Here is a 261,159-nt window from a genome sequence, read left to right on the forward strand (position 1 = left end):
AGGAGAGGAGAGGCATGAAATTAAGACAAACAAAATAAAGGAAACTACCAGAGACTTTTCTACAGAAACATGTGTTGGCATACTGAAACTATCGAAAAAAGACACAGTTACAAAATATGAAGACAAAAATTGATAAAGCAAGAAACACATCATCTAAATAATTCAGTTTTCAAAGAAAATATTAAAGAGTCTATTAATGTTAAAAAAAAAAGCACTGTAATCAAATGGATAACAAATAAAGTATTGAAGGTCTACAAAGCCATTATGCTGACCTCATTGTTATATGTCTGTGAAATCTGGACAGTACACCAACGTCATGTCAGGAAACTGAATCTTCCATTTAAATTGTCTTAAGAAGATTCTGAAAATCATCTGGTAGGATAAGATACCAGACACTTTCTCTTTTTTTTCCTAGTAAATTTATTTATTTTTAATACACATTATAAATCATATTGGAAGAGAAAAATCAGAGCAAAAGGGGAAAACCATGGAAGAGTTTAAAAAACAACAGAAAAAAGAAGTGACCATAGCATGTGTTGATTTACATTCAGTCTCCTTAGTTCTTTTTCTGGATGCAGATGGCATTTTCTAACCAAAGTTTATTGGGATTGCTTTGTATCACTGAACCATTGAGAAGAACCGAGTCTTTCATAGTGTATCATCACACATTCTTGCTGTTATTGTGTATAATGTATTCCTGGTTCTGTTTGTTTCGATCAGTATTAGTTCATATAAATCTTTCCAGGCCTTTCTAAAATCAGCTTGCTCATCATTTTTTATAGAACAATAATATTCCATCATCTTCATATACCACAACTTGTTCAGCCATTCCCAAATTGATGGGCATCTATTCATTTTCCAATTCTTTGTTATGAGGTCCTTTTTCAAACTAAACTGCCAAGCATTCCAACTCTACTGCAGAGAACACAATTCTGTTGAGCTGGCCATATTGTTTAAATGCCAAATATATGCTTGCCAAAAAATTATTTTATGGAGAACTCACACAGGGCAAGTGCTCACAAGATGATCAGAAAAAAGCAATATAAGAACACTCTGAAAGTCTCCCTTAAGAACTTAAGAACTGACTATATGACAAGGGAATCACTGGCACATGACTGCGCAGCATGGCCAGCCCTCATCAGAGAAGGTGCTGTGTTCCATGAACAAAACAGAATTAAATTATCTCAAAAGAAATGCAAGATGTACAAAATTAGAGAAGCTACCCTAATGTGCACTATTTGTGTCCAACCTGTGACAGAGCATTCTGAGCTCATATTGGTCTGACCAGCTACAGTTGGGCACACTGTAATTCAACTCTAACATAGTGATGCTATTTTGGTCCTCTTTGAGAGTTAAGGACAACACCAACCAATTGCATCATAGAAAGAATTATAGGGGGTGCCTTCCTTCCCTAATTTTGAAATACTTAGCATGGTCATTTAAAAAAATATTTGATATACTTTATTTGTTATCCATTTGATTACAGTGCTTTTTTTTTTTAACATTAATAGACTCTTTAATATTTTCTTTGAAAACTGAATTATTTAGATGATGTGTTTCTTGCTTTATCAATTTTTGTCTTCATATTTTGTAACTGTGTCTTTCTTCGATAGTTTCAGTATGCCAACACATGTTTGTGTAGAAAAGTCTCTGGTAGTTTCCTTTATCTTGTTTGTCTTAATTTCATTTTTGATTCGAGGAATGTGATTTTTCTCTCCATTTGCTAATGATCTATCAATTTTGTATTCTTTTAAAAAGTATCTCTGCTTTATTTATTAGTTCAATTTTAAAAATTCATCATTTTATTGATTTCTCATTTTGAGTGACCTATTATCAAATTCAGTTTTCTTAGTACTCTATTCATATATATGACTTCTTATTTGTTTTTTGGTTTGATTTATTATAGCATTACTGGAGTTTTGAAGTCTAATATTATTGATTTTGTATCTAATTCATTTTACAACTCCATTAATCTTTTTCTTTACAAATTTAGTTGCCATTCCATTAAGTATATAGACATTTAATACATTAATTCATCCTGATTTGAAAATGTCCATGATTTGTCTTCAAAAATAATTTGTAGTTTTTTTTAGAAAGCTGATTTTGGAATGAAGTTGAATTAACTTTTCTTATGATATATTTCAGGTTTTCTTACTTCCTGTATAGGAAAATGTAAAATTCAAACTGGTAGATTTGGCTTTTTGGTTTTATTTTGTTTTGTTTTAGATGTAATGGTCTTTTTGCCTTTTTTGTAAGAGCATATCACTATTGTATACTTGAAGGTTGATAATGATGTTTCTGGGTGAATTAAGTTTTGAGTTTACTTCTGTTGGGGATCTTTGCATTTTGTTAATTTCCAATTTGTCCCACATTTGAAATATTTATGAAAAATTTTCTTTAATGGTTTCCTGAAATGTAGAATTGGCCATCTAGTCTTTGTCAAAGTTTTTTGTGAAGGTCCAGTTGTTCTTGAATTTTCTTTTCTTGAATGGCCCTCCATTTCCTTCCCCTTACCAACATTACTTCCAATTTTTTTCCTAGGCAAGTAATTTTATGGGTTTATTTTTCTTATCATCAAAATATGATGATGAATTTTAAAAATTCTATTTTTCATAAAAATTAGTGTTCCATGTAAATTTTATGCTTTTCTATGAAGTTCTACTATGACCTACCTTTAGCAAACAATGTTGGCAATTGAAAACTCACTGTTTTTGTTTAAAGAAAAAAAGATTTTTACATATGGTTTTTATGTTTACATCATAGTCATATGAATAAATCTTCCACCACCAAGTAGGCTTTCCTTTGTAACAAAAAAAATGACTAAGCAAAATCAACCAACATAATGATCTAATCTTACAACTCATGCAACATTTCATACCCACAGTCTTCTACCTCTTTGGTGCAAGGAAGTACATGTTCTCATATCTTTTCCAAGTCTATCAGGTGACTCTTGGTATAGTTACCAATGCACCCTCTACTGCAAAGATTGAATAAGCAGAAAAACTCTAGGAAGAATTTGATGAGATCCTTCTAAAACAAATCAATATGTATTTTGTTACTTAAATGCAAAGATGATCTTAAAGGAGAATGGAGAAAATATATTTAAAAATATGATTTGAATTGGAGAAACAAAAGAAGGCAAAGACTTCTGGACTATATTTGCCATGGACATATATTTATGGACTATAAATACCAACTCATGAAACAAGGAGAGATGGAATGGTGCTTAACTCCCTCTTTGAGGAGTCAAATTGCTTATTTTAATATTTTAAGCACTGCAGAAATAGATAATATGTACAAAACATTGAATATCTTGCAAACCTCTACTTTTTACCTATCTGATAGAGGCCTTACTTCTGTCTGGAAGGGTGAAGATTACTAAGAAGTCTATGAATCACTGGGCCAATAACCATATTGAATCAGTAATTATTTTGTATTTGCATATCTAAGAGTTGTTTGCAAGGATTCATAACAAGAGGTACGTGACCTTGTTTTAAATTTTTTTCAACTATATTTCAATAAATTTTTTGTAATCCTACATATTATATTCTGTGCATTTAGAAATATTGTTCTGAGAAGGGTCCGCAAGCTTACTAGACTGCTAAAAGGATCTATAACTCATGCAAAAAAGTTTTAAAATCCTCAATTTAGAGGAATTGCTGTTATTCTTCTTGAATTCCATATTCAGGTAGTAAAGGACCTGGTTCAGGAGAGCAAAGTGCTTCATTTCTGCTGGGCAGTAAGGCTCTCTAACATTGTTGTCTCAGTAATATGACCCTTTAAAATTCAGAAATGGTAAAAAAAAAAAAAAAAAAAAAAGACTACATGTTGGATGATAATGATCTGGCTTCATCCCTGGGGAGCAGGGCAGGCCATCATTTTTCAAGCTTGTTTCATGGGGAGCAAAATCTCAATGTGACATTTTACAGAATAGCATAAATAAACTCAGAGGAAACAAGCAAGAGCAAGGAGAAAACATTTTTAGCCCCTCTCCTCATAACCCATCTTTTTCCTTGTCCAAGATGAATGAATTACCTTAGCTGATTAGTCTTATGGAGTAAACATTAGATCAATATTAGTGATGACTTGTGAATGTAGAATTGAAATTGGCAAGGGGATTGTCTTCCTTTTCTATTTTTAAAAAAATCTTATTTTCATAGATGTATCACTTAGCATGTGCCTTTTTGTGCATGTGACCCAAGGTTTTTGTTTTGTTTTGTTTTGTTGTTGGCCCAGACCATGATTTCATTAGTGTTAGGAGCTCTCAGCAGGGAGACTGACTTTATTGATGTAGAGTGGCACCTGTTTTGTAAATTATTATCTTAGGGATTTGTCCCTGGGCCCTTATGGGTCACATAGTCAGTCTGGATCAGAGGAAGACCTATCTAACTCCAAGGGAACCTTCTCTATCTATGTCAACTGAAAAACTGCTCTTTTAAAATGGTATGGTCTTTTATTTTTCATTTTTTATTTTCTAGATTCATAGTATCTCATAGTTAGAAGGAACTTGAGGAGGCAGTGAGATCTATGCCCTCCTTGATAAAAAAAAAATTATCCTTTATAATGATAGATTCCTTCAGGATCCCCATTTCTAGAACCCATCCCATACCCAAAGCTTCTGAGGGCTTGCCTGCTTCCCAGCATGTGGGATTGAGAGGGTCCTATGGGGATGTTATTATTTTTTAAAATATTCTCTAAGGTAGAAAATGTAGCTTATTAATTCCCCCTACATATACTATACCTTGACCTAACGTTTTTATGGTTTCATGATTTTGCTCACTTTGGAACCCTATTCAATATGGTCTGCCAGCCTGTGATGGAGAATTATCACTACTAAAGTACTATTTAATCTAGAGAGACAATGTGGAGGGAAAAAAAGAATCTTCTTCCCAATAAAGTCTGATTTTCTTAAAAAGAGAGCCAGAAGTTCTAATATATTTTGATCAGCATAATTTCCAAACATGGAGTGTCAAAATAAACAACAGACAACAGCCTGGAACAAATCTCATTTAACCACTCCCAAAGACACTGGAAAAAAGCATGCTAAAATCACAAGAAGACATGTTCCCTATTTGTTTACTGTGCTAGTAAAAAATACCAGGCCGTAGGGGAGCTCGGGAGAAATGCTGAATTGGGAATAATAACACCTGGATTCAAATCTCAGCCCTGCCACTTGCTGCCTTTTGATCTTAGGCAAATTATTTCTCCTCCCTGGGCCTCCGTTTACTCTTTTGTAAAATGAGAGAATTAGACCAGACAACCTTTTCCAACTTTCACTCTATGATGCTTTGGATGCTTGGTGAATAATGGACATCTGGATCTCTGGGCTGGGGCAGAGTTGGAGGAGTTGAAGGCAGTTCCTGAAAGCCCCCATCTGATGCAGAGACCCTTGTTGACTTTACAATATGCTTTAATGGGGAGTGGGGAAAAACTCACAAGTGGAATCAAAGCGGCACTTGGCCATCCAAGATGAAAAATTAAAATTTAAAAAATATTATTGTTGGGAGGACTTGGGAAAGAGCTAGTGTGGTGCCTTTTACACAAATATTGTGAGTCACAATAACTTTGTTTACCTTATTTTTCCCTAGGCAAATAAGGAAACATCTGTGGGGGTGCTGCTGTTTATTTTTTCTTGACAAGCATGGTAATAGTGGAAATATTTCCAACAGGATTGTAGAAATGGAGGAAAAGTGAGGCAGAACAGAGATTTCATTTGGAAAATAATCCTGACATAGCCTATGAAACAAGAAAACGTTGAAATTCTAAGAATTGGGTTAAAGAATTTAGGATTCAAATTGCTCCTCCTTTCCCTCTGAGATGCCAGTCAGGCTGGTAGACAAAACTCAGGAGGAGGAGGATCCTTGCCTTGGTCAATATGAAGCTATTTAATTTTTTTTTCTGTTTCCCCAGATGCAGAAAAGAGATAGTAAATCTTGTTTTCCTACCTCACATCGGTATTATAAAGTTCAATGAAGTTGCCTGGGAAAGATCCTCATCTCCCTTTGAAGAAACCCTAGAAAAATTGCCCATAAGTTCAAATTTTGTGTATTGTTCCACCATAAGAATATTGGCTATATAAGAGATCATACCAGAAAGGGTGACTTGTGTCTGCAGGGTGAGAGGAAACAAAGTTATGTCTTGTTGGAATATTGAGGGGAAAAATAGTATTACTAAGTCCCCAATTAGCCAATTAATTCAGCCTGTTACTCTAGGTCTTACTGAGGGCAACCATGGAAAGAGACTGCCTATGGTCAAGGATGGCCTCTGACATTCTACTTGTGTGTTCCTTCTCAAGTTCTTCATCTGTAACAAGAGAGGGTTGGGGGGATGATCCTGAAGTTACATCTATAATCCATTGATCCCTCTTTGCCTTTTCATTTTGGTCCTTAGTTTTCTCAACTGTAAAAAAAAAAAAAAAAAAAAGGAGGGGAAGGGGTTGAACCAGAAGGCTTCTTAGGGAAGACCTTTCTGTCTCTATACTCAAGACTAAGGAATCTCAAATTTTCCAATTTGAGGGTTCAATCAGCCCCATGTTGCAAATGTGGAAAAGAAAGGAGATTGGGCTAAATATACAGCATGTCCTGGAAGCTGTTGGGTTCATATTGAGGATTCTAATTGATTCCTTAGTCGGGAGTATAGAGTCACTTCATCAAGTGACTTTCAAAGACTTGTCACACTTACTCTAAAGCCTATAGCTGAAATTGATCCTTTAGGCAGTTTATCATTTACTTCAGGTGGCAAGTGGGGTGACTCGATTGAGTCAATAGAATTCAATCTCCTTTCAATTTTGATTTTTGTCGACATATTCAATCTATCAGAATGGCAAAGTCCATAGTCCCAAATTACAGAAAAGTTTTAGTTCCCTTGAGAAAATTCTACACTTCATTTCTGAAGGTCTTGATCCTAAAGAACCTTATGGGAAGCCTAAGTGGTACGGTTTGAAATCAAACCTGGTAATAATTCATTCTTTTTTCTTTCAGATTCATGGTGGTACAATTGAACAAATATAATTTTGTTTTTTTTACAAAATCCTAATAGGTTAATGCTTGTCTTGTATCCAAAAATGGCCTTCCCCAATGTCAAAACAAGAGGGAAGGCTTAATCCCTAATGACCTCCCATTATGTGATTCTCTCTTGACAGGGATTAGGGAGCTAGGGTTGGCTGGAAGCCACTCTTTGAACCTTTGTTGAGATCCAAACTGTTCCAGGTGAAACCTGGAACTCTTTCATGATTTCCTCAGCCTTTAAGTCTATTCAGCTGGAGTATGGACAAAATTTTCTGGAGGTCACCGTCTGCAGAAGGCATTCCCAGATTTCTCTGAGCATTTCTATACTATCCCCTTTGAAGATCATGTAAATTAATTTTGGATCCTTACTCCAAAGGGCATTTTTGGATTACCCAGTGCTCACAGCCAGTATGTTTAATTCCAAACTCATCCAATAACAAGTCAAAGAGACTCAGTTAAAGATAACAGAGAACAAGATCAAACAAACCCTGAATAGGGGTCAGGTCTCCTTTAAATAAGGATTAAGGATTTAAGTTTGGGTACTAAAAATTACTAGGCCAACAGGCAGACTTTATCTTGTCGACCTAGACCAATGATTAAGCATCTTGTTACTCATTACAAGTATTGGAGGGTGACTTGTTTTAGTAATATTAATGAACCTTATCTTTACTTATACAAATATATATGAAAAGTAAGAAATTGAAGATCTAGTCATTCAGAGAAGCAGATGCTTGAGTTGCTTGTGATAGAGAATGGCATTCTTTCCTCTTGTTGCTCTTGTTATTCCGTCATTTCAGTCACTTCCTACTCTTCATACTCCATTTAAGATTTTCTTGGCAGAGATACTGGAATAGTTTGTCATTTTCTTCTCCAGCCCATTTTTCAGATAAGAAAACTGAGACAGATTTAAGTGACTTATCCAAGGTCACAGAGCTAGTAAGTGTCTGAAACCATGAGGATCAGTGTTTCTGACTCCAAGCTCAGCATTCTTTCCATTATATAAACACACACTCACACACATATATACATAAACACACACATAGACATATATTTAATACATACTGATGTTATTGAATTATTTCAGTCACTTTCTACTCTTCATGACTCCTTTTGGGATTTTCTTGGTAAAGATACTGGAATAATTTGCCTTTTTTTTTTTCTCCAGCCCATTTTGCAGATGAAAACGGAGGTAAACAGGTTTAAAGTGGCTTGTCCAGAATTACATAGCTAATAAGTGTCTGGACTGTAGGATGTCTTTCTGACTCCAAGCTAATTATTCTTTCCATTGAATAAACACACACTCCCACTCACACATTCATACACACACAGTCATAGATTTAATACATGTTGATGTTGTTATTGAATCACTTCAGTCACTTCTTACTCTTCATGATTCCATTTGGAATTTTCTTAGCAAAAATACTGGAGTCGTTTGCCATTTTCTTCTCCAGTCCATTTTGCAGATAGGAAAATTGAGGCAAACAGCTAGTGTCTGAAGTCAGGAGGATGGTCCTTTTGATTTCAAACTCAGTACTCTACCCATTGAATAAACACACACATACACTGCATATAAATATTTAATAATCTTTTCTTTAGATAGTTGTTTGTATTATTGTCTCCTTTATGTAGGTTTCTTGAGAGCAAAGTCCATATTTTTGTCTTTCTTTGTATTTCCCAGTGCACAGCCCAATGCCTGGCACACAGTAGGCAATTAATAAATGCTACTTGACTGACTGGATAAAGGAAATCAAATCATGAAGCCTATGAAGGTTGCTTCTCCTATCAGCACTCATCCTTTCTCCTGCCTCTTTCACCTCCCTGGGACTAACCTCACTCCCACCCCTTGCTACAAATCAGTGGCTCATTCCTGCAGATCCCTGCTAAGGTGTTAACTCAGCAACTAGCTAACCTTGGCTGAAGGCTTGGGCTACAAGTCTGACCCTTCCCAGGGACATTTGTCCTCGACACTCAGGATTGTAAAAAGACCAAAACTCTTCAAAGCTCCAAGGAATGAAATTGCAGAGACCACAGTAACAAGTGGTGGATGGGGTTGATATTTTTGGACAGGGAAGCCTGTGTAGGCTCCCTCCAATAACACCCTGGACTCCTAGTGTGAGGCTGGCCCCGAACAGAAATCAAACTGAAACAGGTAAAAGGAGCCAATAAAATGAGCTGAATTAGGAGTTTCCAACTCACCATGAGCTCCCAGCAGGAAGAGACTTATCATTTGCTATAAACAGGGTTTTAATTAGATCCTGGTGGATTTAAATCCACAGGTTTGGTACTGGTATTTGAGAAAATACCGAAGGGCTAATTGGGAATGGTAAACTGTGATTTAGTAGAATCTCAGTACTTTTGTCCAGCTGGAAATTGACCTTTTACAGATGAGGAAACTGAGACTTAAAGAGGGAAAGTCACTTTTCCAAGGTCGCACAGTGGGATGATCAGTATTGGAATCAATTAATCAATCAATCAATTAAAAGTCTGGGTCCAATCTCTTCTCTAAGACTTCCCACAAGAAGAGGAAAAGCAGAAGATACAAGTAGAAGCTACTGAAAACAAAGGAAATGGAGCTGATAGACTTTGCCTCTAGCCTTTAAAATGGCATCCTCCCTTAGTCTGAAACAAGCTACAGGTGCTGGAGATTTCTGGGAAACTATGCAAAACACGCTGCCCCCTCTCAGTGACCTTTGTCAAGAATGTAGAACATCAGATAGAGAAGACAGAAAGGCTTAACCAGAAGGAAAATAAAAACCTGGAAAAGATTACAAATTAATCTCAAACTAATCTGCAGCCCTTCATAGTAATTAAGGAGACGGCTATCTGGAACTCCCTCCCTATCTATTTATAGGAGAAATATGGTGACCTACTCCAGCCAAGACGGCATTAGAGAGTGAATGAAATGTGACCTTGGCCTGCAGAAGGCCGTTTCCCCGGAAACATGGTCAATATATTATAAATGATAATCATGATACTTCAATTCTTGGAGGAGCTCGTTAATGTGGATCTTCCATTGACATAGATCAAAGCTTGTCTCGATCTTCTTGTACATCGTCCTTTGGTTTGGTTGTTGTTCTTCTAACTAGAAGAAGACCAAAATGGTATCATTATATCAGGCACAGTATGCTGATTATGGCTGATTGGACCCATATGAGCTCGGAAGGCTCTGCTACATTTGAGTCACAGAGAGTTATTGTGGTGAAGAGTTCCTAGCCAACGCACTGAGAACCTCTCCAAACTTGACTAGGCTTGTGCTTGAAAGACAGACATAGATATGGTTGATTGCCTGCTTGAACACAAATTTCCATTGCATTCATTCTCAATGGAGTGATATTAAGGCAGTTCCATACCTGAAATGTGTGGCGTTAAGTGCCTGGATGAGATCTGGGAAACTGTTTTTATTACATTTGTGGAAACTTGGACTACTATATTCTATTCTATTCTACTACCTGGATTTTATTCTGGAGATTTCCTGGAATAACTCCAGGTGAGGGTACAATGAAACAATTAATTAACCAATTGGCAAGATTTCACTAAGTGCCAGGCCATATGTTAGACAGAAGGATACAAAGAAAGGCAAAAGTCCCTGTCCTCAAGGAGCTCACATGCTATTAGAGAAAACAGTATGTATAGATGTAGTTATATTAAAGAAAGAACACAAATTAAATAGCGACAAGGTAACTTTAGATGGGGCTGCCCTAATGGGGCAGGTGTGAATGGGGAAATTCCAAGAAATGTCTTCTGCAGAAGGTAGCTCTTGAGCTGAATCTTAAATTAGTTTCCAAAAGAACATGATCTTTTGGGGGTCAGCCCCCAAGATTAAACTGGTTCCAGGTAAGTGATGGCTTATTTCTTGGGACCTAGCAGTGTTTGTGCTAGATTGGCAAAGCTTTCCAGTCACCTTCCCTTGAGATACAAAAGGAGGATCTTGGTGAAGGAATAAAAAATAAAAATCATTCTTGTCTACTGGAGAAACTCTCTGGTAATTCACTGATTCTGATAACCAATAAGACTTCAAAACATATTACTTATTAATTAATGACAATATATTGTTATCAATAATAATATTAAATATATCAACTGCTATTTATTTAATTATTTAATAATGTTTGTAGGTCAGTCATTTTGGTCATGTCCAACTCTGAATGATCCCATTTGGAGTTTTCTTGGCAGATACTGGAGTGGTTTGTCATTTCCTTCTTCAGCTCATTTTATAGATGAGGAAACTGAGGCACAGGTGACTTGCTATTGGTCACATAGCTAGTAAGTGTCTGAAGTCAAACTTGACTCTGAGCCTTCCCGATTCCAAGACTAGCCCTATCTACAGCTCCACCTAGCTGTCCTCACTAATAATACATTTAAATACAGTTAATATTAATGGTTTTTAATAGCTATTAATAAAATTAACACATTAATTATAATTAATAATACATTTATGTATCACTTTCTGTTTTCTGTGACACTTTTCTTGGAACTCTATAGACAAGTATTATCCCCATTTTTTAGATGAAGAAGCTGAGACTAAAAGAGACAAAGGATTCTTGCCAGAGTGTGAGGAAGCTACTCATACCACTTAGCCAATTGTTAAAATTTCACTGTCTGCATTTATACTCTGGAAATTGGCAAACACTACAGATGATGACCTTGATTTATGATTTTATTGATTTCCTAAGCTTAAGAAAATGATGGAGAAATTGTTAAAAAGGCTGATTAAATTTACAGTTCTGTTCTGTGTATACCCCTTCCACTCTCCCTTTCCAGTTCTTAAATATATACTATATTCTAGTCTTGGGAGATAGGTATGATTGTTATCCTGTTTTATAGTTTTATAGTTAAGGAAACAGAGTCACACCGGTTGGTAAGTCTCTTAGCCTGGCTTTTAAGTCAGATCTTCCTGATTTCAAACCCAATGCTCTATCCACTGAGTCATCTAGCTTGGTTTGGGAAAGGCTTCCTATAGAAGATGGGATTTTAAGTATCAGTGTTCCAGACTGGAAGAGCATATGGAGGGTTAGAGTACTTTGTAAGGTAGAAGAAGACTGGGCTTCATTCAACATTTATTAATCGCCTATTACGTCCCATTAAGGACCCTAACTTTAAGGATGTTCCAAGGCAATGTGTCCAGATTGAGATTATTTCGAGGGCCATGTTAGATTTGATCTAGTTCTGGTCTGACCTTGTTGAAATATAGTATTTTTACGAATGTGAAGTGGTTCTATTGGGATGCAGTGGAGACTTAGTGCCAGCTTGTAAGGCTACACCCAATTTCTTGGGAGACCTGATATGGAGAATCAGGCTTTGGAGGGAGGGATTCCTTAATTAAGCAAAGATAAGGCAACTGGGGCTTTTTCTTAGGTCACTAACACGAACACTAGGCTTCGGTGGTAATAGAATTAACTGGCCTCAGCACCTAGTTAACAAGAATAATAAATTAAAATAAGAAGCCAGAGTACTTCCTTCTCACTCGCAATCTCTACTTATTAGCTCTGAAGCAGACTTCCCAGCAATGACTTCTCGATATCTCGAGACTTCTTTCTTCCCACCATAAGGAGTTTTCCGGGTATCCTTCCTCAGCTCCCTTTCAACTATATTTGCTTAAAAAAGTTATTTTTAACAGTATGTGAATAAATGGTGTGAATGTGATAATGGATGACATGTCAAAATGCCTGAATCGATGATAGGGAATGTTATAATCCACAACTGTGGAATAAAAGAAAAAGGCAGAGTTGTAATTTCAACATTGTAAATCTAACATTGCAACGTTGTAATTCCTTATAGTTGTTTGCGAAACAGAAAAAGTGGATGCAAGAGCAACACTGATAGAAATATCTTTTCAAAATGACATTGCCTGTAGAGCCCCCATTTGGACAAAAGCTTCAAATTTATGTAGGTGGAGAGAGAAAATGGAAGTGAAGTAGAGAGTGAAGGAAGCTTTATTGCTTTCTTTGATTGGTTCAGTATCTTTATAAATTAATTTAATTGCATAATGTTTAAAAAAAAAAGAAATTATAGGAGAAGCAGCCAATATAGATAAGGACACAATCTTGATATTTTGAAAAGCATAATTCAAGGTGCATATACTGATCAACAAACTTTTAATGTGGATGAGACTTATTCTGGAAAGGGATGCCTTTCAGAATTTATATTTATTAAAACAAAAGAAAACAAAACAAGTCATCCTGGATTTAAAGTGCCTAAGGATTGCCTAACACTTATCTTGGAAGTTAATGCAGAAGGGGATTTTAAATTAAAACCAGTGCTTGTTTATGACTTTTGAAATGCTTGAGCTACAGCCACTGATTGTTTCCAGTTCCTTAATGGTCAACTAAGAAAGCACGGGTGTTTTCAAAGACTAGTTTTTGAGTTATTTTAACCTAGTTATTGATAACCGGTTTAAAGCATTACTGATTTTAGATAATTCCTCAGGTTATCCAACCACACTTGGTTCATTGTGTAAGAATGTAAGTTTGCCAATTAGAGAAGTGGATAAAGCTCCCTCCACCTCCCAGTTATTTATGAACTTTCAGATCAATCTATTTTCTTAATGTATTTTAAATCATCATCATCAGTATAGTCTTATCTTTAGGCATGGTATTCTATAATTGAAATTTTTAAAACTTTTGCTTGCTATAATTACTCTTATTTTATAATAAACTTGAATCAGAAATCCATTTGTTTCCAAGTGCTGCATTAATATAGTGTTTAGCACAGTGCCTGACACATAGTAGGCACTTGTTAAATGTTGACTGATTATTGAAATGAGTGATTATTAACAAGCACTTCATCCTCCTGCTTTCAGAAACTACCTAATCAAATGATAATTGTTTTTAATGAAATTAGTGATGATAATGCCCATAGGATTAATCTCACCAGGGATTAAATGGGATTGTGTGTAAAAAGTGCTTTTCAAACCTTAAAAGAATCAACAAAATATTATTGTTCATAAACTCATTGTACCTCAGTCATTCTGATCTATGAAATGGGGATAATTATGCTCATAGAACCTTGCAGGGTGGTTGCACGGTTTAGTTTCTTTTGAAAGAGATAGTAGATTTCAACGATAAAAAGAACTTTCTTTGAAGAAAGAATTCCTCATCAGGAAATTTTCTCTTCTAATGTAGATCTGCCCATTCTTGGCAGTTCACCATCTTTTAGAGTTGCCCAGGGTCCAAAGTCATCCAGATAGTAGATGTCTGAAGCCCTACTTGAATCCCAGTATTCCCAACTTGGAGGCAATTTTTTGAGAGCCAATGCTAACAAATAATACATATCCTGTCAAATTCAAAGTCCTGCAGCTATAATAAGATGTTATTTTTTCCTGGATTTGCATTTATTTGCATGTACACACACACACACAAACATATAGTATTGGATAATATATTTCCCCAACTTTTGTGAGGTTGGCTAATATTTACATAGTTACTTAATTGTAGCATTTGTTACATGTTATTTCATTGATCCTCTCAATAATAATCCTAATTCTACAAATAAGGAAATGGAGATAGACTTCAGTAACTTGCCCAAAGTCACCCAGCCAGAGGCAGAATTTGAAGTCAGGTCTTTTTTTGACTCCAAGTCCAACAATATTCACTGTACAACCCCACTTCCTCTGTGATGATAAAGGAATGGCTGGAATCAAGTGTTAAAAACTTAACTTGGCAGTCGTCATGGAAGACTCCCTTACTGACATCTCTTATTAATCACAAAAATGTCCCATATGTGCTCACTAAAATGGGCCTTCTCCTTCCTGGAGGATGACTGAACAACAAAGCCAGAATAAGAAGCTTTAGGAAGTAGTGTGCTTTCCTTAAGTCATGTGAAATTATATCAGCGTTGACATATTATCAATTTATTCATCTCCGCATTGTTTTTCTGATGTAAACAGGACTTGCCTAAAGTGGTTGGAGGGAAGGTCATTGGAAACGTTGGATCCTCTTCCAAGTGGAATTATTTGCCTCAAGAATGCAACATTGGAAAGGTGATCCCACAACTTACTTCACTAATCAGCAGAGCCGGAACTAACCAAAACAGGACCTGGAGCAAATGCAGTTGGGCCAGAAGGTCAGTTTTTGGGAAGTATATTCTCCCCCTCATCATGTTGGTCCCTTGAGGGAGAGCCATATGCTTGTTATGGCCTTGCTCATCCATCACAGGAGCATCATTTGAAGATTATCTTTCACAGCATCCTCAATGTTACAGAAACTTTTTTTTCAAATTTTATTTCATTTTCAAATTTTAATTTCCAGTTCTAAATTATCTGCCTCTCCTACTCAATGAGAAGACAAGAAATATGATCTGTATGTATTGTCATGCAAAACATATGTCCACATTAGCCAAGTTGTGAAAAAAGCAATTGTAAAAATAAATTATAAAAAGTAAATATAAAAGCAATTATAAAATGATTAAAAGTGAAAGAAAAGATATTTTGGGCTGTACCCTAAGTTCATCAGTTTTCTCTCTGAAGGTGGATAACATTTTTTATCATAGGTCTTTTGAAATTGTCTTGGATCATTTTTTTTCATTTCCAAAATTTTTTTATGTTAAAGCCAATATATGTATACATAATTATACAATTATCTTACGAGAAAAATCAGATCCAAAGGAAAAATGAGAAAGAAAACAAAATGCAACAACGAAAAGAGTGAGAATGCTATGTTGTGATTCCCACTCAATTCCCACAGTCCTCTCTCTGGATGTGGCTGGCTCTCTTCATCACAAGATCATTGGTTGGATCATTTTCTTGATTAAAGTCTTTCACAGTTGATCACTATTACCATTTTGCTGTTACTGGCTACATTATTGAGGAAATTCAATTTTAAGTTTAGGCATTTTGGACTGGGAATTCTTGCAAAAACCTTCACATTTTGCTTGGTATTTAAATAATGCTAATGATTGCTTGATTGCTAGCTTTTATGTGGCGTTTTCTACGAAGTGAAACATGATTTAATTCTCATAGCAATTCTAGGAAGTAGCTGTTCTATTTTACAGAAGGGGGACATTAAAGCTGGTACTAAATCTTAATCCAACATTTAAGCAGAAATAGCTTTCACGTGAACTCCTTGGAGACTTACTTTTTTATTTATACTTTTTGTTTTGCCACGCCTGATAGTCTTTCAGTAAACAACCCTCCCTGCCATAATCCCTTCCTGCGAAAAGAAAATCCAGCAAAACCAGCATATGTAAGCACTTGCAAAGGACCACCTGGGTAACTTTCCATTCTGAAAGCCCAGTATTGCTTAGCAGAAAGGAAGAAACATGTTTTAATTGAAGTCTTCTGGAAGCAACACGTGGCTCTTAATTTTAAAAGCAGTTTTAGGCCCGGGCTATTTACTTCCCTGCCACAAATATTAATGTCATTTTTTTTGTCATCGCCATCAAAGCTTCCCCAAAAACGAAGCCTAAAAATAGAGCAGTCCTATGCTCACTGGCCACATGGTCTCAGTGCTACGCCAAGTACATCCCACTGAGCGGTGGGTGAGGGCCGCCAAGTAGCCTGCCAAAGGTAACAGAGCAAAGTCAGTGATGATAGGGATGGAGCCCACAAACTGTTGAATCTCAGTTCTGTTCCCGATCCTTTCTGCCTACTGTGAAGAGCACATGCCGGACCCCAAATATTTTTCTCTGACAAATTACGATGTGGTCCTATCAACCCTATCTGCCTTCCTGGTCAATTTAAAATAAAAAGCATCTTAGGCAGGCTGTTGGCAAATTACTTGAATCCCATTAGCCACCATAGTCTCTAAGGTCTTAGTACTAATAATTGCTGTAATTATATTCTACTTTCCCTCTCTGATCATCTTCCACTTCTCTACCTTCCTCCTACCTGACTATCCATCAGAATGTTTAATTTTTAACATTTGGTCATTTCCAAGGATAACCAAATTCTTGTTCTATTTTAATTCATGCCTGCAAAGGATGAAAGCAAGGTCCATGAGGATATAATCTCATAGGGTCAGAAAGAGTGCAATGAATCTGAATGATGCAGAATTGTGTGACTTGTTTAGAAAGTACGAGACGAAAGGAAGATAATTTATTTTGGGAAAGGGTCAGATGAAGACGCTGGTCACTTAAAGATCCTAGGATTTAGAATTGTAAGGAGCCCTTGTTGTTTGTCCTTTGTTCTCCAAAAGGAGACGTCAAGGAGGGGAGGGCTCTTGGGAAGCAGCATCTGTCTGGGCCCTTTCAGTGAGTTGAGTTCAGTATCCTCTGGAATTTTTTCTTAGATCATAGGGAAGGATTGATCTCTTATTCCAGACTATCCCTGAAATCCTCTGGATTTTATCCATCCATCATATCCCTGAACTTGACTGAGGGAGCTGGTAGAGGGTAGTCTAGTTTCCTGGGGGAGAGATAATGAAAATATACCAGACTCATTCCCAAGTGGAAGCAAATTGCTACTAACTAGTCTCAGCCTTTGGAATAGTGGGGGGGGGGGGAGAAGGAGAAGTTGAGGTCAGTGGTCCCACATTACTCACTAATTACAAGGTCAGGAGGACTATAATGACAGGTATGATGATTTGTTCAGCTCCCAGTTTGTAAACTGCCAACTTTGGTCTGCCTCTTGCATGGGCTACATGGGTTACTATAATGGGGAGCTGGTATAATGAGTGTTCCAGATTCCTCCATTACCATCACCATAGAGGGAACATTGTACACCACCCTAGATGAGAAGTGACATCTCAAAGGCTTTCCATTTGACTCTCTCTACAAAACTTACAGAAAGGGCCCAGACAGATGCCGATTTCCAAGAGCTTACAAACAGCCCTTCCCTCCTGTGTAGCCTCCCCTGAATGACCCAAATGGGGCAGGGGCCCATTTAGAAAACGACTTAAGTTTGGATGGAGTGAAGGAAGGGCCCTTTCTATCCTTGTATTTGTCTGGGCAGTTTTCCTAGCATCCCTAGAGGTTGATCATCAATTGGTTTCTTCACCCCACGTTTCAGGAGCCACATCCAAAGTTCCTTCAAGGAATGTCATCCCTGCTCTCTGCCTAACATGGCGATCTGATTCCTGTCCCCATTCCCAGAGACCCTTCATCCTGAAAGCATTATTTACCCAAGTCACAAACGTTCCCAATCTCTTGCTCACACCTGTATGCTGTGGCAGAGGAGACCTCTCGATAGTCTGTAAGCCATTCTGGTGTCGCCCCACCTATGAGGTAGGATCTAATAGGTCCAGCGCATCTCAGCAGCCCAGACACAATCCATCAAACATCACTTTGCAGATGTTCAGGGGGAAAAGTATTTTGTTTAAATACGAAAATCTCTTTTATACAGATGGCGTTAATGACAGACAGGAAGGTTAGGAAAGATCGAGGTCTTAGCATTTGCTTCTTCATCTCACTGCATTCCCAGGTTGGCTTTTTTGTCAGAGAGAAGTTAATTAGAAATACTCTGAAGAGAAAATAATACTTTTTTTTTGGAGGGGGTTAAGTGAGGAGGGGGGAATTTTTATTACCAAACAGCAGTGTTACTGCCAAGTATGAATTTGCTTTAAAAAAATATTTCATTTGTAGTTTATAAAGTGCTTTCCCCACAACAAACCTATGAATTGGCAATAAAAGTATCATTATGCCCATTTTATTGATGAGGAAATCGACTTAGGGAATGACAAGTTCTAAGATCACATAGCTGACAAGTAGCAAAGCTAGGTTTCCTGTAGCATCCTATCCTAATAATTTTGACATAGCACAAGGACCTAGACCCTTCTAATAGAATGTATTGACTTCCTAATCCATTTGAAGAAGGGCTCAAACATTAGCTGGAAGTAATGGACAGCGCAGTATCAAAACTGGAGATAGTAAGATTGGATTGATTTTTTCAAGTTGAATCTTCAGTTATGCTGAAATTTTGAGGAAAATTATACAGCAGGAGATTAATGTTACTGGACAACAATTCCATTGGATAAAAGAACAGATGGTGGGAAATGGCTTCAAACAAATTAATAAAGAGGAATGGGTACAGGGGAAATTCTGGGCAAAAACATCAGGCAAGGTTTCATATAGAAATCATTGGTGTGAAAATCCAAGCCCCTACAAAATAAATGACTGTTTTCAGAGATAGATGAAGGAATGAAGAGGAAATCCTCTTCAGGTAGATCTTGATCCTTAAGGAACTTAGGTACCTCAGGCTAGATGAGTTACAGTTCTCATCCTTGTTTGGTTTCTATCGGCTCTGGGTTTTAACTGGGTCTTCATAATCCCATTTGGTTTCAGATTCAACAGATGGTCTCTGGAGAGCAGGCTAACTCAGGAGCAGTGTAGTAAAGTGCATTGTGAAGTTCCTGTGGAGATCCTTAGGGAGATCATTGGGATCTCCTTGTACTATCTAAAAAGGGCACAGACAGCTCCCATATAGCCACCAAAACCCAACCCTGCAATGTTTACCTGACCCAATAATGATTAGAGAATATATTGAGAAAATTTTAATACGTGACTTCTACATCAGAACTGCACAGAAGTGGCAGATGGAATTCCCAAAGACAAAAGGGGCCAGTAAAGTTAGTGTCAGCTCAGGCAAACAGACTGGCAAGCTCCCATCATGATTAGAGATGAACTAATATAATTTGTCATATCAATGATTCTGACTGCCCTAAGATGCCCCACATGTCCTTACAGAGCTCTGAAACTGGAAGGAAAAAAATTGATTTTTCACAAGGATTACATGATTACTTAGAAGAAATGGAGCAGTTTTTAAAACTGAATTTTTAAAAAATTTTAAAAGTTTTTTTAAATTTTAAAAAGTTCAAGGAAAGAAATGGAGAGAGAAAAAATAACTTCAAAGGGATAAACTTTACCCAATTACGGATTTCCAGAACACTAGAATAGACAAACAGAAATCAGCAATTTAAATAATAAAGAATTAACAGTCAGAATCACACAAGATTTAGCAGCTACCACCATAAAGGAGTAGAAAGCTTTTGTTAATACAAAAGTCCAAAAGGCAAAAGCAAGAGGTTTATAGCTGTGAACAATTTATTCTGAGAGATTAAGAATAATTTTATGTGAGAAAAAAAAAAGGGGGCCTTAGTGGAAAAGAGACGTTTCAAGCATTTCTGATGAAAAGATCACATCACACCTGAGTGTTATTTCAAAGTACAAACACAAGATTGCAGAGAGACCTAAAAAAGTTTTTTATTTGAACAACTGGAATAAACTGCATGCTGATATGCTGTTAGCATTCTAAAAGAGGGAGAACCAAATTCCTTTCCGGTCCTGAATCTGAATGCCTTCAATGGGTATTGAGGGATTGAAATACTAGAAGAGCCAGGCACATCAAGTGACAAACTCTGTCTCTTGGAGGAAAGAAATGGAAATCTGCCAGAAAGGCCCAACAGCAATTTTGAAAACAGTACTTTAAATTGTCCTCTTTTTTCTATTTTAGCTTTCGATCATCTCATTACCCTTGTTCTTTCTGTACTTTATAATCCATTTAAACAATTTTGAAGTACCTTGGAATCAGCAAAGAAATCAATTTTCATGCAGAATAAATAGTCTTCCTGGAATTTATTTGAGTAATTTTTCAGCAACAGTTACAAAAGTTTTAAACTTTTTTTTAATACTCTTGATAAGAAAATAAAATTTAAATAAAAATACAATTTTTAACAATACAACACTTACACAAATGAAAACTACTGTTTTGATAACTTACATTTCCAATCGGATCAGAAGCAAATATTAATTGTTAGGTTAATAAAAATGCAAGTAACTTAACATTGGCATCAGTATGGAACAATCATTTGACTCTAGAATGACTTGCACAATTTTAACATCCTGTAATGACATCTGAAATTTAGGCCAGGTGGTTTTCAGCCTTTATAGGATGTACCATCAGAGCAAAATAAAAGTGCGTTTGTTAAAAAGTCTCTATTGAAGAGTTTCTAAAAAATGAACTTTAGGTGACATGAATAAATCTTTGCCGATAAATAACTGAAACCTGCTTAAAAAAATAGAAAAAAAATCAGTTGCAACAAACAATGAAGCCTAATTTTTAACTTTCATCATTATCACAGTGAAAATATTTCCATTTGATTAATGAAGTATATACCCTGGAGTCAAAAATCTTTGCTTTGGCATTGTCACCTGATTTAAAGGCTACTTAAATTTTTAAAAGAGCTTTAAGTCTAAAATTAAGATTTACATTATTTTTGGCTCATTGAAATCAATGGGATAGTCATGGGGCAAGTGGTTATAGGAAGAACCAGAAAAAACTAGCACATAAGGATATATCCTTTCCATCACCCATCCCTTTTTTCTTGTTTTTTTTTCAGGATTCCAGGATGACTCAGAGTATCGAGAGACCAATTCTAGTCAGGGAAGAGACTTGGGAATCAGAAGGACCAGGTCTAGGAAGTGAACAGATGGACAAAGCTAAAGAATATCACTGAGCAATGTTGAGGAGGGTGAAGTCACAGAGAATGCTTCTGCTATGTCAGCCCCTTACTAAATTCCTTAACAAAGTCAATCTTATGAAGAAAACTCATTTACTTATTTGTGTTTCCAATTCTTAGACTGAGTCAAGACCAGGGCACTCCAAATTGGTGGTCTGAATGACAGGATGACGGTACTGTTTTTTCATTACAGACCACAGCTTTGCTCTTGTGACAAATGCTATCTGTGTCCTTTAAGGACAATGACACCCTGGGCCTGCAAGAACACAAGAGAATTTCTCTTGCCACTGAGGAATCACAGAGTAAAAAAAAAATACTCTTGGGGTATTGGCTTGAGTTACCTTGACTGGTGCAGGTAGGTTCCTCATGGTTCTTTTAGGCAGGGGGAGTTCAAAGATTGAATAAAAAGGTACTATGTTAAGTTCACATGCCAAAATATATTATGAACTGTAGCTTATGCTTAAAAACATCAATACCATCAACATAACATAATCCAGACTTATACTGATAAGTCACAGTTTGAAACAGAAAAACATAAATACTCCAAGAACGAAGTACCATAGGGAGTGTTTCTGCATTTAAAAAACAAGAGTACCATGGTTTTTAATACTGATGAAGCAACATATATGCCTTCTACCATCTGCAAAGAGGCAATTGGCTTTTACTGCTTCTATACAATTATCATTTTTAGGGTAAATTATTTCAAGAAAACAAAATTCAAATTTTTGACAAGTAAAACTTGCGAGCCCAAGTTCTACTTAGTCTAGCAAATACTAAACACAAATGCAATACAAACATGTTCACTTAAGAATTGTTTTTTAGAATCAAAAAGACAAAAACAAAAACAAAAAACCCCCCACTGATCATTCAACTGATCATTAGATTATTAGACACTACATGGTATCTATTGTACAATCTGGAACAGGCCAGATTTGTAAAGTGCTCTGAGTGACTGTTTTGGAGTAAAATTCTTTAATGTGAGATGAGTTGGGTCTATTTATGGTGACCCTTCATTCTTCAGGAAGTAAGTGAAATCAAGTGATTATTCTAACCGCCATCTTTCACCGTATCCTTTCTTTTCATCTTCAGAAGTGATAATACCCTGAATTTTCTATTAAAGAAAAATGAGTACCTGATTTTTTTTCTTTTTAAAACACATAGTGGTCTCATCTTATTTAACCTGCCATTACTCATTCCAAATGTAAACAAGATGCACAAATTCCCTGATTTCTCCTACTTGAATCATATGTAAATTTTAAAAGCAAGCACTGGTTTACCTACCAACCCGGCAGTTTTCCAAATATCTGCTTCAGTCACCTTCGTGACCTTTTATGATCAATGGATTATCAAAGAAAATTATTATTTTTAATAGGGAGCTCTGATTGTACAAAATGAAGAGCTCTGGATAGGTTGGTGCCATGTGTTGTAATTTTCTATTGCAATAAACTGTTGGCAGCATATAGCAGGCACTGGTGGTGAACACAGGTTCTTAGATTACAGACAGATTATGAGAAACTGTCTGTAATGGGAGATTTTAGCCTTCATCGTAACTTATTTCCTTAGAAACTGTCTTTCCAATTAAAAGGTTGCAAAAACATGGCTGCAAACACAGCTGATATGAAAAGAACCTTGATTTGAAAAATTTCTGGCAATACATCACAAGGAATAAGCCTCAATATGGCTTCCCAAACAGTTCCATCTATTACATATTAAATACAATGTGAACACAGGTAACATTGAAGCCAATGTCCATTCTTAATACTCTGAACAGTATACATTATGAATAAAAAAAATTCCAATGAAAACAGTAATTCCAGTTTCTTCTGAATCAGTTGGTCATATTCTAATTCCATTAGGACACTTTTCCAACAATTGGATTTTCCCTGGAAAAAAAGATGAAAAGTAATTAAATTTTTTCTTAAAAAACAAGAAAAAGGATGGTAATTGTTTTTGTACTTTATAGTTTTATAAACTGCAACCCTAAAATGCTATCTTTTTGAAAGAAAACAGCACGGAAGTACAGTGAATTATTATGTACAATAAAAGTTAAACTCTGTTTTCTTGAAATAAAAATGCTTTGTTCATTTTTTACTTTCTTCATTATCTTCACTATCATAGAACCTGGAAATTTGGAGATCCCACAGCTGAAACCCTTATTTCATAGAACAGGGAAATGGGATAAAGTAACAGAGCTGTGAGGTAGCAGCCTCTGCTGCTGCGATCATCAACATACATACATTTTACAGACTGATCTGGGGAAAACATGGGTCTCTATTTGTACCTCTATGGCACCAATCATTTACACATATCCTGTGCATCACCTTGCCCATTAATTAGCTAATCTGACAAGCTCACATGAACCATTACAGTGTAACAACAAACTGAACTAGACCATCAGACAGCTCACTGTACTGAAAAATGAGTCTGTGAAAAAAGACAATCGTGTCGAGAATTCAAGTTTTCTAATCATCAGCTCTCTCTACCCCTCCGTATGCATTCTGTATTCACTTATCTGGGGAGACGTCTGATCTCTTCCACAGAATACAAGCTCTCTGAGGGCGGGGATGCTTTGGTTCCTGTCTTTTTATTCCCACTGCCTAGTAAGACAAGGCACTGCGCCTGAGAGCGGGCCAGCCGCAGACTCAGTGTGACAATCACCTCAGACACGCTTAAGATTTGAAGGGGCAGAACAGTGGCCAAAAGACACGGACGAAAGGAGTTTCCCCCCTCGGAGCTCCCCACACCAACATACACCTCCCTGCTGCCATGAGCTGACAAGGTGGTCCGTGACTCAGTGTCGACATGGCGGAGTGTGGAGGACCTGGAGTCTGAGACCCAGCCAAACAGGGGTGGGGGAAGGGTATGTGTGGGTGCCCATTAAATAGCATAAACATGGCAGAACACATCTTGGGACAGACTCCTCCTCAGTTTCAGTTCTACAGGCCTCGCTGTTGTTCAAACCCTACCCTCTACCAAGGCTTTCTGGGTTCATGGATCTTTTAGTCTGGGCTCTCCTGCTAATCACGGGTGGGTCTGGGCAGACCCAGAGAGCGGCTGGCAGCTCTCTCCCCAAGGAGCCCGTGTGGGACCGTCTCTCCAAGGAGAGGAGCAAGCTCGAGGCTAACTTTACTGTCCTGAGGCTTACACATAAGTGCACATACACACACACGTATAGGATCTGCAACAAATACTCACTCACTACCGTATTTGGCATTAGTTGATCTCTTCTTTCTGTACTTTTCATGAGGTTCATTTAGCTTTTCAAGGACGACTTTTATTTGCTGAAGTGTTTTAAAAGTTGTTACAGAGTCCTCAATTGTAAGATAGGAATAATCATCTGGCTCTGTCCGTGGTCCTTGGTAAACTGCTATACTCCCACAAGCCTCTAACAATGGGAAAAAACATTGGATTAGGAAATTAGGCTTATTTTTTAACAATATGACTTCTCTTTCTCTCTCCATCTCTCACTCTGTCTCTGATTTTCTGTCTCCCCCCTCCCTGCTCTGTCTCCCTCTCTTTCTAGCCCCCTCTCCTTCTGTCTCTCTCTCTCTCTCCCTCCCTCCCTTTTCCTCTCTCTCCTCCTCTCCCCATGCTCCCTCTCTCCCTCTATTTCTCCCCCTTCATTCAATCATTCATCAACCAATGCATATTTCTCCCTCTTTCTATCTCTCTCTTTCTGTTTCTGTATCTGTCTCTCTATCCCCCAGCTTTCCTTCTCTCTGTCTCTCCCCTCCCCACACTCCCTCCCTCCATTTCTCCCCCTTCTCCCTCTCTTTCTCTTCCTCCTTCTCTGTTTCTGTATCTCTGTCTCTCTCCCCCTCCTCATGCTCCCTCTATTTCCTCCCCCTCCCTTAAGTGCTGAGCTTGTTTACAATGAGGCTGAAGAACCAGTTTTGTTGCTGCTGCAGCCAGGGGGTATCACGGTGTCCCACCACCTTGGCTGCCTCAGTGTTGTTCTCTATAAAATGGGCTGGGCAAGGAGGCTGCAGATTATCCTAGAGTCCCTGCCTGGATGGTCACAGAGCAGGTCACAAGTGAACTAGAATCTCCGAACTGACACTTTCTGGGTCTTTCGCCTCATGGCTTTTCTCCCTCAACAACAATATATAGCCTATAGCCCAGGATAAAACATTATAGTTACTATCTAGCTAAAACGTAACTCTAGGACAAAAAGATGAGATTTTAATTTCTCTTTATGATACATTAAAAAAAGTGTACTGCTAGTCAATGTTGCAGTGTGCTTTAAGTATTTGGATCAATATTTAAAGGAGCATGAATCATAACCTCCACTTTCTAGTCTGAGTTTTATGGGGATGGAAAGGAAAGGGGGAATGACCCCTTTAGGGGCACACTGCATGTGTGAAGATAAGAAGTGCTGCTCACTTTTTAAAACAAATTTTCATATTTTTTTGTGGTCATTTTAGTTGCTCTCCTGGGTTCTTTTATTAAATTCTCCTATTCCTTCTTTCACTTCACAACCCTAGGCTAAAGATAAAGGTCTGACTGGTGTCACAAATACTGGGATAATCCCATCTCGCTCTCTATGAGTTAGTTGTTACTACAGCATCTTCTTCAAACAAACCAAAACAGCCCCATCTCACGCATTCTTGTTCATCTGGTCATTCACTGACTCGCAAATCTGCTTCTGTTCTATTTGGACACAACATATTTCTTAGCTACCTGGCTAGTCTCTTCCTTTATAAAGACTCAGTGTTCATACACACAATAGTATGAGGATCAATATTCATTAGCCTAACAAAACACATAGCTTTAAAGAAAATTCTATAGCTTGCTGGCTTACACTGGCCCTTTCACATTTTTTCTCCACCAAAAGGAGTAAGTATGATTTTCAGATACTGGAAGGAGGAATGGGAAAAAGACAGGGACTAATACTGATGTTTTCCTCTGGTCATTTCAGAAATGCTATCTCACGTCACATAAATATAGATAAATTTTAAACTTACCTTCCATCTTCTGCAATTTAGGCATGCAAAGGGTAAAAAGGGAATAAATTCTTTCTGTTTCTCTGTCTTCATCAATATCTATCTGGATGTCGGCAGGAACACCTCTATTTATAAAACAGAAAAATAGAATTAATATGCTAATAAGGTAACTTTCTCTTCTAAAAGCATTTGCTAATTTGCTTGCCATTAATCATACAATTCCAATGAGATTTGTCTAAAAAGACTCATGAGGATGCAAAGGGAACAGATCTAATCAGATCAGCTATTAAAAAGAAATGTGGACAAAGGAGCTAGCCCGCCTTTGTTCTACAAAGAGGGCCCAGAATGGTACAGTTCAGAAGGCGTGGAGGCTCAAGGGAAGCCTAGGATGATGGCATACAGCTGTGGCCAGAATGCAAGCCCTGAAACAGAGAAGACTCAGGTTCAGTCCTGCCTCGGACCCCAGTCTGCTGTGTGACTCTGGGCAAGGCATTTAGCCCCTCAATGCTCCCAAGTATCTCTTACTAGCAAAAAAAATGAGAACGGAAGAAGTAATAAACCTTTCAGCTGGGTTGGATGGGGCAAGGATAATAGAAGACAAGGCATGGACCCACACTTAACACCGTATACCAAGATAAGATCAAAATGGGTCCATGATTTAGACATAAAGAACGAGGTTATAAATAAATTGGAGGAACATAGGATAGTTTATCTCTCAGACTTGTGGAGGAGGAAGAAATTTGTGGCCAAAGATGAACTAGAGACCATTATTGATCACAAAATAGAAAATTTTGATTACATCAAATTAAAAAGCTTCTGTACAAACAAAACTAATGCAAACAAGATTAGAAGGGAAGCAACAAACTGGGGAAACATCTTTACAGTTAAAGGTTCTGATAAAGGCCTCATTTCCAAAATATATAGAGAATTGACTCTAATTTATAAGAAACCAAGCCATTCTCCAACTGATAAATGGTCAAAGGATATGAACAGACAATTTTCAGATGATGAAATTGAAATTATTACCACTCATATGAAAGAGAGTTCCAAATCATTATTAATCAGAGAAATGCAAATTAAGACAACTCTGAGATACCACTACACACCTGTCAGATTGGCTAAGATGGACAGGAAAAAATAATGATGATTGTTGGAGGGGATGTGGGAAAACTAGGACACTGATACATTGTTGGTGGAGTTGTGAACGAATCCAACCATTCTGGAGAGCAATCTGGAATTATGCCCCAAAAGTTATCAAACTGTGCATACCCTTTAACCCACCAGTGCTACTACTGGGCTTAAACCCCAAGGAGATACTAAAGAAGGGAAAGGGACCTGTATGTGCCAAAATGTCTGTGGCAGCTGTTTGTAGTAGCTAGAAAATGGAAAATGAATGGATGCCCATCAATTGGAGAATGGTTGGGTAAATTGTGGTATATGAATGTTACGGAATATTATTGTTCTGTAAGAAATGACCAGCAGGATGAATACAGAGAGGCTTGGAGAGACTTACAGGAACTGATGCTAAGTGAAATGAGCAGAACCAGGAGATCATTATACACTTCAACAACAATACTGTATGAGGATGTATTCTGATGGAAGTGGATTTCTTTGACAAAGAGACCTAATTCAGTTTCAATTGATCAATGATGGACAGAAGCAGCTACACCCAAAGAAAGAACACTGGGAAATGAATGTAAACTGCTTGCATTTTTGTTTTTCTTCCCGAGTTATTTTTACCTTCTGAATCCAATTCTCCCTGTGCAATAAGAGAACAGTTCTGCACACATATATTGTATCTAGGATATACTGTGACATATTTAACATGTATAAGACTGCCTGCCATCTAGGGGAGGGGGTGGAGGGTGGGAGGGAAAAATCGGAACAGAAGTGAGTGCAAGGGATAATGTTGTAAAAAAAAACTACCCTGGCATGGGTTCTGTCAATAAAAAGTTATTTAAAAAAAAAAAAAGGATAATGGAAGACAGAGAGGATGCATAATCATTCAGTTCTCACTGTTTCTGTTTTCTCTGCAAAGAATAACTTTTATGCTGGAAATGAAAGGGGAAAAAACCCAGAGGAGCTGATCCCCAGGGAAATAAGGACATGTTGAGAAAGTTGCTCTTCAATTGTCCAGATCAACTCCACCTCAGAGGGCCCTGAAAGAGTGGGCTGGGAGGATCCCCAAGTTGCTACCAATACTTGGTGGGCTGGAGGACAAAGGAAAGGGACACTAAGACTAGATTTGCAGAGAAGGAATGGGCGCTTGGTTTAGATTCCTAGAACATTGGATTGAAGGCTGGCTGGCAAATTTGTACAGGATGCCTGACAGCCACAAGTGACCACGCCTTCCTGAACCACGGGCGATTCTGGGGGATGAAGAGAAGGCGCCGGCTACAGAGCTCTCGATCAGGTGTCCTGCCCATCTGTGAAATGGGGATACCAGCAGCCCTGACCTCACAGGGTGCTGTCTGTCTGCACGGATGCGTCCACCGTGGGCCGGGCCCCAGGCTGAGCGCTCTACAGTGATGGTCTCATTGTATCCTCTCAAGAGCCTGGGAGGGAGTCTGAGTGTGGGCTTCTTGTACAGAGAAGGAAACAGGGCGGACCAAGGGGGGAGGATGGCCAGGATCGCAGGCCCATGAGGGCTGGAGACTCTGGACACATGATGGGCATCCTCTGTCTGCCATGCAGCCCCCTGCTGTGTGTGCGTGGCACTCAGGCTGCCTGTAAGCCCCCTTTGAATGTCCATTCCCCCCACCCCACTTCTCTGCAGCAGAAACAGATGGCTCTTGTAGAGAAGGTGGGGAGACAGACTCTGGGGATCGCCCAGACGGGCAGCAGGGGTCGTGGCTTCTTCCCTCTGCCCTCACCAGACCTCAGTGGAGTCCGGCTCCACAGGCCTCTGACGGGATGATGGGCTGGAGCCTGCCTGCACTTAGCTGACCGAGATGGCTACAGGCAACCCTGAGCTCTGTGACACGTGCAGAAGGCACAGGCTCCTTGTTGGGAAGGAGGTGTGGACAATGGATCTCCCTAGGTGAGTCTGGCCCGAGGGCAGCATCAGAAACAATCAGAGCCACCAGCGAGGAGCCACCGTGTGCTTGGTAGCGGAAATGCTTCCTAACAATTAGAACTGCCCAGATATAGGAGAGACGCCAAGAGACGTGGTCATTGTCCGCCTCCTTGAAGGTCTTCAAGTGGAAGCAGGATGCCCTGTTAGGGATGTGGCCTGGTATACAGGGGTTATTAGATAAGAGACGGCAATAATGTGGCTCCCAACACTCCCTAGTGCTGCTGACCCAGGTTATGGTGTAACTAGAAAATATTTAACAAAAACACAACAGAACGCAGTAAATGTGATGGTGTAGTTTTCTGAAGTCTATGTGCGATCTGCAGGTAATCACTTACGCATAGTTCAGTGGCCCTGTTTCTCTTTGAGTTTGACACCCCTGAACTTAACGCCTATAAATCCCTTCCAGCTCTCAATCTGTGATTTGGGGACCCTTTGAATGTTTTATATCTAGAAGACACTCTCACAGTCTATAGAGTGCCTATACACACGCACACACACATTTTAACAAATGACAAAAGCTGAACAACACTGAAAAGGCAAACAACTTTAAAAGACGGAACAGTCTGAACAACACAATAAACTAACCAAGATTCTGGTGGACTAACAAAGAAACATACCACAGAAGTGGCAGAGAGGTGGCTCACTTTGGGGACAGACAGAGACATGTTTTTTGGGCCTGGCCAATCACTAAACGTTGTCCCAGTCCTTTTAGGCCTTAATTTTCCTAATTCTTATAAAATGAGGAAGAGACTTGTCGTCTCTATTCTATGTGACCATGATGTTTCAGAAGGTGAAGCAACTTACGCAGTACAGGGCGTGCAGCCTGCAGCGTGCTCACTAGTAGCTTTACAGCAAAGCCAGTTCCCGTTCAGGTACGCGGAGGGATGGTAAGCACTCAGTCTCCTCTGGTTGCAGCGGCTTACCCTGCACAGTACTTCTATCCACTCACTTGCCTCAACACAGTTATTTGCCTGGACATAAAGTGGCTTCTCTATATGTGGCTTTTCCATATGTATCACTTGGAACATCTGTGTAGGAATTAAAAAAAGAAATTATCAACACTAATAATTAAAAAATATGTATTACTTTATTTAAAAAACAAAACCTAAATCTTTTTGCATTATTTTTCATTATATATTATTGTTAGTTTGTGAGCTCACCTATATAGTAATATCTGTTTACCCATCAAATGTTTAAGATTAAAAAGGAAATCAATTTTGCTAAAGTATAAATTTTACAACATATACATTTTAAAAAACCTCATGGACCCCAGATTAAGAACATTTCCCTAGAAGAATTGTCTAAAATTTAGGGAACTGTTAATTTGGAATCCTGGTTTTTAGAAGTAAATTTCCTTGATTAACTGAAAATACCATTTTGCAAACCTACCAAGAAACCCAATGAAAACAGAAAAACAAAATTTATCTACCTATAATTTTTATAAAATATTACAAAAATGTGAGCTGTAATTTCTCCAAAGGGTTTTTCATGCCAGAGAATTGTCTAAAATTTAGGGAACTGTTAATCTGGAATCCTGGTTTTTAGAAGTAAATTTCCTTGATTAACTGAAAATACCATTTTGCAAACCTACCAAGAAACCCAATGAAAACAGTAAAAACAAAATTTATCTACCTATAATTTTATAAAATATTACAAAAATGTGAGCTGTAATTTCTCCAAAGGGTTTTTCATGCCAGAAAATAGTGCTTTTGGAGTTATTAGTTTAAGGTTCTTATCATTTTGCCAATTGTTAAATGAAATGAATCAGTAATAATTATGTCAAAATTATAGATTTAATTATTTACCCTACTCCTTGCTTTGGGATCATACTGCTACCATTCATCTATTCTGCACTAGATTGATGCTGATTCCTAAGACAAAACAATCTCTGGATCAAAGAACAGTTAGTGATGCCATTTTTTAAGAATTCAGTTTTATTTTACTTTCTATTCCAAATTCTCTTTTGTACTTCCCCCACCCACTGAAAAGGCAAGAAAAACAAAACCTATTATAAACCATGTATAATCTACCAAAACAAATTCCTGAATTAACTAAGCATGTCAAAAAGAGAAAGGATATATGTGTGAATCTGTACCCTTAATCTGTTGGTTCTCTATTTGGAGTTGAATAGCAGGTTTCATAATTGGAAGTATTGTTATCAAAAAAACTTTTTTAATGGAATGGAAAGTCAAGGAAAAATATGCTCCTCTTAATTTTTTAAAAATAGGTGGGGGAGATATACTAGAGATGTGAAATAAGGCCTACAATTTCAGATGATGTCATTGTCTTATAAGTTTTATTTAACGATTGTGAGACCTCTTAGTGGGGGTGATCTGTAATGTTTGTAATGTAAAAATAAAACACATCAATACTTTAATAGAAAGAGAGGGGTGGTCACAAAGGAGGAAAACCAGGAGAGAGATGAGCTTCAAGAAGGAGCAATCAAAAAGGCCAAGGAAAATAAAGTTTGAGAAAATGTGATTGGTTTGGCAATTGGAGGTCATGGGTAACCTTAGAAACAGCAGTTCCTTAAGCAGACTATAAGCTCCTTAAAAGCAGGGACTATTTCATTTTTGTTCAGCAACTAGTGGTGTTTAACAAATACTTTTTGAATTCAGTTCAACTGCAAAATTCCAGTATAACTGTCTATATATAGAGGCTATCTTTGTGAAGGACCAGTCTAGTTAAGTACAGACTTACTCATAATCAGAAACTGTTACTAGGTGATGAATTCTTTGGCTATAACAACTTACATATGCTCCAAAGCAAGTTGACATATTTTGGAATGTGATGACATTAATATGAAAGTAGATACACAGAAAAATAGTGGAAAAGATAATGGAAAAGAAGATTGGGAAAGGGAAAGAGGCAAAAGTCTTCAGTGAATACTTTTTCTGAGAATGAAAGATATAAGCATTACATAAAATCACCAAGAAAGTCAAACTGGCTAAAATTTAATGGATATGATATGAATCGTTATTGTTGTCAGCATTACTTTGGAATCAACTATCAGCACACTGTTAGAGATCATTTGGTTAGAACAAAAGAAAACTAACATTAAAATTTTGAAAAAGGCATAATGGTAAAAAGATAGCTCCAACCTGAACCATTTAAATATACTAATGACTATGAAATTTGGAAAATGATTTGGAGAGGGGGGATATTAACTGTCAATATTTATGAGAAAGTTAATCTAAGTTGGTGATTTGCTATAAGAAGGTGGCAAATGAAGTCTGGAAATGGCTGTAACTGACAAATACTTCCTTGACAGGAAGAGAGATATGGTAACCAAAGGCAAAGCTAACAGTATGGAAGATAAAATAACATATAAAATACTATCAGGAATAGGATGATGGAAAAGTATAAGCAATTTGGTCTCTCAAAATATGCAAGGAGGAAAAATATTATGCAGAAAATTTGGCATGAGAGCCAATCAAGCCAGATAGTCCTGAAAACATTTATAGAGGAAACTGGAAGGACAAATATAGATGTGAAACTGAACAGGTGTCTCAGTATTTTTCTAGTTTTCTAGTCTCTTCACTGATGACACTAGAAAAATTTTTGGATAGTAACATCTGTATCTACTATATAAGGAAGCAAAAATGGAATTTAAGTTAATTAGATTGGGAAAATGGCCAAATCCAACAAAACAGAAAGAGGAAATGCAAGCAGGGATTGACAGCCTTGAAGGTACTCACTATCAGTAATTACTTTTTGAGCTTAACAAACTCTATCCACCTATTTCTTTTAGATACCATGAGTTTCCAGTGGATCTTGCTGGCTCTGCTCCATGACTTACACCAGCAGTGATCAGGAATAGAAGAGGTAAGGGTAACTGATTAAGTACCAGCACAGCCTAAATATGACGTAAGAACCAGGGCAGAGGTTGGAAAACAGTAAAACTCAAATGTTTTAATTCTAGGCTCAAGTATATGAAGGGAAGAAAAGGCTAAGGAGAACAGGGAGGAATTGAAGGAATCCAATTGATTCAGTCGAGCTAGCAAACTAACAAACATTTAAAGGCCTACTATGTGTCAGTCACTATGCTAAGCACTGGAGATTCAAGGAAAAAAAAACAGTTTTCACCTTCAAGGAGCATACTGTAATGGAAAAAATAAATAATTGTACAAATAAGATGCACAAATAACAAATCAGAGATGACCCCAAGAGAGGGCTCTAGTCCTAGGCATCTTACAAAAGGCGAGATTTTAGTTGGATTTGAAGGGAGCCAGGGGAGCTTGGAGGAGATGAGAAGGGAAACTCATCCGGGTGTGAGAGAGAAAGCCAATAAAAAAGGCAAGAAGCAGAGAGAAGCAGCAAGGGATCTGGTGTAATCAGATCAGAGTACATGGAAGGGAGAGATAGGGAAAGGTCAAGTATGGAGGACTTTAAAAGTCAAACAGCATTTCATATTTGGTCCTAGAGGTAATCGGAAGTAAATGGAATTTTTTGAGTTGGGGTCAGTGAAGGTAGTAGTAATGTTTTAAGAAAATCAGAGTAGAGTGAGAGAGACAACGCAGAGATCAAGCAGCCAGCTAGAACAAGACAGCATAATGAGTGCTGGGTGGCAACTATGTCAGAGAAGAGAGTAAGTATGGAGGGGGTTAAGAATACAGAATTAACAGGACTTGGCAAAAGATTAGTAGTGGGTTAGGGAGACTGAGGAGAAGAGGAAAACACTTCAAAGAAAGGGACTGAATTAGGCGTGTTCAAAACATTCTTGGGTGGCAAGCCCAGGTGAGTGGGAAAATGGTAGTGCTCTTAATCACCAATAGATGGAAGTCTGGGAGAAAGGGGGCAGGGTGAGGAGGTGAATTTAGTTTTCTGGAGTCTGAGATGTTCATGGGCCATCCAGTTTGAGATGTTCAATAGGAGTTAGAGAGAGGGAAGAATCGGGACTGGAAAAGTAAATTTAGGAATTATGAGCTGATGAAAGAGATGAAAACTGAATCAATGGAAGTTGTAAAATAGCACAGAAGGAGCAGAGATGAAGGCCCAGGAAAGAGCTCTGGGAGATACCTATGGCAGAGGGGTAGATGTGTAGATGAAGAGACAAAGAAGAAGGAGGAATAGTTATCAAACAAGTAGGAGAAGAAGGAAAAAGCAGTAATGAAAGCCTACAGGGAAGAGGCTGTCAAGGACCAACAATATAAAAGGCTGCAAAGGAGTTAAGAAGAATGAGGGCTGAGAAAAGGTCCCTAGGTTTGGTAATCAAGAGGTCACTGCAAATTTTTAACAGAGCAGTTTCAGTTGAATGATAAGGCTGGTAACCAAACTACTGAGAGGTTAACAGTGAAAAGAAAGCAAGTAAAGGTACCAACTGTAGACGGCCTTATCAGAGAAGTGTGACAGTTAGTGAATATGAGAGGATCAAAGGGAATGGGGTGGGGACGGAGGTTGAAAATTGGGGAGAGCTGGCCAGGGAGCTAGCAAGAAAGTACCCAATAGAAAAGAGACTGAAGATTGAGTGAAATTACAGGGATGATCGGGGAGGGAGTGTGTGTGTGTGTGTCAATATGTTGGAAAGAGAGAGGATGGAATGATCCCCTTGTACATGTAGGTTTGCTTCAGCAAAGAGAATGGTAACCTCCTCATGTAAGACGGGGATGAAGGAGGCAGCAGGAGCAGAAGACATGTAGAAGATGGGAGTTGAGAAGGAGGGGAGAAAAAGGGGAAAGAATAGGAGGGAGAACCAGGGCAAGAATAAAAAGGTTTGGAAAAGGCATTGTGGTGAGTGCACTGGATAGTGAACTGTGGCCCTACTGAGAGAAGGATCAAGTGGAGATTACATTATATAAATTTGTGATGACCTCATCTCTTTGGTGACTTTTTTCCAATTTGCTGTGAGGACAATGGGTGATAGGAACAGTCTAAGCCTGGAGCTGGAAAGTGGGAGAGGCTGCAGGAACTCCAAGAAAAGTACTGAATGTCAAGGAGTCAAGATGAGGGAGGAGAGAGTAGTTAATGCAGAATTGGAGAGACTGGAGCTCCAGTGAGGACAAACAACAGTCTCAGGGGTTGTTAGCTAGAGGGGGCAATGGAATGACAAAAAAGCATAGTAGATAAAGGAATTTCAGAGCTTATGAACATGGACACAGAGTTGTGGGTGATGGCAAGAAGAAGCATATGGGACCATTTCCATAATTAGCTGGGAAAAGGTAGAGGAGGACATGGAAAACCAGCAGTTGAGGAACTGAGAGAGTGGGTGTTTGAGGGCATATTAATACATATGTTGAAATCTTTTAGTGTGAGGGTAGGAGTTGAGGAAGAGAGAAAGTTTGTGAGTTAGGCACTTAACTCAATGGGTAAAGAAGGAGAATATTGTGAAGATAACAGATAACCTACCAGACTCTAGATGATAAACAGACTAGAATGGACCTCAAAGATAAAGAAGTACCTGAGTGATGAGAGCAGAGGGACCATCTGGGAGTGGCAATGGGTTTAGGACAAGTAAAATGGGACTGCTGGAAAGGACAGTATACAGATGTTCAGAAAGCAGAATCCTAGAATTCAAGATCAAGGAGATGGTAGTTTGGAGGTAATGCTAAAGCCTAAAGTATGACCATTTTATGAGTGGTTATGGTAAAGCAAAGATTTTAGTTCATGGGAATTAAGATGGATGAATTAGGTGGTGAAGATTCTCAAGAAGGCAACAACGTGTGCTCAGAAATCATCTCTTCAAGAGAAGATTCTTAATCTTTCTTTGATGTCATAGATTGCTTTTCAAAGTGTTTTTAAATGCATAAAATAAAATACATAAGATTTTGAAGGAAAACAAGTTCACAGACTTCAAGTTAAGTGCTCCTGCTTAACCCCAGTACTTTGCAGATGAGAGAATTGAGGCCATGAGAAACTATATAACTCGTCTTGTCACAAAGGTAAGAAGTAGCAGAGCCGGGATTTGAAACCCAGGTCCTTTGATTCCCAAACCAGCACTCTTTCAGTTATACTATGTTTAGTACAGAGAACATCATATATGTCATGATTTCAATGAAGTAACAATATACTTTAAAACATTCATACAATGTTCATTCATGGAAAATCTCAATTACTAAAGAGAACATTTTAAATAACTTACGTTTTTCTTATTAAAAGAACTCTCTTCTAATTTTTCCACAGCAAGAATGTTTCTAATTGGAATGGTATAAATTGCATCTTTGCCTAAAAAAATGAAATGGATACATAAATGAATTGAAATAATTCTGAAAAACAAAAACAAGAAACATCATGAATAGGAGGTAGACAAAACAATATATACCTTTTGTTACATATTCTTTCCCATTACAGACTTAACCTTTTTTAAGCTTTAGTTGCTCTCCCATATTTACAAGGAATTCCAAAAATTATATGTCAATATCAAAGTCACAGTTCCTTTAGAAGAAATGTGCATTTGGTAAAAGTGTATGTGTGTATGTAAACATATACATACATACATACGTGCACAGACACACACACAGTTCTACTCTTGATTTTTACCAATGAAATCAAAAGTCACTAGAAATATGTTTGTATACACTTACATAGATATTTTACAGTAGAAATACATGAGACCTCATAAAAGACAAAAAAAATAAGAACTGGAACAATTTGTATATCAATTATAACCATATACACATATAATATTGATATTGTATGTATATACACATAAACATATACATATCTATACATACATATCTACACACACATATCTATCAATATCTATATCTACATATCATCATCAGCAATAATTCCAGAGGGGACAAATACAAAAGAGTAAAGGGTACATGGAAGTAAAACAGGAATTTAAAAAATTACCTTATTTAGGTTAATATACACTAAAAACAAACTAACCCAAACTTTAAGTGAAATTTATGATAATACCATTTTAAAATTGTGTTTGTATATCCAAATGTTTATTTTTGTTGACAGTTATGAGGCTTAAAAAAAATTTTTTAAGTGACCCTTTTACAAGTGGGTATATGTAAATATTTGTTGTGGCTCAGTCATTCACTCATATCTGACTTTGCAATCCCTGTGGATGACAACCAGGCCAGGCCCTTTCTCCTTCATTGCCTCCTAAGGTCTATTCAGGTTGATAGTTTTTGTATATGTACATGTGTGTATGTATATGCATACACAAACATATATTTGTATATGACTTATATACAAAAAGTGAGATATTTTTAATAATAAAATTTAAAAACTCTATTTTAAAAGCACCATATCTTGTTTTATTTCTATATATAATTGAGTCATTTTCGGCCATGTCCATCTTTTCATCCTATTTTGGGGTTTTATTGGCAGACACTTGAGTGGTTTGGCATTTTCTTCTCTAGTATGTCTCCATTTTAGAGATGAGGAACTGAGGCAAAGAGGGTAAGTGACTTGACCCGGGGGGAGGGATGGGGGGGGGGGAGGGAGGGAATGTCACACAGCCAATAAAATGTTTTAGGCCTAATTAGATCTCAGTTCTTTATGATTTTAGGGAGGGCTCTACCCTCTGCACTAGTCAGCTGCCCCTCTTGCTCCTAAGCAGACAAGCAGAACTTTATTTTCACTAGACACATGAGAGACCCATAAACAAGTAAAACCCACCACAATATAGAGTAAGCACAACTACCTGGTTGCTTGTGGTAGGTGAGTTCTCGACTTGTTAGGCAGAACCATCGTTTCTTGAAATTTTTTTTCCCAATCCGATTTCTTCCCTGAGCTCGTTTGTACATTTCACTGTTAAAACAATGCAGAAATGCATTTAGGCCCATAGATTCACACAGTAATACTGCCCCCTACATTTTAAACATCTGTGTATCTAAAAACAGTTTTGAAAAATTGTCTTCATCCTATCTTACACAAATTGAATTTTGCATTTGAATATTAAGGCATATCTTTTTTGTTTTAGTACTTATACTTATGTCACAAAGCATAAAAGGGCTGGCTGAGTGCTTCCGGGATTAAAGGCAACTGCAGAGGAATTTATTAAAAATGTCAAGAATTATCATCATCCCTTATATTTATTCAGTAACTTAAAATTTTTAAAGAACAATGATGTAAGCAGGAAACGTATTATTCATGCACGACACAGATGAAGAACCTGAGACAGTTATGTAAATTTATTTAAAGTAATACAATTAGTTGGTAGCTAAATCTCCAAAGGCTTTTGACTTCCACCATCTCATATACTTTGCACTGACATGATATTTAAAGTCTTTCCTATAAAACTACTTTAAAAAGCATGTGCACATACATACACACACACACACACACACACACACACACACACGTAAGAATTTGATTAAATTACCCTTCTTTTAAATGCACTGGCTCACTCATACCACTGGGTTCTTTACTTTCAGTAGATGAAATTTCTTCCAAGAACTAAATGAAGAGAAAAGAGTTTACATAAAAATCGCTGACATAATGAAAGTTACATTAAAAAATTAGTCAGACTATTCCTCAAGTTAAATTTATAACACAAGTTATTCACTATAAAGGTAAAGCTTCTAGTTAACAGAAATTTGATAAACAAAGATTATATAGCACAAAGGTCACTAATTTATATCCTCTAATGCAGGGGTCCTCAAACTACGCCATGGGCCAGATGTGACAGCTGAGGATGTTTATCCCCCTCACCCAGGACTATGAAGTTTCTTTATTTAAAGGCCCACATAACAAAGTTTTTGTTTTTACTATAGTCTGGCCCTCCCACAGTCTGAGGGACAGTGAACTGGCCCCCTATTTAAAAAGTTTGAGGACCCCTGCTCTAATGGGAGGGGTTTATGGGAAAACATGACCTGAACCATGGCAAGAAAGGAATACAGTGGATTCCTTCCCATGGATACATCTTGCTTCTTTGAATGGAATCCTTTAGAAGTAACAAGAGTAATAAGGGGAAAAAGACAATTCCTATGCATTTGGAGATCTATGTCCTTGTGTAGAGGTATTCAGGAGAATTAGTGATTCTACATCTATAATCTACAGATTTCTTTGTGATCCACAAATGACCATCCCAACGCCTAGACAGAGTTCCTCAAGGCCTAATCTTCCCAACTTCCTTTGACCAAAACCTAGCAATGATGGTGATTTAGGTAACTAAAATTTAAGAACATTCTTCAGATTTTCTTCTCTTAAGGACTGTCTTTCTCCACAAGCTAAAAAAGGAGTTGATAGCCAGAGACCTTAAGCTAGGGTAGAACAGTATGAAAGAAGGCATAGGAGAGCAAACACCAGTTACTACATGACTAATGGCCTGATATCCACACTAAAATTTGTAAATTTTGGACTTTCTAGTACTGTATATAGCCAGTCTTCATTCATAACCATGTAGAATACCAGCATATCTGGCTAAAAAAAAATCTTAGCAGTCCAGAAGCCACGAAGAAAACTTGAGACTGGGGGGTGAAGTATAGTCATACTCAATGAAAACTTGAGTGGGTGATTCAGGGCAGAGAAAACAAGACTAAACTCCTACCATTCTTAAATCTTTTCTTGACTGGCATTATTAACTGCATTTTTTGATTATATCAGCATTTGTTCAGCCATAGCCAACTTCAGAAAAAAATCTGTGTCTGGCATATCAGAAAAAAAGAACCACATCTTTACAACAAAAGATAGAGGATCAGAATCTTGCCAACATAAGTCAGCCCACAATATCCTACTAATGTTTCAGCAATGTCCTAGGAATAAAAGGACAGCTTAGTTTAGCCAGTTCTTTTGAAATAAGAGAGAATTTATTTTCAAAAGCCTTGATGGCTGGCATTTTTAGCTTTAAAAAAACTTATCATTTTTCTTGTTTTGAAATGAACTCTATTGATTTCTTCTTTTTGTCATTATTTTCATTTATTGAATGTTGCCTCAGAGTATGAAAATAGTTTTTAGTGTAACAGAATCTCTTACCTTCCGAAGTATTAAAACAATGTACATATAATTCTATAAATAAAAGCATTAAAAATAATTTCTTCTCAGTTTTAGAAATGAAAAGGCCTTCAGAAAGCATCACCTTCTTCCTACCTGGGCAAGTGACAAACTTCCTGGGCCTTCATTATAAAAAAAGTGGGCTGGATAAAACAAGAGATGCCTCTGAGGTCAATGATTCTAAGATGAACAAAGTCATTTAGTTCTAAATGATAACTTTAGTAAGAGGGAACCCACAATCTTTTAAGAAAATTTATTCCAATTTTACACAGCTTTAATTGTCAGTATTTTTTTTTCCTTATGTCAAATTAAAAACCTATCTCTTTGTGTTTTCTTAATTTCTGCTATCTGGCACCAAGGAGAACAATCATTCATGCTAGTCTTTCAAACACTAGAAGACAGTTCTCATGTTCTTTCAATACCCTCCCATATCCATGTCTTCAATTCTCTAGGTGAAACGTAAGTAGTCCCTTCAATAATTTTACCATAACATGGCTTTGAGTCACTGGACTATCCTGGTCACCGCTCTCTGATGATGTTTGGATTTGTTCTTAAAATGTGGCCTCCAGAACTGAATATAGCATTCCAGATGTGATCTGACCCAAGCAAGGAACAATAGGACCATTTATTCTTCGTTCTGGATAGCACGTCTCTTTTAATGCAGCTAAGCTGCTTTTTTGGCTGTGATGCCACACTGTTGATTCATGATGAACTTCCAGTCTACTGAAACCTCCAGAACTTTTGCACAGAAATCAAGTCTAGTCTTTTCCCAATCGACAAATTCTAAGTACAATATTTAAAACTTATTCCTATTACCTGACATCTTATTTGACTTGACTCACTGTTTTGGTATGCTGAGATCTTGATACTGGCTTTGTCATTTAACATACTTGCTATATCCCTCTGAGTTTTATATGTCATCTGTAAACAAGCATGTTATTAATGCCCCAACATTCAAGCCACTGAAGGACTATGGAGAGATCCTTTGCTCACTATTATATTGGGTGCCTCTCTCCAAGGAGAAAACAAACCATCAATGATTATATCTTTTGATATGACTGTTCAACTAGTACAACAGCCTAAACGTCTCCTTCTACTCCAGACGATAAAAAGATAAGACTTTGTCAAATAGGTTAACTTTTTCCTCAGTGAATTTTATAGGTATTTTTAGTAAGGTAAGTCTTGTCCAAATTCAACAAAGTAAGAGCTTGAAATATTAAGTATTCTTTCAATATGCTCTTTACTGCTAAGTAATCTCATGTTTTCATATACAGTGACATATATACATTACTAATTGTAATTCTTTCCATTAATTTACCTTGTTTTACACTTAATATTCAAGACTTTAAAATAGGTATTATGTTTGAAAATAAAAGTGTAATCTTTAAAAAATATTCTATAAGTAGGACTTTTTTCAATAAACCAAACTAGGCTCTCTTACCTTTAGTCATTCTATAAGAATGATAATTATTTATTTTTGTTGGATTAAACATTGAGACAATGGCATATTGGCTTCCAGCATTGAATGACTTGCTATTTTATAACAGAAAGAAAGTTTCACGTACTGTAGGATCTTAAAGTTTAAAGACGAAATTAAATTTGACTTTAACCCTGAGAACAACATGAAGTTTGAGAAAATGATAAAAAAAAAAAATCCACAGAAAAACATTTTTTGTGTACCTCTCATGCCTAAGAAATACTATTTTATTAATTCAAATACACATAGGTAAAGGATTCTTAAGTATTAACAGAGAATACTATCATACCTTCTTAACTGCTTCAATATACCTCTCTTCTTGAAACATTTTGAAAAACTCGCACATGAATGTCTCTTTGAAACTTGACTAAGAAATAAAACAAAATTTTTATTAGAAGAAGCCCAAATCTATCACAAAAAAACAATTCATACACCCTGAGACAAGACATGAGGGACTCAAAAAGGCAATGGAAGGGGATGATTATGAGGTAGGTCTAATATATGAATAGAGTGGACAGGCCTTATGAGCCATCCATTTATGTTTTCTACCTCCTACTCTAGAAATTTACTTCAAAGACCACAATGAAGCTCCTCAAAGAGCTGTGTAAGAAAAGACTGCTGTATTTTGTCTATTATTATTTGCAGGAAAGTAGTGGGAAGGGGTGAGAAGGAAAGAATTTGTGATGATAGTGTCTAAAAATTTGAACATGGCTAGAGTAAAAAGTCAAGATGACTACACTCACCTTACTTTTAGACAGACTTCCCCAACTTCCCAAAGTCTGAATGGCTTTTGAGATGAGAGTTAATGTTCTAATAGTCTGTGCATCCTAAAGAATTTTCAAAAGAAACAATCATGTTCCTGATAAGATATCAATAAATATATTTTATGTCAAAAATAGACATGACAGATCAAGGAACCTATTTTTCTCCCCAAAAGGGTAAAAAAGTAGAGTAGAATAAATCTAAGTCAATTATTAGGCTGAAAAGGAGGTTATTTCAGGCTCAAGTCCTAAACTGAAGAAATTAAAAACTAAAGATCCTAGAAAAATAGAAAAATTTTCCCAAAGAAGTCAGATTTTTAAAAGACAATTAATTTAATCAACGAATACACATTAAATATGTTATCCCTTTTCTTAAACTTCTGATATACTACACCCATTTACTCATTTTTAGGATGTCCACTTTAATTCCTTTTTCTACATTTGTTTGAAAATAACAATTTGTAAGCATACTCTTCAGTGGTCTCATATATGTTCAATGGTTTCCATGGAACTTAAGGCCAACTTTTCTAGCTATAGTAATAAGAAAAGAAAGAAATTAAAGGACTACTTATCAGCAAAGATAGAAACACCTTGGAAATTACCAATGAATTTAAATGGGAGAAGGAGAGAGAAATCACCAGAGAAATCTAAGAAAGAGGAATTAAAGATTCTTAAAGAGTAGTCACATTAAATATATCACATATATTTATGTGTGTATGTATGTGTGTGCACGCGTGCATATGTGTGTTTGCTTACATCACTGCTTAAATTTTTTCACCAGATTCATTTAATTCTTAACTCAGTACCTATGTAAGACTACTGGAAGTTCTCACCAGGTCTTTTTGCAAAGTTATTCTCTAATTCTATCTATAAATAATAAAATTATTTAAAGCTGTTACAAGACAATTTAAATTTGGTATTAAACTCAATATTGTGACTAAGCTAAATTATCTTTCCTGAACAAAAGAATGCATGAAGTGTAGTAAAATGAAAAAGAAATGAGGCGGGGAGTCAGAAGGCCTGGCTAGCACCTAGTAGGTATTGTCAACCTCCATTTTATCATCTGTAAAATAGAGATATGCTACTTAAACTATGAACCTGTCAGGGTTATTGTGAAGAAAAAGTGGATGAGAAAATCATCATGTAAATTGTATAATGGCATAAAAATGCGAGCGCAGAAGGTTGGTATATTTCAGGTCCTGATTGGCAATTCTCTCATTTATTTCTTGATCATTTTTAGTTTACTACATTCCTCACATTGTTTGCTTTACACCATTTTGATGCTGGTCCACTCAAAAGATTATCTACCTCCTACTTTACTAAAAAAGTTGAGCACATTTGATGTGAGCTTCCTTATAAATCTTTCATTTCCCTTCAAAATAATTTCTTTCTCCCTCAAATGAAAAAGCATGCCCTCCTTTCAATGGTTAACTCCATCCATGTCCCCAAATCATGAGACAATTTTATCTCTTTTCTCCACTATCTAGATATAGTTTCTGCTTTTCTTTAGTTGAATTGCTTGCTTCCTCTGACTCCCCTGAGACACTCAAAATAAAAATGACAATTTTTAAATTTAGTTTTACCACTAAATTTCTTGAGAATAGTTTATTATATTAACTTCCTTGGTTTCCTTAATACCTCATCACTCCTCAGTTCCCAATAATATAGCTTTTACCACCAAATGTTTTCCTGAAACTGCTCTTTCAAAAGTCACCAATGATCTCTTAATCAAGAAATTCAATGGCCTATTCTCATTTCTTATTTTTTCTAACCTCTCTGCAACCTGCATCATATTAGTGATGATGTCATCATTGAGACTTCTTCTCTGACTTCTGTTACAGCTCATAGCTCTTAAATGATGGTCAAACACTTCCATTTAGATATCCCTCTACCATCAAGATCTAAATGGCCTATATACCCTTTTCCTCCTCTTCTCTCCCAACCCAAAGGAATGAAATCTTGTGGCTGAACCCTCAGTGAAAATACTTTGTTCTGATCTTCTCTACTCTTCAGAGAAAACTCTGGTTTATAAACCCTCTTTTCTTAAGAATCATTCTTAACTTATTTCGAGTACTTTACTCGGGCAGATCTAACTAAAATTTAATGCGTAACTGCATTTTTGAGAAAATGGAAACTATATATTATACATAGAAACTTTTGATATTTTTGCCAAAGGATCATGCAACATGATTATAAACTAGAAAATTGCTGAAACTGTATCTGTTTCCAGCTGTGTCCTTTGTTGCCCTGACCTATTGGTGTGGTGTACCCGCCAGTCAGCAGGGACTCTCCCAACCCACAGAGGGGCCAGGTCCAGGGTACAGTGGGAATAGGGCCAAGAGTACATGAGAAGGTCATCTCAGTCTTGATCTAAGGTTTGGTCTATGTTATACACCTTCTCCACCAGAATCAAAGTAAAAGGAACGTCTGGTCAATATCTTTTTTTTTTCTTTTGAGATCCCAAGAATACCAACATAAAACAAAAACAGCTGTTTTCTCATGAAAAATATAAGATAGAGGTAATAAATAGAATAGATATAGGGATATAACTCGGAGGAGAATAAACACAAACTAAACACAGAAATTTAGGTCTATTCTCTAATGAAATACCAAGGCTGAATATCGAATAAAAAGGGCATCTGTCTGTGTCTGGGTACTCTTCTATAAACTGTGCCAGCAGTTACTACATCCACTGTGCCTCCTCCCTTTGTTTTTAGGAGTTAAGAAGGCCTTCTCCTTGGCCCTAGCTAAGTCTGTTGCTGTACTTGGGGCCCTGACCTCATTCTGCTCCGCCAATTATTCCTGACTACTGATTTTCAACTTTGCTCTCCATTGGTTCCTGCATTCTAAAAAAGCTGTCATCCTACCAAGCAGGTAGGATCCTTTGTCTCTTAACTCTCACTTTCCCTTCAATGCCAAACTTATCAGAAGAGTAGCTGAATCTTGCTGCTTTTACTTCAGTAAAAATTCAGTCTCAAAGCTCCTATTATCTAATTTCTGTCTCTCATCACACTTGAAACTACTCTCTGAAATCGCCAATAAACACTTCAGCGTTCAGGTTCCAACATCCCTCTTCCCTCCCTAGGTCTTTGTTGGTTGTGCTTCCTTCCTCAGACTCTACTCAATCTCTCAAATACATATGTATCACACACAGACACACAGCTTTGACAATTTGCTTCTCTCTGATGACATCAGTTAGCATTTTTATAACTTTGGAGATGACTCCAAAAGCTCTTGATATAGCCTTAATTTTTTCAGTGAACTCTTGTTACAAATTGCTTTGCGGGACAGCTTTGCCTGGCCAGTTTCTCAAATTTAAACTATCCAAAGATGAATTATTTTCCTCAAAAAACCTTATTGGACGTGGCTCTCTTCAACAATGAGAAGATTCAAACCAGTTCAAACTGTTCAGTAATGAAGAGAATCAGCTACACCCAGAGAGAGAATTATGGGAAATGAGTGTGGACCACAACATAGCATCTCTTCTCTTTCTGTTGTTGTTTGCTTGCAATTTTGTTTTCCCTCTCAGGTTTTTTTTTAAATTTTCTTTCTAGATCCAATTTTTCTTGTGCAGCAAGATAAGTGTTTAAATATGTATACATATATTTTATTTAACATATACTTTAACATATTTAACATGTATTGAACTACTTGCCATCTAGGAGAAAGGGTAGGGAGGAAGGACGGGAAAAGTTGAAACAGAAGGTTTTGCAAGGGTCAATGTTGAAAAACTAGCCATGCATATGTTTTGGAAATAAAAAGCTATAATAAAAAACAAACAAACAAAAAAAAAAACCACCTGTCTTATTCCTAACTTTCTATTTCTCCTAAAGGTATTAGAAGTAGTACCTGTAGCATCTTTAGCTCTTCTTTCTCCCCAATGTCAATCACCCATTCCAGGTCCAATCAGCTACTACATCTATCTATTCCAAATTTATAAATACTTTGTACATGTATCTTCTCCTCTGCTCACATTGCTACCATCTTAGATGAGCGCTAAACAAATCTTGCCCAGATTATTAAAATGGCCTCCTATTAGTTTTTGCCAATGGTATCTATTCCTCATACAAGTACAAAACTGCCTAGGTTCTTAATATAGTAGCCCCACTCTATCTATCATTCTTTAACTAAATAACATTCCATGGTTTCGTATTGTACATAAAATAAAATAAAAAGTCCTTAGTTTGGCATTCAAAGTCCTCTCCAATCTAACTTTGAGCTACCTTTTTAGCAATATTTCACTCTGCTCATCTTCATGCACATGGCTTTGTAGTTAAGTTAGACAATTTACTATTCCTCAATTTTATCTTGTTTTCTACTACCTCATGTGGGCTGTCCATATTGAATGTTTACTGGTATAATATTCTTTCAAAGTCCAATCCAGCTGCCAATTTCTCCATGAAATCTTTTCTGATGTCCCATTGAAAATGATCTATCCCCCATCAAATTTCCATATGGCATTTTGAATCTCTCCTCCCCCTGCCCCCACATTTAAAAACCCTGCCTTGTATTTTTCTGTACTTATGGCTTACCTTACTAATACTGTAAGAACTTTGGAGAGAGACCTTCATTTTTCACTTTTATGTCCCTGATAGCTAACACCTTAATGAAGGTGTAAAAAATAAAATCTGCTGGATCCTAGTAAATTACATGTAAATTAGCAAAGAGCAGAAATAGGTTGTTATTATGTAAGGAATAAAAACACACAGGAGCTAATGTAAATGGAAATTAAGTATGAGGGAGTTAAATATTTAAATCACGTAGTAGCCTGACATCATAGCTTTAGGTAATTAAACATGGTGTTAACATTATATCAGACAAACAAAACTATACTTTTTAAAAACATATAGGAGCTAATTTCTTATGGTTTAAGAAAAGCCTTATTTATATATGACCTGTTCATTTGTTTATCATATTTTTGCATTTATTCACCTGAGGTAAAATTCTAAGAATTCAATACCATGATAAAAAATATGAAAGAAGAATTGAAAAGTAAAATTTATAACAAGAAGGTTCCAAAACTTTCAATAGTTTTAGGTCCCATCTCCTTAAAAATATCTATAAACAAAAGAAAAAAAGAAAATAGTTAGCTTTTTACTGAATAGCTAAAATAGATATAGCAATATTAAAATAATGAACTGTCACAGAATACAACCAAAGAAATTAGTTCACTATTATTTCTCTTCACTCTAATGAATGTGAGTAAAAAAGGAGTAAAGTTTGAACAGAAGAAACACTTACTGGATGGTGAGGTCGTAAATGAAAAGTATGAGGTGACACTACGGCTACAGCAAAGAAACGAAGAAATACAAAGCTGCTGACGGCAGAATACTGTACATGAGGGTCATCTGCAGAGAAAAATGGTGACATGTGACAGTCATGAGGGCCAACAACGAGCAAATAACAGAGATGGCAAAATAACGAGATCCTGAGCAATCGTGCCGTGACCTACACCCCCAAACATGGACCAAGAGCAGGTGAAGTGACAAGGATGACTGCGAAAGTCAGCTTAAAGAAACAGAGAAAATCACTCAAAGCTGGATGAAAGTCTTTCAGCAGAAGACTGTGAGAGAAAACAAAAATACCAGGCTGGTAATAAGGCTCCAGGCCTGTGTCATTGTGAGAAATAGCTCATGTGACAATAGCTGAAGTGGATCCTGGAAACAAGACAGAACGGTAAGCAGCATCTAGCACTGCCTAGTGGCAGGCCCAGGCTACGCCAGATAATAAAGGCCACCAGTCAATGACTACATGCCGATACACTTGTGTTCCATGGGTCTGACTGGACCAGCCTGGTGTCGAGGACCTTGAACACTAAGGTCTGGGTATTTAATATAAAATCCAAAAGAGAAACTAACATTTATTTGGGTATCTTTCTAGGACTATTCACATGCAGGAACCCTTGAAAAATAATTATTAAGACAGCTAAGCTTTCCCATAATATCTGCTTGTAGAAATATACATATGTAAGAACCTATAGGCGCAAACAGCTATGGCCATCTATACTGGTCATGCATGCTAATTTTTAAGTAGACATTTCTGTTAGAACAGGCAGATATATAAAAGCAGATATATCAATTCAATTGAAATACTGAAATTATTACAATACCATAAGTTACAATTGGGGAACTACATTTAATTTTGACATTTGTAAATTTTTTAAAGCAAAACCTCCAGGAAATAGCAGCTGCTCCTGCCAGATCACAGCATGTTGGTAATAAAGTTTATTTCAAATTGTAAAGTATGATTAGAGTTCTCTAGTCATATTTAAAAAATGAATCAGTTATTTATTAATATGAAAACATTGCCTTAAAAAAAAAAAAAAAGATTTTAATCAGAAAAAAATGAACTAAGTTTTGACTCTGTGAAGACAGCTAGCTATCCTGAGTGAATGGGAGAAGAAATAATCAAAATCTATTGGGACAAGACTTAGGACATACTTTTTTCTAAAGAGCTTTCTGAGGTGGATTATGAAATAAAAACAAAAGCCCAGGCTACCGGAAGGCAGAGAAAAGTACAGGGGAAGGTTAATTCCCAGACACTTCTAAAAATGACAATTCTAGACAAGTCATAACTTCAGCTTTTCAATGACTTGTAAATTTATGATGCAGGCAAATGAAAGATGGCCCCTTATAACTCTCAAATTCTATACAAAGATTGTTTTATTCCTTTTATCCGTATCCTCAGTGCCTGACTGAAGAAGACTGAAATTACAAGAGATTTTATGAGATTTATGAGACACTGTATAGAAACACAATGTCAGCCAATGGGTATATTAAGCACAGACTGTGTGTCAGACATTGTGCTAAATCCTGGAGATACAAAGAAAGGCAAAAAAATTAATTCTGGCTCTCCAAAAGTTCACAGTCTAATGGAAAGACAAGTCAACATCCATGTACAAATGAGATCCGAACAGGGTAAACTGAGTAGAATTTCAGAGGAGGGGTACTAAGATTAAGGAAGAAAGAGGAAGAATTCTTGCAGAAGATGGGACTTTAGCTGAGACCTGAGGGAAGTCACGAGGTAGAGATAGGGAAAACATTAAAAGAAAATCCAAAATGACCATAAAAATACACTGGTGAAAGGTTTAAAATTGCTTAGAAACACTAAAGCACTGAGTACAAGTGTATGATTGTTTTTCAACTTAGCTCGATAATACTAGGAAAAACCCAACTCCCACTGACTCAAAGGAAAAAAAGGGTGGCAACTATTCTGCAAAGAATTCTCATCAGCAGACTTGTCAGCATCTGGCAGAAATACACCCATTAATCTCTTTTCTGTCTTTGCAGGGGACAAATGTCCTAGTTATTTTTGTGGTTTTCACCTGCTTCTCACCTGAAGCTGCTGTCTAGACATATTGACAAAGGCTGTCATGAAACAAAATGAATAACTGAATTTAAAGGACTACATATTGTTTTTGTTACAAGGTAGAATGGTTTGCAAATTGAATATGCAATGGTACCTGAGGCACCTTCATATTTTTTAGGGAGACTGGGGCCATGATTTTGCTGGTGTCAGCAACTTCAACTGATGACCCTCCTTCTACCAATGCAGAACTGCAAATTTTTGAAAATACCTAGCGTGGTGAGGAGGCTTTTGTCTCTCTTGGCTGTTTGAAGCAGTACCTGGGTCTAGGACTTTTAAAATTAAACACCATGCATGGAATGCAATGTGAATGCCCAACAAAGACAAAACTAAGTGATTTGGCAATAGATATACTTACTAGGAAATTTCTGAGCAGCCATATGTCTCAGCGAATAGAACACATCACACATGACAGTGGGGCAGCTCATATTGGACTGAATAATCATACTGAATAATTTTTCTACATAGTAACGCAGATTCTCCTATAAGAATAAAATAACACTTTAAATATCATATAAATTCAACAAGATTTTTCCTTTCCCACATTTTGCTTGTTAAACATGGTTATATAGAACATAGTTACTACAAAAATCCTGTAGAGTATTAAGAATATATTGCTAGCACAGAAATTCCTAATAATTCTTAAATGACTGACAGCTTCCTGGCTGCTATAAGTTAAGTTGTCATCACCTCTGAGTATATAATGACAGAAACTTGTGTATGCTTTAATTCTTTCATTCAGTTTACCTTCTTGGCCACATATAGGAATTTCTGGAATAAATAAACTATTCATTTCAAAGGAGGATGATTACCTCTGAGAAATAGAGAGCTTAACAGTTTTAAAATACTGCCAAAAGTGCATTTGCATTTTGTAAATTCATTCAGTTAGAAAATGATTTAGTTCATGAGTTGTTTCAAGGAGTTAAATGGACCAAAGCTGGTGGGAAACAAGTGGAGCTAAAGAATCTCAAAGGTGAGAGACAGAATCTGTTCATGAATAATGGTGGTAGAGACTATTCAAACCATAACTGTAGGTCATGAATAAATGTGTTTTATCAGATTGGTGACAGGATTAGCCTTTAAGAAATTAAGTTCTTCAAATCATCCTCAAATATATGTGATCACTCTGATCACAAACTCTGAACGTAAGGACAGCCTCAATTTGATACTACTGATGCTCAAGTTTAAAAGAATAAACTAAAAATAAAAAAACTAGAATGAGGAAAAAAATACTATGTTTAGAAGTATTATAATTATGTAGCTGGGAAATGGGTTTAATCTTAAATACTTAATATATAGCCTTTATAAAGGTTTATGAAATAAAAGTTTACCTTATTACTTTCTACATTATCCCCTTCTTTCAATCTGATGGGGTCAATTTCACAGGATTTTGAGGATTCACATATCTGAAAAGAAAATTATTTTGAATTACTTTATTTTCTTTCTACATTTCTAGAGAATTATGCAAAAAATACATTTCTGACATGTTTGGGGAAAGAGATAAGTCATAAGAAGCACAAAGTTCAAATACAATAAGGTTCCAAAAGGAAATCATTTATTGAAGAAAACTAGAAAGCCCAAGGCATTTCCCAAGAAGTTAACCTTGTTCCTTTAAAAGTCAATGGACTGATTCTTGTTGTACAACAAAATAACGGTTTGGACATGTATACTTATTCTGTATTGAATTTATACTTTAACATATTTAACATGCATTAGTCATCCTGCCATCTATGGAAGGGGGTGGGAGCAAGGAAAGGAAAAATTGGAACAAAAGGTTTGGCAATTGTCAATGCTGTAAAATTACCCATGCATATAACTTGTAAATAAAAAGCTATTAAAAAAGAAAGAAAGAAAGAAAGAAAATTGTTACAATAAAAAAAAAGAAAAAGAAAAAAAGTCAATGGATTTCTCAGTGTAAGAATACTAATGACACAGATCAGTCCTTGTGAGATGTATCACCACCTAGCATTGAATCCTTATTGAGAAGCCTCTTAAAATTGAGTTGGACTTAATGGGATACAGGGATTATAGCAGCTTTAAAGTTGGGAGAAATGGATTCAAATCCTAGTTTTGCCACCTCCTATGTAGGCCTCCTGATATATAAAACGAAGGGGTTGAATTAAACATCCTCCAGTGACAAACACAATCAGGTGTTGGACTTATGCTCAAGGCTTTCTAGCAGTCATCAAAATATCTAAAGGACTCCTAGGTAGAAGTGAGATCAGGTTCCCTCTGCTTAGTCCCAAAAAGCAGAACAAACAGCAATGAATGCACAAGAGCTTCTGTGAGAGCAATTCCAGCTCCGGGTAAGAGCAAACTCCTCAGTGATCAGAACTTGAGAAGGGACCTGGCCTCTTGTCAGGAGAAGGTTCAGTCAAGGCTGGAGGACTCCTTGTTGGGACACTGTACAGGTGATTCCTGGTCGTACAGAGATGTGTGAGATGAAAAAGCCTTTGAGATACCTCGCAGCCCTAAGAAGCCATGGTTCTGAAAGGGCCTACTGGTTCCACCACCAAAAACCCATATGCCACAAGGGAGTATCAGAACAGAACTGTTGTGGGGATTTAAGTAAAATACTAGTGAACTGAGCTTTCTGAATTCCTTCTCTGTGATCAATATGTCACTTAAGAGATTCTTAAAAGTTCAAAGACTACAATTATTGGTAGTTAACATAATACCTCATCAAGAATAGGTTTTAATGTCACTTTCAGGTAGTGCCTTCCCACTATTTTCATCATCTCATCTAGACATCGAGTAGCCAAGGAATTTCCTCTAAAAATTGTGTTTGCATCTCTGGAAGAAAAATGTGTCCAAGTTAATATCAGCTTCAGTAAACAAATTACCTAACAATATACATATTTAAAAAGTCATATAACCAATATGAAAAACTTATACCAAAAGAATAAAAATATACTTTTAGGTTTTTAATGTTTTAAGGATCTCTGATTTTGTTATTGTGAATGCAACTATAATTTTCTATAGATATAGAATGCAAAACTCTTTATAATTTTTATAGAGTGTTTTTGAGGGCTGCTCCTGCTGAAAATTTATCATCCTAAGCACTTTGTCACCAGGCTCACCCAAACTTGAGTCTTTGCCAATTTAGTAGCACTTTACTAAAACTTTTGCCACTCCAGCATAATCAATGAATAAATGAATGAATGAATGAAGAAACATTTACTATGTAACCTTTTAGAATCAAGAGTTGCCACTATCTTTCCAATCTCCCAGGTTTATTACTTCCATATTTTTCTTGCCTCTTCCCTTTTCATTCATTCTACACATTCATTAAATTGCCAAATGTTATTTCTAACATCATAACACTATTCACACTTGACTATTCTCTCTATTCAAATAGCTACCTACCTAAGTTCTCATCACCTTTCAAATGAATAGCTTCTTGGTCTCTCCGACTTACATGTATCCCCAGTCCAATGCACCCTCTCTATAAAAAGCAGGTCTGACCATGTCCCCTTCTCTAATAATTAAAATCTAGTGGCTCCCAAATGCCATGAGGATGAAATATCGGATACTGACTTTATGGCTTTTACAGCTCTTTACAATCTGGCTTCAATCTTTCTTGCTGTTCCAAAAACATATGCCATGCAATTTCTCATCTCTATGGCCAAAGGTATTAGCCATTCCCTCTGCTGGAAATGCACTCTTTTATCTCTTCCTCATCTATTTCCTTCAGAATTCTGTTCAAATACTACCTTCTACATGAAGTCCTTCCTAATTCTCAGTTCTAAAGCTCCCAATATTCCACCCAATTATCTATTTATTCTGTTCATATTTATTTATGTATATGTTGTCTCTTTTAAGACAATGCAAACTCCCTAAACTTTATTTTTATTTTTGTAAAGCATATAGCACAATGCCTGGCACCCAGTAATAGTTTAAGAAATACCTTTTAAGTAAATATTGATGAGATATTGAACTACAACTTTATGGTAGGTGCTTCTTATACTTTTTCCAAAATGTAAATATGTAACATTTAAAAATGCCAATACAACCAAACATTAAGATATTATATTAATATTCAGTTATTAGGGAACAACAAAAAGGTGAATTTTATATGGAATATATTAAGATTTAGCGGTGAAAAAAAATAGGGCAATATTAGTTTTTGTTAAGATAGATGGAAGTGTTTTTTTCTTAATAAGCCTAGAGCTTAGTCAAAATAACAGCAACTGAACAACAACAACAACAACAATAACAACAACAAAGACTGAGTAATTTATTTTGTTATTGTCTGTAGCTGCTAACTACAGCAGAACAAACCAAAGAAAATAACTCTGTGAAAGGTAGATTGCCAGGATCAAGCATATTGATAATTAATAGCTATCAATAATCGAAAAAAGTAAAGCACTTACTGTGTATCTTTCAAGTCTAATTCGGCCACTGCAGTGGCAAAAGGAACAAATTTATTGTGGTGCAGCAGCAGTCGTACAAGAGGCAAAACAGCATCGTATTTATCTCGACAAACTTCACTCAAAATGTAAGCAGCTGAGGAAGAGATAGGCTATAACAGAACAGTGAAAAAAACCAATAAAAAAATATAGCAAAAAGAAATTGTAATGGTTGCAGGAAAAAAATATCTCAAAACTAATATTCATTTTTATATACTAATCACAAAATCAAAGAAGCAAAAAAAGAAATAGAAATTGCATTCCAAACAATTACAAAATATTTTAAATTTCTGGGGAATTTGTCAATCAAAGCATACAAAAGAAAAAGATTCAATTACAATGGGCTCATTAAAGAAATAAAAAAGAACTTAAATTAAACTTTATTAACGAGCACACTATAAAAAATTAGAGGAAAAGTAGATCATATGCCTCTCACAGGTATGAGTTGAAGACATATTTGAAAGATAACATTACATCTAAGATAAGAAGGAAAATAGCTGGAGAGGAAAAAAAATTCTTTGTCATCAGATCTCTTTGATAAAGGTTTAGTATCCATGCAAACAATTAAGAAATACAAATATGACTAACAGTCCTCTCCCAATAGATTCATGGTCAAAGAATATGAACTTTCAAAAGAACTTGCAAAATATTCAGAATGTTCCAAATCACTAATAGTAAGAGGAAATATAAATCAAAACAACTCTGAGGTTTCAATTCGCATTTTGCAAATTGCCAAAGATAACAAAAAAAATTATATTTTGTCTAATACATTGTTGGTGGAGTTGCAAAATGGTATGACCATTTTGAAAAGAACTCTGGAATTATGCAAATACAATTATTTTAAATGTTCATAACTTCTGAACTACTGAATTGATTTTACTAGACTTATTCCCTAGAAAACTATCCTAAGAAATTCCCCATAGACACTAATTTATAGCAGCATGTTTTGTGATAGCAAAAATCTGGATACAAAATTGATGTCTATCAACTGGAAAGTGGCTAAACAGCCTGTGGTGCATGAATGTAATGGAATATTAATGTAAAATAAGCAGAGTCAAGAAAACAACACGTAGTTACTAAGACATGTAAATAGTAAGAAACATTTTCTCCCACTTCTCCTCAAGTGAATATGACATGAAGATCAATTAGGAGTTCAATGAAGAGTTAGGAGAGGAAATTGGAAGTGGAAGGTTTACAATTCCATATGTTTTGGGACTCTTAAAATTATATAACTTATGTTATGAAGATTGGCTACAGTCCTAAAAAGACTTATTTTATAAAAATAATTTGTCATTTCCCCTCTCACTTCTTCCCCCCATTCAAATGAAGATATGCTGTTGGTCATTTATTATCATTGCTTTTTTCAAATTTGTAATCTTTATAGACTTTGTATAAGCTTAAGCTGGGAGAAAATGCAGCCTATTTTTAGGTCAATACTGTATTTGAATATGCTTTATGTGTTTCAGATCATTTATTCAATATTTGTTAGCTATCTTTTCATGTTTAAACTTAAAAAGGAATTTTATTTAATGTACCTGAACATCTGGGGATTTTAGCAGCAAATTTCTCAAAGGACCATAGTACTTGGAAGGAAGCACATAGTCTTCTGTATAGCATATATATAATCTAAGTGATCCCAAGTCATCAGTTTTTGAGGACTTATTTCCATTGTCTCTTGGCTGTAGTAAGTACCTAAAGTAAAGAGTACAAAATTAATTGGAAAAAATTTCATCTAAATGTAAGGTTAAAAAATATCATCATTATGTTAATTATGAAACTTTCTTTATATTTTGCTTTCTAAAATACTCGTTGCTTTCTTATACACAGACAGGAGTAAAGGCCTTGTTTCGGAAACTGAGGAAAGACTTTAGTTGGGTACAAAGATAAAGGTTTCAAACAATTTGATTAGCATTTAGTCCATTAGAAGAAAAGAAAGTGAAAGGCAACATGCTTTTAAAATTCAATGCATAATATTAATAGGAAAGTCTAATTTCTAAAAGAATAAACTTCAATTAAAAATAGCTAATATAGTACACTTAAAGCATCTCCAATCTGGGAAAACTCTGGATTTATACAAAAGATAAATTAAGAAGATATTTGTTTTAAAAGAGAATTTTGCTTAACAAAATGGCTTTAGAGTGAAACATCAAGTGGGAAATCATAAATCTATATGCAAAATATATGACTTGTAAATAGCTTTTTAGAAATCTTCTAATACATAAATATGCATTCAATTATCCAATATATATTCAAAAAAGAATGTTATAAACACCTAAGGAATCCAAGGTTTATACGGTAATCAGGAGCTAGCTTTCCAGAATTAAACATAAAAATTTAGTAATTATTCCTCCTCAAACTTTTTAATCAACACCACAGTTTTTACTATTTTAGAAAAATGGATAAGTTGATTATAAGACAGGCAGAGACAAAAGATAAACTTTATTTTCTCATCTAAAAGTTGGAGCAGAAAACATGTGGCAGCCCTTTTTGTAGTGGCAAGAAACTGGAAACTGAGTGGATGCCCATCAGTTGGAGAGAGGCTAAATAAATTATGGTATGTAATGGAATATTATTGAGGCTAAATAATAAATATTATTGAAGCTAAATAAATTATGCTATGTAATAGAATATTATTGTTCTGTAAGAAATGACCAATAGGATGATTTCAGAGAGGCCTGGAGAGATTTATATGAACTGATGCTAAGTAAAGTGAATAGAACCAGGAGAATATTGTACACAGCAAGATTATACGATGATCAATTCTGATGGATGTGGCTCTCTTCAACAATGAGATGATCCAAATGAGTTCCAATGAATTTGTGATGAAGAGAGCCATCTATACCCAGAGAGAAGACTGTGGGAACTGAGTGAGAAATCTAGCATTTTCACTTTTTGTTGATTTTTTTGCTTGCACTTTTCTTTCTCATTTCTTTTTCCTTTTTGATTTGATTTTTCTTATGCAGCAAGATAACTGTATAAATATATTAGATTTAACATGTATTTTTACCATATTTAACATAGATTACTTGCCATCTATGGTAGGGAATGGAAGGAAGGGGAGGAATTGGAACACAAGGTTTTGAAAGGGTTAATGTTGAAAAATTATCCATGCATATGTTTTGAATTAAAAAGCTTTAATAAAAAAAAATTTCTTTTAAAAAGTTGGAGCAGAAAGAAGTAAAAGTTAACAAAAGAAAATGATGCTAATAAGTTTCAAGGCAATCCTTGCTCCTTCCTAGTTTTGATTATCTTCTGGAAGTTCTTGGTTTGAAAAATACAGTTTTAAAACTATTAACAGTGAAACCATTAGGAACAAATATTTCAGCAGCCAAATCCTCAGTACATATTGTTGTTTTGGATTGGGAAGATGAGATTCATGTTGTGCATGCTCACTGCTTTAGCTTCAAGAAGATCAGATGCTCTAGCAATTGGTTGTTGTTAAAGCATTAGGAGGAGGGGGGGGGGGGGAGAAGAAAGAAATCACTTCTCGTTTAAGTGCTGATGAATTTCACACTCAAAAAATGGTCAAAAAAAATTATTGAGACTCACCAGAATTAGCTTTGCTGAGTAGATAATTTAGATGAAGCATGAATGATGTCACATAAATAAAATACAATCTAGAAGGGTTATGCCCAAACATCTGAAAATGTAGACCAATGATTACATCCATTTAGGGAACTCTCAGGGAAGAAACTCCCTCTACACATAGACTGGCAGCTGGATGCTCTGAACTTTAGAGTCTCAGAGAAGTGAGTGGGACATTATCCCACAGCCTGTATGTCACAAACAGACCTGAATTTGGACCTTCCTCAGTCTGGAATCAGCTCTCAAGCCTTTCCACTGAAATAGCAAGCAATCTCTCACTAAACATATGACCACTGCAAAAAGCTAAGTAATGAAACATCTGAGACTAATGTGAACTACCAGTGGCCTGAATTAGAGCTAAAAGAGTAAATTTGAATCTATCAATCATGAATGAAATCTATCATGAAAAGGAAAGTTATCTATCAACTAAGTTAATTGAGATACAACATGATTAGAGCTTAGGGAAGTAAGTTGTGGTTACTTTAAATAGCTTTTAAGTTAATGCCTTCATGTTTTATAATTTGAACCTTTAGGTAGACCCAAACAAGTTTCAGGCTTGAAAGCCAATAAACAGACTGTTTGGTATCAGAATAAGCTTTCCTGTAGTACTAGACCAATGGTCTGTCTCAGTCTAGCTGGCAAAATCTTATTGAACCTTTAGCGTACCTTACATTATATGATGTTACATACACAATCTCTCTCTATATATAAATGTGATAATCATGTCTCTCTCTCTTTTTATATCACTATGATATATACGAAGTCTTTTCTTTACAACAACTCCACATTAAATGATGCTCCACGTATTACTGTTCTGATTTGATATTTGAGAATTGAGGCTGAAGATTTCAGTCTTTGCTTAGGGTCACTTGGATTTTCAAAGGTTTGGCAGCATTCCCTAATTCCAAGGTTAGCTTTTTACCCCCTTCTTCCCTTGCTACATATTATTACATCCTAGTCCCAACCTGGGATTTAGGTACACTTTCCCTCTCTTCCACCCCCCTTTAGAACTGAGAAAATTTTCTTCTCACTAGTCAGTTTGAAACAATCACACTTAGCTCCGATACATAGTATAAGAGGGAAGGGTGGGGCAGAGATGGGACTGGAGGGGGCTGGGGGCTGGAGATTTAATATCCTGCTGATAGAAATGCCCAGTGGCAGTTTTTGGTTTTTACTACCTCAACTGTTTCCTTTTACGGGCTCCAGAGATGGGACTACCTGATTACCTCTGGCTTCTGACCAGTTTCCTTCCTTAGTCTGCCTTGAAACAGAATGCATTCTCTTAGCATCTCTCCGAAATTTCTCTCCCTGAATAAATACAAAGTCCCTTTGAGAGTTTTGTGGTTGTTTTGCTGCTATTAACCGAGGAACAGAAATAAAATGGTTTCTTCCCTGTTTTTGTATAGCATCAGGAGGCTCTATAAAGGACCTGAGAAGCCATCAAATCCAACTTCCCCATTTAAAAGATGAAGAACCAAAGGCTCAGTGAGTCAAGCGACTTCTAAGATCACCAGGACATTTGAGAATAATCTCTTTCAAGCCCTGTGACTCCAAATCTCCCTTTTCCTTTGAGGCATTTATTTTTTGTTGTTCAGTTCTTGGCCATTTTCTTCTCCTGTTTCTTTTACAGATGAGGAAACTGAGGCAGACAGGGTAAAGTGGCTCACCCAGGATCTGAGTCACCCAGCTAGGAAGCATCCGAGTTCACTATGGAACTCAGGAAGGCAAGTCTTCCCAACTCCAGGCCTGGCCTTCTACATATTAGGGTGCCAGCTAGTTGCCTCTGGGTTTGTTCCTTCCCCCATTCTTCCACTTTGGGCTACAGGACACAGTGCTGAAGGAGAATAAAGTAGATAAAAGAGGGGCGTATACAGAATCATCAGAGTAACTCTGAGAGAAGATGAGGAACAGAAGGGAGGGAACAGGGCTGACAACCTTAGGGTCACAGAAGGAACCTTCCTAGCCCATCTTTGACTGGCCCGGCAACAAAGAAATGAAGTGGCCAATGTAGAGAGAAGAAAGTTCTGTAGCTTCTCTTGGCAGGAAAGGAAAGGGCCCACTTCAGAGAAACTCTTCTGCCTCGACACTAAATCATCAGAGACTTTATAAGGGGTGACTAATAAGCCATTTGGTTTTTCATAAGCGCTCGGGATGGAGTGAGTCTTCGATCAATCTTGATGGAAAGAGAAATCACTTTAAAGTTTTGAAGCATTAAGTCTGTACAGTGCAAACTGAAGTAAAGAGGAGAAAAATAAAATATTTTAGGATTCAAAACATTACAGAAGATGGAAAACCACAGGCTTAGAGTGGACTCATGAAAGCTATTTCCTGCTTCTTAAAGGTTATCATTAATGGATTTGCATAAATGAGAGGTTTGTCACCATTATCTAAGTTAAAGTTGAGAAAGGACAAGAAAATGAATTAAAATAAGACAAAGGTGATGTTGTGACATAAAAGAAAAGAGCAAATTAAACATATCCACTACTCAAAGCTTTCTTAAAAGGAGATGAAATCATGTTGCATTTCATTACAAATAGTTGAAAACATAAAGTATGTCAGTCATTAATGACAAACTTCTCACAATGCCTTTTTAATTTTAACAAACTATCAAGCTGTATTTGTCAGTTTTGTTCTGCCTATTTGTCCTTTATATACATAATCAACATACATGTGCACAACTAATACACAATTAACTTGACTCTAATTCCCCAAAGGGGAAGCTTCTTTATATTCCACACAGGGAATTCCACAGGCTAATAGACAGAGCTGGAGGAGATCAATAGGAGAGATTCTTGAATTCACACTTCTCATACAGTTAAGAAAATAGAGGCACAATGACATTAATTGATTTAAGATCACAGAAGCATTAAGTGTGATCTGAACGCTTGTCCTTTGACTTCAAATCTAGAGTTCTTTCCACTAGACTATAGTGCCACTCTGGCAGAGTAAGGGTACTTTTATGAATACTTCTATTCTTCGGGTTGTCTGGTTATATAAAGTCTTCTATCTTTATCAGCAGTGGTTTCATATAAGATTTGATTAGTCTGGGTTCTGGGATGATATGTTCTATTCATAGTAAAGCATAGCATTATGGAAAGAAATTCAAATTCTCAGATCAAATTCTATTCAGACATGTATAGACATGTATAGAATGATCTAAACACTTAATTCATCTTTTAGCAGGTGATAAGAATGTGTTCTGGTTCTAGCTATACTATACTTGGGCACCTTACTTGTCTGAACTTGAGATCTCATTTTTAAAATAAAAAGTTGATTGAATCTAGAAGATTTCTTTTTTTTTTTATTTAGCTTTTTATATCGCCTTTTGCTCTCACCCTTCTTCTTTTTCCCCCACTTAAAGAGTTATCTCTTTTAACAAAGAACAAAAAGAAAGGAGATAAAGCTCAAAGAAGTTAACAGCATCTCCACCACATTAGGCACCGTCAGTAGTGTTCCATGTCAACAGGTCTGGGACAGACTCATAAATATGAAACAGACTAGATGATTCCTAAGGTCCTTTCTAGTTTTAAAATTCTACTTTCTTTCTTTCTTTTTTTTTTTTTTTTTTTTGCTGAGGCAGTTGGGGTTAAGTGATTTGCCTGGAGTCACACAGCTAGGAAGTGTTAAGTGTCTGAGGTCACATTTGAACTCAGGTCCTCTTGACTTCAGGGCTGGTGCTCTATTCACTGCAACACCTAGCTACCCCTAAAATTCTATTCTTACCTATAGATCTCAGAAGCAGCATGGACAAATAATTCTGAATAATGAACTCACATCAAACAAAGGAGGAGGCAATCAATATTAGAAACCTGATTTTATTACTTGAGATTGAAAATAAAAATTTTTACCAAAGAAAAATAACTGAGAAGCTGAATCATGCTTCAGTGATTCTATCTAGCAATGAAAAACCCCAGGAAAGTACTCTCCAAACAGGAGAACTGAATTTCTGAAAATAACTATATTTCCTATTCAGAAGGGCGACAGAGAATATCTGAAATCACATAAAAGGCCAAAGAAATAAATCACAGGGGAAAAATGTTTTGCAAATTAGAATTCCTGGATTATAGTGCTATTAGAATAACCTCCACAAGGGGATGCTGTGGGACTGAAAATGGAAAAAAAAACACATTTAACCTATCCTAATATTTTTATATTGGATTGAATTACTGCTAGAACAGCTTTACAGATTTGTGCCTTTATCAATGAGCACATACCCAGATTTCACTAATCAGGGAGATTAGGTTTGCTTCTCTATATGTTCCACCACAAGAGATCATGGTACCATGTGCATCTTCCTGACCCTGTGGAAGAACAACAGGATGTATTCCTAAGTCTGGTTATTAAAAAGGATGTGGAAGCCTTACCTGAGGGGATCATTTTGCTCTCTAACTGTCCTATTGATTTAAAAATAATTAATGGCTGGAAAAGTTAGGGACTATTTGTCACCTGGTGGAATTATGATTGCTGCCTGCTATCATTTGGAGCTTGGAATTTTAAGAACAGGCAGCTATCTACAGACAACCAGAAAGCTCAGTGGATAGAACTCCAGGCACAGAATCAAGAAAACCTGAGTTCAAATCCAACTTCACAGACTTACTGGCTGTGTGATCCTGGCCGGGTCACCTCACTTCTGTTAGCCTCAGTTTCCTGGGGGCAAGAATAGTACCCATCTCTCCCAATTGTGAGGATCAAATGAGATAATATTTTTAAAGAGCCCAGTCCACTGTATATGTTTAATAAATATTTGCTTCCTTCCTTTCTTAATCAAATGGAAGCTTTTGGATATGAGATGACTGAAGGAGAGTCACTATTCCTTAGAATGAACATGTAACTAAAGTTATGACAACTTTAAGTTTTGAATCCTGTTAATTACATTTCTGTTCACTGTGAGATAACCTGTGCAAATAGTACTTCACAACATTATCATAGCATCCTATGTTTCTCTCCCCCCTTTTTAAATTTGCCATAAGATCAAAGCTCTAAAGACTTTCATCTGCAGTTTGGGGCTCTCCACAATCTGATACCATGTTACTTTTTCAAATCATTTTCTCTTCCATGTCCTCTGCCCAATCCACACCACCTGCTAGCCTCCAGATGCTGCATATTTCCCTGTCTCCTACCCTGGTTGACGAAATCCCATCTTTATGGAATGTCCTCCCCCTACACTGGCTGACCTCTTTCGGTTCACCTTTTAATGTCCAAGATGCCAGATCTCCCATGAAGTCTTCCATGATGCTATTCTTTCCTAGGGGACATTAACCTTTCTTCCCTGATGGACCATTTGGTTTGCTCCTGGTAATGGAATTGCCCTTTGAATGGTAAATTCCATAAGAAATTGTGTCTGGGGCAGCTAAGTAGTACAGTGGATAGAGCATCAGCCCTGAAGTCAGGAGGATTTGAATTCAAATGTGACCTCAAACACTTAACACTTCCTAGCTGTGTGATCCTGGGCAAGTCACTTAACCCCAACTGCCTCAGAAAAAAAAAAAAAAAAAGAAAGACAGAAAGAAAGAAAAGAAAAGAAATTGTGTTCTATCTAGAGAATGCTTAGAAAGGACAATGCTCAATACACAGCAGAAACTTAAGAAACATTTGTTGAATTCGTTTTGTTTGTGAAAGAGGCATGGGAAAGGATGTGAAGCTGATAAGGGAGCACCTACGGCTCTTCTAAGTCCAATATCAGGGGCATGATGTACATTTCTAGAATTAACTTGGGCAAACTGGAGAACTAGAGTCCCCAGCAGTTACCTTTCCAGCCAGATTTCACATGCCTCCCCTTCACACAGTATATGCTCCAAGCATTCAGGTCCTAGGGGATGTTTTCCTAAGAAATCCCTCTATTCCTTCAAGGCTAAGCTCAGTCATAACCCCCTACAGGCAAGCTCCTAGGACTCCTCTAGCTGTCACTGGTCCTTACCGTCCTCAAATTCTCATTTTCAAACTTTCTGGTACATGTTTTTATCACATCTGTGTCCTGAACCTTTAGCACAATGCCTTAACCAAAGCCAGGAGAGTAATGAAAAACACGAAAGACAAAGTCTTTTGTTTCCTTTTTGAATAATGTAAGAATTTTTTTTTAAATATCAAAGGATCCAAATTGTCTAAACAGAAAAAAATGGGGGCTGAAAAGCCCAATTAGGCAAAGCATCCCTCCACATCTACAAAGAATAAGCTCTGGGAGAAGCATATAAATGAATGATTACAAGACATGGAAAGTGCTGATAGTTTATAAAAACATGCTCACTGTCAGACTGAGAATGTAAACTAAATACACACAGGAAGTCAAAAGACAAAGTTCTAATTCCTCACCAAGGGTACAATGACTTCCGATCCTGACCACATCACAGACTCTAACAAATCATTCTAGCTAATCCAAAAAGAGAAAAATAAAGAGAAAACAAGGACATGTTTGAAGACAACTTCTAAAAACAACAGTTTTTGAACATGACTGACTCAATGAGACCACCGAATATATCAGAATGTTCCAAATTATTAGCTTATCCATTCTTACCAGGCCTGATGAGAGGAATCATTTCTTAACACCTTCACGGGAACTTTGACCTCTCCCAGAAAATTATCAGCCAAGTTTCCATTGTTCCATAAATCAACCCTGAAAATTGAAAACTGATTTGTTCATTTTTTAAATGTAAGAAGATACATGCCTCAAAGTCGCTGCAAACTATTATGATTTGTATTATGGCATTAATTTTACATGCTCAAAGTAGATGTTAGCACTGTCATATATAGCTATCTAGAAAACAGAAAAAAAAAATGCTGAAGTGGGTTTTTATTTAGAAACCAAAAAAAGCAATAATTTGTCAAAATTTAAAGCATAAATAAAATAGCTGTCATTTAAATTTGTGCTCTTTTTACCTGTAGAAATCAGGACTACAGTGATTTTGTTGGATTTGAGAAGAGAAACATAAATAAAAATACTGTAATTTTTCTCAAGTATCAGCAATCAATATTTAATTATAGTAAATTCAGTAGCACACATAACCCATATATTTTAATTACATGATTAATACAACCTTTAAAATGAACACACTGTTAACAACACACTTATATTATACATGCAATTTATAAAAAATTATTTTCTTACCAAGCAACAACTAAAATATTTAAGACCTAAGAAAGATAAGAGACTCCAAACACATGCACCTGGTTTAGTTGTCTTACTGTACATCTTACCTCACTGATATTTCTGTTAGACAGCAGATATGTTAAGAGGAATAAGACAATTAATTCTCAAATGTGGTATTTACTGCTTTTCTAAATAATCTTTGCATCTACATTATGAAAAAAATCAAAAAGGTAACAAAATTTGAACAAAAATAAAAACGTTCTAAAAGGCAATTTTGGTAGATATCTATAAAATAAAATATACCTTGAACACTATATAGTGGGGAAAAAAAGCCACAATGCTTTAATAAAAAAATTAAAATCTAAATAGGAAACTTTTAGAAGGAAAAAAAAACCCTTATAAAAGCTTTTGAACAGACTTGTTATTTCAGTGGTGTGGAAGACTCTTGATATGGAAACTGCTTTTATGATGAGGTGCAACACTCCTCCACTCCTAAGGAGACTTCAAGATCTGTTTGGGGAACTAAGAGTCTGTGACTGGACCTTGGTCACACTAAGCATGTGTCAAATCCAAAACTTTCTGATGTCAAGTACTCCTCTAGTTACTCTATCACATTTTTTTCCTTATAAACTAATAAGCAAGATGAATTGTTTTGAACAATCTAATAATTTTTAGTAAATACGGAAATATACTTGTTCACAGAGCTATAAATGGGAAGTTATTTTTAATGGAAATAATTTCCCTACAACATATGTATTTCTACTTACCCTTAATACACTGTATGAATATAGTAGTATTTCTATAGTTTTTGCAAGATGAAACTGACAATTCTTTTGTTTAAGATTTCTGAAATTATTTTGAGGACAGACTTAAAACTTACCTTAGTGACTCTCTCTTATATTTAGATTTTACAACTTCACTAGTAACCACAAATTTTTCTTTAAATGCATGAAAATAGTAATTCTCTATGACATCAAGAAACATACCTGATTTCTAGCTTTTCAATGTCTTCCTCCTCTACCTGAAACTGGGATTTTTTGGTGTAGCTACTAGATCTGGTAACCTGTAAAATAAAATTGTTCAACAAATATCCTTTACAAACTCCAAAGTTTTCCTTCCCCATATTCTTTCTTTAAAATATATTTTCAAACGATGTATTATCTGCATACAAATATAGAGTAAATTTTACAGTTCCATTCTTTGTTCAAAAGCTAAAACTAAAAACAGTATTGAAAGAGAAAAGTAACAGAGAGATTGGGATTACGCTTCTAAAATAAATGGGAAACATTCTGGATTTGATCCATTTCTTTCTATATATAGTCATCTTTAATTTGATTTTACCCATTTCAATTCTTCCAGGTATTATTTCTATGTGCATAATGCTCATCCATATCCTACCAAAAAAAAAGAACTGAAATAAACAAAAATCTATAATGCATTACTATTTCACTTTTCCAAGTCACTCCCCAAATCCAGATCTAAATTTATAACCGTCTATCGAATATTTCACTTAAATACCAAGTTAGTAATTAATTAACAAGCATTTAATAAAAGCCTATTTTTCATGCTAGTCACTATGTATAAAGCACAAATACAAAGATGAGACAGTTTGTACCCTCAGAGAACTTACATTCTACACAGGGGTAAAGGCTTCCAAAGAAGGGAATTTCCTTCCAAGGAAGGTCCAATTAGAGGCAGAGCAGTAGGTTGTTATGCTCTTTCTAAGGCTGTACTGATGTGCATTTGTTATCAGAATAAAAGCAAGAAGAGAAAAATAAGATAGGGAGCATATGAATGCTGGGACACAGCAAGTAGCAAAATGGGATGTAAAGCATGGTCTACAGCACTAATCTCAATATAAGCATTCATTCAATATGTATTTATTTAGCATCAACTGTGAAAGGCAGAAGAGATGTGTTGGCAGCTGATAATTTAGTACAGGAGGTAAATGATGTATGCAAAAAATGATAATACAAAGAATGAAATAAGTATTGTGGAAAAGGTAGAAGAATGCTGAAAGGGTTCAATCCAGGGAAGGAACATATTCTTTCTTTCTTTTCTTTTTTTCTTTCTTTCTTTCTTTTTTCTTTTTTTTTTTCTTTCCATTTTTGGTCTGTGAAGTGGAGAAAAGAAATTGGAAGTTTCATGAAAGGGAAAACATCTGACCTGGGTCTTGATGGAAAGGATTTAAATAGGTGACAGCTTTTTGGAATTACCTAAAAAGTCTGAGGAAAGGCATTTTCAAGCAAGATGAAGTAGTCTACTTGACAGGTAAGTATGAGGTATGTACAGGAAGGGCAGACAAGTTAGTATAGAAGTTTACAAATTAAGAGACCCCAATATCCTGACAAAAAGTCACCATGATCTCAGGCAGAATAAAGCGTAAAACTGAATGCCCAAAACAAAAGGGGTCTCATACCCAATTATTCCCTGCTCTAGTGAGACATATAGATGACAGTATTCATACTCATTTCTGAGGACTCCGTTTTAGGAAGATCATCAATAAGAAAGAGGATGCAGAGGAGGGGAACAAGGACAGTGAAGGCCCCAAACCGTATGAGGATAAGTTGAGAGAATTTAGGATATTCAGTCTTGACATAACAAAAAGGGTGGACTGTAATATGAAAGGGACCTTCAACATCTTATGTCTGGTCTCAGAAGAGAGTATTTGAAATAATGGGTAGAAGCTGCAGAGAGGCATACTTAGGCTTGATGTAATAGGAAACTTCCTAAAAATAGAGCTATCCAAAAACGAACTGAGTTGCCTGGAAACTAGTAGGTTTCTGCTCACTGCAGATCTTTCAAAGGATATTGAATAACTATTTGCTAGAGATGTCTAAAGTGGATTCCTTTTTGGGTACAAATGGTCTAGGTTAGAAGTTGCATGAATTTGGATGGGAAAATTATTGCATCTTTATTTATACTAACCCCTATGGGATATTTTGCATTTTCTTCAATTACCTAAAAAATTGTTCTGAAAAATGGTCTATAGGTTTCACCTGCTTGCCAGAGGCGATCATTAAACAAATACAAGTTCACAAGGCTCAGGTAAGAGACTGTCCTCTCTATCTCTCTCTCCACACCCCCCCAGCTCCCATCTTCTTCTCTATCAGTCTCTCTTCCTCCTCCTCTTCCTCTTCTTCTTCTTCTTCTCTCTCTCCATTTCTCTCTCTCTTTCTGCTAAGGCAATTGCCCAGTTCACACAGCTATAAAGTGTTAAGTGTCTGAGGTCAGATTTGAACTCAGGTCCTCCTGACTTCAGGGCGGGTGCTCTATTCACTACACTAACTAGATGCCCCCTGTCCACTCTCTTTCTAACTATGAGACCTATTTCTTGACCTCAGACTGGTCACATGAACCACAGAAACCACAGCTTACGACTCCTAGTCCAGGGCTTCCTATGTCAACAATTTATTTTTCTGTTCAATAAAAAGGTCTGCTCCATCTCTACTACATGCAAGGCACCATGCTAGATGATGGAGATATCAACGTTATGAGAGAGAGAGAGAGAGGACTGTTAAAGCTTATTATTTAAACTCTAAAAGAGGAGGCCAGAAGGACCTTCAGAGATCATTTTGTGTAACTCCCTCAACTTTCCAGATGAAGAAAACAAGTCCCAGAGTGACCTGTTCATGTGCCTAGTTTAAGGTGATGTGGCTGGCTGATGACAGCAGATCTCCTAACTTCCACACAGATGCTGCTTCTATGCTATCATAACACACACTAATGTTCACTTAGTGAGAAGGAGGAGCAGCTCAAGGGACACATCCTACACTAATCCTCTCCCACTTTCTACAGTGCTGGAACCTACATCATCACACTACTTTTTATACATCTTGCATTTGTCTACTGTGTACCTCATGTTCTCCCGCTTCCCCTAGAGTCCCTCCCAGAAGGGAAACTTTCACTTTTGTCTCTGAAACTCCAACTCTGTGCATGGTGCCTGGCATAAAGCAGGCACATCATAAGTGGTTGCTGAAAAAAAATTCACCCTTACTAAGAAGCATCATTTTAGATTCAGTCCAATGTTCTTGTATGTCAGGATCTTTCTGAATTTGTTTTTGTAATCTACAAGAGTGTAAGCTAGCCTTCCTAGCTTTTTGTCATTTGCAGATCTGGCAAGCATGTGATTTATGACTGTTTTCAAGCCAATTATAAAGATGTTAAATAGATCCCTGGTGCACTCCTCTGGACACCTTCTTCCAAATGGATACAGAACAATTACTGAACATTCTTTTGTATCTATTTAGTGAATTCTGAAACCACCTGACAATTATTAATGGTCAACTCCTATTTTTTTCCCTTTTCCATAAGAATGACATAGATTGTTTTTGGAATACCATGTTTTTCCACTCCCCCACCCTCTACTGTTGAGTCTTCCCTCTGTTGATTATTTCCAATCACTGGAGTATATGTTGTATATTGTTTGTATGTTTTCTCCCTGGTTAGAGAGTGAACTCTTCAAGAGCATGGACTATTTTTTGATCAGTGCAAAGCACAGTGTCTAATGCACAGAAGGTACTTAATACATGTTTGTTGATTGAGGTTTAATCCTGAACACAAATGAAGCAGAATAATAACTTTATAAATAAAAACCACTGTAAATTTATTGAATAAGTACTAATCATATAATTTTGCTTATTTAAAAAATTATAATTACCTTTAAAATAGTCTATGAAACTTAAATGTATAAAATACTAAGAATAATTTTTCATATTAAAACAAACAACCTGAGTATAGAAAAAGTTACCTACCTCGAAATAAAAGGTCTCATTAAACTGAGGGTTACTTGTTTTCTTCTTGACTTTTGTCTTCTTCTGGTCATTCCTGTTCCAAGGTGTAAATTTTTATTTTGAGAAATAAACAGTACACAATTATAAAACATGCAATTTTCAATTGGGGAGCTCTTTGCTTAATTTTTAAAGTCAATGGGAAACAAAGCATTTCTTCAAGAAATGTTATTAGTGAACCAAAAAAATTACTTCTTTAAGAGAAGTGAAAGAAAAGTGGCTTGGTACAGTGAAAAGAGAACTCAGACCATCTGAGGATATGGATTCACATCCTGCCTTTGACACTCACAAACTCTGTGATCTTAAGCAAGGCCACATCTAACAGCTTTGCACTTTGGTTCCATCATGTGTCAAATAATTAGATTAGATCAGATGAGAGAAGTCTGGCAAACTTTTAGAAGGCAGGGCTATGATCTTCTTTTACCATGGCTATATGTCATATCTGCACCCAAACGATATAATGATTTTCTAGTAGACAGAATGACAGAGACAATAGCAATGGCAGCCACACACTATTGGAAGAACCAGAGGAAGCTCTCTGCAGTGGGCAGACTCTTTAGGAATGTCTTAGGAAAGGCATGGACAAGAATCATACAGGAATTCTCTCATTCTTTCAGAACAGGCACTTAATAAATGCTAGCTGATGGAGAAGGCCTCTCCTATAAAATGGAGAATTTCAAAATGTGACATATATCAAATGATGACTGGCAAGAGAAAAGTCAACAAAATATAAAATATTTTGCTAAATAGAAAATTAAGAAAACTCAAATATTTTTAAATTTAAGTACACAACATTACAGGATTACATCTATTTTTGTTGCTTAGTGCTATTACTGCAGATTTTTAAATAAACATAGCTATATTTAAGTAGATAAGATTTACATTTAATACATTCTATTTTGGATCTTTTCTCCACGATCTTTTTTTCATGTGGTTAGTGATTTTTACAAAACAAAATGTCACACTAAAAGGAACCTAGCAATGACTCCATTTATAAAGCAACACTCTATGTTGAATTATGTGGTAATTTCATGAATGTGAATTTTTTTCCCCTTTAGACTGGAACTACTACATACCCAATATACTTAATATATGCAGGAGTGCTCAATGTATTAGTAAAAGTAATTATATAAATCAGAATTTAATAAATGAATATTTAATGAAGATAATATTTAATATATAATTATAAATTTCATTGTAAAAAGGGAATTGCTGTAAAGTTCCTTTAACTTCCTTTTTTAAAATGATAATTTACACAATTTAAACTTATACACAGCTTCTAAGAAGTTAATTATGCAAAATCAGAGTACACAACTATAAGGAACATAATAAAGCACTTTCCATTTAGTTAAACAATGCTTCATAGATTCATAAAGCAGGATCCTAAGAGAGACATTTACCAGTGGCTGTTGAGTCCATTAGCAAAAGAAGATGAAATACAAAAAATCTATCTGCTTCTTTGCATTATTTTAGGGTCCTGCTTTACCTTTCCTAACACTTAGCCTAGTGCCTGGCTCATGGTAGGCACTTAAAAAAAAATGTTTACCAACTGATCACTTTTCTATGAATTTTAAGAAGAACAACATTTCATTTAGTGTGGGAGTAAGGGCTTATCCTATAAAAATACACTTTCTATTAAAAAAAAAGAAAAATTTAAATATATTTATTATTTTCATTTTCCTGAAGAAATACTATAAGTAATAGTATATATTTGATATATGTCCTAGGCTTCTAGAGAAGACTTTCCTGTCACGATAAAAAAAGGAGGAAGTGGTTAATTACGAAGCTATAAAGAAAAGCTATAAAGAAAACACCAGAAAAGTCTTGTATAGACATGTCTATTGAACTAACTTATTTAAAGTGTCTTGGTTCATTGTTGTATAGAGGAGAGGAAGATATTTTTCAAAAATCTGTTTGCAAATCATTATTTTGGGGATGGGACAAAAACAGCTTTCCTGGCTATTAGTTTTCAGGTTCTAATCTATAAAGAAAGTGAATTACAGGAGTTCATAACTTGGGAGTCCATGAACTTGGTTTTTCTTTTTTCTATTTTGATATCTGCACTTAATATTAATGCTTTTTGATCTTATAAAATGCTTTATCTTCTAACCAGCCTACCTTGAAGGTCCCACAAGAGAAACTGTGGCATAAGGGTCACAGCTCTGTCCATTTATGAGAGGCAATCCATTGCACGCCTTGATACTAAAAGAAAAGAAAGAATTTTTGTAACATTGATATATCATAAGTCAAGGTAGGAACGAAAACATTTTTTATTATAAAAAAGGTTTACAGCTATGTATTACATTACAGCTACATGTAAACATTATATATACTGAATAGGTAAAATATAACTATAACAAACATACTTATAAAGAAATCCTGTGAGCTGCACATTGCCATTTCAATGAAAGTATTCAACATGTCCATTAGTAAGCACTGAGACCTCAATGTTATTCATCACACTATTTCTTTTTTTTTTAATAGCTTTTTATTTACAAGATATATGCATGGGTAATTTTTCAGCACTGACCCTTGCAAAACCCTCTTTTTCAACTTTTCCCCTCCTTTCCCCTACCCTTTCCCCTAGATGGCAGGCAGACCCATATGTTAAATATGTTAAAATGTATGTTAAATACAATATATGTATATATGTCCATACAGTTATTTTGCTGCACAAGAAAAATTGGACTTAGACATAAAGTAAAAATAATCTGAGAAGGAAATCAAAACTGCAGACTGATGCAAGTAAGCATTCAGGGATATCTATGGTGTGACACTACATTAAGTAGTGTCCCCCCCACCCCTCTTAAGAAGAGACAAAAAACAAGTAGCACATTTTTTAATTGCATGAACTGCTAAACCAACGTAGAGCGTCATATCCTTTACTAAGGTGTGAATGAGATATAAGGAAACAATTGTGGTTTCAACCTTTAATTCATAAATATGTGGGTAAATTGCATGAGAAGTAACCATTTCAACCAAATCATATCTTGCTTCATTACACACACACACACTTAAGTAATTTTTAATTTTATATCTTGGTAACAACTGCTGTTGCTTTTTTTTTTTCCAGAAAATATTTGTAATCCTAAGAAACAATGTTTTTTCATAAGTTGGTGAATTGCAGAGTTGTGTGTGACTTACTACCAAAATCTTTCTGAAGACTTGGTGAATTCATGAAATCAATTTCTGAGAGCCTGCATTTCTTAATGAATACTAGGTGTGTACAGTCTAGTTATGCTGCCTCAAAGCAGACTAAACATTTTCACTCCTTCGCCACAGAGGTGAGATAGTACTCTATGGAAGGTGCAGAGACTGAGTTCTAATGCAATCCTGTTAATGCAGGTATTAAAATAAAATTTGAAAAACATTTTCTGAAACAAAAGAAATAGAATATAATTCTAGAAAATGTGTTCTAGCTTTTAGTTCTAGTTTAGTTCTTGGGTAAATTCACAAAATTTCCTAATACTCTATCAAAAACTAAAAATGCTAAACAGAAAAATATTTTTTAAATGTTTTCTATTTTTCTCAGTAGAAAAATTTTAATAAATTGTATTCTCTTCTTTGAGTTTAACAATACTGAAATGAAATTATGAAATAACATATCAAAGTTCATAGTCTTTGCAAGATAACATGATGGTCACTTAAAAATTCTAAGAATACAGGAAGAATCTGTGGTTTGTTCAATGTGGGGGATTCCCAGTAGGGGGGCTCCCTTGACCAATGCAGATCCCAATTACAGACTTAACAGATCAGGAAATCATTTGAAGGGCAGAGAGGGTAAGGGCCAGGAGGCAGGATTTTAATCCAAATCTGCCAAGTCTTGGGTTCAAGCTGCTACTTCATTAAAAAGCCAAAAGATAAGATACATAAAAGATCTTTTTCACAAGTGTTTTATAGATCTACTTAACTTGCAGAGTAGTGTAATTTTACATTATATACACTTATCTGAAATAATAGTCTTAACACTTCCACCAATTATCTGGAGGAATAAATTGTCCTTCTAATCTGTAAATCAAACCACAGCATGACATTAACATTAACAGCATTTAGGCAAGTCATATCCTTTTTTTTCTAATGATTTAAGCCTAATGGCATTACCTTGTAACTTGTTTACTTCTATGTTAATATATTCATTCCAACCCTAACTCTGCCCAATTACCTAAGCCCCATGTTTTTAGTTCTTCTGTCAGACAGTGACAACCAGCACCCCCCAACCCCTCTCAAAAAAACTCATACTACTTTATTTCTTTTTGAGTTAGATAGTCTCTAAATGGAATTTTGAGACTCTGAGTTTTCCTAACTAAACAAAAAACAAAACAACAACAACAACAACAACAACAAAAGCCAAAGCTGCTTATTTTCATTGGTTTACAAGTGAAAATATATGTTAAATGAACTGGGAGTGAAAATATATGTTAAATGAACTGGGAATGAAAATTACTATTACTATTTCTAAAATTTCAGGCAGGGGCCTGAAAAAAAAAAAAGAGGGAAATAAACTCCATCCAAAATTATACCCAACATAGTATGTGAATTCCTTTTTCTTAAAAAAATTAAATAGCAAGAAATGTCCATACAGAAGACATTTTAATTTCTAATTCCTGAATCAGCTGTAAATTATTAAAGACCAGATGTATATTTCAGATCCAAGTTGTACCAGATACAGAGTACTCAGAGGTTATCAATGATCATATTTCAGAGTTTATGATTAAGATGTATATTAAATTAACAATGTGAGCTTCTGGGCACCTTCCAAATTTGGGGAAGGAGAAAGGCAGAAAGACAATATCTGAGAATAATCATCAACTATTATAAATTAATTGAAATCATTGAATTATGACATCTCATAAGCTGTCACAGATATAACTGAATGAATGTATTTTTGTAATGAGAACACAAAAATTATAAGCACGACATATGGGAAGCTCCTTTACCTAGAGCTTAGGAACACTGGAGATAACTTCTTTCCTGAAGAGTCTATCACTACAAATGATAAAACAGAAAGGTAAAGTTGGGACAAACAACTGGCTTGGAAGTCAGAGCTTGCTTCTGGTAACTACTCAGGGTCCCAAACAATTCTTAAAGGCTCTAAATTGTTGAAAATGTCTAGAATGAAATCACAAGTCTCATTCCCTGCTGCACCCCCCAAGAAAGAAAAGATCTAATGTCAGACTAGCCCTCATTTCCTGCCAAACAACCAAATGCTATTTAGACAAGCCTATATTTGCGTGTGTTATTAAATCATTAGTCTGTTTTTATCATAAGATGAATATTTTTCTTTTTATATTTTCATACATCTTTCTTCACAATTTTGTGACCATTTCTAAATATACAAAATCTTAAAGTTCAAAAACCCCAAAAATCTACCACATACTAGGAAAATGAAAATGACTTTGTTTCACATTAAAAAATTTGAAGTTTTACATACCTAAATGTATTTTGCTGGGTCAAAGAAGTTTGTGTTTAGGTATTATATGAGAAAGTTTACTACTTGGACTCTTTTGCAAACATCAAAAATTTTAATGAAAACTGATACGAATAATAACTTAGGAAACCACTATTTCCTTTCTCACTGTTTCAAGTTCTAACAGTACTTGTTTAAATAGGTCAGATGGTTGCTGCCTCAATTGCCTGCTTGTTATCCCTTTTTCTAATCTGGTATCGATTCTGAACTTTGCTCTAACAAGTTGGTGATGATCTGACTACACAAATAGACAATTCAGAAATGACTCTCATATTAGTAAGCAGTCACTTCCTGTTTTTAAAAATATAACCAATTCATTATTATTATTTTTTTTTTTGTGATAATGCTTATTGACCATATCCAATGCCTCCCAAGGCTCATCAGGGAAAAAGCATTCATGATACATAAAGAAACAATTCCAAATTTCAGGTAAAAATATTGGATATAAGAATCCTAACAGAAAATGGAATACTATGAGTAAGAAGTAGCACATCACAGCCACAAAAACACTTATGGTAATGATGTAAACTGTGTCCCCTTTAATCTTTGGCGGGGGGGGGGGGGGGTGGGGGGGAGACTCTGATGCAAACTGTGTCCCCTTTGGGAGGGGAACGTCTTCTTGACTCTCAAACCCTCCAGGCCTCTGGAAGGGGCACACCTTTCCCAGATAAGTAATCTCACTGGAGATCTTGGCCTGGAGCATAATCCCCACCCTTCATTGAATCAAAAAATTAGCCTCAAACCTGAGAAAGCTAATAAAAGATGACTCTGAACTTCCATCTTTGCTAAATGTCCTTCTGGATTTAGCCCACTGATGAAAATATTTTCTTCTCAGTGTAAACCCATCTTTGCAAAATTATCCTAACAGGATTCTTTCCCCACTAAGAAAGCTGTCTTCTTAGTACAAATAAATCCTCTTTTGCCATAAACTTCGGGTTTGTGAATTCTTTCACAAAGAATATGCGACACTGACCAGAGGGAATCTCTTATCCTCAATTCTTGCCCTTCATCAGTAATACTTGTCTTTCAACCTTTTAAAATACTCTTGCTTAAAAAACCTAAAGTTCTACTTTCACAATAGGAAGACATTTATCTCCTCTGAAAAAAATTTTTTCTTAGGGCAATTCTTACTGACACAGCTGTAGATACTGTGTTGATTTGGAGGTATGTATCAAAGCAAGACATGATGATGATGATGATAGCAAGACAAGAGTTTTGACAAGCTTGAAGCAGTCAATGGTCTTGTACTGGACCATTTCAGGTGACATCTATGAGAAAGGAACTTGGAGTATAAATAATAAAGACAAAATAAGACTTCTACTCTCTCAGAATTATGCTAACTTATTTTTAGGTTTTCTATTGCTGCATACTGAGTAAATAAGAATATTTTTTAAGTACATGGTTATTCATGATCTGAACCTGTTTTCTTATCTAGAAAATGAAAGGGATTGACTATATGCTATTTACAATATGTTCCCATTCTGATATTCCACAATCTAACATTTAACTAGAAAATAAAAAAAATCTATGCAACTACCACTTCATGTGAATTCAATATAAACTTTTTTGAATAGATACTTTCTGGATACAGTCATGAAACAATGTTCACTAAGAAATAAAGTATCTACACATTTAAGGTTCTGTACTGAACAAAAAAAAATTTTTTCCCTGTTTAGTCTAGGCATATTATAACCAGCATAGTGGCAATATTGTCCTTTTTTCTCCCTTCTAGAATTATATTTTCAAAATTTTATATAAAAATTCTCCTTTTGTCTTTCTCTTCTTGGTTTCTTACTAGCAAAAACAGCTTCCTATGAAAAGGCCAAACAAGTATGTGCAAAGGTCTGAGTTGCTGATTTTATAAAATCCCAGAATAGATTGCATTCAATATCTCCTTGGAAGATCTACAAGATCAGATGTGATACTATCGCTGTTGCTGTCCTCATTTTATCAAGAAACAAGGGTTTCTCAATGTAGGGGCCGCAGTGCACAGAGCAATGAGTCTGGAGTCAGGAAGGCTCATCTTCTTGAGTTTAAATCTGGTCCCAGACATTAGCTGGGTGACCCTGGGCAGGTCACTTCATTCTGTTTGTTAGTTTCATCATCTGCAAAATAAGCTGGATAAGGAAATGGCAAACACCTCAGTATCATTGCCAGAAAAACCCCAAATTGAGTTCAAGAAGAACTCAACTCGAAAAAGGACATAACTGAGATGACTGATCAATAACTATGCATGCAATCAAGTAAAACATCATGAACAGCTGGAGCACAGTATTTTCTTTAGGAATTCGGTTTATTCCTGAATTATCTTTCTCTTCTTTTCAAAATATGCACAAAAGCAAAAAAGATCTCTGAGAAATCAAAAGATCTGGGTCTGAATTACGGCTCTTTAGTCCTGAGATCTCTTGAAATAGATGACCTCTAGTCCCCTTCTACCTTAAACTTGGGGGGAGGAAGCAGTCATATATATCATAAATAACCTGAAGCCTTTGTGGAGTTTTGTGAATAATGAAAAGAACAAGACACTCACAATGTGTTTGCCTATACCAAACTCAACATAGATGTTGTTTAAGCAAAGTCAATTTTCTTTAGGGTGTGGAAGCTCTTAAAAGTAAATGAAAAGAGAAATTACAAATCACAAATGTAGATAAGATACCGTCAAACCTAATTTATTTTATAGAGCAGTTTCTGTTATTAGAACTATGAAATTTTCAAGAGAGATAGATTTAGGGGTATCAACAGACATTTCTGTCTGGAACCAAGTTTCACTTCTCATTATATTTTTACAAGAACATCTGTTTCTTACATATGAGATATTTCTATCCTTCTAAATTCTTTTGAAATTTCTCCCCACAACAGAGAGTTCTCTGTGGGAGGGGCATGGCGGGGTCTTTGTAAAGCCAGAAGGGCCTGTTTGACTTGCCTTTCTAATTCTCTCCTCCTCAGCCTCAAGTGTGACAGCTCGATGTTACAGCTGACTAAGCACATTGGGGGGCAGGGCGGAGGGGGGAAGGGGAGTGAACATTTATCAGCATACCACTTGGAAGCCATGCTGGACAAATAAAATGCATGGAAACCCTAAAAAGGGTCTGGATTCTTTCAGACATTCACTCTCTAATCCTACCTCACAACCCATGACAATTATACGACTCCAGTTTCATCTCTGCTTCCTCAATATGAAGGGCACAATCCTTGTGAAAAGGAAAAAGGTAACTTAAAGAAGTTACCTCCTGGACAATTCACTAGTCTTAGGGCTGACCATCTTTCCCCACCCCACTTCTGTTAAAGACATTTTAAAAATCAGCCAACACACAGATCTCTGACTATATCACTGTTTGGCTCAAAAAACGACAGTAGTGCCCCACAGCCCACTAGATAAATAGTCAATCCTCTAGTTGAGCTCCAAAGCCCCCATAATCCTGGGCTCGCCCAGTGTCTTTGGTCTTGTCATGTATCTTCCTTCTCATCCAGTCCATCCACTCAACCTTTACAAAGTTCCCACTGCGTGTCAGGCACGGAGCTAGACAATGGGGATACGATAAAAAGAAAGATGGTCCCTGCCCTCCAGAAGCATGTTATCCAATAGACACAGCCCTCACAGAGATTCCAGCAAGACTACTCTATTTAAATGCCATTCCCGGAGAGTGTTCTTCCCTTTCAGGCCACCTTGCATATGCAGATACCATCCTCCAGGGTAGAACAAGCTCAGTGAAAATAGAAAATGCAGAGGAGACTCTATTTTCACAGAGCTTATCTTCTATAGGAAGATTTGGAACCTATTTAAAAAAAAGAGAGTCCTCATAAAACAAAATAATGCATGAGCACATAAAAGACACAAAGAAAGGGTTCTGGGAGGTTCTAGGAGGATCGGTGGCCTTTGAGCTGAATCAGGGGATGGATAGGAGTTGAGTAAACCAACAGGGAGGAAGAGGAAGAAGGAATGAAGCATTTCATGCACAGGGAAGAGTAAGAACAGAGAAACTGCAAGGAGTGCATGGGCTGAGTTACCTGGATCATTGGACACGGAAAGGGGAACAGAATTAGATAAGGCTGAAAACTTAGGGTGATGTCACAAGGGGTGGGAGGCCTTGAACGCTAAGGTAAAGGGTCTGGACGTTACTAAGGAGGCTGTAAGGGGCTAGTGAGGCCTTTTAAACTGTGAGTCACAAAGCCAGATCTCCAGCTCAAGGATCTGGGTTTTTGCAGACTGAAGTCAACAGTCTTCATCAGCTGCTATGACTGAAAAATTCATCATCCCTCTTCTAACTTAGTGATGAGTCCCTCCAAACTCAGCGGGGCCAATTCTTGGAAAATGAGGCAGTTTGTTGTTGGCTGCACCTGAAGTCCTTCCAACTTTGTGGGACCTATAACAGCTGTGCTGGACTCTACTGGACCAGGTAAATACACAAAAAAGGATGGAATGGAGGGAGGAGAGAAGGAAAGTCAGAAGACCTGTGAGGTTACAATACTAGCTGAGATTCGTGGTAGTGGGAATTCAGCACTAGCATGAAGTGGCGAGAAGGGAATTAGAATAAAAAGAAAGTAGGGAAGAAAAAAAATCCTGGAGTAGAAATCATAGGATTTAGGAAATGGATGGATGAGAAATGAGTGGGGAAAAAAACAACAAAGCTTTGAATACGAAAAAGTAGAGCGACAATTCATTCCATTGACAAAAAATAATCAAGTCAGAAAATTTTTTTTTCCTAAAAATAAAAATTTTAGAGGTGGGGGAAGGCCATAAAGGAGGGGGGAAATGAGGGCAGTGTTAAGATGGATTAAATGAGGCAGCAAATACATTCTACAGATAGAGAAGAGAATATGGAATCCAGCCCTTTTGACCTGGATGTGATGGGCATGCAGTGACAGCAGTGGGAAACTGTAGGAGCAAATAAGATTGCTAAGGACATCATGACAAAAGCCTGGAGAATGCCCATCCCAAAGATGGCATAAAGAAATGAAGGTGTGAGAGTTACAACACGAAATGTTAAAAGAGATAGAAACGGCAACAATAGAATCTCTGTACTTACATTCTAAGGGGAAGACAATATATAAACAATCACGCATATACAAAATACACACAATATAGATGGAGGATAATTTCACAGGAAGTGATGATGGTTACCCAGAAAAGTGGCTCTCTTTGTACAGAGTGGGATTTAATTTGAGTCTAAAAGAAAACCAAGGAAGCTAGGAAGGAAAATGAGATGAGGAGGCAAAGTATTCCAGATACAGCAGACAGATAGTGAGGAAGTATAGAGTCGAGAGAAGGGAAGGAAAGAACCATTTAAGGGCCTACTTTGTATCAGGCACTTTAAAAATATTATTTCACTTGATCCTTAAAATAACCCTGGGAAGCAGGTATTATTATTATTATTATTATCATCCCCATTTTACAACTGAGGAAAATACAAGTAAAATGATCTCACCAGCAGTCACTGAACTAGTGAATATCTGAGCTGGATTGGAACTCCAATTTTTCCAAACTCCTGTTATGCCAAAGTTCCCTTTTAATGGGGTGACCAGTTCCTCCAATTGTCCTATTTCGTAATTCTGCCTTAGGTTATAACCATCCCCTCTTAATGTTTGAGATAAAGGTTTTATAGACATTCCTTAATGTTTGACAAGATAAAGGTTTATCCATTTCAGATGTCATTAGATTATCAGTAATGTCATTGTTCTTGTTGTTCCATAAAAAGCTTGGTGCCCCAATACTCGGGGCTAGACCCTTTGAGATGATAGTCTTGTCTAGCCCTGGGATCAACATGGATGCATTGGTCCCAGTATTTCTCTCCATTTAATAAATTACTGAATTGGTTTCTAATCTCTGTCTTGCTCAGTTTCTTTGGCATTACATTTGGAGGCCCCCCAGCGAGATAATTAGAAAATGAGCAGGATTAGAGATGAGACTTTCGGGGTCTCTGCCTTGGGCGGGGTGGCTGTGAATCTGAATTCTTAGCCTGGAGAGGTGGGGTCCTCTTGGATTTCTTTCCAGAGCCTCCGGGAAAGCGAGCAGTTTCCAGCCACAATAGCCTGATGGTAGACAACCCCATTTCAGCCACAGGAGAGTAAGTTTGTCTGGGTACCTTTTGGGGTACCATCTAGTTATGTCTTAAGACTTGTTTTGTTTGTTTGGTTTGGTTGATTAGTGACTAACCGGACTAACCAGACATGGTTGTACGGTTGTCACTTTTGGGGTGCCCTTTTCTTGGGGTACCGGTTGGTTTGGTTGGTTAGTGAATAACCGGATGCGGTTGTCACTTGGGGTGCCCTTTTTGGGGTGCCATTTGCTTGGTTGATGAGTGGCTTATTGGACGCGGGGGTCGCTACAGGAGTGTGAAATACGGAATCCTGGACAACGTAAAAGACTTTTTCTTTCCTTATCTTGTGGTGGACACTGCAGGCATCAAGACTGCAGTGGTTGTTTGGAGCTCTTGGGAGCTCTGGCACAATTCTTTAGGAACTGATGCGGCTCTAACTCTAAATGAGATACGAGGGAGGCTGCAAAGATTTGGAAAACTAAGTTTTTACTTGTCTACAATCTAGACACTCCGCCAACCTCAAAACTCTTTTCCTGGAGCAGATGCTTTGCTTGAGGAAACTCTTTCTGTCCAACCATTTTCCAGAGACAAAGGCCCGTCCTTTGCATCTCGGTGCATTTCTAAGAGAGGTCCTCCCACTTCTTCCATCTAGTGGGAAGTATAGACATTTGAAAACGGGACTCGGTTTCCCTGCTTGGGTCATCCTGTGTTAGAGTAATGCCGGCTCCTCCCGCTTTTGCATGCTCAGGGGGCTATCTACAAAGACTGGGGGTTTTAAAAACGCCATTTGGTTTGGCTTTAATGTTAGTGTCCTACTGAATGTTGTAATTGTGCAGTCTAAGTGTGACCAGTGTTCTGTATGTCTTGTATGTTATTAGACAGTCTAGTTGTGCTCTATGTTCTATGTGATTTTTGTGAAACTGTAATATGTTTGTCTGTTTCGGTAACTTAAGAGCTCTGTTAAATTTAAGAACAATGATCAAATTTGGGAATTGGTTATTTCAATACTGAACTCCAGCTGGTGAAAATATTTGATTAGGAATTTAAAGATGATTCTAAATTTGGGAAATGAATTGGTTATCTTCAAGTATAAGGTCTTAAAGAACGATAGCTTGTTAAAGAAGTTCTGTTAACTTGCCTGAAAAGAGGTCATGTGCCTCTAATTTTACCTAAAGTATATAACAAGGACTTTTCTGAAAGTTTCAACTATGGCCAAGTTGGACCTTAGGAGAAGTCCATTGGGAATAATGGCCACATGGGGCCAGAAGGAGAGAAAGAAACTATGTTGTTTTATTATTTAAAATGAGATAGAAATGGATTATATGTTTTAAATCCAGCTCTGCTGGACATGTAGGTTTTATGGGATTCCCCCACCCACCCAATGATTTCTGCTACTTTAAATGTTGGGTGGGATAGGGATCTTTTGTAAAGATTTAAACTTGCCCCCCACTGCTGCTACTTCAGCTATAGGAGCACCTAGTTAGCCTGGAGTGATTTCGCTCCTCACCTTTGTGGAGTTGGGGGAAGGGTAGTCACATGGAATTCTATTCTCCCCCCTTCCTCTAAACTGTTCCAGACATTTTAAAAGCAGCAAACTGATAAGGTTATGGTAAATATCTGTTTAGGATTTGTTACTAGAGGTAAAATATCTTGGGTTTGTAGTTAATATGCACTACATTTTTTCCCTCCTGTAACTGATTTCTATAATGGTCAATAAGAAATTGTTAATTCAATTTCTTGAATTGTGTCTGGATATTCAAGTTTTTTTTTAAGGGTTTTAACTAATGAGAGGCCACATCTTGTAGCAGTCCTTGTGGACCAGTCTTTCTATCTATCTCAGACTGTCCTAACTTTTCTTTGTTAGATTTGTTTTTATTTCTAGATATATTGACTTGCTTCTGGGACCTAGATCAAACCTTTGTTTGTCAGCTCGCCACACTACAGACCCATCCCCCTCCCGGACTGAGCATTGTCCCTGTTCAGCATGAAGAAGCAATGGACAGCCATTGCCCACTTTTCCTGATGTAATTTGGACTGACGGGGGGAGTGGGAAAGTGGTCAACTTGTTAGAATTTTCACTGTATTGCTGTGCTGTGTTTAAGACTTGGAATGGAAATTGTTAAACTTGTGTAACTATTGCTGTTATGTTTGATCTGTTATATATATGCTTATGTGTATGATTTATATGTGGGATGGTCATTTGATAATTCTTTTCCAAAAGAAAAAAAAAGGAGGAGAAGAAATAGGAAATTGGGAAAACTGGTATCTTGCTAGTTCAGATTTAATTGGAAGTCCTTTACTCTTTGCTTAAATTTACTAGACTATGATTTGCTGGTTGTGCTTTAACTTGGAAATCCCTTATTCTGTTGGAATTGCCCTGGCAGACTCAGTTTTTGGGATTATTTTTTAGAAACAACCAGAAATTGGATACCTGTCTTGGAACTGGCAGTCTCTCTGATCTGTTTCTCCACTCCTGTTACCCCAGGTCCTTAATTAGTAGTTCAGCGTACTTAAAAGGACCTTGTTGATATCGAGGCCTCTAAAAGTTTGGGGTTGCCTGCCTTGGTCTAACTGTGCATAATCTGCTCAGAAATTTGTATTCTAGTGGCAGCCCTGTTTGTTCCTCTGGGCAGGACAGGTGGAGCTGCTCCAAGCCTCACTCTCCTCCCCTGGAGCCGGCTCTCTGAATGGGCAACACAAATGCCTTGAGTCTGCTGTTCTTCTTAAGCAGAGGCCAAGTCATGCACAAATGACCATAGCTGTCCATATGCTCCCCAATTGCAGAGGATCTAACAATTGATTGTCAGAAATAATTGAAATAAGGAACTTTGTGTATTGCTGATTAGTTCTGGGGTTATCAGGGAGAGACTTGACCTTGCCATAAGTCCTTGCATTGGTCTAGCTTTATTTTGATTTTTATTTACTTCACATAGGGTTGTTCAAATTATAGTGCTAAAGCCTTCTAGAGGAAAGTAATTCAAAAATTTGAATAGTTCCAAGAGAAAAAGGGGGCAATGTTATGCCAAAGTTCCCTTTTAATGGGGTGACCAGTTCCTCCAATTGTCCTATTTCGTAATTCTGCCTTAGGTTATAACCGGCCCCTCTTAATTTTTGAGATAAAGGTTTTATAGACATTCCTTAATGTTTGACAAGATAAAGGTTCATCCATTTCAGATGTCATTAGAATATCAGTAATGTCATTGTTCTTGTTATTCCATAAAAAGCTTGGTGCTCCAATACTCGGGGCTAGACTCTTTGAGATGACAGTCTTGTCTAGCCCTGGGATCAACATGGATGCATTGGTCCCAGTATTTCTCTCCATTTAATAATTATTGAATTGGTCTCTAATCTCTGACTTGCTCAATTTCTTCAGCATTACATTCCAGGCCCAAGTGCTCTCTCTGTTGCATCTCCCAGTTTCAAAAGGAAGGCTGTGTGCAAAGAATTATGAGTAAACCAGCTTGGCTGAACTTGAGAAGTGTAGTATTAAAAAAAAGTAGGAAGGGACTATGTTGTAACAGAGCATTTTGTATTTATCATAGAGACAACATGGAACCGTCAGAACCTATGCCTTAGGAAAATCACTCTGGCAGCTGAGTGGAGACTGCTTTATACTTCAGAGACTGGAAGCAGGAGACCAACTGGAAATCTACTTCAATAATCCAGGGATGAAGTGATGAAGGTGGAAAAAGAGGTACATATACCACCAGAGTTATAAGATGTAAACATAGAGACATCAGGAATGGAGAAGTGGGGGGAGTAAGAGCAAGAGGTTGAGGATGAACACTAAGGCTGCCAGCCAGGATGATTAAAGAACAATAGGGTCTTGAACAGCAATGGGAAGGTTTGGAAGAGCCAAGGTTTTAAAACGGGAGGTTTTTTTGTTTTGGGAAGGGAGACAATGATGATTTCTTTTTGGACATGTTGAGTTTCAGATGTCTAAGGACCAGCAGGTTTGAAATGCCCAAAAGTCAAGTGGTGATATAAAGTTCAGCTAGAGCGAGAAATTAGGGTTAGATCATCTTCACAAAGATAACCAAATCCATAGGAGCTGATGAAATCACTAAGCCAGACAATGACAAATCCTTAGAAGAACACCCAACTAGTATTAATACCAGAAGAATGTGGCACTTCCTTGAGGCAAGGGATCAGAGGAAATCTAGAATTAGGGAAAAAGCGTGGATAGTCAAGTGATAAACGCTACAAAAATGCTCAGGAGGATGATAGAAATCATTTGATGATCTCTGATAAATAAGAAAAGGTCCTATCATAACAACCTGAAGGAAGGAGGAGAGGAAATGGAAGATAAACAGTATAGACAACTTTTTCAAGAAGTTTGGCCTTTGTTTTTCCAAAAATGGCAAAAGGACATGAACAGGCTGGTTTTCAAGGGGAGAGGGGAAATTAAGAATTAATAGTAGTATGAAAACAATGCTACAAGTCATTAAGAGAAGTACAAATGTGGCTGAATAAGTTATGGTATATGAATGTTATGGTTCATTATTGTTCTATAAGAAATAATCAGCAGGATGATTTCAGAAAGGCCTGGAGAGACCTAAATGAACTGATGCTGAGTGAAGTGAATAGAACTAAGAGAACACTGTATACAGCAACAAGAAGACAATATGATGATTAACTTTGATAAACTTGGCTCTTTTCAAGAATGATTCAGATCAATTCCAATAGACTTGGGATGGAGAGAGACATCTGCATCCAGAGAGAAGACTATGAGGACTGAATGTGGATCACAACATAGTATTGTTACGGAAATATATTTAGACGAATTGCACATATTTAACCTACATTAGTTAAACATTGCTGTCTAGGGGAAGAGGGTAGGGGAAAAGGAAGGGAAAAAATTTGGAACACAAGGTTTTGCAAGGGTGAATGTTGAAAACTATCTTTGCATATATTTTGAAAATAAAAAGCTATAAATTAAAGAAGAGAAATGCAAATGAAATCAAATGAGATTTCTCTTCATATTTACCAGATTGGCAAAGATGGCAAAAAGGAAAATGACCCTTTTGAGGAGACTGCAGAAGACAGGAACAATGATACCCTGTTGGTAAACTGTGAATTGGTTTACCCATTTGGGAAAGCAATTTAAAACTATGTCTCTAACATCCCTAAAGGGATCAGAGAGAGAAAGAATCCATATGCATTGAGATGTTTATAGCAATTCTTTACTGCACTAACCTCTACTTGGCTAGATTTCTCGGGTTCCATATGCTGGATCCTTTAGGACCCTTTCTAACATCTTAAGACAAAGAGCTACACTCCAGAGAGCTCCTGAGCCTGCACTGTGGTCCCAAGCTGCTCAATACTATTGGTTGCTAATGCTCCCTAGGGCTTGCAAGATTGTCCCTGGGGAACTTTTGACCACTTGGAGCTTTCTCAGAGGAGTCCTCTTGGAACCCAGGACACAGACTTGAAAACTAATTCCCTTATGACTCCAGTTGGGCTGGTCCCCTCTTTGCTGCAGGGATCCTCTTTCCTATTGCCTGTAGGCTACACGCTCATAATTTGTGCCATGCTGGAGTAAAACTTATTACTGCTTTGAGTTTTTCATCAGATAGAATTCTTGGTCATCACATCAAGGTTTTATGGAAGCAAAGAGGTGAGAGCTTGGCAGTATGAAATTGGGCATGAAGTCTCTGCTAAGCTTTTAAAGCTTGGGCATGAAGTCTCTGCTAAGCTTTTAAAGCTTTCCATGACCTGGTCCTCCTCTACCTTGCCACCCTTTTATGCAGCCCTCCTCTTTCTGCTCCCACACTCCAGTGGAACCATAATGATCTTGCTATTCATCATCAATGACATCCCATGTCCAGGTTGGGTACTTTGACTGTGGCTTAGTCTGTCTCACCTTTGAGAATCCTTTTTTTCCTTCAAAATGTTGCTCTTAGATGCTGGGTTTTCTCCCAATTTCTAGGACCTTCCTTCTACCCCAAATTATCTTGTATTTATTTTGCATGAACTTTATTTCTATACATGTCTCCCCTGACAGAAGCATGTTGCAAGCTGGGATTACTTTATTTTTGTCTTTGTGTATTTAGTGCCTGACACATAGCAGGAGTCTAATGTCATCTATGTTTATGCCCCCAACAACAGATTTGCCAAATAATCATTTCATGTAAGAATATGAAAATCTTTTGGACATGGCCAATAGAAGAATCTGTTTTGCTTGACTGCATATTTGTTAAAAAGGGTTTTGTTTCTGTTTTTCCCAGAGGAGACTGGGGGAGGAAGAAAAAATAAATGCCTTTTTAATTTTTAAAAATGTATTTTAAAAAAAGGAAAATCAAAGTCCAATTTTTATGTTTTATAAGTATCTAAGAGTCAACCTAAGCTCTTTAAATTAATACTGAAACACAAATTTAACATACATTTAACATAACATAAAAAATCTATGAGTGAAATGTCAATAAAAAGTTATTAAATTTGGTCCTTATAACATTAGTAGGAAGGTGATATGCTTATCTCTATTTCACAGAGGAGGAAATAGGGAAACAGAAGTCAGTGACTTTCCCAGAGTCATATAGCTAGTAAATATCTGAGGCTAAATTTGAATTCAGGTCATCTAGCCTCCCCTGGACCACAAGTCTACCATTCTTTCCATTATGCCACATAATTGGTGATGATCAAAGTTGAACTGAACTGTTATTTCAAATCTAACCCCTTGGCATTATACCATGTTGTTTCTCCTAAGAAAAGATTACATAATATACATCTCATCTATGAGTATATCATTTATAATTTTATGAAGTCCTCATTCCATTTCTTCACTCCTTACTCCTTCCTCTATTAACTGTCTCTTATACAAAATCATAAAGAAGTATAATTAACACAGGTAAAAACAAAATCTCTTTGGAAAATTTCTAAGGTATTTGATAACCAACTAGACAGTTGTTGGCAAACACATCTAACTAATCTTAATGTCCTATAAAGACTAGATAAGAGAAACAAACTGGAATTCAATTTTGGGTAAAAAAGCAAAGCTACTGAAGCATTTGCAAAATCCTGCACACACCATCCTCACAACAGCCTTGTTATTATTGTTATAATTATTATCTCCATTTTACAGATGAGGAAATTCAGCCTGAGATTAAGAAAATTGTCTAGGGTCACACACTTAGCAAACGTCTGAGGTAAGATCTGAATTCAGACTTTCCTGGTATCAGGTCTATCACCCTAACCACCAAACCAAAGTACCTCTTTAAATATCTAAAATTAAAGGCTAGTAGATATAAAATTCAAAAAACAGCAAAGTTGAAGAAGTATTTGTAGATGACTTTTTTATAAAAGAATTATTCTTACTGTACTACAAGCTGCTGGCACACAGATCCATTATCAGTAATGAGTTCATTCAGTTTTAATTCCAGTTGAACTTTACCCTGAAATAAACAAAAAAAGTATACTCATTAGTTTTCTTTTAATGACAAAACAATTAAACATGTCATGTAAAAAAACATGTGAATACATTTCAAGTAGTAATCAAGTTAAGCTATCTCTATTATTCTACTATTTTAAGGATGATATCAACTTAAAAGATGATGCTAATACAGATGAACCAGTATGAGTCTAATGGCTCAATTTCCCTATGTGACAAATAATACATATTTGAAGGTAAAATAATTTGAAATAAAAGCAAAAAGTAAAAATATTAGTATAACAGAATAAAATATTAGTATAAACAAAATTACAGGAGAGAGAGCTTCCCTTCCAAATACTAACATCAGTAGGTTAAAAGATAGAGAAATCAAACAATTCTAAAAGCAATATAAAATTAAAGCCAAGTTAAATAAGCAATAAGGTCTAAAAGATTTTTTGTTGCTTGATTATGCCAATCAACATTTATGGAACCATTATGCAAAAGACACTGTGGGTAAATACAAAAAATAAATAAACTTAACCCTTGTCTCAAGCAGCTTACAATCTAGTTGGACAATCAAGGTGAAGGGGTAGGAATCAAGAATTTACAGGAGTAAGGCGGTATAAATATAAAAACTAAGTAGATATGCGATTTTTAAAAAACTTAAGTGTAAATTATGTGTTTTCAAGAATTTGGTTTGCCTTTCTAGTCATATGAAAAGATGCTCTAAATCATTATTGATCAGAAAAATGCAAATTAAGACAACAACTTACACACTATACACATCTCAGATTGGCTAAGATGATAGGAAAAGATGATGACAACTGTTGGAGGGAATGTGGGAAAACTGAACACTAATAAATTATTGGTGGAATTGTGAACGAATCCAATCATTCTGGGAGAGCAATTTGGAACTAAGTTCAAAGAGTTATCAAACTGTGCACATCCTTTGAGCCAGCAGTGTCTCTAGTGGACTTGCATCCTACAGATTCCTTAAAGGACCTACATGTGCAAAAACGTTTGTTGCAGCCCTTTTTGTAATGGCAAGAAACTGGAAATTGAGTGGATGCCCATCAGTTGGAGAGTGGCTGAATAAATTATGGTATATGAATGTAGTGGAATATTATTGTTCTATAAGAAACGACCAGGAGGATGATTTCAGAGAGTCTGGAGAGATTTACATGAACTGATGCTAAGTGAGCTGAACCAGGAGATCATGGTACACAGCAACAGCAAGATTATACGATGATCAATTCTGGTGGATGTGGCTCTTTTCAACAATGAGATGACCATTGTTCCAATGGTCTTGTGATGAAGAGAGCTATCTACACCCAGAGAGAGAACTATGGGAACCGATTGTGGTTCACAACATAGCATTTTTACTCTTTTTGTTGTTGTTTGCTTGCATTTTATTTTCTTTCTCATTTTTTCTGGTTTGATTGGATTTTTCTTGTGCAGCAAGAGAACTGGATAAATATGTATGCATATATTGGATTTAATATATATATTTCTACCATGTATAACATATAATGGACTATTTGCCATCTAGGGGAGAGGGTAGGGGAAGAGAGGGAAAATTGGAACACAAGGTTTTGCAAGGGTTTATGTTGAAGAATTATCCATGCATATGTTTTGAAAAATAAAAAGCTTTAATACAGAAAAAATTTTTTGCTTTGTCAAATGATAAACAATGATTTGTGTGATTTTATTAAAAAGAAAAAAGAGGCACCTAATATCATTTAATGTTAACCACTGAGCATATATTACACTATATGTAGCATATATACACATTAAAGCAGAAGGAAAAGTTTCTCTCCTATATCTTCTCCCTCCCCCAAATCAGTGGCACTTCTTGTTTAAATTTTCCTTTATATTGTTATAAGCTTGCCAAATATCAACAAGCATACTGTACTATATGAAGAATAAGGAAAAAAAAGGTCTACATACAACAGCATGGATTCCACTAAGTTTTGTTTTTTTGGATAGATTTAACATGCTAGTTTCAATACTGCCTTTTGACCACTTCTCCTTTTGAACTTTTCTCCTGTTCTCTTCATTATATTTTTAAAGATTTTAAAAATATTTTCTTCCAGTTTATAACTATCTCTATCTTGTTCCTCCATTCTGTTCCAATTCTCCCTCCTCAAATTAAAGTCCTTTTAAATTTTGTTCCAAATAAAAACCTTTTAACACTTGGTCCCAAAAGGTAAATAAAGTATAGTTATGCAAAACAAATTCACACAATGGACAGGCTCCATTTCCACACAATTTTAATAAATAAATAAATGCTTAATAAATTAACAAAGTTTACAGAAGCATGCAGAGGAAAAATTTCTGAAATTTGCAGTTAATTCACAATTAAAAGGTAAAGTTATGGTGACAAAAGACAAAACTTTAAATGAGATCTTTCTGAGAATCATTAGTGCTGTACCAGATCCAACTTCATATGTTCATTACTCCCACTAACAACTTAACAACACATTCTTTAGGCATTAATCTTTAGAAAAACATAACTGTGAGCTGACTTGGTCAAGCAAGGGAGGGGGGACAAAACATGTACATACATGATAAAGAAAAACTATTAGTAGAATACTTTAAAAACTTAAAAGATACTGAGTTATGAAAATGATAATTTCTAATCAACACAAACTATCATAATCAAAGTTTATTTTTAATTATGACTTCATCTTAAACTTATATTTAGTTTTAGGAGGTATGAAACATGGTGGAGTTTTAGAGAGTTCAAAGATAGTACTAGTTCCACAATATTCCGTTACTTACATTTAATGAAAGACAAAACCTCTTTCACTTTATAAAATACTAAGTATTTAACAGCACTGAGAAAAAAGTTTTTTTTAACATGATATTCCTAAGAAGGTGATTTCCTTGAAGCTTTGCAATTCATTTCATAACCTTAAGATGGCCTCTTCCTGGTTTCTAAAAGTTGGTGTTATTCTAAAAAAAATCATGGGATAAGTCTGGATGTGGAATGCCTGAGTCAGAACAGTACTGGTGGAGTGAATACAGTTATAAACTGAATTTCCAAGCCAGCAAAGGGCTGGCCTCTGAAGTTGGTGGGGAAGGAGAAGGCAGCGGGGAGTGGCAATGGAGGATTGTTGGACATGGCCAACATAACAAAAAATGAGTCAGAAATTGAATGACTTTTTGAGAGATCTGCCTCAAGGCATCTGGCACTGCCAGACTGCAAAAGATCATGTCCTTGAGTTAACAGAAATGAAAATGACAAAAGTTGGGATAAGCCAACAGACAGACAGACAGACACACACACACACCCACACAAACACACACACAGAAACAAGCAAAAGGTGCATTGACAAACAGACTTGATATCAGGTAAAACTTGCTAATAATTTAAGCTGTCCAGACACACAACAGGGTTCACTCGGAAGGTGGACTCCCTTACCCAGAAGGTCTTCAAGCACTAGTGAGATGGAGTTTTGTAGAGATTCCTTTCAGCTAGGGGCTGCATTGCACTGGATAGTTGTTGAGGCCTGAGCCTCTATACTACAGTAGGAGCAAGACCTCTGTTCTAGCAATGATGTTGGCACTAATTACTAATAATGTTGGCACAACTATGGCTATAGAGGAGGGTGTTTCTTCATCTGTGTTAGGTGAAAAACTTAGGATTTCTTATAGCTCAAAAATCTTATGTCTAAAATTAATACAGACTGTCTTTCCCTAATATTCAAAGTTCTCTCTCCTCTATCTCCAACTTAAATGGCTCCATCAGGAAGGGAGCCACCCACCACTGTCCCTCCAAAGATCACAAAGGTGAGTCAGAAGCTGGCTGATCAAACAGGTCCAGCTGAGACTTATATCTCAAAATCGTACAAGGTAAGGCAGTTCAAGTATTTGGAGCTAACTGCTTATATTTGCTAACTGTCCCACCACTTCAGATAGAACTTGGATACAGAGTGATGAGGGACAAAATGATAAGTCTCATTTTTTCCCATACAGTAGTTATGATTTAGTGCTCCTACTTTATCTTCATTATCTGCTCTGAGGTACATGGACACATTTTTCTTTCTTCTATTAAAGGAAAAATGAGTCCCAGGGTTGTAGCTCTCTGGTCTAAATAGTCCTGTAAACATCTTTCTAAAGATACACCCTCACTTACCCCAATATATTAACCATATCCTATCTGGGACTCAAGGCACCTGCCCCTAAAAGAGAAAGGTATTGGATTGGAGGAAGAATAGCCAGGTTGGATCCCAGTAGCTTTATTATCTACTACCTTGCCACCTTGATCAAGTCAACCAACCTTGCTGGGTCTTGGTTTCCTCATCTACAAAATACAGATATTGCACTACATTATTTGTAAGCTTTGCTTTATTATTAAAGTTTATGGATAAAATGTTTCCATTACTTTCCTTTAAGTACTCTCTATTCCAGTAATCCAAGTGGACTTCTCACTGGTCTCATTTTCATATTTTTGCTTGTACAATTCTCTGTTCCTGGAAATGACTCACACTCTCAGCCTCATCTCCAATTTCTGAAAGCCCTTCCCTTTCTTAAAAAGCGCAGCTCCATGAACTCTGGAAGTGCCTTCTTCTTCCTCAAATTTTGATGGCGCTAAATTTGGATCTTTCCCCTGCTCTCAGAACATTTTGTTGGTACCATAGTCTATGTCTTATCTCCTCTCTCCCATCTAGAACATAAAATCTTTGCGGGCAGGGATTACATTTTGCCCAATGTCTAGCATGAGTTGTGCAAAGTAGGAAGAATGGAAGTAATGGAAAATAAGGTTCTAATGAAGGAAATGGGAAGAATGAGAAGTGAAAGAGAGGTAATAACAAAAGGGAGTTATAAGGAGCCTCAGAAACCATCTAGTCTGACTCAGATCTGACCAAGAATAATCTTTTACAATATTTCCAATAGTCATCTAGCCTATAAGACTTGATGAAGTCTTCTTGAACCCTTTACTAATAGAGAGACCATGCCTTTCAGATTGCCACTTGTTAGAAAGTTTTTCTTTTATATCAAGGCTAAAGTCTGCTTCAATAACTTCTTGAAAATTATAGGACATAATTAAACAGCTACTGTAAGATTTAAATATACCTTTTTTTTAAGAGATGGTCTAAAGGAAAAGCTAATAGATAGAATAATGTTGATCTCTTACACCAAATTCGCAGTTGACTAGCAGTAAAACAAAAGCCAGAACAAATTAAAAATACAGGCTTGGAAGGGACTCTCCTTCATGTTTCAAAGGATCTCTTGAGAAGGCTTACAAAAAAATTAATCATGTAAAATAAAAATTTTGAAAAATATTTTAGTTTGATTGCTTTAAGTTATAGAAAATATTTGTGTAATTTCTAGTAAAACATTCCATTGCTCTTAATTAAGTTGATTATTTTACAGGACAACAGATACATATTCTTATTTGAATCAGAAATTATTTCCTTTATGTGTAACAAATTATTGCAAAGATGTTTAAATTTCTCTAGCTTATACATCTTGATATCTCCTTATAGAAGGAATTGGGAAAATCAGTTGATGCTGAAGGTAATTAACAACGACAACCACACAAATGAGGACCGACACATAGATGACGCCTGCTATGTGTCACTGTTCAGAGTCTTACAAATATCTTGTTTGATCATCTCAACAACCCTGTAAAGTAGGTGACTATTATTATAATATCTCAATTTTACAGTTGAGAAAAGAGAGGCAAACAGAAGTTGAAGGAACTGGCACAAGATCACAGGGCTAAAAAGTCTCTGAAGCTGAATTTGATTTCAGGTCTTCCTCACTCCAGGTCTAGTGCTTTGACAGAATTCCTTGAACCATGTTTCCCTCTCAAGTAATGGTATTAGAAAATTACAGAATTTGAGATTTGGAAGTGAGCTTCTGGCTCAATCTATATACTCAAAATAGGCACACCCACCCATTTTGTGCTTGCCAAGAACTGGACATAAAGTCCATGCCCATCAAATGGAGAATGACTCAAGAAAGAGGATGCTCATTCTAGGGATGACCTCATCATCCAGGAGTACCTTACCAGCCTTGGCGTACCCCAGCTCATCACTACCTCCTGCCTCTCTGCCTGCAGGGTGGGGCCACGAATCCCAAACTTCCACTTAAGGAGAGAGCCCAGCTCAGGTGCATCCCCATTTCTCACCTAAGGACCCTACTCTAGGATTTCTCTACCAACTATCCCATAAGTATTTCTTCTTCCCTTACCTTTTTCAACTTCCTTTTGTATTTTGCTTTCACCTAGTAGAAATTATCTTTCTTTTTGTATTTGTATTCCTAGCACTTAGCACTATACCTGATACATAGTAGGTGCTTAATAAATAGTCATCTACTACTGTCAGTAGTCAGTGAACACCATAGAATAATACAGTGCTGCATGAAATAAAGAACATCAATTCAGAAGGTGGGACCACTTGTCAATCAATAAACATCAATTAAGTACCCATGATGTGATAAACACTTAGGATAAAAAGAAAGATAAAAGATAGTTCCTGATTTCAAGAAGTTCATCATTCACTGGAGGGCACAATATGTAAACAACAATGTGTAAGACATAAACACACACAAACACACATGACAAATTGAAGATAATCAATAGTGGAAAGGCACAAGAGTTAAGGCAGACTGAAAAAAGTTTCTGTAAAAGGTAGGATTTTATCTGGGACTTGAAGAAAGCCAGGCAATAGGAAGCAGAAATAAGGAGGGCGCAAATTCCAGATGTGGGGGTAAGCCAATGAAAATGCTTGGGAGAGGAGTGTCTTTTTTGAGGACCACAGTATCACTGGATCACAGAATCATGATGTGTGTGGGTAGAGAGGTGCAAGAAGCCTGGAAGGGTGTGGTGGTAGGGAAGAGGTTTTGAATGCCAAACAGAGAAATTGATATTTGAACTGAGAGATGAGGGAGAGCCACTAAAATTTACTGCGTAATGGGGTGACACAGTCAAACCCAGACTTTAGAAAGATCACTTTGACAACTATGTGGAGGATTAGGAAAGATTATTAGAAAGGGAGACCAAACAAGCAGATTTTTGCAATGGTCCGGGTATGAGGCCACAAGGGCCGGGAGAAAAGGAAGCCTCTGGGAGAGGAGCTATGAAGGTAGATTTGACAGTCTTTGGCAGCAGTTTGGATACGAGGGGAGGGAGGGTGAGGTTAAGTGAGGAGTCTAGTTAGATGTCTAGGTTTTGAGTCTAGGAACTGGAAGGATGGTGAAGCCCTCAAAAGTAATACAATCATTCACATAAACTGATAAAGAGTGAAACAACCACAAAAACGATCTAACAACTCTAAGAATCTAAATAGCAAAGACACAAAAAGAAACTGAATTCTGGGCAAATATAATGAACAAGTTTAGCTAAGAAGAAAGAAGACAATTAAGCTTCCCCCCTCAATGGCTGGCAGGGACGAGTGAAATCAGAGGTGGATACCTTACATACTGTCAGCCCTGGCTAATGAACTGCTCCACTTTTGCTATCCTGCTTTCCTACTCCTGCTTTAATCTTCTTTCTTTTATTTTATGATTATATGATTTTCATTTTATGTTAAAAGGACTAACTTTCTAGGCAAGAGGGAGAAGGGATAGATTTGGAAATTAAGGCAATGTAAAAACAAAAAAGCAATAAAAACAAAAAAACTGAGAATCTTAGTATGATTTCAGATAAAAATTATTTCACACAAATGGAAAAAAAATCTCTACCAGACTGGATTTCTGCCAAGGGTGTTGTACACAGTTAACTAGACGCTCCTCCCAGGTGCATCAAGAAAATATTTGCCAAACTTTGTACAAACATAACAATTGTGTCATACCAGAAGAGAGCTAGAAGGTGAAAACACCGGATGCTGACACATGTTGGTACACACTTAATAAAACATAAAGCTCCTGGAAACCAAGTTAATAGCCACCATTAATCGTATTACTAAAAATATATAATTATCTTTAAGTCAAGGCACATGGTTTATTCAAGTCAATTGCTTCATTTTTCCTCCAGAAAACAAAGGTATAGCTGAAAAATAAAATGACTGAAACATAAAATCCATGACCGAAACATGAAAATCCACAGTAAAATTAAGCTAAATGATAACTTCAATCCACCATTTTCTATTCTATTATGCATCTTTACAAACATTTCATTAAATTAATAATAAGTCCTTTGGTTTTAAACTAATGATATTCAAAGTCACCCTTATGATACATATACACCAAGAATATCAGTTATCTATATATATTTTAAAAAAGTTGAGATGATTTAAAGATATTATAATTTCTAATTATACAATTGGAACAAAAACTGTCTTCCACTTTACTTAAATGAATATTCTCTTTAATTAAAATCTCTTCATCTTTTTACTTGCATTTACACACTCCATTCCAGGTCCTAAGGATACAAATACCAAGGTGCAAAGTAGAAATAATCACTATTCATGAGTTTACATGCTAATGCAGGAGACCAGCACATACATAAGTATATTCACATAAATTAAAACAGTAAAATCTAAAGTAATGTGGGATTGAAGGAACCTGCAGTTGGGGGGATCAGGAAAGGTTTCCAAAGAAGATGATGTCTGTGCTGCCTCTTAAAGGAAATGGGGGAACTCCATGAGACAATATTGACAAAATTTAGCACAAAAATGCTCAATAAATGAACATAGATTCAAGAATTTTCTCTCCTATTAGTCTGTTTCAGAATTAAAAGAGAACCCTGAGAATTCTTATTCTTAACTCTTCTTAAATACCTTTATTTAGGACCTGCACTGAGGGAAAACTCAACAACTCTAAGTCAGGTCATTCCATTTTTTGTTAGTTAAATTCACCTTAATGCAACCTTTCACTCATTGCCCCTTAGTTCCTCCCTTTCTGGGGCCAAAAAGAACAAGTCCCCTCTCTCCTTCCATATGACAACCCTTTAAGAACTGAAAGGTAGCTGCCCCTGTTCCTACCCATTATTTCTCTCTTTAACAGAACAAACATCTTTAGTCTTTAACTAATTTTCATATCGCACAGACTTGAGAGCTTTTATAATTTTGGTTGCTTTCTTTTAGACTTTATCAATTTTATCAAAGTTCTTCCTAAAATGTGGTAGTCAAAATTTAATATAATTTGCCAGGTATGATCTGACTAGGATAGTATGAGTACAGCAAGATCATTATTATTAATTTTTTTTACATCTAGTCATTATTGTCTCTCTTAAAGAAACCCAAGATTAGCCTTTTAATTTTATTTAATTTTTTTTAGTGGTCATATCATACTGTTGAATAATTGAGTTTGCAGTACATGCAAACTTCTGGCTGTTTTTCAGACAAACTGCATCCAGTCAAGCCTCTACCACAGATAATTTCTTGAAAATATGTAGGATTTTGCAGTTATTCTTATAAAATTTCAACTATAAAAAAATTTTCATCTGAGTCAATCCTGTGACCCAGTTCCCTAAATCTACCAAGAGCTTTCTGGATTCTGAATACCATCTATGCATTAGCTAATTTTCCTGTCTTGTCATCTGTAAAACTAATAAGGGTATGTCTAAGTCATTGACAAAAAATTTTAAATAAGTACCTAGGTTACCTGACTGGAGAACTCATTACAGGATACTACTCTTTTAAACAGTTTCAAAACTTTTTAATGTTACTATTCTGTAGTCCACATCTCACTCTGCAATAGGAAAAAATAATCAAAATTCTTGGCTAAAATCTAAATAACAGTTATTTACACTATTCTTCACAAAAAAAAAAGGCAGGGGAGGGGACTGACCTTATGTGTTGCTCAGTTATTTTTCAACTGTTCACTATAACTATTTATTTAAAAATATATTCTAAAATTCACAGGAATCAAGTCAACCTTACTGCTCTACCATTACTGCCACTGTTTTCTTCTATGTTTTTATGTTTGTTTGTTTGCTTGCCTTAAAAACTGGGATATTTATTCTTCTCCTGTTCTGTGGTGGGTCTTTTGTTCTACATGACTTCAAAGAATAGCAGTGGTTAAGAAATCTCATCCATGAGCTTTATCAATTTGTGGAAGTAATTCAGCTGGGCCAGGGTACTTCATTTCTTCACTACCGCATTATCTATCATGTTGCCCATTAGACATTAAAAACTAGATGCCTTATAGACATTTCAATCTCTACTTATCCAAAACAGATCTTGTTCTCTTTCCTCTACATTCTCCATTCCTGCTGGGGCTATCTTCATACTTCTAGACATTGAGGTTCACAATATCTATATCATCTCAAACTTCACTATCACTGATCCAGCCCATCCAATCTGCTGCTACATCTCACAATTTCTTTCTCCACAACAAACCTGTACTGAACCTTTCCTCTCCATTCCAATAGTGGTCACCTTGCTAAAGGTTCCCATGACTTTATACTTATAATAGTCTTCTAATCAGTCTCCATGCCTCAAGTTCCTCTGGACTGCAATCCACCCTCCACTTGCTACCAAAGTGATTTTCCTAAAGCACAAGACTGATCACATCATACCCTTACTCAAGAGTCTCTAGGGGTGCACTATTAATTCTGACATAAAATTTACATTCCTCTGCTTGGCAAAGAAAGCTCCTCAAATTGTGTTCCTTCTTGTCCTTCCAATACTTTAATCCCTTCCTTACACTGCATCCTCTAGCCATAAGAGCCATATTCCTCCTGAAGTCTTTCCTGGTACCTTCCCCAAACTGCTTTGGATTCACTTTGGACACATCCTATACACACTCACTTGTGTCCAGGTTCACCTGAGGGCTGCCACTGCTTCTCTTTGGTTTCTGTATGTACCCTCCATGCTTAGCAGTGTCTCTGATACACAGTAGTATGACATTTAATAAATGCTGGTGGATTTATTTTCATAACTATTAACTCATTGTTAGCCACTTTTCACTGCTTTTCACTCTCTATTAATGTCTGACATATATGAAATCAGTTTCCTATATTCATTATGTTTTGATCTGGCATTGTAAAAATTGACATAATATATTAATAATATACAACGAACTTCCAGATGAGCTATTTAAAACACTAAAAGATGATGTTAAAGTGCTGTGCTAAATATGCTAGCAAATTTGGAAAACTCAACGGTGGCCACTGGACTGGAAAAGATCGGTTTATAGCTCAATCTTAAACACAGACAATGCCAAGGAGTGCTCAAGTTTCTGAACGATTGTGCTTATTTCACATGCTAACAAAGATATGCTTAAGATTCTGCAAGCTGGGCTTTAAGAATATGTGAAATGAGAACTACCAGAATAACAAGGTGGTTTTCAAAGAGGCAGAGGAACTAGAGACCAAATCCCCAACATTCACTGGATTATAGAAAAAGCAAGGAAGTTATAAAAAAAAAATCTACTTCTGCCTCACTGACTATACTCAAGCCTTTGATTGCAAGGATCACAACAAAATGCAGAAAGTCCTTAAAAAGATGTAAGTACCACATGATCTTACCTATTTCCTAAGGAAACTGCATGCAAGCCAAGAAGCAACAGTTAAAAACACAAACAAGGAACAACTGATTGGCTGAAGACTGGAAAACAAGCACAACAAAGCTATATGTTGTCAGTGTATGCATTTACATAATATATCATGCAAACCGCCAAGCTGGATGAATCAAAAACTGGAATTAAGGTTGCCAGGAGAAATATCAACAATGTCAGATATGAAGACAATACTGGTCTGAGAGTGGAAAGTGAAGAAGAATTAAGAAACCATTTGATGAGGGTGAAAGATGAGAAGGTAAAAGCTGACTTGAAGCATAACAAAAAAACCCCTGAGATCCTGGCAATTGGTTTCATTGCTTGCTGGCAAATAAAGCGAGAAGAAATTGAAGAAGTGTCAGATTTTATACTCTGGCTCAAAGATTACTGCAGATGGTGATTACAGCCAAGAAATTAAAAGATACCTGCTCCTTAGAAGGAAATCTATAGCAAACCTGGACAGAATACTAAAAAGCAAAGACATTACCTTGCTGACAAATATATAGTTTAAAGTTATGGTTTTTCCAGGTTATTTACTGGAAGGTCAAATTCCAAAGCTGGGTGTAGAGTGTGTTCAGGGAAGACTAGTACCTCTGAGTGAGGGCTGCAATAGTCTGCAATTTTTTTTTTCTACATTAGTTTAACCAGGTCCGACAAAAATCATATTACAAAAAACTATAAAGCAATCAAATTTCTATATTATACCTTGTGGTGAAATCCAACAATTTAAGATAAGTTGTTAATGTGGAAATATTAAGTTACAATAATAAAAGTACTGTGATTGACTGAGTTCAGATTTTCTGTATATAAATCCTGTCTGCCAGAACACCAGATTCTTTAGTAAATTTTTCCATGTTCTTAATTTAAATGGCCGGAAGAGTTCTACCAATGCATGTAGGAAAAAAAAAAATCTTATTTTCAAACACATTCACTTTGTGAGGGGAAAATGGAAGAAAGAATCGGGAACGAAAAGGGTGGGCAGAAAAAATGACAACTAAATCATTTTTGTTTTCTTATACTTTCAGTATAAACAAGAGACCAAAGAGAAAAACATAAAAGTGGACACAATCCTATTTGTTAAAAAGGAAGGAAATAAAGGAGGTAAGGAGGAAGAGAAAGAAGGGAAGGAGTAAAGAAGAGTGAAAGAGGACTGACAGGGGAGGAAAGAGAGGAAGAAAGGAGAGGCTGGGAGATAAGAGGGAAGAAAAGGAGGGGAAAGGGATAAAAGAGGAGGAAGGAGGAGAGGGACAAAAGGAAGAGAAAAGGTAAAGGGAAGAGGAAAGAAAGGAGCAGAAGGAAGAAGATAGGAAGAAAGGAAAGAAGGAAAGGAAACAAGATTAAAAAGGGGACAAAATAAGAGATGATGAGAAGATGGAGGGAAGGGAGAGAAGAGAAAGAAAGTGAGTTTAGAAAGGGAAAAAGTAGGGAAGGTAGGAGACTTATAGGTGCTAGGACTATATAGTATTAGTTGTATTAAGCTCTGAAATGCTTTAGAACATTAAAGGTAAGACTAAAACAAAAAAAGGTAAGACACCCATGAGAAGAGCAAAGACAACAGAAGTGGCTATTCATCTTCATACTGACTTCAGATACCACCACTTAACTGCTAAGAGTTCTGAAAACCTCAACTTTCCTGTGGATCCTCAGACCCAACTAGGAAACTATTATTTTAACCCCACTTTAAGGCTATTTTCTAATTTTTGGATATTCTATCAATACTTGCTACTTTCCTTTTAGGTACTCAATTAACTTAACTCAATTACTCATTCCTTTCAATAGAAAGCACTGAGTGTAAGTAATCCAGATCCCAATCCAGAAATGTAGGTATTTATAAATATCTTTTCATCTAATGCATTTTAGACATGAATTTTACTGTCTAGGCAAATTGCAAACCCTAGTTTGGAGACTTCATGATTTCTGCAGGTATTGTGTAAGACTGAGAAACTACCAACAATTAACAAAAGATCTCTGGAGATAAGAAAAATATCTTGCAAAAAAAAAAAAAGAAAAGAAAAAGGTTGAAGACTGAAGAGGAAGTTATGAATGATTCTGAATGAAATACCATATTTACATGCATACTTCCTCATTTTGAATATTTCTACATGCCTGAACATTGAGAAATCAAGAAAAAAGTTCCCCACACACCATTTCCTCCCCTGCTTTTCCTTTAACACAGTAACTAAGATTTGTGTTACTATGATTATGAATCATCATAATAAAAAATATAGGTATACTATTCTCAAAGAACATGAAAAACAGGTTAAAAATATATAGAGCTGGGACAGCTAAGTGGTGCAGTGGATAGAGTACCAGTCCTGAAGTCCGGAGGACCTGAGTTCAAATCTGACCTCAGACACTTAACACTTCCTAGCTGTGTGACCCTGGGCAAGTCACTTAAACCCAATTGCCTAAGGGGGTGAGGAGAGAGAGAGAGAGAGAGTGAGTGTGTGTGTGTGTGTGTGTGTGTGTGGAGAGAGAGAGCGTGCGAGTGTGCTACTTTTGGAAAAAGCAGATATCAGTTTACTGAGCAACAGACTACTCAAAATGATAATAAGAATATACCATTTGATTTTTCTAATGTAACGAAAATGTCATGTGTCCAGATGGAGCCTACTTGGATCCAACAACAAAATAAAGAGGGCTATCATGGGTGGTATTCACAGGAATGGAAACCACATTTCACTGAAAAAGAAACAAACAAATGGCTGGGTCACACAGATGTTTGTAGAAATGGAAGAGTTTTCATCACCTGCCATGGGTCTCTATCATCTGCATTTATAAAAGAACACATGCAGTCACATATGCACATGCATTCTAATGGGGTATTTACAGATTTTCAAGTCATAATGTGGACAAGAGACAAGTCAATCAACTAGCATTTATTAGGCACTCCCTATGCACCAGGCACTGTAAGCACTGGGAGTACACAGAAAGGCCAACCCTTACAAAGCCCCCAACACTAAAACCATCATTCCTTGCTCTCAGTCTAATGGGAGAGACAACATGCCAATAACTGAGTACAGACAGGATGAACTGGAAGTATTCTCACAGGGAAAGGTTCTTGCACAAGGTATAACTTTGGCTGAGACCTGAGATGATGAGGAAGGAGAGAATTCCAGAGAATGGGGATAGAATAGAGGATGGGGGTGAAGTAAAAGTCAATGAAAAATGCCCAGTCCAGTGATGAAATGTCTTGAGGAACAGCAGGAAGGCCAGTGTCACAAATCTTAAGAGTTCATGTATGGGACAAAGGTATAAAAAAGACTGGACAGATAGGGAGGGGCATTTAAGAAGGGCTTTCAACAGCCAAACAGAAGAATTTCTATTTGATCCTGGAGGTAATCCTCCAGATTTTTTGGACAGGAAGGTAATACAACTTTAGGAAGAAAGATGAATGGAGGATGGACTGGAGTGGTGAGAGACTGGAGAGAGGGAGACCAATCAGCCAATGGCTGGATGAATTCAGGCCTGAGCCTCAGCGAAGAGAGGAGCCACATAAGAGAGACGCACATGGAGGCCCATGGAGTAGCCAACATCTTAGATGCAAGCCTGAGCAATTTCTAGGCATTTTTTGTTGCCTTTGTTTCCCCAACTCTTTTTCTGGTACGGAAGATTAGGACAAACTCTTCTGAGTAATTGTGGAGGCACTGTTCTGCAGGATGTTTGCTCTCCACAAACAGGAGCATCTGGAGAACCCTGCCATCCATAGGGAATCCCTCCTTAGCTTATTATACATGTTTAAAAAAAAAAAAAAACAGCTATCAATAATCAAAACCAATTCACACATATCTCAAAGTCCGCATTTTCTGTTTACTTAAAATACACCTACCAACATACAGTGTTTCATGGATGCTTAATGAGAAAAACAAACAATTCTTGTATATACTAAAGTAAGGGTTATATATAGTGTTTAATTATGGCTTGTGGAAATTATTTCTAGCCTCAGTATTACTGATGCAAAAGTTGTCCTTATTTTTGACGGAAAATATTCTCCATTTATTAATTCTGAATTTTTACACTAATCCGAGGAAATATAACTGATATTTTTGTTGAACAAGCTTTCCCTTTCTTAAAAGTGCCTCTTTGACTGCAGCAAAACAATGAATTTGTCTTTTGGACGAATACAGAAATGTTTCTTTTTTAAAATATAAATATACACCTTTCAATTTGGAGACAAAAATAAATAAAATCATAAGAAGAAAATTGCCACTATCCTGGTCTCATAATATTATATATACATTCCTTTAAAAATAATTTATTTCATTAAAATTAATTTAAAGATTTAATGACATGAATTGTGAGCTGAGAAATGAATTTAAAAACCAAAGATGTAGAAATGATCTTTAAAATTATTTTAACTGCTAATCCCAATTAATAGTGCTCTCTTCCTTACATGAACTGATGCTAAGTGAAATGAGCAGAACCAAGAAAACATTGCACACAGCAACAACATTATCAACTGTGATGGATTAGACTCTTTTCAACAATGAAATGATTCAAGATAATTCAGACTTGTCATGGAAAATGCCATCCACATCCAGAGAGAGAATTAGGGAAACTGAATTGAGTCAAAGCATAGTATTTTCTTTCTTTCTTCCTTTTTTTTTTTTTTTTGGTTAGTATTATTTGTTTGTTTGGTTTTTTTTTTTTCTTTCTCAAGTTTTTCCTCCTTTTGATCTGATTTTTCTTTTTGGCATGATGAATATGAAAATGTATTAGAAAAATTGCTTGCTGCACAGGGGAAGTGAGAGAGAGGAAGAAAGGGAGAAAAGTTTGGAACACAAGGTATTGCAGGGGTAAATGTTAAAGGCGATCTTTGCCTGTATTTAGAAAAATACAAAAGTTTTTTTTTTTTTAATAGTATTCTCTTTTTATGGTTCTCAGTTATAAGTTCCTCTTTATAGCCAATAAAGTAGGATGTTTGGGGGAGTTATACTGTTAGCAAAAAAAAATTTGATAGATTATCACAATATATGATCATCCTCCCCTTGGTGAGTGTTGAGAAGGGTTTCAAGGAAGAGATAAGAGGGAAGGCAAGGGTAGAAAAGACATGATGATAAAATATTCTAATGAAAATGTCCTCTAGATAGTTGAAAATATTAGTAAGAGGCAGAGTAAGAGGTAAGTGGGGTGGTGGGATGCAGACTTGTAGATTTCAAGTGACATTAATATCCATAGAAATAATGACTAAAGCTAGGAGGATAGTTTCTCTAAGAAAGTGAGAGTATAAAAAGAAAAAGAGACCAAGGACCTTTAAGTCCTGAAGGATACTCAAGTCTAAAAATACCAAATATCCTAAATAGACTCCTTCATTAAACATAAGTTGGGATTTCAAAGTTAGAACACGCTGCTATTTGAGAAATATGGAAAATAGAAAAGGAGAAAGTACATTTAACTACAATTGTGAGGTAGAAGAATTGCTAATCACTGAAACAGAATCTACAAATAGAAATCAAAGAAATCAGAGTAAGGGAAGAGTTCAAATAATCCAGTGTCTGAGAAGCCAAAGGAAGAGAGCTACAAGAAGCAAGTGGCAATCAACAATTTCCACGTTGTTGAGAAGTGATGGAGAAAGATAAAGGTTGAGAAATAGTCTTTCATTTTAAAGGCTGCAAGAGACCTGCAGGAATCGTGGTTTTTGTAGAATGGTGGATATGATAGATCTTAAAGAGAAAAGGTGTAGGGAAATAGGAACAAAAAAACTTGACAGGAAAAAAAATAGAAGAGATGACAGATAAAGAGGATATAATATCAGAACAGAGGAAATCCCCATTTTGTAAAACAATTATGCAATAGAACCCATTAAAGCTTTTACACATTCATTCTACTATTTCCACAACTGAACAAAAGTAGGTAGCAGTATAACTAAAGTGTGGTCTATGGGAACACACTGCATTTAAAAATGGGTACTATCTTTACCCTGTTAATTTAAATGTAGGAGTGAGCTTCCCTTATCTGACAAGGTGCGTAGATATTTGTATTAGGATATATATATATATATATATATATATATATATATATATATATATATATGGATAGAGTGCTGAGCCAGAAGTCAGGAGGAGTCATCTTCCCGAGTTCAAATCTCGCCTCAGACTAACTTATACTGTGACTTTAATGTCCTCATCTGCAAAATGAGTTGGAGAAGGGAATGGCATACCACTCCAATATTTTTGCCAATAAAAATCCCAAATGAGGTCACAAAGAGTTGGATACAACTGAAACAACTAAACAATATATGTAGTGTCTAAAGTATCCTAAATGATTAAGGCAAATCTATGGAGGTTACCTTTACTATATGTATAATGTATATTATAATGTGTGTTCTGTAAAATGCTTACTGTAGATATTCTGAATAGGGATATTATAAAAAGATGTTATGACTAAGTTGAATGGAGAACACCTTCATCTGAGTGGATAATTTAGGAAATACTTCAATGTAGAGTTAAACAGATTTATGACTTTTTTAAAGGGAGGAATAAAGTTCAAAGAAGAAGAATCAAACAAAGAAAATAAAATAGATGAAAAAACAAGTTATCTCTCAGATATACTAAGAAAGCATGTAGGGGCTAATGATGAAAACTCCTCTAAGATTTTTAGATTACAACCAAGAAGTACTCACTGAATTCACACACAAAAAAAGTTTTAATGAAATTTAAAAAAAAAGATCTAAGTAGAAGCAGACTAGGGAGTCCATTTTTGACAACACCCTGGTCCTCTAAAATTTACATAACCTATTCAGGAAGAGGGCTAAAGACTCACACCTTAATCTGGGTCTGGAAAATAGAAATACTAGCCAAAGAACCATAAGCCAAAGGTCAGGGTTTATGGATTAAATGGATGATGCCAAGGAACATATGGAACAAATTAGTTGGGGGTTTTAAATCTGTGCAAAACTGAACAATATTAACTGTATGTATTATCTATCTTAAATGTATCATTAGCTAGAGTACTCCCCATGCCTCCAACTACTTCTTATACTCTGATACAGTTTAACCGTCTAAACTGTCTGAAGCAGAGTGGCAGAAAAAAATGGAGATGGGGACAAAGAAGGAATAGGAAAGGGTTAAGACCAAAGCAGAGTCAGCAAAAGGTATAATCTAAATAAATCTAAATTATGTATTCTTTGAGATAGTAGTAGCAAAAAGAGAACCCAAAAATTATTCACAAGACAAGAACTGGTGCTGGAATTCCCTGTCTAAAAGGGAAGAAGGTCAAACAAAGAATTTAAGACTAGGAAGATTGAGTATATTTTAAGGCAGAAGTGAGCCAATTTTGAGAGGTGATCAGAGATGTTGGTATAAATTGGGACTTACCCACCCAGGTGAAGAGTGAATTTTAAGATAAATATAAAAGTCTATTCAACTTATCCTTCATCTACCAAAAAAAAAAAAAAAAAAAAATAAGCTCATGGGACAGCCAGGAAAAAAGCTGTAATAATCTGGTTGGCCTACTTAAGCATGGAGGGAAAAGCAGAACTTTATCTGTTGCAAGATAGAGATTGCATCAGGGGTTGCATTAGCATTTAGAATAGATGCTAATGTATTTATTTTAAATTTAAAGCTCAAAGTAGAGCTTTCTTCATTCTTGTTTAGAATATCAGCCTTATTGCTCAATTGCTTTAAGAGTTTCTTTCTGAACATATGGTCCTCGAAGGCAGACTTCTTTGTTAACATGTTTAAGAGAAACATGAAAACTCCAACTGATAAATATAATAACCAACCAGGATTGCAGAGAATTGGTGAGCATGAAGAACAAGATAATAGATCTTGAGACAAAACAAAGGTGTCATTTTATTTTATTTGACTAGTTTTCATTTTAGAGAAAAGCTAACAATAATGTCTAAAAAAAGGAAAAGAAAAGAGGATCGAGGCACTCAAAAAAATTGCAAAGAGGAGATCTGAAGGATAAAATGAGACAGAGCTTTCAAAAAAAATTTGAAATGATAAATATTATTTTAAAAAGCTAAATGTAAGAGCCTTAGGTTTTTTTCCTTTCCACATATTTTGTATATTAAAATGTTGTGTGTGTGTGTGTGTGTGTGTTAAATTTGGAAATTAAAAAAAATCTTTTAAAGATTCAAAGTACTTTTCTAAAGAAACTTTTTACTAAGAATCAACTGCATAGAGTTCTAAATCTGGATGATTAATTCTCCTAGTTGACAAGAGATACTATGATTTTTTACACAAAGGTTTACTTTTATTAAGTATTTATCACACAAAGGAAACATCTGAATGGCTAGCTATAGTTAGGTAAAAGTAACTAAGGTAATGGATCTACCACTGGACTTGGAATCAAGAAGACTTGAGTTTGAATTTTGATTTAAATACTTAGCAACTGTGTGACCTCTGACAAGTCACTTTACCTGTTTGCCTGCTGTCAAATGTAGCTGACAATACTTACCCCAAGAGGTTATTATGAAGAGCATGCTGTAAATCTTAAAATGCTATATAAATGTTAAGTTATTATTATTATTACTGTCATTTAACTATAGAAAAACTGTTAATGAGAACAGTAGTCATGTTGGTGGAAATTTTAATCAAGATGTGTCCATGGTTGATGTGCCTAAATAATTAACATTTGTTGACATATAAAGGCAGAGCTGCCGACCTTTAAAAGATTAATAAATACTTTTTTTTAGATACAAAGATTTCAGAGTGTAGGAGAATGGTAGGAAGGAACAGATATGGGAATAGGGGATTTAGTGGATGATGCCAAAGAACATATGGAATAGATTAAAAAATAAAAACATTGAAGCCTCGAAAGAAAATCTTTTTGAACCTAAAGATTTTCTTAATTTTTTTAATGATATGAATAATTACTTCTACATGAAAAAAAAAATCTACTTCTACATTATGAAATGTAACATGATACAGTGAATAAAATGTGAGCGTTTCAAAGAATTGGAAACTGAGGGAATGCCCACCAAATGGGGAATGGCTGAACAAGCTGTGGGATAGCAGAACCAGGAGAACTTTGTACAAACAGCAATACAGTAAGGATGATCAACTATGAATGGTTTAGCTATTCTTAGCCATACAATGACCTCAAGCAATTCCAAAGGACTTATGACATGAAAAATGTTATGTACCTATAGAGAAAGAACTGATGGAATGCAGATCCAAGAATGTGGGGGCTTTTTAAAATTTTATTTTTGGGCTATGTTTCTTTTTGCAACATAGCAAATATGGAAATGTTTTGCATGGCTGAATATGTACAATCTGTGTTAAACTGCTTTCTCAAGAGGGAGAAAGAGGGTAAGGATTTGGAATTTAAACTTTTAAAAAGCAAATGTTAAAAACTTTCTTATATGGAATTGGGGAAAAAAAATTTAAAAAAAAAAAAAAAAGAATGTGAGCCTTCTGACTCATAAGACCTGGTTTAAGTCCTGTGGCAAACATGTTCTAGCCATGTGACCTGGGACAAACCACCAACTCTCAATTTAGAGGCCCAGTAATTCCGAAGAGACAATACACAGGAAAAGAGACTAAAATATTATATGGATATATATATATATATATATATATATATATGGATATATGAAATATATATATATGGGATATATATATATGGGATATATATATATATATATATATATATATTTAAAATTTTTAATGTGAGATGGTAAATTTGAATTTGCAGATGTCACAGAGATTTTGGGGTTGTGATTCATGACTAGAAGTACACACCTTAGATAAAAAGCTTCAACTCTATGGAACAGGATGGTCCTCCCAAGATGAGCTCATCACTTCTAATCTCATCAGCATGCTGCTAATTCCAGCCTGGATAGACACCATCTCCCTCAGCCTCCTTTCCTCTCTGGCTGGAGGGCTGGATGGTGAAATTTCAAATTCCTCCCAATGCCTTCCTTTACAGAGCGCAGAAACTGGACTCAGTTCATTCCATTTTTCATTTGCTGCCCTTCCTGGTTTCAATTCCATGGAAAAAGATTTTTTCTGGGTTCCATGATACTTTCCTGCTTTCTTTTGTAGGTTGTCCCCCCCATTAGATGATAAATTTCTGGAGGGCAAGGACCATCTTTCTTTTTATTGATTATGTTCCTAGTGCTTAGCAAAGTTCCTCACATAGGTGATTAATAAATGTTTACTGGATTTGGAGTAACATCTTACTTCAAGTAGCCAGTCTTCTGAGAGAAGCTCCACAGACTGGGTCAAGAGAGTAAATGTCACATAAAGAGTGATCAGTAGAGGGATATACTACACACTGTTTGGCCAGAAGGAGAGAGTAGATAATTCATTCTGGAAGCATATAACAAAGAGGGCACAAAGGCATAATAATAAGTGGCAGGGGACGCTAACCAGATAGCTATCTATTAGCATTCTCCTGATTTAAGCAGAATAAGCTGATAGACTTTGACTTCAAGACAATTTCATTCTTGAAAAGGTAGAGGAAGCAATGAGGGGAACTACTAATTCTGGACCTGATGGTGACCTATAAGGAGGAACTGGTTGTTGAAGGAGAAATGACGGGAACCTTGGGAGGAAGTGACCACATAATCTTAATATAGCTAAGTAGGGAAAACTAAGCATAATGCTGAGATAAACCTCAGATTTGAAAAGAACAGATTTCAAAGAGTTCAGAGGGAAAGAATAAGCAAAATCCCAGGGGCTACAATTCTACAAGGAAGAACAGAAAGCTCTCAAGGAAACAATTCCAAAAAGTTCTGAAGAAAATATGGAGTTATCTTAAAGAAAAAAAAATTCTTTGTAATTGCAGAGAAATTAATTATTATAAATTTTTTAAAGCATGTCCAGAAAATGAGGCAGCTTGGTGGTGCTGTGGATAAATCAAAAAGCCTAAAGTCAAGAAGACTCGTCTTCCTGAGTTCAAATCTGGTTTCATGTGCTTACTAGCTGGGCAAGTCATTCAACCCTGTCTACCTTGGTTTCTACATCTATTAAATAAGCTGGAGAAGGAAATGGCAAACCACTCCAATATCTTTGACAAGAAAACTCCAAATGGGGTCATAAAGAGTAGACAAAACTGAAAAATGACTGAATATACTATAAATCAGCACTAATGATTTAGTGAGACAGCTCCTGTTCAGAAGGAGCTTATATTCTATTGGGAGAACAGGGCAGGTATCACAGAAGAAACATGTAATGGATGATGAGCTGGATGTCAAGCCAGGAGGACCTAGATTCAAACTGTGTTTTGACATGTACAGTTTAGATCATGTACAGCTCTCAGGGCCTCAGCTTCTTCAACTCTAAAGTGGGAGGAGTAGACTTCATGGTACCTCAGCTTCCTTCTAGCTTTGGGACCTTCCAGGCCAATTCATTCACCTGTGGTGTCCCCATCACCCAACTCTTCCCTGTGGCTCTAAAAGGCCTCCCCCAGTAAGATGTCTCAGCAATGGAGCTAAGCTAGAACAGAAAGTCTCAAATCCTTTGGTGGATTAAGGAGGAGACTTATTCTAGCGGAAGGGGCAGGTAAGACCTTGTTCTAGTGACCATGCAGGCAGCAGGAAGCTGAAGAAGAAGCTGCGGGGTGTCAGAGCTTGGCCAGCATCACCCTCTGCCTCCCCGGCCGGCACCAGGCATCTGACTTCTGTCCTGCTGCTGGACCTTTGTGACTCAGGAAGAGAGAGGGAGGCTGCTATAACTCTGCCTCATTTAATTCATGAATAAGTCAAGACCCTAGCTCATGATGTCACCAATCCACAAGGAAGGATGAACAACAACAAATCTATGACCCTAGGCTTGTAGGTAATTACATATGAATAATGTACAATCAGTATGGATGTAACCAAAGAAGTGCTTGTTTTGGAAACAGGGAGCCCCTGAAGCTTCTGGGGAAAGCCAGGTGGCTCTGTGAAGAGAGTGCTGGGCCCAAAGTGGGCCCGAAGTTGGCCCGAAGTCAGGGAGGCTCTTCTGAGTGGCCATTAGAGAATCTTTATATATGAATGTTCACAGCTATGATTACTACACCATTACTACCACCACCACCACCACCACTATCTGGAGGGAGACTTTTCTAGCATCCTGCTACACAGTCCAATTCTAGTCAATATTTCTATGGCATAAAGAAGCAAAGAATACGCTTATCACAAATAGTCATGCTAGGAACTATCTGCTGGAAACGTCTAGCTTCATGACCAATAAGACATCTTAAACTCAATATATTCCGAATCAAACTTGTTCTTTCCCCCAGAAATTCATTCCTACAATTTACAGCAAAGATACTGCTATTCTTTCAGTTAAGAACTATAAACATTCAGTTTTTAATTTCATTCACTTTCCTTCCTTAGGTAATAATTACAACTATCTATAATGATTCAGAATCACTGAAATTCAGATTTAGAGCTGGAAAATATGTCACCAGCTATAACTGTCACATTTTATAGAAAAGTGAGGGTCAAAAAAATAAAAATAGAATCAAAACTGGAAAAAATCTTCAAAAAATTTAAAATACAGTGATAATATCTGCATCTTATAACAGACCAACCTCCAGACCTCTGGCTAAAGGCCAGAAAGAGACATTGGTTTCTTTTCACTTAAATCCAAAAAGGTAAAACATAACACAAAGTCAACTCAACCCACCCCTTGCCAATCCCTAAAATCCCACGTGATTTAAGAGACTATTTTACTGTCTGTTGTGTCCAATAAAAACTGAAATGGTAAACAAACAAACAAACAAACAAACAAACAAAAAAATCCACCTAAAATGGTCACGGGTGTGTCAGTCTTTAAAACAAGGGATGGTTCAGGGAAAAGCAGGGAAGGGAGATAAAAGGACATGGGGAAATTTAGGAAATATAAAAACAAAAAATATCAAAAAAAAGTATTTAAAAATAAACTGAAACTACATAAAATAGTACCAACTACATGTACTAACCAGTTTTGTTTTACTAATTTTATGTATGTGACAATCTTAAAAAATATAAATTTTAATGTTTACCTGAACCTCAGAATTGGAATCAACAGGCTGAAGGGAAAACCATGTTTCTTTGCCAGTGTGGGTACACAAGGCTTCTTTTTTGATGGCGACTTTTCCTGAAAGAAAATGAGTGAAACAATATTTTTAAAAAAAATTTTTTTTTTCTCCTCAAGACTTCTTAGTACTGCAGATTAAAATACTTTGTAGAAAGCTCTGTGTGTGTGTGTGTGTGTTTGTATATGTGTGCTCATGGGTGTCGTGTATACTAATAACAAGGCATTTTGTATAGATATTAATATTCTTCATTTCCTTCTGTTCCTTGAAGGATCCTGTGTTGGGTCATCTTAAATCAGGATATGAGACAAAAACTCATTTGTATTTTCATGCCACCATATTTTTTAATGCTCATTCACATTCATATCCTCACTTCCTCCTTCAGTACTACATGGAAAACTAATGCCTAATTACATTACAAAACAAAAATCCAAAACTGTATATTATTGTATATGCTTAACTTCAAAAGTTCTAATTAGTTATACACACCTCCTGAGATGTGTGTATAGATGAATTAGCCTACAGCTAACATTTATGAAGTACTTTATGGTTTATAAAGTGCTTTATAAGTATCATCTCTAACTGTGATGGACTTGGCTCTTCTCAACAATGTGATGATTCAAGACAATTCCAATAGACTTGGGATGGAAAGTGCCATATGCATCCAGAGAGAGAACTGTGGAGACTGAATGTGGAGCAAAGCATAGAATTTTTTTGTTTGTTTGCTTTTTTCTTTCTCAAGGTTTTTTCCCCCTCATTTTGATTTTTTTTTAATACATGACAAATATGGGACATGTTTAAAAGAATTGCACATATTTAACTTATATCAGACTGCTTCCTGTTTGGGGGAAGAAGGACAGGGAGAAAATTTTAGAACACAAAGTTTTACAAAAAAGAATGCTGAGGGGTAGCTAGATGGCATAGTGGATAGAGCACCAGCCCTGAAGTCAGGATGACCTGAGTTCAAATCTGGTCTCAGACACTTAACACTTTCTTAGCTGTGTGACCCTGGGCAAATCACTTAACCCCAACTGTCTCAGGAAGAAAAAAAGAATGTTGAAAATTATCTTTGCATATATTTAGAAAAATAAAATACTACTGAATGACAACAGCAAAAAAAAAAAAAAAAAAAAAAAAAATTCTGTTTCAGGCTGACAACCACCTAGGGGAGGCAGAAACTTTTGTTATCACTCCCTTTTTACAAATGAGGAAACCAAAACGCAGAAGGTTAAGGCGTTTGCCTAGGGTCACAAAAGACTGCATGAACTTAATGTTGTCTCTCCTCTCTATCTCAGGGCTCATGGCAACAGTCTCCCAAGATCTCTTCTTGCTTCCATCTCTTAGAATCCTTAGCTCCTTCAAGATGGCACATTCTCAAGGACAGCTTTCCTGCCTCTCTGTACTTCCTCCAGAAATTGCTGCAACCTCCCTAGAATGTATATGAGTGTGTGTGTGTGTGTGTGTGTGTGTGAGAGTTGACCTTTCTAAGTGGTCAAAACTCCCAGAATTCTTCAAAGACCAGCTCAAGCAGCAGCTTCTACAAGAAGTCTCCTGAGCATCACCTGCTCCCAATTTCACTTACATTCTTATGTGTGCGTGTTTTCTTTGTCAGACTGTAATAAGATCATTGAGTAGAGATGGCTTTCTTGTGTCTCTGAACTCCTAAAACCTGGTCTAGTGTGTCTGGACTTTCAGAGGCACGGAAGAAATGCTTGTCTCTTCATGGCTTATCGCCATTATGATGGAAAAATAGCAAGAGGTACATTTCAGTCAGTTTTCTGCCAGGTCCCTAGGTCTTACACAGAGTTACTGTTTAATGTTTATGGAAGTGAACTTAATTATAACTATATCATGCCATTAAATATTTTCATTATAGTTAGAGCTTATTCCCTCAAAGGAGAAAACTAATAAATAAAATTAAATACAACTATTAACATTATATGAAATTTAAAATATAAACAATCCTGGGACTAATAATTCAACCATGAGAAAATAGCCATCCCTTTTAAGTACTTTGATTAAATCTCATATATATGATCAAGAAGTATGATTAAACCAGCCTTAGGAAAATAATGACTTTAAAATATTTTATGTATATATAAGCAGCAGCATTAAAATACCTGATATTTTTACATTCTTTTTCCTTGGCAATAAAATGTAGGCAAAGGTTAAAATTACAACATTAGAATACCTAAATATTCTCTACCCAACCACTTTTCTGTCAAAGTGCCTGACCAGACCAGAAAAAAATCCTATACTTAACACAAGTTTTATATCATTTGTACTGTTGTTGAGTAGATCTATCATGTCCAACTTTTCATGACAACAGATCATATTGTCCAAGGGATTTTCTTGGCAAAGATACTGGTGTTGATTGCCATTTCCTTCTCCAGAGGATTAAGAGTAACAGTGACTTGTCCAGGGTCACATAACTAGTAAGTATATAGCTATCCTTCATTCTTGAAGAGAACCAAAATGACATCACTATTTTAGAGTCACAGTACTGTGTGTCTCACTATGGCTGATCAGATCTACATAAGCCTGGAAGGCTCTACCATAGGTTGGGCACAAATAGTCTATATGAACGTTTGGAGTGAAGAGGTCTCTAAACTTGTGCATCTTACCTTTCTTTTGAACTATTACAATTCTGCTTCATTCATAGAGCACAGGACATTCCTTGGTGGGGGGAATGCCACAGAGGGCAGCCTGAACCAGTGTCTCCCAAGCTTCACAATCAATTTCAAAGTATTTCAGAGAGATATTAAGAGTGTTGTCGTTCTTTGGACCTCTTTATAAGCACCTGTCTTGTGAGCTCTCTGTAAAATAGTCTTTTAAGCAAGGGGACGTTTGGCATTTGAACACTGCTAGGCCATTAGAGTTGCACTCTTTAGAGCAGAGTTTGAATACCTGCCTGTTTAGCTCGAGAAAGGACCTCTATAATTGTGTCCTGATGGGTAATCTTCAGAATCTTCCTAAGACAATTTAAATGAAAGTGATTCTGTTTCCTGCCATGGTGCTAATAGACTGTCCAAAATCGACGGGCATAAAACAATGAGATCAGCACAATGGCTCAGTAGACCTTCCGTTTATTAGATAGCTTTTACTTCACCAACACTTTCCTGTGGAGCCCCCTAAATGAGCTAGCTCTGGCAACATGTGCTTCAACTTCATCATCTATTTGTATATCCCTGGAAAGTAGTATACAGCCAATGTTAATGAACTTATCTACAGTGACCAAAATTTTTCCATTTGCTAAAATCGATTGTTCCACATATGAATGGTGTGATGCTGGTTGGTAGAGAACTTGCGGTTCCTTTGTGTTGACTGTTAGGCCAAAATTGGTACAAGCAGCAGAGAATCAATCCATACTTTGTTGCACCCTGGCCTCAGAGGATGCACTGAGTGCATAATCATCTGAAAACAAAAAATTATACACTAACTCTCCCTCCATTTTATTCTTGTTTTGTAGCCTTTTCAAGTAAACTAGTTTACTCTCAGGGAGGTAACTGACCGTGGTGCCATTTTCCTCTTCATTGCAGCTTTCTGACAACATTGCTGAAAACACCAGGCTAAACAGCATGGCAGCAAGCACCAAGTCCACTCTTGGTGGCTGGGAGAGCCCAAGAGCATCGTCCATCTCCCAGAGCCAGGCAAGCAGGCCATTGGGAAACTGGCATGTGATACTGACAAACTTCTCTGGGCAACCACATTTTGAAAGAATTTCCCATGAGTCCCCATGACTGACAATGTCAAAAGCTTGGACAGATGATGAATGTTGTATATAGACCTCTGTTCTGCTCCTGGAATTTCTCCTGGAATTGTCAGGAAGCAAAAATCCTCAGCCCTTTCTGAAGCCACAATGGCAGATGACCATCTTCTAGGTGAAAGATTAGCCTACTAAGGAGGATTCTGGGAAGAATATTGCTAGCAATATCTAAGAGAGATAACATTCCCCCATATCCCTCGTGTTTCAGGACAATCTATTCCCTTTACCTTTATAGAAATGAACAATGGAGGCATCTTTGACCTCCTGGGATAACCTCCTATTGCCATGTAACTTGGAAAATCTCATTCAGCTTTTGCATGAGCAATGGACCCTCTGTCTTGTAAATCTTAGCTGGAATAGAATTAACACCAGATACTCTGACACACAAAAGGAATCTAATGACATTCAAAACTGCTTCTTCAATTGGGAATCCGGCTAGAGACAGTTTGACTTTTACCTGAGGTATATGGAAGTGTTCAGCCTGTCTCTCTAAGATTATGTCCTCATCACTAATCAGCATGACATCACCAGCACTGAGTAGCTGAGATACACCATAGGCCTTTGGCCCATACATACCCTTCAGGGCCTAATATAAGCATTTTCTATTGTTACTGCCTGCATAAACCTGAATTTCATGTGTTTTCTTACTGAACCAAGAATACTATGTCTCTCTAAGCTTTGTTTGTGTTTTACTTTGATAGTCAAATGCTGCCTTATTAGAGACAGTATCTTGCTGTTACATCTTGTACGAGTTCTCATTTTTCATTTAGCAGTTCATGAATTTCCCAATAATTTTTGTGTACCATTCTTAGTTTGTCAGTTTTCTAGCCCAGATGAATAAAGGCAATGCTATACACCAAATCTCCAAAAGGTGACTGCTTTCAGCTCCACAGATACTAATTGTATTAACTCAGCATTCATTCCAAGTTAGCAAAAAACTGTTCATATAAAGGAAGAAGCTCTCTAATATGATAACATTAAATCTTCTAGTAGCTGTCTTGCTTCAGGCTACCTCTTTTGTTGAATGGAAATATTTTAGCCTGGAAAAGGTAAAGCTTTGATCAGTCTAGCATTCTGCTTCACAAATTACCTTTGTCCCTCACATCCTGTTTGTCTCTTTTTATAATGACATAGTCTATTTAAAGACAATGTTTGCTGCGATGGTGCATCCACTAAGTTTTATTGCATTCAGATAAATGGAAGACAGTACTGATAATGATCATGAGATGCACAAGGGCTCAATAATATATGATTATTGCTATTGCTGTTTCCAATTCCATTTCTTCCAAGGACTCCTGTTATGTATGGTAGTTTGTGTTTACTCTTACATTAAAGTCACCCAGTAATACAAGCTTGTCCTCTCCAGATATTCATAAAATTTTTCTTTGACCTCATCAGGATTTATTGTGGGAACATATACATTGATGATGGTGACATAGGGCATTACAGCAAGTAGCATCTTGCATGCCTGCAAGTGGCACTGCATTGTCATTAATCTGTTATTTATTCCTTTGGTCACAAGCTTATTGACTAAATTAGTTTTTATTTTAAAACCTACCCCAGCTTTATGACACTCCCTTTCACTATGGCCACTCCTGAAGAATGTGTATCCAGCTCTGACTTCAGCAAGCTGGCCTTCATTTGTCAGTCTTGTTTCATTAAGAACTGCTATTTGGATGTGATATCTACTGAGTTCTCTAGCAACAAGAGCTGTTTGATTTTGTATTGTTTATAAATGTGCAGACAATCCCATAAACCAGTGGTGAATGCAGTTTTCTTTGCAAAAGTTTTTGTTCTTTTTTGTTTTCTTTTTTGATCTCAGAGTGGGATTCCTATCTACCATGGTTAGCAGGCCAGGGTTGGGTGAAGCAGATAATTTTTAAGGTACTTTTTCTACCCACTTCCTCACTAGGAGGTGAACAGTGTGGTTCTTTAAATGCTGCTCAGACACTTGGGGGCTGCTGAATCCTACTGCTGCTTCCAGTGAGAAGATGTCCTATGGCTTGAGCCTTCTGCGTGTAGGGTTCTGCCTACAGCTCACCGAGTTCTCCACTGACTGCTTTGTCACCACAGGACTTTGAGGCATGGTATGGGTGATGTCTTTAGATCTCTGCATATACTGGATTTAAGTGAGACAGAATTGGACTGAGTAAAGCCATAAGTAGGCCTATACTCATTAGTGTCCAGTAGCAAGACAAAGTCAAAACATCTGGTGAAGGCTCAGGATACAATGGATGACATATGGTATCTTCAACGTCTGATGGAGCTCCACAGCATCTCCTTTAGCTGTCTTCTCTGACCATTTTGCTGGAGGAAATCTTCATCCTCCAAACTCCTAGGCTACTATCCTCAATCTCGGAGCCCAGCTGCCAAAAGAGTTTACTAGGTGAGGCCACTATGTGTGCTACGGCTTCTTAGAGTTACAGCTAAGAACTGGGTGGATCAAGTGGACAGCAAAGATGGAAAGCCCAGAAAAGGGCACAGCAGATCCTACACTCTACAACCCAGTAAGTGTCTTAGGCCAGATGTAATTAAATCTTCCTAACTCAGGCTCAAACCTCTATCCACTGAATTCAGTTAGCTCCAAAATGATTCAGAATAAAAATTATGAATAAACTTTCAGTATCGTATGTCACTGAACCAGGCAAGAAGAACAGGACACTAAAACTTTAATATCCTACAGAATCTGGGATTCTAAATTCCAAGCCTAAACATTGCTTATATACAAAAATAAGGTACAGAAAAGTCCTATCTTACAAAAAACAACTTTTCAAGAGATAGTTTGTAAAGTATATTTCATTCATCCAATAGATATTTAATCAACATGCAAAGCACTATTATAAATGGTCCCAAGGTAGCCCACCAAAATATTCTTAAATTATAATTTGAGAAACTAATGTGGAATTATTTACAAAATGGCTTCTAAGGAAAATAAGATTAAACTCCCCATAACAGGCGCCCCTACCATAGTCATAAGCCAAGACAGTAATGCTTCATACCTTTCTCTTCTTTCTAAAATGGCCAATAGCCATTTTCTTAGTGATTAAGAAATACTTCTTACATCTTGCACAGACTGTTGATATTCATAATCAGATAACCAACTGTATACAATCTTCATAATTCCTTTTTTCTATTTTTTCTCCCTACAGATGAACCAATTACTGGCACTATGATTTCATTAGACAAGTTGGAAACATCAAAAGAACTGAACACCTCCTCCCTATTTGTGGAGTACTGCAATATGGAAGACAGTATGCTGACCAAGTTTGTAGCCAACAAATATATAGACTTAGAAAAGCCACAGAGTGACGTCACATCAACAAATATTTATACATTGAAACAAAAATAATTATTTTTGTCCTAGAAAAGAAAATAGACAACCTAAAAAGGGAAATAAAAATTTTGCAAAAATTGAAAGTTTCCTCTAGTCTTGAACTGTAGTTTTCTTGGTATCAGTTTTTGAAAGAAAAGGTTTGAGTTTACTTGTAGAGAAAACAGATGGCAAAATGAATGAATGAATACTGGCAATGAGAGATGAATGACTAATGTAGCCTTCGTGGAATCTCTTAACTAACTCTATGCCCTCAGGTCAGTCATTTAATCTCAGTACATTTTTATTTCCTCAACTGAAAAATATGGTTTGGAATAGTTCACCTCTAGATTCCCTTCTAGTTCTGAGAAGCTTTTAATTACTCAAAATTTTAGGTTTATTTTTCTAGAATAGGTATTTATTTCACCAGTTTTAAGCCATTTCGCTGCATATGAAAGTTTCTGCATACAATGTATGTGTATATCTATTTTTCAAATGCTCACATAACACTGTGGAAATTTAAAGGTGTTATCTTTCCTTTCTCAAGTCTTAACCATGTTTTATGAAAAGAAGTGACTAAATGCTATATTGATTTCTTAAAAGTGGAAAAAAGGAAGAAGCAAAATTAGCTGCAAATGACATGGAAACCACTTTTGCTGTCCTCTCATAAGAAGCATCTTTTGAAGCAGCAGCAACATCTACATAGTTTCTGGGAGTGTTACTACAGTATGGCCCTGAGATTTTACATTGGGCTCCTTGAAAAGAACTGCCAGATGGCAAAATCCTGACTGTGAACACACTAAAAGCAGACTTCCTGTGTTTCTGCTTTCATCTAGTTGAAAACAATAAACTGGTGAAAAGAGAAGATAAAAGGGTCTGGAATGGTGAGTACAGATCTCACAATACACAAAATAACATCAGAATGGAATTAAAGATTTGGGAAAACTCCAGCTAAAATTTTTTATTTATATAACAACAGAAACAGCAGCAATACAGAGAAACAATAACCCAGAGCAATAGTGAAACCAGACATCAGGAGGTATTAACTAATAAGGATGCCAGCAGCTGAAGGTAGTTGGACTAATACTCTGTTACTAAGAAAAGCAACACCCAAACTTGTGGTTTCTGGGCAATTTTATATCATAAGAAATATGTTATGTCAGTGATCAGTGACTCAAGACTCAAGTGCTAGCAAAAATTATGATCCATAGAATAACAGAGATTCAGACCAGAGAGATCTTGAATATTATCTAGTCTAATCCCTTAATTTCCCAGATCAGGAAGGTGAGGCTTAGAACAAGTAAATCATTTGTCACGACTAGAACTTGAACCTATCACTTGAATCTATAAATCTTTCCTAGCATTATATTATACCAAAGGACTAAGAAAGAAAGAAAATATGGGCAGAAATGGACTTTATTATAAATGATCATTTATATATGAGTAATAGGTAAAGAAAGACCTGATTTCAAATCTGGACTTAGGCCCTAAGTCATTTAATTTCTATTTCAATATCCTCAACTGTAAAACAGGTATAAATAACATAATAATAATTATTATTATGATAACAGCAACCCCTAAGATTAAAAGTGGACTAAATGAAGTGATATTTGTAAAGGGTTTAGCACAGTGCCTGACATATAGTAGGTGCTATATAAATGCTTATTGGTTTCTTCACTTCTCCCTTTCCTTTTTTCTAGTTTTTAGTGTCCAGGGGTCTTTGCAGTCTTTTTAAAAACCAAAATACACTTAACGAATTAGAAAAAAATCCATGCTTTGATGTTTTTGTCCTCTTTAATACATTAAAAATACTCTTATAAATGTGAGATCTGCCTTATCTGACACTTGTCCTTTGTACCTCAGGAAAGGATTTCAGTAGAAGGTTTCTTTCCCCCTTCCCTTTAAGTTTCTGCCAATGGAATGCAATCTCTTTTGTGTTTTGTATCACCAATAGCTAGAATAATATAATTATTATAAATGATTGAATTTAAGGGCTTCCATGAACAAAATATTCACCACCTGACATATGCGCAATCTAGTAAAGACTCTCAACCTTGATTGGTTCTACAACAATTTATTGGAAACCTCCATTTGGCTCAAGCCCTCCCAGAGCTTATGCTTTAGCTTTCAAGAATGCAGGGGTACCTCCAAATACCAGACTGGGCATAAAAATGAGACATCAGTGAGGTGAAAACACATCTGACAATATTTGAAGATTTTACTCTATCATAAGGTTTCCCTTTTATCTCCTGTTACATTACATATGACTAAAATCCTCCTATTAGGGTGCTACTGGAATTTTAACCAAGGACATGTAATGTTTTTGAGTCCTCTTTTTGGAAAAAGAAAAAGATAAGGCATCAGAGATGGAGTAAGAAGTCCAACTTAGCTGTTTCTAAAAACTTTAGCTTTGCAATTTCCTGACTTTTTACAACTAGGTTCCTCAGCCTTGAGATTTCAAGTTTGTGCACAAAAGCTTTCTTAGTCTCACAAAGAAGTTTCCAAAGTTTGGGTCCTATGTCAAAGACTTTCTGCTGCCTTTACTCAGGACCAATATTTAAATCTTCATAAGTTGGAAAGCATCATTCCTCAACTCTAGTTTAGCTTCCCTTATTATCTGATATTATGGATTTTACTTAATCTAAACCTGAACTGAAAAATATCTGGGAAAAAAAGATAATAAATTTCTAACAATTCAAAATACAAAGAATGGAGAAATTAGCTTATAAAATCTCTTTAAAGTTTACGTGAAAAATGAGAGCATGTGAGACCGGTTTTCAACCTTAAAAAAGCAGCATTGTGAATACAACAGTGATAATTTCCACATTATGAGGCTAACTTGTTTTTTTCTAAACTAGATAACAGAAATTCTCCCTGCCCAACACTTTTGCCATTAAAACATCAAAGTGAATATTGGGAGGAGAGAGAGAGAGAGAGAGAGAGAGAGAGAGAGAAAGAAAGAAAAGCGAGAGAGAGAGAGATACATACACATGGAGGGAGGGAGGGAGAGAAAGAGAGAGAATGAATGAGTGTGTGTATATCATCAAGCTAACAATTCATATTTCCTATGATTGTAAATGCACATATATTTCTACATTAAAAATTAAAAAATGATAAAAGGAAAGAGGATAAAACATCTTTTAGACATCATAATGAGAAAACTCAGCTATACATTTCCTATGACAGATGAATTGTAAGCCAAACCAACCTATAGCACTATATGTTTTACCAAGAGATGAATAAAAATGACTGTGGCTCCACTGACCTTTTCCAGAAATTCATAGACTGCCTGCAATAGAAGCAACTATTCCAATTAAATTAAATTCTACATCATACAATTTTATACTCTTTCATTCTGACACCTTAACAATTGTCACTATATTCTTCTGCAGGAAACCTTTTAAATAAGTGTTGAAATTTATATAAAGAACCATTATTCATTCCTATATGGTTTCTTTATTTCCATTATTATATAATACACACAAGCAGAATGTTTTGGCTTCATATTTCATGTAGTTTTTTAAGCCACTGCTGTAGGTGACTCTCAAATATTTCCCTATGTTTTTTCCTGCAGTGACTGATAAACCCAGTTTTTCTAGCTCAAATAATACTCTTTTGGGTGATCCATTGCATTTTGCCTCTTTTTCTTTTCAATCATCGTGCTTATCTTTCATTCATTGGGTTTCTGAGTTGTTGGTCTTATAGCAAACAGGAGGGTTTTGTGGTGGTGGTGCAAGAAGCATTATTGAGGTATGGTTTTGAGTTTGATATAGTTGTATCTATCTATCTATCTATTTATCTATCTATCTATCTCTATCTATCTATTTATCTATCTATCTATTTATCTATCTATCTCTATCTATCTATTTATCTATCTATCTATCTATCTATACAGATGGATTTATATAGAGTAAAAATGAAGGGAGAGGTTATTGTAGTAATCCAAGTCCAAAGTATTAAATTCCTGGATGTAGTAAGAGCCATTGTAACAGAGAAGATAGGTCAAATCTAAGAGAGATTTCAAAAAGAGAAGTAACATGGTAGATAACTGAAGGAAAAAATTAAGCTTTATTATATATGATGGGTTTGAAGTATCAATAGAACAGCCTGATGAAACTGATGGTGTTACATACATGGTAAATTAGAAATTTAGGTCTAGAGCTCAGGAAGAGAGTCAAGGATGGAAACAGAGTTTAGAATCAAAGCCCTTTAATATCTAGTAGTCCCCCTCTTAACTTTCCAGTCTTTTTACACCTTTTTCCCCATAACACGTTCTCCAATCCAATGACAAGGACCACCTGGCAGTTCCATAATTGAGACAGTCCATCTCTTGGTGCCAGGCATTCTCTCTGGCTATTTCCCCCACCTGGAACACTCTCCCTCCTCTGCTCCAACTGAATTCCCTGGCTTTCTTTAAATTACAACTAAAATCTTTTATGGGAAGCCTTCTCACCCTTCTTAATTCCAGTGGCCTTTCTCTGATAATTATTTCCTATTTATCCTGAATAAGCTTACATTGCTTATATTTGTTTATATGCTGTTTCCCTTGATTGTAAATTTCTTGAGAGCAGGGTCTTTTGTCTCTTTTTGCATCCCCAGTTCTTACTTAGCATAGAGCCTGACACATTGTAGTTTTGTGCTTATTGGTTGATAATAAAGGTGATAACTACAATCAGGCAAATATGAAATCACTAAGAGAGAAGATGTAGTAAAAGAGTCATGAGAAAGGAAAAGGAAAAAGGCAAAGAACCTGAAAAGAATTGAGAAGAATCATGAGAAAGCTCCATTGTGGAAGAAGACTCTATCAAGTGGACCAACAATAGCTTCAAATGCTATAGAAAGGTAAGGCCTGAGAAGAGGTCACTGAATTTAGCACTTACATTTCTGGCAATCTTGGAGGGGATGCTTTCAATAATGGTGGGGAAGAAGTCAGATGGAAGAGAGCTCAATGAGTAATGATGAGGAAGGAGGCAACAAATTAATTAGACTCAGGGAAGTCATGTGGCAATGAGTGAGGCAAAACCCAAGTTGATATTTTTAAGGGTGAGACTGTTCAAGGGAAGGTTTTTAAAAAGGTAGGAACATTTTGATTTAATTTTTCTTGCTCTGCATGACAAATATGAAAATATGTTTAGAAGAATTGCACATATTTAATCTATATCAAATTGTTTGTTGTCTTGGGAAAGGGAGAGGTGGGGATGAAGGAGGGAGAAAAATTTGGAACACAAAGTTTTGCAAAGCTAACTTTGCATGTATTTGGAAAAACAAACTACTACTGAGAAAAAATTGACTGAGGAGGGAAGGGTAAAGACTGTATATAAAACTAAAAGTAAATAAATAAATGAATGAAGCACCAAAGAGGAGATGGGATGAAGAATGGTGGTGAAGGAATAAGGAACTAAAACATGGGTGGAAAAGTTATGTACAATTATGATAAATATTTCAATCATTCACATAAAGGTGGTATTTGAAAGTCATGGGAATAGAATGCCTCCAAGAAAATTATTCTATATAAAGGTCAAGAACAAAGCCCTAGGCGGGGGAGGAAAGATCACAGGCAGGAATTTGTAGGAAGTGGAAAAATCTGCAATTGATATCGAGGAGTCATCAGAGAAGGAGAAAAAGCCTTTGCCAAGTATCACAGAGCCATCTCACTTTCCCTTATCTTCAAAAGCTAAAGAAGTGAAGGAACTACAAGAACTAAGAAAATGTCAATGAAATTGGCAAGAAGACTACTGGGACTCAGGAAGAAACAAGTTTCCATAGACTGAAAATGAGGCTGTGCAAAGTTAAAAAGAGAACGAGTAACCAGAATATAAAGCAAACAAATGCAGATGCCTAGACTTGGGATATTAAGAAGCCTAGTAGCAAAAGCAAAGAAATTAAATGACTTGTCAGAATAAAGTAAAGAGATGGTTCTGTTTCAAAAGATGGATGAAAAGAACTAAATATGAAAGAAAGAAACCCAATGGAAAAGAGAGGGGAAGAACATTAAGTATACATGGTGGCTCTTTTAAATACAAAGGAGCACATATTAAGTGCTACCATGTCACAGAAACTGGGACTTCGAAAAAGAACCACTCCCAAGGATGTAAGTACATGAAATACCTACAATGTAATCTGAGGAAGGAGAAACAGCAAAGGTTTCAAGTAAGAGATGACCCCTAATCTGAGTTTTGAAGGAATGTGGGGATTCTGAGGAAGAAATCTGAACCATTCCAGGTTTATATGGACACCTGAATTGTGTAGTTCAGGGAACAGCAAATTAGCTAACAGATCTAGATAATGAAGACAAAGAGGATGGGTTCAATTCCCACACAAGCCAGTCAGCTGAGACCTGTCTACTGGTCATATCTGTTCCAATGCTGACTTCAGCAAGTGGCTTGTCAAATATGTGAACCTGTTTCAGTGGGAACCAGGCAGAATGATCCTGGAATCCTAAGTCTGAGGCTAAAAGTCTGAGGCTCAGGGACCATCCAGTGCAATCTTCTTATTTTCCAGATGAGCAGACTGATGTTAATTGATTTGTCCACGGTCACTCTGGTTCTATGTGTTAGATAGGATATGAATTCAGGTCCTCTGACTCCAGTCAGCACACTTTCCCTTCTCTCATGATGCTCAGCGCAAAGATATCATCAAGAGTGGGGAAGAAGACTCAAAAGACTCTGCTGAGAGTGGATCAATATCACTAATCTTTGTCTGAAGAGCCCAGCATAAACTCAGAGCTAAAATAATATACCTGAGAGTGAAGTTTATTGGAAAAGAAAAAGAAAATAACATTATATAACTATCACCATAATTCTTAGAAAAATTACTGGGATGGGTAAATTAAAAAGCATCATATGTATGACAAATAAGGATCACCAATAATACTTACCTATTCGAAGATCTCTTTGTAAAACACTCTTATCATAAATGTAGAAAGACAAATACTGGAAAGTTCTTGGGATCTCAAAGTAAAACTCTTCACTATAAAATGGGCTAGAGAAAGAAGGAATACAATCTGTAAGGGAAAGTTCTGATTATCACAAAGCAATATCATGCCTAGTAAAACAAATGATGTAATAATCTTATTCCAACAGATTCTGAAACAAACTAGGTTTCCGCTCAGGTTCTGAGAGGACCTAGGTCATTCTCATCAGAGAATTTTAATGGTTTATGAACAGCCAAGAACACTTGGCTTTGTGAATCCTGATCATTCTGAAAAGACCTAAAAACCCAAATGAAAACGACAATGCTGACCCCATGATTTACCCAAGAATGAGGGACATGAAGTCAACATATCTCAAGGAACCAAAGTTGGAGCCTAAGGAGTGCTAAGCAAAAAAAAAAAAAAAAAAGTATAAGGAATAGGAAGTTAAATCCTGATCTATAAACCAAGAAAACTATCTTTCAAAAAATTAATTTAAGCATTAGAATTCCTTAGGCTAGAAGTGTTTTTGGAGAAAACATGTGGCTTTGAAACTTGTACTTTTGACAAGGTTCCTTCTTTCTTGAAAGCATATTTAAAATTTTAAAAGCTTAAAACCCAATGTTACTTATACATACCAAAGGTGAATGTCATGTCCTTGGAATACCATGAGTTTAAAAAGAAATCTAAAATCTGAACAAAGAATTCTTATGGAGATTTGTTTTAAATATTTTTGCTTTAACTTTTTAGTTTTTACTATTTTAATAGATCAAAAAATGCCAACACATTTTTATTCCAAATATACTCAAAATTAATTTCTTCCTATTAGATTATCAAAAAGCAACCACATTCTTCCAAATTGCTTTCCTCATTTGTAAAATCTCTACGTAGAACTAGAAACAGCTACAAAGCATAAATTAAAGAACATGTAAATATTTTCATTCATTCAAAATTCTACAAATAAATTTAGAACAACAATAAAAAGTCACAAGTTTCTGAGACCACTGAGGAAGTACTTACCAGCACGCATTTGTGCCTGATGCAATTGGGAGTTACTATGGCAACTCTGATTAAAGTTTGAAAGTCTAACTACTCATCCAGAGCAGTAAAACAAATAACAATTTATGACAGGTGATTGGAAAAGGCTTCACTCATTTTGTGACCTGTAGCCTTCTTAAGAAGGCAAAAAATTTTGATGTGTATCTTCAGAAGTGAAATGGTTGATTTTAGGTATTTCTATGCAAGATTACATGTTATCTTATGAAACAGGTTTGGGCCATCAGTAAGATTACTGTTTGCTATCACTGGAATCAGTGGGAGCTAAGTAACAGAATAAAATTTAAATAACTCTAAATTCTAATCTCAACTCTTCAGTCTTTTCTCAATCACACAGCAGAGGATATTCAGCATTTCCTGGATGCCTCAATTTGCACATCAATAATATACTGGTAATATATTGTTGCTGGAAATAGTAATTGTATCTGAAGTGCATTCAATAATCAAGGCACTAGCCTCACAATTGATTACATTTCAGTCTTCCTTTGAAGAGAGCAGGAGTTTAAAACCAAAACCAGAGACATAAAGACATTCCACAAGCAGAGGGACAATTCATATTAACAGTTAGGATAACAAAACATGTTATATAAATTACTTTATTTGAGCCTCACATCAACACTGTGGGATAAGTAATGTATTATAATCTCCATTTAAGAGATTATAAACTAAGGCTCAAAGAAATCAAGAAATGTGTGTAAGGAGGTCACAAAGCTGCTATAAATAGCAGAATCAGAGCACACTCAGAAGAACTAGACTCCGGCATCTGTGCAGCAGAGGCACAAGACTGAAAAACGTGTCCCCAGGGTATGTTCCTCTCCACTAAAATCTGTGAACCTTCATCACAGCATGTGTACCTTGACCTAGCACCAAATAAACATGTGCCAGGTAGAGCAGAACATTTTGGCACAAATAATGCTCTTGTAGAAAAATTAGCCTTAAGAAAGCACACATTTGCATCCTTTGCACATTGTGCTGTGCAGGTGGCTGCCTTCCTTCCTTAAGCACTAGTTCTACTACTTATGAAGGAAAAAGAGAACAAAGAAGGGGCAGAGAGTCCCATAAAGGTAAAGCAAAAAGCTCTCTGGCAGGCACAATTGAAGACAGCCTTTCAAGGGGCAGCAATGACTCTGAAGGCAAGTGGGGAATATTCTGCCACAGCAGTCACTCTTAGAATCATAAGTCACATCAAAGATCACCAAAATCTAAAATGTACAAATCATTCCTGACAAAGTATCAGCTGGCCTCAACTTGAACCCCATACTGAGAAAGTGGACCTTATTGTGTCAGAAGGGGGGTCCAGTCTGTTCCTGGAGACACCTAACCATCAAAAAGCTCTCTATTTCTGAGACTAACATGTGTTAACTACAATTGTTAGAAAGAGCCCTACAAGCGTCTAATACAATTCTTTTCATCTCTACAATCACTGAGACAGTTGGGACTGAAACCATTGAACAATTGAAACCATTTGCCTAAATTTAAGGAACTGACAACATTTATTAATGCACATTAGTGTGCTCAAATAATGGAATATATTGATAAATGAGATGCAATTTACTTTAGAAAAGTTCATTAATTGGTAAGACTAGTGCTAAATTAAGCAATTTATAAAATGTTTCCTAAAGAATTATTTTACTTCTTCTTTAAGTAAAATGAATATGAAAAAAATTTTAAAGTTTCTAATGAGGGAACATTCAGAAGCCAACTAATCTAACCCATACCATTCAATCTGTTTTACATCCTCCTAAAAGAGACCACACTACTTTTGAATAGATAGCATAGTTCTCAGAGTGCTGAGCTTGGAGTCAAAAGGGCTCATTTTCCCATGTTCAAATCTAGCTTCAGAGAGTCACTGTATGGCCCTGGACAAGTCACTTAACCTAGAGTGCCCTAGCTGTTCATCTATAAAATGAGCTAAATAAGAAAAAGACAAACCACACAGGTATCTTTAACAACGAAACTCTAGATGGGGTCATAAAGACATAACTCAAACAACTACAACTGTTAGGAAGCTTTCCTTTGCTAAGTTTTCTTCTTTGTGATTTCTAACCAGATCTCTTAGTTGTGACCCAGGGCCTTAAGTAGCAATGGTTGAATCTGCCTTCCGGGATTCCCAAATCCTTCAAACACTGGAAAGCAGAATATGTTCTGACTTCACTGACTGCCTCACCAATCTTTCTGTTTCCAAGTGAGATAATCCTCCAATCCTATGACAATCTCATTCTCCTGGTTATCTTCCTTTGAAAACTCTAGCTTACCCATGGCCTTCCTGAAATAAGTGTCCAAAATGGAATACAATCCTACAGATGAGGTCTGCTCACCTCCTCACCTTGCACATAATCACATTCTTAACGGCAGTTTCCTGGGATACCAGAGCATACTGTTGACTCATACTGAGTTTGAAGTCCTTGATATTTTTAGTTATGTTTATATTTTGGATTAAAGTGGCAGACTTACATTTCAAATAAATTTAACTGACATTATTTATCAAGTTTTCTACTAACCTTAATGACTTTTCAACAACCTGAGTACGAAAAACTTCTTCTTGGTCCAAATTTATGGTGCAGAAACAATCTCTCATTTTGTTGGGTCCAGGATATGGCAATAAATTCTTGGCTTCACCTGCAGAAATGGACATTTTTTAAGTGTTTAAAACTTCAAACTATGAATATCAGATTAATAGACAACTACACTTTATTCAAACATCTATGGTATCAATGGGATACAAATGAGTACTTTTGCGTTAAATAAAAAATAAAATAGAAGCTAAAGAAGCTTAGGGAAGGATTCACCAAGAAGATTTGACTAGAATTCACCTAGAATATTAAGATCACACTGAAGATCCAAGGTAGGAACCTGGTGGGATTTTGATGGAACAGAAGTGTGAGTGTGGAACGTGAACTTAACATAGTAACAACTCTTCATAGTAAACTGCTTAGTAAAGTACAATGAGTACTAGAAGAGGGTTGAGTGGTGTGAAACCCAACCAAACAGGCTTCTTCTAGTCTTCCTTCATGACAATCCAGCTCTTACATCCATGCCATGCCTTTGCACTGGATGTCCTCTAGACCTTGAATACCAATCCTGTTCACCTCTATCTTCTAGACTCCTTTGTTTTCCTACCAACTGGGGTCAAATGCTACCCTCTATATCAAGTCTTTCCGGATTCCCCTCTTCTCCCCAGATTGCTCATTGCCCTCCCCCCCAAATTTCCTTATATTTAATGTGTATGCACATATATAGATAGCTACAAACACACTTTTATTTGTATGTGTTTCTTCTTCCAAGAGAATGTAAACCCTAACTCTGACACTTACTGGCACATAGATGCTTAATAAAATGCTAACTGGAGTTACTAGCTGTAGAATTGGGGGCAAGAACTAGACCTAAGAGCTGAAAAATCAGCTCTCTGATTGAAAGCATTCAATATCTATATATTACAATTTTCTCCTTAAATCATATAGATTTAAATGATTTCTAATATTAATTCTAGCTCCAAAGTTAAACACTCAAAATGGAAAGAGAAAAATGACCACAGACCATATTAAAATAAAGTTAGTTCAAACCAACATGCTTTGAAAGAAGTCTATTAGAAATGGAAAATTTGAAGTCACTATCATTAATATGCCTTAATAAATCAACAAAATTCATTACAGCACATCTGTGAGATATTCAGACTATGATAATTTGACAAGATAAGTAGTTTAGAAGATTATTTTAAGTACAGTCCTTTATAAAGAATTATTTTTATATTAAATACTTGCATTTACATAGCTCTTTACAGTTTACAAAGGATTTTGTTAACAACTCTGTGAGATATACAGTAGAACAAGTAGCACAAAAACATTCTCTTAATGATCCAACTAGTCATACCTAACACTTCATCAAGAATCCCTCCTTCCAAATCAAAATTTTTTTCCAGAAAATGTCAGTCTCTGCTTAAATGTCTAAAATGATAAGTAACATTACTCTTTAAGGTAACATATTCTACTTTTAGATAGTTCTGTTAACAAGTTTTTCTGGACATCATGTTGTCTATGTTCCGTTATCTACTGTTTAATGAAGAGTGAGCATTGTTCATTGTATGCCAGGCAGTGGGCAAAATTAAAGAGTTGGCAAAACTCTCCCTGTCCTCAAGGAACTTAAGTTTTAAGGGGGGAAAGACAACAGATAAAAGAAAAATAATGGGTTTAGTGAAACACATGCTTAATGGTAGGGTTTGAAAATATCCAGGAGTGCAAGAAAAATTAAGAATGAAGTGCTTGGTGTGTGTATATATATATATATACACACACACACACATATATATATGTATGTGTATATATATATATGTGTGTGTGTGTATGTGTGTATATATATATATATATATATATATGTAATGGGTAGGTGCCAGAGAGGCCTGGTTCTGGCACAGGTGAGCCAAAAACTTATCAGAACTTATCAGAGCCAGAGTCCAGGTTCTCATGGGAAATGCTGGAGTAAGATAAATAGAACTCAGAGAGCATGATTCTGGAGTGACTGGGAAATGTCAACCCTTTGAAATCAGTCTTTTTTCCTCAGTCTCTCTAAAAACCATTTCCTTAAAACTAGTTACTATTATCTTTTAACTGCTAACTTAAAGATCTTCCCACAATCCTCAACCTCCCTGACTTCTCAGAAAGTTTTGACAAGGAGGCGCCCTCACCCTTTCTTAGATTCTTTGTCCTTCCAAGGTTTTTATAACAGGGTGCATTTCTGGTTCAGCCTGACCTGCCTGAACACTTTTCAAGCCCCTTGGCCTAAGCCTTAGTAAGGCCCTCTTTAAATCACCTTCTCTTTAATTCTCTTAAAGATGTTCAAACTTCTTGAGACTTTGGATTGTCTGTTTTTAACTCATGTATCCCTAGTCCCTATCAATTTTGCACATAGTATGCACTTAAATGGTTGCCAGTTATAAAGTCAAACTAAAAAGCTGCTGTGTTATTACTGTTGTTCAGGCCTGTCTAACTCCTATTTGGGGTTTTCTTGGCAGAGATACTGGAGTGGTTTGCCAGGTCCTTTTCCAGTTCATTTTACAGATGAGGAAACTGAGGCAAACAGGATTAAGTGACTTTCCCAAAAGGGAGATTGAAAAGTGCTAGGGCAAGCATGTTCTTCCTAGAACTCCCAAGAGCACTCCCAGACACCTCTGCAACCAGCAATGGAATAGCTACAGGTATTTAGTATGCGAAAAAGGCATCCTTACCCTCAATCAAGAAAATCTGAGGATCAGAGGACCAGACTCATTCAATGAAAAAGCTTTTGCAGTTCTATAATGAAACAATTATTCAAAGACACTGGTCATTCCAAAAGCTCAATGACAGAATCTTAAAACAAAACAAAACCAATCATTTGTATTTCTGTCTGTTTTGTTCTACTGCAGTCAGGACAGCCTTCCGTGGGTGTTGTTTCAACCTCATTTTTCTTTCAAGTATGAGTCATTACAGCCATTACATACACACCAAAGTAACCTTTTAAAAGGAAGAAAAACAGCTAATTTTTTTTACCCCTTCTTCATAAGACAATAATTACTAGTTTTTTCTGAAAAGGCCTTAAATGCTTCTGAGTAAGGTGAGAGCTATAGTTTTTTTCAATAGGATATTTTGAGGGAAAGAACAAAATAATAGTCTAAGTATGTTCCTACTATTTTTCCCAACTTCAGGAATGCTTGCTTTAAATTTATCGGTAAATATCACCAAATCGTTTTCTTTGCCTTCAAACAAACAAACAAGAACATATACTCCCAGAGGCAACATGGTAGAGGGGATCCAAGGCCAGCCTGGAAATCAGGGAGATGGAAGTTCACAGTCCTATCTGTCTGCCTTCTAACCAAAGGCATGACACTTAAAACTCCCTATGGCCTAGGCAATCAAGACTGTCATTGCAGAGGGTAGCCAATCTGCAGAGCAAGAGGAAAATACCATAGACAGAATTCACATTGATGAAATGACAGGTCTTGACCAGAACAAAATACTGTATAATTTAAAAATCATACATAACTATCACAATCATCAATTTTACTTTGGCTATATGGACAAGGTCTAGTCTAGGGTGTGGTTAGTCACCTCAAAAAGCAAGTGGCGTCTTATGGAATGATGAAAGACTACAAACAAGACATTTTGTGGCAGCTAAATTAGATATTAAGTGAAGCTTTCTTAAAGTTAAGTCATTAAAATACATACATTTTGAAATAATAAATTACTCATTTAGGTTTTGTTATATTGTATAAGATTATCAAATAATGGTATTAAAGGAAAAATTTTAAATGATGATACTTTGTTATAAATACAGCCCAAGATACTTTTGGAGAAAAAGTGAGAGACCTCTTAGCAATCTCTTGAAGTAGTGTCGAATCATTTATTCTATCTTCACTCATTATTATTGTCTGTTTGGGCTTATAATTAAGATGATGCATGAATTTAGATATATCTAAAAAGTATAACTGCATCAGCTAAAGAAATGAAACTTCTTAGTTGTCACAGCTTTCAAAACAATAAATTACTTTTACCTTTAGTTTGAATGTCTAAACATCTATGGTGACAAAGATATTTACACATAAAACTCCCATTGTTGATTACAAGGTTTTAAAGGAAAAAATAGAACAATTACAAGTTTAGACAAATATCATCACTTAAGTTACAATCTTTAGCAATATAGTATATGAAAAGAAGGCCAATTTAATAAATAATGTCTTATATTTCATAGCTGTCACCTTGAACATAAAGTAGGATCATCAAAAAGGAAACTATAATAATTCTGTGAATGTGGCATAGAGCTCCTTTCTAGGAATATCTACGAAAATTACTCTGACTAAATATGTGCAGTTTCAATCTATTCTACACTCAAGAAAACATATGCTAAAAAACATACTATGCATTTTTAAAAAATTACTAATCTAATAATAATGTATATTCTTATATACAATTTTACTTATTGTAAACCTAGCAAATCAACATATCAAAGTATTTCAATATAAGGTTATTTTTGTTTCCTCATGAATGGGAGAACATAGGAAATAAGGATTAATTTTTACCAACAATGTTTTAGCCAGGAAGTAAAAGATTATCCCATCAATAAGTTTAAGAATAAGGTAGTAGAACTAGGTGGTTATTTGGATGGGCACAGGGAATGAATCAAGTATGACAAAATTAAAATGTTCTGTCTCCAATAAACAAAACTATCATTCTTGTTTAAAAATGGTTCCTAAAACTCCATCATGAGTATTTTCCAAGCTGTGATCTCAAGACTAAGAACAACATCTGCAACCTTCTGCTCCCTCTAAAGCTAAGCTTGGGGATAAGATGAGGAAATGGAGCTAGAATTTCACAGAACATCTAACTGAGTACCAACTGCTCCATCCAACTCTTACAAAACATCAACTGTATAATCACATGAACCTAAAGATCATTCTCAAGCAATAAACTAGGCCATTGTAATCAAGAGAAGTCAGGTAGGTGGATAGAACAATGGGCCTTGAATTAGGTGGACCCGAATTCAAATATGGATTTAGGCCTTATTAGCTGTGTGACTTTAGGCAAGTCACTCAATCCTGTTTGCCTCAGTTTCCTCACCTATAAAATGAGCCAGAAAAGTGGATGGCAAATCACTCCAGTATCTGCCAAGAAAACTCAAAAATGGGATCATACAGGTGGACATAACAGAAACGGTTGAACAACAAAATCAAGAGAATATAAATTAAGCTAAGTTAAACTAACTTTGCAAGCGGAGATCAAGACTACAAGACCCTGGGTTGTCAACAAGCTACCAGCTAGGTCTTCTTGTGGTTGTGGGCATGCTTGGAGTCCACAACCTGCTGGGGCCTTAGAAGAGTCCGTTTCAGCAGCACCAAGCTCCCCACTAAATCAAGTGCTGTGAGATCAGCACTTTCCTGGCACACCATGTCTAGCCTTTCGAAGCTACTCTGACACTAACCAAAGAGGAAAAGGGGGGGGGGGGGGGGGGGGGGGGGGGGGGGAGAGGAAGCATTAATTAAGCACTTATATGTACCATGCATTTGCTAAATGTTGGAAATGTAGCTAAAAGTGTCTCTTAAAGAGCCCATATTCAAATAAGGGAGGAAAAGACATAAAGGAGGGTTCAACTGCAGGACAGGCAGAAAGCCCAGTGGTCCTAAGGGTAAAAGTTTAGATATAAAACAAAAGTTAGCGATAAAAATGAGACCAGAATAAAAATGAGTTTTTAAGGTTTTTTAAAGTCCTCAAGTTTACTAAGTACAGTCAGTTCTGCTGCAATGGGTATTTCGAAAACACAAATTTGTTCCAACAAGACTTATATTAGGGAACATTCTGAGCAAAACATGAATTTCAAGTATGCTTCTATGTGACTTCTTGGGGGAGAAACCATTTGAATGCAGAAAATTGCATCACTTGCACACTAACTCCCAAGTTGTAACCCTTCGCTTTCACAAGCAAACACCAGGTCTTTATCAAAGTAAAGTGCCACAATTACTGTATTATCTTCTGAGGCAGGGAAGCTGGTATCATGGTCTCTGGTCAAAGTTTTAGTCTGCCCAAGTTGCACTCTACCAGCCCATCCTTTGAGAAGGGAAGGAAGCAGGCCTATTTCTTGTAGTACTTATCCATTTCTTAACCATTTGACATGGATAAAACTAGACTATCATTTAAAAAAATTTTTCCTTTTCCTTTTTCTATTTTTTTTTAAGCTGCATCAATAATGAAGGTTTTAAGCATCAAGGCTCTAATAGCATTGTCCCCATAAGCTCTGTGGCTTTTATTGACTGATCTTGCCCAGTGTGGTGTCTTTACACAACTTATTTGCTGACTGAAGAGGAGCACTAAACTTACATTGAAAAGAATGATTGGTGGCTTGGGAGTCACAGGGTCCAGGTCCAAACTAGTTCTATTATTCATCTTTCATGAGGGTCTGGATAAGTGGCTTTACTTCTCTGCATTTCAGGTCATCAATAACATGGGGGGGAAGAGGGGTTAATGGTTTCTAAGCTCATTTCCAGCTCTAAATTTATGATCCTATGACTGTATTAGCAGGAGGTTTAGAAAATTAAACAAAATATTTTTCAGCACTTCCTTCAATAACATTTCATCATTTTATTCTTCTGGCTTGCATGGCACTGCTCTCTCCTATCTTTCTGGCCATTCCTTTCCAGGCTCCCCCAACTCTTTCTTTCATCTATTTTTTAGACTCTATCCTGGATGCTTTTATGTCCATATTCTTTCCACTGGTGAAACCATCAGGAAGAAAGCAACAAGGAGTAAGAAGACTAGCTTATGCAACAGTACATATCCCTTGTTCTTGTCCACTCCATCTACCATCTAGAATCTTAGAACTTTCTTCAAGGCACAGATTCAGAATTCATCAAACACTAAAAGTCCTCTCTAAGGGTGAAATGGCTCAATGTCAGAGTTCTCTTTATAGTTTTAAATATTTAATAAAAATTTAAATATATAAATTTAATATAATTTACTAAATTTATTGTAATATATTAATTTATATAAACATTTAAATAAAATTTATGTTTACTCTGAATATATTTATCTATAAACATATTTTCTTCAATAGTCACTGAAGCTGTGAACAGTTTCACTTTTATCTTTGGATGCATAACAAAGATGGCTATAATCAATTGAATTCCCAATGCTTCAATGATCACCTCATGGAAATAATTCCTAAATCTAAACATCTAGCCTAATCTCTCACCTGAAATCTGCTCCTTTGATACCAACTAAGTTTCTACCATAATGTCCCCTAGCTATCTAAAATTGACCACATGCGTGATAAAACACCACCTTTTCTAAATCCCTCCCTGCTCTAATTTTTATTACCTGTCTGATCACTGGCAAATAAGTTAACCTCTCTAATCCTGAGTTTTCTTCTCAGTAAAACTGAGGGAGTTGGACTAGATTATCTCTAGGGTAAAATCTAGCTCTAAATCTGTGATACTCTGAATGCAGTCAAGCAATTAAAAGCATTTCTGAAACACTGGCATTTTGTTAACACATTGAGAAGACAAGGAAAGGAGTGCAAATAAGGCTGATAAGATGTAAATAACTAGGTAATAAAAGAGAGCAGATGGGTATAGTCTGTTGAAAGCAACTACTATTAACCTTCTCTCAGCTGTTTAGATTCATAGCTTTGAAATTAGTCTTGACTTCCTTCTTTCTCCCCAACTCCCATAATAGTCAACTACTAAGCAACTTTGTGATATTTCTAACATACTCTCTACTCTAGTTCTGGTCCTTATCACCTCTTATCTGACCTATTAAAATATCCTCCTAATTAATTCTTTGTCATCTTAGTCTCTTTCCTCTATAATCTGGTCTCCAGAACTGCTAAAAACTGTCACTAAAATACAAATGTGACCAAATCTGATTATTCAAAAGTCTTAATGGCTCTCTAGGTCTCCAGGATTGGCATTTAAAATCCTTTTAATCAGACAAGTATTTAATTTCTTACTATGTACTTGGTACAGGGCTAGATGGGGATACAAATATAAAAGTGAGAGGATGTCTGCCTTCCAGGAACTAATGATCTATTAGAAGAATACACCATCATTCTAAGAAGGAAAAACACAGTAATTGGTGGGGAATGGCAAAGCACTAAGAACTGGGACAACCAGAAAAGATTTTTTGAAAGAGAGAGCAAGCAGCATTTGCGCTAAATGTTGAAGGAAAATAATAAAGGAGAGTGTTCTAGGTATGGAGACAGGAGATTGGGCAGTCTGACTCAGGAGCTGAGTACATGACAGTAGCAGCTATGTGATGATCAACTGTGATGTGTAATGGGCTGAGGTTTGAGCTGATGCACTGAGGTCCCAAGTACATGAGGCTAGATAGTAATTGGGCTATACTCTATTAATATACATGATTGGATTAAGAATGGTCCCTGCCCACTCTCCTTGCAAGTCCTGATGTGTTGTATAGGAAATGACGATTTTGGTGGGTGGAGGCAGAGAGGGAAGAAGACAAGCTGGGAGAGATTGGGCTGAGTTCGAGACTCCGAGCTGCTGGTTGTGTGGCTGCTGGTCGAGCTAGCTTCTTGACTCAGCTGCACACATTGCTATCGCCGATTCTCTTCCACCTCCGATCCTTCTTCACTGAGAATAAAGACTGACGATTTCCCCCTAACCTGAATTCCTGTCTCGTGCTGATCTTAAAATACACGATCTTAACAGTGATGGACTTGGCTCTTCTCAGCAATGTGATGATTCAAGACAATTCTAATAGATTTGGGATGGAAAATGCCACTTGCATCCAGAGAAAGAAACACAGAGATTGAATGTAGATCAAAGCATAGTATTTTTACAGGTTTTTTTTTTCCTGGGTTTTTTTTTTTCGTGGCTTTTTTTCCTTTTGGTTTGATTCTTATTGCACAACATGACAAAAAATGAAAATATATTTAAAAGGATTGCACATATTTAGTCTATATCAGATTGTTTGCAGAGGATAAAATTGGAACACAATCTCACAAAAATGAATGCTGAAAACTACCTGTACATGTATTTGGGGGAAATAAAATACTGTTAAGAAAATAAATAAATAAAATATGGTATTGTTACCTCCCCCCCCCAAAAAAAAAGTAGAAGCCTGGGAAGAGGCTGCAGATATACTTAAAAGGCTTTTATGTGCCAAACTGTAAAGTTTATATTTGTGGCAACCTTTTTTGTAGTGGCAAGAAATTGAATGGATGCCCATCAACTGAAGAATAGCTGAATAAGTTATGGTATATGAATGTTATAGAATATTATTGTTCTATAAGAAAACAATCAGCAAAATGAGTTCAGAGAGGCCTAGAGAGACTTACATGAACTGATGCTAAGTGAAATGAGCAGAACCAGGAGATCATTGTACATGGCAACAAGATTATATGATGATCAATTCTGATGGACATGGTTCTCTTCAACAATGTGATGATTCAGGCCTATTCCAATAAACTTATGATGGAGAGAGCCATCTAGACCCAGAGAGAGGACTGTGGGAACTGAGGGTGGATTACAATATAGTATTTTCATTCTTTTTGTTTTTGCTTACTTGTATTTTATTTTCTTTCTTATTTTTTTCCTTTTTGATTTTTCTTGTGCAGCAAGATAATTGTATAAATATGTATGCATATATAGAATTTAACATTTATTTTTACCATGTTTAACATATATTGGATAGTTTGCCATCTAGGGGAAGAGAGGAAGGGGAGGGAAATTGGAACACAAGGTTTTTCAAGGGTTAATGTTGAAAAATTGTCCATGTGTATATTTTGAAAATTAAAAAGCTTTAATAAAAATTTTTTTAAAATAAAGTTTATATTTTATCAAAGTAATGGGAACTCACTGAAGCTTCCTGAGCAGGACAGTCAAACAATCAAAGCTATGTTTTAGAAATAATTTCAGATGACCTAGAAAGAAGGAAGCCTGGATAAATATAAGAGAGTGGTGATTAGATTCTGAACTAAGGTGGTTATGGTGTGAATAGAGAGAAGCAAATTGATGTGAGAAGCTGGGACCACAAGACAGCAAGTAAAAGTAAATGGAGAAAGAAAGGAGGGAACAAGGATTCATTTAGCCTCTACAATGTGCCAGCATTGTGCTATGCACTTTACAAATATTATCTTATTCCATTCTCACAAAAACCTTGTGAGGCAGGGACTATTGTTATCCCCAGTTTACAGTTGAGATAACTGAGACAGGTAGACGTTAAGTGATTTGCCCAGATCCCAGAGCTAGTAGGCCTCTTGAGACCTATGAATTCAGGTCTTCCTGTCTCCAGACCTACTAGCAGCTTCCATAAACAAGGAGGAAGAGAAGTGAGTCAAGACTATAGTCCTGGGTAACTAGAAGAATGGTGGCAGTTAGGAAAGGGGAAAGCTTTAGGGGAAAAGACCATCACTGTGACATCAAGTGTGAGAGACTTGTGAGCCAGCCAAGTGCCAAGCAGGCAGGTGTAGATGTGGAGGACGTAAGTTAGCTGGATATTTAGATTTTAGCATCCTCTGCATAGGAACAAGAGATTTCATAAGGATGATAATTCAATCAACAAGCACTTAGGTGTCTACTTTGTGCAAGATACAGTGACGTATTTAAGAAAAAACAGAGAATATAGACTCAAAATACTTAGGTAGAGGCAATAGAATCACCAATATAAAAATGTAGGGACTAAAGAGGAGGTCCAAGATAGGGCCTCCAAATACAGAAAAATCCACTTTCTATGGATGATTTTGCGAAGGAGACCAAATAGAATTGGTCCAAGCAGCAGGAAGAGCAGCACAACACAGCCATGTCATGAGGATCCAGAAGAAAGGAATAGCCAGGGGATGAGCATCCCCTAGGTCAAACACAACCAAAAAGGCCCCTGGACCTAGCTCTGGAGAGATGAGTAAGAGGGGAGTGGAGGCCTCCTATTTCAGTTGAATGGGATGTAAACCACAAGATGAGGATCTGAGGAGTGAGTGGGAGGTAAGAAAGGAGGTAAAATGAGCATGAACAGCTTCTTTCTAGTTTGATTGTGAAAGGAAGGAGAGAGAAAAGATGTTAGTTTGAAGGGGACAAGTGGAGGCTTTTAGGGATAGAAAGTTGGATATGTTCAAGGACAATTGGAAAGGAGTCAGCACATTAGGGAAGTCAAAGACAGAAAGACAAAAGGAATATTCAAAGAGGCAAGATCCTGAAGGATATAGGCAGGGTGAGATCAATGACTAGAGAAGGATCACTCAGAACAAAGGAGGAAATGATAGGAGATGATGCAGAGGGTAATCTGAAGTGGGAAACTGAAGAGCAGAGCAAGGTTCACTAGACAGTTCCCACTAGGCTAATTTTTCCCTCCCTCCCTCCCTCCTCTCTTCCCTTCTTCCCTTCCTCCCTTCTTTCCTTCTTTCTTTTTTGTTTTTTGGCTGAGGTATTTGGGGTTAAGTGACTTGCCTAGGGTCACACAGTTAGGAAGTGTTAAGTGTCTGAGACCAGATTTGAACCCAGGTCCTCCTGACTTCAGGGCTGGTGCTCTATCCACTGCAGCACCTAGCTGCCCCCCCCCACTAGGCTAATTTCAAATGAGTCCACTTCAAAACACTCTATTTTTCAACCAAACTGACTTGCCATCTGTTTCATATATGATAGGCTTATCTCCCCTGACCACAGTCTCCTCACCTCCTCTCCCAGAATCCTGAGCTTCCTTCAAAGCACTGCCCAAAAACTCTTCCTCCAACATCAAAATACCACAGATTTAGAGATGGGAGGGGCCTTAAACCAAAACCCAGAGGCTTCAGTGATTTTGAGGTTTAAAACCTGGTCCCCAACTCCCAATCTCAAACTCTACATAAGCACCAGGGGGCCAGATTCTCTAGGCCAGTGGATTAATGGCACACTTTGCCTTTAGCGATTATTTGTAATTCACACTGTTAGTCAGCAAACATTTATCAGGCTACGCCCTGGTAATACAAAGACAAAAGTGAATTTTGGGGTGGTGGGGTGGTGAGAGGTAGGCTCAAGGGACAATCCCAGAGAAAGTGACCCTCTGAAATAAATCTTTAAAGAAACAAGGGATTCTGAGAAGCCAGAAGTAAGGAAGGAGGGAATTCCTGACACAAAAACAAACAGCATATGGAAGCCAAGTACAGTGTATTAACAGGTGATGACCAAAGCTGACTGAGGAGAGTGCCATAGCCAGACCACCTAGAAGGCAGGCTGGGAGGAATTGGGAAGCTTTCGCCTCTTCACTTGGCCATCTGCTGTCTTGCCTGCTTTCAATTTCTGGATAAGCTCGTCACTTCTGAACTCATGGGCATTCAGCAAACTGCAATCTTGACACACTAACTTTTAGGACCATGTTTTAACCCCAAATCACTCCAGCTCTCAGAGATAAGTCAACAAAAGGTCCCAGGTCAAGCTCCCTTGTCTTTGTTTTGGCCCAGACTGCTTCAAGAGTGAATGCAAATAGTAACTATGGCTGTAGTGGCCAGAAATCCCAGGGTTTTCCCCATCTTGATGGATTCCTTTTTTAAAAAAAAAAAACAGATTAAAAAAGGCCATTTTTTTAACGTCATTTCTTTTTTACTTAGTTTTAATCACTAAATGGACATCAACTCAGTCAAAATGAGGACTGTTAAAGACCTTAGTTTAAAGAGGCCAAGTTCTCCTCCGGCATCCAAGGCCATCTCCATTCATCTTGATCTAGATCTGGCCAATGGATCCAGATGGTTCTGGAGAAAAAGTGATGCAGGTGCCCTTGCCCAGTCCCCCCTCCCTCAAATCTGATTCACTTGCACGTCACAGCCTCACCTTCTGACGTCACCACGGTTGTCTTTGAGAAGGAAGGACAGACAGCTGCCACCTGACTGATACCATCTCCCTCAGCCTCTTCTCTTCTGGCTGGAGGATGGAGTGCCAAACTCCTCCCAATGCCTTCCTTTATTGAGAGCAGAAGAAGGACTCTCCGTTTGGCCTACTGTCATCTATGTTGCTGCCAGGTTTCAACTCCATGAAAAAAGACATTCTCTGGGCCAGTCCCCCAGCCCACTTCTACACTCACTTCCTGTCTCCCTTTGCATCTCACCTTTTCTTTTAGATTCTGAGTTCCTGGAAGGCAGGAATTATCTTTTTTATTAATTATAACGCTGATGTTTAGCATTCATAGGATTAGCCAGTCCACATCCAGCATATGAACTAGTATGGAAGCTTCCCGAGTGGAGAGAAGGGAGCAGATGCCAAAGATCTGGAGACAAAACTGATTAAGATCTTGCAAGGGAAGGCCATAGGGGATGAGTAAGAGTGAGGAGAAAAGAATATCACCGAGTTGGTGTCTGTCAATGACTGTACGGACCATAATGTCTGAAAGAAAGAGGGATGGGGAAGCCTAGATGGGAAAGACGGGTTCTGTTTCAGACATGCTAATTCAAAATGTTCAACAAACAGCTAATAATAAATAACTACAGCACAGGAGAGACTTGAGTTAGAGACATAAATATAGTAGCTATCTATAGAGATAATAATTACCAAGTCTCACCAAGTGAGACAATGTAAAGGAAGAATTGGGAGCCTAGGGAAAAGCTTTGGGGTGCACACCCACAGCCAGACGCTTGATAAGGATGATGGCTGAGCAAAGAAGAGTCAGACAGGTGAAAGAACTGGAGACAGACAGCAGTCACATAATCCCCGAGAGGATAAAGTATCCAGGAGAAGGCAGTGGTTATCGGTGTCAAAAGTTGCACTGCAAAGAGTTGTCAAGAAGGATGACGATAAACACAAGTGGTAGGATTTCACCATGAAGGGGTCCCTGGCAACTCTGAAGAAATCCGTTTCACTGGAATGATGAGGTCAAAAGTCAAATGCAAGAAGTGATGGAGAGGAGAAGAAGTAGAAGAAAGCACGGGGGCCACTTCTACTCTGTCTTCTCCTACTTGTGGACAAGGCCAATTGAACTTGAGCTCCTCTTGCACAGGGACAACTCTGCTCTGCAGCAGAGCCCGGTGCTTTGGCAACAGCCAGGTACTCGTTACTGATTTAATTTGAGAGATCACTAACAAGTAAGAGAATGGAGCAAGTCTTCTAAAGTTCCAAGATAAGAAGAGGCAGAGGGAGGGGAGCCCATTCCTGTCTGGAGGAGGGTCACTCAGCAGCAAAAGGCCAGGATAAAGACGGCTGAGTTCAGACAAGGAAACCCAAGAGACTGGAATGGAGAGTTTGTAAAGGTCTGAACTGAACTGCTAGAGAGAGCTTTAAATGCTAAACGGAAGTTTGTATTTTACCCTCAAAGTAACAGACAACCAGAGAAAATTAAGGACAAGAGGGTGTCAAAGTCAGACTTGTGCCATAGAAATATTAATTTGCCAGCTGTGGGTAGAATGGATTGGAGGGCAGAGACTAAAATGAGACCATGATAATACCTAAGAAGTCAAATAATTGCCAAGGAATCTCTAATCTAGTTAGTATTAATAAAACTGAAAGGGCCCCAATTTTGATTCTTGATTTTACAATCTCTTTTAAAAGTTTTTCATTTTAAAAAATAGTTCACATTTGTTTAATGTGTCAAGGTTTTTACAAGGCACTTTTTTCACAGATACCTTGAAGCAGTACCATGAGAATAATTCTCATTTTATAGATAAGAAAACTGAGACTCCAATAATATAAATGACTTGTTTATGGTTATACAGCTAATGTATATCAGAGCTGGAATTCAAATGTAGACACCCTAGATCAAAGTCCAGAAATAATCATAACAATGCCATCCTCCTCATAACTTAGGTAGCTGTTGTCTTTGTGTTATTTCTAAAAAGAACTCTCTTCTTCCTTGTTCCTTGTATGTGAAGTACTTCTATGGTGAATTCCTCACTTGAAAGTACCTTATTCTCCCACTCACTGCATTTCTAATGACAGAATCTGGCACAATACTTTTAGGTTCATAATTTATATTTCAAAAAACCACCCTTATTTACGTTAAAAACTTTTAAAGTCAAAGATATAATTACAATTCATTATATTATATATACAAGTCACAAATGAAAATCAGTCCTGTTTTAGTCACAAGTTATATAAATCTACCAAAAATAACAAAATTCAGAAAAAAAAATCTCAAATAACAGATGTGTTGGTATCTTTGCAAACTTATATATAATATGATGAAAATATATAGCGATGAGCTTCTAGAAATTAATTCATAGATTATTTTGTTAATGATGGGATCACTCAGAAAAATGAATAAAAGTAAAAGTTTTTATTAACATAAATTCTCCACCAAATTTTAAGTGATAACAGTAAAATGATTCTTAGATATAGACAATTAGATATACTAAAAACTGCAGTATAAATATAGAGAATAATCATGTAAGACTTACTAGTATTGAAACCAGATGGCGAGATTAAATAATTTAATAGTACTACAATTAAGTTTGTAGAATATAGATTTTTAACTTAATAGATTTCAAGAAGCCTATGAAATCTGATGGGGAAAATAACTCAGCAAATGAAATTTAGTATTTCCTTCAATTATAAAGGATGGCAATAAACATTATCCTAAGAAGAGGTCTTCTAATAAAGAGGATTCACAAGATCTCCCAAAGGGCTGGCCTGCCAGAAAGGGTTAAGAACCTCTGTTCTGGAACAAATAAAGTCTTTCCCTAACACTGCATTTTAAAAAAGTACTATAACAGACAGAGGATAATGAGTGACAAGAGCAATACTGGTAACCAGTTCAAGCAGGAACAATATAGGAAGTGATGATTTATAAGGGATGAACTGTATGTCACTACAGGGGCTCAAAAAGATTCGGGAGAAAAAAATAAAGAATGAAGCAAGGATCCTGGCTGGTCACCTAGTGCTCCCAATGCATCCCCTCAGGAAAGATCCTGTTCTGATTGAGCCTCTTGAATATATAAAAGCAGGCCCAATGCCTTGGTGAATAGCCATTTTCAGGGATTTAAAAATTATTAATATTACTATTAATAAAGACCTTGGGTGGTACAAATCAGTGCCACAATAAGGACATAAAGAACTAAATTTCCAAAATTAGAATGTCCAAAGTAACAATAACAGCTAACATTTTTATAGCACTTCTAATGTGCCAGGCACTGGGCAGAGCACTTTTCCAGTGATTTCATTTGATCTTCACAACAACCCTGGGAGGCAATTATTCTGATTTTTACAAATAAGGAAACTAAGACAAAAAAGGTTAGGATCGCACAGCTAGTATCTGAGATGGAATTTGAACTCATATCTTCATGATTTAAGATCCAGTGTTCTTTCCCCTGTTCCATCTCACTGCCCCCAATCCCTACATAATCCCCCCTTGGGTCTGGGTTTACATAAACTCACAGTAAATTATACTGTCTAGATTGCTCTTACCACAACATTAAACAGACAAATTTCGGTTCAATAAATAGTAAGGGCAACCTTGCAAAGTAAAAGCAGCCTTGAAAAAGAAGGAAACTGTAAATGATGTTGTATTTCTGACCTTAACACTAAGGTGATCCTAATTCTGCTTTAAAAAAAATAAAATAAAAAAAAAGTGTGTATGTATTTACTCTCCTTTTGGAGGGGAGGCCCATAATATAAAGCAAATAACTCTTAATCTGACGCAAGCCTGATCCACATTGGACTATCTAGTAAAGCTAGTTAAAATACAACTCTTTATGTGGGAAAATTAAATACTAGAATGAGCTACTAAGGGAAGTAGTAAACATGTTCACTCTTTCAAAGAAAGCGTGAGTCTTTTATCTTTGGGATGATTAATAGTAGAGAGATTGGAGGGACAAGCAGAGGAAAGACAAGAGACTTTATATTCCTTCCCTTTTCAACAGTCAGAGGATTCTCTACAGCAGTCTCTGCTCTAAAGTACTGAGCTGGATTACCACGAGCAAGTCACTTCTATACTCAGTAAGCACCTGTTTCTGCACAAGAACTGTCCACCTTGAGTTAGTCAGGTTGGTGCAGGAGAGAGAAATGGACATGGAGTCCAGCTCAGACCCCCTTTTTAAGCTGGCACCAGTCTATGAAACTCTCGGGAGTTCAGTTTCCTATTTATAAAGTGATCGGGAGGGCTCTAAGGTCCCTCCCAATCTTGAACTTCTGAGGAGTTTTCTTTGTCCGTTCCAACCAAGTCTACGTTGGACTCCCATTAGGAGAGCTCTGGGAGGGCTGGGGCTGGCTCCCTTGAGTCCTAAACATTCCCAGTCATCAGCACAGAGCAGAACTCAAAGTGGCCCTAATTAATCTCCCTCCCAGGCTGCTACAGCCCAAAGCTTTTGCCATTCCCTAGGACTCCCCCTGGGGAGGAGGATGAATGTAGAGAAAGGTCCCTTCCCTCTTGCAATCAATTTGTTCAAGGACCCTACACCACCACTGGTCCTTCTCACTCCCCCAACCATCTCAGGGCTTTGAGAGATGTAAAAGGAGCTGGTTCCCATAGAGGCAGAGTAGGGGACAGCTCCTTACAAGATTAAGTTGCACCATATTAATGAAGTTTGTTTTTTGAAAAGGGAAAAGTGTGGGGAGAGGACAAATTTAGAGTTTTCTTTTCCAATGATACATTCTTTCTTCAACCTGAGTAAGAAACTTCAGAAAGCACACAGCTGACTGATGTCTCAGTTGGAAGACTAGCATAACAGTAACTCTAACCAGGATAATTGCAATTCCAGCAGTTGGCTGACATCAGACTGAGGGCTCATTTCCAGGTCCCTATGGCAGAGATGATTTAATCCCATAAAAGAACTTAGTTTCCGTTTTTTACAAAAGAACTTTAACACATACATATAAATACACACACCCCTCTCAGATAATGAAATAAAAGCTTCCGTTTTACTGATGTTTCCTTAAGTGTTGTGCTTAGGACATGTATCATAGAGCACTATCATATATGACATCATATTATTATATTCTTTTAGTAACCAAACCTGTAAGATATTCTACTAAATTTTGTGCAAGAATTTAAGCTTGGAGCATAGAGCCAAAGTCTCAATATCCAATAGTCTGCCTGATTATGGAAAGATACTAAAATAGAAACTGAGAAGGAATGGGTGACTGTGTGGTTCTGACACACTCGTCTCTCCTACATACATAAACACACACATGCTAGCTGTATAATCCTTATATTTTTGTATTTGTTTGTTTGTTTTTTTTCTATCTGCAGAAAAGGGTGCTCACTATAACATCTCCCAGGATCACAGATTTAGAACCAGAGTTGTGTAAGGCCCTCTAGTCCAACTCTTTTTCATCAATGAAGGCTCTAAATTGAGGTCCCTTGGAGTTCACACAAATATATAGATGTAAAACATAACACTACTTGCCATTAAGTTTCTGAGTAATGAAAATAACTGTATATCTTAAAATTTAAGTTAAAGGCTGGAAAGTGATGGATAACCAGAGCCAATATCCTGCTTCATTCTCCAGTTTGTAAGAAAACTGTCCTAATTACCCTGGCATGGGTTCTGTCAATAAAAAGTTATTATAATTAAAAAAAAAAAAACTGTCCTACATTAAGACTCCAATGGCCATTTAGGAAAAAAAGCAATGGAAAATGTGACATGACTGTTCTAGGGCACAATTAGATCCCAAATACACTAAGAAGGGGAAAGAGGGAGGAAAAAAAACTCAACATACTGGAGCCGGAAGAAAAGCAACAATGTAACTAACTTGATAGGTAGCATGATATAATGGGGAAAAAAGCTTAATACACTGCGTCTGGAATCAAATGCTTTGGATTCAAATCCCAGCTCCTCCACTTATTTGCCTTGGTGACCTAGTCTGAACTGCGACTCCGTTTCCTCATCTGAAAATGAGAGGGCTGAACTAATTTCTTCAAAGATCCTTTCCAATTCCACAGAATGAGGATTTTTGGTCCAAGGAGAGAGTGATAAAAATGTCTAAAAAAGCAAACTTTTCTATCTTTATATAAACGTATTTTGGGCCATTTCATTTCAGATGAGTTTTGGCAGGTATTTTCTAAAGCAACAATGAGAGTCACTTCTCTTCGACGCCAAGATTAATGATTTAAATAAAAATGAAAAAAAAAATTTAAAAAATAAACAGCCTTTTTCAGAGAGATGGCAAAGATTTTTTTTAAACGTTGGGTCTTTAAAATTAACAGCAGGGCTGCTGGAACCGGAGAGCTCTGAGGCGGGAGGGGGCGGCGGGGAATCCCGGGGGCTCCAGGACCTGCTGCGCCGCTGACCCCTCCCTCAGAGCCAAGCAGGAGAGGGGCCGGGGCCCAAGGGGCAGGCACTTAGAGGGCCCCCGCTGTATTCCCGGGGCTCCCGCAAGCACAGTAAGGGCCAGAGCACGCGGACCCTGCGACCCCACCAGCGTCGCTCTCCCCGCTAGGCGCGGTCCGGCTGACAAGGGGCCGCGAGTTCCAGTCTTGCAGCGGGCGCCCGCTCCCGGCGCGCAGGAGAAAGGAAGCGGCGGCGGCGGCGGGACCCGCAGCGGGCGCGCAGGAAGCCGCCACATCCTGCCCCGCCCGGCCCCGCCCCGCGCCCACCACGAGGCCTGGGCCGCGGGGCCGCGCGCCCGGCGGGCGGGGCGGGGCCCCGGGGGAGCCCGCGCCCGCGCCTCCGGGCCCCTCAGCCCCGGCCGCCGCCTCGGCCCCCGGCCCCTGGCCTGGGCGCGCAGCCCCGGGCCTCGCCATAGATCTTGCCGCGCAGGTTTGCAGCACGCGGCCCCCCTTTTGGCCCCCCCGGGGGTTCCCGTCCTCCCCCCCCCCCCCCGCCGGGGCCGGGGGCCCCCCCCGGTTTCCTTTTCCCCCCCCCCCCGGGTTTGGGGGGGGGGGGGGGGGGGGGGTGGCGAAAACCCCCCCTCCCCCCCCCCCCCCCCTCGGGGCGCCGCCCCCTTTTTTCCCCCCCCCCCCCCCCCCCCCCCGGCCCGCCCAGGCCCCCCTGCCTGGGAAAAACCAAAGGGGCCCCCCCGGCCCCCCCGGGGGGGTAAGGGTGGGTGGGGAATTTCCCTCCTGGTGCCCCGGGGCGGGGGCCCAAGTCCGCGTTTATTGAGAGGGTCCTTCCCGGGAAGCAATTCCCCCCGGGGGGAAAACCCCCCCGGCCCAAGGGGGGGGGCCCTTTCCTTTTTAAGGGGGCCCGGGCCTTTGGGGCCCTTAAAGGTTTTTTTTGGGGGGGTTTGGGGCCAAGGGTGGTTTAATTTTGGGGGGGGGCCCCTTTTGGTTTTACCTTTTTTTTTTTTTTGGGGGAAAAGGGGGAAAGTGGGGGGGGAAAGGGAAAAGGAAAAGGGAAATTTTTTAAAAAGGGAAAAAATTGGGGGGGAAAAAAAAAGGGGGAAAAAAAAAAAAGGGAAATGAAAGGGGAAAAAAAAAAGGGGGGAAAAAGGGGTTTGGACGGAAACCTTTGGGGGAAAAGGAGGAAAAAAGGAAGGATGGAAAAAAGGAAGGTGAGGACCGGGGGAAAAAGGGGGGGGAAAAAAAGGGGGGGGGGGGGGGAAAAGGGAAAGGGGGGGGGGGGGAAAAAAAACAGAGGAAAGGGGGGGGAAAAAAAAAGGGGAAAAAAAAGGGATGGAGGACCCGGGGAAGGAAGGGGGGGAAAAAAAAAAAAGGGAAAGGGGGGGAAAAAAAAAAAAGGGGGAAAGGGGAAATTGAAAGACGGACAAAAAAAAAAGGGGGATTTTAAAAAAAGGGGAAAAATTAATGGCGGCGGACTTTAAAAAAAGGGGGGAAAAGGGAAAAAAAAAAGGATGGGGAAAAGGAGGGGGGGGAAAAGGGAGGGAAAAAAAAAGGGAAAGGAAAGGAAAGGGGAACAGAAGGGGGGGGAAAAAAGGGGGGAAAAAAAAAGGGGGGGGGGGGAAAAAGGGGTTTGGGACAACAAAAAAAAGGAAAAGACGGACCAAAAAAAAGGGGGAGGCCCCAAAAAAAAAGGGGGAAAGGGCCCGGGGACCTTCTTTGGCAAAAAAAGGGGGTAATTTTTTAAAAAAAAAATTTTTTAAAGGGGGGAAGGGGGGTTTTGGGGGGGAAAAAAAATTAGGAAAAAACCGGAAGAAAAAAATTGGCCGACCAAATGAAAACAAAAAAAAAAAAATGAAAGAAGACGGGGAAAATTTGACGGAAGATAGGCGAAAAAAGGGGGGGGCCCAATTAAAAAAAAATTTTTTTTCCGGATCCGACCCAAAGGAAAAAAAAACCGGCCGATAAAGGACGGACCGGGCCCGATAAAAAACAATTTTTTGGGGGGATTTTGGAAAAAATTGATCTGGAAAACCCTTGGATTTTGGGGACGGACCCCAAAAAGGAAGGGATAAAAGGGAAAAAACCGGCCCTTTTTGGACCGAAAACCCCCGAAAAAGGGGGGCCCCGGGAGGGGGATCGGCCGAAAAAAGGGGGATTTCCGGGGGTTTTTGGGGAAAAGGGGGGAAAGGGACCCCAAAAAAATTTGGGGGGCCCCCCCGGAAGGGAAAATTTCCCAAAGGGAAACAACGACCCCCCTTTTTGGAAAACCCCCCCCCTTTTTTGGGAAAAAAGGATTTGGGGGTTTAAAAACCCCCCCGATCCCCCCCCCCCGGAACCCGGGAAAAACCCCCGGCCAAACCCCCCCCGGGCCCCCCGGCCTGACCCTAAAAAATTTTAAGGGGGGAAAACCCAAGAACCCCGGGGCCCCCGGCCAAATTCCCAAAATTTGGTTGGGGCCTGGCCCCCCTAAAAAGGGGACCGAAAACCCGAAATTTTGGAAGACCGGAACCGGGAAAAAGGGGGGGGGAAAAAACCCCGGGCCCCCCCGGAAAACCCAACGAAATTTCCCCCGGATTGGATCCGACCCGATTTTTTTGGGGACCCCCCCAAAAAGGCGAAACCTTTTTTCCGGGGCCCCCACCAAAAACCCCCCCCCGGGGGACCCCGACCTTTAAAACCTGGCCCGGGGAAAAAAGGAGGGCCCCCCCCCCAAAAAAATCAAGACCCCAATTTCCCCGGGCCCCCCCCGGGGGGAAAACCCCGACCCCCAAAAACCCCCGGGGGGGGGATCAAAAAGGGGATTGGGCCCCCGGGGCGGGGCCCCGACCAAAGGGGAAAGGGGCCCCCAACCCGAGCTTTTTAAGGGCCCAAAAAAATTTTTCCCAAAACCCCGAAAAGGCCCGACCGACCGGGGCCCGGGGGGGGACCCGGACCAAAAAAAGGGGGGGCCGACGACCCGGGAAAGGGAAGGTTTTGGGGGAAAAAAAAAAAAGGAGGAAACCAAAAAAGGGAAAAAAAAAAAAAAAGGGGGAGGAAAAAAGGATGGATTAAAAATGGGGGGGCCCCGGGACCCAAAAGGGGGGGGAAAAACCCAAGGGAAAGGAAAGGGGGGATTTGGGAAAAGGGGGGGGGGCCCCCAATTTTTTGGGGGGGGGGAAAAAATTTTTGGGAAACCGGGGAAAAGGGGGGGCCCCCAAGGGCGAAAAAAAAAAAAAAGGGGAAAAAGGGGGGGAAACCAAAAAGGGGGGGGAAAACCCCCCGGGGGGAAAGGTGGAGGAAAAAAAAAAAAAGGGAAATTTTGGGGAAAAGGGGAAAAAAAGGGGATTTTGGGAATTTTGGGGGAGGGAAATTTGGGGGAAAAATTGGGGGGATAAAAAAAGGGGGAAAGGAAAAAGGGGGGAAAAAATAAAGGGATTTTAAAAACGGATTAAAGGAAAAGGGGGGGTTTTGATTAAAGGGTGGGGATAAAGGGGAAGATTTTGGGGGAAAAATTGAGGGCAGAGGCCGGGGAAAAAAGGGGGAAAAAGGGTTTAAAAAAGGGATGGAAATTTTTAAAAAAAAAAGGGGGGAAAAAGGGGGACCGAAAAAGGGAGGGGATGGGTTGGAAAAGGGGGGATTGGGGGACCGAGGGGGGAAAAGGGGGGAAAAAAAATTTGGAAAAGGGGATTTTGGGGGGGATTTGGGGGGACTTTTGGGGATTTTAAAAATGGCCAAAAAAGGGGGGGGATTTAAAATTGGGATAAATTTATTTGGGGGAAGACCCCGGGGGGAGGAAAATTTTCCGATTTGGGGGGGAGGGGGAAGGGAAAAGGGATGGGGAAAATTGGAAAAAATTGGGGATTAAAAAGGGAAGGGAAAGGGAGGGGGGTGGATAAAGGGGTTTTGGGAAAAAAGGGGAAAAGGGGGAAAAATTTTGGGGAAAAAAAAAAGGGGGGGTTTTTGGAAAAAGGGGACCGAAAAAGGGGGAATTTTTTGGGGGGGGAAAGGATTTGGGGGGAGGATTGGAAAAAAAAAAGGATCCCCAAAAAGGATGGGGGACGAAAAGGGGATGGATTTAAAAAAGATTGGGGGAAAAAAATTTTTGGAAAATTGGAAAAAAAGGGGAAAAGGGGACCGATTTGGGGGGGGGGGGATTGGGAAAAAGGAAAAAAGGGGGGGAAATTTTGGGGAAAAAAGGGGGGGGCCCCGAAAAAGGGGGGGAAAAAAATGGGAAAAAAGGGGATTTGGGGGGTGACCCGGGACCCAAAAGGGGGGGGGGAGGAAAGGAAGGGGGCCCCCAAAGGGTGAAAAATTTTGGGTTTTTAAAAAAGGGAAAGGGGGGGGGGGGAAAAGGGGGGATGGAAAAAAGGGAAAAAATTTTGGGGGAAAGGGAAAAACCCGAAAGGTTTGGGGGGAAAAAGGGGGATGGAAACCAAAAAAAGGGGGGTGGGGGAAAAAGGAAGGGGGGGAAAAAAGGGGAAAAATTTGGATGGATGGGAAAATGGAACAAAAATAAGGGGGGTTTGGGGGCCGGGAAAAATTTTGGATTTGGGGGGGAAGGAAAAAAAAGGGGGGGAAAAAGGGGGGGGAAAAAGGGGGGGGAAAATGGCCGAGGAAAATGGGGGGGGGAAAAATTGGGGGAAAAAAGGGGGGGCCGAAGGGGGGGAAAGGGGGGGGAAAAAAAAAAAATGGGGGAAGGGGGGGGGGGGAAAAAAAGAAAAAAAGGGGGGGGGGGGACCCAAAGGTTGGGGGAGGACCCCGGGGGGGAAGGGAAAAAAAAAAATTTTGGGGGGGGCCCAACCGAAGGGAAAAAAAATTTTAAGGGGGGTTTGAAAAGGGGGGGCCCCCAGAAAAATAATTTAAAATTTTAAAAAATTGGGAAAAAAAAAAAAAAAAAAAAAATTTTTTAAAAAAAGGGGGAATATAACCCAAATTTTTTTTTAAAAAAAAAAAAAATTTAATTTTGGGGGAAAAAAATTGGAAAGGGACCAAAAAGGGAAAAAAAAAAAGGGGGGGAAAAAAAAAATCCCGGGGAAATTGGTTTTTAAAAATTTGGGGGAAAAAAAATTTAAAAAAAAACCCCCCCCCCCCCCAAAAAAAAAAAAAAAAAAAAATTTTTTTTAACCCGGGAAAAAAATTTTTAATGGTGGGGGAAAAAAAATTGGAAAACCCCCCAAAAAATTATTTTTGGGGGGACTTGGACGGGAAAAAAATTTAAAAAACCCAAAAGGAAAAAAAAAATTTTTAAAAAAAGGGGAAAAAGTTAAAAAAATTTGGGAAAAAAACAAAAAAAAAAAATTTAAAAAAAAATTTTTGGGGGGGGGAAAAAAAAAAAAAGGGGGGGGGGGAAGGTTTTAAAAACGGGAAAAAAAATTTTTAAAATTTAAAAACCGGGGGGAAACCAATTGGGGAAAAGGGGGGTTTGGGGGCCCCCGGGGGTGGGAAATTTTCCCGAACCCCCGGGGGAGGAGGAAACCCCAAAACGAATTAATTAAAAAAAAAAAAAATTTTTTTAAAAAAAAAAAAATTTTTTTTAATTTTTTAAAAAAAAAGGGGAAGGGGTTTGGTAATGGGACGGGAATTAAAATTAAAAATTTAAAAAAAAAATTGGACCCAAATTTAAAAAAAAAAAAGGACCAAATTTTTTTTAAAAATGGTTAAAAAAAAAAATTTTTAAAAAATTGGAAAAAAAAAAAAAAATTTTTTTTTTTTTTTTAAAAGGGGAATTTTTTAAAAATTTTAAAAAAGGATTTTTTTTTTGGTTTTTTTGGACGAAAATTTTTTGACGATTGGGGGAAAAAATTTTTTTGGAAAAAAAAGGGGGGTGGGGAAAAAATATTTTGAAAAAAATTTTTAATTAAACCCGGGAAATTTAAAATTGGTGGGGATTTTTTGGGGGGAAAAAATTTTGGGTTTGGAAAAAAAAATTTTGGGGGGAAAAAACAAAAATGGGGGCCCAAAAAAAAAAAAAGGGAAAATTGGAAAACCCAATTTTTTTTTTGGGACGGGGTTTTAAAAGGGATTTGGGGGTTTTTAATTTGGTGGATGGAAAAATTTTTTTTAAATTTTAATTTAAAACCAATTTTTAAAAAGGGTTGGAAATTTGGTTTTTAAAAAGGATGGGGGGAAAAAAAAAAGGGGGAAAAAGGGGGGAAGGAAAAAAATTTTTTTTGGGGCCAATTGGGGGTTTTAATGGTTTTTGGGGGGAAAAAAAGGGGGAAGAAAAAGGGAATAAGGGGGGGAAGGATGGAAGGAGGAAAAAGGGGGGGGGGGAAAAAAAAAAGGGAAGGAAGGGTGGAAGGAAGGGAAAGGGGGAAAAAGGATGGAGGAGGGATGGGAAGGATGGGGGGGGGGGAAAAAAAGGGGGGAAAAGGGGGAAAAATTTGGGGGGGGGAAAGGATGGATGAAGATTGGGGGGGGGGGAAAAAAAAAAGGGGGGAAAAGGATGGATGGGGAAAATGGGAAAAAAAGGGAAAAAAAAAAAAAGGGGGGGGGATGGAAGAAAAGGAAGGAGGAAAAAAAAAAAAAGGAAAGGGGGGGGGGGGGGGGGGGAAAAAGGGGGGGGGGGGAAAAAAAAAAAGGGGACAGAGGAAAAGGGGGGGGAAAAAGGAAGGAAAAGGAAAGGATGGTGGGGGGGGGGGGGGGGGGGGGGGGGAGGATGGGGGGGGGGGGGGGGGGGGGGGGGGAAAAGGGGGGGGGGGGGAGGGGGGGATGGAGGGAAGGGAAAAGGAAGGGGGGGGAAAAAAAAAAAGGGGGGGGGGGGGGGAAGGGTTTGGGGGGGGGGGGGGGGGAGGGGGGGGGGAAAAGGGGGAAGGAAAGGGGGGGTGGGGGGGGGGGGGGAAAGGGATGGGGTGGGGGTTAATGGGTTTAATTTTGGGGGGGTTTTAAAGGGGGGGGGGGGGGGAGGGGTTGGGGTTTTAAGGGAGGGGGGGGTGGGGGGGGCCCCCTTGGTTTGGGGGGAAAGGAAGGGAAGGGTTGGGGTAAAGGGGGGGGATGGGGATGGGGGGGGGGGGGAAAAGGGGTTTGGGGGGGGGGGGGGTCCGGGGGCTGGGGGTGGGAAAGGGGAAAAAGGGATGAAAAGGGGGGGCCCGGGGTTTTAATTAAAAGGTGGGGGGGGAGGTAACAAAAAATTGGGTTTAAAGGAAATTTTTTAAAATAAAATTGGGTTTTTAAATGGAAATTCGGAAAAGGGAAAATTTTAAAAAGGAAAATTTGGTATTTTTAAAAAAAAGAAATTTTAAAATGGAAAAGGGACAAAATTAACGGGTTTTAATTTGGGGGGAAAAAATTTGGAATTTTTAAAAATTAAAAGGGAATTTATTTTTTAATTTTTAAAAAAATTTTTTGGGAAAGGGGGAAAGGGGAGGATTTAAAAAAGGGGAGGAAAGGAAATTAAAAATTTTTTTTTGGGGGGAAAAATTTTTTTTCCCCTTTAAAGGCGGGAAAAAAGGCCCGGAAGGAAGGGAAAAAATTTAAAGGGGGGGAAAAAAAGGGTTTGGGTTTGGAAATTTAAAGGCCCCGGGAGGGCCAAATTTTTTAAAGGAAGGAAAGGGGAAAATTTAAAGGGAAGGGGGGGGGGGAAAAAAAAAAAACAATTTTTTTGAATTTAAAAAAATGGGAAAAAATTTTTTAAAAAAAAATGGTTATTTTTGGGACCCGGGGGGAAAAAAAAAGGGAGGGCCCCTTTTTTCCCCGGGGGAAGGGTTGGGAAAAACGGGGGGTTTTAAAAAAAATTTTAAAAGGGTTTTTAAAAAATTTTTTTCCCCTTTTTATAAAGGTTAAAAAAGGGTTTAATTTTAAAAAATTTAAAAAAAACCAAAAAAAAAACCAAACAAAAAAATTATTAAAAAAGGGGGGGGAAAAAATTTTTTAAAAATTTAAATTTTTTTTTTAAAGGGGAAAAATTAATTTTTTGAATTGTTAAAATTTGGAAAAAAGGGGGGGGGAAAAAATTGTAATTTTGGAAAAAGGAAAGGGGGTTTTTGGATTAAAAAATTTTTAACCAAAAAAGGTTTACAAAAATGGTTTTTGGGAAAAAATTAAAAAATTTTGGAAAAATTTTTTTTTTCCCCCGGGGGTTTTTTAAAATTTTTTTTTTTTTTTTTTTTTTTATTTCCCGGTTTTTTTAATTTTTTTTTTTTTTTTTTTTTTTTTTGGGGGGTTTTTTTTGGTTTTGGTTTGGGGGGTTTTTTTTTTTTTTCCTTTTTTTTTTTTCCTTCTGGTTTTTTTTTTATTTTTTTTTTTTTTTTTTTCCTTTTTGGGTTTTTTTTTTTTTTTTTTTGGTTTTTCCCTGTTGGCCCCCCCCCTTTTTTTTTTTTTATTCCCTTTAAAAATCTTTTTTGGAAAATTTTTAAATTTCCCCTTTACTTTTTTTTTAAGGTTTTTTTTTTAAATTTTTAAAACCCCTTTTTTTGGGGAAAAAATTTTTTTTGGGAAAGGTTTAAAGGGTTTTTTTCTTTTCCTTTATTTAAAAAAAAAAGGTTTAAAAGGGAAAGGGGATTTTAAAATTCCTTCAAAAAAGGGTTTAAAAAAAAAATTTTTTTTTGGAGGTTTTTTTTTAATTTCTTTTTTTTTCCTTTTTAAAATTTAAAAAAATTTTAAAAATTAAAAACTTTTAAATTATTTAAAAAAAATTTTAAAATTAAAAAATTTTTTAAAAAAAATTTTTTTTCCCCAACCTTTTTTTTTTAAAAAATTTTATGGGAATTTTACCCGAAAGGGAATTGGGGGTTTAAAGGGGCCCTTTTTCCCCTTTTTTTTTTTTTTTTTTTTTTGATTAATTTTTTTTATGAAAAGGGGAAAAAAAAAGGAATTTGTTTAATTAAATTTTTTCCTTGGGAAAATTGGGAAAAAAATTTTGAAAAATTTTTTTTTTTTTTAAATTTTTTTTTTTTAAAATTTTATTTTTTTTTTTTTTTGTATTTGTTTTTTTGTTTTTTTTTCTGGGGTTTTTTAACTTTTGTTTGGGTTTTTTTTTTTTTTCCTTTTTTTCCTTTTTGTTTTTCCCCCGGGGTTCCCCCTTTTTTTTTTCCCTCATCAGTGGGTTTTGAGGCCTGTTGTCTAACCTCAACATGGTTTAGCCTGCCTGTTGTGCCCTCTAGAGGCCTGACTCCAATGTACATACACTATTTACATATACACCATTTCTTTCAGATGGAAATATACACTTAGATCTGGAAGAGCCTTTAAAGGCCATTTAGCCCAGCTTTCTCATTTATAGATAAACTGACCAGAAAAGTTTCAAGGGGAAAGCTGGAGATTTTAATGCAGGTCCTCTGATCCCAAATCGACTTTAAAAAAAAAGAAAAAAGACAGTATTATTATGGTGCTGAGAAGTTCAGATTCTCCAAATATAATTTACTTCATTTTTTCCTTGTTAAAATATATTTTTTAAAAAATGATTCTCAAACTTAAAATGAACTGATGCTAAGTGAAGTGAGCAGAATCAGGAAATCATTGTACACGGCAATAGCAAGATTATATACAATGATCAATTTTGATGGACTTGGCTCTCCAACAATGAGATGATTCAGTCCAGTTCCAATGATCTTGTGATGAAGAGAGCTATTTACACCCAGAGAGAGAACTGTGGGAACTGAGTGTGGATCACAGCATAGTATTTTCACTCTTTTTATTGTTTGTGGTTTTTTTCTCATTTTTTTTCTTTTTTGATCTGATTTTTCTTGTGCAGTATGATAATTGTGGTAATATGTATAGAAGAATTGAACATGTTTAACATATATTGGATTACTTGCCATCTGGGGGAGGGGTTGGGGGGAAAGACGGAAAACATTTGGAACATAAGGTTTTACAAGGATAAATGTTGAAAATTATTAATGCATATGTTTTGAAAAAAAGTTTTAATTTAAAAAAAAGTGATTCTCAAAATCACATAACATTCTGTATTGTGTTGAATCAAATTAGCTTCATCTGTTTTCTGGTGGTAAAGTTTAACTGTAAGTTTGGGATTTCTTTAATCAGATTTGTCATCAATCTCTGTTCAAATTGTTGAAATTTTCCCCAAAAGAAGGGCTTCCTATAATTTGAAATTTTCCAAAAGCTATTTTTTTAAAGTTTCATTTCTTCTTTCCATTTTATCAAAAATATCAAAACAGTTTTTATCGAAAGTGACATTTCACTTTTTGCTCTTTCTTGCAGGCAGTTTTCCCAATTATCATACCTCATTTCTGGATTATTTTAGTAAGTTTTATTGCTAAAAAACAAAAAACAAAAAAAAAAACCCATCAGTTTGAAATGACATGTAAAGAACTTTTTAAAAACCTTGATGTAATATATACAAGAACAAGTCTAGTTTCCCTTCTCCTCAAAACACAGGCTCTTTGAGGGGAGAAGCTGTCTCTTGTTTTTTGAATCACCAGCAACCTAAACAGAGGTAGTGAGGTGGTTCTATGAATAGTGTGTTGGACCTGCATTCAGGAAGAGGTGAGTTCAAATTTATCCTGAGATATAAGCCGTGTGATCCTAACTACGTCACTTAATCATTCTTGCTACCTCGATTTCCTCATCTATAAAATGACTCTGATAGAACTATTTGTAAATTGCTTTGCAAACTTTAGAGCACCATATAAATGCTAGCTGTTAGTATTCTAGCTATTAGATCTCATGCCACATAATAGACCTTTAATAAATGCTTATTGATTGATTGCCACCAGAAATTCATGTTCTTCATTATTTGAAGTCATGTCTAATTGATCCCTTTGTACGAATTTTTAAGTCACTTAATTTTCTATTACTGTTACTGAACTACTTCAGTGATAGTAAATTTAACAATTCATTAGCATATTTAAAAAAAAAAAAGATTTCTGAAAGTTAATTTATAACATGATTAGGAAAATATTTACATCCCAAATTGTTTAAACTCTTCTAGAATACTAACATTTCTTCATGCTTTTTGGTAACTAGAACAATATTGCATCATCAGTTTTGTTGATCAACTTCCTTCCCCAAATCATTAATGAATGCACTTAAAGCCGATTGGCCTTCATTCTGATGAGCAACCATTCATTACTACTCCTTTTCCTCTTGCCTAACTTGCTTTTAAGCCATTCAGTAAGTTTAACCCCTATTTTGTGCTTTTATTATGCACAAATATTTAGGAACACTCATTGCATAGTAGAAACTTGGACTTTATTTCAATTATTTTTGGATTCTTTGACCACCAACATATACTTCATGACCACTCCAGTACCATCTCCATTCTTTGCACTCTTCTTTTATTTTCAAAGAATTCACAAATGACTCAGGGAAAGAGAAGAGTTCTTACTTTTGCTGTTTAAAGATGTTATTTGTAGGCTGTGTACTAATTGTTCAAAGCTGCTGTTCCTCTCCTTCCTCCCACCTAAATGTACTCATTCCCCAGGGCCTTGTTGTTGGCCTTGGCCTTCCATCTCTGGCAATCTAATGAACATAACTTCAATTACTGCCCTTCTGTAAATCTAATTCTCCAGTCCCAGAGTTATTTTTTTTTCTAATTTCCTTCTGGCTAGCTCTACCTCTGCTTTGCACTGAGTGCAAAACTGAATTCATCTCCCCAAAGTTGCCCATCCTAACTTCCCTATTTCTGTTGATGGTATCATCACTCTTAGTGATCCTCTGAAAGAAATTTCATTATCATCATATACTCTTTCCTTTTCTCTCAGTCTCCTTCATTTGCTATCCCTTCATTTGTTAAACTTTATGGATTCTGACTTCCCAGGATTTTCTATTTGTCACTTCCTTTCCATTCTCCATGCAATTCCACCAATTAAGGCCCTCTTCAGTTATTGCCAGGACCATCCTAACACTCTACTGAAGCCTTCCGTCTTCTCATTTCCCTCTTCACTCTGCTTTATTCATCAATTACCCTTATCATCGATAAAACTTTTGAGTTACTGTGTACCATGCACTGTACTAAATGCTGGGGATACCAATGCAGAGAATGAACACAGAATTCCACTGCTTTAAACTCAATGACTATAAAACAACAGATAAACTTAATCTGGTATTCCATTCCTTCAGCAAATTGGCTCCCACCTACATTTAGAATCTTGTTTCATTAGACAAGATCTTCCATAAATTCAAACAATTCTAGCAACATGCCATTTTTCATTCTCTTCTTGCCCTCTTTGCTCTTAGTGGATCCCTCTTTACCAGAATAGCCTCTTCTCCCTGTGAATGAGGCACTTTATCATTTTAGATTCCCAAACTCATAACATCATAAGAAGTTGAGACTAGAGGTAGAGGCCATCTAATCAATATGCTCATTTTCCTGATGAAGGAACTTCAGCTAGCAGGCTAGAAAGGAAACTTGATAAGTTGTTTCAACTTGTAAACTGCAAGTTTGTTCTCTCAGCCTTGTTTATCAGGGGCCTTTAAGAAATATGCTTCATTGATAAATGTGGAAATATGTATAGAGGAATTGTTCATGTTTGTCAAATATTGAATTACTTGCTGTTTAGGGGAGGGGTGTGGGAAAGAGAGGGAGGGACATTTGGAGCACAGAGTTTTGCAGGGATGGGTGTTGCATGTACTTTGAAAATAAAAACCTATATTTTTTTTTTATTTTGCTGAGGCAATTGGGGTTAAGTGACTTGCCCAGGGTCACACAGCTAGGAATGTTAAGTGTCTGAGGCTGGATTTGAACTCCTGACTTCAGAGACCGCACTCTTATCCATTGCACCACCTAGCTGCCCCTATAAAAAGCTATTTTTAAAAAATTACAAACTAATAACCCCCGCCCCCAAAAAAAGAAATATGCTTCATCTACCTGGATTACGAATCTTGTCAGCAGAATACCTGGCAGTCAAAGCCAGCTAGATTGGAGCTATTGGGGATTTTTAATTGTTGATGCTCTATGGCTAGATACAGCTCAGGGCAAGTGGAAAATTATACTGTCTACAGTTGTTTCTAAGGTTGGCATACACCCACCACATAACTGGGCTGTGCATATTTATTCCTACTAAATAAAAATGTGAAGCCCATTTTTCATAGTAGGGTTCCCCAAAGGCCAGTTCAATTAGTTCCAGAAGCATCATATGATACCTAATGGCAGGAAGAACGCTGAGTCAGGGATTGTTTTTGAAAGGTCTCAATTTCCTGATGGACAAAATGAGGGTTTGAATTAATCTAGTTTTAATATTCTGTGATCCTAGAATCTATAATTTACCATCTGTTATTCAGTCATGTCCAACTCTTCATGATCCCGCATGAGGGTTTCCTGGCAAAGATATCAGAGAAGTTTTCAATTTCCTTCTCCAACTATTTTTACAGATGGGGAAACTTGAGGTAAACAGGGCAAAGTGACATATCCAGGGTCACACTGCTAGTAAGTAAAGTTAAATTTAAACTCAGGTTTTCCTGACTCCAGCCCTACATGCTATCCACATCACCACCTACCTGCCCTAGTTTATGGACAGACTCTTCCCCTCCCCACCAAAAAAGTGGTAAGCTGATTTAATTTTTGTTTTTAGAGCATGAGGTAGAAGGTGAGACTAAGTCAAAATGGCAGATAGTAAGATAACTAGGGCGAAGTATTGTTGGGTATCTAGGGCTGGCTACTGTAGTGAGTTTTTGCCATTCAGAATAGCGCTGTCTTGGACAAGAGTTCCAAAACCAAAATCAATCAACTTTTATTAAACATCTATTGTATTACAGATAGTGTGCTAAGCAGCAAGGGCAACTAGATGGCTTAGCTTCTGTAGGTCCTGGTCTCTGAAGGGTCTATTTTTGGGGTCTCTTTGGAGAAGCTCCTCCAGAGGAGCACTACTTGAGCGCCTGGTTTCTTGTTTGGGAGAGTGGAAGGACATAGAGGGAATGAGGGCCAGGATTTGGTTCTTTGCTAGAGTTCCCTCGGTTGCTAAGAGGCATATGACAAAAGTATTAATGTCGATGAACTGCAAAAAGTCTCCCTTTTAGAAGACTGAAAGGGGTTTTTTTAAGCCTCACTAATGGCCTAAATTGGGTTTTGTGGGATTTAACCTCAGTGTCTCCATCAAAGGGCAGAAACGGGAGGAATTTTTCTCTTCTCTCTAATCCTGTAGTTCCCTCTCCTTTCATGAACTTTAGTGATCTTCAAGGTCCATTCTAGTTTTCACATCCTATGATTCTATGATCTATAATTTACTCTCTAATTTCCTCATAATTTACTATAAATTTTGATTTTCATTCCAGCTTGGGTAGTTTTTAATCTGGTGTGTTTAGTCTTAGATGGGAAAAATTCCCACATACATACACACATAAGTATATGTATATATAGAGAGAAACATACACACATACACTATATATATATATATATATATATATATATATATACACACATACCTATATATATGGATATGGATCTTTCTTTTCAATAACCCCAGTTGAAATTTAGCATTTCTTTTAATTAGGATATCTCACTACTATCATTTTCTTAAGTTTGTACCTGGCTTTCCAAAAGGTATTGTATTTGTGGGAGAGGACTTGTCTAGTTTATGGGAGAAATGTTTTAATAAGAAGGGGGTGGGGAGGACCCATATAAGATCCTTCCATCTAGCATCTCTTGTCTGTATTTCATAAGCCTCTGCAGAGTCTGCATGGATGGTTAATGTGTATAGGCATTGGGTCCCGGTGTATTCCTTGCAATATTCTACTAGAATTTTTGATAAGTCATTCCAATCAGTACTGATTGGAGTACTCCAGTGAGGGTTGGAAGATCAGGACATACCAGATCATGTTTCTGTTGACCCCAGCAACTTTCTGGGGAATTTGGATCTATCTTAGACATAGTCTTTATCACCCAAATCGCCATGTTCAAGGTTTGCCATAGACTCCAAAGGAATTTTATTCGAATACATGTCATAAAAAGATAGGGAAATGATGGAAACTTGAAATTCAATGTCCAGGACAACATTGCACGCCACATTTTCAATTCTTATTATCACCTCTACAAGAAGCCCTGTGAGTCCAAGTAGAATAGACATAAGGAATTGATGATATAAAGTCCTTGGAGGACTAGAGGTATTTCCTCTTGTGGTCCTGCTCTGTTTTTTTTTTAAGATGGTTCAGAAGATTTTAAAATTTTAAATGACCAAAGCCACATTTTTTTTTTGCCAATACATATGTCCATATAATCTACAATTATAACAAAAAGTGGATGTTACCCTGATTACCTGATGGAGGTGTTCTCATGCCAGACTTTTGTCCCTTCCATTAATTTGGTTCTTTCTCTCTCTCTCTCTCTCTCTCTCTCTCTCTCTCTCTCTCTCTCTCTCTCTCTCTCTCTCCTCCCCGCCCAAGGAGGAGGAGGACTACTCCATCCATCTCTTACCTGATTGTCTCAGTAGGAAAAAGAAAGGGACCAGGCACAGGTACATGTTTTACCTGACTGTTTCAGGTAGGTGAAGGAAAGGGATTGGGCATGGCTCCATTTCTTACCTGATTGCTCAGGTTCTGCAACTCAGCTCAGTTCTGGCAGTGCTGTTGTCTTGTCTGTTGCTGAATGTAGCCCACATTTGAGAAGAGGTGAGAGCTGCTGAGGCTGAGTCCTATCAATTATATTGTTGAAGCTCAGGATTACCTGAGCTCACTCCAACCATTATCGGCAGTGGGTTCTGGGCTTGCTAGTTCTGACAATATCAGCACCACAGAGGCTAGGTACCAAGTGCTGAAACAGTGTCTGCATTGTAATTTCCCCTGCGTTTCTCAGGATTCACAGCGAGCCCATCTGTATCAGTCTAATTATCCCACCTATCTTCATATTAGTGGCTTTAATTGCATACTTTTTTAAACCTTTCATTTTTTTGCCCAATATCTTTAAAATGTCCTCAATCTTAAATTCTGGGTCTATTAGGAGACTTCTATGTTTTAAAATGCAAAAGCAAGAGAGTACCCCTCAATTATCTTAGCTCTTATCTTTTCTAGAGATTGATATTAATATCACACAAATATAAATAGTTAATATATGTACAGTATTATAGCAATTATAATCTATCAGATTAATATACAACACTTAAACAATACAACAATGTAGCAAAAAAAAATGAATTCAAATTTAAGAAAACTATTACTGAGTGTGATCTGGGAATTTCTCTCTTGATTGAGCTGAAATGTTTTCTTATTGAGAGAGCTAATTCTCTCTGTATATTGTCTATTATAATCTCCTATGCGTACATTCTCTGCTTTCTATTTGCTGTCTACTTGGATAGCAAGTAATTAATTATACATTCAGTAACATTCAGACTTTTAAGAAATATAGCAATAAATGCAGCAATTAACACTAGGTTGAAGCCAAGCCAGGATAAGTTTGTCATACCTCCCCAAACCCCACAATCTAACAATTGAAATTACATTGAAAAAAAAATTCAGGATATAACTAACAAAGATACAAAATTACAGCTCTAAAAAATATGCTATTGGCAAAGCTCATTTTATTGCATTTCACTTTGTTGTGCTTGACAGATAATGTATGTTTTTGGTTTTGTTTTTTAATAAATTGAAAGTTTGTGGTAACCTTGCTTCAACCAATCTGTAGGTGCTATTTTTCCAACATTACTTGTTCATGTTGTGCCTCTGTCAAGTTTTTGAAATTCTTGCAATATTTCAAACTTTTTGGTTATATTTGTTATGGAGATTTATAATCATTGATCTTTGATGTTACTACTGCAGTTGTTTCAAATGATGTCCATGTAAGAGAATGACCTTATTTGGCAAATATTCTGTGTGTTCTGACTGGTTGTTCCTCCACTTCTTTTCCTTTTAGACCTTGCTATTCCCTGAGACACAAAATGTTGATAAATAATTCACAAACTTAGGTTTTTTTCTCAATAGTATTTTGTTTTTCAAATTACATGTAAAGCTAGTTTTCAATCTTCATTTTTGTAAGATTTTGAGTTCCAATTTTTTTCCTCCATTCCTTACCTCCCCAAGACAGCAAATGATCTAATATAGATAATACATGTGTAATCATTTAAAATATTTCTGTATTTCTCATGATGTGGAAAAAAAAGTCAGGAAAAACCGCAAGAAAGAAAAAGCAGGTTTTTTTCTCAATAGTATTTTATTTTTCAAATTACATGTAAATCTAGTTTTCAGTCTTCATTTTTGTAAGATTTTGAGTTCCAATTTTTTTCCTCCATTCCTTACCTCCCCAAGACAGCAAATGATCTAATATAGATAATACATGTGTAATCATTTAAAATATTTCCATATTTCTCATGATGTGGAAAAAAAGTCAGGAAAAACCACAAGAAAGAAAAAGCAAATCAAAAAAAGGATGAAAACAGTATACTTTGATCTTCATTCAGTCTTTATAGTTCTTTGTCTGAATGTGGATGATATTTTCCATCCCAAGTCTATTGAAATTGTCTTGGATCATTATATTGCTGAGAGAAGCTAAGACTATCATAGTTGATCATCATATGGTATTACTGTATACAATGATCTCCTAGTTCTGCTCACTTCACTCTGCATCAGTTCATATAAGTCTGTCCAGACTTTTCTGAAATTAGCCTACTTAAAATTTCTTATAGGACAATAACTTACCTATTCCCTGGTTGATGGGCATCCATTCAGTTTCAAATTCTTTCCCACTACAAAAAGAATTACAAACATTTTTGCACACATGGGTCCTTTTCCCTCTTTTATGATCTCTTTGGAATATAACCCCAGTACTGACACTGTTGGACCAAAGGGTATGCACAGTTTTATAGACCTTTGAGCATAGTTATAAATTGCTCTTCAGAATGGCTGGATCAGTATACAATGCATGAATGTCCCAGTTTCCCCATATCCCCTCCAACATTTATCATCTTTTAGTGTCATTTTAGCCAATCTGATAGGTGTGAGATGGTATCTCAAGAGTAGTTTTAATATGCATTTCTCTAATCAATAGTGATTTAGAGCATCATATTTAAAATATGAGTATAATGACTTTAATTTCTGTATCTGAAAATTGTCTTCATGTCCTTTGACTACTTATCAATTGGGGAATGACTTGTCTTCTTATAAATTTGACTCAATTCTCCATTATCTTATTTCATAAAGTGGCAGGGGGGTTTGAGAGATTTGACTCCAATTTTGAAAGACATTATACTGTGGGTAAAATGCTATCAAACAGCATTGTGTACTACAGAGAAATCTTCCGTGAAAGGGAAAGTTAATCGATATAGCAGAATTCAGTGTTATCTTAGAAGATGCCACAGTCATCCCAATCTTTAGCAATCACCACTCTGATCAGTCAGCAGATGTCAACAATGAGGCAAGACTCTCTAACAGCAAAAAGATTATGACTCATTTGAAGGATCAGATTATGGCTAGGATTTTTAAATCAAGAAAATATTTCTTAATTAAGAAATGTACATTTTTTTAGACAAAATACTATTGCACATACAGCATAGTGTAAACATAACTTTTATGCGTACTGGGAAAACAAAAAAATTTGCACAATTTGTTTTATTGCCATATTCACTTTATTATGATGGCTTGGAATACTTGCAATATCTCTGAAGTATGCCTCTGCTGGACCAGTTAGATGGCACAGGGCATGGAAAATTGGATCTGGAGTCAGAAAGACTACAATAATCATCTAAGCAATCAAACTGTGGGTAAGCCAAAGGACAGTGGAAAGATGTGGGGTAGACATAAGGCACAGCATATTTCCATCAGTGGACTGTGTATCCAAAGCAGCTTAAAAGACATTGTATGAATGCAAAAGAAATGTATGAATTCAAAAAATGAATGCGAAAGAAAAGAGGTGGGTCTGTCATATAATGTGAGCTGGGATAGCCAAATGCTACTCTGGTGCCCCAAATTGTAAAAAGACTTAGAAAAGGCCTCCAGCATGATTCTCTATGGAGAATTTATGGAAGAACACAAAATAGTATTGCACAAGATGAGGAGATATGGATTGGATATAATCTACACAGTGAGGGAGTACTCACACTGATGAAGTCTTAAAGTAACCACAAACAAATCTTTTGTTTTTGAGCCTCAGTTTCTTCATCTTTAAAATTAGGATACTTGGAAAAAGTGTCCAGATATTGATGACTAGGTGCCATTTTTAAGGATGTAGATATACATGCAAGCACCCATAAACACATACACACATATCTGTATGTAGATCTATAAACACAATGTATATATATATGCACACACATATATAATTTGTGTATATATATATATATATATATAGAAATGTGTTCGATTTACATATTTGTGTAAACTATATATAATATGTATATATATATATATGTAAATTTATTCACACATATACAGTCTGGGATACCAGTCAATGTTTACTATAACTGGATTCTGTAAAAACACATGGAGGGTTAGACTCTCAGAGGGAAGTCTACCAGATAGATGCTCAAATTTTCAATCATACTTAATTTACCTAAGTAGAAATTAGTCTGTATTTATGTAAATGTTTTGCATTAATTGGGATTTGTTATCAGAAATTTATCATTTGTTAATTTTCTTATTTTATGCCTTATAAAGTATGAGCTTCTCAACCTTAAAATCAAATATAGGTTAAAAATGAAACACGTTAGGTATGACAGGAAACAATGTTAGTGATTGACCTTCTCTGATAGTGTGAATTAAATCAAGAGAGTGCTGTTATAGTACCATCTAGTGGACAAATCATAAAATGAAGCCCTTTTGACTGAATTTCTGTGTCTGTCTCTCTTTTTCTTTGTCTCTGTCTTTCTTCCTCTATCCCCACTCCCCACATAAATATAAATATATACGTATACATCTTGTGGTGAAGCTCCTTACTTCAACCACTCAGTACTGGGTATATCTCACCTCAAAGACAAGAATTCCAATAAATGGACTACATGTGTTGTTCTGACACATTTTACATTATGGGCAGGAAATAGAACTTTCTACATCACAAAGAATTATTTCATATATCAAATATATGTGACTAATTTTCAAAGTAAGTAAAATATGATAAAATTACATATCACTAAAAGTATAATGGACAGCTTTTTCATTGGTACTGGAGACCAATATTATTGAAAGAGCTATTTCACAGAATTTAGGATAACAGATTTTTTTCTATCAAAAAGTCTAGAAAATTTGACAAATACTGATTAGTATGAAAGATAATACATGATTATAAGATATAGCTTCCTACTAATATGTCAGTCAGCAAGCATCTATTTAATATCTACTGTGGGGCAAATATTGTACTAAGTTCTAGGAATACAAAGAAAGTTTAAAAAAGTATTCCCTCTCCTCGAGAAGCCCATATTCTAATGAGACAATATATGGACAGTTATGTAGATGGAGGATATATAGAATGTAAATGGGAGGTCATCTCAGAGGGAAGACCTTAGCTGTGGGATTTCTTGCAGCAGGTGGCTCCTCAGCAGAATCTTGGAGGAAGCCATGAAAGTCAAAGGCAGAAATAAGGAGGGAGAACATTCTAGGCATGGGGGACAGACAATTAAAAGGTGTGAAGTTGGGTTCTCGAGTGTCATATAAGAGGAAAAGAAAGAAGCTTAGTGTCACTGGATATGTGGAATATGTGGAAGGAAATCAAGAGTAAGAAGACTGGAAACGTAGGAAAAGGCTATGACGTGGAATACTTTTTTGTGAATTTCATTTTCTTATAACATTTCTTATAACATTCTTATAACATGGACTTATAACATCCAAATACATGTAAAGACAAAGAGAACCTTTAAAATCTAAGGACATTTAAAAAGGATTTTTAAAATCTATTATTGAAAATGTGTTTATAATTCTGTTGTTCCATAAGAAAATATGAAAGGGATAGATTCAGAGAAACCTGGGGAGATTTGTATGAGCTGGTGCAAAGTGAATTGAGCAAAACTAGAAGGATAATTTATACAATAACTACAATGTTGAAAAGTAAAATAATTTGGAGAGAGAATTCTGATCATTGCAATGACCAACTACAATTTTATAACTAATAGTTCATGCCTCTTAAAGTGCTGATAGGATCTACATTTTTAGACATAAGCACTAGGTGAATTTGTTTAGTTTGACTACTTACTATATTGGAAAACTTTTATCTTGAGGATTGAGAGAATTGGGGTGGAAAGCAAGAAGGTAATGATAAATAGCCAAAAAAGGGAAAGAAAGAAAAGTGTCATTCAGAAGGAAGCAGAAGAAAGTTCATAAGGTGAAATAGGAAAGCAGGGAAATTGTGGTACTATCACACATACAATCTTCTTTCTGGTTTTTTTTTTTTTTTTTTTTTTTTTGGTATTTATATGAATATAAGAATATTATATATAATATAATAATAATTTAATGACTGAGGTTTGAGCTGATGCACTGAGGTCCCAAGTACATGAGGCTAGATAGTAATTGGCATACTTTTATTAATATACATGATTGGATAAAAATGGTCCCTGCCCACCTCATCAAGTCCTGATGTTTGTTAAGAAATGAGATTTTGGTGTGGAAGCAGAGAGAGGAGGAAGACAAGCGGAAATTCTTGAGACTGCTGCTGTGTTGGCTGCCGGTCGAGCTTAGCTTCTTGACTCATAACACACATTCTATCCCGATTCTCTTCCACCTCCGTCCTTCTCACTGAGAATAAAACTTGAATTTTCCCCTAACCTGAATTCCAACTCCCTGTTGATTTAAAAACACGAATTCACATTTGCCCAACGTAGAACCAAGACTAAGAAGTCTCCGTGACCAGGAACTTGGGGAGTATTGTTAATAGACAAATAAGAACTTATTTTCTTAAAACTAAACCAGTAATCTTTTTTTTTTTTTTTTTTCTAAATGGGACAAATGCTAGCAAAGACTTTCATCCAAGATCCCAGTGGGTATTAAACTGACCTCCCTTGGATCGAGGGAGAGCAGATCTCTAGATAACGTCCCGGGTTGGACAAGAGATGTTCATCCATTTCAGAGAAATGGTCCTCATTCAATTTCCATGGAGGATTTTATTTATACAATGTATTTCAGTTAGCACTAAGAATCCCTAGAAGAAAGAAAAACTCCTGCTCCTTCCACTACCCTCAAATTAGCCATGATAATAGGAGGAAGACAATAAGAGTTAATGACCATATCCCCACAGGCATGGAGGACTTAAGTGAGCAAGGGTGTGGTGACCTTTCCCTCAGGAGGCGGCTCCCCCAGGAGCAAGTGATTGACTCTCCTCCACCAACCCACCCTCGGGGATGGAGGAGGAGGGCAGTGGGGCAGTGAGGACCAATCTTGAGCAGGCTCAAGAGGCTTAATGAAGGCTAAAGAAAAGGGTGGACATCCGGACTTCAACCACATGTTTCCTTAATTTCCAGTCTAATGCCCCAGTCAACAAACAAAATATGCTCCTTTTAACGTAGAAATCATTAAAGATCTTAAAAGGCCTGCACTAATTATGGGCTACATCAGCTTATGTTAAAGATGCTGTTACAAATTTGGCTTTAAGTCTTGACTCTGATGACTGGAATCTATAAGGGTACCTAGAACCTGACAAAATACAATGTGGCTTTCTGAATATAGTGAATCCGAGATACAAGCCCAACAAAATAGTCAAAAATTGTCATGCTTGATCACCTAATGACCTACTACAAGTATAGGTCCATTGCAACTCACAGCACAGGTTAATTATTCAGTAGCACATATGAGCAATTGCTGCTAATGCTATCAAAGCGTGGATTCGATTCACAATAAAATGATAAAGGTGAGGCCTTCAAAAAAATAATCAAGGGCAGATGAGCCTTTGCTGACTTTGTGGGACGTTTGCAGACTGCTATCACAAGAACTAATGGGGAAAATCCAACAACAGATGTTTTAATAAGGCAACTTGCTAAGGAAAATGCTAATGAGGTGTCAAAGGATTATTCTAGGACTGCCCAAGGATGCTCCTTTAGAGGAGTTCATAAGCGCTGTGCCAGTGGCACAAATGCCTTTTATAGCCAGACTATGATGCAGACTTCCCAAGATCCCAACATGGGTGAAGGTCCCTTCCAGCAAGGGACTTCTAGAGAACACGCCAATGCTTTCAGTGTGGTAAAGTAGGGGCATCTGAAAGCTCAATGTTGGTATAGAGGCAGAGGAAAAAGGGGAACAAGACCCAGTATCCCATGTCCAAATGCAACAGAGGCTTCCATTGGGCCCTCAGAATGTAGACAGGTTCAGGAAACGGATGAGGGACAGCCCCAGGCAAAAACACTTGGGCATGATGGCAACCAATGGTCACCCAGAGAGTGCCTAGACGGCCAATAACATTGACCAATCAGCCAGGAAGCCATATGTGGCAGAAAGGATTACACAATCAATCAGCCAGGAAGCAACTGATGGAAAGATTACAATTAGGGAGAATAGAGTTGTATGCAGCTGAGACAACTGAGATACCCCTGAGAGGTGGAAATCTGTTTTCTCAGCCTATGGATCCCTCCCAGGCACAGTAGGCTTAACCATTTACCTCCTGAGAATACGTACAAACAGTGTCCATCACATACATGGGGAAACTGGGAATGAATAATTCCAGTCACCAAACAAGAAAGGACTTATCACCCAGGAGAAATAGTAGCATCAGGTTTACCATACAGAATCTAATAAGCAGCCTGGTGATAGTCACCCAGATTCTGATTCCAGATCACAAAAATCCACCATACTGGACAGCAGCTTAACAACTGACCGACCTATGCTCAAATCTATATAAATGCCTCCATTGGAAGGAAAACACGGTGCAGATCGACGGTCATTAGAGGTCCAACTCCATCATGCAAAGATTAAAGCAGACACCACATGTCTGGTAGGAGGATCAATAAGCTAAGTTAGTTGCCCTATAGATGGAACTTTTGAAGGCAAAACAGAGTTTTACTCCTTTTATAGTTGAAAAATCCCCATCAATCTGTGGGAAGAGCGTTTACAGAATTAGGTTAAAATAGTACTTCGTTTTTAAGCAGGCTGCTGTTGAAGCCTGAACACTTCACCTGTTCCTATCCAATGGAAACTGTACACCAGTGTGGAAAGCAGTGGCTCCTAATAAGATAAAATGGCCTTTAGATATATACAGGAACAGCTTGACCAAGGACATAAAACCTTCCTAAGTCCTTGAATTCCCAGTGTTTGTTGTGAAAAGAAATCTGGAAAATGGAGGATGTTGGATTTAAGAAAAGGAATGAACAGATGGAAACTAGGAACTCTTCAGCCTGGACTTCCATCTCCTACTCAGTTGCCTAGAGAATGCCTCTTTGGTCATAGATATTAAGGTTGTTTCTATTCTATCCCTCTGGATAAGGAGGATAGAAAAATTTCCTTTTCAGTGCCCAGCGTTAATTAGCTGAGCCTTATAAAAGATATGAATGGACAGTTTTACCCCAGAATAAAACAGCCCATATGTGTCAAATGTATGTTCTGCTCTCGTCCAGAAAAAACATTCCCAAATTATCTATTACATTACATGATGACATTTTGGGTTAAAAGAAAAAATTTAGACAATTGTCTACAAAACATAAAAACACTAAAGAATTTACAATTATACATAGCACAGAAAATTCAAACAGCTTTTTCAATATTTAGGAATATAAGTATACCCTTAAAGAAATTCAAAACTTCTAGAAAAAATAAACATTGAATATTTTAAAATTATATGAATCAAAGATGCGACACAGTTTAAGCTTACACCTATCATTACAAACCTTATAGACATTTTAAGAAAAGGCTTTAAATTACCACGCCTAAAAAAGGCTCAAGTTTCAAAAGGAACGGTTTATCCAATTGGTTGAAAGAGGCTCAAACCAATATCATTTTACACACAAAGGCCCCAGCAATCCTTCTCAAGGACACAGGTGATAATGGGAACCTGCAAAATAAACCACCCTACCCAATTTTCAAATTTATTAGGCCACCTAAGGATAATTCTAGGACAAACCTATAAGATATACACCTTTTATACCAATACCAAAAAGGTTTGAAGCCTCCAAGGGCAAATTTTACCATGGCCCAAATTTTTTGTTCTAAGATAACTAACTATTAATAATGGCATGACCTTGAAAAAGTTCAATTCCTCTTCAAACCAACAATCTTCACGATATCCAAACATAATATTGGTTACTCCTCATGTCTAACTATAAAAGAATAACTTTTCAATCCCTCACAAATAATTTACGATCATTCTAAATCTTAATATCCAGAGACATAAATATAATACATTCCTATATTCAGGGTGTTCAAAGAATTGCCACAGCCAAATAAAATTTACCTCTAATATATATCAGCTCTTTAGAAATTCAAGAGCAAGTGGAAAACATCCAGGTAAAGATCATATTTCATGTCCATTTCATAGTGGACTTCAGGTCCATATTTGATAGCAATTAAGGAGATGCTTCTAACTATTTGGTCATACCCTTTGTTCCAAAAGCTCAGGATCTCATTCTAAATATCTCAGGCTGCTCGAGCTTTTACGTTACAATTTGAATAACAAAAGAGGAAGCTAGGAGCATAGTAAAAGCCTTACTGCTTGCCTTCCTTACCTCTACTGCTCCAGGAAGAACCCTCGTGGTTTGAGACCCAATGAAATCGGCAAATGGATGTGACCCATTAAATCTTTGGTCTCGTTTCATCCATGTTTGTAGACACCTTTTCAGGATTCACTTTGCAATGCAGCAAAAGAGACAGCCCAGTGGTCACTGAATTCCTCATACAAGCATTTGCCATTATGGTGCGCAAGAATAAAACAGACAATGGTCCTGTATACTTGAAACATTTGGCATACTTTTGTGCACAGTATAGATTTTTACACCACGGGATACCTTTAATCCTCAAGGACAGGCAATAGTGGAAGGAGAAACAGAATTAAGACACTACTCCAAAAACAAAAGAAAGGGGCCAAGGTAACCTTAGAGAACTTTAATCTAGCTCTTTATCTATTAACTCCGATTTTTGACAAAGATCTGGTCCTGGGTTTTATAACCACGGAATCAGTGTCATTGAAACACTCCACTATCTTTAGATAATCCGGTGATGTGGAGAGACCCAGAAAGTGGTGAATGGAAAGACCAGATAGGCTAAACTGCTTTGGGAAGGTTTGCTTGGATCTCACAGGTGGGGAGAATCAGATGGTCAACAGCCATATTCGCCTTGTCCATGAGAGAGAAGCCTTTGAAACAAGAAGACCCAAAAATATCAGGTGTCTGGTTGCTGATTGTCTCACCATTGAAAGAGCTCGTTATGCGTTTGACTCATGGACATCAAGATTGTAAGACTTCAAACCCTCAGGAATCATGGATTCTCTGAGCCATGAACGAAAACCCTCAGATATTGGATTCTCTGAGACATAGACTTAAAACTCTCAGGAATCATTGATTCTCTGAGAAATGATAAAACTGTTACAACACTTCAAAATCTGCTGGAATCATTGGATTCCCTAACACATAAAAGACTTTAGGGACTCAACTCAGGGGATCATTGGATTCCCTGACATGAAGAATGGACAATAATTGGTTTGATATTCTTGGCTGCTGAAGAAGGGTATGTGTGACTGTTTTTATAATTTAAGGACTTTGGTGATCTTTTCCAAACCATGTTGATTTATATTGTTTGCTATTCTGCTACTTGTGTGTACAATTATTTGTTCCCACATCGAGCCTGCACTGACTGGGGGAAAGGTCATCCTTAACCTGCGGGATGTGCTTGTGTAATCTCCCATGCTGATGGGTTTGTGCATAATAAGACCCTTCAGCCCAGAAACCCTGAACCCCATTTCCGGTCTTTTCTCTCCTTCCTGATGTCAGGTGGGGCTGATCATCTCCTTTATGCTTACCGCCTTTCAGAAGTCAGGGAGGCTGTGATCACCTCCTTTGGTGCTTTTCACTCCTTCCTGAGAATTGGAGGCTGTGATCACTCCAGGCTCTGACCTCCCTAGGAGTCAGGGATGGCATGACCACGTGTTCTAAAATAAAGGGGAAATGTAATGGGCTGAGTTTGAGCTGAAGACTGAGGGGTCCCAAGTACATGAGGCTAGATAGTAAATTGGACTATACTTTATTAATAACATGATTGGATAAAGAATGGTCCTGCCCACTCTCAGGCAAGTCTGAATGTGTTGTATAGAAATGACGATTTGGTGGGGGAGAGGAGAGGAGGAAGACAAGCTGGGAGAGATTGGGCTGGGTTGAGACTCCAAGTGTTGGTTGTGTGCTGCTGTCGAGCTGCTTCTTGACTCAGCTGCAAACATTGCTTTCCATTTCTCTTCCACCTCGTCTTCTTCACTGAGAATAAGACTGGATATTTTCCCTAACCTGAATTCTGCTCTGTTGATTTAAAAATACACGATCTTCACAATATATAATAGAAGTTAATATATACATAAACACATATGTACATATATTAATCTTTCTTCATATATATAATCCATATCCATCTACATATATATATAGACATATGCCTTAGGTGTCTCAAAAGTTTGAAATTTTTACCTTTAATAGCATAAAAACTTTAGGCTTTTGTCCAAGTGCATTATGCTACTAATATTTGTCAAGAAGAAAGATGAGGAGGAGGAAGAAGAAGAAAAGAAGACAAAAAGGACAACAATGACAAAGGAAGAGAAGGAGAAGGAGAAGGAAGGAAGAAAAGGAAAGAAAGAAGAAAAGAAGGAAATAAGAGAAGAAAGAGAAAGAAGAAGGAAAGAAAGAAGAAAGACTTAGAATATCCACTTTAAGAAACCCTAACTCATGTTTCTATTTCCCCTAATCTTATAGTATTTTACCAAATCTGAGTCCTCAAAGACAGAACTGTTTTGATTTTATCTTCATTGCTTAGCACAGTGCCTAAGGCATAGGAGATACTTAATGATCATTGAAAGACAATTATTATAGTACATAAGTACTATATTATTATTATTATAAATACATAATAAATGCTCTCTCTATGCCTGGAATTCTGTGAATTTTTTTCTATCAACTATTATTTGTTTTTAATGATTTATATTTTTTCAGTTCTATTTTCACTTTCCTTTAAAAATTTATTATATTAAAAAAAACAGAATAGAAAAAAGAAAAACAGAAAAGGAGAACAAAAGAATAACGTACAAGCAACCAACCAAACAAAAAAAGATGGACATTCATGAATATAATTTCTTCTACTATTATATGTCCTTTTTTTGAACTGGTAATTTATTGTTATATATCCTACGTGATGTCCTGTTGGGTACTTGACATATAATGTAGATATCTTTCTTAATTGACTCTTAAGTTTGACTTATTTCTTCTTTCCTATCCCTGTTAACTCTTTTGCTTTAATTCTATTCCTTAACTTGATTTGCTTTTACTGAACCTTCCCCCACCCATGAATCCCTCCCTTATCTTCTTCCCCCACCCTATGCTTCCCCCTCTGCCTATTTCTCCCCCTTTATTTCTTTATAGATTTTATACCCTTCATAATATATATGAAGTAAATATAGACATAGTATATATACATGTAGTATTGCATATTTAACTCATTCCCAATGAGAGTAGGTTTTCAGAACTATGAGCCCTCCTCCCCCCTCTAATGCCTCTGTTTCTATTCTTCCTTTGCACCTCGTTTGTATAACATAATTACTATTTTTACCTTAACTCTGCTCCAATGTTTTTTGAGCTATTGCTGATGTCAGTCTTAAACATATAGTATACATTTCCATGTAAAAAACAAATTTGTCTATGTTAAGTTCCTTGAAATTGATCTTTGATATTAGCTCTTATATGTTAAATTTTCTATTAAGTTTTGTTATTTCTTGGTCTTTTATAGCTTCACTGGTTTCTCTTTGTTCAATTCTAATTATTATTTTTGTCTCTAAGACTATATCTTCTTTTTTCATAATCTTGTTTTTCTTAGATGGTCCTTATTGATTGATTGATTTTTTGTTTTTCTCAATGTCTCTTATGTGATTTTTAAGTTCTTTTTTTAGTTCTTCTCTAAATTCTTTCTGGGCAAGGATCCATTTAACATTACTCTTTGAGGTAGGGTTTTTCTTTTTTTTTTTTTACTTCACTGTCCTCCTCTCAAGATAAACCCCAGTCTTCTCTATTCCTATAGCAAGTTTCTGTGGTTAGAGTCTTTCTTCTTTGCCTGTTTATTTTTTTTAAATGAGAAATGTAAACATCTCTAATCATGGAGTGAGAGGGATGGTGCCTCTAGAAGCTAGAGGCACTTCAGCTCCCCCTTCTTACCTGAACCCCAAATCAAAGCTCTCCCCATCCTGCGAGTGCCCACAGTCAGTAGCAAACCTGCCCCAATGTTTCTGCACTCCTGGTATGTTGGGTCCTTCTTGCCCAGGGTCATATCCCTGTAGTACAACTTGGTATAGCTAATCTGCCAAGGTTCACTCTGTCTGCCCAGACTATGACCACAACTCCTCATGCTGTCTGGGAGATGAGAGTTTCTGTGGTTCCTGCTGAGGCTGTAACCAAATCCAGCTTGCTCCAGTGTCCCCACTTGGTGTTTCTGCAGAGCTAGCCCAAAGGTGTTTGCACTTCACATAGGTTAATCCCTGGTCTGGGGTCTTTTTTTGGTTCTGCCAGGTTCTTTGGTTCTGTGGGGAAAATCTGGAGACCTTGAAATTTATTACCTACTGACCTTGCTTCATTTTCTAAGATCAGTTATTTTGAAGTTACTTTACATTGAACTATCTCCTGGATCTATGATATATGTTTGTAGTTTCCAATTCTTTTAATAGATGAGTTCCTTTTTGAGCTTGTATATGTGCTTCTTGCACTTTGTAATTCTTTTTTCAGGCATTAAAAGATATTAATCTTTTTAGATTTCCTGTCATATTCTTCATATTGATAATTTTTTCATTATTTCCTACCAGTCTTTTTAAAGTATCTTTCAATTCTAGCCTTAACTTCTCCTGTGATTTTAAAAATTTTGTATGAGTTCTCCTTTTTTCTTCTTGTGTTTTTCTTGCCAGTGTTAATTTATGGAGATTTCATTTTGTCTATTTGAGTATGTCTTGTGCTGTTTCTTTTTCAATTTTTGTGTCTTTTCCCAATTAAATGCAAAAGTCAATGTAAAATGGGGATAGAAAATTAGACTAAATGAGTTTCATTTCCTTTTTAGCTCTAAATCTATAATGCAGGGGCAGCTAGATGGTATAATAGATATAGTGCCAGCCCTTAAGTCAGGAGGACTTGAGTTAAAACATGGCCTCAGACAATGAATACTTCCTCGCTGTATGATCTTGGGTGAATCACTTAACCCCAACTGTCTCATCAGAAAACCCCAAAACAAGCAAAAAACCCACAAAAAATCTATAATGCAGTGAATAAAATCTTGGGTAAAAATGATACTTTAGCGATTTCATGTGCTCTATATTGTTTTGGTCCTTACAGCTTATAGTATACTTGTAACTCATTTTCTTTTGGGAGTAAGTTTTACTTACCTTGTTTGGAATTTTGAGCAATTTTTCTTGTTTTCTGTTATTTTTTGTGAAGGTTTTGTGAGGAACCCACTTCCTTTATTTGCTCTTTGCCAATTATATCAAATACAATAATATATGTAAATGCTTAGCATAGTGTCTGACAAGTTATAGGCATTTAGCAAATGTGTGTTTCTTTCTCTTCCTTCACCCCCTGCAATTCAATTAAATATCCATTAAGTGTCATTGTAAAAAAGTTGACAAATCTAGGTATAATAATAATAACAATAATATAATAATAATATGAACATAATAAATAACAATATACATTTCTATGACACCTGTATATTTCAAAACACATTTACAATTTTTTATTATCTAATTTAATTTTCACAACTTTTCATGGCAAAAATTATTAGCCCCATTTTATAAATGAAAAAGGTGGGATGAAAAGAGCTTTCATGATTTGCCTATAATTTGGCTATAACTAATAATGATTTCGTTGGCTGGTTTGTACCTGACTTGGTATGGGTAAAGTTATAGCCATTCTTCACAAAACTGTCCAAAGTAAGGGGATGCTTTCTGGTTTCCTTCTCTTCAGCAAGTGGATAGTCACTTGTTGGATATGTCCTAATAGAAATTCTTGTTCATATGTGGGTTAGACTAGATGCCTAAAAAAAAAAATCTGATATTTCATGATTCTGAATAAGAAAGGGAGGTCATTGGTTTCCCCTCACTGAAGTTCTTTAAGCAAAGGCTACTTGATCATTTAGCCAATATTTTGTAGAATGGATTCTTGTTCAAGTATGGTTTGGATTCAATGATCTCTGAGTGACTCATAATCTAGAATTATAATCCATCACGACAGAGTGGGATGATGGAAGAGATTCTTCCCTGTGACATAATGGCAAAATGCATCTTAAACTGGGAAAAAAGGGTATTTTAAAACACAAGAATATCATCTATTACAAAATAACAACAACAACACTGGGGAAGACACCATTTCATAGTTTACATTGAATAGTTTTTTGTGACAAAAATGAAAGGTTAATAGGAAAGGGGTTAAACTGAGGAAGAATTGTGAAATTTCATTGCTTATCTTCATTGAATTTAAATAAAGTATTTTTGTATTAACTCATTTCTCAGGAGGAAAAGGATGATTTGTGGATCCTTTGTTTAAATGTCAGTAGTCAAAAATTGTTTTCCTAGGAATGAACACTAGATGTCTCAGTTGTATTAAATCTGTGTTGGAAAAAACAGGAACTACCAAAAAAATAAGCATTCACTAAGAATTGTGAGGTCTGAAATGTAGCAAACGATGTTAATTTACATCGTGGATATTAGAACTTAATTTTCAACTAATATTTTCTCTGAAGCAAACCTTTGTGATATTCATTGCCTTTGAAGCATTTCTCTAAAAACATAAGAAAGCCCCTGTGGGGCCTGTATTAACCAGTTAATTTCTCTTATGAGGAAACAGGAAGAAGGATATTGAGAGGTTGGTTGAAGACAAGGACTGGAGTCGGCATTAGAGCCAGAATTAGAATTTAGGACTTTCCAATTCCTATTTTTGACCCATTAAAAATAACCTCTAAATCTGGAGTTATTCATGCTATTTGTATATTTGTGAGAAAGTCAACTTACCTTTTTGTTTTTTCATATATAAATGAAAGAGTTGGACGATAAAAATCTTTAGTCCCATTGGATCCCAGACATTCTATCCTTCCACGATTCTAGTATAGCCCCAGAAACATATGGGAAACAATCAATCAGCATCAGGGTATCAATTAAATAATATTAATTGAGCAGCATTTACTTGGGTTTTGCCATTTTATTGGGCAGTGGCTATTAGTTCTTGTTGACTCGGTATGTTCTTATTCACCTAAACAGAGGTGGAATTTATGTGTTAAATATTCTATGTCTATTCTAGGTAGGAGAGATCCCACCCCAGACATTGTCTAGTTCTAAAGAAGTCCTCTGAAAATGGAAATTCAGGGATCAGAAATTGCTAAGTACCTCAGGAGCCTAAGGGATGATTGAGGGCCAACTAATGATATTGATTGTGTTTATCCTAGGTAGTTGTCCCAAAAGACAATTCATGCTCTAAAGCATCAGCAATCCACATTAAGGTGGGTTTTTCCCCTTGTTTTCTGCAGGTCTACAGAAAAATGTTTTCCATGAAGCAGGAGACTGTAATTTGTAATTTGTCCACAAAGTGGTGCCATATTCAAGCCACCAGTTGAGTGATTTCATCAGAGGGTGTGTGTGTGTGTTTGTCGTCTTCTCAAAAGGAAGCTTTTGTAGATACAGTTGATCTCATCTCTTGGCTTCTGTGATACTGTTTGCTTATACCTTTCTGATCTCTATCCTCTTTATTCAGAAGAGTGCAGGAAGCAGCTCCAACCAGCTAAAGAGAGCCAATTGTTTAATTTTCAATGTACTCACGTCTTAGAAATCAACAAACGCTATGAAACTCTGCTTATTTTGTTGTTTTGTTGATTGTCTAAGCTTAATGTTATTTAATTTGGAAGATGTTAGTGATGTGGATTGAGTTTAAAAGTGTGCTGTGGATACTTTTCCCTTACTGGAGAGTTGGTTGTTAATAATTTACCAGCATACTCCCGTCTCCTATCTTCTTAATTCACTAAGGTTCAGAACTGATCTTCCCCTTCACTATTTTTTTTTTTTTTTTTGTTATTGTTCAGGGAGTTTTTTTCAGTAGTATCCAACACTTTGTGATGCTATTTGGGGTTTTCTTGACAAAGATACTGGAGTGGTTTGGCATTTCCTTCTCCAGCTATTTAACAGTTGAGGAAACTGAGGCAAATGGGTTAACAACTTGCCCAGAATCACATACCTAGTAAGTGTCTGAGTCCAGAGATGAAAGTCCCATCCTGACTTGGGGGGGACGGACAAAAGGGGAGAAAGGTGCTGTCTACCTAGCCCTTTTAGAAATTTCCTTAGTTTCTGTAGGTTCAAGTATCTTCTCTAGGAAAATGCTTTGCAAACCTATCTGGTCCTAAATTCTCTTCTGAACTCTAGTCACGCAATATCAACTCCCTAATGTATACTTCCATCTGGACCGATCATTGGAATCTCAAAGTCAACGTATTCCAGATGGAACTGATTACCCTAACTAAAAGTCTCCTACACCAAACGTCCCCATTTCTATTGAGGACTTCATCATCCTTCCAGTTACCCAGATGTGCAAGCTCAGAAACATCCTTCACAATTGTCTTTCTTTCACTTGCTCATCAATCAAGTTACCCATCTCCTCCAGAATGTGGGCTCCTTTACAGCAGAAACTTTCATTTAAGTCTTTATCTTCTCAACAGCAAATACAATGTTTTCTATGTACTGGGTACTTAATATATGTGGGTTCAATTTAATCAAGGAAAGTGAAGTTCACAGAAATTAAGTGACTTGATTAGATCACACAGTTTCTTAATGCAATAATTGTAGGTTGGAATCTGGTCTGCCCCAATTTCCATCCCAAAGGACTTTTTTTTTCTTTTTTGAATTTTATTGTTTCCATTTTTTTATATTGGCCATTTCCCACTAAGCTCGCTTTCTCTCCTTTGAATTCTCTTATAACAAATAAAAAAATTTCAGTAAAAGCCACAAACATATTGGCTGCATCTTCCAGCTCATACATCATTTCACTTTTGTACTCAGTCACCTGCCTCTTTACTGAAGGAAGGTGGGTTTCTTTGGCAATGCCCAGGGCCCAAGATTGCTCATTTTAATTAATTAGTCTGACTGCCTTTGAATGTTGTTTTTTATTTTTGTTGTTATATACATTATGTTCTTCTGCTTCTTCTTCTTATTGTTGCTGTTTTTCTTACTTTGTAAAAATTATTTTTTGATGGTTGGAGGTAATGAAAAGGAAAGCAGCTTAAAGATCCCTCATTCTGCCATCTTAGCCTTGCCTCTCAGAGAACTGCCCTAGATGGTTTCATTCTGCATTTATCCCTTAACCAAATAAAATCACCTATTTTCTGTGCACTCTAGGAAGAAGCAGGAAAAAAAAAGTAAGGCAGGGAGTTTTTGAGTACCACTAACTATGTTCAGGAGCCCCCTGCTCTTTTTTTTCCCCCCTGAGTCAATTGGATTAAATGACTTGCCCAGGGCCACACAGCTAGGAAGCTTTAAGTATCTGGGATCAAATTTGAACTCAGATCCTCCTGACTTCAGGGCTGGTGCTCTATCCACTGTGCCACCTAGCTACCCCTGCCCCCTGGCTCTTAAGAACTTAACAAGTTTTCAACTTGGAGTCTGTAGATAAATTTCAAGGATCCATGAATTTGGAAATTTTTTAGCTGTATTTCAATATAGTTTTCTTTATTTCTTTCCTGGATTTTATGCATTTAAAAATATTATTCTGAGAAGGGGTCCATAGATTTCACTGGATTGTCAAGGAAGTCCATGACTGGCAAAAAAGATAAAGAATCTCTGTTCTAGGTGCAAGACCAGTGGCACCAAGAGGAGTAAAGTTACTCACCCTTTCAATAGAGAAAAAATGCCATGTTTATATCCTTGACCACAATGTCTTTCCTTGTACAAGATCTTGGAACACAGCATTTCCCTGGATTGTTACTGGGAGGTATCAGTGATGTTTGATGTGGGAATGAAAGAGAGTAAAAGAGATTAGTATTAACAGTGAATGAACATGTAAAAATTGCTGTGTAATAAGCACACAATGAAAGCCTTCTTATTCATGGCAATGACCTTTACAAAGGAAGAGACCAAAGAAATCATTTGCCATATCTATTCATCTGTTGGGGAAAAAAATGGGTTGTAGCCAGATCAAGAAATCACAATGATTGTCAGTCGCCAGAGTAGCCATATGTTATTTGGTTTAGAGAGAGCCTTGGCTGACTAGGTATTAGTTATTATGGGATTTTAGCTGTAGTAAGGGAAAGCAAGGGGATATCAGAGAAAGCTGAACCTTGAAGCTGTGAGACATTGTTATTTATTTAAATTCTCTGAGACTACTAATCCTGGTACTACCTGGATCCCAGGTTTGTAAATCTTACAGCACTCTTTAAGACTGGGTTATTGTTGGTTTGCTGCAATAAAGGAATAATTTAAGTTGAAGCACTTTGAATAGTGTGAATGACAATCTGGAAAGAACATTGTACAGTATTGAGTGGCAATTCAATGGAAGACCAATGGGTAGCGGCGGTCACTCCATTTGGGCACCCCGGAGCATCTTCATCACTGGACCAACCTGATGACAAGGCACATGCAGAAGAATTAGCAGCAGCAACATCAGAGGCAGAGCAGATTCCCTATAAGAAGCCCAGGAAGCATGAGTTTCCCTGGCCGTACATTTATTAAGTGCTTATTATATTTCAGGTGCTATTTTGACATTCCCTGTTCATATGGGTGGGTGCCCCCAGATATTTTCTTTCTGAATGTTTCCTTTCCCAACATAGTGTCGTGATCTGTGGGAGATTCTCTCTTTGCATAAGGGGAATTTTTATCATATACTTTACTATGATGTTTCATAATTTGTCACCTGCTTGGAAATAAATGTGCCCTCTTGTTGGACTGGTTAAAGGAAAACATTTGTGTGTGTGGGAGAGTGATTGAGTGGATATTAACCTAAAATATACCTTGTACATGGGGTAACTTTCATCAGGTCCCACAACTGAAGGAAGTCTGGGTCCACCTTTTTGTTTGTAAATCTTATTTGAAAATTTGAAGTGTCATTTTCTCTCTTCATCTCCTGTAACCCTACTGCAACATTTCCGCCCTCAACATTCAACAGAAACTGATACTCTTCAAATAACCAATGATCTGTTGATTGTTCAGTCCTTATCCTAACTTCTCTTTGCTTTTGACACTAGTGATTCCTTTCCCTCTGGATGCTCTCTCCTCCCTGACTTTGTATGGCATTATCTACTGCCTGAGTGATTCTCAACTTTTTTCCTGTCTTTTGTCACGCTTAAACTATAACAATCATTCCTCACTAATACCAGTACTCTTACCACCCTGCTCCCTGAGCCTTCCTGGCTCTCAGAATAAACTACAAAGGATTGTGAATTGTCAAGTCTCGGTTTCCTTACTTATAAAATGAGGATGACAATATTTTACTCTACTCTCACAGCATCGGTGTGATGAAAAATACAATGTAAATATTAAATCATTGTGTAAATGAGATGTTATCTTATTATTCTGTTAAATTCACCAAGCTGAACTGAAGGCTATAAACATAATGTTGTCCTTGGCAATAAAACTCAAAACAGAAACACAAAGAGGAAATTTTTCAAAGATCAATTTCTTATTTTGTAGTCCTACTATTTCACAGATAGCTTTAATAGTTGGATAGGGCATTTGCACTCCCAAATGTCTTGATGGAATGGCCCAAAAGTTCTTGGTGCATTTTTGAGCTTTGCTAGCTTTTAATAGCACTTGTAGCTTAAAACTGTCCTAAGACTTTGGGGAAACTTTGCATTAGACTTGCAGTTCCATTTTGTGGAAAAAACCAAACAGACAAAACTGAAACCATTTATGTATACACACACACATACTTGTATATATGTGTGTGTGTGTGTATACATATACGTATGTGTATGTGTGAGTGTGTGGGTGTGTGGGTATTCCTTGTGGGTGGTGATTTGATATGAAGCAGTTGAGAGCATTACTGCTAACCAGCTTTCAATAGGAGGCCACAGCTTCATAAACCAAGAGCCAGAAGGAACTTAAGAATGACGGCTGGTCTGACTGACTTCTCTTATAGGCCAGGAAGCTAAAGCCCAAAGAGATGAAGTGGTTTGGAAGAAGTCACACAGACTGTTTTTGATTTTATTATTTTTGCCATTGATGAAGGATAAAGGGGACCTTTCGGGAATTTTTTTGTTTGGGGAGGACCCCCCCCAAGTTATGATTCAAATTATAGTTAAGTCCTGAAATAACAAAATGGAGGTCTTTGATTAGTTGACATTTCTGGCAAAATGAAAATTCATCAGAAACCCTTATTTGTTTCAGTCCTTGCTAAGTTTTCTAAACTGCATAAGTGAGATTTCTTTTAGTAAGGATAGTCTCTTCCTGATTTTATGATGCACTGAATTCCTGAAAAGCTCAAAAAGAATAAACACATGTGTAGATGTGCAGATGAACTTGTTTCTATTGATATATCCAGTGTTATTGGTGGAAACTGTCAATATGAATGAACTGGAAAAGGTAAGAAGAAAGTTATTTAAGCTTTTGAAATTGTACTAAGATTGGGACACTTTTTCTTAAGCAGCCTCAAATGGAATACTAAATGGCATAAAGGGAGGATTCATGAAGGATTATTGAATCTGCCTCTGGAGTAAAAGACAGGGCCCTCCATGGTCATTCTTTCCATGAATGGACAATCCATGGATGTCAAAGGTGGGCCACTCTAGGCGGGGTTAAATGAGAACTCAAGGAAGGATCTAGGTATTTATCTTAAAAAAAAAAATGCAATCCCTGGCATAAATTTGCGTTTTCAGTTTCTGGTTCTAAAAATGAAGTCCAGGTTGCAAACTTTGCAAGATTCCAATTTGTGGTCTGTGGTTGAGAGAAGCTTCATTACATAAAATAATAAAAGCTCTGATTTCAGGCCTGAGAAGGGATGGGCATTGTATGAGAGGTAGCTGTGCAGGTTTTTCATGCCCCAAAACATTAGGCCAGGATGGCCACTAGTCAGCAAGTAAAAATACTTGCTGCTCAGGTACTACTTTCTGGCTTGGTAGTATGGGTCATTGCAGTGAGAGCTGGACATAATGGCCCATAGTCAGGATCTAGATTCAAATTTTAGCTCTTATATAGCTATATGTTTGAGGGCAAATCACTTAACCTATCTAAAGCCGTTCCTGTTAAATGGGAATAATACAGATTACTTCACAATATTGTTGTGGGGAAAGTGCTCTATATTCCTTAAAATGTTATAGAAATGGGATCATGTTTATTTTCCTCTTGTGTATGGAAATCTTGGTTTGGAAAAATCACTTTATCCTGGAACTTCTGGTATAGAAAAATCCCTTTATCCACATCACTCATACTTCTCATAAAACTTATAAGCAGAGAATTTCCTAGGACACTGAAAGATGAATTCACTTGCTCAAGATCACGAAATAAAGAAAAAAGGTATTGAAGGCCCTTGTTTTAAAAGACTGATCAGAGCACTTTTCTAGGTTCACCACAAAAAAAGTCTTGATTCAGAGGACCCCTAAAAGAGACCAATTTGTACCATTCATGTTTCTGAAGTCGGCGACTAACTCCTTTTGTGCCTTTGGGAACCTTAGCTCTCTTTACATTGGTTTCTTCATTAATAAAACCTCACAAGATTCTTATGAACTCAAATGATAAATGAGAGAGCACTTTTTAAGGTAGATAAAACACAGCCTGATTTATCAGCATTTTTCCCTCAGCTAATAAGGATATCAATATCTGCTATTAATTACATAAAATTATTTCTACTCACTATTGGATTGGAAGATCTTTTTTTTTTAAATCTTTATAGGATTAGCAGTCAATCTTAAGTGTTTTAGGGATCTGTCCCAGATTCAGGATTGCATCAGAATAGGGACTTGGGGCTATAGGGAAATTCCTTCCACTTAAGTAGAATAGCTACTGAATGGAACTTAAATCTTAAAGAATTGTCTGGAGGCACCAAGAGGATGAAAGACTTGACCATGGTCACAGGTATGTGTCTAAGGCAGAATTTGAATCCATGTCCCCCTGACTCTTCAATCATCACCACCCAGGTGATTCTCTTCCTTGTATATAACATAATTATTTTGTGAAACCCCAGAAAGCTGCATGAGTGGTTTTTTCCCTCTACTGATGTAGATCAAAGGGAACATATCTGTGGATGTTTCTCATGGGTTTCTATGGGTAAAAAAATCCAGTGTCCAGTACCACATATGTCCCTCTCTTCCTTGCATATTGCATAATTGTTTTATGAAACTTCAGGAACTTGCATGAGTGGTTTTTCCCTCTACTGATGTAGATCAAAGGGAACATATCTGTGGATGTTCTTCATGGGTTTCTATGGTTAAAAAAAAATCCATTCCCTGGTATCCAGTACACACAGGATCCTCTCTTCCTTGCACATAGCATAATTGTTTTATGAAACCTCAAAAAGTGATATAAGTGGTTTTTCCCTCTATTGATGTAGATCAAAAATGATTCACATATCTGTGGATGTTTTTCATGGGTTTCTATGGGTTAAAAAAAATTCTCTAATGTCCAGCTACTAGTGAATGGTCTCTGAACTTAGCAGGGCTGGTTCTTAGACAACAGATTTTGTTAGTAGACCCCTTTTCAAATCCTTTTCAAGATGAACAACTTAGCAGGACTTGGGTTCTGTGGACATAGCCTTTGAGAATCCAGGGGTACTATTTCCCCACCATGGCAGAGCATGAAAGTAAAACTTAAAAGTATGATAATTAAGTATTTTTTCAAAATTATTTAAATCAGTGATTGAAGTCCTGTGATTAAATGACTAGACAATTGTTCTTAGGGTCAGGGTCTCACTTCTGAGATATTGATTGTGTGACCCTAGATTTAAAAAAAAATAACCTCTTAGCAACTTTCTAAGACTAGATGATGTAGAGAAGGTGTCAATCAGCATTGGTAAAGGGAATTGTCTAATGGAAAATTATTTATACCAACAAAAGACCAATCAGATAAGTATATCTATCAGAAATTTCTGATTCCATTCCATTTTTCTCCAATCAATTAAAGGCTTTGAAATAATCAGGGTACTGCAAAAATTGTAAAGCATTATTAAATGCATCAGAAAAAGTCATTAATAGACCTAATTGTCAAATTAGATGTTTACATATAACATATCATATTGCTATTATAACAACTTTTTTCTTAATTGTGTAAATCTATTTTGAGTAAATAAATGCACACCAAGTCAGTGGATTTGTTCATTGCTCTGCTTGGCCCAGGGATTTGACCAAGGACAACCCTCCTCTGGAAGGAAGGCAGTGCAGACAACTGGAATAGCCGGAGATGAGGGACTTTCAGATAAGAAAATGAGGTGGATGAATTGTTCAACATCCTTTCATGCTTTTTAGGAGTTATGGAGATATAGAAAGCGGAACTATATGGGGCTATTATCTATGATGTAGAAGAGGAACACAAGCAAGAAAAATAAAAACCTCAGAATGATTTTTTTAAAAACCCAGAATGATTAAGGAAATGTTGACAAAGTTCTTTTAAAAACAAACAATGCACTTATTCAAATGATTTATAAAATCTTCATGTATGAATACAAAATTTGGAAAAAAATTCATAACTGATTTGTTTGATCTGATCCAAACATGGAAGAGGAGTGAATAAGGAACTGTGTGCACTGTCATTTGATGAATCAGGCAAAGTAGAATCACTGAGAATTTCAAACCCTGCCACCCCCACCATACCCATCAACATAAACACTAACTTAATAATAATCGTGTATTAGCATCTTCATTTATTCATTCATTCCAACATTTATCAAACACCTCTGTGCAATGGACCATACTTCAAAATTAACCAAAATACCAGAGTATTTTGTCTTTCATGGTGCCACCTCATAAAAATGCCATGTTCCTCCTTAGTCCTATTCTGGAAGGTCACTGCCATGTTGCCGTTTCACTGTGCATGAACAAACGAGGAAACAGAAATACAGCGGGTGAGTCAAATGTTCAACATCAGTCTGTAAAAGCATAGCGCCTGCTGGTGCAAAAAGAACCATTCAGAGATATTTGAAGAGAGACTAAAAATCAGAATAAGCCAGCTTTTAATCAAGCAAAACCAAATTTATATTCATTCTTTCTAAAAATAAAATTAGACTTTTCCAACCCTTTACATCTGCATTTAATAATATTTTCTAAACAAAATACAGATGCTATAACATTGCAAGTGACTGTCTATCATGTACAGCATACGATATGTTCATTGTTTACATTTATGTCAGTTCTAATTTGGTCATTGGTACTCGACTCATTACTTTAACATAGGACTTAGAATAAATTTTCCACAATTGACTATAAACATTAAGATGCTGTCTTAAAACTGCTCTGCTAGAAACTGTATAGAATATACAGAATTACAAAGTCAAGGTTTTTTTTTTTGTGGTTTTGATTTTTTTTTTTAATCAAAATATACAACCCTCCCCCAAAACGAACACAAGCTATCAGCATTTTTATTTTTATTTTTATTTACGAATGATACAATTATAGAAAATATCTGTAAAATTATCTTTTCATGTATAAATATTCTGCCATATTTACTTTGGTCTAGAATTATCAGCGTACAAGTCCACTTAGAAAATATCCCACATGTGCAGACTGGAAGAATTCACTACTGATAATAGTGACTTCACAACTTGCATTGTCTGAAGCCAAAGGAACTAATGAAATAAAATACTTGTCCTGGACACATAGCCCTCATCTAGGGTAGCATGAATCAGTGGACCACAGGATTAACTATCCAATACTGTAGGTATTATTTCAACAAAGACTTTTTAGCTCAGTCTCTTACAAAACTTTTAAAACAAAACCCAAAGTAAATGACTAGTGCATGTATGTTATGTATAAAAGAACACGTAAATTCACTTGTATTTTGCCCTTTATAATACTGCATGAAAGTGAAAGTGGAAACAAGGAGGTTAATGAGGCTGCAGTATTGTGGTTAATAGCAAAGCACTACAAAATGAAAGGTCAGCTTCCATCCCATCCTTTTCTGGATTTTTAAGATGCGTTCTTGCCTGCCCAGTGTAACTAAAGTCCTCTTCAAAAGACTTCAGAGTAGAATGAAGGAGATCGTCCTGCAGATGGCAGTGCCAGATACCATCCCGGAGGGCCCCATGTACTCCCAAATGATTTCAGGGATTGCAGGGCACCCCTTGAGCTTTTGGATGATGGCTTCTAGATGTGGCTTTTATGTGAAGGGACAAGTTGGGAATGTATCCTCTCTTTGGCAGGTACAGAAAATCAGAACCGTCTAGGGAAGAAACGACGTGAACCTCTTTAATATAACAACCACGTGCAGCAACTAGTCAGTCTTTGGGGGAAAAACATTAAGGGTGCTCGTCAGCTGGAAATGATGTCAGGGGACACACAGAGGTCTCTGGCAGGGTATCTGTTACCTAAGACTGAAAAGAGGCATCTGGATCGGTGGTTTAATTTCACAGGAGTCAGAGAAGTAGGGGAGCAGAAAGCCTCTTTCGTCCTTCAACATCCCACCTTTCCACACATGATCCAGGAGTCAAATAGTGCTAACGCTTCGATTTAGGAGATTGTTTCGCTTCCTCTGGCCGATCCAGGTGGATCCGTGAAGACAGAAATTCCAGTTTCCCCAAGTATCTCATCCTTGCCAAGTAGCTCATGTAGACTCCCTAATCTTTCCACAAGAAGGCCCATGGTGAAGAGACTGGATCTTGTGGCACAATAGAAAGCTTGGCAGTTCTACCAGGAGCTCACTTTTCTTTAAGCATTTCAGTTCATTGGCTAGTAGAACTGGGGAAGTCACATTTTGTTTGAGCTCTTGAGATTGAAGGGGCCGGCCTTGAAATGGTAGCCTTCTGAGATCTGAATGGTCCCTGCAAAACTGCACACATGTCCAGCCAAATCTGACCCTTCTTCATCTCCGAAGTGAGATGAGATATTCAGAAGCTATCCCGAGCAGTTTAAATAGCTGCTGGTACATTCAGTAGTGTGATAAAACAAGCTTTGGGGATACCACGTCGATCACGGATGTCAAGATCTCCAGAGTGGATCAGCCAGAACTTCAAAGAGAGCAGCGTTATCCAGTAGCACACGCTGTGTTCTTAAGTTAGGTGTTTGGTCATACCCAAAATACCCTTTATTATTTTTTCCCAAATTCTCATTTAGAGACCTATTTTCCCTCCATCACTTTCATTTTCTAACTGGACAGTGTAAAACTACGGGGTGCATGTTATTTTTACAAGGTTTGTTTTACAAGAAGACGACGAATGTATGCTTTTCTCTCCTCACCTCATAATTTTCCCCCAACCGTGTAGAATTTCATACAACATCCAGAGTTTATCTTTTGAAAATTTTAACAGTATTGAAATTGGATGGGAGGGGGAAAGCACTGATGACTTATTTCATTCACCTTTTAACACACTGGTGAATTTGACATTCTCACGGCATCTGAACTCTTTATCTTCTTTTAAGTGATTCAAGTTCAGTATTTCATAGCCAGTTTGGCAGCTCCTAACAATGCTCAACAGAAAGAGCATTAGACTGATTGTTTTTCTTTTTCAAATTACAAAGTACCCACTGGCAGAATTATCGTGGCTAAGACTCTCAGTTACCCCTGCACGATACTTGGGGAATACGAAGCCTCAGTTTTTATGTTCTGGTGCGTTTTGCTTTTCTAGTTAATGCTGAAACCTATGGATAGGAAGAAAAAGTGTCATGTTTCAGGAACTTACACAATTTTGATTTCCTCTATACTTCACCCATTTTTGTCTGTCACCTAAAATGAAAAAGAAAAGCTTTGTCTATTGGGTCTCCCACCACAGTCAGTCAAAGGAGAACATCTTCAGACATAGTATGTAGGGTTTCCTTCATTTTGTTTCCAGCTGAGTCAGTGAAATGTTGATTCTCCAAGGACTTAGGGATTTCATTGCCCCCACCCTCTTTTTTCTCGGAGGGATTGGGACTTTTGAATAAATGTTTCTTTTGGTGCATTCCCAGGGCGGCTGCTGTTTTGCAAATTTTGGGGCACTGAAAGCAGGCGTAGCCCTTTCCATTATGCTCATGGATGTGCTTCTGCTCATGATTCCTTTTGGTGGACAGATACAGAAAGCTCTGCAAACAGAACTGACAACGATAACGTTTCTCACCTGTGTGGATTCTTTCATGGATTTTGAGGGTTTCATTTAAAGTGAACGCCTTACTGCAATACTGACAGACGAATTCTTTGACCCCAAGATGAATGCGTTCGTGTTTCTGTAAGTTCCCCTGAACTGAAAAACACCTTCCACATGTTTTGCAAGAGTAAGGCTTCTCTCCAGTGTGACATCTCATGTGCATTTTGAGATTGGAAGGGCTCTGGAATTGCTTTTGGCACAGTTCACAAATATGAGGCTTGGATGTGGTATGGTGCCAGTGGGTCTGCCCTTGCTGTCCAGGAGTTGCTTTATCCCCAATACAAAGCTCACAGTGAAGATTGGGCATCTCTTTATTTTCTTCTCCTTCGGTGACTTTTTCCTTCGGGCTCTTTTTCACGGTAGAGTCGATGTCACTAGAGTTCACCTGTTCGCCGCTTGGGCTCCTGTTTCCGTGCCTTTTCTTCCATTTGACCTTCTTCATCTTCTTTAATTGTTTGGATTTCTTCTTGGGTTTGTAATTGTAATACGGGCGCCACGGCTTGTCCGAGGAATCCTGGTCACTCCCTTCATCAAACATTTCACTCATTTCCACACATTCGGATCGGCTGCGTCTGGCTGGGCTTCTCTCTTTTGGTTCAGTTACGCTTTCTTGAAATGTACTTTCTTCCTGCGTCTCATGTTTGGATCTTCTCCCCCTTCTGTAAAATAGTTTGGACCCTAAAATGTGTCTCTTCACGATCGCCTCATTCCCAATTTTGACCGTTATCTGGCAGAGAGGCGCAACATTACTGTTGGTTGATGTTCCAGGCAAGGCGGGTTTTGCGATATATGTTTCAGTTTTACTGGTTTCCTCCACAACGCTAGTAGTGCTTTTACTCAAAGGAGCTGCAGAACTCGCAGCATATTTTGCCTCCTCGAGTGTTTCTGCCCTGTTGTAGGGGGTGATTTTTTTCTTCTCTTTCAGGCTTTTGACCTTGCCGGGGACTTTTCCGAGGTTCTCCGAGTGCTTGCTGTCATCTCTTGGGGAATGGTTAACAGCGGGACTCGAAGAGATGGCGTTGCTGCTCGTCATGGCAGCGACTGCATTACTGTGCATTATCACTGAGGAAACCCGGCTGCTGTGAACAATGACAGATGGAGCTGAACTGCTGTAGCTGATGACCGATGTGGCATTTTCGCTGACATTACTGTAGGATGGAATTGTCATGTCACCTCCTCCCTGTGAGCCAGAAGTGAGACTTTTTCCCCCTGCGGGAACTGGCTTCTCAGCAGGAATAAAGTTATTTTTAGCAGGGCTCAGCAGCCCTCCTCCTCCTCCTCCTTCCTCTTCTCCTCCTCCTCCTCCTTCTCCTCTACCTCCTCCTCCTCCTCCTTCTCCCCATGAGGCTCCATTTTGAGAATCTGTAGCTTGCTGCGTTTCTTTACCCAAAGGAGCACTGGGTAAAGCAGTTGTACTATCTGACATCATATTCACATTGTCTTGGAAAGTCAAAGTAGTCAATTCAGAGCTTCTTGGATTCTTAATAATGCAGGAACTCGGAGCAGCCTCAGCAGGCTGGCTGTTTTCTGGTGGATTTTCATAGGATGTAGTTTTGTAGCTCTTATAGGGAGCCCTTTTGCACTTCATAGGCAGCAGTCTGTAAAGCTTATAAGGATAGATATTGGGCTTCAGGCCTCCGTTGGCTGTCTTCTTATTCACGGGAAGCCGATGGTCAATTGCGTGGAAGGATTTCTGATGGTTCTTGAGGATATAGTAAGTCATGAAAGTCTCCAGGCAGAAGATGCACTGATACCGCCTCTCTCCGGTGTGCCAGATTTCATGCCTGGTCCTGTATTCTGCCAGAGCAAACACTTTGCTGCAGTAGTGACAAGGATAGGTTCTCCTCCACGAGTGGACGTTGGCGTGTCTTCGGAGGCTAGATATAGTGACGTAGCTACGCTTGCACACGACACATGTGTAGAGTACTTGCCCATCCACAACCTTCACCGTGTGCTCCACGTCTGCCAAGGTCCGGCTTGTGCCCGAATGTTCCCCCATCTTGTTGTCAGCCGACTGCATTTCAGGGCTTTTGTAGGAACCTTCAGTTTTTCCATCTGGAGTTGAAAAGGTAGCTTGGTTTCCCCCAGGAATAGGAGGACGGTCCGAGTTCATACAGATCTGCTCATGCTTGTCCAACCTGTTGGAAGTAGTAAATTGTTTGTCGCAGTATTTGCACACGAAAGCATCCTGAGGCTTTGTGTGGAGCTGCAGGTGGGACTCCAGTAAAGCCTGATTTTCAAATGATTTGGAGCAAAAAGTGCAGTCGTAAACAGAAGGAGGTGGAGGAAGAGGAGGAGGAAGAGAAGGAAGAGGAGGAGGAGGAAGAGGAGGAAGGGGAGGAAGGGGAGGAAGAGAAGGAAGAGAAGGAAGAGAAGGAAGAGAAGAAAGAGAAGGAAGAGAAGAAGGAGGAGGAGGAAGAGGAGGAAGAGGAGGAAGAGAAGGAAGAGAAGGAAGAGAAGGAAGAGAAGAAAGAGGAGGAAGAGGAGGCAGAGGAGGAGGAGGAAGAGGAGGAAGAGGAGAAAGAGAAGGAAGAGAAGGAAGAGAAGGAGGAGGAAGAGGAGGAAGAGGAGGAAGAGAAGGAAGAGAAGGAAGAGAAGGAGGAGGAGGAGGAGGAGGAGGAAGGGCAGGAGGGGGAGGAGGTGTGGATTCAGGAATGTTAGCAGGTGGATTTTCATCTTCCCTGGGAAACTGGTTGTCTTCTTGACTCTTGTGAGAATCTGAAACGGAAGTAATGGCTGGTTCTGGGGGTTTTTCTTGATGAACCTCTGTATTGGGTCCTTTAGGGGGTGCTACTTTTGCCACTGCTGAACTGGAAGCTTGAGGTCCTGGGGGTGTCTTGGGGGTCCTGCATGTCTGTGTCTTTGCTGGCCCCTCATCAGAATGCTCTTCACTTCTCACAAAAGATGGGCTGGCAGCAGACTCGTATGGAGGACGACCTTGAAAAGCATCCATTGCTGATGGGACGGCGTAGGAATGTTCGGCTAGTGTCCTGACCGGTTCAGCCTCATTGCAACCATCATTCCTTTCTAGGTCAAAGTTGGGTGTTCTCATTGAATCCGAGACTTTTTTGAAACTCGCCCTCAAGTCCAGGGGAGAAAACATATTGTTATTATTTTCTGTTTCGAAGATGGAAAATGCATTCGTGATTCTTGGTCCATTGGTAATAGTTGGTTCATCGGATAATTTTTCATTCTTTTCTTCCTTAACCACACCCTTCTCTGTTATGCAAAATACATAGGGACCTGGAGAGTTTGAGAAATTGCTATCTGTAAGATCTTCCAGAAATGATATTCCCAGCTTTTTTCCTGCAGCTGCAAGATCAGTCACTGTTTCCTGTCTCTTCACAACAACCGTGGAACTGTAGATATAATTAAGTATTTCTGTAAACACTTCAGCCTTGAGGTCATCCAACTGCAGGACGTGACTGGAAATGCAGATAGTACGACTCCAAAATATATTTTTGAAATAAAGGCTTGAAGCTGCCAGGACATTGCTGTGAGCTTTAAATTTGGTGTCCTCCACGATGATAGTGACATCACACAAAATTCCCCGAATTCGTTGTTCATTTAAGATGGAGAGCACTGTGTCACTGTGAAAGTCATCTTTGAGGTCCTTTGAGTGGGACATGACTGTCATCTGGAATGACAAAAGGAAAATGGTAACTAGCATGTTCAGAAATAGGGAATTTTTTCTTGACTGTTAATAATAAAATACACTCTAGCATTTATCCCAGAAGCATCAGTGAAAGTTTAGATTGTTGTTGTTTATTTTTTTTAAGCTGGAATTTATCTTCCTTTTTAGAAAGTGTGTTGATATATGGTTCGAAGATAGCTGGATAAAATCCCTGACCTGGAGTCAGGAAAACCTGAATTTGAATCCAGTTTCAGATACTTCCTAGTTGTGTAATCTTGGTTAAGTCAATTAAACTTTGCCTCAGTTTCCTCATCTGTAAAATGGAATAACAACAGCACCTACAAAAATATAGGTGAGGATCAAATGAAATCATAATTGTATAGGGCTTAGAACTGTGTCTGGTACATAACATAAATGCTAGCTTTTTTTAAAAAAATGGCAACTAGGTGGTACAGTGGATAGAGTACTGCGCCTGTGGTCAGGAAGATTTGTCTTCCTGAGTCCAAATCTGGCCTAAGATATTTATTAGCTATGTGACCTTGGATAACGCTGCTTGCCTCAGTTTCCTCATCTGTAAAATGAGCTACAGAAGGAAATGCAAACTACTCCCGTGTCTCTGCCAAGAAGACCCCAAATGGAGTCTTGAAGAGTTTGACAGAACTGAAAAACAACTCAATAACCACAACAAAAAAACACCAAAAACCAGTTTATTGGTTGTTGACAGATAGGAGGGAAGTATCTTTTATCTTTAAATAATAGTGACCACCATATTTGACCAGAGTTTTGCTTCCTTTGAAGGTTAGCTTTATTTACATTGTTGTTCACCTGCCTTTGATCACCCTCATTATACTGTTGATCTCAGAGATTTAGGAAACAGCAATAGCAAAGCCCCCTTATCTTATTTCTTAAACAAATGTTAATAGCTAGGTATTAGACTGCTCTTCCTCTCAATTTCTCCTTCCCATCAGAAAGTGTAATTACTAAGTATCAGGATTAGCAGACTCACTAAGTGGATTTGTTACCAATTTTAGGAAAGTTTCTTTAGTAGGTTGATTTTGATTTGGGCTGGAGGAGAGGAGTGGTGAGTTTGATCTGCTGTCACTAAATTTCCTCACCATCATCTTCCTGTATTTTTCCAAAATTGAATTTCTCTGATGTGTCCACAGTCCATAGAAAAATAAGAACTAGCTCAAAAGGGAATCTTTCCTAAGAGACTAACTGGATGAAAAACAAAAACAAAATTCCTCCAGACATTGGATAAATCAAATGCTTCATCCTCCCTTGGACTCTTTCCACCTTTATGTGGCAATTGGTAATCTTTTAAAAACTTTAGTTACTTTGATCACCAAGGAGTAGCTTTTATTTACAGAGTTGGCAGAAAAGAGTTGAAAACATAAAAGCAATAAACTATACTTAATTCTGAACAAATGTTTTATGTTAGTTATAACAGAAAGATTGAGAAACTGACTTTCTTGCTATTCCTTTATGGAAATCAATAAAAGACTGTGCATGCATTGGGTCAAATCTCAGTTACTGGAATTCAGATTTTTGTGTTTTATTATTCATTCATTCACTCATTTATTAATTTATTTAATGACTATCTGCTATGTCCAAGACAGAGTGTTAGGCGTTCTGGGAATAGCAATATGAGGAATGACATAAATAGCCTTTACCTTCAGATAATTTGAAGTCAGTCAGTCCCATTGTTGGAGTTCATTCATTCAATAAACATTAATTAAGTATCTACTATGTGCCAAGAACTATGCTAAATAAATATTGAGTTTAGAAAAAGAAGCAAAAGATAGTCCCTGATTCGATGCCCAACTTACAAAATAAAAAACTTGAAAAAGAAATGGAAATTGTAGATAAAATTCTAAAATTCATCTTTATCAATGTCCTTCTCCAAAGTGTCAACTTACCAATATTTGCTAATCCCTAGAATTCCCTTTTAAAAAGTCAAATGAGATAAAAAAAATTAATAGGACTAAAAAGCAAGCATTTGTGGTTAAAAAGAGACAAGAATAAAAAACTAAAATCAAAACAACTCCAAGGATTTTATCAAGTGTATCTGCTTCAAGGAAAATAAAAATATGACAAACTCAGAGAGATTCATCACAATGACAATTTTTCTCACAAAACCCTCAATTTTTTGGCCTTATTGAATATTTACTCCCAGCTTTCTTTAGATATGTTATCTTTTAATGTATAGAAATAATCCAGATAAAGGGTTGAAGATGGAAAGAACTTTAGAGATCTTCCAGTCCCACTCATTTCTCCAGATGAGAATTGCGAGAAAAGAGGTCTTAATGTATTTTCAGCTTTGTGCATAATACAGAATTTCTGAGGCAGGTTTAGCCAAAGAGTCCTAGAAATGGAACTCACTCTCACCCCTGACCACTGTTTCTTTCCTCTTCATGTCAATGATGTGAACAACATTTGTGGGGAAAAGATCTGCCACTTCAACACCACCAATACCAACTGTTATAAATCCAGAACCTCAGGAATAGTAGTGCTTCCCCAGACTACCAACCAGTCTTTCCCACCTGGCCCCCACACCCATAATCCAGTGGAGCAACTCTTTTGGGGAAAGAACATGCTATTCCCATCATTATTAGTTTCACCTGCTGAACATCTGCCTCCAAATGGATAAGCAAATAAAATCTTGGACAGCCAGTACTCTCTGGATGGGTAGCAAAGGATCTAAAGGGAGAACCAAGGGTGTCATATATCACAGAGGTGAACCACTGCTACCATATTCCCCCAGACTCTATTTCTAAATATTACAAGAACCTATACCCAAGAACCCCAGAAATATCAGTGCCCTTCTAGGTCCCTGGTATTGCTCGCAGCACAGACCCAATAACCATAGTTTAACGAGAGCAAACTTTGTGGAAATGGAATTTGTCCATTAACTTTATAGGTTGCTATAGCTCCCACTTGCTCTGTAGCCACAATGGTTGAAGACACAGAAAAGAAAGCCTTCCCTCCTTCTTGGCAAACATTTCAACATATATATTTTTATCAATGGAAATGACATTTTAAAAGGTGCCTTTACACCATAAGGAACACTGGACTTTCCATCTGACTTGTGTCTGAATCCTTTAAAACTTGTCACCTTCTGGCAACTAAAAGTGAGATTCAGAGACCAGGGTGACTTTATTGCATTCCAATTTACAAAGACAGAACTCTGCACATAGTAAACACTTAGTAAAAGTTTTCGTAGTCCTTCACTCGAAGATGAAACAACTGAAGCTCTATGATTTGATCCAAACCTCACAGTGAGTAAGTGACTGAGTTGGGACTTAAACTCGCTCCCTAATCATTAACTGTGAGACAGAGAAACTTCATTTGTGGACCTGTGTAACTTAAAGCTGAAAGCTGGAGTAGCAATGATCACTTTAAAAGAATAATAAGGCAACTCAATGGGAAAATCAGATGTGATTGACACAAATGTCATTTTTTACCCAACTTTTTAGGGACCATATCTATTGGGCAAAACTAGACATTTGCATAGCTGCTCACTAGCTGCAATGGTATTATTGAGAGAACATTCCAAATAATTTTTTAAATTATATTTTGCATGACTTCAGATGCATAATGGGTAACATATTTTTGGTCTTTTCAAGGGGAGGGGAGTAAAGAGAGGGAGAGAATTTGGAATCAAAAATTTTAAAATGGATATTTTAAAAAGAGAGAAAACATTCCTAAGTGAGAAACAGGCAATTGACAAAGCCCCCAAAGGGAAAGAGAACACATTTTCTTAGCCTTTTTTTCCCTCCATGGTTAATATTCCCATTATTCTGAATTTATATTTTCATAGTATCCTTGGTGAATGAATGCCAATTTTTTTTTTTTATTGAACCCATAATTTCATTGGAATAGTTGTTCAGTCTTCTTCAGTTGTGTCTCACTCTTTGTGGATCTCACTCAGGGTTTTCTTGGCAAAGATACTAGAGTGGTTTGCCATTTCCTTCTCCAGATCATTTTACAGAGGAGGAAACTGAGGCAAACAGGGATAAGTGACTTGTCCATGGTCGCACAGCTACTAAGTGTCTGTGGTGTGGATTTGAACTCGGAAGGATGAATCTCCCTGACTACAGAGCTAGCACTCCAGGCACTATGGTATCCCCTAGCTACCCCAACCATAACAACATAATTTCATTAGAATTAGAGACATCTAATAAAAACCTCTATCAATGTATATTTGCTCTGTGACTTCTAGTCTTAGAGTAGGCTAGGGACACCAAGAAATTTATTGGTTTGTCTGGGAACGCAGAGCTATATATGTGTCAGAGGCTGAACTTGAACCCACAGCTTCCTCACTCCAAAGTCAGCTCTTCATCTACCCTCACATGCTCTTACTCTATATCTTGCTATATAAGGTGGCACCATGGGGAACAAAGCACAGGGCCAGGAGTCAGGAAAACCTGAATTTAAATTGGACCTCAGATACTTACTTGCTGTGAGATCTTAGCTGGTCACTTAACCCAATTGCCTCATTTGGAATTGGATTTGTTCTGCCTGATCCCAGAAGGCAGAGTCAGGAGAAATGGGCACAATATTCAGAGAGCAGATTTCAACTCAGTGTAAAGGGAAGTCATACTAAAAGTTAGAGCTAACCCAAAATGGAATGGGTTAACTCTAGCCACAGGGTCAGATGACTTTTTGTTTGTTATATCATAACAGCTTCTGATTAAATGTGGATTGGAATAAAGCATTTCCAAAGCTCTTTCCAACTCAGATTCAGTGATTTTTCCCTTCTAGATTCCTAATCTTAAGGCCCAATTCACCCAATCTCCTGGTTGGTTTTATTAAGATTCCTATTTCATGCTGAGTGAAATGAGCAGCACCAGGAGATCATTATATACCTCAACAACGATACTGTATGAAGATGTATTCTGATGGAAGTGGATTTCTTTGACAAAGAGACCTAACTCAGTTTTAATCGATCAATACTGGACAGAAGCAGCTACACCCAAAGAAAGAACACTGGGAAATGCATTTTTATTCTTCTTCCCGGGTTATTTATACCTTCTGAATCCAATTCTCCCTGAGCAACAAGAGAACTGTTCGGTTCTGCACACATATACTGTATCCAAGATCTACTGTAACCTATTTAACATGTATAGGACTGCTTGCTATCTGGGGGAGGGGGTTGAGGGAGGGAGGGGAAAAATCGGAACAGAAGTGAGTGCAAGGGATAATGTTGTAAAAAATTACCCCGGTAAGGGTTCTGTCAATAAAAAGTTATTTAAAAAAAAAAAAAAAGATTCCTATTTCAAATGAAGTAATATTTGCCGGTGCTTAGTATAGTGGCCCGTATATAATAGGCATTTAATAAATGCTTGTTCTCCCCTCCCCCAATTTCATAGGAAATTATGATCTGATCTAGACTTCAAGAGATAAATTAGCAATGGCTAATAATGACCCACATTGAAACTTTAAGGTTTGCAAAGTCCTTTACCCGTTAACAACTCTGGCAAGTCGTTACTATATTATACCCATTTTTTCAGATGAGGGACTTGAATCTGCATTTGAATTCAGGTCTTTCCAACTCCAGGTCCGCTGCTCTATGGTCTTTAGCTGACTCTATGTATATGGGACACAGCTATGGTTTCCTACCTTCTGCCCATGTGTCTAATCTATGATGACCTTTTCTAGACTATAACTTCTTAAGCTCCACATAAAATGACTTGCTTTGTTACTATCAATAACACATCAGGGGACACTTAATTAAATTGTTGTAAGATGATGATGAAAACAAGAGCTTCTGACTCACAGATTGACTGATCTAGGCTCCCAAGTCACCAAGAATAGTCAGCAGTATTAATCAGAAAAGTCACTTGAGCTGGCGCTAAAAAAAATTAGGCCTACTGAAACTCAAGCTCTCCTACAGAAAGTACTAGAGATGAACAGTTTGACTAATTTTTTACCTATTCTAACCTATTAAAAAATTCAAATTTGTCTGTAAATTTTAGAATTTTAAAAAATGTTCCTTTTTACTTGCCAAAGCTAAAACCAACCCAAAACAATGATGTGGACCTTGGCAATTAGACGTCTATGAAACTGATGTAGAATATAAACTAGGCAAAGCCCCCAGGAGACGGAAAGGTCTTTTATGTTGTTGACTTTTTATAGTCAAAGGAGACATCGATGACTATCTGGGTATGTGGGCATACTAAAAAGAACAATGCGTGACCAATAGCTCTTTCTGTCCAGTGCACATGGAGGAAAGTGTTCCTTAATTCCCAGCTACAGCGTCCATTTCTGTTTACTGGTTCTCCTTGCATCACTGACCCCCAATCCCATCCCCCACCTCCTACCTCTCCTGGCACTTCAAAGTCCCCGACAGACCGAAGCTTCCATGTCACCACATGCTCAATTCAGACCAATTCAGTGAAAGTAAGCTCCCCTGGCCGCCTTTCCTGCCTTTCCTCCTGCCTCCACCCCATTTCTCAACATCGCCTTCAGGCATTTGTTGGCCTGCTCTGGGATTGAGTTCAAACTTATGAAGAAACTCCCGGTAATTTGCTGGGGTTATGGGTTTGATTTAATACAACACCATAACACATAAGAGAAACAATGGGGAGCAATGGGTAGAGAACTAGCTTCAGGGGAAAAAAAAAGTTCAAGACCATCATCAATCCGCTTCTCCCGCCCCCAAAATAAATCCCCACAACCCAAACCGTGAGGACAGTGTTCAGTGGGCAAGAGCTTGAACCTCCGAGGGCCTTTAGGTAGGATTCTAAGACTACAAATTGAAGATAAAGCGACAAAATATCCCGTTAGAGAGAGTTTCCCTGCATGGCAGTGCCTCATACCAATGGAATCACAGATCCATAACTTAAAATAACATTCATTCAAATGCCATTCGAAAGTTTTCAAAGCGCTTCACATACTTGATCTTATTTAGTTTCAGAACAACCTTATGAAGATGGTGGTATAGACATTATCATTCTTATTTCCACAGAGAGAAAACACCGAGGAATAAAAAAGTTAAGCGGGCTCTGTCCTTGGTTAGGCAAGTAGCAAAAAGTATCAGAGCCGGCATTCAAATTGAAGTCTTCCCAACTCCAAATCTGACACTTCATACACGGCACTATGCGGCTTCTCTACTGAAATACATATAGGATTTTTTACAAAATTCAAATAATGTTTTCTGTTTAGAATTCTAAAGCCAGAGAAACAAATCTTATCATTTTCATTAATATTGTTAATAATGATAACTGTAATCAACCTAATGAGATAAATTATCTCAACAGTGTAAAGGGAAACATGAGTTTAATTATGCATATTTCACAAGGAACATTTCCCAATATTTAATACATTAAAAAATATCTCTGAGACCTTCCTAAGTGTCAGGCTACTATGATTTTTTCCATTGCAAGTGATCGAGGCATGAAGAAAGTAGGTGATTCCTCTAAGGCCACACAGAAAATCAGTGGCAATGATGACGTGCAAAATTATGTTTTCACGATTCCTAGTCCACCAGACACAAACTGCACTGACACACAGCCACTCTTTCTTTTGCTTCCGATTTCCTTGCATAAAGAAAGGTGGATTTCCCCCCCCCACCTCGTCCCATCACCCCAAACCCCATGAAAATAAGGAGGCACTGTATTAGCATACTGACCTGAAGTTTTGCAAAAGTCAAGATCACTGTCCATTTTGGCCCAGGACAGGTTCCATATCAAAATGGAATCTGCTGGACTGGAAAGCACTCTCTGTGGAAAGTTCACTGACAAAGGAGAACACTTTGCTTCAGGCTATCAGGCCCTACCATCCCACACACATCCTCACAGTAAGTTTTCTTATAGACAGTGTTGGGAGATTACGTCAGACTTGCTCATGTGACAGGGTATTAGAAACACAGGCATCAGATCTCCAAAACAGATTTCAAAACAGAAGCCCTTTATAGCATTGAGCTGAGTCTAGGAAAAGGAAAATCCTCTCCCTTTTGCCGATCAAACACACTAAAAAGGGGGCCCAAGAAGTGCTTTATTTACTTGACTTTTAAGGATACAAATTATCTAGATTCTAAAGGCATATTATGAAAAGCCAAGTGGATTAGCATTCATGCAGACTTAATGCCAAAATAAATTAAGTTAAATTATTCTTAATCTACCAAGGGGATTGACTCTTGGGACACCTTCTCTTTGAATATATTCTCTTACAGAGGTAAACATTCAGTTGCTGGACTTGTGCTTGCCTGTACACAGGGAATCAGAATGAGTAGAGTTCACGTCCCTCAATGTTCTAACAGGCTCAAATTTAAGACTTCACGTTGCTGGGTTTAGAGAGGTTTTTGAAAAGGTATTTCTGTTTGTTTTCCTGTGTGTGTGTGTGTGTGTGTCTGTCTGTCTCTCATTCTCTCTCTGTTTCTCTCTGTGTGTCTCTGTGTGTGTGTGTGTCTCTCTGTCTCTCTCGGTCTCTGTTTCTGTCTCTCTCTCGGTCTCGGTCTCTCTTGATCTCAGTCTCGGTCTCTCTCGGTCTCTGTCTCAGTCTCTCTCAGTCTCTGTCTCATTCTGTCTCTCTTAGTCTCTCAGTCTCTTGGCTCTATCTCTTTCAGTCTCTCTTGGTCTCTGTCTCAGTCTCTCTCGGTCTCTGTCTCAGTCTCTCTCGGTCTCTGTCTCAGTCTCTCTTGGTCTCTGTCTCATTCTGTCTCTCTTAGTCTCTCAGTCTTTCTCTCTCTATCTCTTTCAGTCTCTCGGGTCTCTGTCTCTGTCTCTCTCTGTGTGTCTCTCTGTGTGTGTCTCTCTGTCTCTGTCTCTCCCGGCCTCTATTCTGTCTCTCTCTCTCTCTCAGTCATGGTCTCTCGGTCTCTCTTGATCTCTGTCTCTCTCGGTCTCAGTCTCTCTCTCGATCTCAGTCTCTCTTGATCTCAGTTGTCTCGGTCTCTCTCGGTCTCTGTCTCGCTCTGTCTCTCTTGGTCTCTCAGTCTCTCGCTCTGTCTCTTTCAGTCTCTCGGTCTCTCTCAGTCTCTCATTCTGTCTCTCTTTGTCTCTGTGTCTGTCTCTCTCTGTCTCTGTCTCTTTTGTAAACAGAATACCTTTCAGAGTGTTCCGTATCACTTGGAGTTCACTTCTATGTGTAACTTGCATGGATACCAGCAAACTGGTTTTAAGGTAATCTGAACATCAAGCCCCTAGGTAGGTATCTATTACTCTCTCACAATAAAGAATCTGCCTCAAAAGCTCTTTCAAATGCCATTTTCTTGGGGAGCTTATTAAAATGATCAGCTGATTTTCTGATAGCCTCGCCTGTTCCCAAGTTTTAAAACATTTCCTTATTTAGGTTTTAATCTGGACAGAGCAGTATTATCTACCCCGGACACATTTTCTGATTTTCACATTTACAGCTTTCCCAAGGAGAAGGAGGCTCCGGCCATTGGCAAGAATGTGACATCCTAAAGCCAGATAAGACGCTTGCTGTTGTATCACTGCTAAGCTAGCTGAATGCCCCCTCCTTCAGGAGGACCCCCCAAGCTACTGTCCCACACTAACCACTAGCCCTCACTGCACCAACCCGGAAGTCTATTGAACAACCACAAAGAACTTAATTGCTAACAGAGTTTCCTGGCCAACATGGTTAGAACTCTCTGTGCACAACAAGAAGGTTCCACGGGTCTGCCTGACTTTATGTGAATAGTTGAGGACCAAATGATGTGAAATCCAAGGCATAAAGCTTCAGCCCGACGTGGGCCCCGGGAGAAGGGGCTATGTTTATGTTTCATCTCCTGGTCTCCCCAGTCCAATCAATGGGTGAATAGCCCAACGAGCTGAGACCGGTGGTACCATATACCATGTCTCAGGGGCTGTGCCCTGCTTGCTATCAAAAACTAGCCACAGTAGTCCACTAAAGCACGGAGCAAAGGACCACACCTAAGTCTTTCTTATCTCAAATGGACAGCATGAGGTTAACACAGATTTGGATCCTCTCTATTCCACCAGCAATTTTTGTTTAGACTCATTCTTTTCAGAGGGACCCTGTTAAAACGAGGTATTACAAAAGCCTCCAAGACCAATCAGGAAGCATTAAGTAGTTACTATGGGCAGAACGGTGCTCATACCTCCTAGAATCCCTCATTTTTTCCTTCAAAATAACTCAAGTTCCATCTTTTGATTAGGCTAGTTCCTTCTCCTCTAAGGTGACTTTTGGGTGCAATTTGTATATGTCTTGTGCATATATACCTAGAGAAGTCAGTGTGGTCTCTCACCTCAGAATGGAAAGTCTTCAAGGGCAGGGATTGCTTACTTTTGTTTTTGCACCCCAAGAGCTTAGCACAGTGCAGACATACAGTAAGCATTTAATAAATGCTTGCTAACGGGTTGTTATTATTATCGGTGTTGTGGTTGTGTTGTGTGTGTGTTTACCCTTCGGGGAATTCTCATTTTAGATTTGTAGCATGCTTACTCAGGGCTGGCTTGGTTTTGGTCCAAAATCATTTGTCTCCCAGACTCATTACATGCCCTACTCTCCATTCAACTTTTAATTCAACCATACTGAATTTTACTTGCCTCTCAGGGTGGAAAATTCTACAATTTTTCTGTTTGACACACACACATGTACCACAAACGTGTGCATATGCTTATATACATATATAAAATATACATATATTTAAACATATTATTTAATATATGTTAAATATATGAATACATATAATCTATATAATACACACATTATATATACAGAAATATACATTTGTATATTGTATACAATATAAATAAAAACAAATATATAATATAGTATATATGCCATATACACATGTATATTATGTATACACATGTGTGCATATATGCATGTGTATAAATACAATACTATTGAAATAATATATATACATAGTATCAGTGTATTTTTACATTATATAAATAAAATACAAGACACATCCAGTCCACGGTCTATGTTTGTACATCCACATCACACACATGTATGTTGTATAAATATATACATATATGCCTCCCAAACCTTTTTAGGGAACTGAGCCATATCTCAGAAATAAACACGGAATCCCAAGCACTAGGGAGGTGAAGGAGGGCAGGCTTTGATGGGTGCTGCTGCCTGATCCCCATGGGAAAGACTTGCCTCACTTCAGCTGTGTGGTCACCTTCACGGACAGCGTTGCCTTGCTAAGGGGATGTGGCTTCCAGCAGTTGCTGCTACTGTACATCTGTGCAAACAACCACAAGCCGCTCAAGCGTGAGCTCTGTTAGCTCACTTCAAATTAAGCATGAGCAGGTTTCTCCTAGAGATATGGAGAATGCAGGCGAACCGCGCATGGGGGAAAGCAGAAAGCTGAGTCAGCAGGGATGAACATTCACCTGATTACAAACTTTAAGGTTTAGAAGAAAAAGAAATTCTCCTTCCAAGATTCCGCTCCTATCCTCCTACATACACATTTTCGATCCTTACACGGTTGCTATTCCTTCCTCATTACTTTGTTTACATTTATTCATTACATTTTATATTATTACAAATAATACTTTGTATTATTTGCACGTATACATGTTACATGTTGCAGTAGAATATAAACTCCCTGAGGGCAGGAACTATTCTGTTTCTCTTTGTATCCCTAGCACTTAGAATGGGTCAAAGAGTTCTCAAGGAGTTTCTCCAGACTGAGTCACCTCTCTGTTTGACTCTTCTCTCAGCTGGAAGCAACTGGAATCAAGACCTGGATTTAAGTTGGCAAATTAGCCTCCTAACAGAGGGGAAAATTGCCTTTTCTACCACTTGTGGGATTTTTCGTTCAGAAGCTCTACACCCAAGCAGGTGCTGTAGAGACATTTTGTGATTCCACCGCTTGCTATCTGCCTGCTCGCTAATTCTAACTAACCCCTACGGAGAGACTGTACTGGGAGAAAAATAGCAAAAGGTTATTTATAGAAGGATGGAGGCTGATGCCTCATGCTGGTCCCAAACAAGGCCTTCAGCGAGATAAGAAGGGAAGGACAATCAACGATAGCCTAGCATCATAGAGAGTATGCCAGAACAAAATGGGAAGTTTAAAGATTGTGCTCTTATGACTGGTCAGACCACAGAGAATGTACTGATTTTGTTGGGGGGTGGAGGGAGGGAGAAGTTTGAGACGGATCAAGATTTGTGATTCCATCAAGATTGTGAGAAAATCCAATTGTGGAAAGTCCCTTTATAATCAAAAATCAGTGACTTCTCTCTAATGTGGTCTCAAAGAATTGTATCAGAAAGAAAAATTGTGACTAAAAAAAAAGGAAAATGTGACTTTGGTTACACAGCTGAAATAGAATTTTAATATGGGTCTTTCTGATTCCGATGCTCCCAACTATTATGCTATATTGCCTTTCACTATAACTAATAAAGGTTACAGATATTTATATTATTATAAGTGCTCTGTAATGCAGACTTGCTAAGTTAGGCTAGTTTTGTGTATATGTATGTGTGAATGTGAGTGTGTGTGTGTGTGTGTAGGCTGGTAGCATGTCTGTCTATATGTGTGATGTATATGGAGGCCAATAATACCTTTCTTGGCTCTCATTAGTCTGGAGACTTAATTTATGTCCACTCTTCAAAGGACATCTGAATAATCCAAATGAAATTTCAAAGTTGAAATCAAAATTGGAATCTACAGTACTGGACAAAAGCACAAAAGAACGAGGAAGTAAATGAGGCCCCAGGGCAAGGAATAGGGCTGAATATGAGAAATGTGTGTGTTTTATGTATGTATTCACATACATACATAATTGCAAAGTATTATTTCAATTTGTGGAGCAAAGAAAAAAAAATGACAAGTTTGCTGATTTTAAAAACATTCAGAAATACAAAATCTCTGTGAAAGCGTAAATGCACATGGGCTGCAAATAAAGTGTGCTATTTTCATCCTGCTGCCTGCACAGATGTGACTCGGTGTTCCCATACTGTATCTGCTCTTTGTGCAGCTGTTAGCAGAAACACGATTGTATTTTTGGCCTCATTTCTATAGTGTGCTAACTATCGCTTAATGTCATTAGTATTCAGTTCCATCTCTGAAAAAGTCCTCCCTCCCTTCACTCCCCCCTCAGATCTCAATAGGTCCAGGGTTCTCCAGTTCGGTCTCTGCAAGAAGCCTTGGGCTCTTTGGCTTAGAACCTCAAGGGTCAATTGTGGGAGAGGAAGAGGAAGAAGGAGTGGAGGAGAAGTGTTCTGACAGGAAAGACAAAAACATTCAATGCCATTGGTCTGAAACGAAGCTGAATAGTATTTGGCTAGCATTTGTTTAAGAATTTATCAAACAAGTTAGAACATTCAGAACCTGAATTTTGGCTTGCCTGCTCTGGCTCAAAAGTGAGGAAAGATCTTTCAGGGCCCAATGATAGCCTCATTTCAGTTCTGATGGGCCAAGCTCCATTTATGTACACTTCTTGTTTAAATTGATACCATGTCTACCCTACTCCAATTGTTCAATACTACTCCAATTCCCGGTGGTCTTTCAGAGATGGGAAGTAGCTCACCATATTCATCAATTTTTTCAGGACTTGGAATCTCCCTGGTCTGGGCTGCATGACTTGAATTCCTCAGCAACAGATAGCTAAAAACTCTCTTACTTATCTTGGCTTCCAACTATTGTAACTTCAAACCATTTTTGTGCTGTCTTTTCCAGTCCAAGGGCCAAGAGAATCAAAATAAGATTTGAGCAGCTCATCCATCATCTATTATCAGCAATGCATCTATTCCAAGCAGTGTCCCTCTCTCTTTAGTGATCCTCTTCTTTTCCTCTGCATTGTTTTACAAACTAACAACTCTTTCCTCAGATTTTCCTGCCTTAAACTGTCAAACTCCTGATGCTCTTCTTATAGAATCTTTCTGTGCTACTATATGTACCCTCTGATGTTTGCTTTTGCTACCATCTTTTGTATGCATTTAAAAAATCTTAGTTAATAAGTTCTTCCATATTGATTTTTTTAGGGTGAGGCAATTGGGGTTAAGTGACTTCCTAGGATCGTACAGCTAAGAAATGTTAAGTATCTGAGGCCAAAATTTGAACTCAGCTGCTTCTGAGTTCAGGGTCAGTGCTCTATCCACTGGGCCATCTAGTTGCTCTCTTGACTTTTTTTTTTTTTTTTTTAATACAACTCCTCTCTTCTTCCTCATCAGAATTCTTTTTTTGCATCCTCAGAATTGTACTTCTACCCCCAGGCTAACTTCCCTCGTAGAATAGTAGACCATGGGATCTTTCCCTATTAGTAGAGTACCCATTTTCACACTCAAGCCCCTTTCAGTGCTCCCAAAGTCTGGGGTGCAGATCAGACTATGACCAACTTTATTCTTTTCTGTTACAAGGTGACATGTTCATTTTCCTCTAAGGATTCCATTTTAAGTCAGTTTTTTCATGCTGAGAATCAGATCCAAAATAAAAGTTCCCCTTTATCTTTTGAAGGATGAAATTATCACAAAGTAAAAAGATCAAACAATGTTAGCTTTTCTCCTTTGGATAAAAGATTTGTGTTCTACTAGATAATCAAAGTCCTCTGTCAATATTATATCATGCCTTGATATGCTTATTATCTCTTTTCCAACCTCATTTATTTTCTCTTTCTGTTTGTAGTGTGCTCTAAAAATAATGTTGTTTCTTCCTCCATTGATAGTCACTTAAATGTTCTCTGCCATGTTTCTTTTCCCTTTTTGGTTCTTGGACATCCTCAAAAAAGGAAATCTTTTTAGTATTCAATCTATTCTTGCATTTTTTATACCTTACATGTTATTTTTTGGCCATGTTCTAGGATCATGGTTCAATCATAGATTCCAACTTATCAAAGTTCAGTGACACCTATAAGGTCAAATATGCTTCTTTGGTATCAGGTTCTTGTTTGCATTAGATATTTGTGTATCTCTGGGGTAGTGGGAAAGATCAATAATAAATGTCTAGAGTGTTCTGTTTTGTAATCATTAGCTACAATCTATTTAACAGGATAAGAAATAATTGTGTGACTTATAGCAAGAGTATAGCTCTGGGTGAAAACCTGTGTAACCTGAAACTATGATGTAAAACCAATGGAATACTTGTGCTACTTAACTTTAGGAGTGTGATTATAATTATTATGGATGTATTTTGTGTATACACATTATGTACATAACATATATGTACATATTTGTCTTTTTTTTGTCTTTTTTTTTTAAGCTGAGGCAATTGGGGTTAAGTGACTTGCCCAGGGTCACACAGCCAGGAAGTATTAAGTGTCTAAGGTCAAATTTGAATTCAAGTCCTTCTGACTTCAGGGATGGTGCTCTATCTACTGCAGCACTTAACTGCCCCTAATATTTGTCTATTATATACATATATGTTTATATATATATATATATATATATATCTTATGATTATGACCATAATCACATCTGTATGTTACTCTTTATATTAAAATGAAGAAAGAAAGCCTTCTGGAATGTAAAAGACATTATTAAGACATCAAAGCCCTGCAAGAAGGCATTGCTGAGCCATATATGAACAAGAAACCTATAAATAAGTACAAATTCTGTCTTTCGTAGTCTCAGAACATACTTGGCAGACTGTAGACTACCACCTTTGTTTCTTTAACAAAACTTGATTCCTTTGTCCAGAAAGACCTTCCACCTTCCTTTTTTTCAGTGGGTAAGAATTAAAGGTAATGGGGTTTTTGTAGTGTCTTTCTTGGATTTTGTTTCCTATGAATTTCTGGACATTTCTGCTGCTTTCTTATTCCTATGTTATACTCAGTCTCTAATTTGGTGGCAATTCACAGGGAACAGTATTTTACTTCCTTGACTTTTTTTCAGTTTAAAGTCCTTTTGTTTAGATTTGGGACTTCAGGAAATTTTTTTTTACCAATCCTCATTCTTCTTGATTTCTCTGCAATCTTTGACTATTGATTATCCTCTTCTCTTTGATTCTCTCTTCTTTAGGTTTTCAGGACACTAATTTCTCCTAGTTCTCCTACTTGTCTGATCACTGGTTCCTTTTCATTTTCATTTAGTAGCTCATCATTTACATCACTCCTGCCTCATTATGGACATCTGCCAAAATTCTCTTCTGGGTCCTTTATCTCTCTATTAGTAAAATAATCAGGTTCCATAGACTTAGTTATTATTTCTATATCCAGTCCTAGTCTTTCCACTGAGTTTCAATTCCACATAAAAATAGCCTATTGGACATTTCAAACAGATGGTTAAAAATATCTTAAACGCAACATGTTTAAAACAGTTAGCTTTTCCCCTAAACCCTCCCTTTTCCCAAACTCCCCCATTTTTGTTGAAAAACACCATAATTTTTCCAACATTAAGTGTAATCTTAGCATTATGTTGGGTTCCTCATTCTCCTTCACTCCACATATTTAATTAAATTTGCCAAATTTCACCATTCCTGCCTTCATAACATCTCTCTGTACTCACAAAACTACCATCTTGGTTCAGGTCTTCATTGCCTCTTACCTAATTTACTGAAATAGTTTTCCACGTGGGCTCCCTGACTCGTCTCCCCTACTCGAGTCCATCCTACATACAACTGCTGAAATAATTTTCCTTAATGCAGTTTGACCATGAGACCCATAATTCCACTGGCTTCACACTATCTCTACGATAAAGATTTGACTCCTCTGTTTGGCTTTTAAAGATCACACAACATAGCCTTAACCTCTCTAGCATTAGTGGGGACATGATTTCTACCACCCAGTATTCTCATTTATACTGGTCTCTCTGTACAACACACTCCTATGTGCACCTCATAGAATCCCTCACTTCTTTTAAGATGCAGTTTGAGCACCAAGAAATCTTTCCTGATTCCCCCAATCACCCTGTATATATACACATGTATTTGTATGTATTAACTTTATATTTATGCTGCATGTTTTTCTATGTACTCTTTATTTTCTCTATTAGAAGACTGTTCATTGTTAATAGTGATTGTTTCAATCTTTGAACCAAATCTCTTACACCATGCCTTGTACATAACTTCTTGTTGTTGAGCCATTTTTCAACCATATCTGGAGCTTTACAACCCCAAATGAGGTTTTCTTGGCAAAGAATAGTTTTCATTTCCTTCTCCAGTTCATTTTACCCATGAGGAACTGAGGCAAACTGAGGCATACAGAGTTATGAGACTTACACAAAGTCACACACAGCTAGTAACTGTTTAAAGCCAAATTTGGACTTAGGAAGGGGAACCTTCTGACTTTAGGTCTGGCATTTTATCTATCTATCTATCTATAACAATGAAGGAAGACAGAGACAAATATTTTTCTTTTTCTTCTCCTCCCATTCAGAGAAGAATGTAAAAGGCATTAATAAGACATCAATGCCCTGCAAGAAGGCACTCGGGTAAAATATTTTTATACAGCAGGCACTCAAATACTTGGATGAAGGAAATTTTTTGCCAAGATTACTAAAACTGGAAGGGACTTAAAAAAAAAAAAAAAACTAGTCCACTTTAAAGAGAGGAAACTGAGTTTCAGGGAAAATGAGTGGGTAGACCATGGTCATATAACTACTTAGTTTCAAAGCTGGATCTTAAATCTATCTACACATAAATCTATGACACCTAATTAATTCAGTGCTCCTTTTACCATATTACTTCCCCTCACCACCACAAACTATACTTATTTCTCTCAAGTTTCAGTGGTGCCGAAGTGGAAAAAAAAAAAAAAAAAAAAACCCTCAATATATAAATAATATGTTTTAAATTAAGAACTAAATGAAATGCTAATTTGATTTGTTTTAAAGGATAGCTGGGTACTTTGGTTGGACAATTTTAAAAAATAAACTTGGTTCCAGTTTAAACTGGTTCAGTAGCTTTTACTTGTTGTTAAATGCAATTTAGGTCAAGGTTCATTAAAGTAAAATTTGGGTCTTGCAAATTTGTCCTATATACACGCTACATTTTTTTTGTCCTTGTTCTAAAATTGTTACAATTGCTAAACCGTTTAGCCCGTCATTCTCTTATCTTTGAATTCAAGACATCCTTCTTCTCTTGATTCAATTTTGTTCTTTTCCACAGTGATAATTTTACATTATAGTAACAAATGAAAACTTTTAAAAAAGTCTAATCTAAACTCCTTCAACCCTTTGTTTTCCTCCCCTTTCAAATATCATTACCAGTAATCTGGTGTTTAGTAGCCTAAGTCACATTAGAAATATGGCAAGATTGAATAAGAATTTGGAGAATTACCGGAAGTAGAAACAGAGAAGCCAGAATTAAAAGTGTTTGGAGTGTACTATTGTACATATAATAAGGCAAGATTAAATTAGAGCTAAGCAAAATGTGTTCAGAGAAACTAAATTCTGTTCATGCTGACCTTTCAAGAGGGGAAATTAGCAAGAAAAAATATATACAAGTCAGTGCAAAAAGATCAGATAAATGAAGAATTGTGGGTAAGAAAGCAAACAATGACTCAAGGATAAGTGATATTCTACATAATGTATAAATATGAGTATTTGAAGAAGGGGATAATTTTTCCCCTGTGGGAGGGGGAGTCTTTTTTTTTTTTTCATTTCATTAATACCTCTCTGCCTTATCTATGATGGTCCATGGCACAGCTGCAATGGGCTGTCAGCCCCAAAATCCCATTTTAATGGTGACCTTCTGTGCAGAATCTGCCTTCCCCCCACCATCATGAGCCTCAGGATGAGCTATCCTGAGTATCCGCACCTGTGCTAAGGTTCAATGGTTATTCAATTGTGTTAAGTCTTCATGACCATATTTGGAATTTTCATAGCAAAGACACTGGAGTGGTTTGCCATTTCCTTCTCTAGCTTATTTTTACAAATGAGAAAAACTGAGGTAAACATAATTAAATGACTTGCTTAGGGTCACACAGCTCGTAAGTGTTTAAGGCTGGATTTGAACTTAGGAAGATGAGTAAGAATATTCCAAGCAGGACCTACTGTGCTACTTTTACTGCTTAGATGTTCAGCCTGATCCCTAATATTGTGTGTTGCAGGCACAGTTATAACTAGTTGTCTGCTTAGAACCACCCACTGTTGTGCATTTTATAAATGCATGGAAACGTGGAAATAAAAATAACCAAAAAGTACAGACAGCATATGCAAAGTTGGTAGCTTATGAATATAGAAATGTGAGTATTCTTTTTTCAAAGGGGGAACTTGTGGCAGTCCTTGTCTAACTAATTGGAAAAGAGGGTGTTTTTATTTTTAGAAAAGCAGAATAAAATGGAAGGAGACCAAATGGAACTTTCAACCTTATGAATGGCAATTAAAGATTGATTCCAGCCACTCTGATTTTTATAAATTCACATGTAATTCCTATTTTAATATAAAAAGAAGAAAAAGTACATTCTGATGCACTCAAAATTCTACTAGGCATCAAAACCCCACAAAAACTCATTTTCTTGTATGAAAACGGGAATGATATAAAGCATATTAGTGAAAATACACTACTTTGGTGGATCAAAAATCAACAAAACAAAACTAAAAGAAAACCAAAACAAATCTCAAACCCTTTTAACACAAGAAAATTAATTTTTTAAGATAGTCCATCTTCAGCCTATGTTGGGTTTATTTGTTTTTAAGAAGATATCAACTCACTTTTACATGCCCCTTAAAGGTTAACCAAATACTTTTGAAATACATTAATTTATGATGCCATTGTAAAATAATGGCTATTCTTCAGGTACCACTTAATGTCCACAAGGTGGTGCTGAATTCATAAAACAAATCATAGCATTATAGATTTAGAACTAGATTGTGACCTTAGAGGTTCCCTAGTCTATACTATCCATTTAGTGATTTTATCAGCTCTCATGGATTGATTTAATTTATAATCTCTAAGCAGAAAACCAAAATATGTAGCTACAGGTCATCTTTTCAGTTCCAATCCCACTTTTCCAACTATCTATTGGACATTTCTACTAAGATTTCCTGTAGGCATCTTAATCTCAACATGTCCAAAGTCATTATCTTTTCCTCTCAAATGCTCTTCTCTTTCAAACTTCCCCATAAGAGTTGATGATGTTGTCATTCTTCCATTCGCCTAGATTCTCAATCTTAGCACCATTCTCAACTCTACATATCCAATCTGTTGCTACATATTGCTACCTTTTCAATATCTCATGTATACCTCCCCTTCTCTCCACTCATAGATACTACTCTTAGCTCAGTTTCTCATCATCTCCCACCTAAATTCTTGCAATAGATCAATTGGTTTTCCTATCTCAAGTGTCTTCTCACTCCAGTCTAGACTCTAAAAAGTTATACCCAAGTGATTTTCCTACTGCATAGATCCCACAATGGTTATTCCTTCACTACCACCCCACCAATGTCCAGCGTCTCCTTTACTTTCAGGAGAAAGCTTTTTGTTTGGCATTTAGGAATATTTACAACCGGATATCTTTCTTGTTGCCGTTCTAGTCTTCCAGATTCCCTGCAACACATCATGATTCTGCCATACTGGCTGACTTGCACACACTCTCTGAACCTCCATTGCTCTCCTCCCTCACTTCCGCACTTGATATTCCTGGTTTTCATCAAGATTCAGCTCAAACTCTACTTTCTTTTTTTGCTACAATTCTCACCCAACCATTTGAGACTTCTCTCAAAGATTCTGATCTACCTCTTCTGTATGAATCTTGTGTATGTATAGTACCTCTTTCCATGTGGTTTCTCTTATTAGAAAGTCAATTACTTGAGGGCAAAGATTTTTTTGGCTTTTTTTCCTATCCCAATAAATAAGCATCATATAAGCAAAAAGTAATTGCTTAATAAATGATTACAGATTGATCATCCAACCCCTTCATTCTATAAGGGAGGAAATTGGGGTCCAGAGAGATCAAGCAAAGTTGGTGTGTGAATAAAGAGCCTTTGTTTCCACCTCACTGAGACCCAACACTTTGGTCATAGGGATTTAGGAAAGTTATAGTGCCACAGGTGTGATGCACAAGTTTGTAAAAACTTGTGACAGGTACATCTCAACTCTTTTCAGATGGTTGCCAAATTTATCAAAAGAACCTTAAAAGGTTTGTAGTCTCATCTCTGAGGTATGCCTGTCACACAAACACCAGGAACTCCATTATAAGGAAGATTACAGTGAAGATGGCTTATGTTCTCTATTAGATCGTAAACTTCCTGACCAGAGACATGTCTGAGTATCCCTTCCACTGTGCACTGCACACAAGTCACTTAATTATTTGTTGATGCTAGTGATGTTAAGTTTTACATATAGTACTCTGGTACATGTCATGTATACCATGTGATATCTAGGACTGGATTATAAACTAGATCATGGAGAGCAGTTAGGTATAATATAACATTGAACTTGAATACAAAAAGACAGATTTAAATCCTACTTCTGACATTATCAAATCATTTGACCCATGAATGCATCAGATAATCTCTAAGATTTATTTACTAAGTCATAGATGGGTTGCTATTTGCTTTGGTAGAAGATTCCCATGCTGATTGTCACAGATCTTTAGCAAATCATTTCTATTTTTGTTTATATTCCCAGTGCCCAACACAGTATCTTATTCATAAGAGGCAGTTAATAAAGGTTTATTGTATTTGGATGTCTCTCAGCAAGACAGCTGAGTGAATATTTTTGCCTAAATCAGTTCTTCTTCATCTCCACAAAACAGCAATATGTAGAGAGAAAGATAGAGAGAGAGATAATACAGTAAAATAACAAAGGAGAGGGAAGGAAAGATATTATAACAGAAAAAAATGTCACAGGAAAACCAGTAGGTAGGCTAAAGAACTGAATAAATAAAAAGTCTCCAAGGTGATAAAAACAACAGAGTAAATAAAAATAAGAACTCTTCAGAAAGAAGCACTATTGTTATAATATAGTAACTACAATTCAAGCCCCAAAATGGAAAAGCATGACCTTTAAATTCTTCTATTGGGCTCATAAGCAACAGTGGTAGAAAGAACGAGGGAACTCTTTAAAAGGAGAATGCAAGAAGACAAATAAGGAAATTCTCTGCTTAGAACATATGTTGTAAGCTTTTAATACATTCGTCAATCCTCTTAAAAAGATAAAAACAAAGACAGATCATAAAAATGAACCAAGAGAAAATACTAAAGCAAATTAAAAAGAGAGCAAAAAACCCCCACAACATTTATTTGGCATTTGCAAAAAAGCTTTATAGATGCTACCTCATTTGATTTTAACAATGACATTTTTGTGATAGGTACTATTATCCCAATTTTATACATTAAGGATACATTTGGATGTCTGAGTTTAAGTGACTTATCCATAGTCACATGCATAGTAAGTATTTGAGGCAAGTCAAACTGAGGTCTTCTTGACTCCAAGTTCTAGCTGCCTATCTTCCACATTACTTAAAGGTACTTAAGTTCTTTATTAACACAGAGCAACTTAACTTTCATATAGCATTTAAGATGATAATCTAAATCTTATTGGCTTTCCATAAAAAATTTTTAACAAAGACCCAAAGTGAAACCGTACCCTCCCTTCCTTATCTCCTGCAAAAGTCCCAGTTCTGAAAATAGCAAAGCACAGATAACTAGAATCCTTAGGATATTTTCCAGATAGAAACCCCAGTTTAACTCATTCAGAAATGTTGCTACCCACTTCTAGAGATTCATCATCAAAGATAATATCTTTAAAGTCACCAGAAGAAAGCAATTCACATATTTAAAAAAAATCAGTTCAAATCACTCAAGATTATTCACCACATAACAAGAAAATGCTAGAAATTATATACCAAAACACAATGAAAATCATCCACAACCACAGTGCCTATAAAACTGAACATCCTACATTATGAGGAAAAAAATATAAATTTTTCTTCTATTTGACCCTAGCAGAGCCTAATTTGGAACAACAGGTAGAAACTGCAAAGAGGTTATTTTAGCCTTGATGTGAGGATGAAATTTCTAACAATTAGACCTATATATAAGTGGAATAGGCTATCTGAGGATACCACTAATTTCCTTTCATTTGAAATCTTCAAGTAAAAGCTGGATAATCATTTGTCAAGTATGTTGTAGAAGTATGTTTTATAGGTATGAATAGAACTATATAGCTTCTAAGGGGCCCCTCTAAGTCATATTCAGTGATTCTATATTCTTTTTCAGGTCTGGGCAAGGGAAGGTGTTTTTTTCTTTTGTTTTTTTTTTTTTTTAAGATTACTTTAGTAAAAATAAGATGCAGGAATCAGGGTTTCTTAGAAAGAGGAATATCTATTTATATGTGAAGGCAAAGTTTCTTTTAAGCAAGATGGATCTTCCCTACCCAGCAAGCTATTCCTTATAACAAAGAATTTTAAAAAGAGATTAAAAAGCAGCCCAGCAGTTATTTAAAAACAATTAATAAAGACTAACACATTAGCTGAGTCTGACAATTCATGTAGTGTTCTCAAACTTCTGCCTCCCTCCCAAAAGGAGGGAGGTACATTTGATCATCTTTTAAGATGATCTCCAAGGCACTTTTCAGTTCTAGATCTATATGGCTTTTTAATTCTCTGCAGCCAAAGTAGAACATTATAATTACTCAGTGTTTAGTTTTGGTTTTGTATTCTTTGAATTCACATTATTATAATTACTGTATGTTTTCCCCCAGGATTCTGCTTACTTTATTCTGACTCAATTCATATAAATCTTTCTATGCTTCTTTGAATTCTTTATATTCACAGTTTCTCATGATGTAGTATCCCATTACATTCATGTACCACAATTTGGCCATTTTCTAATGGATGAAGTCTCTTCATTTTCAATCATACATGTTTGATGATCTCTTTTATACAATTCTATCTTTTCAATTCTTTCTTTGTATGTACTACAACTGCTAACATGAACCCCTTCACTGCATTTTAGATAATCTTTAATTTTAATCTTGAGAGATTGAAATGTTCCATGATTTGAAGTCATAAAACATTAGCAGAAGAAGACCAGTTTTAAATATATAGACCTTAGGGCCTAGGATAAACTTGAGGTTATTAAAAAGAGCTTTGTAATTATTCAAAGATAATCCACCCTCTCTCCTCCTCCTCTTCAATTCTGTGTCTAGATCCTAGTCCATATTTAAAACATTTTATTTTATCTAAGAAATTGTTTTGGTTTTTATATATATATATATACACATATACATAAATATGTATTTATAAATTCATAATAATGATAATAATTAGCATTTACAGTACTTCAAGGTTTGCAACACTCTTTGCAATTACTCCTTTTACCTTCATAATAACCCTGGAAAGTAGATGGTGTTATTATCCCAATTTTATAGATAGCAAAACTAAGAGAGATGCCCAGGGTCACACAATTAGTAAATTCTGGATTTTAAATTTGGTCTTTTTGACTTTGAGTCTAGCACTCTATCCACTGCACCATCAAGATGCCTAGATAAAAACTCTATTAATGTTGTTTAAACTTCAATATATGATTATAATGGATAACAAATATTTTTCGTAAGATTGGATTTTCCAATATGCTAGTAAGGGCAGACTTATTTGTTTATAGGCATCATTTATGAAGCTTTGCTTCTAACTCCAGGAAAATAAAATCTACCCAAAGTCACCCACAAACAGGGGCATCTATAATAAATTCCCCTTTAACTTGAACTTTACACTGAATTTCCTGTATAGAATATCTCTGGCAAACAGTTCTCTTATACTTTTTCTGATATTATCTCTGGAAAAATGTCTCTGGCAAAGTTCTTTTATACTTTTTCTTATATTAATGAATGATTGGACAGATTTCTGGGCCTGGAGTCGGAAGACCCATCTTTCTAAATTTAGATACTAACTGTGTGATCTGGGCAAGTCACTTACCCCTATTTGCATCAGTTCCCTCATATGTAAAATAAGCTAAAGAAAGAAAATATACTCCAGTATATTTGCTAAAAAAACCTCAAATGGGATCACAAAGAATTGAACACCACTGAAATGACAGAACAAAGAGGATTGAACAAGATTATCTCTGTTATAGCCTAAAAGGAATCTTGCATATGGGGGATTAAGGCATTATTTTGTTTTACTTAATCAGATCCTTCTTAAAAAGTAGTAAAACAATAATTGTAAGATCTTGTTTTCTCTTCATGTTTCAAGTCAAATTATGTGATGATAAAGATGTGGTCTAGTTAACCTTATCTTTTGTGAAGGCTTGCCCATCACTATCTAGTTCTGTCATAAATGTTGTCCTCAAAACATTATAGATTACAGGAAAAATAGATTTATATCTGGAAAGGACTTTACAAATTAGTTCAAAATATTATCACAAAAATGTCATCAGATGATAAAGTAGGGCTATTGACTTTCTCCATTACTTCGTGAAGAGTCTCGATTTCATTCCTTCAGTGCCTTAAAATTTATCACCTCCAGCACCAAGGTTCTCTATATTAATCTGGTTTAATTGTTCCTCACATTTTTGCTCTCTAGGTCCTCAAGGAACACATCTGGGACTGTGATGATAGAGCCCAAATATGGCAACTTTACTGTTCTTGATAGAGAAAAGAGTTCACTATAGAAATACATATATGAACAGACACAGAGATAGATAAATAGAAAGACAGTCAGTCAGGTAGATAGGTAGATATAATTCCTATCTTTCTTCTGGGTATTGTTTTCCCTGTTTCATCCTTAAATGTCCTATGAATGATCTGGCTTAGTTGAATTTTCCACCAAATTTTCTGGTGGAAATTCCACTGAATTTTCACTTCATTGTTTCTCTCTCCAGTTTGTTATTATATGCTGCTCATAATATTTGACCATCTCTATATTTAATGAGCAAGTATATAGTCTAAACTAGCATTATCCTAGTTACCGTTGCTCTCCATTTGACAGATAGATCAAATGTTTGCTGACTGAGGTGGTTTTTAGGTTCTTTTGATCTTCTTGTTATGTCAGCTGTTTCCCACAGATTAAACTTTTGTTTAACAAGAACTTTTTAAAAGTGTCAATATCTTTCTTCCATCCATTTCTATTTTTCAGGCCAGATGATAATTTTTAAATTGTGTGTAACATTTTTTCTTAATTTTTATTTTTATAAATTTGTAGTTTTGTTCTAACAAGTTACTGGGCTGATTGTATGGACTTCTTATTTGGGATTAATGCCAACATCAGTTGCAAGTTATTTATCATCTATTAAAATAGAACAAATTTTATTTTTGGTGATATTATTTAATGTACACAAGTATTTTACTTCTCTTTATAGGTTGTTTTATCTAAAAACATCAGTTAAAAAGTAAAAGAAAACAGTAGAATAGGTTTGAATTAGTTTAATTTTCTTATGTGTTTAAAGAAATACAGATTTAGTAGACTAATGTTTTCTTCAGAAAGAAACACCCATAACTATGAATGTCTTGACTTGGGATCGATCTATTGATAAATTATTTTGATTGTCAAAATGTAGACTTTGCATTTACAATTAACCACAAGTTGTAATAAGCGAATCAATAGCATTTATTACCATACAATAATATGATCCCATCTTAACTTTTCCAGCTTTGTTATACATTACTTCCATTCACACAATATGTTCCACTGGCCAGTTCCCATCTTCATGTCTTTGTCTAACAGGCCTGAAATATCTTCTCTTCTGACATCTCTGCCACTTGGGAATCTCGGGCAGCCATAATTAGGAGGCCAAAAGAGTTTAAAATTTCTGCTGTAGATAGCTGTTTCTGCTCCATCTGGTCATTAACTATTTGTACTTTATGTATATAATATACAAAATACATAAACACACACACATGCATGCACATATATTGCCTCCCCTGAAATTTGTTGAAGATACAGATTGCTTAATTTTTGTATTCGTATCTCCAAGATCTAGTAAAGTGCCTAGAACAGAGTAAAGGTTTAGTTTTTTTGTTTTTGCTAAGTGACTGGTAAATTTTGAAGTACCTTTCCTTATTCATTGTTTTGTAGAAAAATGGAAGAACATAGTACTTAGTGTTCAGTCTGATATCAGAGAAGTTCATAGCATAAGAAGTACAAAAGAGTTCTTAGCTGCCTTTCAAGCACAGCTTTGTATGCATGTTGTAACCCACCAATAAAAATTTAAGCTTTTTTGTGAGCAGGAACTTTTTGTTTGGCACAGCATTTTACCCAGTGCCTTGTAAGGGACCAGTCTGCTGGTAATGAAACTTTCCACACTTAAGCTAGACTGTCTCTAGGGAAAACCAAAACAAAACATACTCTATTCATGGGACCATATTCAAAGCCTTTACAGCATCATAGAATCAGTTTGTACTCCATTAGTATCTTTAAGAACTCACGAATACCTTCATGCCAAGATGAAAGATTGCATACTTTTTTTTCTCTTTTTAAACCAAAAGAGATAAATTAAGCATGTAATTTTAAAAAGATGAACAAAAATTAACATGCTATATAGGTGAAATTCTCCAAAGGAATAATGAATTTGAAAAGAAAATGATAAACAAAACGAAGAGCTTATTTTTTAAAAATCAGCAAAATGAATATGCCAATTTTATTTGTTTCTAAAAGAAATGTTTTGTTTTCCTTTATCATAAGTAAAAAGAAGAGATTTACAATAAAAAAGAAAAATAGATACAGAAATTGCTATACCCAAATACATGCCAACAAAACTAAAAACTTAAATGGATGAAATTATAAAAAATCAAATAAAAAAGTAATAAATCTAAATAACCCATTCTTAGCAGGATATATGGAATAAGTTACAAATTACTTGTTGGGAAATTTAAAAAAACCTCAAAAACCTTCCTAAATCAAGATTGGCAAAATTTACTTATATATTCAACATTAAATGAAAAACAAATATTTTCTATGCTACATAAATCTCCAAAAAAAGTAGAAATAAAGTACCTTATCTGACCAATTCTACTAGACAACTATTACCTCGATACCTAAACCAGAGAGAGATAAAGAAGAAAAAAAACAGAGAGACTAATATCACTAGCGAATATTGATGCAAAATTTTTAAATAAAATATTAATAAAGACACTATAGTAATATATACAAAAACTATTATGACCATGTTAGATTTTTACCAGAATGCAATAATAGCTCACCATTAGGAAAGTTCAACATAATTAACAATAGGATAATATATTTCTTAGAGCTACAAGGGAATTCAGAGATCAATTAATTCATACCTTAATTGTATACATGAAACTGAGAACCAGGAAGGGTAAGTACTTTGCCCAAGATTACACAGTTAGCAAATATCTGACAACAACATTTGAATCCAGATCCTCTGATTCTAGAACATATGTACTTTCTACAATACTAGAAAGTATTACAAGACATTTTATGATAAAAAAAATTTTAGTATGACTATCAATGCATGGAAGAAAAAAGAAGACCATTCAATGAGATACAGTATTTATGTTAAAAACAGTAATAAGTACAGAAGTAAAAGAATCCTTTTTTACATGAAAGAAATGAAGGATGCTTGACTTTACCAAATCTTAAAGCATATTACAAGCATGCCATAATTATAAAAGCTATCTGATACTGTATTTTTAAAAATAGATATCTATTATATATCTAAAAATATATAAATGGACAAGATATGAATAGCAAATATAACCAACAATCTAGTCTTCCAAAACTAGAGAGGAAGGAACCCCTTATTCAGTAAGAACTGTTGGAAAAAATGGGTAGCAATTTTGTGAAATACAGATTGAGACTGCCAATTTGTGTCCTATACTATAATAAAAACCAAATGAGTAAAAGATCTTAACTTTAAAAATGATATCATTAAAAAGTTAGAAGAGTATGAACTGATATTTTCTCTTCTCACCATCCTTCCCTTCCTCTCCCCTTTTTTCTGTCCTCCATTTAGAAAAATTCATAACCCAGAGATGATATAGAGAAGGGATTATGTAATAGCACAAAAGTAGACAATTTTGATTATATAAAATTTTAAAGCTTTTGCACAAACAAAAGCAGCATAGGTAGAATAAAAAGAAAAAAAACTTGTGGCAAAATTTCTTCTTTACACATCTTTAATAAAAGTCTGACATCTAAAATTAAGAGGGAATTAGGATGTCTTTAAAATTAAGAGCTATTCTCCAATTGATGAAGAAGAATCAAAAAATGTCAAATAACACATTTCAAAAGAAATAACTCTCTGTTGCAATGGAAAATGCCATCCACATCATCCAGAGAGAGAACTATGGAGACAGAATGTGATTGAGGTATAGTATCTTCCCTTTTGGGGGGCTTTTTCTTTCTCATGGTTTTCCCCTTGTTTTGATTTTTCTTTCACTACATGACCAATATGGAAATATATTTAAAATGATTGTACATGTATAACCTGTAACAGATTGCTTGATGTCTTGGAAGGGGTGGGGGGTGAGGAAAAGAAGGAAAGGGGAAAAATTGGATCTCAAAGTCAATGGTGAAAACTATCTTCACATGCAATTGAAAAAAACCCAAACAACAAATAATAATTATTAAGAACCATGATAAATTGTTCAAAATAACTAATAGAGAAATTTTTTTAAAAAATCAACTCGGGGTGTCACCTTATCCCTAAATTGATGAGTGATTAAATATAGGAAGGATTATGGGAAGATAATCATACTAAATCATTGCTGCAGAAGCTGTGAATTAATCCAACTTCTCTGAAAAATAGCCTGAAATTATGCAAGACAAATGACTACATTGTTTGTGCCACTTGAAATGGAAATTCCACTGCTCTGCTTCTACCCCAATGGGTTTAATGATAATAAGGAAAGACCCAACTGTACAAAAATATCCATAACGCCACAGCTAGCAACAAAAATCCATAAACTAGCTTAATGTCCAACGATGATGGTATGGCTGAACAAATTGTGACTGTAAATGTAATAGAACGGGCTTCTGCTATAAAGAAGGATAACTCTGACAAATTTTTAGAAACATGGGAAAGCATATGAAATGATGCAAAGTGAAGAAAGCAGAGCCAAAAGAACAACATACCCAACAACTGCCCCAATGTAAATGAAGATACCATGAAAAGACAACTATATTAAGGTATATACAAAAAGCGCTGTCATCATATCATTACATACGCTTTCTTTTCAATAATGGAGTGTTACAGGTATTGTCAACTGCAATCAGTAAAACAGGAAGATTTTTCATTTGTATTTTCACTGAATATACTTTTGCCAGAGATTGGGCAAATTTTTTGTGACAAAAAGTATCCCCACAAAAAGACAATTAAAAAAAATTTACAAAAGAAATTAGAATTTATATAATTTGACTTTATATCACCTATATTTCCCATTGCATTTCATCTCTTCATCCCTTTCAGATAGCTTCTGATAAGACATAGCTTAATTTAATAGAAATAACACTAGATTTGGAATCAAGGGGCTTGGCTTTAAATTTCAGCTCTGGCATTTTCTAGCCATGGAACTTTGATCAACTTAATTTCTTTGAGTTTCAGTATCCTCATTTGTAAAAAGAGGATAATAAAAAGCTCTCTAACTTGCAGAATTGTGAGGAAAACGAGTTACAAATCTCAAAGCACTAATGAGTTATCATTGTTTTCTCTGATTACTTTTTCACTCACTATTTCATCAAGAAAAATATCATGAAACATTTTCCCCTAGTAATTCCCCATTTAATCGCCATTTTTGCTGCTTTGAAAGGGCTCCCTTCAGATGATGGCGCCAGGATCAGTGAATCACAGAATCCAAACACCATTGGTCAAGAACCTTACAATTTTTTTAGTCTAACCCTCTTGTTTTACATGTAAGAAAATTGAGCCATTGAGAAATAAAGGGTCACAATAGCAAGTCTACCGGATGTCACTGTGAAAACAAAAACCATCTCTTCCTAGAATTCCAAGGAAGCACCATACGTATCTAATTCTCAGAAATCTAAACTCCAGAATACAGCGGCAATTAAAAGGCCAAATGTTTTTCCTAGAGAAATCCCTTTTTCAATGGCACAAATTTAACCTGTATCAAATTGTTTGCTTTCTTGGAGGGAGGGAGAAAAGAGAGGAAGATGAGAATTTGCAAAGGTGAATTTTGAAAATTGTCTTTGCATATATTTGCAAAAATAAAATACTATTAAAATTTTTTTTAAAAATCCCTTTGTCCCCACTGTTGAATGCAAACTCCCTCTGATGATGGAGATGGGCAACTATTTTCCAATTTATGTCTTAAAGAGTTACCTGGGGTACTGAAGTTAAGTGATTCGTTCAGGATGATACCGCCAGAGTTGAGTCAGAGGTAACACTTGGACCCAGGTCTGAATCTGAGGCCAGCTTTCTTTCCACTTTGCAATAGCGTCTTTCAAAGAAATCTTATAAAAACATGTCAGCTTCACAGTTGGAGATATAGTGATCTAAGTAGAATGAAAGAAAGAAAGCAAAAAAAGAAAAGGAAAGAAAAAGAGAAAGGCATTGAGAGACCTGTAGTCCATTTGCTACAAGTTTTCTGGTTATATATATATATATATATATATATATATATATATATATATATATTAATGGTAATCATTTCTAACCGCACAACTTATTCTGCTTTGCTTAAAGCCTATTTTCTATATTCCCAGCAGTCCATATTGAACAGAGAGGTCTTCTCCAAGTAGTTTACTTTCTTGGATATATCAAACATTCAGACCTGAAGGTGATGTGTTACCCACTTTCATAATATCACAAATTTAGAATTAAAATGGACCTTAGTGGACACCAAGTCCTACCTCATTTTATGGACAAGGGAACTAGCTTGGGTCCAAGCTGGGTTTTGAACTCAGGTCTTCCATACTTACAAGTTGAGTGACCTATTGACTAGAACCCACTGATTTGTTTTGTTTTTTTTTTAAATCTGTTCCAATCATTTAGTTTTCTCTTTTTTTAAATAGACATTTAAGTAAAGATTGAGGCATGTCAGTGATAATCAAATGACTGAACAAACACCCTTATAAACCCTCATTCTTTGACAATAAAAATTAAATCAGTGAATACTCAATCAAAAAAGTCTACAGAGCAACATTATTTGGCAATTACCCTCACCCCCCTACCGCTCATAGAATATGCTGTTTTTGATATACTGATTTTAAAACGGGGTTCCTAATTTTTTCTAGTTTCTGTGTTTTAATTTCAGAACAAAGGCCCATGGTGTTTGATTGCACAAGAATCCAGCCACACAGAAAATGGCCACAATGTGTTAGAAACATCAACAGAGACGGCAAGGCACCCTCAGAAACCATTGGGGAATAACAAGCATTGAACTTTCAGAAAGGCGAGAGCCTAGCGTCCAGGTCGAGCTCAAATCGGGGCCAAAATATTTGTTTGCTAAATACCATAAAGGATGACTAAGTGCTGGAGGTTTGGTTTTTCTCTCTAAGCAGGCAGTGCCTTGTGAAAAGGAGTCACAGCAACAAATGCAGGTGGCAGTTAGAATTTAAGGAAAGAATTTTTTTTTTTCAGAGCCAGTTTCTTTTTTGAAACCCCAATAAGGAAAAGGGTTTTGTTTTTTGTTTTGTTAAACCAGGATGAAACTAAAAGCACCTTATCAGAAACTCTCCAGCCCCACAAAAAGAACAGAAACGCTTAAAATAGATTAGTCAGATGTGATTAAAGTTCTTGATACATTTCTTGGAAACATTTAAAAGTAAACAAAATTATATTAAGTATACCACAGATGCACACCAAAAAAGTTACTTCGCATATAGTCATGAGATCCTTTGCAAGGAAACAGAAGGAGAAAAGGGATCCATTGAGGGAGGTAAACATAGTAGAGAACCCGACTTTAAAATACGGTCATACCAAAACCTAAAAGCCAAAACAAAACAAACAAATTAAAAAAAAAAAACAAACAAAATAAAATAGGGTCATGTCAGCGAAGAGAACATATCGAGAAGGAAAAAAACGATATCGTCAAAAGCTCATTTAGAAAATGTTGGACTAGCTGATTTTAAGTGTCGTTCCAGCTCTAATATTTTGTGACTTAATATGTTTACAATTTCAGGATTATATAGAACTGGAAGGGACTTTAGTGTCAACTAGTCCAATCCCCTCACGCCACAGAAAGGAAATGTAGTCCCACATTAGTAAATTGACTTGCCCAGAGTCACACACACAAGCAGTGCCAGAGTGGAGATTCAAACTCAGGTCCTAGGATCCCAAATCCGGCGCTTTTCCCACTGCACCAAAGCTGCCTCCTGTCTTTCTGTCCAGTTTGGCAAACGGTCCAGTCTGTCAGGCCTTTGCATACCATTCAAGTTGCCCTACAGAACACTGTTTTTACAAGTCAGCTCCGGATCGCTGCTTGCCAGGAACAAAAAGTGGTTGCACCCCAAATATGTCAGGCCCCATAATGTTCAAGAGTCCAGTTCCTTGGCGCAGATCGTTTTCCTTTTCGAAAGAGCAAGGCCTCTGGCCGACGTGTCTCCACCGGGCTCAGTACCCTCCATTTTTCTCCTTTTCAGGCAGACATCAGTGCCTGAATCGCTGTACTCTGCTCACCCCACGAGAGGCTCCTCCCTAGCAGATGAAAGCCCCACCAGCCCTCGGAGAGCCAAAAGGGAAAGGCCTGAGCTGTCTACGGAATGCGTTTGCACAACGTTCACAGAGGAATTTATAAATGCCTTTGGTTACAAATGGTCAGATACTCATCTAAGGCACACAGGAAAAACAACAATAATAAAATGGGCCCAGGGTCAAGTTCAAAAAGAAGGAAGTGACGGAGGGGAGTCATCCTGACGAATCCCTGGGTACCTCCTGTTTGTGTAGGGCAAAGGGTGGGGCCAGCCGTGTCCCTGGGGTGACTGAAATGCTCAAACACATCACTCCAGGGCTTGGGCCCTCGGCAGCTTTCCCAAGCCAAGAGAAGGACCAAGACCCAAATCTGGCATGGTGGGCCCTCCTTGGCTCCTAACGAGCCCAAGCTGCAGGCCAGAAGGCGGATTAAGTGGGAGAAAGAACTCCGAGCAAGCAACCTGCAACTCTGGGATCAAGTCCCAGCTCTGACACTTACTACCCTCTGTGATTCCAGTGGAACAAGGTGCTTCCCTTCAGAATTAGAGTTTTCTTTCCCTATAAAATGGGAATAAGATTGCTTTTTGTTATCTACTTCACAGGACTACTGTGAAGACAATTATTATTATTATCCTCCATCTTGCCCCATAGGCTATTTAATGCTCCTCCTAACTTGGAAAATTCTCTTTATGAGAGAGAGAAGAGGGAAAGTCTTAAAAGGCAGAAAAAAAGGAATTCTACAACTGCATTAATTGGCATGAATCTGCATCTTTCATAAGATGAAAAATTAAAAACCATATTATCCCGCAGTGTGGTTGCTGGTAATATGGCAGACAACGGTCCCCTTTGGAAGAGTAGCAATATTACTACAACCTTTGCTTGCTGACTGACACGCTCCGATTCTGCTCCTAAACATACCCTACACGGTGAAGGGATGTGACCAAGGTGACAACTAGCACACGTTAGACAGAGTCTGGTCAAAAAGAGTGCCCAAGCAGCAGTGAGGAGCCACTAACTCACTGGGGGATCTCAAGGAGTTCACTTAGCCTTATTTTCCTCAGTTATAAAATGTAGGAGCTGAGCTAGAATGGCCTGTAAAATTCAGTGGTTCCTTATTTTGTTGGGTTTTGGGGGATCTGTGGTCACTGCCTCAATTTTCTCAAAATATTTCTCTTCCTTATAGGTAATATATCTTTTATCTTAGGGAAGAAAGAAAAAGGGAAAGATATGGAGAGAGAGAGAGAGAGAGAGAGAGAGAGAGAGAGAGAGAGATAAAGAGAGAGGGAGAGAAAGAAAAAGAGAGAGGGAGAGAGAAAAAGAAGGAAAGAGAGAGAACGGGGAGAGAGAGAGAATGGAGAGAGAGAGAAAGAGAACGGGGAGAGACAGAAAAAACAGGAGAGAGAAAAAACGGGGAGAGAGAGAAAAAACGGGGGGAGAGAAAAACGGGGGGAGAGAAAAAACGGGGGCAGAGAAAAACGGGGAGAGAAAAACGGGGGGAGAGAAAAACGGGGGGAGAGAAAACGGGGAGAGAGAATGGGGAGAGAGAGAGAGAGATAATGGGGAGAGGGAGAGAGGGGGAGAGAGAGAGAGAACGGGGAGAGGGAAAGAGAGAGAACAGGTAGAGGGAGAGAGAGAGAAAAAGAGGAGAGGGGGGGAGGGAGGAAGAAAGAGAGAGAGAGAAAATGGGGAGAGAGAGAAAGCGGAGAGAGAGAAAGAAAAGGAGGAGAGAGAGAACAGAGAGAGAGAATGGGGAGAGAGAAGAGAGAGAGAGGGGGAGAGGGAAAGAGAGAATGGGGGAGAAAGAAAGAAAACAGGGAGAGAGAGAGAGAGAATGGAGAGAGAGAGAGAGAACAGGGAGAAAGGGAGAATGGGGGAGAGAAAACAGGAAGAGAAAGAGGGAGAATGGGGGAAGAGAGAGAGAACAGGAGGGAGAGAGAGAGAGTCACAACATAAATGCAACATAATTTCTGAAAGGAAATTTCTAGTAACTGGGTTGCAGAGGGGAGACCTAGAAAGGCTTCATTTAGAAAATGACTTGAGCTGATTTTTGAAAAAAATAAAGGATTTGGGGAGTCACGGTGAAGGGACAGCACATTTCAGGTATAGGGGACAGTCAATACAAAGACATAGATATGGGAGGGATATGTTGTGTTTGAAGAAGATTGGATAGGACAGCCCAGATGGATTCCAGAAAACATGAAAGAAGTGATGTACGATGAGAAGCAAAAGGCAGACTGGAGCCAGGTTGCCAAGGGTTTAAAGGGCAAATAAAGTTAAATTGGATTCTAGAGGCCATAGGGAGCCACAGGCACTTATCAAACAGCAGTGAGGTGGACATAACTATGCTCTAGAAAAATCACTTAGATGACAGGAAAAAATAATGATGATTGTTGGAGGGGATGTGGGAAAACTGGGACATTGATTCATTGTTGGTGGAGTTGTGAACGAATCCAACCATTTTGGAGAGTAGTTTGGAACTATGCTCAAAAAGTTATCAAACTGTGCATACCCTTTGATCCAGCAGTGTTACTACTGGGATTATATCCCAAAGAGATTATAAAGAAGGGAAAGGGACCTGTATGTGCACGAATGTTTGTGGCAGCCCTTTGTAGTGGCTAGAAACTGAAACTGAATGGATGTCCATCAGTTGAGAATGGCTGAATAAATTGTGGTATATGAAAATTATGGAATATTACTGTTCTGTAAGAAATGACCAACAGGATGATTTCAGAAAGGCCTGAGAGACTTAATTTAACTGATGCTGAGTGAAATGAGCAGACCAGAAGATCATTATATACTTCAAAACAATACTATATGATGACCAGTTCTGATGGATCAGGCATCCTCAGCAATGAGATCAACCAAACATTTCTAATGGAGCAGTAATGAACTGAACTAGCTATGCCCAGAAAAAGAACTGTGGAGATGACTAAAACCATTACATTGAATTCTAACCCCTATATTTATGCACACCTGCATTTTTGATTTCCTTCACAAGCTAATTGTACAATAATTCAGAGTCTGATTCTTTTTGTACAGCAAAATAATGTTTTGGTCATGTATACTTATTGTGTATCCAAGTTATATTTTAATATATTTAACATCTACTGGTCATCCTGCCATTTAGGAGGGGTGGGGGGTAAGAGGTGAAAATTGAACAAGAGGTTTGGCAATTGTTAATGCTGTAAAGTTACCCATGTATATATCCTGTAAATAAAAGGCTATTAAATTTAAAAAAAAAAAAAAAAAAGAAGGAGAAAGCCAGTCTCCTAAGGCTAAAAAAAAAAAAAAAAAAAAAAAAGAAAAATCACTTAGCACCTGAGTGGAGAGGAGAAAGACTTGAGGCAGGGAACTTAATTATGTGACTATTGCAATAATCTAGATGAGAGGGGATGGGAAATGATAAAATTAAGTGATGGCCATGTGAGAAGAAAACACCAACATTTAAAACAAGAAGAAAGTTTAAACATATGTAGTCCAGCATTTCCATTTTCTAGATTAAGAAACTGAGGCTTGGAAAGATGCTTCTCAGAGTTCCTACTTTAATGGACCTTACCATCAACTGGAGAAATTAACAATTTGGGTCATATTGACATATAACAGTTTAAAAAAAAACATACAAGTTGGTGCATGCGGGGCTAATTTTTTAATAGCATGATTCAGATTACATTCCAGTTAGGAGTTTATTCTAGCAATTCTTTTATTATTTTTTTTTCACTATTTCAGGTGCACTTCTTTGTTTTTATATATTTTCATTAATATAATGAACCACTTTGGACTCAAGATTAATTACAACAAAAGTTTTTTTTTTTTTTTTTTTCCCATACTTATTAATTCTCTAAGTTTCCACCCTCCTTTGGATACTACTAGCCACCATTCCTTTTTTGAACATCTTACTTTTCTTGGCTTCCATGACCCTGTTTTATCCTAATTATCCTTCTCTGATGAACAGTTAGTTCTCCATTTCACCTAAAAATTTATTTTTCTTCAGCCCCCTAAATGTAGATGGTCCTCAAAATCCTGTCTTTCACTTTCTTTTCTCTCAACACTTTCAGTCCTAAAAAAAAGATCACTTACTTGTACAATTTCAACTCTCCTTTCTATATGACTAAACCCTAATGTGTAGTTATGGCTCTAGCTTCTTTCTAAGCTCCAATCTTAGGTTTTTAACTGCATGCTAGACCTCTAGGTTTAACTGCTTTCACATTCTCCTTCTGATCTCCCTCTTTTGGTGTATTCTACCACAGTACTTCCAGTAACCAACAATCTAAATTTCAGAATCATCTTCCACTCCTCTCTGACATAACAGTTTTTCCTCCATGATCTCTTTCAAATCCTGATAGACACAAGCTCGGATAAGACTCCCCCTCAGCTCTCACCTGGACTATTTGTTGAGACCTAGTGAGGACCTTATCTATGATTGTGCTAGTCAGGACCTGTTCAAGGACATTAAAGGTCAACAAAATAAAGTTCAATATATCAATAAACTAAAATGATCTATTCAAGATCAAAAATATTGGTTTATAGAATTTTAGCATTGGAATGGACCAAACCCAACCTCATCCTACAGATGGAGAAACTGTGATGGATAAAATCATTTATAGGACACATAAATAGTAAGATAACAGAGTCACAATGTACCCTAAATATATTACCCCTACCTGTCCCAGGAAAATTGATGGCTGAAGGAGGATGAGAATTCAGACAAGAGTTAGAAGGGACTTATGTGGTATTTTAGTCCAACCCATTTATTTTATAGTTGAAAAAATGGGGAGGCAGGAGGGTATGGTTAAGTGAATTGTTCAAGGTGAATAGGCATTAAGCAAATTGACATGGCGCTTCATTGATCACCCTGCCTTCAAAGTCCTACACTTTTTCCCATGACTTGCCTCACACTTCAACTAATATTTCAAGGTCGTTCATCAATTATAATGACCCCAGGTCACTTTTTACAAAACATATCCCTTTTTTTATTTTTATAAAACAAAGACACTTATTCAACTCTATTTAAAGCAAAGCAATACTTAATTACTCAAGTGGGACTATCATGTGGTTGTTCCCACCAAAAACACAGAGGACAGCCTATTTATGCCTGCTTATCTTGTGTCTTATGTCCTCCCCACAAACTTTATGGCAAGGGATAACCTCAAGGTAGAAACTTTCTCAGTTTTCTCCTGAAATCTCCCTTTTACAAAGTCATGAAGTATAAAGAGAAAAAATAACTCTTTATAATGGAAATTGGGATGGGTTTTGAATATATTTGGTACAGTTAGAAAAACAATGGCCCTTATGGGGTTAATACTTCTGGTGGGGAAAAGTTACTTAGAAGTTTCTGATCCCGAGTTCCCTACCTCTTCCAAATTAAGATCTGGAAAATATTTCGTCCCAAATGCTATATTTAGATTCTGAATTACTTCCCATGACGAAACTTGTGACTTATCCTGACAAGGAAAGGCTCTTGAGTCTTAGATTTTTACTAAAAGTTTCTTTGAAGATATTAAAAAGTCTCTATTATGATAACATATTAAAGTTGCTGCTCATAACTGGAAAAGAAATCTTTAGCACTTAAAATATGTATAAGACCCCAAATACACATCATGTATAATAGATATTTAAAGTGGACATTCTATTTAGGGCCACAGTCCAGAGTGAAATTATTCACTTACCTATAGCCAGGAAGTAGTCATAAAGTGGAATCATGTACAGGAAATCACAAATCAGATGATTTATTATGCTCTAGAAAAAAAAATAATGCTAACTCTGTGCAGTTGTTTTGTATCAACAAAGCAAACCCAGCTAGTCAAGAGCTTGGGCCAGAAAGTTTTGTTTATAAGCTATGTAATTGAGATTGTAAACCCCTGGGGCAAGGGCCATGTTCTTGCACGTACAATATAGAACTGAGTGTGTTTTTGGTGCCCAACCAAAGAAATAAGAAGGTACTGGTAGGTTTGAGATTTTTTCTTGGGGAATGGGGAAGAGAGGGCACCGAGGGTGTTTTCATAATTCTCTCTCATGGTCAATTACATTTTCAGAGCTCACTTGAATCCAATCCACTAAATTTTTCATCTCTTTAAATATAAAAACAGCTAAAGCTTTAATTTTTTATTTGCTTTTTCAAATAGAAGTCCAATTGTTTCATTAATGCAATATAATCCACCCTTGTTTCTAAAACTCTAGGGCTAAACAAACAATACCCCACCCATGCTAGAGGAAACTGCCTTAACACCTGTGATTGGTGCATTTGCACAATAGATGTTTTAAAAGGATCATTTCATTCATTTACAAAGCTTTTTTAAAACATTTTTTTCCAATAATATGAAGTTATTGATTGTCAATTTGAGCTCTGTCAAAAATCAGTCCAAGACTTGGAAATCTGTAAGGCTGAAGCTTTGAACATCTATTTTCATATGATCCCAAAGAGCTATCTAGTCAAGTGAGACAAACCAGTTGCATCCAAAGGAAAAAATAATAATAATAATAAAGGAAATGATTTATGATTTTATAGGCAAATGTAGAGGCCCTCATGTTTCTAAAAAACTGATCATAGAATCTTGACCTTGAAGGGCCTTTTAGAGGTCATTTAGTCTGATTCCCCCTTCCCACATTTTTGTAAATGAGGAAAGTGAGACCCACGGAGGAGTGATACTCCCAGATGTAGCAAGCAACAGATCTGTGTCAAACCCAGTTATCATAAAGACTTTTGCAAACACCAAGGAAAATGTCTGACCAGTCAGCCTTAGCCCTGCAAGTCCACAAATGCTCAGAGAGAACTGCTGACTCTGAGGAATAATGCCTCATGAGGGCCTCTGTTTAAAGTGGAAACAGGCAGCTTCTGACTCGTGTGCCTGGATGTAATAAAGCAATGATTTTTAAAACAAAACCAACACCAAGCCCTAACACAAAACCTAATGCAGCCAACAGACAGCTCCTTTGCAGTGACCAAAGGCCTGAGGGATGAAGAGTTCACAAAGGAAGACAATTAACGATAAATGAGCAGAGAAATCCTTGTTCGATTTCAGCACAGAAACTGGTTGACACAGAAACTCCCCGAGAACAATTGCCAGGACAAGGGGAGGCAGGCCCACAAAGCTGCAAGCTGTAGTCAGTTGTGTCAGCAATCCAAAGTCCAAAGATTCAAAAGCATGATTTTTGAGCTCGCACCACCACCCAACTAGAATCTCAGGCAAAAATCTCAAGTCTCATTCAAAGCCTTCAAAGGATCTTCTAATAATAAAACAGAGAGTAAAGGAATATTCAATATTAAGCAAATAATTATGACTTTTTCTTTGGAAGGTCAAAAAAGTGAAATAAAATTGAGAGTTAATTAAAAATATGCTAATAAAATATCTGAATGCAACAATATAGCAAAAATGTCAAGATTTTCAGATGTCCGCAGATGTGTTTTTATAAGAGCACATATACCCAGATGTTCATAGTCACATCCTACCTCCAATCCTTGATTATTTGGGCTTTCCAAAATCTTACAGCATAGAAGAAAACAGTATTGGGGAGAAAAATGGAATTCTAAATATATAATCTCAGGAAATGCGGGAATCACAAGGTAGAAATCCCCAAACTATCTACCATTATTCTGATCAGAGCTAATGGACAAGAAAGCATGAAGATTTATTATAATGCTGCTTTCAAGTCATAATGATTCTGACATCAGTTTTCTTGTCTGTGAAATGAGACTTAGATGGCCTCTAATGTCCGTTTATGTTGTAAAATCTACCTTTTTCTGATTCTGATATCAACCTTGTTGAAGGGAATAGACCATGGGTTTATTTTTCATGCTTAATAAATTAATGTTTCCTACTTTCACATATAAATTTTGGGGAAAAAAAAAGTTTAAAAAAAATGATATCTTTTTCCAATTTAGCCGTATATGTCCTTCAGGAGCTTCTGGGTTTACTGACATTGTTATTAATAATTCAGATATTCCAGCAACATATTCAGATACAGGTCTCTGCTAACATACTGAATTATACACAGTCAGCTTCAGTTTGCCAATTCCCTAAAAGTTTCTCCTCCTTATTCATAAACAACAGCATCTCAATCTTACCGATCCTTCTAAAGTCAACCCGTTCTTTCTTTCCTGGCCTTCCTTCAACTCCTTCACAACTGTAAATCATTCTGTTCTTAATTTTTCCTTTCTTTTTCAAAGCAAAATGGATATAACCTGGTCATCTTTCAATGGATTTCACTTACAGCCTTTCCTCCCATCTTCTTCCCTGCTTCTATATCCCTTCATGGCACTCATTATGTTACTGTCTCTCAGCTTTTGCCTCCAGATTTTAGTTTATTTTTAATCCATGCTGCTTTTGTATTCTTCAGTCTTTAAAAGTCTATTACTACTATAATGCTGCTCATCCCTTCCAATGCCTTTCTTTAAGACCATACTTGGGAATGATTAATCTATCTTAGGACCACCTGTATCCTTTGCAGCTCTTTAGCCATTGGCTTTATTCCTTCTCTCTTCCAAAAGCCAACCTCAATTATATTGGAGTAAATAGAATGCACCTGGTAAAAGTTCTGAATTTCCAGAAAAGCCCCCAGCAGGGAGACATAAGTAGCGAATCTGAGTGTCATTTGCTTTCCATCTGTTAATATTCTCTCCTATTGAAATGCCTGAAATCAGAAGTCGAGACCAAAACTTATCAGAGTAGTTATATTCCACTCTCCTACATAGAATGTAAGCTCCCGGAGGGCAGGAACCTCGTTTTCCTTGAAAACTTTTTCTCTTGGCTTGTTTTTCTATCTCTACCACCAAGCATAGTGTCTTGCATATGGTAGGCACTTGATAAATATTAATTGAATTTAATTAATTTGTCAAATTGAATTATCTCTATACTGAAGAAAGAACCTAAATCCCTAATTGGTAAAAAGGAATCTGTTAACTATCCCTTCATTAATAATTGTCTCAATTAAGGGTTCTCATTCTCAAGTCCATGAACTTTTTTTGTGTTTATGTGTTTAAAATGTTTTCCCCTAATAATGGCATTTCAATGTTATTGGTATTTAATAATTCTACATATTTTGTTTTTATGTGTTTAAGAACATTATTCTTCAAAGGTGTTCACAGGATTTTTCAGACCACCCACTCGGATCATGGAGCAGAAAAAAGGGATCCCTGTATGTAGGAAGTGACTCCTGGGATTCCTTATAGAGACTATGGCTGGGAAGAGCGGGAGAGAGAAGCTGAAGGCTGAATTGTGATCAATAAGTCAGCCCCTGCTAATAACCCCCACGTGACAATGAATCAGCCAGGCCAACACAGTGGCAGCAGCTGTCAAGAACATAGTTTTACACCACCCCTACCCAGCAGGCTCACAGTCTGTGTTTATGGAAGGCTCCCCTGAGCCTGCAGAGTCAAGTTAAGACTCATCCTCTTCCACAATCCCCTACCCAGCAACCTAGCTGCCTTTTCTCTATCTCCTTTTGTTCTGTCCAGGCCTGTCGCCCGATTGTTGCCACTATTCAACCTCTGTGTTTTTCCCCACACTACTCTACCCTCTTGGTCCAACAGCAATGTCCCCCTCGCCTTTTTTCCCCTGCCAAACAGGGAATCTTTCAAATTCTTTCCCTAATAATCTCATTTTTGCAAAAAGTCTTTCAGTCAGGAACAAGGCTCCTCCTTTTGTCCCAACCCTTAATGCACATATATATATTCCCCTACATCTGCCAACCAACTCTATGCCTCCCCCAAGAAGAAGAGAAAAGGGGGAGTAAAAGCCGTTGTGTTTCGGGAATTTCGCCATTTTCTAAGCTGGTGGTTTTTGTTTTGTTTCTCTCACTCAATGAACATAGAAGGCCCTCTGGCAGGGACTTCATGTCATCCTCTTGAGCTGGCAAAGGTGAACACGATTGTTGGGTCTGGTCTGAGTTTGGGGCAGATTAAGAAATATTAAAAATCCTAGCATACTGGAAATGAAAGGAGCTCAAAGACCACTTAGTCCAGGCCCTTTCCTCTATAAAGAATTTCTTTGGCACCCATTAGCTGAATGTGGAGCTATTTTGTTTTATTATTTTAGACAATAAGAAAAGAAAAACATGAAGTTTTTCTATATTTGAATGTGTAGCCAGCAGTGAGTGAATCCAGAGCCTTAACAGGAGATTTATACAGACCCCTATCAATTGATATTTGGGGTGGCAAAGCCTTTTACTACAAGACAACACATAAAAGAAAGATGACAAAAGGAAATGATGTATGAGTTAGGGATCAAAAGAGCAATTCCAGTCAGAAAGGTACTTGTGTTAAGGTAATGATATACAAAGGTAATCCAACAAGCACAAGTCCCTGGAAACAAGCTTTGATTTAATTGATGAGGAAGTTCTGGGGACAGCCAGCAGGGAAGGGAGACAACCCACAGTCAGCACTCTGACATTTCAAAGGCAAAATGGCCTTAAATGCATCATGAATTCTAACCCTGCGCTTCCCAACCTCAAGTCTGCTCAAGATGGCAGCAATTGTATAGAGGTCCTTAGCAGGCCCATTGGCATGGGGTGCAGCAGTGACCCTGGGGTTATTGGCCTGTGTGGAGCCACACTGTCCCAGGGAGCCCAAAAAGAGAAGAGGCAAAGTCCAAAGGAGCAACTTCAGAAGAACACACCCGAGGGCACATACACATATACACCAAAATCATCATCGCCACTGCCATCACCATCACCATCACCATCACCATCTCCATCTCCATCACCATCATCGCCATCTCCATCACCATCACCGCCATCACCATCATCACCATGGCCATCACCATTACTATCATCACCATCACCATCACCATTACCATCATCACCATCACCATCACCATAATCACCATGGCCATCACCATCACCATTATCACCATCACCATCATCACCTTTACCATCACCATTACCATCATCACCATCACCTCCATCACCATTACCACCATCATCACCATGGTGATTGCCCACACAAGGGCAATCTTTCACATAACAGAGACCAATGACCTGGTAAAAATCATGAAAATATCCTAAAATAGAAGATATCTATAAAATGGGCACATGTCAGAATATAAAGCTTTTCTTTGAAGTCAGAGGATTTACATCTATAATATGGTGGCTCCTTTTCCTTGATAGCTGTTTGACTATGATAGATAGATGCTATTTAAGTCTCATATAAATATTTGTCTACATGGAGACGATGATATTTGCCCTCTCAATCTCACAAGGCTGCTGTAAAGAAAATGTTCTGGAAGTGATGAAACACCAAATAATTGTGAGTTATTATTATTTATACAAAGATATATGCATAATATGTTTTAGTTTATATGCAGAAACATGTCTTTGTTTGGATAAGGCTTATTCCCTTCATATTCAGCTCTGTCTTGGCTAAATGTAGAGAACCATTTTGGACCATTCAAAATGAAAATGATCAATCTATAAGTATTTACTAAATACTTTCTATGGAGCAGGCATTGTGCTGGTACTGTAGGTGCAAAAATGAAAATGAAACTGTCCTTACTCTCAAGGAATTTATATTCTATCACTATATCTTGTCAATATATTTTGAAAGAAGATAATTCATAATGTAACTGTCACAATACTTCTGACAAATGAGAAAAAGAATAAATCCAACTATGAACTGAAAAGCAAAAATGAATGATGTGTGATTATAATGAGCAAGCTTGTCTCCAAAGAGGAAATGAAAAGAATATTCCTTCTTCTCTTTGGAGATTTGGGGGACTATGGGTATAGAGCCTTGTATATATGGTAAGACTTGATTGACATAATTAGATTTGTTTATCTGATTGTTTTTCTTTGAAAAAAAATTTTTTTATTTCTCATAAGAGATGGCTTGATGAGTAAGAGGGAAAGGAGAAGAGATATATTTAGAAATGAAAATGATTCAAAAATAAAAGCAATGAATTTTTTTTTTAAATTCAAGAATAAAGTACTAGCTTTGATGCTCCAAGTTACCATTTGTCAAATCAGATACTATATGTACAAACTGCCCAAGGATACCAATTCCCCTTGACCTCCCAACCATCATCAGCAAAACATTCTGAACAAACGGCTGGAATGGCTATAAAAGGTCCTGATAATTAATAAGAGAGAGAGCATAAAAGCTTTAACAAGAAGGGCATTGCTGTCAGCCAGTTCAGGAGGAATTTGTACTATAACTAGGAAACCACTAACAGAAAAAAGATGCGTCTCAAAGCATTGAAGGTCCAACAAAACCTGAACACAGTTCATTTGGAAAGGAGACCTAGGCAATCAGTCAGTCAGTCAACAAGCTTTTATGCAGCATCCTTGACAGCCACTTCAGAAAAACTTTCCCTTTACATGAACCAGAAAAGTAACATTTTTTAAATGCCATAGAATATGGTATTTTAAAAAAATTTTAAAATACCATAGAATTTTAAAGCTAGAAAAGACCTTAAAGACCATCTTGTCCAAACCCTCATTCTATAAATAAGAAAACTGAGGTCCAAAAAGATAGAGAAAAGATCTTGTGATCCCAAATTCAGCTTTCCCTCCACTGTTCTATACTCATGACATTTCACAACCTCAGTGGTCCAGGGCAAGATCAGTTTCCTGATCTGAACTGGGCTTTCATCTCCTTTTCAGTTCTAAATTAAGGTTTAATCCAGAATTCCTCTGCAAAATACTCTAGATTAATACCCCCCAGAAATTTCCTCCCCTTCCCCCAACACACACACACACACACACACACACACACACACACTCCTGTTCTTTGAATCCCCAAGAAGAGCAGGGGCTCCTTAGAGAGCTAGAATTACATGCTAGAATGTTACGATCACATGAGGGCTGCAGTATCTTCAGTACAGTAGAACCTGTTCTTAGACTGGTGATGGTGATTACAGGGGACAATGGAAACCATTCGATAGATCAAGATTTAAAAAAAAAAAAAAAAAAATTGGTTTCTGAAAGCATCGTCTACTCCTTTTCCCATCCCCCCCACCCCAAAGTTCTAGATTTGGAACACTGAAGATTAAACAAATAAATTTTTAAAAAGCTTTCTCGCCTGAGCATCTCTCAAAATGAACATATTCTTACACATATTTTAATATTCAAAAACTGTTGTTCAGAATGATTTTTCCTCAGGGGAAGTGGATAGTATGAAAAGGACATGTCCACAAATGCTCTGTGCTAGTGCGAAGCATGGTTTAATGCTAAATTCAATTCAATAAGCATTTATTTTAAGTCTCACATGTGTCAAGCACAGTTCTAGGTGCTGAGGATACAATAATCCTACCTCTCAAATGTAAGGAAGATTATTAACAAATCAGGGAAGGCCTCATGGAAGAAATAGCACCTGATTTGTGCTTTGAAGGAAGCCCTATGAGATAGAGGTGAAGAAAGAGAACATTCCAGGTGTTTTTCCTCTCCCTGAAATTAATTTGTATGTACTTTTATGTATTTTTGTACTTTCATACTTTTCTTTGGTACATGCAGTTTCCCCCCAATAGAAAATTTAAGTCATCCACATTGGTATCCCCTCAGAGCAGATGCTTTCGATTTTCTGCCAGGCAGCAAATTTAGAAAGTTAATTTTTTTCCTCTTTCAGAAAAAAAGGAAAAATACTATACATTATCCTCATAGAAAATCAGAAATGCATCCATTTGGAATTTTATTATACTCTTTCAGCTATACCTACTCTGTCCTGACCTTCAAAACACCTTAGCCATTAAAAGGGGTAGGGGAAGAAGACAGAGAGGTAACATCTGACCTTCTAAATAATAAAAGCTTACTTTCTAAGAAAAATAATCTTCATCTTGGGGTTAATTGCCACCCATTACAATTGACAGGAAGCTTTTCTAGCATCCCGAAAAGCCTCTAATTATTATGAGAGGTTAAGAAAAGCTTTAGGCTTTGTTATAGGTGGCCATCTAAAACAGAAGGGGCAAGCACAAAGGCCAAAACACAACAAAGAAATCAAGAAGAGTCATTCTGGATTACTTGATTACCTTTTTTATTCCCCATCACACACATATGGCTTTCTACCTTTTAAAATTTTTCTTAAACGTCATCCTGGGCAGAAACCCACTAGACCACTGACTTTGTAATCAATCTAGAAACATGTCGAAGGAGACAAAACACCTACGACATAGTAATGTCCACTGGTTTAAAGTTAAAAATAAAAAGACTTATCTTCCTTATGAACCCTGAGAAATCTACTGTGGAATTGATCATGTTTTCTTTTAATGGGGAAACATTTTTTTATTGTATTTATCTAATCCTGTAATTAAGATTCAAACAGATTCAAAAGGGTTAATTAGTGCTAGCCTATCAAAATAACAGACATGGTAGTTGTAATCTTGTTGAATAGCAATGATGTTTTAATTACAAATGCAGGGCTCATTATTTGTTCCAGGGTAAGCTACAATGCACTATATACTAGAGAAATTGGTTCTGTGATTTGCTAAAACAAATGGGCAGTGGCTGCGATTGTGCTGCTGCTACTTTCTTTCAGTTGTGGTCCTCTGCTTGAGTCGGCAAATGTACAAAATGTACTTAGTCATTTTAAAGTCAAGGGTAAGAAAAGAAAATGGCCACCGAGCAGAACAGTTGCTGTTGTTGTTGTTGTTTTTTTTTTTTTCAAGCTTTGCAGGAAAGAGATTTTCGAGCTCAAGCTCGGAGAACGGAGCCATGGGGAAATGAATCATGTTCTAATTGCAATCAGCCTGAAAGATTCCTCACAAAATATTGAAATCCACTTCCAAAAGGACATTCAACCCACAAAGGTCTGATTTTACAGATACTGTAAATACATGTTAATCAGACTATATGAATAAAGCCATTCTTGCCGAAGATAGCTCTGAATGGTCTCCATCCACATCATAGGGAAGTGTGAGGTTCATCTTCACCTTTCTTTCCCAAGCATCCCAACAAAAACATGTGCTGTGTTCACTTCGGGGTTAGGGCTCTGAATTGGGTTCTTGTCTACTGAGAGCTCCATGGTTCCCTTTGTGCTAAATAAAGTGATTGTAGGGGAGGAACCCCAGGCAGAAGCACATTCTAATTCTCGGGATTTCTGAAATGCCTTTCACGTTAGAGGTACTGGTGCACTAGTGATAATGAAACTACACCTTTGTACACAAATGTTGGCCAGCAGCTCCAAACAGGTTATTAAGAAAACCCCACTTTTGACAGTAATGAGTACAGAGATGGAAAAAAACCCTTCAGCTTTCAAGCTTTTGGCATACATGCAGCTTCTGAGGCAAAGGGCATGGGTTTTTAGGGTCAAGAAACCGCCTGGAAATCTCAAAACTAGATCATCCTTCTTTTGGAAAAGGAACGAAAAGAACTGTAATATTCCTATTTCATATTTGTATCAAAAAATTTTAATGGGCTTCTTTTGCATATTTATTATTGCATTTTTAAACAGGGTTTGGTTGCCAAGGAAACAGGTTCTGGCCCAGTATTAATTTGGAACTAAAATATATTTGAGAAGTTGTGCTCAAAGGAAAGGGCTTGCAATAATTCATCTGAGAAGGGACTAGAATTTAGGTTTTACGTAACCTTAGCTGTTCATTCTCTACTCCTTAGCTACTTTTTATGAAATAATCCATTACAGTAGGTCATCGAGACTTGATTTCAGCTGACAGGACCATCTAGATTTTTCCTCTTTCCTCCATTTGAAAAATCTACCCTCCATAGCTGAAAAAATTAAAGAAAAAAACCTCACATAATGTGCTTATTTCTGCACATTTAACAAATCTACCTTTATTGTCCTCTTTTACATCGTACGTTTAAAGTCCGTTTTGTAAAATTTAAATATTTTTCATTTCCCTTATTTAACATATTTGCGTATTTTGACATTTTCACCAGAAACCCAATAATTTTCAGATTCAGTTTAAAATAGGGTTGAATGAAAAGCCTTTTCAAAAATTCCTTTGTTACCTAAAGAGCGCCACACCTTTCCTACGCGATTATTTTCAAGGATGGAATCTTTCTACCTTTACAGCAGAATTTGTTTACAAGTTCAAAAAAAATAACAACAACTATATCAGAAGGAAAGGCTGACTGCCCAATTTAAGTTGCTAGAAAAAAAAATAAAAAGCCACAATTGTTCTAGTTCATTTTTTTGTTCTAAAAGCCATACTCTAACCCATTCCTATGCTTGCTACCTTGGCTTGAGAAATCTATAAAACATGCAAATTTCAACCTACCTGCAATTTCAACCTCCCTCAATGCCGTGCTAGTATGGCAGCACACTCTGCCATCTTTATGTGAAGCGATGGAGACCAATTGAACTCCCCGTCTTCTTGCTCACAATTTTTAGATGCAGTTGTCAAAAAATCATACGGAGAACAGCTTGAATGTACTGTGATCACGAGAACTGAATTTATCAATAGGGAAACAGGATGGGTGAGGGGATGTCTTCTTCCAAGATTTCTCCGAAGCTGCAACCAAGGAGGTGGGTTTGTTGGATTTTTTTCCTCGCTCCTCTGAGAGTTGGAAAGCCTGGAGCTGACCACAGCAAAGGCCACTTGTCACATTTGCTGAAAATCAACCTATGGCTACCAAGACTGAAAATCTCAATTTGAGAACTGGAGCCCCATCGACACACGATGTGCACTGCACAAGAGTTAAAAATAGATTTGACGTGCCTCCTACCTGCATAATAAAGATGTAAGTTTCAAATGCTCTAATTTGATATTCACATTAATTAACAATACAACATTCATTATTTAAATGACAGCAAATGCAGGAGGAAAGGGATGGCACCATCTGGAAGCAGTTTTTTTAGTTGTTGGGGCTTTTTTTTTGTTGTTTTTATTTTGGGGGGAATTTTGCTTTAAAGGGGGGGGGGAGGAAACGAGACTCTATTTTGAATGTGATGACAAGCAAACAGCCAGAAGCAAATGAAAACAGAACTGAAAGGTGATGCTTAATATCTCAGCCCTTACAGAAGCAAAAACAAGTCTTCCCTACCAGATGATATGGCACACAGAGCATTTACATACTCACATTTGAAATACTAGGCAACGTATAATGAATTCTATACACAGCATGCACACAGCACAAGCAATGTTAATCCTGCCTGCCCTTTTCGGCTGTCAGGGGGAAGATACATACTGCAGCATAGCTCTAGGAAAGGAGGAGGCAGGAGACCGCTCACCTTAAATGCAGTATCTGATTAATGTTGTAAGTGACATTGCATATCAGCTACAGAGTCTTGGTTCAAGTGGGTAGGAGGGAACAAAGAAAAATGTCATCAACTGATGATGCAAGATGAGTCCAATCACTAAACAGTGCTTGGTAAACTCCAAATTCTGCAACCACACAGTGGTAGGCATCTCAAACCCTTTTCCAAGCGGCTGGATCCTCCTGCTTCTGAGAATAAAACAATCCTTTTGCTAATGAAGAAGGACTGGCAAGCACACTGTAATATCCTCTTCTTGAAGAAAGAATGCAGACAGTATGTATTTGGTCCTGGATGTATTTCTTAGATTGTGAATGTTAAAACCTTAGTTTTTTTTTTTTTTTCCAATGTTAAAGCTAGCAAATATTCATTTTAATGGATGGTGGAGCATCTCGCCATCATTTTGCAGAATCCTTAATGGTTCTGATAGGACTGTAGAAGGATGGGGTCTCGGTGCATGATCAGCTGGCTCTCTGTCTGAGCGGTATGCTGCTAACCACGAGCAGCGTAAATATATCTGCTAAATATATCAGCTAAATATGCAGAGGTGGCAGGTATTCTCTGGGACAGAATTTAGTTGAAATACGAACAGTTCGGCTTCATTTAGGAGTACAATAAAACACAGCAAAGGAAAATGTATTTTTGTGCTGGGTTCTTTTCAATTTACGGCAGGCTATTATAAAAGCAAACCTAAAGGATATTGACCTACATATAACACACAGACTTACAGCATGCCATAGGCTGTCAGAGCAAGGAAAGGCAATAATGATTATTTTTTTCTCTCTCTCTCTCCCCCCCCCCTCCCCCCCCCCCCCCCCCCCCCCCCCCCCCCCCCCCCCCCCCCAGGAAAAAAAATTAAATCGAAAGCCCCAACTCACAACTGCGAATTCCAGCAGGCTAGGGAACATACTGTACGTGAAGAAACCATGTTAGGCTGGGATGCAATCTTTCTTTGTTTTTCTCCGAGGCTTTTCTTAGCTAAGATTAGATAGTGACATCATGGAACTCAATGCAGGCACCAAGGTGCTAGAGTTTTTAGGGCTGACATGTTTTTGGAACATTACGTCTCATCTGTCCAAATACCCAGTTTCATACACCACCATCTTTCTCGACATCTCTCCTCCCCAGCGTACCCCACCACACCCCCTGGTCTTCAAGATTAATGGGATCTGGTTAGACTGGGTATAATAAACTGGGATTGTCTTCTCTGAAGATTGCAAAAAAAGTAAATAGTGGGAAATTAAATTTTGCAAATAAAATAAAAATGTCAAGGATCTTTCCACATCCTACTATTTTTCCCTTTCCCTCGAGACACACACACACACACACACACACACACACACCCCCCTTCCAAGCTCAAACAGAAAAAAAAAAAGATTAAAAATTACCAGATAGAAAGGATTTTGAAGCCACACCTAACAAGCAAATAATAGTTTTTTACATCTCCACTGTCACCATGTCCCCAAAGAGAGCGAAACAGCCCAGCTCACTGGAGATGCTCCCTCAAGACTATGCATGGTCAAAGAAAGAACTGAAAGAGCTTAATTTACTATGTTGTAAAGAGAAAAGAGTCTCTTAGTTTTAAGGAAATAGAACTGAATCCTCTTCCTCCTCTTTGCTAAGCCACAAAGAAACAATACCCTCCCCCACCCTTAGAACCTGGAAAAAAGCCAGGACATTTTAAAAAATGCTATGAAGCTTATTTTTGAATATGTGTTATTTATTTTGTTTTTGTCTGCTTGCTCCTCTTCCCTTCCCACCCCTACCCCCGCCCCAAAGACTTTGTTTATTACTGCACTATTGAATAAGCCAGTAGTTTTCCCTAAGTATGAAAAGGAATGGACAATTTCTTGAATTGAGAATCCCTTTTCTTTATTAGCCTCTGTCTTCTCTAAGGACTAGATAACAACAATCATGTTATCTAAACAGTCAAGTTCACTAGAAAAATCTTTCAAAGAAAAAGTATTACACACTCAGGTGCCAGATTCCACAATTAGATTCCTTCCTTCTTTCCTTCCTTCCTTCCTTCCTTCCTTCCTTCCTTCCTTCCTTCCTTCCTTCCTTCCTTCCTTCCTTCCTTCCTTCCTTTTTTCCTTCCTTCCTTCCTTCCTTCCTTCCTTTCTTCCTTTTTATCTTCCATTTTTTCTCCTTCCCTGAAGCTTCAATAGTTTTAATATATGGAAATATCCAATATTCACTGAGGCTATATACTTTAAAAAGCCAAGAATTAGGTCATCCAAATAGGCATACCTTAACCATGTAGATGTTCTTGCCCAGTGGAGCACATCTCTCACATTCAACTAGTTCCGCAATAAGTGAAGCTCTGACAAAAACTATTAGTTACGAGTTTTCGTAACCACTGATAGAAAGAACCTTGTTCTCCCTTCCCTTCCCTACAAAAGATGTCAAGAAAAGGAAGTAAGAAAAGGAAAACAAAAGAAGAAAGAAAGAAGGAAAGAAATGAGAGAGAAAGAGAAAAATAAAGAAGTGAAGAAAAAGAGAGGGAGGGAGGGAGGGAGAAAGGAAGGAAGCAAGGAAGGAGAAAAGGAAGGAAGGAAGGGAGGGAGAGAGGAGGGAGGGAGGGAGGAGGAGAGGGAGGGAAGGAAGAAAGGGAGGGAAGGAAGAAAGGAAGGAGGGAAGGAAGGAAGGAGGGAAGAAAGGAAGGAGGGAAGGAAGGAAGGAGAGAGGAAAGGAAGGAAGGAGGGAAGGAAGGAAGGAGGGAGGGAGAGAAGGAGGGAGGAAGGAAGGAAGGAGGAAAGGAAGGAAGGAGAGAAGGAAGGAAGGAGGGAAGGAAGGAGGGGAGAGAGGGAAGGAAGGAAGGAGGGGAGGGAGGGAGGGAAGGAAAGAAGGAGGGAGGGAGGGAGGGAGGGAAGGAAGGAAGGAGGGGAGGGAGGAATGGAAGGAAAGCTAGTCATCAGAATGAAATCTCTTAAGGCACTGGATTTCTCCATTATCTTAAAAAACTGAGAACTATATAGGATATTACGGAAAATTCTACAGATAGTAAATTAATGGGTTAAAAAAAAAAATCTAGTGATAAATAAAGCATGTTTAGCCACTTCCCCAGTTTAGCCTTCTGTTTTTGATAACTATTATGGTTATTCATATGACTAACTGTAGAAGACCCTGTATCTCCTTCAATGATAATAACAATGGCAACTAAAGTAATCCATACCAGGTTCCCTTGAGGTAAGCAAATACCATTATTTCCACTTTAAAGAGACAAGAGTTTGGCAGAGTGTGGTCACATCTTCTCTTACTAGTCAGCATGCCAGATGCCAAGATGTACAGTCAGTTTGCTAGACCAAGCTGCTTCCACATCTCCCTATGGAAATCATTGTCATGCCCTTTTCAAACAGGGTCTCAAAAACCATTCACTGGTTTATTTTGCAATACTCCAAAACTCTCTTTGTGCAAATGTGAAACATTTCTCAAAGATATTTCCTGGTTGTGTTAAACAAATTCAAATTATTATTAGGAAAGTTTAGTTGGGTTTTTGTGAAATATCCATTCATGATTTTTTTTTTTTGAAAAAGAAAAGAAAAATGCTTCTCCCGTAAGTCAGGGATTCTCACTCTTTTTTGAGTCATGCATCCCTTGAGTAGTCTTATGAAACCTAGGAATCCCTTCTCAGAATAATAGTTTTAAATGAATAACATGAAATACATAGAATTACATAGGAAACCAATTATATTAAAATATAGTCATCAAAATTAAAACAAAACAAAACAAAGTCAGGCAAGGTCACCTTCCTTAAGGTTTTTAATGACTACAAGTGGAAGGCTTATCTTCATTTATGAGTCTTATTTGTGAGCTCTTTCGACCATCATAAATTCATCCTTTTAAAAAAAAAAAGTGACAACTCAAAAATCCCTTTCTTCAAAGGCTATTTAGAATAGAAGTAGTCAGAAAAGTAAGATCCAAGAATCAAAGTGTCATAGATTGGAAGGAATATTTCAGATATTTAATCTGACCCCTTAAATCCAGAAGTTGAACAATTAATTCAAATACTAAATTTACTTGATTAATAAAGCCGTAATTGGAACTCAAGGCACTATTCTATAGGGTTTCATAGATTCAGAACTGAAAAGGACCTCAAAAATCAGTGCACCAAACTCATTTTACAAATGAAGAAAAAACTGAGATTCAGACAGAAATGGCTTGATAAGGTTATAAATACAATAAGTAGCAGACATGGCATTTGAACCCAAATATATATATTTGAACCCAGATGCTGATTTCAAATCCAACATCCCTTCTGTATAAACTACATTGCTGTTCTCAAGTCAAAAGAATCTTGAACAGTTTTTTAGCATCATAGCTGTGAGGTATGAGCCTGAGGAAATTTTAGTATAACAGGTCCAATTTTCCTTTTGTATTAAAATGCTTACGTGCTCACAGCCTAATTGCTTTGGGCCCTGAGTGAATTGCTTTCAGGCCTGTGAACCCAAGCCAAATTGCATGGCTCAAGTAAAAGCACATAATCTGTGCATTAACCGTGTCTGAAGCAATCAGCAATAGCAGCAACAGATAACACAATCACATTAGTGCTCTAGCCCCCAGGTTGCCGTACCTTGCGTGCAGGCCATTTTAATCAGAGAGGTTTTATACTATGGGTTTCAGGTCAGCCAATTAGAGCTTTGGCCAAGCAGGAGAAGCAGGAGCTTGCTGAGATAAGGATGAAGTGCTAGATTCCTAATGATGTCCTTACCAGACCTGGCCCCCTCAAAACGATAATGGGGTTTTTGTCACAGAAGGTTGTTTCGTCTGATAATATCTTTAGGATGTGTTTATATGACTACCAATTGTGTTTACATGGAATCTTCAGTCTAAAGAACTCAAAATATTAGCTATTTCTCAGATATTCAATCTGGCTATTTGACCTTCAGATTTAAAATTCATTCCAGGAGTTGTCGAAAGAGTGTTTTCTCTTCTTTGCTCTCCTAGATAACTATTAAGCTAAAAGGAGAGAGAGAATTGGATTGATGATTTACATCATCTCTACAGATATAGATATATTGTTCCAATATGAAAGTAGGGACTAATGTGATAAACTGAAAAGAATCTTTGATTTGGAGTCAGGAGGCCCAGATTAAAATTCTGTCTCTACCATTTATTATTTATGTGATCTTGAGAAAATTATTTACCTCCTCTAGGCTTTAGTTTTCTCAGCTGTAAAATTAAGGGACTGATTAGGTAATTTCTAGGATTTTCTAGTCTAAATCTATCCTCCTATGAATTTTTTTATAGAAAGGGAAACTGAGTCATGAGAGCAAATGATCTTGGAAGTTAATTAATGTCACTAGACTTCAGTTCCCTCAATTGGAGGTCCATGCCCTCCAGCTCATGACTGGTAATTTTCTGAATTTTGCCATGGTCACACAAAGTCAATGGAAATTTACCAAAACAGAGGCATCCTAGAGACTGGTATATGGTCTTTCATGTCCATTCATATAGAGTAACTTTATACATCATCCAGATGGCTCCCAAACACCCTGCAAATCTCTCTAATTGGCAATACTAGCCCATTCCATAAACAAATCCAGAGTGATCATCTTACCTACTTGTCAAGAGTAGATACCAGTGGTCTTAACTGTGCATCAAGACTCTGCTTTGCCCACATCCAGTGGAATGAGGAAATTAGGCATTTGAAGGCGAAATATCACGAATGGAGATGTCAGGAAGCTGGGCCTGCAAAAAAGGAAGACCCTGGGTGAATTCATTTTGCTATAAAAAAAATTATAAAATGTCTACTACATGCAAGGCACACAAAGCTTAGCTGAGAGGAGATAAAGATGAAAGGTAACCCAGGTCATGCCCTCAGAGAGTTTTTAATCAAGTTAGATTAAGTTAGATTAAAAACTCTAACATACCTGTATGAGAATGGGATTCAATTTAATTCAACACTTATAGAACAGTTGCTATGAGCATAATACTGCATTAGATGCTGGGGATTCAAGAGAAAACTGAAACCGTTTCTGCCCTCAAGAAGCTTACATTATCCTGGGGAGAGGGGATGAAATACTACATACACAGATATTTATTAAGGGCCTTATTGTTCAATCATGTCTGGCTCTGTGGCCCCATTTTGGATTTTCTTGGCAAAGATCCTCGAGTGGTCTGCCATTTCCTTCTCAGGCTCATTTTATAGATGAAGAAACTGAGACAAATAGGGTGAAGTCATTTGCCCAGAGTCACATAGCTAGTGTTTGAAGCCAGATCTGAAATCAAGAAAGTGCACTATGGCACTACCTAGTTTCCTGGTAGCTAGGGACACAAATATGAAAGTAAGGCTGTCCCTGCCCTCAGGGAGCTTGCATTCTACTAGAATGTCAGGATGGAGAGAATCAAGAAGGGTTTCATGGCATCTGAGGGAAAGGAAACTAGATAAGGATGTTGGAGTAATCCCAGGGAGTCAACAGACCTTGAAAGCTAGGTTGGTTAAGGAAAGAGAGAATGAGAGCAGAGGCAAAATTCACACCCAGGTTTCAAGCCCAGTGACTATGTAGACTGTGCTACTAATAGGGGAAAGTTTGCTAGGCAAGTTATATTGTAAGGTTTTCAGTGTTTGAAAAAAAGGAGGGTGATTCAGAATCACATACACACACACACACACACACACACCCCACACGGCAGAGGCCATCCCTTCTCTGTTCAAACATCAGCAAAAGCGTGATTGCTGCCTTCATCATCACTTTTTCCTCTTGTGAAATGATGGTCGAATGTTTTTAGTTACTATAATTGGTCAGGATTCTGCTTCTCAGCAGTGCCAAGAGCACATAATGACTGAATGTTTATGGGGGGAAGAATATCCCTGTATTCCAAAATGGACTTTTTGTCTGCTATCATCCTATAAACCCACAGACTAAGTAAAAGAATGAAATTTGCTAACACCTGAATCAGCAATATATGTTTCGGCAAAGATGGACAATGGGAGAAGGAACAAGGAAGGGATGGGTTGGAAAGTGATGGGAGATAGATGGATGGGGGTGGAGGGAGGAGAAACCTCGCTGAAGAATCCCCCACCAAGACCTGTTAGAGGAGGCTCTTTCCTATTCTTCCCCCCCACCCCGAGTAGTAATTACTCCAGAGCTCAGCCTAAAAAGTATCATCTTTTCCTTTTAGTTGGATGACTCTGATGAGCAAATGAGATCAATTGATAAATATTTATTAAGCACTTACTACGTGCCAGAAATTATGCTAAGCACTGAGTTTACAAAGATAAGCAAAAGTGGATCACAATAAAATGACATGAAAATAACTACATCCAAATAAACTCTAGACTGAACAAATTGGAGATAATCAGCAGAAAGAAGGGTCAAAGGGGGAATGAAGAAACATTTCTTATAGAATTTTAGCTCAGAATTGAAGGAAGCCAGGGAGAAAAGATGAAAAGGGAAATCATGGTAGGGGAGAGCCAGTCAGTGCCTGGAGTTTGAAGATGCACAGACTATATTTTTTGAGGAACAGTGAGGATTCCATTGTTACTGGATCATAGAGTGAGGTATAACCAAGCTGGAAAGATATGGGGGTAGGTTATGAAAGGATTATTTTTTTAATTTTTAGAGATAAATGAAGGAAGGAAGGCTTTTCTATGGTTTTTTTATAGCCTACTGAGAAGACTACTCTTCTGGGTTCAATCACCTATTGTCTTCAATATAACAGACTCACCTATCTTCCCATCACAAGGATTAAGGGATCAAATAAGATGCATGTCTTTTAGCAAGGGGCCAGAAGCACAGGTACCACCAGAAGGGCCCAGAACAAATGCCCAGCTCCATGGGAAATGTTCTCCTCTAACTCTGGCTACACTCTTAAAACCCCTTATCTTTGCTGATGTCACTGAACTGCTCTGATGCATGAAGTCAGGACCCATGGTTCCCACTCACTGAACTAAGAAGAATAATGAGAGCTTAGCATCACTCGGGTGTGTCAAGTACAGAGAGAAGCTTTCTGTAGGATCATCAACCTCCTTTCAGCTTTCACTGCATGCTGCCTGAAAATTCACTATACCCAGGATCCACTAATCAATCCCACACTGGCAACTGAGACTCAGTTGTATCTTTATGAAAGGCTCTGAATGCCAAAGAGATTTTATATTTGATTTTGGAGATGATAGAAAGCCACCTTAGGGAGTATGTTGGGAGTGGGGAGGTAACAGGGTACCATGATCACTTTTGGAAGATCACTTTGACAGCTCAGTGACAGATGGACTGGAAGGGAGAATTGTAGCAGGCAGTCCAGGCTCAAGGTAATAAGAACTTGCACTAAAGCAGCGGCGGTTTCAGAGGAGGCAAGGAGGTGTAAGTAAGATGGTATGAAAATAAAATCAACAGGATATAACAACTAATTGACATAGGATGAGGTGTGTGAGTAAGTAAGGAGTAGAAGATGACACCGAAGATTTGATCCTGGGTGACTGAGAAGATGGTGGCCCCCTAAACAGTAATAGGGAAGTTAGAAATAGGGAAAGGTTTGGGGAGAAAGATAATGAGTTTAGTTTTCAAAATTTTAAGATTGCTAAAGGACATCCAGTTCTAGATGGGCAGTAGTCATTTGGAGATACAATACTGGGAGTCAGTAGAGATGTGAAGGCTGGATAAGGAGATCTGAGAATCATCAGCATAGAAGTGATCATTAAACCCATGGGCGCTGATGATATCACATAGTAAAACAGTAGAGAGAAAGAAGGCCTGGAGAGAGTCCTATGGAACATCTAGGTATGAACTGGATAAAAACTGAGCAAAAGAGAATAAGAAGTGATCAAAGAAATGAGTGGAGAATCAGGATCGACTAGGGAGAGGAGAGCATCTACTCTTGCACTATGGGAGTGTCACAAAGTTATATTTTCGCTCCTTATGGGAACCTTCTGCCCCAGATTGTTTTGCTTCTTGTCTCTCATTTTCCCCCGCTCCTGTTCACATAGCTTTTCTCTCCTGGAATACCTTCCCGTACTTTTCTGCCTATTCAAATTCTACCCATATTTTAAAATTGAGTTACAATCCTGCACTTGGAATTTTAGAATCAAAATTAACATTAGATGTCATGTGTTCAGTTTCCTCATTTTGCAGTTGTATTAACCTGTCGATTTCACAAAGAAATTAAGACCAACGTTACATCAGTGTAAAGTGACCCCTCGCTCCTTTTATGTTCTGTTGTATCCTCACAATGGCCAAGGGGTTAAATGAAAGAACAAGGAGGTTCAGGTAAGTTTGGATATAAGGATAAAAAGTCTGATAATGCACCTAATTGCATAGGATAAATTTTGTTCTCTTCCCTTCCCTTACTTAGTAGGAAAAGTGGCTACATTCTTCTTATAGATGGCTGGTGATCTGAGAACTAGGAAAGATTAGAGAAAGGAGAAAGAAAAATAAATTATACTAACAAGAGATGAAGGGTAGCAAGACCTACAAGAGAATCCAAGGATGAAGATCTTCTGCTGAAGCTGATTTTTCTCCAATGAGGAGGTTAGGGGATATACTGAGGGCAAATAACAACTAAAGCCAGCTGTCTGAGACAGATGATTGAGTGATATTTAGAGCAGGATGATGACTATGAACATCTAGGGATGAGAGAAAAGTACAAAATGTCTCAATGAAAGTAGAACCCAATATCTAGAGGGAAAGGTCATCCCTTAGAGTTGCTTATTGGATCCATGTAAAGTCAATAAACAATTAAGTGCATGATGTTGTTATATTTGCCATCACTCTGGCTCTTTATGGAATTTACCATTGAGGGGAAAGGAGTGAGGAAGAAATTGGAAAAGATGTAATGTTATTACCAAGAAGTCTTCCCAAATTGGAGTATTATTCATTTGGTATTTTATTCTGCCTGATCCCATCACATCCCATTGTCTTGAAGAGTTGCTTAAACTCTTTATATTATTTTTCTTTTAATGGGATTAGTCTTTGCCTAAAACAAGGTCCATGCTCCCTCTAATCTTGCAGTCCCATTAAGAATGCTTCTTTATATCCTTGAGGACCTAGTACAGAGCCTATCTAGTTGGGGTGCTTTTTTATATCTCCCACAGGACCTAGCACAGAGCCTCATCTACAGGAGATATTTAATATCTCCTCTTACTTACCAATACCCCATAGGACACATTAGGGTATAAGGCATATTGACTTGAGTGCTGGCCTTGAAATAAAGATCTTACTTTAAATTCCACTCTGATGCTCATTAGCTATGTGATTGTGGGCAATTCACTTTAGGTTTCTGATTCTCAGTTCCCCAATTTGTAAAAAAAAAAAAAAAGAATACATAATATCTTGTATCATAATTATAGAATAATAAAGTATCAACTTCACAGAGTTGTAAGATTTGAATGAAATAAGGTTTAGAAAAGAGTTTGAAATTTTGAAGTTGCTTATTATTGTTAAAGTTTTAAATATTATTGTTGTTGTTAATAATAATTGCAATTATTATTTGAAAAGATCATTGGACCTGAATTCACACTCTACTTTTGACTCAATACCCATACTGGATACACAACACAACTAATTCAATACCCAAAACAATAGACAAGTCACTTAACCTCACGGATGTGTTTCCTTAACAATAAACTAAAAAAAGGATAAACTGTATGACCTATAACATCCCTTCCATATATTATCCTATTATTTTAGCCTGAATTATATTTCATTAATACAGTAGTATTAATTAGTAGTGAAGTTTGAGGAATAATCCTGTGTATTTTCAAGGAGTCTGAGGAATGCCTTATAATAAATATTTGTAAGAATTGAGTGCAATTGTGAGCAAAATAGCCCTTGGATAAGACATTCAAAGTGGGTAGGGATTACAGAACATCTTAGAAAAATTCAGCAATGTGATAGTTTACCAAGTTAAGTTGAGTTGGCTAAATTTAGTGAGCTCAACAATATTCACCCCACCCCCACTTCTCCCTATCTGATTTGCAAAGAAACAGCTCATCATGTTAGTATGAAGAGCTTAAAAAAAAAAAAAAATCACAGGCTTCATTTCCCATCACCCTCATACTTAGTAAGATTTTGAAACCAAAAGGTGCAAAACTGAAAAGGCTGCATAACACCTGCAGGAAGCCTTGAGTGCTCAAATTCTCACCCTTGGGGTACACATCATCAACTCATAAGGACTATTTTAAAAGGCAGCTTTTAATCTCATTGGCCATGATCTTTGAGTACTCAGGCCTAACAGCTGTGGATGATCCCAAATGAAGGCACTATTCAAATATGAAGGAAAATGGTCAGGGATCTCAGTGCTGAAACCAATTCCTGTACCCAAAGGTATATGGTGAGAAATCATTCATTTGAACCTCTACTCTATTCCAATCAATACTAATCAATTTGATATGATTCTATGGGAGTAGTGATTATAAATTCTGCATATTAGGCCCCAAAGCTGTGAACTACAGATTATAAATTCTTTTGCTAAATCATTGGAAGCTAACTAGAGATCCTCCACCCTTGTTTTTTCTTGTCAAGGTGAACAAATGAAGGTTACTTAATTTCATGTAAAATCCTCTGATTTATTTTTATACCTCTGGACCATTTTCTCTTGTCCAATATGAGCAGGTGTTGGACAAGCAGGTGATTGTCTTATGATTTTCTTATGACTATTTAGTCAGTAGAGATGCTCCATGTTCTCCCCATCTGTGATCATACTACTAATATGTCAATTTTGGCCCTCAAGAGCAATGTCTCCTCAATGAGATTCTGTATTTTACCATGCCTCTTTTGCATATTTGGGTATCAAACTCTATAAATATATGGTTCTGGAAAAGGGGGACATCTCAGGTTGTAAGGAATATTTGAGATTCATTTCATTACAGGGAACCACTGACCCTTTAATAAAATGTCATTGGCTCATAAGATCTGCCTCAGTCTCTTTTCTTGCAAATTGGACAGTTTTAATCCCCACGGTATTCTGAAAGTATTTCACAGATACATCACTGCCACATACATACAACTCAAGAGAAAGCCCCAGATGGTCTCAGATGGTGATAGTAGAGCCTCAGCAATTTGGTTTCCAACCTCATCAATTTCTCTTCAAAATTACCAATGGTCTCTTAGGTGCCAAATCTAACAACTTCTCATTCCTTCTTCTCAACCCTTTAACATTTGACACTGTTGATCACTTCCTCCAAGACATACTTTCCTCTCTAGGCCTTTGTGACATTAGTCTCTGTAGTCTCTAGACATTTTTCTGCCTGACAATGTCTTTTCAATGTCCTAGTTCTCCAGCTATTCATGCCATTAACTGTGGATGTTCCCTCCTGCATCCTAAGACTTTGTCCCAGAACCACTTCTCTTTTCTATTCATACTATTTCACTTGGTGATATAAGAGCCAATGAATTCAATTAGTAGACAATTTTCAGCTTGATAAATTCAATCTGAGTCTCTTTCCTAAACTATAATCCCTTATCATCAATTGCCTCTTAGACATCTCAATTTGGATGTCCCAGAGATTTCTCAAACTTGTGACGTCCAAAACAGAACTCATTATTGTATTTTTTTAGGTGTTGTTAATCTTTATTGTGAAATCTATAGAACCCTTCTCAGAATAGTATCTTTGACTGCCTAAAACAAAATATAAAGGATTCCAAAGGAAATCAATTATATTGAAATAAAATTATCAAAATATGTGTTAAAATCAAGTTCACAGGCCCTAATTTAATAACCTATGCACCAGGTAGTGCTTCACATAGAATGGGAAATTAGTAAATTCAGGAAATTCTAAAAGTCTGTTAAGTTAAGGTCAGCTAGGTGGTACAGAGGATACAGCACCTGCCCTGAAAACAGGAGGATCCTAATTAAATTTGAATTTGAATTCAAATCCAGTCCCATAACACTTAACACTTACTAGAGATGTGACCCTGGCAGAACTCATTATCTCACGCACATATACACCACCCTCTCTTCCAAACTCCCCTATTTCTGGGTTGGACACCCCATCCTGGTAGTCACCTATGTGTACAACCTTGGTACTATCGTTAGTTCCCTCCTTTCACTCATTACATATCTGCTATTACCGCCTTCATAATATCTCTGAATGTGTATCATTCTCTCTTTACTCATACATCCACTAACCAAGTCCAAGGTTCAATCACCTCTTGCCTGTACTATTACAATAACTTCAGATTGGTTTTCCTGCC

At 37.2% G+C, this 261,159-nt stretch overlaps 2 protein-coding genes across 3 annotated transcripts in view; both read right to left on the reverse strand.

Annotated features, from left to right (window-relative positions):
- Window positions 1–20,495: 20,495 nt before the first annotated feature.
- Window positions 20,496–131,263, reverse strand: RASA2 (RAS p21 protein activator 2). Of its 2 annotated transcripts, none has more exons than XM_031957861.1 (23): window positions 130,597–131,262; window positions 127,007–127,110; window positions 113,021–113,115; window positions 88,594–88,670; window positions 71,893–71,976; window positions 69,739–69,811; window positions 65,971–66,047; window positions 64,412–64,510; window positions 55,851–56,007; window positions 54,280–54,428; window positions 52,585–52,699; window positions 51,238–51,312; window positions 50,265–50,388; window positions 47,783–47,889; window positions 42,524–42,607; window positions 42,070–42,147; window positions 38,694–38,767; window positions 38,010–38,119; window positions 36,492–36,574; window positions 30,218–30,441; window positions 26,359–26,462; window positions 24,590–24,779; window positions 20,496–23,277 (listed from the first exon to the last, which is right to left on the reverse strand). In XM_031957861.1, the coding sequence occupies exons 1-23, from the start codon at window positions 130,728–130,730 to the stop codon at window positions 23,247–23,249; spliced, it is 2,448 nt and encodes an 815-aa protein (XP_031813721.1). In that variant the 5' UTR covers window positions 130,731–131,262; the 3' UTR covers window positions 20,496–23,246. The 2 variants fall into 2 exon arrangements, with proteins under 2 accessions (XP_031813721.1, XP_031813723.1); XM_031957863.1 differs by having other exon boundaries at window positions 23,008–23,277; window positions 38,013–38,119; window positions 130,597–131,263.
- Window positions 131,264–190,470: 59,207 nt separating this feature from the next.
- ZBTB38 (zinc finger and BTB domain containing 38) overlaps window positions 190,471–261,159 on the reverse strand; it is a 90,811-nt gene continuing 20,122 nt past the window's right edge. The window contains exons 2-5 of the mRNA XM_031957864.1: window positions 253,590–253,720; window positions 228,586–228,758; window positions 196,550–197,538; window positions 190,471–196,201 (exon numbers count right to left, since the gene is read on the reverse strand). Coding sequence (XP_031813724.1) covers window positions 193,555–196,201; window positions 196,550–197,538 — 3,636 coding nt within the window. The 5' untranslated portion in view covers window positions 228,586–228,758; window positions 253,590–253,720 and the 3' untranslated portion in view covers window positions 190,471–193,554. The remainder of the gene's footprint in view (window positions 196,202–196,549; window positions 197,539–228,585; window positions 228,759–253,589; window positions 253,721–261,159) is intronic.

The sequence above is a fragment of the Sarcophilus harrisii genome, chromosome 3 (genome assembly GCF_902635505.1).
Source record: "Sarcophilus harrisii chromosome 3, mSarHar1.11, whole genome shotgun sequence".
In the NCBI taxonomy this organism is placed as follows: Eukaryota; Metazoa; Chordata; class Mammalia; order Dasyuromorphia; family Dasyuridae; genus Sarcophilus; species Sarcophilus harrisii.

Bases quoted from the DNA above. Each gene is read 5' to 3' on its own strand.
- RASA2 (XM_031957861.1), bottom strand. From the start codon at position 130,730: ATGTCCATTTCTGCAGGTGAAGCCAAGAATTTATTGCCATATCCTGGA. The intron at 50,389-51,237 runs GTAAACTTTTAT...TTATTCTTATAG, and splicing joins ATAATGTAGAAAGTAATAAG to GAGAATCTGCGTTACTATGT. The intron at 23,278-24,589 runs GTGAGTATTTGT...CTTTTTTTCCAG, and splicing joins AATGCCAAATACGGTAGTGA to GGAAAATCCAATTGTTGGAA.